Source organism: Odocoileus virginianus, chromosome 12, assembly GCF_023699985.2.
Source record: "Odocoileus virginianus isolate 20LAN1187 ecotype Illinois chromosome 12, Ovbor_1.2, whole genome shotgun sequence".
NCBI classification, from domain to species: Eukaryota; Metazoa; Chordata; class Mammalia; order Artiodactyla; family Cervidae; genus Odocoileus; species Odocoileus virginianus.
The window spans coordinates 61,027,402-61,256,187 of record NC_069685.1 but is presented as its reverse complement, the minus strand read 5'-3'; the positions used below and the strand labels follow the sequence as shown (position 1 = coordinate 61,256,187).

The window sequence follows — 228,786 nt, the reverse complement described above, 5'->3', positions numbered from 1 at the left end:
GCCTTCAGTAGCTCCCCATCGTCCACCAAATCATCTTCAGAGTCCTCCATCGACACTTCCATGCTCTCCTTTCTATTTCTGCCTGATTCGTGCCACATTAGTTCACGCTTTCACTCATTCAACAAATGTTTACTGAGTACCTTCAGTGTGGCAGGCTGAGACACAGAATCACTCCCAGGAGGTTTCTAGATACACTGAAACACTCTTCCAAATAAGTCACTTTGACTATATAAAATAGGAATTATAATAGCTAACAATTATTAAGCACTTATGTGTGCCAATTATCACACTGAACACTTGGTGTAACTATCTCATTCAATCTTCCCCAAATGCTCAAGATGAAGATGGCTGGTCTCCGTCAAGTCACCTGCAAAACAAGTATCGATACAATAACTAAATCAATAGGATCTGAACCCAGGCAGTCCAAGCCCAGAGTTTGGGCCCCCGATTCCTGTCTTCTAAATGTCCTGATACTCTAAGTCATGAGGCTGCTGGGTCAAACAAGATAACATAGCACACGACTTTCCTGGTGGTCCAGTGGTTAAGGATCCGCCAATGCAGGGGACACAAGTTTGATCCCTGGTCCTGGAAGATCCCACATGCTGCGGGGCAACTAAGCCCGTGCATCACAACTACAGAAGCCCGCACCCTACAGCCCGTGCTCTGCAATAAGAGAAGCTAGCGCAGTAAACAGCCCCTGCATCGCAACGAAGAGTGGCCCCTGCTGGCTGCAGCAAGAGAAAGCCGGCCGGCAGCAATGAAGACCCAGCACAGCTACAAAAAAATATTTTTTAAGAAGATAGCATAGCACATGTTCAAGTGTGTAGTAAGCTATAAAAATCCCATTAAAATGCTCTTTCCAAATCACTTCCTGCTATTCACTGAGCCCAGATCACTCTGGCCAAACTAAGTCTAGGTTCAAAGGTTTTTCCTCCTGGTCCCTTTGCCTGGAACACTCACCTTCAAGGTCTTTTCTTGGTCTCCCACCACTCAGTTCTCTGCTCAAATGCCACCCCTGGCATCTCTTTGAGAGAGACTCCACTTAGTCACCTCGGAGCAGTGAGCAAAGCTGTCAGGGAGTCTTTCCTGGGTCTCCTTTAATTTCCCAAGCCCTTTTCTCCTTTCTTCCCCTCTTTTCGCTCTTTCTCTCCCCTTCCTCCCATCTCCTCCTGCCTCTTGAGCCCTTCAGGCACAAATGCCCCCTTTCCATTTCTCCATGTTCTCCTCCCTTATCAAAAGATGCTCTCAGGGAAAGATTTCCTATCAATCATTTACACGCTAGTATGAATTTGTCAGGAAGTCAGCTTTCCCCCAAATGTCTGCATTGCTAAGCCATCTGATTATAAAATAACAGGCTCTGCTCTTCTTAAAAAATTTTTTTCTACCAGGATTATTTTGTGTATGTACATGTGATATATCAAGGGTAGGAGGGTTTTCTACCCCAGGAATCCTTCAGCTGACCTTACTGGACTAGAGTGATTCTAGGGTGGTGGTACAGTTGAGAGGAAAGAGGCTGGATACTGATGGAATTCTCCATGTGACCTCACTTCTAACATTACTTGCATGATCTTAGACTAAGCAACTTCCCCTCTCTGAATCTCCGTCGTCTCTTCTGGAATTGAGGGTAACTAGGTGGCTCAGTGGGTAAAGAATCCGCCTGCAGGAGACTCAGGTCCAGTCCCTGGGTTGGGAAGACCCCCTGGAGGAGGGCATGGCAATCCACTCCAGTATTCTTACCTGGAGAATCCCATGGACAGAGGAGCCTGGCGGGCTACAGTCCTCGGGTAGCAAAGAGTCAGACATGATGGAAGCAACTGAGCATGCAGGCATTGCAAAGCTGACTGTGAGGATTAAACAAGATAAGAAGACACACAGTAAGGACTCCACGGGACGGAATGAGTGACGTCCCCTCCCCTGCAGTCAGGTCTGATGGACCCCGTGCCTAGAGGCGCCAACACCTACGTGCCCTCCCAGGGCCCCCACCATACAACACTGTTTCTGGAAAGAACGGAGCATGGAATTTGGCAGGAGACCACAAAAAGTCCTGGAATCCTGACCACTCTTAGGTCTAGAATACTCTCCTTCAGAGAATCACATTCTCAGGGCCAATTTTAAGCATTTAAGACTTAACTGAGGATTGGAACTACTCCAGCCCCAAAGCCTGTGACTATGACCAGCCAATGTCACCCCCACCAGGCCAGTCATAACCCTCGTTGTCAGCATCACCAAAGCTGAACCCTCTGAGAGCAGACACTAGTCCCCTAGAGCAGCGGTCCCAGACCTTTCTGGCAGCAGGGACTGGTTTGGTGGAGGTCAATTTTTCCACAGATGGGGTGAGGGACCTGGTTTCAGGATGATCCAAGGGCATCACATTTACTGTGCACTTTATTTATGTTATTATTACATCAGCTCCACCTGAGGCCATCAGGCTTTAGATCCCAGAGGCTGGGGACCCCTGCCCTGTAGGAAACCATGATCCAGTCACCATAAACATCAGAGCTAAAGTGGTCATTATCGGAAGATGAGGAAAGCTCTTCTCGTAGTCTCTGGGAAATGAAGTAAAGTCTCAGAATAAAAAAAAAAAAACACATTAAAAACATTACGTTGATCTCCATTCTTCTGTTCATAGATTTCTTTACTCTATCAATCATTTATTTGGGTCACTGGACGATAGTGGAAGCCAGGTAATACTCTCTACCTTCACAGAATAACATTGGCACATGGGGACTCTGTCAGCAGCTCACTGAAATCCTCCTATGTGCCAGAAGGATATAGGTATCTGAGAGTCAGACCTCACAGTCAGGTGTGGATCCAGGGGGCTTCTCTGAGGAGGTGACATTTAAGCTGAGAACCGAAGGATGAGCAGAAAGGGAAAGAGCAATGGCTCCTCCCCAGTGGAGGATGCAGCCTGGGGAAAGACCCCGAGCAGAAGGAACATGGATGGAGAACAAGGGCGGTGAGGTGAGGCCTGAGACAGGGCGGGAGTCAGACCTTCCAGGGCCATGGAGTGCACATTCTGTCCTGACAGTAATGGGGAGTCATGTACAGAGTTAAACAGGGATCTGACATCCTAAAGGAGATCAGTCCTGAATATTCATTGGAAGGACTGAGGCTGAAGCTGAAACTCCAATACTTTGACCACCTGATGCAAAGAACTGACTCATTTGAAAAGACCCTGATGCTGGGAAAGATTGAAGGCAGGAGGAGAAGGGGACAACAGAGAATAAGATGGTTGGATGGCATCACTGACTCAATGGCCATGAGTCTGAGTAAACTTTGGGAGTTGGTGATAGACAGGGAGGCCTGGAATCCTGGAGTCCATGGGGTCGCAAAGAGTCGGATATGACTGACTGACTGAACTGAACTGACAATGATCCCCTGACCATGTGAATGAGAGCTCTGGCAGCTCTGTGGAGAATGACGTTCCCCTTCCTTCAACATGGTCCCCAAAAAAGGCATGTGGGGTGGGGGTGGTGGGAAAGGTGTGGAGGTGAGGGTGAGGGGAGAGACTGGGTTTTTTGGAGGACTTTTCTTATAAACCGCTTTAAACAAGAATGGGAAGGAAGCTTCCTTGGTGGTCCAGTGGTTAAGACTTTTGCCTTCCAATGCAGCAGACTTGGGTTCAATCCCTGGTCAGAGGAGCTGAGATCCCGCATGCCCCTTGGCAAAAAGAACAAAACATAAAACATAAACAATATTATAACAAATTCAATAAAGACTTTTAAAATGGTCCACATAAAAAAAATCTTTTTTTTAAAAAAAAAAGGGGGGGGAGAATGAACAGCAACTCACTCCAGTATTCTTGCCTGGGAAATCCCATGGACAGAGGAGCCTGGTGGGCTGCAGTCCATGGGATCCCAAAGAGTTCGACATGACTGAGTGACTAAACACACAAAATTCAACATTCAGACACAGAGGCTGTTTTGTGGCATTTCCTGTGTTTTGTTTCATCGTTGCAAATCTTACTGATGACTTGGTCAACTAAATGGTTGGGCCGCAAGAATCTGACCACTAAGCCAGTGGGCAACTGGATACACTGCTTCTACTTACATAACTGTCAGCATTTATGTCATAAGACAGCATTGTCAATGCAATTCAATTTATCAACATATTTAACAAGTAAATATCATGAGGTTATTAAGGAAAATGGTCTTATATTGAGTATCTGTGTCACTTCTAAAGTGGTCCTTTTTTTGGATGCATATTCACGCACTTCGTTATTGAATATTTCTTCATTTTCACTATCTGAGACGCTGAAATAAAGATACATTTTATGAAAATGAAAACAGAATGAGAGGGAGCAAACAGATGACAGTTCCATCCATCCAAGCCTTCGTGTTTCTAAACAAATAAGAAAGACGAGCAACATCAGGCCCAAGTGTTTGCATGCTTGAGGACATGAAGAGACGTGTCTGTTTTACCTCCTTCTCCAAAGCGCACCAGTGTGCGCTATGCAATGCCACATGCAAATGGCAACTTGTGTGGCTGAGCAGCCAGGGACCCAGGTTCTGTGGGGTCACTGCTGGATCTGGTGCCAGAGCTCTGACAGCGTCTGACCTCTCCCTTGGGCTGGACCACTGTTGTTGCCCCATCAGTGCAGCTGCCATCTGTGTGGACGCCCAGCCTGTGATCAAGACATTTCTCCAGTGGAGCCCTTGCTCAAGAAGTGTTGCCGCAACTAACAGCCCACTTGGGAGTCTTGACGACTATTCTGATCACAATCAGAGCCCAACAGAGCTGTCAGAGAGAAAGTGATTTCCCAGGACTGTGTGGGGTCACAGTCCAGACATCATGGGATGTTTGACTCCAAAAGCCTTCATCTGCTGGTCATGAGTTGCAGGACTTCAGCGCCCCCACAGGGAGGTTTCTTTCCCCTCTGGGCTGTCTGTTACCAGCACTTAAACTGGAAAAGATCTGTTGGTAGATTAAGTTAGATTTCTGTATCACATTCTGTATCTCCATGCAGACACAAGGCCTTTGGGTCAGTTATTGCTATGCAGCAATAATACACATTTGTTTAGCATCGCAAAGACCCTGCAGGTCAGGACTCTGGTTATGGCTTAACGGGGTCCTCTGATCCTGACCTCACAGGGCTGCTATCGTGTGTCAAGTGTCACCTGGGGCTGTGGACTCATCTGAGGCTCAACCAGGGAAGGCTATGCTCCACATTCACATGGGTGCTGTGAACATTTCCAACAGTTCCTAATGGCCTGCTGGATTTAGGGCCTTGGATTCTTGCAGACTGTTGACCACAGGCCACCCTCGGCTCCCAGAAGCTGCACTCAGACCCATGCTAACAGGCCTCCCCAACACAACCTCATATTTCGTTGTTTCAGAGGTGCATGCAAGTATGTGTGTGTGATGTGTGCATGCTAGGCTGCTAAATAAAACGTACTTCATACTGTGAGCCATGATCACAGCCTTTGAAAAATCCCTGAGCCAGACAGTGTATACACAAGCCCCCCCCGTCACTGCAAAGGTAAGTTAATAAGCTGACCTCACTCGACTTGTAACATTGAGTCTCTGAACCAGGGACCCATCCCTGACACAATTCGTGGTTGCCCCCACCAAGATACAACTGCCCCACATGGGGTTCTGATAATGACCCTCACTCTGCCTACTTTAATGGAGAAATGGAAATCGTAACCACAGTGATCAATGCAAACTGTTTTAGATGAAGACACTCCCAGACCTTCTGGGTGGACAATCAGCATTTCAGAGAACAGGCTTTCAGAGCCTGGCCCTTTGAGAGACGGGTCACTCCTAAGAGGCTCCATTACAGGCCAAAATGAGTGTTATGTGATTTAGAGCAAGGCACTTAACCTCCCTGGGCTTCTGCTTTTTTAATGATGAAACAAGGAGTAAGTGGGGCTGGAAGGGAATAAGGGAGACAGAACTTACTTTTTTTTAATATTAATTATTTCTGTGTTGCTGTATTTCCAACAAGAAGGTGTTACTTTTGTAACTTTAAAATACAATAATTTTTTTTTCATTAAACTTTTAAATTTTGTACTGGGGTGTAGCCGATTAGATGTTGTGATAGTTTCAGGCGGACAGTGAAGGGACTCGGTCATACAAATACATGCATCCACTCTCCCGCAAACTCTTCTCCCATTCAGGCTGCCACATGGCACTGAACGCAGGTCCATGCTCTATACAGGAGGGCCTTGCTGGTTACCCATTTTAGATACAGCAGCGCATACACGTCCATCCCAAACTCCCTAACTGTCCCTTCTCCCCATCCTCCCCCTCTGGCAACCATTTAAATACAAGATTTAAAATTAACACAGAAGGAGAGAGTTGGCCGAGATTGTGATTTCTCAACACTAGAAACTCACATTCCCCTTTAATAAAGTGGAAAGTACATGTGCTCCGGCCAACTCTGCAGACTTTGTTCTTTCCCATGTCAATTTCAGGCCAGACTCAGGTCACCTACAAGGAAGGGCCGGGGGGCGGGGTCGGTGTAGGGAGGAAGGAAAAGGAAAAGAAAGCAAAGTCAGTGGAGTGTGGATTTCACTGAAGACTTGGTGGCGATGCAGACGGAAGAATTTTATCATACATCACACAGCAGAAGTGCCCAGATACCATCTTGGGATGCATCCGCTCTTTGTCTCTGTTCCTTGAGCACAGGGACTGTGTCTCTATTTTCCACCCATCCCACTCCTGTGGACTATTCCATTAGCAGCTTCACTGTGCTGGGAATCGCGATGGCCAGACTGCCTTTCTGTGTGTTCTTCCGGGTTAGAGGTGCTAAAAAGTGACGTTGTGCAAGACCAGGGAGACCCAGGTGACGCGGCAGCCAGTGTGTCCTTCCTCTCTGCTGCCCTCCGTCCCGGCTTTCCCCGACTCCACTGATCAGCAAGGGTGTTCAGCCCGTCTCTGGACACTCAGCTGCAAAGTCACGCAGGCAGCAGCCACAGACCTCTATGGACTTCCGTGGACTTCTACATCAGTCCCTTTCACGGGGTCCCTGTGTCAGCCAGACACACCAAGCTGCTAGAATTCGCTTCCTCCTCAGCTCCCATTTATGAAACTCTTCCTCCCCCAGCTCCTTCCTCATCCCTGTATGTTCTGATTCCTGTAACGCCGACCTTAGTTCACAGCACCACGTTGTCCCGCCTCCTGACTGGCCCCTCAAGACACACCAGGGTCTGGCCTCACAGACAGGAAGCATAAAATGGGGCTGGAGATCTCCATGAAAAGCCAAACCCTGCCGGATCTTAAAATCTGGACAGGGACTTCCATGGTGGTCTAGTGGTTAACACTTCACCTTCCAATGCAGGAGGCATGGGTTTGATCCCTGGCCAGGGAACTAAGAGCCTGCATGACTCGAGGCCAAAAGAATAAAACACAGAACACAAACAATGGTGTAAAAAAATCCAACAAAGACTTTTAAAGTGGTCTGCACCAAAAAAAAAAAAAAACAACTTAAAAAAAATTTTGGATAAGGTGTGTGGACTGAATCCTGAGGGCACCAGGGAGCCATAGAATATGACACACAGGCTGTGGCATGACTATATTTTTGTCTTCAAAACAAAGTGCTATGAAGAGAATAGATTAGTGGGGAGCCAGAGAGACTTTCAGGAGACAGTGAAAGGGCCACCACACATGTCCCCAAATATTTATTTGTCTCGATATAGATGGAGTGGTTGTTCAATGAAAGTTAAACTTTAATCATCGCATGAAAGGTGATAAATCACTTGTCAAGCAAATATTTACTATTCTGGGACTACAGCTCCTCAGTGATAGGTGGATGGTCACCTCTTTTTCCATCCGAGGTCTAGATCGTAAGAACTCTCTGAAATAGCAACAGCATGCATCAGGTCAACAAATGAACCAGAAAAGATGGATGAGTTACACTGAGATGACAGGCGAGAGGGGACAGTTTAAACAATAGCCATGTGGCAGTACCAGGGACCATGTTTGCAGAGGCTGGTTCGTTGGCAACAGTAAGAAAATGCTCCAAAAATGAACACTGGGAGGAGATGAAAGAAAAAGAAAATTCCAATCTCCTTTGCCATCCAACCATTGCCGTTTCAGCTCAGTCCCAACATTCGTATTTCTATTCAGTTCACTGAGAACAGACTGCACATCAATTTTCTGAGCAGTTTTCTGAGGCTACAACTCAATATGGCATTACCTTTCTGAGAATTCAGCCTTAAAACAAGCACCTGCATTTTTCCTCATCCACTAGGAAAAGAGAAAAAAAAAAAGAAATATGAAGAAGAGAAAGGTGGGTTTTGACTGTATATTCAGTTCTCAGTTTTTTAAAAAAGATATAGCTGCCTTGAGTGTCATTCTTTTGAATTCCTGCTTTGAGGTTTACATTCAATAACAACATTTGGTGGAGAAGGGCCCCCCGAAAACCTATAAGGACATGTGAATCTGAGCTGGCAGCAGACAGAGGAGGTGGGGGAAGTTACCCCACAGCCCGGAGAAAAGTCATTTTCATTTCTTCTGAAATTAAGGGAACTATCTTTATTCCCACCTCGTAATAAGGAAGTGGAAAGAAATGATAATGCTGAACTGCAATGGCCCAGGGTGTCCTTTTGTTTCCCCAAGTGGATCCTCTCAGATTGCAGCTTGGAGGAGAGGCTCTTGTGGGTGATAAAGGCTTGAAGAGATCACAGACCCCGAAATATCAGGCAGAAATTAAATGATGGGCTTCCCTGGTTGCTCAGCAGTAAAGAACCTGCCTGCCAATAAGGGAGATGTGGGCTTGATCCCTGGGTCGGGAAGATCCCCTGAAGAAGGAAATGGAAACCCACTCCAGTATTCTTGCCTGGGAAATCCCAAGGACAGAAGAGCCTGGTGGGCTACAGTCCATGGGGTCACAAAAAGTCGGACACGACTTACTGACTAAACAACGACACAAACAATTAAGTGATACACGCTATGATGCTGCTGTCAGTTCTACTATATTCTGGACAAGGATGCTTCTCTTCTCTCTCACACACATACATTCACACTCACACCATTCCTTTTTCTTCATTTTACTTAAAAAAAATTTATTTGGCTGCACTGGGTCTCAGTTGTGGCACCAGGGATCTTCAATCTTGATTGCAGCAGGTGGGATCTTTTAGTTGCGGCATGGGGATCCAGTTTCCTGGCCAGGGATTGAACTCAGGCCCCCTGCATTGGGAGCATGGAGTCTTAGCCCCTGGACCGCCATGGAAGTCCCACATACCATTCCTTTTAGAAATACTCTATGAATAAACTTGAATAACCGTCACCAAGCAGCAGCCCTCCCCCACTCCCTTTCACACTTGCCCTCTCTCCGGAGAAGCCCCAGCCCCCCAGCCATGACAATATCACAGGTCCCTCCCATTCCCTATCCTGCTCCAAAGGACACTGCTGCCTCCACCTGGCTCCGAAGGTTTGGACTCCTTTTTACTCAGTGCCAGTATGGTGCCAGGTGCTGGAGACACTGGGGCACTGGAACAAGCAAGGGAGGATTCTTATTCTATCAGGAGACAGAGACAGCAGGTAGATGGATGAACCAGATCCTGTCAGACTGCAGAAAGTGCTGTGAACAGTGATGTGTAATGAGTGCCATTGTGGGGGGGGGGGGCGGTGGTGGTCTCTGTTTAGCTAGGTGGTCAGGAAAGGTCTTTTTGAAGAGGAACTGAGATCTGCACAGATGCCAAGAAGAGGAGAAGCCAAAAGAGCACTCTCCGCAAAGGAAATAGCAGATGCAAAGGTCCTGGGGCAGGAATGAGCTCTGACAATTTAAAGTTCAGTGAGCCGAGGGGAATGGGAGGGAAGACAGCTGATAAGAGCAGAGAGGTAGGTGCAGGCCAGGTTATACAGAGTTTTACAGAACCTGTTAAATTAGGAGCTTGTGATTAACGTATACACACTTTATTGTTCTTTAGTCACTAAGTTGCGTCCAACTCTTTTACAGCCTCATGGACTGCAGCCCACTAGGCTCATTTATCCATGGGATTCTCCAGGCGAGAATACTAGAGCGGGTAGCCATTTCCTTCTTCAGGGGATCTTCCTGACCCAGCGATCGAACTTGAGTCTTCTGCACTGGCAGACAGATTCTCTACTGCTGAGCCACCAGGGAAGCCTGTAACATATACACACTACTATATATAAAATAGATAAACAAGGACCTACTATATGGCACAGGGAACTATATTCAATATCCTGTAATAACCTATTACTATAGTGGGAAAGAATCTGAAAAAGACTATATGTATATATCCTTGCTATACACTTGAAAGTAGCATAACATTGCAAATTATACTTCAATAAATAAAAAGACATGCTTCTTTTTGTATGTGACTGAGCTGTTGTGCTTGTTTGTCGGGCAGCAATAATCCAATAGGACAGAATTCCTCAAGCTTGCAGAGGACACATTTCCCCAGGTTATGGTATGCTGGAGACAGTGTGAGGTAGGAAGAAGTTCACAGAAAGCTGTGAGCAGGCACAGAGGTGCCAGGCACGTGTTAGGAGAAACACTCCAGACTCTTTTGCTGAAGATAACACATTCTGAGTGATCACACGCGACAGGGGGATGGAATTAACAGAGCCATGGTTAACTTCATTGCTCGTGACCCGAATCCAGAGCCATACATCGGCCAGAAGGGGCTGGCATCGAGACAGAAAGCAGCCTCCCCACAGCCCAGGACATGAAGCCTTTGCATCTAGAAGTCACCGAGCCTCTCTGCTTACAGAGGAACCAAGAAAGGTAGAAATGGAGCTGGAAGAGCTTCAGAAACCAAGGGCTGAGAGGACCTACAGAGGAAAGTCTTCCATTCTGAACAAAAGAATAATGATATTCTTTGAAATATCATTGGAGAAAAGACCTGACTTTTAAGTGAAAGGAGACAGCCACCACCAAAATACCAGAACCAGCATCTACCCTCAGCTCTCTTTTATTAAACCTTTCTTTATTTTTGGCCACACCATGCAGCATGTGAAATTAGTTCCCTGACTAAGGATTGAACCCATGGTCCCTGCACTAGAAACAGAGTCAACCACTAGACCATCCTTTAGCTTTTGATTTCTAATGCCATTCTCAAAAAAAAAGAAAGAAAGAAAGAAAGGAAAGAACCAGGGATCTCTGGAGAAATGGCTTTTCTAGGACTGGCTTAGGAGACACAAGGTGAGTCTGAAAGATCTGACAGTCACAGAAAGTAAGAAAGTGCTTGAGCAAAAAGAACACACACAAGATGATGGGGGCATATCAAAGGAACCGCAAGAACCGACTGAAAGAGCTCCCAGGGGCCATCACTGGGAATGATCTGAGGTACAGAATGAATAAAAGAATATTGGATTATAACCCAGAGTATAAAATAAATATCCATGCATCCATACTAAGTGATTAAATTAATTAAGGAGGGACACAGACAAATCTCCTATACAGAACACCCAAAAATGTAAGTAGCTACCCTACCCTCAAAGAGATGGGTAGGGTAGCTTCTCCCTAAGTGAGGGCTGGGCACAGCACCTTCCCTCCAAGGAGGGGGGGCAAGGTAGGGGAAAGAAAAACTTGGTTGTGGTGAGATCTGACCAACACCACTTCAGCCAGGTGACCAAAGTCAAGGCATGTTTGTATGTATCCTTCCCACTCCAGTATTAATGCCTGAAGAGTCCCATGGACAGAGGAGCCTGGCAGGCTATGGTCCACAGGGCTGCAAAGGGTCAGATATGCATGCACACGTATCCTTGGTATGATGTAACAAGAATGACACTTTATCTCCATGGTCTTTCTCCTAAAAAACCATTACCTAAGCTCATCATGAGAAAGATACCAGACAAATCCCAACTGAGGTGCATTCTATGAAATGCCTGGCCAGGACCCCTCAAACTAAGGTCATCAAAAACAAAGTCTGGAATTTGCCATGTGGCTCAGGAAACCCAAACAGGGGCTCTGTATCAACCTAGAGGGGTGGGACGGGAAGGGAGATGGGAGGGAGGTTAAAGAGAGAGGAGTTATATGTATACCTATGGCTGATTCATGCTGAGGTTTGACAGAAAACAACAAAATTCTGTAAAACAAGTATCCTTCAATAAAAAAATAAATTTAAAAAACAAACAAAAGAACTGTCAATGAAGGACACAGGGGGAAAAAAAGGAAAGAATAAAGTTTTGTATATAAGTTAAAAAAAAAAAAAAAAGAAACAAAAAAGAGAATCTGAAGAGTTGGTATAGCCAAGAAGAATCTGAAGAGATACAAGTAAACAGAACGTAGGATTCATCCTGGATGGGAGCCTGGAACAGAAGAAGGATGTTTGAAAATGATTAAGAGGCTCTGAATAATGTGTGGACTTCAGTTAATAACGTATCAGTATTGGTACATTCCTCAGGGCAAATTTACCATAATAATGGAAGATATGATTAGTGTTAATCATAGGGGAAACTGAGTGGTATATGAGAACTCTCTGTTCTAGCTTCAGAGTTTGTAACTCGAACTCTGTCCTTAAAGTTAAAAAATGCATTTAGATGCAGAAGCAGAGAAGGGGCTTGCGGACACAGCAGGGAAGCAGAGGGTGGGGTGAACTGAGAGAATAGCGTTGACAGCTAGTGGGAAGCTGCCGCACAACACAAGGAGCCCTGCCAGGCAGCCTGCGATGACCCAGAGGCGGATGGGAGGTGGGGGGAGGTTCACGGGAGGGGTCCATACACTTAACCGCGTCTCATTCAAGTGGTTTCACGGCAGACACCAACATAGCATGGTAAAGCGATTATCTTCCAATTTAAGAAAATCCTTTTCAAGGCTGAATAAAACTCCATTGTATGTAAGAAAAAAATAAGTAAAAAATTAAAAGACAACAATAACATTTAAACATTACAAAAAGTGTGTGTAAAAAATAATAAACTATGGGCCTCCCTGGATGATAGAGGAGGAAGTGCAAGCATAGATTTTAGTTTCACTGCCTCACAGTTACTAGCTGGGTGACCCTGGGGAAGTCATTTAACTTCCGAGCATTTCAACTTCCTCATCCAATGTGATCACCATGGTTTCTTCCTCACAGAGGGGGAGAGAAGTAATGATCACATGCTTCAGCTGTGGGGGACGCAGCAAACATTCCATTATGACTATGGTCAGCGTTTATTTCTTTTTCAGTGAGAAAATTAAATCAGGAGAATCCTACTCTCTCTTTTTTAAAATTTGAATTCTATTTTTTTAAAATAAAGTCTTCATTTATTTATTTATTTATCTGGATACATGGCATGTGAAACTTGCCCAACCAGGAATCGAACTCATGCACCCAACACTGGAAGTACAGGGTCTTAACCACTGGACCACCAGGGAAATCCAGGAAAATCATACTTTCTTAATCAATGATAAACAAGGGAATAACTGCCCCCAGGAAGTTATGTATGCTGAATGTACAAGAGTTTTAATGCTTGTTGTGACCAATGTATGGATATGTGAGTTATGGTGGAAAGGCAGATGGTATTATTTATGACTCTTCCATCCCCCCGTCTCTTGTTTCCGTGTAGACCAAGTGAATACCTATCCCACTGACCTGAGGCAGGACCCTGTGATTTGTTTCCTTCAATGGCGACACAAACAGAGGCCTTGTGTATACTTGTGAGTTGTGACTTAGCCTCACTCCAGCTAGCCACTGCTTCCACGGCCTGGTCCCAGCCCGAGAGTCAGATGGAGCTGCGGTGAATCCAAGTGAACACTGGCTGATACCCAGACTCATGGAACAGAAAGAAATAAATTTTGTTTGCTATAAACCACGGAGGTTTGGGGTTGCTATGCAGCATTATCACAGACATAGTTGACAACGAGTGCATTATGACAGAAATATTTGGGCAGTGTCCATTATGTCTGCTTTTAGGTTTTATGTTGACTCTGTAGAGATGAAATTATCTTTCTAGGAAAAGTAGGCAATGCCCCTCAAAGCACAGCTCACCAAAGAGGAGGAAGAGTTGCTCTTACACAAAAACCTCAGGCTGCTCAAAAATTTGTCAGTCTTTTCCTTGAATCCTGCTGTTTCTCATCTATTTCACTTATTTTTTTATACTTATTAATCATCTAAACTGGAGTCATGTATAGAGTAGCTATTAAATGTTAAAGCAGATACTTCATGGAACACCTAGACCGTGCAATACTCCTGTAAAATTAGTTTTGAGCTGTGTGATCAGTCACTCAGCCGTGTTTGACTCTTTGCGACCTCACAGACTGTAGCTTGCCAGATTGCTTTGTCCATGGAATTTTTCAGGCACTCTCCCCAACTTACAGAGGAGGAAAAGAAGGCCCAAAGAACTTGAGTCACACAGTTTGTAAGGAGCAGCCCTCAGATTCAAGTATATGTCATGGGTTTCCACTGTCTTTGCTGGAAGGAGAGGGGAGTATTATAACTCTCTTTCTTTTAATGGATATGCCTTTTAAAAGTGGACATGTGGAATTAAGGGCTGAAGTCAGACATAAATCGCTAATTTAGAGACATCAGCAGCTTGGTGAGGGGGATACTCGCAGAGAAGAAGACTTCTCAGAGGTCAAGTCGCCACCTAACTGATCAATGACTGCTACACACCTGTTACAGGTGTGTTGTGTGCTGAAGACGCAAGGAGTTTGAGTTTTATTCTAAAGTAACGGAGATCCAGAGACAAGTTTTAAGCTACGACGGACCAGGAGGAAGACTATTGCAAGAAACCGAGAAAAATATGATGATGACCTTTTAGGTAAAGCTTAATTTCAGAGGCATGTTGGAGGTGAAATTAACATGGTTGGGTTATGGGGGGTGGATAACAAAAAGGAAATGATGACTCTTAGATTTCTGATTTGGACAGCTGTATGACCAGTGGTGACATTTCCTTACACAGACAGGAACTGATCTCTGTTTATTTGAAAGGGAGGGGATGAATTCAGTTTTAGGTAGGTTAGTTATAGGCAGATGCCTGTAGACAGAAACTTAAGATGGGATATCTAAAGGCAATTGGACATATGTGTCTAAAGTGCAAGTCATTATCTACTCCGTTCAAATAAGATCATCCCATTCCAATTAGGTAAGGGTCCAAGTCTAAATTTCTTAGGGGAAGTTCCCCACAGATGAGTTTGAAATAGCCATGAAGCTCTGGTGTCTGAAGTATAAAAAAGAATTCTGAGACACCTGTCCTAGGATACATCACTAAATGTAAATGTGGCTTTTTCTTCTTTTCTAAATGTTCTATTATGGAAAATTTCAACTATATGCAAAAGCAGAGATTCAAAAACTGTCATTCATGGTCATTCTTGTTTCATCTATCACTACCCACTTCTTTCCCCCAGAGTAGATTATTTAAAGCAAATTCCAGACATTACATTATTTCATCCAGGTACATTTTAGAAGACACCTCTAAAAGACAGGGATTTGTTCTCTCTCTTAAAAATATCATCACAATATTGTTAATAGCCCTAAAAACTTAACAATTCATTAATTCAATCAGAAGATCAAATTTTCCTTCTTTCTCTCCATTTTTTTCCACCTGATTTGACTGAGTGAGGATTGCATCTGGCTGATACGCCACTTTATTTTCCTTTATCTATAGCTTCTTTTTTATTTCCCTTGCAAACTGTTACGGAAAACCGGGATCGTTTGCTCTGTGGAGTTTGTCACAGCCTGGATTTTGCTGACTTGCATCTACGTGGTGTCTTTGAATATGTCCCTCTACACTTCGTGTTTCCTGTACAAAGGCTTAGAGCTTTGCACTTCAGAGCTATAGGGCTCCACTTTGTACTATAGAGCTTCCTATAGGCTTAGAGCTTTGACTGAATCAGGTTTGAGTGTGGTGAAGGGGAGGAGCGTGAAAAAGCTGACTTAAAACTTAACATTCAAAAAACAAAGGTCATGGCATCCAGTCCCATCACTCCATGGAAAACAGATGGGGAAACAATGGAAACGGGGACAGACTTTATTTTCTTGGGCTCCAAAATCACTGCAGATGGTGACTGCAGCCACAAAATTAAAAGATGCTTGCTGCTTGGAAGGAAAGCTATGACAAACCTAGACAGCATATTAAAAAGCAGAGACATCACTTTGCTGACAAAGGTCCATATAATCAAAACTACGGTTTTTCCAGTACTCATGTACGGATGTGAGAGTTGGACCATAAAGAAGCCTGAATGCCAAAGAACTGATGCTTCCAAACTGTGGTGCTAGAGAAGACTCTTGACAGTCCCTTGGACAGCAAGGAGATCAAACCAGTCAATCCTAAAGTCAATTCAGGTCAACCCTGAATATTCATTGGAAGGACTGATGCTCAGGTTAAAGCTCCAATACTTTGGCCACCTGATGCGAACAGCAGAGTTAGTGGAAAAGATGCTGGGAAAGAATTCCCTGATGTTGGGAAAGATTGAAGGCAGGAGAAGGGGATGACAGAGAATGACATGGTTGGATGGCATCACCAACTCAATGGACATGAGTTTGAGCAAACTCTGTGAGACAGCTAAGGACAGGGAAGCCTGGCATGCTGCAGTCCACGGGGTCACAAAGAGGTGGACACAACAGTGACCGAATATCATGGGGCAAGAATATTCTAGAGGTAGTTGAATTACTCCATCAGAAGATACATTAATCTCTGGCAATCCATTTGGGGGGATGTTAGCAACCAATGATGACCACTACCTAGATCCATTATTTCCTTGGACATGGCAAAATGTGGCTATTTTAATTCCACAGAGAAAGTTTTTCTTCATCAACTGTTTGAACACAAAAATAGATTCCACAGGAAAGGTAAGATAAATGTTTAATTTTTTTTATTTACCAATTTCAAGGATAAAGATTTGGTTCTTTAACATCTTCTGAAAATGTCCAATGAGTTTTGGGGGTTTTGTTGGTTTGTTTGTTTTGTATTGCTTTTGGTATCATCACAAACTCACTTACTATATTTGATGTATTTCAGCACACTGCAGTATTATTCTTTCAGATGCTCAAGGAGTCTCTTTTGCCAGAAGAGCCAGTGGGTTTGATTCCTGGGTCCATTTGATTTCCACAAATACAACCACAAAGAAAAAGACAACCACAGTCACCTTTGATGTCTTCCTTGTTTTCTGACTTAATACAATGTCCCACCGTCATCTTGTACATTTCCTGCACCAGTTCTAGAATTAGCCATTTCTCTAAGGAGCTCCAGTTCCTTTTATGGTCCTGAGAATTTGCTCTTAGAGACCACAATCTGGGTCATCACCTCTGAGTTGGTCATTGACTCCAGGTATTAACAGTGACCAAAAACTGGGAAGTACAAAAATGTTTGGACAGAAAATGTATCATGAGTTTATACTATTTCCAGTTCAAGTTTAGGATTACAAAACTGTATTCATCTGGTTGACTTCAGGTTTATACCTTTTCTGTTAAGCCGAAAATCTTGGTTCCTAACAACATTAATATAAGAATGTATTTACTTTATACATCAACATAGGAATGTATTCATATAACAGTGTACCTAAAATAGCTTTGAAATAACAAGGTATTACTAATAGTATGATTAATGAGAACGGTTTAAGTTTTTTGGTTGTTTTTAGGTATTTTTTTTCCTTTGGGGTATTTCCCTCTAAACTGCTGAGTTCTAAAGTTGCTTATGTACAGTTAAGTCACTAAACCAACACTCAGTTAGGTTTCTTTGTTTCACTAGGTTCTTGATTTTAAAATTTTACTCTTCATTTCTACTTCAACTTTTTAAAATTATAAAAGAAATTTACATGGCTCCCAAGTCAAATCTACAAAACAAGGTATTTTCAGATGTAACTATTTTTTAAATGTGTCAGCAACTCTTCTCTGATGCCTTCTATTTTCTGGAAAATCTTACATTATATCTACTAAAAGAAAGAAATAATGCTAACTGTCATTCAGACTGTTGGAAATGATGGGGTATAATTTTTTTCCTATGAAAAGAAAAGCATTCAACCCCGCAACTTGGAAGCATTTTTGTTTCCCCTAACGAGGGACTGTCTGTCATTTTCCCACAGTTTTAAAGCCCCATTGCACAGCCTGAATGAAAACACAATGTCATCACGATTACTGAAATCAATTAAATGTCAAGGTTTTTCCATTTGCATGCAGTTTCCTTTAGACAAGAATGCTTTTCAGAAAATCTCTATTCCCTTTGGAATTTTTTTCCCCTTAAAGCTTTTATAACTAATGTGACAACACAAACCCAGCCGTGGCTATAACTTCCTTTCACAGACACACAAACAGAATGTACCAAGCATCCAAGAGTGATGCAGGTTGTCCTGTAGGAGCGGTACAACTCAGCTAGGAGACTTGCCTGCATCATCCCTCACTATTCCCTCATCACTAGTCTCCTGTCTGCTCACTGGTTCTACAGTTCAGGGTCTCAGGGATCTAGCCTCCCTCTCCTTCCTCCCTATCCAAGGAAGGGAACTGGAGCTTGGCAAGGTTCAGGTTTTACTTAAGGAGGTAATAATCTGTCCTCTTTCTTGTCAGGAAGGCTATAAAGATGAGAGGGCAGCCGAAGAGCATTTCTCGGGTGTTTCTAAAACACAGTGGGTAACAAAACAGAGGACGTCCACTTTTCTCAACAGCTGAATTACCCTCCGGGAAGTCTTGGTTTTGTCAGTCAGATACTTCAATGAGTTCCTTGGGCTAGGGCTGGGAGCAGGTTGGAGGGGAAGAAGATGGCTGTTCTTTTATTACTGCTATTTGTTTTGTATAGAGTGCAGAACATCAATGTGGGATGAGAGTGGAATTACTAAAGAGGTGGGAGGAGCTAAAGGGAGAGGGGGCAGAGGAAAGACGAGACAAGTATCTTTGGCACAGAGGTCCTATGGGGATGAATGACGAAGAATCCTAAGGTTTCGCGTTTTCACATGCCACATAAATTCCTTCCCCAGCGTTCTACTAACAACTAAAGTAAAATATTCATTGCTCATTAACATAGTCTGCAGGTAGACCTTGCTTGGTTGTTTTTTTAAGACTGAACCTAAGTGGTGAGTTGGCTTAAAGATGGGCTCACCATGAAAGCAGGGCTCCCCATCAGGACCTGCTCATATTTAAACTGCAGGCGTGATGCTTGATGTAACAGCTAGATTGCTTTTAGTTGTAGAAACAAAACCTCAGCTTAAAATGACATGGCAAACAAAAGAAACGTGTTGATTCATATAAATGAAAATGGTCAATTGGTTGTAGGAACAGCTCGATCAGGGTGCTGACTTCACTTCTCTGCAACTGTCTTGATTCTGCCTTCTCTCACATGATGGCTTAGTTTTCAGTCTCATTTTCATTACAATGACAAAAATGAGAAAGTTCCACACATCACGTCTTCCTGAAGAAGAGAGGGTTTCTATTTCACAACCACCAAATAAAATTCTGGGATTGACTCTAACTGAACCCACTTGGGTTGCATGCCCACCTCTGAACCCATCACAAGGCCAATGGAAATATAATACCATGTTCTCAGTGCTTAGACTGGGGTTGTGTGACCATCTCTGAAACAAGCATGTGCAAGAGTAGAATTTCTTTTTAAAAATTTAAAATTTTCCCCCATGTTTATGGAGATACAAATGATGTGTAATATTATGTATATTTAAGGTGTACAATGAGATGATCTGAAACACATAGATCCTGTGAAATATTTACCACGATAAGGTTAGTTAACGCACCTTTCACCTCATATAATTACCATTTTGTTTTTGTCATGGTGAGAACATTAAACCTGGACTCTCAGGCATCTTTCAAGTATAAGGGGAAGTACTGTTAGTTACAGTCACCATGCCGGACTGTAGATCCCTGAAACTCGTTCACCTTATACCTGAGTGTCTGTATCCTAGGACCAACATCTTCCCATTTTCCCCACCCCTAGCCCCCTGCAACCACCATTCTAGACAGTGGGATTATCTGATTGCATTAGGCCAGTTCAGGAGGGGTGGGGGGCTTACCTCTGGAACTGGGAATGGAGTCACTAAATCCTAAATGACATGACTACCATGCATACCTTGCTGACAAAGGTCTGTCTAGTCAAAGTTATGGTTTTTCCAGTAGTCATGCATGGATGTGAGAGTTGGACCATAAATAAGGCTGAGCACCAAAGAACTGATGCTTTCAAACTGTGGTGCTGGAGAAGACTCTTGAGAGTCCCTTGGACAGCAAGGAGATCAAACCAGTCCATCCTAAAGGAAATCAACCCTGAATATTCACTGGAAGCTCTGATGATGAAGCTGAAGCTCTAAAACATGGGCCATCTGATATGAACAGCCGACTCATCAGAAAAGATCCTCATGCTGGGAAAGACTGAAGGCAGGAAGAGAAGGGGACAACAGAGGATGAGATAGTTGGATGCCATCACAGACTCAATGAACATGAGTTTGAGCAAACTCTGGGAGATGGTGAAGGACAAGGAAGTCTGGCATGCTGCAGTATGCAGTGTCACAAAGAGTCAGTCATGACTGAGCAAGTGAATGAACGTACCTTGAAATTACATCGCCCTATGCCTTCAGGAAGCAGATACACAGATGATGCTAAGAGACATCTCCCTGAGCAGAGATTTCCCACTGGCTTTTATAATATTTTTTTGAAGATTTTTTGAAGTGGATCATTTTTAAAGTCTTAATTGAATTTGTTACAATACTGCTTCTGTTTTACCTTTGGTTTCTTGGCTGCAAGGCATGTGGAAATCTTAGCTCCCCAACCAGGGATTGAGCCCACACCCCCTGCATTGGAAGGTGAAGTCCTAACCACTGGACCACCGGGGAAGTCTTTTCGGGTTTTAAAAAGTGCCTTTCTAGGTGGCATCGGGGCTGCTCCTGGCAGCGCTCAGGTCCCACCATGCACCTCTGCAGTAATAAAAATGTGAAAAATAAAAAGTGACTTACTTTGGCCTTTCATTCTCCCATGCAATAGTAAACTGCTCTGCTACATCTCCAGTGAGCACGGGTGTGCTCACAACCTTTCTTTGACCAATATTTTTTATCAAGGACTCCAAACACTGTCAAAAAGCTATTTGGGGATTTGGATGCTATTTAAAAACAGCTTTGGTGTCGGGCACACACTTAACAATATATTAATATATCTAGCCACCTTGTACCTTCCGCTTCTTCTTTCAGACAGGATGCCCAGCGGTTAGGGGTTGGGGCTCTGGAGGTGGACTGCCTGATTCTGTACTTTGGCTCTGACACACACCAGCAGTGGAGCTTGCGTAGCTGACTTGACTTTCCTGAGCCTCCATTCTCCTATCTGTAAGATGGGGGTAATATGATCATACATGCCATGGAGTGGCTGTGATGACCACATGCTATGCTGGAGGACTAAGCTGGGCTCAGTGCCTGGCACAGATGCTCCGCAAAGGCAACAGTGATGATGATGATGGGAAGTAACTGGCCTTGACTCCTGCTCTGTCCTTCTCAGGTCTATGGAGCCCCGATACCACAAAATGTGCCATTTTCCATAGTTCACCTAAGAAAATCTAATGGTCACATGTCCTACACATCAGCTCTTTGGCAAGAATGTATAGAACCACAGACGTTTAAGTCCAAGGGACACTCAGATCTGAAGCTGGCATTTGCCTAGCACTGCTATAAAAATAAATGTTCAAAAGGGAGACTGGAGAGAGCTGAACAAGTGATTGTGGCTGTTGAAGTATTAAACTATTCATATCAAATTATTAATAACAATAATGAATGATGTTGGTATTAAACTATTCAGCAGCTCCTCCCACAAGGGTTAGGTCAACCCTACATGACAAACGGGCAGCGGCCGCTTCGACAAGAAGGGACAGACAGCAGCTGCCAGACAGGAACACGCTGGAAGTCATGTATTTTATTTAAAATAGACTCAAGTTTTCAGTGGAGCATGTCTCTCTCTCCCCTTTTCACACAGAAATCCAGCGTTTAAAGCATGTACTTGTGTCTGGCTGTGCTGGGTCTTCATTGGTGTACTTGGGCTTTCTCTAGGTTCAGGAGTGGGGGGTACTCTTGCTCGTGGCTCGTGGGCTTCTCACTAGTGAGAGCTTCTCTTGCTGTGGTGCACGGGCTCAGCTGCCCTGTGGCGTGTGGGATAGCCCCAGATCAGGGATCGAACCCACGTCTCCTGCAGGTGGATTCTTACCCACTGCACCACAGGGAAGTTCAAGAAATTCAATTAAAAAAAAAAATCCTGGTTCACCTGGATTATCTTCCCCGTTTCTTGCTTTTCCTCCACTAACTGAAATGGAAGCTCATCAAATCTGTGCTCCAACTACCACTGCGGTCAGAAGGCACATCTGAGAAACAGAATCTTGAAGAGTTATCTGTTCTTTCATGATCGTTGTGGCATTATCCACAATAACCAAGCTACGGAACCAACCTAAGTGTGCATCAATGGATAAACGGATAAAGAAATGTGATCCACAGTGGAACAGATACACAATGGAATATTGTCCAGCCATGAGAAATAAGGAAATCCTGCCATTTGTGACAACGTGGATGGAACTTGAGGGCATTATACTAAGTGAAATAAGTCAAAGAGAGAAAGGCAAACACTGCATGGTATCACTTATCTTTAAAAAAGTTGTCAGATCCATAGAAACAAAGAGTAGAAAAGTGGTTGTCAGGACCTGGGCTGCAGGGGCACAGGAAGAGCTTGGTAAAAGAATACAAATTGTCAGCTGTAACATGACTAGAGTCTGAATAGCCAACGTAATACATGATGACTACAGTTGGTAACACTATACTGTATAGTGTTGAAATTTGCTAAGAGAGTACAACTTAAACATTCCCACTAAAATTAAATAAAGGATGGAAGGTGATGGGAGTGTTAATTAACCAGATGGCAGGAGTCTTTCACAATGTACATACACGTCTACCAAACAGTCATGACGTACAGTCCAAGGGGTCGCAGAGAGTCGGACACAGCTGAGCGACTAAGCACAGCACAGCACACTGTAAATATCTTACAGTTTTATTTGTACACTGTACCTCACACACAGCTAAAAAGAGAGAACGAAAGCACATCTCACAGCGTGCTCAGCTTTTATCCTATCACATAGCTTGAGTTTTTATGATCAGTACCTAAACATCAGCTTTAACGAGACAAATCAAGTTCCAAAAATCTCCAGAGGATGCAGAAGCTTACAGCAGTGATTCTTGAGATTGAAAAGCTACTAGAATCTTCCAGGCAGATGTGTGGAGGAGGGAAGAACTGGTTAAAATGCATATTCCTAGGCCCATTGCCAGAGACCCTCCCCCCCAACCCTAGGTTGTGGCCTGAGAGTCTGCATGTTGCACTGCCTTCTTGAACATTTCCTTCTTGAAGCAGGGATGGCTTGGATCATTTAAGGGCCTGGTCTGGATGCTCAGAGGACTGGACCCCTTGCACCTGAAAACGTACACAACAGACACCTAGTATTATTTATTTTGTGGGCATACACTACAGAGTGTGTGTTATGGACTGGAAGTTTGTTATCATCTCAAAATTCATTTGTTGAAACCCCAACCCCCAATGTGATGGCCTCTGGAGCTGCTAATTATTGGATTTAAGTGAGGTCATGAGGGTGGGACCCCTGTGATGGGATTAGTGGCCTTAACGGAGGGGAGGAGAGACCAGAGCACTCTCTGTCTCCACCATGTGAGGACACAGAGACGGTGGTCACCTGCCAGCCCAGAAGAGAGCCCTTCTCAGGGAACTGACTTGGCCAGCACCTTGGTCTTGGACTCCCCAACCCCAGTGCTGTGAGAAATAAATCCCTCTTGCTTAAGCTCAGCCTATGGTATTTTTTTATGGCCGTCTGGACAGGCTGAGCCAGTGTGTGAGTGTGTGGTCCGAGAAGAACCAAAGCCACACAAAACCTGCCACAGACTCGGTTCATCCACCCCGCAAAGACCAAGGTTGAAGACACCTGATTCTAGCAAAGATCATCATTTGCTGATGTTAAGTAAAATATGTTCTCCTCTCTAACACGTACAGTTTCTAACATGTACAAATTTCAAAACTTATGAATAGGTTACAGTGCTGGAATTGCTAACATACTTTGCATTTTATAGAGGAAAGCTTCCTTTGTTCAATATATTCAGGCTCTGATGCTGATAATAAAGGTCTTAACTTTTCATATGAAAATCCTTCTAGGTAGAAAAAGCAACAGAAGTCTGTCTGTCTGAAAGATGTTGGAGACATCTGTTTTCTTTTCTTTTTTTTTTCCTTTTTTGGCTGTACCCTGTGTCTTGTAGGATCTGAGTTTTCGAACCAGGGCCTGAACCCAGAACCTCAGCAGTGAAAAGGCAGAGCTCCCTGATATTTAATTATTAAACTTAGTTGCAGATCTAGGTACCTGCATTCCATAATGTGTACCTGACACTTCTTGGCACCACCACAGATCTCCGGCCTCTGCCATCCTGGGGACCCTTGATTGTGGGTTCCATTCCAGCCCCCATGACAGGGGAGACAGGTTCTGCCCACCTGCACACAGTGATAGCCCTATATCCCTGACTCAACTCCTTGCTGGACCCAAGTCCTGAGAGCCATAGACTCACCCAACAGCCATTTATGAGCAATTCGGATGTTTAATTATTTCCCTTTGCAGGGAATCTTTGACCACTCTGGGTGGGGAGTGGATGTACACATTTCTCCCCCATTTCTCCGTTCAGCTGGATGATTCTAAATCCACCAAGATGGCCCCATGTGATGGAACAGCCACAGAGCTTCATACACAGAGGTGCCCACTTAAGTATCCACCCTGTACTGCCTCTCCTGTCCTCCTTTGTTCTCTGGGATTGCACCCACTTATTAAGTAGTAGCATATACACTTTCCCATCTATTTAATAGGAGCATTTAACACAAATGAGCTCCTCACTGTGAATCTAGGATCCCATTTAAGAGTCTGGAGGGGGAAAGAGGGATGGTAGAGAAGAAAGCAGGCAGTGATGTGGAGTGGGCTTGCACCAATTTATATGCACCGTTTGTGCTCACCTCCTCCTCATCCATATTGATATGACAACATATCAACAGCCCGGAATGGGCCACGATGGGCGTATTTACACCCTGGAAATTGGCAAGTGCTAAATCAGAACTTTTTTTTTGCTAAACATTTACCAGCCCACCACTGGAAGGGGGCCAACATTAATTGAGCACCTTGTGTATGCCAGGCACTTTGTGAAGACTATCTGCCTATCTTACCTAGTCCTCAGGACCACATGACTAACTCTTTGAGGCTCAAAGAGAGTCAGCAACTTGTTCAATGTCATCCTGCAGTTAGGAGAAGAAGTTGATTTTCCAACTCAAGACCGACTCAATCCAAACTCCTATCACCACACTTGCCTCTCTGAGTTTGGAAAAGTCAAACCTGATAATAAGCCATAAATATAGCTGGCCACATCTCTGAAAGGTACTTTGGGGGTAGAGGAATGTTGGCTAGTAGAAATGCTAGCTCTTTCTAGGCCCAACAAAAATCTTGTAATATTCACAATTCCCCGTAAGATTTTTCAGCTTATATCATCAATACAGAATTGACCTGTATTGAACCCCTCTTTTTCCATTCCTCTCTCCTGGTGGCTTTGCATTACATGAACTGAGAGCCAAATTATTTGGAACCTTTGCCAAATGTCAATTTAAGGGCCTTGCTTTGGGTGTGGCAGGTCAATAATATCATAAATTCATCACTCTGCTAAGCTGTTGGATAGATATATCATGAGCCAACTGGAGTACACTTCCATGCTGCTTGACCAAAGGTAACCCTGTCTTTCCATCATGGACATTACTATTGATGGAAGGTTCTACATATGCTAATCCAGTGGGCATATAAGCAATTTCCTATAAGCACACACCTCCTCTGTTCATTATCAGTTTATCTCTCCAAAGGCTTTCCTTCTTTCTCCCTTTTAAGATTTGTTTAGATTCTGTTGATCAGTTTCAAAGCCTTTATTGAGTTTGTTACAATATTGCTTCTGTTTTATGTCTTGGTTTTTTGGCTGCGAGGCATACGGAATCTCCTCTCCCCAACCAGGGAGTGACCCCACACCTCCTGCACTGGAAGGTGAAGTCTTAACCACTGGGCTGCTCGGGATGTCCCCTTTCTCCTGCTTCAAGAGGGAATAGCTCTCAACTGGGTCTGTGACAGCAACCCAGCAGAAAACAGATCACGAGGTCCATTATCCAAGATGCTTCAAGTAAAAGCAACATCTCCTGATGGAGATAAACTGAGTGCCCAGGACAGTCCTTTTAAATAAATGGTTCCTGTAATGTTAAGATAACTCATGCCTCTGCCATTTACTCAAGATTAAATTAAGCCGACCTTATTGGTTTTCCTGTGACCACAAGGATGCCCTTCTCACTCCACATATGACTGACTTTTTCATCTACGACCAATATTCAGTGACTTTCAGGTGGTAAGAGTTCAGGAATAAGTCAGGCTCTGTCTAGAAGGGTCTCTCTAAACCTTTAGCCAGATTCCCTGCCCTTTAAATTATATGCTGTTAGGCCCAGTGAGCCCCAATTAAGTACCTGTGGGAAGAAGTCCACACCATCTAGATTCTCTCCCAGCTAATGTGGTTGGAAGCCTCACTGGAAGCTTTCAGCCTTTGGGTCAGAGCATCTTAGGGAGAAGTAGAATCCAGCTCCTTGTAACCAGCATGGAAATATTCAAAGAGGAAGATTTCAGCTTGAAGGGTGTGTGGCTGGCAATTTGGAAGAGCTGTGTGCAGCCTACAGTGAGAGATTAAACACCAGGGGTCTACATGATTTTTGTCTTGGATTTGCTGTGGCGATGTAACCAAATCACTTCTATCCTGACCTGGATCTCAGATTTTCTACCCATGAAATATGGGAGACTGGTATAAATAGGGGCAGAAAAATCTAGTGATTCCAGAGGCAAGACAGGTAAAAGTGAGTGAGTTCAGAGAGCTGAACTAAGAAAATAAGACCTCAGAGAAACCAGAAAGTGTATGCTCCACCTAAAAGAAGACTGGAAACAACATCATCAATAATGCAAATAGTAATAATTATTATTATCACGATTGAATACTTATTCCAGGCACTATCCTAAACACTTTATGTGTATTAACTCATGCATTTCTCATCACACTCCTGTAAGTTCCCATTTTACAAATGAGGAAACTGAGACACAGAGATGTCCAGTAACTTGCCCAGAGTCGCACAGATAACAAGTGAAAGAAAATCCTCATGGTCAGTTTTCAACCTCTGGACTAGGTGATCTCTACCATTCTTCTAGTCCTAACCATCGATGTCTCTATGGAAAGCAGGGTCTGCATACAGTAGCTGCCCAGTAAAGACTGGATAGATCAGGGAATTTCCTGGAGGTCCTGTGGTTAGGACTCTGAGTTGTCATGGCCTAGGGCCTCAGTTAGATCCCTAGTTGGAGACCTGAGATCCCAAAAGCTGCATAGCACAGCCAAAAAAAGAAAAAAGATGGTCAGTTCAATATCTCGGAGTGAAACTCTGGGTAACAAGCAGCATTTATTGAGTTATTTGCCAGACTCCATGTTAAACACCTTGGCAAGCTATGGCCCCCACCTCCTGTTTCTATGGGAACAGAGCCCTGGGCATCGTTTATGTTTATGACTGTTTTCCTGCCATAGGAGTAGAACTGAGTAGTTAAGAGATCCATGGCCTGCAAGGCTTGAACGATTTACTATCTGGCTCTTCATGGAAAAGGTTTGCTCCCCTCAGGACAGGAAATACAAAGGGACAGGGAAGCAGGAAGAGCCAGTGAAAAGTAATGGACACAACGGGGCACGTGCAGGCTTGAGCGGGGTTGAAGGGCAGCAGTAGTTGGCAAGTGGCATTTTTGTGTTTTTCTGTTTTGTTTGCTTTTGTTGCACTGCATGTGGGATCTTAGTTCTCCAACCAGGGATCAATCCTACACCTCCTGCAGTGGAAGCTGGGAGTCCTAACCACTGGACGACCAGGGAAGTCAAGTGGCATTTTTGCTAAGTGGGTAGGTAAAAGGAAAAGGGGCTCAAAAATGTGAGCAAAAACTCAGCTCAGGGAGGAAAACTTCAGCTGTGGAGGAAAAGCAAGCTGGGGAACAGTTATTCTGGGCACTAGATGGCATTTCTAAAAGGCGAGAGATTGGATCAGATCCTGGGCCGATTTTGAAGGGGTGCTGTTGCTGTTTACTCAGCTAATCAATGCTTCATTCACTTGGAGAAGTTGCCCAGCAGTGGAACAGACTGCCTTTCAAGGGAGGGAAACCGGATTTCAGATGCGGGAATGCTTTTCTTTCATTCACCCTCCCCTTCCCTCAGACGTTTATCAAACACGCACTGTGGATCTGGCATCAGACAGATCACTGATGGGGGAAAGAGTCGGGGCAGAGAATGTTAAGGACAACAGGGCACACAAGAGGGAGAAGAGGAAATGAGAAGGAGAGAGAAATACAAACAGAGGCAGAGGGGAAACGAGTAGCGAGGGAGACATTCAGACTTCTAGAAAGAAGAGATCAAGCCAGAAAATGAAAAGGATGCACCAAGAGGTTTGAGCTGTGAGCTTCGGGGTAAATAATGACCTTTTACTGTTCCTCTTTGCCCTGTTGGCCAGCCACTGTTCACAGATCTTAAGCCACTCTAAATCCTTAAGCATTCAGACGCTATGGTCTACTTGGTTCTAAATGGAGGATGGGGAGGAATGCATCTCTGACTTGCCACTGGGAGTCCACAACACCTTGCCTGATGGGATGGGTAAAATTAAACCTGGAAAAATAACTGGCCCAGAAGCAAAATGTGTCCCGCTGCGGGCATTTGGGAAAAGAATTAAAGGAGCTTAGTAGTCAGAGGAGATGATTCACAGCCAGAGAACAGTGTAAAGTGGTGTCAAATCACAGACTGTTAGAGCTGGGAGAAACCAGATGATGATGGGGATGATGGTGATGATGGCAGCAAACTAACATTTCTTGGTTTAATATGTCTCAAGCCCTGTTCTGGTTCTATCACCAGCCTCGTCTGTGAATCCTCCCAACAATCTTATGAGAGACTGTCTCCATTTCTCAGAAGAGAAAATGGGAGACTCCAAAAGCAAAGCCACTTGTCCAAGTTCAAAGCTAGGATGGAGCTGGGACTGGCACCCACCTCTCTGAGCCCTGAGCCCACTAAGCCCATGATTCTCTAGGTATGGACCCTTGACCATCAGCATCACCACAGGAGGGACTATTTAAAATGCAGATTCCTGGGCCCCACCCAGATTCACTGGATCCAAATCTCTAGGGCAGGATAGCCTCAGATCTGCATTTTGAACCACGTCGTTTCTACATTTGCTGCAGCTTGTGAATCACCATACGAGACTCAGGTTCCAATCCAGTTCTTAAACTGTGCTCCATGGGCAGCTCTCCAAGGGTCTATGACCTGCTGGTAATAAACGGAAGTATTGTCAATATGTGTTCACCCCTTTTCCTCTTCCCTTTTGGGTAGTGTAGAGTTTTCCATCTGTCTATGAGACTGTTTGATTTTGGCCAATGGAATGGGAGCAGACGGGGTGATAAAACCATGAAGCATGTTTGCGTAGTGTGGCTTGTCTCTTGAGCTCCTGCCATCACCACGAAAAGAACGCACTTCACAGGCACAGAGAACAGCCTTGTGGTTGCCAAGGGGAGGGTGAGGGAGGAAAGGATTGGGAGTTTGGGATTAGTAAAACTACTATTATGTAGAGGATGGATAAACAAGGTCCTACTGCATAGCACAGGGAACTGCATTCATTATTCTATAGTAAACCATAATGGAAAAGAATATGAAAAACTATACCTATACACTTACATGAATCACTCTGCTATACACCTGAAACTCACAAAACACTGTAAATCAACTTCAATTTAAAAAAAAAAGTGTTTCCCATGGAATATTACTCAGCCGTTAAAAAGAATTCATTTGAATCAGTTCTAATGAGATGGATGAAACTGGAGCCCATTATACAGAGTGAAGTAAGCCAGAAAGATAAAGAACATTACAGCATACTAACACATATATATGGAATTTAGAAAAATGGTAATGATAACCCTATATGCAAGACAGAAAAAGAGACACAGATGTACAGAACAGACTTTTGGACTCTGTGGAAGAAGGCGAGGGTGGGATGTTTCGAGAGAACAGCATGTATATTATCTATAGTGAAACAGATCACCAGCCCAGGTGGGATGCATGAGACAAGTGCTCAGGCCTGGTGCACTGGGAAGACCCAGAGGAATCAGGTGGAAAGGGAGGTGGGAGGGGGGATCGGGATGGGGAATACATGTAACTCCATGGCTGATTCATGTCAATGTATAACAAAACCCACTGCAATGTTATGAAGTAATTAGCCTCCAACTAATAAAAATAAATGAAAAAAAAAAAAGTGTTTCCCAAAGCAGTTGCCCCAGAGCTCCAGAATCAGACACATGGTGCACAGATGAACTATTCCAAAGCCTAGAGTCAAACACAGCCAAACCATACTCTGAAACTAAAACACTCAAGCCAGTCTGTATACATGCCAACCACACGAGTGAGAAAAATAAGTCCTTGTTGTCAGTCACTGAGTGCGGGAATGATTTGTTACACAGCATCAGCTGACTAAGACACCTAAAATTAAGTACCCTAAATTGTATGCTCATCTTTATTATATGTCCCCTTTTGTGGGGAGATTTTTGTGGATTTCATGGTGGCTCAGACGGTAAAGAATCTGCCTGCAACACAGGAGACGTGGGTTTGACCCCTGGGTCAGGTATATCCTCTGGAGAAGGGAATGGCTATGCACTCCAGTATTCTTGCCTGGAGAACTCCATGGACAGAGGAGTCTGGCAGGCTATAGTGTGTGGGGTCACAAAGAGTTGGATACAACTAGGTAACTAACACTTTCACTTTGTGGAGAGAGGGTACATATCAGTTCAGTTCAGTTCAGTCGCTCAGTCGTGTCTGACTCTTTGTGACCCCATGAATCGCAGCACACTAGGCCTCCCTGTCCATCACCAACTCCCAGAGCTTACTCAAACTCATGCCCATTGAGTCGGTCATACCATCCAGCCATCTCATCCTTTGTCGTCCCCTTCCCCTCCTGCCCCCAATCCCTCCCAGCATCAGGGTCTTGTGCAATGAGTCAACTCTTTGCATGAGGTGGCCAAAGTATTGGAGTTTCAGCTACAGCATCAGTCCTTTCAATGAACACCCAGGACTGATCTCCTTTAGGATGGACTGGTTGGATCTCCTTGCAGTCCAAGGGACTCTCAAGAGTCTTCTCCAACACCACAGTTCAAAAGCATCAATTCAGCACTCAGCTTTCTTCACAGTCCAACTCTCACATCCACACATGACCACTGGAAAAACCATAGCCTTGACTAGACGGACCTTTGTTGGCAAAGTAATGTCTCTGCTTTTTAATATGCTGTCTAGGTTGATCATAACTTTCCTTCCAAGGAGTAAGCGTCTTTTAATTGCAGTAAGCTGCAATCACCACCTTTTGGCAAATTATCAAAGAGACCACAGGGACCCCGAAAATACTGAGCCTCAGATGTACTTGAAAATTCTCTGCATTCTCAATAGAACCTGAGGCTCTGGGACTGCAGCTGAATGAATCTCCCCTGTCCCTCCCTGCCTCTTAGAATGCAAATGTTTATTTAAGGCTTAAACTTTAAGGGGTCCAGATTGAATATGCTATGGGAGTTCCAAGAAGAGGGCCTGGGTGATGGTCTTAAGACTCATTTTCAAATCCTGGAACTCTTAAGTATCACAAGATATGAAATAAATAAGCAGAAGAAGAAAAGAAGTGGGAGAAAAGGACATGGAGTCATTTTATAAGGTTTTCCTCCTCTTGTACCTTACAACTTACCCATTTATCACCCCAGTGGAAAGAAATTTCTCTCCAACGCCATGAAATAAATAAACATAAACAATGCAATGTTTGGCCAGATGTGAAAAATGAAAAACAGCAGGCCTCAGGCTGTGTTGCTTCTACATAAATAAATATACAGAATCTATATTCAACACCTCCATCAGGAAAATGACGCTCGCATGTCACAGGACATTAATTTTTTAAAAAACCATTAGGCAATATTTTTAGGAATTTGTGAAGACACAATTGACGTTGCTTTTGGCCCACGGGTTGTGAAGTAACAGCTCCAAGGACCCTTGGTAGGAAGCAGCAAGGCCCCCTAGGAGGATGTGAAATGAGCCAGCTAAGATTTCGTTTGTTTGACGTCACTGCTCATATATTATCCTGAGTTGGAGGCCAAACAAGCCAGTCTGGGAACCATCCATCTTCCCCGTGTTGGCCGCGTCCCGTTGGCTGTTATCGGCTGAGTATTTCCACACGGATGGTTGGGATCTGCCCGGTTGGGCAGACGCAACTGGACTTGAATGGGGTCCAGCTGGCAGGATTTCTGACTGCTCGATGCTTTCAAGGAGAGCAGAATTCAAATGGTGACTCCTGAAGTGGTAGGAGGGGAGGGGGAAAGGGCAGATGCGTTTGCATCTGTAACCCAGGGCTACACCGGGACTGGAGGAGGGCCTGCGGTGGGCAGTGCCGAAGGAATTAAAGGGCTCCTCTTCCTGCTCAGCCCCCCAGGAATGGCTGTACTCTCTGTCCTTTTGGGTTTTGGTGCAATTTTTTTTGGAGTTATTATTATCAAATAGCCTGGGTTTGGAGCCCAGATACACCACTTCTTTGCTGTGCACCATACAGGGCGTTACTCGACCGCTCTGCGCTTCTGGGACTCTGTTGCAGACTGAGGACAATATGCCTTGACAATTAAGTGAGCTGGGGAGGTGCGCAGGGCGGTGGTTAACGTGGGGTCTGGAGCTTCTGGTTGGGTCTGAATCCCAGCTCTACCACTCACTTACTGTGCAGCCGAGGGCAAGTTATGTAGCTTCTCTGTGCTTCGGTTTCCTCTTATGTGGTAACAGTTCTTCCCTTGGAGGCTTGTAAGGTGAGGCTCGGAGGCTAGCCCCGCATGCTCCACTCGTCCTTAGACGGCTGGCTCCCGTTACACTCTCCTCCGTCGGCCAGACTCACGTGATGCACAAAGGACAGGTCTGTTCACCCCCCTGCAGGCTCGCCTTCAGCATGCCAGTGAGACTTTCTTCAGGTGGGTTTCCCTCAACAGACTGAAGCTGGGCATCTCTAGAGGATAAGGCCTGGAGGTATGCAGAGAGGATGGGTAAGATAGTCCATTTACTGAGTGAAGTAAAGAGCTGTCTGGAAGGAAGACAGTGAGGAGACCAGCTTTTCTAGCTTGGAGGAGAGCACTGCAAGATACTATTTTCTTATTCTGGCTTAAGATATAGCATACAGTAAGCATTCAATAAGTGCAGGATGATGGAAGGGGTGGATGAATGGATAGATGGATGGATGGATGAATGAATGGATGCATGGATGAGACAAATGGATGGATGGATGCATGGCTGGCTGGCTGAATGAATGATATATACTGTATTAATAGTATCCATAGTTAGTGCAGACTCCACAGGCTAAAGCTACGCCCCAACAATACTATCCTAACTTCAGATGCCAGCTGCAAAGTTAGGGATCCCCAGGCCATTTCATTTCTACGTGCTAAGTCACTTCAGTTGTGTCTGACTCTTTGCAACCCCATGGACTGCAGCCTGCCAGGCTTCTCTGTCCCTGGGATTCTCCAGGCAAGAATACTGGAGTGACTTGCCATGCCCTCCTCCAGGGGATCTTCCCAACCCAGGGATTGAACCCGCGTCTCCTGTGGCTCTTGCATTGCTGGCAGATTCTTGACCACTGAGCCACCAGGGAAGCCAGGGGACCCCACTACCTCCCTCAAATATGGTAATTCACTGGAACTCAGGAAAGTGCTGTGCTTGCAACTACAGTTTCATCATTAAGGGTACAAATTTGGGCCAGTCAAATGAAGACACACATATGATGTGATGGACTGAACTGTGTACCCCTTGAATTCCTACACTGAAGCTCTAATCCCCCAGAACCTCAGAGCGGGACCATGTTTGGAGACAGGACCTTAGAAAAGGTGGTTAAGGGAAAATGAGGCCTGAGGGCACGTTGATGTGCTTGCCAACCAGGAAGCTCACCCCAGCCTCCAAGCCCAGCTTTCACCAGGGCTCTGTTATGTAGGCATGGTTGGCTAAATCAGGCTGATCTCACCTAGCTCAGAGCCTCAATGCTCTAACCCCATGGTCAGCCTTTCCAGCCTGGCCAGAACCACCCCTTGCTGAAACTATCTAGGGGCCCATCCTGAACCACCTCATTAGCAATGAGCACTCAGGCTGCTCCTGTGGGCCTTACTAGGGTTAACAAAGAGTCTCATCACTTGGGACATTCCAAGAGTTTAGAGGCTCTACCTCAGGAACCAGGGATGAGAAATAGCCACATTCTTTATTTTACAACATAGAAATATATGTGCATGATATATATGTTATATACATGTGTGTTCTATTTAATACATTTAATTGTTCTAATTATATAGTGTGTGTATATATATATATATGAAATATATATTCTTTTTTGTAGACATATACACACTACTATATATAAAATACATAACTAATAAGGACATACTGTATAGCTCAGGTAACTCTATACAATACTCTGTGACAGAAAGAATCTAAAAAAGAGTAGACACATGTGTATGTCTAACTGATTCACTTTGTTGTATACCTGAAACTAACACAATGCTGTAAATCAACTGTACTTCAATTCAGAAAGACAAAACAGTGTTCAGCAAGATTACATCCTATGAAGTGCCCAGCATGATCCCTGGTACAGGCAGGCACACAATAGGTGTTATGGATGTGGTTGTGTCCAGACCTTGAACACATGAGAGGTCGACAAACTTTAATTCTCACCACATCTACTCTTCTGGCTACAAGACAGGGAAAGACCTAAGCAGGAAAAGATGCAATTTTTCTTTTCAAAAAGCTCACGGCCTTGACCGTGAGCAAAGAAAGACCCTGGGAACAAAAAGCAATCAAAAGAAATCGTCTATAATTGCATGAGTCAGGGTGCGCCCCATGGAGAAAGGCATACCAACTAAATCAGCTTTTTAAAATGCATTCCTTCACTATGGAGAACAGAATGGAGGTTCCTTTAAAAACTAAAAATAGAGCCACCTAATGACCCTGCAATCCCACTCCTGGGTATATATGCAGGAAAAACATGATCCAAAAGGATATATGCACCCCAATGTTCACTGCAGAACCATTTACAACAGCCAAGACATGGATGCAACCTAAATGCCCATTGACAGAGGAATGGATAAGGAGGATGTGATACATACAATGAAATATTACTCAACCATTAAAAGAGATAAAATAATGCCATTTGCAGCAGACATCCCTTATATGTGGAATCCAGAAAGAAATGATACAAATGAACTTACAAAACAGAAAAAGACTCACAGACTTAGAAAAGGAACTTACAGTTGTTGTGGGGAAGACTGGGGGAAGGGGATGGTTAGGGAGTTTGGGATGGACATGTATACTCTGCTATACTCAAAATGGATAACCAACAAGAACCTACTGTATAGCACATGGAACTCTGCTCAATGTTATGTGGCAGCCGGGAAGGGAGAGGAGTTTAGGGGAAAATGGGTACATGTATATGTATGTCTGAGTACCTTTGGTGTTCACTTGAAACTATCATAACATTGTTAATCAGCTATAGTCTGATATAAAATAAAATGTTTTTTTTAAATGCATACCTTGGTCCATAAAATGCAAGAGTCCATTTTTATTTTAAACTGTCAGTGTAGTCGTTAAGAGTGTGAGATAGAACATCTTCAGGTCTGGTTTGATCAGGGGTTATCAACCCTATTAAGCCAGCATATTTTGATAACAAATGATCTGTCATATTTGTTGCCTTTACAATTCTGACATAAAATTCACAGATAACATAATCCACCTACCACACAGTTTAATAGAAAATCAATATTGTGTCATTTTACTGTGTTTCAGTTACATTTTGGGAAACTGGTTGGGGATTTGGGGTTGACGCGTAATGCATTCCCTGGTAGCTCAAATGGTTAAGAATCATTCTGCAATGCAGGAGACCCAAGTTCGATCCCTGGTATGGACGATCCCTTGGAGAAGGCAACGGCTACCCTCCCCTGTATTCTTGCCTGAAGGATTCCATGGACAGAGGAGCCTGATGGGCTAAAGTCAGGGGTCACAAAGAGTTGGACGTGACTGAACGACTAACATTTTCACTTTTTTCTTTTGCAATGGACTATAATTTTCCTATTTTAAAATAACAGAAACAGGAAGCAACCTGGATGCCCATCAGCAGACGAATGGATAAGAAAGCTGTGGTACATATACACGATGGAATATTACTCATATACACATGGAATATTACTCATACATTAAAAAGAATACATTTGAATCAGTTCTAATAAGATGGATAAAACTGGAGCCCATTATACAGAGTGAAGTAAGCCAGAAAGATAAACACCAATACAGTATACTAATGCATATATATGGAATTTAGAAAGATGGTAACGATAACCCTATATGCAAGACAGAAAAAGAGACACAGATTATAGAACAGACTATTGGACTCTATGGGAGAAGGCGAGGGTGGGATGTTTCAAGAGAACAGCATTGAAACATGTATATTATCAAGTGTGCAAGTCCAGGTTGGATGCATGAGACAAGTGCTCGGGGCTGGTGCACTGGGATGACCCAGAGGGATGGGATGGGGAGGGAGGCAGGAGGGGGGTTCAGGATGGGGAACACATGTAAATCCATGGCTGATTCATGTCAATGTATGGCAAAAACCACTACAATATTGTAAAGTAATTAGCCTCCAACTAATAAAAACAAATGGAAAAAAATAAAAAATAAATAAGTAACAGAAACTAAGACTTCCACTTTTGGGAAGATGAAAGAGATGTACTTTTTCCCATACCTTCCACCAAGTACACCCAGAAGCCCTGGATGTTGCCTGTGAAACCAACGGAAGACTTTGAAAGGTGAAGAGAAGGAGGAAGAGCGGCCAGGGCCCTCAGCGCTCAGGGAGGACATTAGGGCGTGGCCTTGACGTAGCTGAGACCTGGGGCCCGTTACTGCGGTGCCTGCTCCTGGACAAAGTTCTCCTTGAGCAACGGAATACAAAGAAACTCCAAAGGACTGAAAATAACTGCACCCATTCCCAGTAGGTGCAACCAGGAACAAGATACAAAAAAGGCCGCAAACCAAATGCCATTTCTGAGGTGCCAGAGCAAAAATCAGGTACTGCCCATGATCCCTGCCCCCTGCATGCGGCACCACTGAGGGGGTGGGAAGACCACCTAAGCCACCCCTGCTGCTTGACCCACCCAACCACCCCCACCCTCACCGCGTTTAAGGAACCAGCCTGCCCTCCTCAGGGAGCAGCCAGGGGCACCTATTTCTTGTTCTCGGCTCCCTCCTGCTGCAGCAGGAGCCGAAATAAAGCTTTGCTTGAATGTCTCATCTGGCTTCTCATCAAGCTCTATTGATTAAAGAGTCCAAGAACCTGGTGTGCTAACAGCCTGAGATTTCTCTCGGCCTCATATACCCCAGAGTTAGAGCTGAGGAATCTGGCAACCCCAAAATACCAAGGGTAGACAGAAAGGAAAAAAAAAAATACTAAACTAAAAAATCCTGCTCTTTGTAGACAAAGGGTCAGAAAAGAGACAGCCTAGGACAGAAGACTTTTAGGTAATAATCACTCTAATGTATCCAAACACAGGAACATCTGTAGCCCCAACATGCTAGCAAAGACCAAGAGGGCAGGGAGCATTAGACTTCCACTTCCTGAAGCTTCCTGAGGGGCCCCAACACTCCCACTGGGATGGGATCAGAGGGCCCAAGAAGCCAGGACTTTCATCCCACCACCACCAATCAGCCCCTCCCTGGATATCCACTTCCCTGGATATCCACAGGAACCATAACTCCCCTCCTAGGAGCTATGAGCACCCTCCTCTCTTCAGGGTCAACGGTAGGAGACCTGGACTTCTCCCTCCTTTGGCAGAACAAACCAACTCAGGGGTTTCCCTGGACGCCCAGTGGTTAGGACTCTGCGCTCCCAATGCAGGGGGGTACAGGTTCCATCTCTGGTCAAGAAACTAAGATCCCCTATGCCACACAACGTGGCTGGGGGGGGGGGGGAGGGGAGGGGTAAGCCAACTAAAACTAAAAGTTTAAATAAGATTCTGTCTCATAAAACAAAAATGTCCATGTTTTCCAGTCAAAAATCATTGTCACTGCCAGAGCCAGGAAGATCTCAAACTGAATGAAAAAATAAGTAAAATAAAAACAATCCATAGCTGTCAACATCAAGATGAGAGAGAACGTTAGAATTATCTCACAAAGATTTTAAAGAAACCATGATGAAAAGGCTTCAATGAGCAATTAGGAACACGCTTGGAACAAGTGAAAAAATAGAACCTCCTCGCCAAAGAAATGGGACATCTCAGCAAAGAAACAGGACATACTAACAGAAAACAGATGGACATTTTAGAACTTAAAAGTAGAATAACTGATATGAAAACCTCAGTGGATTGGTTAACAGCTGAATGGAGGGACAGAGGGGACAAAAATCAGTGAACTGAAATATAGCGTGATAGAAGTGATCTGAACAACAAAGACACAACAGACTGGAAAAAAACGGATTCCTGACCTATGGAGCTATAATAAGATATCCAATATCTGTGTCATCAGAGTCCAGGAGGAGGGGAGAGGCAGAGGGCGGGTCTGAAAACATACTCAGAAATAACAACTGAAACTTCCCATACTTGTCAAAATACATACACATCCAGATTCAAGAAGCTGAGTGAACCAAAGACACATCATACTTGAATTTCTCAAAACTAAAAACAAAATAAGAAATTTGAGAGCAGCCAGAGAAAACGTCTGTGAGACTCATGCATGTGGCATGTGAAGCAGTTGTTTTACTCATCCTTGTTTGTATAGTATTCTGTTGCATGAAAACACAATTTTATGACCTATTCTACTATTGAGAATAAAGCTGCTGCAAACATCCTTAAACAGATCTTTGGTGAACATATGTGGGCATTTCTGTCAGGTATATACATTCAAATATAATTGCTAGATCATAGGGTAGGTGTAGGTGTTCACCCTTAATAAAAGTGCCAGGTTGTTTTCCAAAGAGTTCCAGTTGGTCCAGATCTTTACAACAAGTAACGACATTGGACAACTTTCTAGACTCCTCTTGGCAGATGGGGTGGGGGGATCATACTGCCTGCACTGAGCATTCTCTGGTCAAAGGGTGTCACGAGGTCCTGGCTCCCTCCCTATTTTCCTCTCTCTCCCAAGCTCCCTCTGTGTTGGCTTCACCTTCAGATAGGTCCCCTATGTAGTAGTCAGATAGCTGGCAGCAGCTGGCAGCAAATGAGGCATTTGCCTCCCCTTCCCCCGTCCCTCCATACTGAATTGAGGAATTAGTTCCTGTTGCTGTTCCTCACAGTATCCATCCATTAACCCATCAGTGATGGGGAGAGGTACCATACTCTGATTGGCCAGACCTTAGTCACATGCCCATCCTGGGATGGCAGCAGGGATCAGCTCCACCTGAAGCTCTTGTAGGAGGCATGAGGAAGGCAATTTCCAAGAGGAAAAACATGGTTCTGGTATGAGAAGACTTACTGGGTAGCAAGAATATCACATGCCCACTACAAAGGTTATATACTAAACTGTGGGATGTAGGCAGAGTTCTCTAAGAGACTGAAAATATGAAAGATTTCAGAATCAGGATCCAAACAGAAGTTAGGAAGCAAATCTTAGAAGATGACATTTATAAGGGATAAATATAAAGCTTTATTCTTAGGTCCTAAAAATTGCACAAGTACAAGATAGATTTTGCAAGAGCTCCAGTGACTTAAATAAATGGGGGTTTGTTCAGACCAAACTCAATGCAAGTCAAGAGTGCACCATCACGGTTATAAAAGCTAAAGCTTTTCAAGGCCACATTAACAGAAGCATAAGGTCTAAATGAGGGAGGTGATAAAAGCATAATGAATTTTGTCCTGGTTCTCCTTAAAAACTGTGACAGACAGTAAAAGAGAGTACGCAGGTAGATGAAGGGAACTTGAAACCATTCTTGTGAGATGTGGTTGAAGAAAGTGCACACTTTTGCTGGAAGGACAGAAACTGGGACCTGGAGGGCAGGGAGACATGATCACCATCTTTAGAGCTGACACTTGTGAGAAAAGATCAGATATGCTCTGAAGGGCCAAAGGACATAAGCTTAGGGAATCTAGTCATTCCTGAGGATGAAGGTACTACCAGCTGTCTAACTAGATACTTCCTAGCTCTAGGTCAAAACTGACTGATCACATTTCAAGAACACCATAGCTTGGTCCTTCACACCAGAGGAGTGCTTGTACCAGTTCAGCTTTCCCAAAACGTATCCTGTAGAACTCTAGTGGAGAAGAAGGCAAATCTGCCCAGAATACACTGGGTACTCAAGCCCTCCTCGCCCTTACAACATACAGTGAGATTACTAAAGATAGCAACAGGGCATTCAGTCAAGGAGCCCCGAGCCAGGTAGCTTTCATTAAGCCAGTGTTTTCCAAGTGTATTTGAACAAAAACCTTTCTTTTCCTCTTAGCAACATCTGCTATCATCCCTTACGATGAATGCCCTGTGAAACTCAGTTTGAGAAATGCTGGACAACTTGGGGTTTAGAGCTCTAGCTAACCCAGGGCCCCACGGCTTGGTGAGATGGACAAGGGGAGTCAGGGCTGTGCACTCCGTTTCTCCCTCGGCCTCTCTCCCGGCCCCTACCCCCTCTCTCTGTCTGTCTGTCTGTCTCTTTCTCCCGCCAGCAACAAAATTAAGAGCCCTACATCACTGCCACATTCTAGAAACTTCTCAAACAAGGTTCACAGTTTACTAATAAGTAACAACATAATGTGTCTCTGTTAGTTAGTGATTACTGTGTAACAAACCTTCCCCCCAACCAAATCAATGCCTCAGAACAAGTGTAGCTGATCGCTAGATTGGCTGGCATGAACTGGCCTCCATTGGGATGTTCTATCTCTGCTCCACTATCCTCCAGCAAGCTAGCTTGGGCTTATCCACATGGCAGCCAGGCAAGGTTCCAGAAGCATGGGAGGAAGCCTGCAGGGTGTCTTGAGGCCTGGGGTCAGAATGTGTGCACCATCACTTCTGCCACATTCTGCTGGTCTAAGCAAGCCACAGAGGCAGCCCAGACTCAACGGGGATGGGAAAACAGACCCCACCTCCTGTTGGGGAGGAGAGGTTTCTAAGTCTGATGGCAAAGGACGTGGGTACAGGGAGGTCATAATCGGGACATTAATGCAATTGTTCCACAGCCAGCACTCAAGGAGAAATTCCATTAGGTCCTTTCTTTGACTGCCATCCAATTCCTGGCCCCACAGTTAAAACCTTACCTACTCTTTCATCTTTCTACTGTGCAAATATTTATTATGCAGGACCCACAAGTGGGGAGAAGCCTAAGGGTACCTCCCAGGCACCAGGTGTTATATTATTGTCAGAGATAAGGAAATAATAAGCAGGAATCGTGCCCCGGAATCTAGCAAGAGAGTCATAAACACCACAAATAAATGTGATAAACATTACAGATGAGCAGTGCTCAAAATGGAGTGGCAGTGCAAAGGAGAATGTGATCAAGTCTGTTCGGGTCAAACAGAAGAAGAGATGTATGAGCTGGGATGAATGAAGATTTATCTAATACCTGGGCAGGCCTGGCAAGGAAAGGCATTCTGGAGAGAGGGAACAGCACTGACAAAGGCACGGAGGCATGAAATAGGATGCCTAGTGCAGAGGAAAGGCGGGAGATGAATCCAGAGACTAGCGATTGCAGAGGGACTTGGGGGCCCTACAGAGAAGGTCAACTTTATCCTCGGGGCCCTGGGAAGAGGCTGGGAGAGGGTCTGAAGCAGGAGAGTGACCTGGGGAGACTGGAGCTCCAGGAGGAGGACTTGGGAAGCTGGGTGGAGGAGAGAGCGGAGTAGGAGCTGGGTGAGGGAGAGGATGAATTCTGTTTGGGACCTCTTGAGTTTAAGAAGCTGACAGGGCAGCGGGTGGGGGTGGATCACTTCTCAGATCCAAATGCAGAAGAGACTCGGAGTGCTGAAGCCAGAAGGGGGCCCATGGAAAAAGCACCCCATCCTCTCCAGGATTTTCTCACTTTTCCCAATCTCCCCATTTGCATTTCTCTCTTCCCACACAGACGCCCTGGCAACCAAAGCCCCAGTCTTTCCCTGCACTGGGAGGGGAGTCAGTTAAAAAACATTCCATGGTGGCGGGGAGGGGGAGGGTGGGGTGGGGTGGTGAGTATCTGCTTTCTGACAGTCTCTAAAACAGTGGCAGAGCCTCAGACCCCAGCCATGTATCCTTTTCTTTCCCTGGTGTATGTGTGCCCGTGCGCGCACACACACACACACACAAGTGCACACATCATCTCCCACGGTTCGGGGCCAACGTTTCGACATCTCTGCACTGATCCGTGTTTTGCTCTCAGGGCCATCTGTCGCTGACTCTGCTATAAATCTTGTTGTGTTCCTTGCCATATGGTGTAATTAATTACTTCAAGGCAAGACCCCCCCCTGCTCCTCGGGCGGGGGGCCAGCTGGCTCAGCGAGGAGCAATTTGCAGTGATGGGGCAGGGTCTGGCTACTGTACCCTGTCGCCCAGCTCCCATGGCAGGACTCGAGTTGGCTGGAACCCCGCTCCCTATGGCAGCATCTGACAGCAGCTTGGCGGTGGCAGGGCTATAGCTGTGACACAGTGGCATTTACAGAGAATAAGGCCACACGCTATCTACCGTCATAGATGGCCGTGCATGCCTATTAACTCAACCGGGACCCTCAACATCATTTATCTCTGTCATTTAAGGGCTAGGTAGAGAACAGTCTGTCTGTTCCACATGGCTGGGTGTTTTTTGGGACTTCCAAATCTTTGCAAGATAGCTGTTGTTGGGGGGGGGGTGGATATTAAACACAGCCTTGGGAAGCTAGGACACTGAGTGAGTCCCTCCCCAGCATTTAGCCTCCATATCTGTAAACGAGGAGGACTGGAAGAGCACTCTGCTCCCTTGCAGCTCTAGCACGCTGAGTCCTTTGATCAGCCAATTAATATTCAGTCAACAACCAGCCCTGTGTGCGTGCTGGGGACACAGCTCTAATGAGGCAGACATGGCCCCATTCTCACGGAGCTTGCTCCTAGAGTGGGAGAAGCACACACATGAAACATACATGTAAACAGACCACATGATCTCAGGGGGCAGCCAATGAGGTGAGGGACTGAATCAAGGGGCAGAGGCATCAGGGGCATCATCTTCAGAGTGAGGAATCATGGAGGACTTCTTTGAGGAGGTGATTTTTTTGCTGTTGTTCTGTATTGAGATATAATTCACATACCACAACTTTTACTCTTGCAAAGTGTACAATTCAAGGGTTTTTTAAAAATGTACTTGCAAGTGAAAATGGCAGGGGCATAGAAAGGGAAGCGCCCCCCATGTGCCTGTGCCCAGCCAGGGCTGAGGAGTAGTCAGCCTGCCACTGTCGTGGCCGCCATGAAGTGGAGTTGGTTGTTGGCTTCGTGAACAGAGCTTGGGGGAAGATGATGGGGTCTCCCAACAGTGGAAAGACAGGGGCTTTGACTTTTCAGGTTTCCTGGACACTGTGCTGAGGCAAGGGCTAGGCCTGGAGTGGGCAGTAGCCCTCTATTCAAAGAGGCTGCCTGGGAGGGGAGCGGCCAAGATGGTGCCTGTTGGCCAACCAAGATGGCAGATGGTGGTCAGGCTTGGGAAGAGTGGCCGGGACTTGTGAGGGGAGCTGAGCCCTAGTATGGCTAGATACCTTTTCTTACACTCCAGTTTCTTTTCCTTTCTTTCATTTTTCAAATTAGAGGCAGCAAAAGGACTCCTTTCCATAGACCAAGGGAGAAAGCTGTGGGGTCGGCTACAGCCTTCAGCTTTGAAACCCACACCCTCCGGGGAAGCCTGTTTTCTTGGGAGGGGAGGATGGGAGCTGTGGGCTGGGGTAGCCTCTGTCTTTGGAGCTGAAGGCCCAAGGAGTGGCCTGAAATGGAGATAGAAGCCTGTGGCCTGGCCTGTGGCTTCCGTGGGCAGCCTGGAGGTGAGGGGGCTTGTGGCTCTTGGTTCTCCATCGGGCAGGCTGTGAGAGTGGGACATGTTGGGAGTCAGAGCAGAGTTCTGGGCACACATGTGTGTAAATGCACATGTGAGTGTGAACGTGTGCTGTGTCAACACTGGTGTGCATGGGAGTACACACGTGCAGAGCCCAAATTCGAGCAAAAGGACTGACTTGTTCAGTATTTCAAGACCTCAGTATATTCTTACTGTGGGCCACATGCAGAACTGAACAGGTGGGGGCAGCAGGCCTCGAATGCCCCTTGACGTTGTTAAAACCGCTCTGGGGATGGGGAGGGCTTCCCCTGTGGCCCAGACAGCAAACAGTGTGCCTGTAGCACGGGAGACCCAGGTTCGATCCCTGGGTTGGGAAGATCCCTGGAGGAGGAAATGGCAACCTACTCCAGTATTCTTGCCTGGAGAATCCCACAGACAGAGAAGTCTGGCAGGCTACAGTCCATGGGGTGGCAAAGAGTCGGACATGACTTAACTACTAACACTGGGGAGGGGGCAGAGGGTGTCTGCCCCACCCGGCAGAGGCCCAGTGGTCCATGCAGCCAGCCCCAAGGGCTTGACCTGCCCAGCAGACTCCTCAGAGGCAACCAGCCTTGAAGACAGCCTGTACTGAGATATAATTCACATACCACGACTTTTACTCTTGTAAAGTGTACAATTCAAGGGTTTTTTAAAAAATATATGTACTTGCAAGGTTGTGCAATCATCAGCACCATTGAATTTTGGAACATTTCTCTACTCCCAAAAGAAATCTTATACTTAGCATTCACTTCCCTTTCTCCCCATCCCCCTACCCATCAGCAACCACTAAGCCACTTTCTGTCTCTATGGATTTGCTTAGACATTTACTTTGAGTGGAACTGTGCCATATATGGTCTTCTGTGAATGATTTCTTTCACTAAGCAGTGTTTTCAAGTTTTATCCACACTGTAGCATGTATCAGCATGCCACTCCTTTTTCTTGCCAAATAATATTCCATTGTACTGGTACAACATGTTTCGCTTATCCCTTCATCAGCCGATGCATAGTTGGGTTGTTTCCACTTTTTAGCCACTGTGAATAATGCTGCTGAGAACATTCCTTTATAAGTTTTTGTGTGGGCATGTTTTTATTTGTTAAAGAGGTGATGCTGAAACCTGAGATAAGAATGGGGAAGAAAGAGCCAGCCATGCCCAAAGCTAAGAGAAGACTGTTCTTGGTTGAAGGGACAGCACAGGCAAAGGTCCAGAAACGGACGGGCTCCTGGATCCTTTGTGTGTGTCCCGGGCTTTGGAGGAGTTCACAAAGCATCTTACATGAACTACACAAATCTCACTTTCTGCATACCTGTGTCTGACCCCTTTGTGAGTTGTGTAAACTGCGGTTACTCAGTCTGAGGGTCTTGGTTGGCTCAGGGGAGATTTCCTCAGACGGGGTAAACTGGGCTGATTCCCAAGGCTCCACAATTTGGGGGGAGTGCAGGGATTGTGGGTGGAGGCAGTTGCCTGGGTCAACTGAGAGTGATGGCACACGGCGGAGCCCAAGGGACTGGAGTGACAGACCCTGGGCACTGTCACGCCTGCACACAACTACCCCCCACTCCCACACAACCCAGCCTGCTGCCTGGCAGCAGATCTCTCAGCTCCTGAATCTCCCTGGCCACCACCGAGATCTTTTCACCTAATGGGTCGTTGCATTGGTTTTCCCCTCCGCAGTGTTACTGAGCTATGACTGACATGTGATGTCGTATAACCTCAAGATGCACGACATATTGATTTGACACATTTATATATCGCAAAATGATGACAGCCATTGTGTTAGCGAACACCTCCACTAGGTCACGTAATTGCCATTTCTTTTTTTGTGGTGAGAACATTCAAGATCTACTCTCTTAGCAACTTTCAAGTATATAACAGTCCTATTGACTAAAATCACCATGCCTTTGTTTTCAATCTGGCTTCACCTCGATCAACCCAGCACTAGTTGCAAGGGGCTCAGCTCATGTGGGCTTAGGTGTCCCATGAGAGGGTCCAGGGAGGGCAGTACGGGCGGGTGGGGGGGTGGTCTTACAGGAGGTGCCAAGACAGCTGCCCATGTGTGCCAAGTCATTCAGTCGTGTCCGATTCTTTGTGGACCCCATGGACTATAGCCCACCAGGCTCCTCTGTCCAGGGGATTTCCCAGGCAAGAACACTGGAGTGGGTCACCAGTATTGCCCCCACTCTAGGGGATCTTCCTGACACTGGGACTGAACCCATGTCTCTTATGTCTCCTGCATTGGCAGGCACATTATTTACCACAGGAGGATAAATCTGCCCACTTGGCAGTGAAAGAAGATAGGGTATGTAGAAAGATTCATGCAGTTCACATAAGATGCTTTTTGAATTCCTCCAAAGCCTAACATATACACAAAGGGTCCTGGTCTCATTCACATCTCTGCATTTGGGTGGGGTGTTAAGCCAGGCGGTAGGGTTCAAGATGGCCCCACTCAATGTCTGGCAGTTGATGCTGTCTCATGGGTCACCTCTGATTTCCTCCATTGACACCTCATCCACTGGTAGGCGAGTCTGCACAGCCTAGTGGTCCCAGCGACCCCAGAGGGCAAGAGGAAGACCTAACCTCAGGGCACACAGCATCACTGGTGCCACATCCTGGTGGTCAAAGCAAGTCACAGATTCAAGAGGGTGCAGAAAAATAAGACGCCACGTCCTGAGAACAACAGCAGCACACTGCACAGGAGTGTGGACCCGGGGAGATGGGCCCCTTTGTGGGACATAATTATTTTTATTTTTTAATAATATTTATAAAATATTTATTTGGCTGCACACGGGATCTTCCATCTTCATTACGGCATGCGATCTTAGTTGCAGCATGTGGGATCTAGTTCCCTGACTAGGGATCGAACCCAGATCCCCCCATACTGGGACACGGAGTCGTAGCCCCTGGACCATCAGGGCAATCCCTGGGGGTTATTATTATACTGGTCTACCCCCAAGGAGTGAACATAAGGTGAGGTGGAGGGCTAGGATGTGGTCCCTCCCCACCCCAGTGCTCCTCCCGGCTGCGTGGAACTCTCATTTCTGCCAAGCTCTCAGATGCACTCCTGGTGGCATCAGGGCAGCCAGTGGGAACCGAATCTCAGCAGGATGTAGCTGCGCTGACAGAGCTCATGAGTGAAGGAAACTGCCCTCCCGGGCTTGGCTCCGGGCCCAGGGCTCAGACGAAAGGTCACCCACTCCCGCTGGCAGGAGGGCTGAGTCAAATAGCTGTTAAACCAAACAAACTAATACCCACCTCTACCGCCGCCTACGCAGGTGTGACCGATTCTTTCCTTGAGAGAGAAAAGCCTTCTCTTTGTTAGTTGAGACTCTGACCTCCATGGCATGGAAACTAAAAATAACACCCACAAGAAGAGTCTTGTAAGCTTATTATTCTATTGTTCTTTACTCTCCCGGCAACGCGTGCCATGAACACAAGGATGAGGTGTGGAGGAGAACTGGGGACATGAGCAGGTGAGTCACAGGTCTTCAGAAACTTACAAAGCTTACTTATATTTGTTCCAGAAATCCATCCGTTGATACCATTCCATCCACCCACCCACCCATTCATCCTTCCACCCATCCATTTACCCATGCATCCATCTATCCACTTATTCATTCAACCATCCACACACCTACCCATCCAACCACTTACCTATCCATCCTTTCATCTACCCACCCACCAATCCATCCATCCATTCACCCACCACCTATCCACACATCCATCTACCCATCCATCTACCCATTCATTCATTCATCTATCCACTTATGTAACCATTCATCTATCTACTTGGGTATCCATTCATTTATCCACCCACTTACCTATCCACCCATCCATCTATCTTCCCACCCTTCCATCCATCCACACATTTACTCACCTACCCCATCCATCCATCCATTCAATACTTATTGAATGCCTTCTATGGGCCCAGGAACATGCCAGGAATTCACCTGTGAACTCACAGAGCTCAGAGTCCAGAGTGGGATTTAGACAGTAACAATGTAAACAAAGCAATACATAACAGATTTGCTCTTTAGGTAGGTACATTATGCCACTGCCCAGTTCAGTTCGGTTCAGTCACTCAGTTGTGTCCGATTCTTTGCGACCCCATGAACTGCAGCATGCCAGGCCTCCCTGTTCATCACCAACTCCCGGAGTTCACCACTCATGTCCACTGAGTCAGTGATGTCATCCAACCATCTCATCCTCTGCCGTCCCCTTCTTCTCCTGCCCTCAGTCTTTCCCAGCATCGAGGGGATGCAATTTGAACACTTCTATTGGGTCAGGCACTGCTATAAGCACAGGATGACTACTTTCTAATTTAATTCTCATTATTGCTTTATGAGGTTGTTACTCTTAACATTCCTGTTTCACAGAATGGCAAACAGAGATGCAGAGAGTAAGGTGACTTGCCCAAGGTCACACAGCTGGCAACTGGTAGAACTGGGACTGAAACCCAAGTGTTTCCCCTGGTCACAGCAGAGCATCAGGACGGGAGATCTCTGCACCCAGGACTTTCTGCCCCCACTTGTCCTGGGCCTTGTAGCCACAACAAGGCCAAAGCGCACAGGGTCTTCTTGCACAGTCCCCCAGTGTACCTGCTCTTGGTCTGATGACCTACGACACTGGGACTGGAGTAAATGCTAACCCAGCTTGTCTCCACCAGGCTCCAGCCCAGCCATGCCCCTGGCTGGGTTGCTATCCCCGTCACCCAGGGAGTCACAGCGATCAGCTTGGGCCCTCCATGGCCATCAGCACATGGTCAGCAGCCACAGTCTCAGAAAAGATTTTGGGGAAATAAACAGAGCTGGAATTTCCAACAAAGAAGGGGTGGCCATTACTGGGGCTCCTCAGAGAATCTGACTGCCATCCTGCATTGGTGTCCACATGCCACAGGCTGGCTGTGGGATCCTGAGCAAGTCCGGCCTCTCCCTGGACCTCTGCTCCCCGCTGCCGAGGGGCTCAGCGCCTGTGGACTCATCCATCCAGATGTTCTTGAAAACCAACCATATGCCAGGTCTCATGTCCCTGGGGAGTAACTGAGCTTGGAGGTACAGTTACAAGAGAAAAAGTCCAAGGTGCCCTTGGAATGCAAAAGGGGCCAGCCTGACCTAGATTAAAGGCCAAGGAGGACTCCCTGGGGAAGTGACATTTCAGCTGAGGCTTCAAGGATGAAAAGAAGAAAACTTGGTAAAGAAAGAGAAAAGGTTGTGGACCTGGGAAGCCAGCAGAAGGGCTGGATCTCAGAGTGAGGGGAGTACAGGGCAGGTGAAACACAGGGAGGTCGGGAGGTCTCCGAGACGACACTGGGACTGGTGTCTTTGAGGGGAGATGTGGAGCCATTAAGTTCTGCGGGGGGTGGGGCACATATTCATCAACAGGCTCTGTAGACCCACAGAGGGAGGTCAGGTGGGACACTGGGGATTCAGAATTAATCTTGACCTATTTCGCAATATTGCTGAGAGTCTATTATGTAAGAGAGTATGGGTTAGAGACTAGGAAGACGGGCGCTAATAGCTTTAACTGGAGCCTGGAAATTCTCACAATGGGAGGGCAGGGCTCAGAACTTCATATGAGCAACTGCAATGCCTTTCTCATTGGTTTGAGCATCCTGCAGACCCTAGGACTCAACCTGCAGTTAGAGCTCTGTCAACCGCAGGTAGTAGAAAACTGGGACCTGAGAAAAGGGCATTTATTAGTTTCTGTGTTTGAACAGCCCAGAGGAAGACCTTCAGGTATGGCTTGGTCTAAAAGCTCAAGTAATGTCACCAGGATCCAGTTTCTCTCCTTCCACTTAGCTTTGCTTCCTTGTGGAAGCACCTTCCTTGTGGCTCCACATGTAGCTCCTTCATCAAAAATGATGTTAGTTCTGCATTCCATTCTTCATCCCCTCCAACAGCATCAGGAAAGATGCTCCAGGCTCTTCTCATAGACCTCAAGTCAAGTAACAAACTCCAATTGGGCACAGACCTAGACCAATCAGCCGCTGGGGAGACAGGATGTGCTAATCGACTGAGCTTAGGTCATCTGCTCCACTGCGGCATCCACGGGATGGAGTCGTTCAAAGTCCAGAGAATGAGTGTGGATAAGGGATGGGGCCCCTGGGGCACATAAAATGGGGAGGTAATAAAGAGGGATGAGAAAAACCACCATGTACATCACATGACGGGGCCCTCCATTCTCTCAAGGTGAGAATCTTCTGGACCTTCCTGGGCAGTGGAAAAGAACTATTTCAAATTTTTTGAGACAAGTGTGATTTCACTGCCAAAGGTCCAGGCTAGGAGTCCATCAGGAAGACAAGGTAAAGAGTCAGGGAGAGGTACAGTCACCAGAAATCAGAGAGCTGGGGGAAAGCAGGGAGTTCCCTGCAAGCCCCGAGCTCTGAGTGCACAGACATGCAGAGGACCCCATGGGTCACAGAGGGAGTGTTGACACTGGCCCAGATTGCAGGGAGGGGGCACGCGTGCTCCATCCACCTTCCCCCCTCCACTTATCTGAGTGGGGAGTTTCTCCCCATCGCCTGCCAGTGTAGAGGGGTCTCCTATGGATCTGAACTATCTGAAGGTCTGGGTCTCCCTCTGGGGGTGCTGTGGGCTGATGGAGCAAAGATCCACGGGTGCAAACACCATCCATCACCTACAGGGCAGCTGCTACAACATGGTCCCTGGGGACCCAAGGGCTCCCTTCCTCACCATCCAGCCCTGGACTCATGAACCTGGCACTTTCTGAGCAGCAGCTACACCCCCAGACCGCCTTCCTTTCTGGGCACCTGCCATGTTTTCAGTCCCCTCCTTCCCAAACCTCTGTGCTCTCAGGGCGACCAGATGTCCTGGCTGGCTTGCAGCCTTGGTTTACGTCTGCATCCCTGTGTAAATACCATGGTGCCCCTTTCATTCTCTGAGTGTCCTGGTTTGGATGATAAATTACAGTCACTCCGTACTTCACTCCAAAATCCCTGTGCACGTCCTCTCTCACAACAACCCTGCTGATCCTGAGAGCTGTCCAAACCTGAATCCCAATTGTCAGCAGCCAAAAAAATCCATTCCCTCCCCATGAGTGCAAAGGAGTCTCAGCGCTGTACAACTGCAGACAGCAGCCTCTCCAGGTCTGTCTACATCCAGGCTTGGGAAGGGGACCCTCCTGTCAGGACAGGTAGCCTGATGACTTTTAAAGGTGCAAAGAAAAGAGATTCCACATCGAAACAGTCTCAATCCCAAGGGGTTTCCTGCCTCCACCCCCTCCATGCTCCTGTCCCCGTTTGTCCCCACAATAAACCCCCTGTTTTAAGGTAACTCGCGTGGGTCTCTTTTTTTCCTGCAACAAAAAAGAGGTGTGCTGAAAATAGGCCAGGGCCTGGGCCTGTGGCCAAATTTGGATGAGAAACTGGGTCAGGCAGGGGAGGGAGCAGCAGGCTGGGATCCTGGAGGGTGGGGGGGGAGGCGGCTCCTGAGGATGGGGTACGTCTCTGTGACAGCCCCCCAGGCACACAAGCGACAGGCCTGGTCTTATTTAATTTAAGCCTCTTACTGTCCAAGGAGGCAGGTACTGTTACCTACAGTTTATAGGGGAAGAAACCGAGGTTCAGAGAGTCTGGATCTGGGGCTCTCATCTCAGTCTTGTGACTCTAACGTCTGCACTCGGGGCACACGGCTGATTTCCAAACTACGAGAGGGTGGCTGGAGCCTCAGCCATCTGGCGTTTACAAGTTCGATCTCGCCTGGCCCAAGCTTGGGATCTTTGGCACAAGCCATGTCTGCAGTTTCCTCTGCCACTTTCTTTTTTTAAGTGAATTTAAGCAGGGAGAAATAGATCATTATTTCAACTGAAATAGGTTTAGGGGAAAGGGGAGATTTTTATCTTGCTTCAGGCATGGCTAGATCCAGGGGCTCCCGTGATCTCCTCCCATGGGTCTGGCAGGCAATTCTCTCTCTTCTCCCCCCGGTGTGTTGACCTCTCTTCAAGCCCAAGCCTCATCCCTATGGCTTGCAGTCCAAAAGGGAAAAGAACTCTCTTGTGGACTCTCTCCTCCCTGCTACCTGGCCCCTCTCTGTTTCTATCTCTGCCTGTCTCTCATCACGGATACAGGAACCCAAAGAAGGATTTGGATTGGCTCTGCTTGAATCACATGTCCACCTCGGGACCAATCACAGGGTCCAAGAGGATGTGGCCATGGTGTTAGGACAGGCTCAGCCCCCTGATAGGCTCTCCCGGGTGGTGAGGAAGGTGGAGGACTGTGATTAATAGCCTCCAGGTACCACAAGAAGTGGGGGAGGCATGGGTCGGTCAAGGAAAGGATGCTGGTGGTCAAAACCAATATATCTACCATTCTGAGAAGAATATGTTACAGGGATAACTAGCTTAAAATTTTTAATGTACTTTTCAATTTTGTTTCCCTGAGTACAGCTTTGGATCTGTACAGCCCTAGGCATCCATTAGTCTGGGGGAGATTAGAATTTATTTCAGAAAATGAAAAGAGAAAAACAAAACAGAGGTAATATTCAGCTTTTGACATTCAACATGATGTGATTCTCCAGACCATAGCCCCGAGGAAGGGTTTTCTCAGGTTCCTCATCTTTTGTTATTTGCTGTTGTTTAGTTGCTCAGTTGTGTCCAACTCTTTTGCAACCTCATGGACTGTAGCCTGCCAGGCTCCTCTCTCTATGGGATTTTCCAGGCAAGAATACAGGTTGCCATTTCCTTCTGCAGATCTTCCTGACCCAGGGATCAAACCTGTGTCTCCAGCACTGCAGGTGGATTGTTTGCCACTGAGCCACCAGGGAATCTCTCATCTTTTAGCTTATCAGTGATTGTGCTAGGCGATTGAGACCACGGAGTCTTCCCGGGGGGTACAGCGTTTGCTCCCCCTACTCAGAACCAGTGACCAACTCCAAAGAGAGGACGTGGAGAAGAGAAAGTAGGAGCACTGCCGGCCCGTTTTCTGGCCTCAGGATTGCGGGAGGACGTACGGGCAAAGCAGGAAGTCCTGCTCCCTTGAAGCTGCTCTGCAGCAGGCGTCAATGATTGTCATTTTTGAGGACTTTGTCTCCCAAGCACTCTGCAAGAGCCCCTCCATTTTGTAAATATCCCTATGAAAAAAGTATTTCTATCGATCAGGATTCTTGATTACAAGCAAGGCCTGTCAACTCCTATGGGTTTAAAACAGGTGAAGGCGTTCAGTGACAACTTGGACATCATGATGGTTCACTTTATGTGCCAACTGGCTAGACTGGGTCATAGGTGCCCAGCTACTTGGTCAAACATTCTTCTGTGTCTGTGAGAGTGAACTTTAGATGAGATTAACACATATCTCAGTAGACTGGGTAATGCAGATTGCCCTCCCTGACGTGAGTGGCTCTTATCCAATCACCTGAAGGTCCAGAACAATATGGCTTACCCTCCCATAAGTAAGAGGTGACCTGATTGCCTTGAACTGAGACACTGGTCTTCTGTCTTTGGGCTCAAACTAAAGCAGCAGCTCTTCTTATGTCTTGTGTCTACTGGCTTTTTGGACTAGGACTTACACCATCATGTCTTCTAGTCTCCAGTTTGCTGACTACAGATCTTGAGACTGCTCAGCCTCCATAATCATTATGTGCTAATTTCTTATATTAAATTTCTCTATAGATCTATAGATAGATATATTATAAACAATAGGATGTGTATGTGTGTATATGTGTTTCTATTGGTTCTGTTTCTCTAGAGAACTTTGATTAATGTAGACATCTAGGGTAAATTCTGTGTAGGCTTCAGGTAGGGCTGGATCCAGGAGCTTAACCAACATCAGGAGGCTCTTTCGTCTCTTCCCAGGCATTAGACAAGATCTCTTCACACAGTACGTGTGATGATTGACACTGGCAACCCAGGCTCATGTCCTTCTAAACCTACCACTTTAAGAAAGAAAGAAAATCTCTCTACAGCCATCTGATTGACCTCACTTGGGTCTTATGTCTACTCCTGAATGGTGGCCAAGGGGATGTGCTACAGTGGCAGGGCACCAGGATGAACAGAACACAGGGAGCAGGAGAGGAGTCCTACAAAGCAAAGCTGGGCAAACCATGACTACTGGCCAAATAGGCACAGTTATGTCCATTTTACCGATGAGGGAGCTGTTTAAGTGACTGGCCTCTTGTAAGACTCAGGGCCAGGAACGTCATTGCTAGGATTCAAAAACAGGTCTGTCCATGGACTCTCAACCACTGGACCATATTGCCTCTCACCCATCAGTCCGTATCATGCAGCCAAAGTCTTCCAACACCCCAACCCTTGTTCAGTGCCCACCTTGTACCTGGCACACAGTAGGATGTGGTGTGAGTATCTTCCTTGCAGCTGGATGGACCCTTCAGCGCTTTGCTTCAGTGGTCCCACCAGACCTTTGTTTGAATTGTTCTCCCTGTTCAGCTCCAAGGAGGGACTGAGTGACAAGCTGAGTGTGCCAGAGGGTTGGCATCAGTTCCCCACAGCTGTCTCCATCCTCTGATACATTTTCATTCCCTTTGAGAGCAGCCCAATTTGGGCATCTCAAGAACAGATGTTTCTTAACAACCACAGTTTACCACGAGTATTTTTGGTCCCTTAATCTTGGTAAATTGTTGGGATTTTGCTGGTTCTCTGGGGAGCAGACAAAACAGCTTCCATCTCCGCCTTGTTTGAAATGATAGCAAGAGGCTGGCATCATGATTAGGCAACTGCATTCATTTTCTGTTGCAGCATATTGAATTGCTCCAGAACTTGGAGGCCTCAAATGATAAAAACATGTATGGTCTTGTAGTTTCTGTGGATCAGGGATTCAGGAGTGCCTTAGCTGGGTGGTTCTGACACAGGGTCTCTCTCGTGAACTTGCCATGGGGATGTCAGCAGGCTGTAGTCATCGGAAGGCTGAACTGGGGCTGGAGGCTCTGCTCCCAGGAAGACCCACTCCCACAGCTGCTGGCTGGAGTCCCGAGGGCCTCACCACCTGTCTCTCCACAAGGCTGCTTGAGTGTTCTCACATCATGGTGGCTGGATTCCCCAGAGTGATGATCCTCAAATGGGCGAGGAGGGAGGGCTCGCATCCTGGCCTTGGAAGTGACACCTGTCACTTTTGTCTTGTTCCGTTTGTTAGAAGCAAGTTAGGAGGTCCAGCCCACACACAAGAGCTCCCCTTTAAAATACATTGATTTGAGGCTGGGTCTTGGTTGTTACACTCGGGCTTTTCTCTAGTTGCAGAGAGCTAGGACATGTGGGCTCAGCAGTTTGGTGCATGGGGCTCAGCTGCCCCGCAGCATGTGGGAATCTTCCCATGCCAGGGCTCAAACTCGGGTCCCCTGCATTGGCAGGTGGATTCTAACCACTAGACCGCCAGGGAAGTCCAAGGGCTCTACCTTTTGAAAAGAGTATCAAAGAGTGGATGCATTTTTCACCAGCACAGGCACTGCCCTAGGGCACAACACTGGCCGCAGTTCTTTCCCTCCACCTGTGTCCCTGCTCTTCCCTGGGGACCGTGCAGATCTTTGGACTCGGTCTTGTGATTTTCTCGAATGAACAGAATGAAGCAGGAGAACTGTGTGCTGGTTCTGAGCCTGGACTCCAGGAGACTTCTCGGGTTCCGCTTCCCTTCTTGTGCTCTTGCCGTGGCCAGGAGATGGGTGTCCAAGCCAGCCCACTGATGTCAGGAGAGAATGAGACCATCATGGGTGGAGCAGAACAGACCCCCAGCGGAGCCTAGCCAGGCTCAACCAACCCACATTAGACACCTGCGCTAAATAAACACTGCTCCATGGTACTGAGATCTTGTGGCCGTTTGTTACATAGCATTTCAGTGGCTGTCTGTGCTTAACTGATGTAAGTATATGGGCTTGGGAATCAGCCAGTCTTGGATTCATATGTCAGGGTCACTACTCACCAGGTGTGTGGCCTTGGCCAAATTACTTCACTCTTTGGAGACTCAGTGACCTCATCTAGAAAATGGGACAATAATGCCACCTCCCAAATGGGGAGTTTTTGTGATGATTTAAATCATGCCTATAAAGTGTTTTCAAACTGTGCTGCTGGAGAAGACTCTTGAGAGTCCCTTGGACAGCAAGGAGCTCAAACCAGTCAATCCTAAAGGAAATCAGCCTTGAATATTCATTGGTAGGACCGATGCTGAAGCTGTAGCTCCAATCCTTTGGCCACCTGATGCAAAGAGCCGACTCACTGGGAAAGACCCTGACGCTGGGAAAGATTGAGGGCAGGAGAAGAGAATGAAAGACAATGAGATGGATGGATGGCATCACCAACTTAATGGACCTGAGTTTGAGCAAACTCCAGGAGATAGTGAAGGACAAGGAAGCCTGGTGTGCTGAAGTTCATGGGGTCTCCAAGAGTCGGGCATGACTTAGTGAATGAACAACAATAAAGTGCTTAGAGCAGTGGCTAGCACAGCTGTGACTATTGTTGGCAAAATACTCTGGGCCTATTGTCCCAACACTCAAGCGAAGCCAAGGGTATGATCTGACTCTCTAGCTCGGGCATCCGCTGTAGCTCCCTAGTTCCACGTTCCCAAGTGTAATCTCAAGACTTCCTTCCTCCTTCTTCCATTCTCACCAGCCACTCACCATCACTCTCTTACCTAATGGCCAGGACTAATGCCTGCACCTCCAACCCTGCACCTCCAACGAGCTCCCCTCAACACCAGGCCACCTCTTTGTCCTCGCTCACCTCCAGTGAGCCTGCCAGCCAGTCCTGAAGCTCCTGGGCCATACAGGAGGTAATGGCACAGGCTCTGGAATCAACCATATTGGGCTCTGAGTTCCAGAGTGAACTCTGGGTGACTTAGAGAAGTGACCACACCTCTCTCTGCTTTATTTCATCTGCAAAGTGGGGATTACCAGGACACTAACCTTATGAGGTAGCTGTGGGGGTTAGATCCTATCAGATATGCAGAATCATGTCCCTACAAATGGCATGTTTCATGTGTAAATACTAGTAGTTAACTTTTCAAATTATGATTTTCTCTGGATATATGCCCTGAAGTGGACTGCAGGATCATATGGTAGGTCTAATTTTTGTTTTTTAAGGAACCTTCTTACTGTTCTCCATAGTGGCTGCACCAATTTACATTCCCACCAACAGTGTAGGAGAGGTCCCTTTTCTCTACACTCTGTCTAGCATTTATCATGCATAGACTTTTTGTTGATGGCCATTCTGACTGGTGTGATGTGAAGGATACATGCAGCCCAATGTTCACAACAGCACGATTCACAATGGCCAAGATGTGAAGGCAACCTAAATGTCTATCAACAGAGGAATGGATAAAGAAGATGTGATACAGATATGCAATGGAATATTATTCAGCCATAAGAAGGATGAAATAATGCCATTTGCAGCAAATATGGATGGACCTAGAGATTATCATACTAAGTGAACTCAGAGAAAGACAAATAATGTGTGATATCACTTATATGTCGAATCTTAAAAAAAAAAAAAACCCAACACAAATGAACTTATATACAAATCAGAAACAACCACAGACATGAAAAAAAAAAAAAACTTAAAGTAACCAAAGGGAAAGAGTAAGGGAGGACAAATTAAGGGTTTGGGGTTAACATATACATACTACTATATATGAAATAGATAACCAACAAGGAAGGACCCACTGTATAGCAGAGAACTATATTCAATATTTTGTAATAACCCACAACAGAAAAATATTCAAAAAAGAACACATGAATTTATATATATTTATATACACACACACATACACACACACATATATATGAAAGACTGAATCACTTTGTGTATACTTGAAACGAACAAAACATCATGAACCAACCATACTTCAGTTTAAAAAATAAGTTAATAATTACTGTCCGTAACAGTGGTTTCTCCATCTGTAAATGAAGGGGCTAGATTTATCCTGTGTGCACTTAGGACACTGACATCGGAAGCAGAAGCTAAAGGGCTCGGGAGCAGGGGGTAGGGGAGCCCCCAAGACAGAAGTCCAGGCCCCCCTTCCACTCTTATCCAACAAGCTCTTATCTGTGTTGCATATTGAGATGGCTTATGCTAGATTATCCAGAAAAGAATTTCATTTCTTTTAAAAAAAAAGGAAAGCATTGGATCAGATGGTTTTCCAGGACCATCCCAGCTTCACATTTTGGGACTTGGGGTGAAATTCCAAGAGGAGCCAACTAAGGACACGAGGGGTCCGCAGTGACTTCAGGACCAAGACGAAGCTAGGGAGGGCCCAGCGTGGCACAGCGCCCACTCTGCTCTGCCGCCCCCAGGGCACCCACTCTCTGATGGCTCTTCTCCTCTGTGCTCCGCTTCCTTTTGTATATTTTAAACCCCACTTCTTGGCTCCCAGCCCCAGGCCGCTAGAGGGAAACAATTTGAGAGGGAAATTCCTTTAACCGTGAAGACACAACGCTAACCAGGTCAACTCTGCAAGATGAAAGACCAGCGGTGGGAATCAACAGAGGGGCGCCCTTCTCGGGGAGCAGGGGGTTGGGGGGAGAGGCTTTTGACCTCCCCTTCCTTTATGATCTTTTCTGAAGAGCTTGTTTTGATTCTGTGGTTGCCACGATACAGGAGTGTCAGATGGCGTTTCTGACAGGCCACGTGGAGGACTCTTTGTGTCAGTTCCACTGTGTGGCAAGAACACAGAGGTTGGCCAAGCTTCAGGTCTAGGCTGGGGGTGAGCGAAGGAAGGGGGAAAGGGGCAGCCAGGGGTCTGAGGAGGAGGCAGGAGGGCCTGGAGATCTACAGTAACAGCCACAGGGACCCAACGCAGGGGCACTGCCTGAAGAACGTCCATTCATTCTGACATGCTGTGTGATCTACAGAAAGATTCTCTACCTCTCTGAGCCTCAGTCTCCTTGTCTCTCCAAGAGGAAAATAACACTTGCCTGAACAACCTCAAGAGGGTGAGGAAACGTAAGTGATAAAAACAAAAGTGGATCTTTGCTGAGTTGTCTATTATCCAGCATGCATCATTTCATGTAATCTTTGTGACACCTCATTTTATGGATGACAAAGGAGAGATCCAGAGAAGTTAGTCACTTGTCTGAAGTCACAAAGTCTGAAGGAGGAAGCTGTTACATAACTCCTTTCACACTCTGTCCTAAGCTCAGTTTACAACAGCATGAAATTTCAAACACTTACATGACACCACTGTGCTCCAAGAGCTTCGCCAGCATTACTTATTATATCAATCCTCACAACAGTAAGGTAGGTACTGCTATTATGCCTAGTTTTATGAGTAAGGAAACAAGGGTTATTTAGGCTCAGCTGCAGTGTTCTTATTCTCAGCACAAAGAGCCACAGGGCCACAAGAGAGGTTCACGCGGCTTAGTTTATAGTCACACCAGATCAGAAGGAACATCCATCGATACCCATCTACATTGGATGGGATGAGTGACTTGCAGTGTGTCTGTACCACGAAACATTCCCTATCTGTTAAGAAGCATGGTCTAAATCTACATGTTAATATCACGAATAAGTCTCAGAAGCATGATACCGAGAGGAGAATTTAAGTTATGAAAGCATACACTGAATATAATGTTTATGTCAAGTCTGGAAACAAGACTAAGCATAGTTTATGGATAGTCACGTAGGGAGTAAAAGTTAAAAATTAAGACACAAGCGGTCACCTTAAGGCAGAAGCGGGAAAGGGGGCGGGTGCAGGAGGACACTGCTGTACCGCGTTGTGTGTGCGTGCTGAGTCCCTCAGCCGCGCCCGACTCGCTGCCGTCCCACGGACTGTAGCCCACCAGGCTCCTCTGTCCATGGGGTGTTCCAGACAAGAATACTGGAGTGGGTTGACATTTCCTTCTCCAGGGGATCTTCCCCGCCCAGGGATTGAACCATGTCGCCTGCCTTGTAGGCGGACTCTTTTTCGACTGAGCCACCAGGAAAGCACACTGTACCATATTAATAACATTTCTTATTTTAAAATGTCAGAAGAAACAAACAAATGTGCTTTGAAAAGTTTAACAGTCCTGGACCACATGGAACACTGCAAGTAGATGGCAGGACGCCTAAGTGCCCCATCACAAGGAGTGGGTGCACCGATGTTTCACTCCATCCTTCACCCCCACCCCAACAAGGCAGGCAGCAGCCCTCTCTTGTCAGTCCAGTGTCTCCCTGTTTTCCCCAACTTCCTCCCAGCCAGAGAAGTGATCTCTACTGCCAGTCAAGGACCAAGTCACTCCCTTGCTCAGAGCCCCTCAGAGCCCTCCAAGGGCCATCTACGGAAAGTTTGAAGGGCTACCTCCAAAAGGTTGGAAGACGGTCCGCCACCCCCCCTCTCATCACAGCTGTGTGTCTACTCACGACTCACTTGTAAAATCGAAGGTAAACTTCAGCCGTTTTCATTCAAAACCAGATCACAGTCACCTTTTGTTTGCATAAAACAAAAGGACGCAATGGCCCTGTCCTCTCATTTAGCCCTCAGATTTCCCTCTGTTTCATCTGCACCTCTTGCCCTCCCTGCTCTCCTCCCCTCAAGGCTTCAAGACCAAAAGACCGCAGGCAGCAAACACACCCCAATTCCTTCCACTGCCTCTTCCCAGAATCACCAGAAAGACACAAGAAGGTTGAGCTGCGTGTGTGCGTGTGCATGCGGGCACAGGTGCCCACACACGGCACACATTAAAAAGTAAAATTCTAAAATTCTTTTCCTGTTTATGACTCCATATCTGTTTTTAACAGATTTGCTATGTACAATATACGTCAAATATATACCTAACATATATGTACATATTAAATGCAAAGACATTTTGAGTATTTTAGACACCCAAGGCTATCTGCTTGCCAGTAACAAAGTCCCTGCCTCCAGACCTCAGTTTTCCCATCTGTAGGTGGCAGACTTGCCCCCTCACTTGCAGCTCTGACAGTTTATCTGACTCTATCTCATACAAGGCAATGAGAAAACACCTACTCTGCAGTTTGTCCTAAATGTGGCCCTCCCTGTCCGCACCCTGGCCTAAAATCCCATCCTCTATGACCCCACTCACTATCCTCTTTAAAAATATACTTACCCATCCCCCAGGGTAAGTATCCCTAATTCTAGGATCTCCAGTTCTCAGCGTGGGGTGTCTGCACCCCCAGGAGCTATTTGGCTGTTTGGAGTTACAACTCGAGGCTACTACTGACATCTACTGGACAGAGGCAAGCAACGCCGCTAAACAACTGTAATGCATAGGACTGTCTCATGCTCAGTCGCTCAGTCTTGTCCAACTCCTTGTGGGCCCCCAACGCGCTTGTGTAGCCCAACGCGCTCCTCTGCCAATGGAATTTTCCAGGCAAGAATACCAGAATGAAGTACCATTTCCTACTCCAGGAGATCTTCCCGACCCAGGGATCAAACCTGCATCTCCTGCATTCACAGTTGGATTCTTTACCACGGAGCCACCTGGGAAGCCCCCAGTCAGTCCCAGGACCCACATCAGGAGAGCAAGGTTCAGAGGCCTGCCCTAGGCTGAATGCAATTGTCGAATATTTTTTTTATACTCTCTAGACTAGGGGGTCCCCAACCTCCAGGGTTTAGTCCCTGATGATCTGAGGTGGAACTGATGTAACCATAATACAAATAAAGCACAATAAATGCAATGCACTTGAATCATCCTGAAACCATTCCCCCATTCCCGTAGTCAATGGAAAAATTGTATTCCATGAAACCAGTCCCTGGTTCCAGAAAGGTTAGGGACTGTTGCTCTAGATCGAGATGGCTGGGAAGACATCAGAGGAGGAGGAAGAACTGAAAGTTTAAAAGAGACAAATACCTTCGTTCCTGAGCAGCTCGGCACTGGGCTCTGGGCTCTTCACTTCCAAGGACCTGTCAGGCACTGGGCTTTGGACTCTTCGCTTTGGAGGACCTGTCACCGAACAAGGCACAAACACTGTTTTCAGATAAGAACATTAAGGCACAATCAGTTGAGGCCACACAGCTGTGAAGAGGCAGGGCTCACATCTCACCCTCTGATGGGTTCCGGAGTCTGTGCTCTGCAAGGACTCATGGGGGGTGGTCACCACTTCACGGAGGAGGGGGAGGAGGGGGAGGAGGGGGAGGAGGGGGAGGAGGGATCCTCACCAGCTCGGGGAGCAAGACAAGCTTTGCGCCCTGCTGCCTGGTCTTCCTTAGACTGAGACAAGATCAGTTTTAAGGAGGTTGTCCTCTTGGCCACCCCTGATCTCTGGGCTGGACTACCCATTCATTCCTTCCCTCTTTCCTTCATGCATTCAGTATCTATTAAGCCTCAACTATGCGCAGGCTCTTGAACACACAGAATGCACATCAGACCTCTTCTCTGCTGTTAGGGGAGACTTCAGTCTAGGATGGAATGGAAATGAAGTAAGGAATCAAAGAAATGTAAAACCACACTGTGCTTAGGCCTTCGGAAAACAGATGAGGGACTTCCCCAGCGGCACAGTGAATAAGAATCTGCCTGCCAAAGCAGGGGACATGGGTTCGATCCCTGGTCTGGAAGATCCCACATGCCATGAAGCAACTAAGCGTGTGAGCCACAGCTACTGAAGCCCACGCTCTAGAGCCTGGGCTCCTCAACAAGAGAAGCCACCGGAGTAAAAAGCCCGCACACTATAACAAACAGTAATCCCCACTCACCACAAGGAGAGAGAGCCCACGCACAGCAACAAAGACCCAGTGCAGCCAAAAATAAAAGTAAATAATTAAGAAAAAAAAAAAAGACTAGCTCTCAAAGGTTTTGTGAGTCATGATTAGGGTCTTTATCTGGAGGGCAACAGGGAGCCATAGCGGGTTTAAGCAGGAGAGTGTCACGATTGGGTCTGCATTTTTGAGTGGATTCCGTCTGACTGCTGTGTGGAGATGGGACTGACAGAGCAGAAGGAACGCAGAGGGACCTATGAGGAGGCTGCTGGGATTGTATGCTTGGATTGGGGAATTAGTGAGTAGTGGGTGCATTTAACAGAAATTCAAGAGGTCAAAGGGTGATGGAAATTCAGGAGACCAACCCTGGGACATCACATACCTGTTTTGTTTCCAGCATCTCCTCAGGGCAGCTCTGCCAAAGCTTCCTGATGTCCAAGTCCGAAGCCCATCAACTCCCCCCTTTCCGACGGGACCAAACGTTTGCTTTTAGGAGGATGTCACTGCAGGTTCTGAGGTGGGCCTGCCCTCCAGCCCAGGTTCCCGGCACGGCCTGTCCAGAGGAGGTGCATGAAACTGCAGCCCCGCCCCATCAGCCGGCATCAAAGGCCCCAGCGAGGATGAGGCGCGGGAAGGGCTATTTTAGGTTCCTTATTTTTAAAGCCGGGGTCAGGGCGCCCCGCCACTTAGCATCTCCAGGACTGGAAGCTTCCATGGGCACCCCCTGACCTCCCACCGGCCCAACACCAGAGAGAGACAGGAATGGCTTCAGAGCTGCACAGTAACCGTGGGCAGCCAGAAAAGGGTCCCTCAGAATGGCTGGTGAGGGATTCGGAGCATGGAGGCTCAAAGGCAGCCCGAGTCCTGGGTTTCGACACCAGTTTTTTCACTTTCTCTCAGAGTGGCCTTGGGCAAGTCATTCCCTCCTCAGTGACTGTTCAGCTGCTCCTCTGTAAAATAGGAACCACCCGCGGGTGGCTATAGGTCAGAGTTAGTCACCTGTCCTATAACAACCTGTAGCTGCCCTGCACGCTGTGACTGACAGGACTTGTTTCCAATCAGAGCTGTGGGGAAGGGGGCTCTGAGGACGATGCTCTGCTGACACCTGGTGGCTGAAAGCGGAAGTGGCTCCTGGAGGGCGGAAAGGAGAAGCCACGCGCTGTGTGGAGACCAGAGGATAAAGGGAGCGGTCCACGCGGAGGGAGGGGTAAAGTGGGGGACAGAGCACAGCCCCCCTGTGACAGACGGACGAAGAAGGGGAGGAGGATGAAGGGGGAAGATAGGGATCGAATGGGGAGATAGAAAAAAACAGGCGGAGAGACGGAAGAGTTAAAGACACAAAGATGGAGAAAGAGGCAGAGGTACCAGCAGAAATAAATGCAGGTCCCAAGAGAGACAGAAGAGGGGTAGATAGGGACTTCCCTGGTGGCCCAGTGGCTAAGACCCTATTTCCAAATAAAGTCGCGTTCTGAGGTATTGGGAGTTAGGGCTTCAACATAATGAACTTTGAGGGGGAAAACAATTCAACTCGTTATCACCACCATGGTTCTACTCCAAGCTACTGCCATCCCCCCCCCACCCCCCCAGAGGAAGCTTCCTGGGGGCAGGGGCTGTGTCTGCCTTCCTTTGTAGCCCCTACTCTGCCCATTCCAGGAACAAAACAGGTGCTCGGTGACTGCTGGCTGAAGAATGGATGAACAAATCGAAGTTGGCAACATTTATTAGTTCCCACCTTCATGGTAATTAGCCTCTTTAGCTCATTCAATAGGGTTTCCCATTTTTCTAGATTTGAGGAAATTATTTTATATGGAGATATAAAGGGGCAAGCTTGTCTAAAATGTCCTTGAAGAAGAAGAATGATTTAAGGCAAAGGGTAGGACAGGACTGAGCATGCACGCATACATATGCACATGCACACTGCATGATTTATTACATAGCAATGGTTATTAACCTAATACGGTAAGAATACAGAGATACACAAATAGAATAAAGGAACAGGAAAAAACGAGCCCATAAATAGACCCTCCGTATATGTGACAATTTACTATGGGACAAAGAGCCAACTTTGTACCACAGTGGGGGGAAAATGGACTCTCAATAAATTACTCCAGGACAACAGTGATCCAAAGTGGGGAAAAAAGAAATAAAAAATGAAAAATTAGGTACCTGCCACATACTATACACAAAAATAAACTCCAGGACAACTGAGAGCTTAAATGGGAAAACTTTAAAACCTGTAGGGAAAAAGTTTAGAGAATATACTCATGACAAATGGGGTAAGAATTTCTTAACGAAAACACAGCAGACATGGCAGATACAAACCATAAAGGCGCAGACTGATGTTAAATCACATCAAAATTTAAAACTACTACATCAAAAGATAACAAAGACAAAGTAAAAAGAAGCTGCTCTCTGGGAGCAGGTATTCATGCTACAGAAGACCAACCAGTGTTTAACATTTATATAGAGAACACCTGGATTATCTCGTCATTCTTGCTATAACCCTGTTAAGGGAGACACTATTTTTTCCCCTATTTTTCCAAGTAGGAAGGCTCTGAGGTCCCATGACTGGGCAGGGCTCCAGAACAGCCAATTGAACCCAGCCCTCAGTTTCTACACTAAGTGACCACCCCAACCAAGGCGTGAACAAAGGGACCACAGAACGCAGACAGACAGGTCTTTGTGACCTCTCTCTGGGATGCGGGTGGGCATTACAGGGTTTGGGACTCCTCTGGGCAGATTTAAATAAACTCCCAGGTTCAAGGTGATAAGGCAATTCTGTGGGAACGGCAGGCAGTGGGTACATTTTTAGGGTCTGGAGCAACCATCACATGCCTCTGAATGGCTGCGTTTGGCAGCCACACAAGGATGACTCAGAGGTCAGCCAAGCCAGTCAAAGTGGGCTGTAAGTCAGGTGAAGAAGCAGAGGCTCAGAGGCTGGACAATGTGCCGCAGGTCACAGAGCCAAGCAGCTGCAGAGCTGAGACGTCTCAGTGAGGTGGTCCCACCCCTCACCCAGTCACTTTCGGGTTCTCTCGTCATTCTGTGTCTGCCTTACACACACACACATGCAAGCACGCAGCACCCTGGCTTCCACAGGCGATAAAAAGACGCTGCCTCGGATAAGTTGCAAGTCACACTTTATTCACTCTCCAGGATGTCTGGTGGGATGCTGGGCAGAGGCCAGGCCCCTGGCAAGGAGGCGAGGGAGGGGCACTAGCTGGAGGGGTGGAAGGCGCCCCGCTGGTGCCACTGCATGTCCCGAATGCGGCGCACGGACTGCACCTGGGGCTGGGGGGCCCCGAAGTCACCGCTGTCCTTGTAATCGCCCTTCTCCAGCAGGTACTGCAGCCCACGGTAGCCGGGGTACTGGTAGCCGACCCACCTGCAGGGCCGAGGTTGGGGGAGGACACGGGGGGAGTCAGGAGACGCAGATGGAGAGAGACACGAGGGGGTGGCTCAGCCACCTGGAAGGGTGGGCCTCCCACTCATCCCTCACTACCTGGATGTTGAGCAGAGCTCCACCACCCTTCCCAGGTCCAGCCTCTGCTTTCTTCCTCCCCTGGATGCAGAGCTCGCTACCTCCAGGAGCAACTATTTTTTAAGATTTTTTTTTTAAATGGACCATTTTGAAGTCTTTATTCAATTTGTTATAATACTGCTTCTGTTTTATGTTTCTGTTTTTTGGCCCTGAGGCCTATGGTATCTTAGCTCCCTGGTCAGAGGTCAAACCCACACCCCCCAGCATTGGAAGATTAAGTCTCAAGTACTGAGCCACCAGGGAAATTCCCAGATGCAACTTTTAACTGCAGGCCTGACACCGGGATCAGAGGAAGCGGTGATCTCAAGCTCACTCAAGCTTCAAGTAAGACAGGCCTCTTGCTCAATCCCCATCAAGGCCAAAGAGCAGTAGCAGAGGTCCCAGGAGCCCTCCGTGATCCCTCCACCATTTGAAGCCATCACCATTTAGGGGATCTCTCACTGGGCACCTGACGACTGTTACAGTCTTCTCCCCAGGAGGCATCACACAGGCCTGGCCCCCACGAACCTGCCCGGCCAGTCCGGGTGAACACCTCCAGCTCTGCCTCTCACACTCATTCCAGCCACTGTATCTCTGCAGCCCGGCCACTCACTCTGTCCCTTGCAGAGCCCAAGGGACTCACCAGGCTCCTCCCACCACAGGACGTTTGCTCATGCTATTCTGTCTGGAGCATCCTTCCTTCTCTTTACCTCTACAATTCCTACTTTCTCGAGATCTCAGTTCAAGAGCCCCTTCTTCAAGGAAGAAGCCTAGATTTGCATGGATTCCTAATTATGAACAGTTGCCTCCAAGCAGACCTTTAGCTACACAAGACTGAGGCCAGGTCTCTTTAACCTACCTGGAATTACTGATCACCTGTCATGGTGCCTGGCATATGACATCACTTGACAAACTGAACCAATGAATGAGTAAGTGACAGGGCACAGAAATGCAGAACTGTGCACACTCTAAGAGTCTGACAAGCCCCAGAAAGCCAGTATGTATTGGTAAACTAGTGATGTTGTGTGTGTGTGTTGGGGGGGGGGGTCTTGTTTGTAACACTTTCCAATCTCTGTGGTGTAAATATGTCTGCGATGGCTTATTTCAAGCTACCAATGATTAAACAACCTACTCACATTAAATTCTGAAAAGTTAAGTCAGCTTTTGCAAGCTGGTACAAGATGGTATGCTCTAGCATACCACTGCCCAAAGTCCATCTTCAGATTCCCCATAGAATCCACATTTTTCACAATGAGAAATTCCCCAATGCTGGTGACCAAGGTTTATGTACTGAAGAAATTTAATTTGGTGGAGAATGACCCCTCCTAGTTCCAACCTCAGGAATGCATGCAGAAAAAGGCCAGCATGGGCTGTACTTCCCGTCTCTCTCAGCTCTGTAAAGACCACTCAACTCATTCCAAGCCTTCTGATCTCCCCCCACCCCTCACCTCTGCCTTACCCTGCCCCCACCCAACATTTACTATCCTGCTCTTTGGAGCTGAGGTTAATGCCACGATTTCTCTCTTTCAAAGGCAAGGTGTTGCCCAAAAGGCAGGTCAGGATGGAACTTCAGGGACTGAAAGCCACGTGCCTGCATCTAATGATTTCAACGCCCATTTTCCAGTGGGAAGGCTGAGGTTGGGAATGTATAAGACAACCCCCAGAGCTTGGGGCAGAGCAGGGCTCAGCAGTCCAGGCTCCCGGGGCAGGGCGAGCCAGGGCTGGGTGTGTACTCACGTGCCACTCTGCACCCGCACGGAAGACACCTTCTCCTGGTAGCCATGGGCGTGGAAGCTGGGCACGTCATCGTCTATCACCTCCATCTTCTTCCCCGTGAAGTTAGGGTTCTCATACAGGGTGATCTTGTGCTCCTGGCTGTCCTGTGGATGGGGAGTGGGAGTGTGGGTGAGGGCACCTGGGGTGCCCTGGAGTTGGGACCAGCACGCTCTGCCTGCAGCCATCTGCCCAAGACCCCTACTGCTTGAGTGTTGATGGCACTGGCCAGCGACAGTGGTCATCATACTGGGCTACCTTCACAAAACAGTCACTCCAGCTTCTACACTTTGGGGCGTACTTGACTCTGAAATGGCATTTTTCCCTCCCACAGCCTCAACTCCCCTTTTTAAAAATAAATGGTAGCCATGATACATACATACACATAGGCTTATCATGCCTCTAGAAGATACAATATTTTGGCTTTCCTTCATCTCCACTTATCTTCCCATCCTCCTGTTCCTCTGACATTCTTCTTCTCCGTCTAGCGTTCATTCTTTAAGCTACTCTTGGCTCGGACAGTAAAGAATCTGCCTGCAATGCAGGAGACCCAGGGTCGATCCCTGGGTCAGGTTGATCCCCTAGAGAAGGGAATGGCTACCCACTCCAGTATGCTTGCCTGGAGAATTCCATGGACAGAGGAGCCTGGTGGGCTACAGTCCATGGGGGTCCCAAAGAGTCAGACATGAATGAGCGACTAACACTTTCACGCTACTTGGCAGATGAGAAAACTGAGACTCAGAGAAAGTGACTTGGCCAAGGTCACACACACAGCCAAGAGGACTAGAGTCAACAAAGGAACTCAGGCCTATAGAATGCTAAATCCAATGTTGTTTAATTTTGCATCAAGCTCCGGGGGGAAGCAGGCTGGGCTGGGGAGGTTTGGGAGCTTAACTGAGCATTAGTGGTCGCTTTGCCCTTGCAGACCACACACCAGTAAGAATCAGGATCTGAGAAGCTCTGAAAGGTCACAGGGGCATGAGCTATGAACAAGAATAAGCTGCCTTCTCCTCCACCCCAAAACCCACAATTTCTCTGAGTATTTATAGCAGCAATCGTTAGGGAGCAATTGCTCTGTGACAGGAGTTGCATAGACCTGAATAGCACCATCCACATAGACTAGAACGTGAACGGTGCCCCTGGAGCATTCTGAATGAAACCTGAAGTCCCTGAAGTTGTGCACTGCGGCCACGCTCAGGCTACGCCATAGATACTAATATCCCCATTTTGCAGATGCGGAAACTGAGGCTTAGGGAGGTGAAGTAACTTACGCAAGGTCACACGGCCGGGGGCATGATGCCAGAAGGGAAGGCTCCTTCCTAGTCCCTAGACCTCTGGCTCTAAGCGGGACAAAGAGAGGAAGATGACGAGGGACAGGGGGCTCACCACTTTGATGGGCCTCAGGGAGCTGAGCGAGTCCGTCCTCCGACTGCTGGTCCACGAGTCCCAGCGGGGGTACTCACCCTTCTCAAACACAAACTGCTCCCCTTTGCAGTTGGCCTGCTCGTAGCCCACCCAGCTGCAGTGGAGACACAGAGAGACAGCAGGTCAGGCTCCCTCCGGGCTTCCTCTGGTGGGACCCTGGCTCCTCCCTCAGGCCCCAGAGTTCACAGTGGCCCAGCTCATCACAATGAGTAGCAGCCTCATCTAAACCGAAGCACAGCGAATCCAAGGGCAGTGTCAGCTCAGTTATCCAAAACCCAGCACCATGCTGGCTTCAATCATCTGGAACACAATCAAGAAATATAAAGGAAGCCTAAAAGACGACCTAGCAACAAGCACAGATGTACAGAACCCATGTCCTGGGGCCAGTGGTATACTGGTGAATTAGCAAGGAGCTCTCAAAAAGAAAACAAATCCAGCTTGCCAGTTTCCATGGTGTAAATACTCCCACCATACATGGCTGATTTCATGCCCTCCACGTGACGTCAGTGCACATGGAGCTGGGAAGAAATGTGCCCAGTTGGCTTTCACCACCGAGGACCGACTCCAGAACATCACTGCTTCTAAAGCTCACACACCTTGTTCATACCAATCCATTCTCTCTGGGTCTGTTTCCTCTTTTGTTCCTGATGGTGGTCTCTGGACTCATTTTGTACAGACAGAACACCAACAGTCTTAGATCCACAGTAGGAGAGAAACAGTACCTTAAAGGGAGGGATTGCCTGCCAACGGGGCATGGCTAATAGAGGAAAGGGGACAGTCAGAAAAAGGCGGCACGATTTCATGATGCCTGGTGTTCTGGGGCGCTTCATCACAAAGGCTAACAACCCAGCCTGGCACAGTAACAGCCATTCAGAACAATGATCTAAGTCCTTAAGGGAAGGGAGACAGTGTTTCTTGCTGCTTTTAGAAGAAGAGAATGCCTGCCCTCTTGATCTGGCAATACTGCTTTAGGTCACGTGTCCTTAGAAAACGCCTGTTGAGAGCTTGCAGACATAAGGGTAAGGCTGTTCATCATGGCGTTGTTTATAGTATTAAATAATAGAAACAACTTACACAGCCAATAGGCAGGACCTGGTTGAGGAAACTGGGTAATATTCTGTGATGTAATGTTAAAAAGGCATGAAAAATCATGAGCTAGGACTCAGGGTCTCAAACCTAACTGGGCAGAAACATCAGCAGGCGGGTTTGTGAAATGTAGATTCCTGGGCTCCAGACCCCAAGAGTCTGATTCAATGGGGCAGCGAGGGGGCCCAAGAACATGTACTTCAAAGCCTCCCCCTTCTGAGACTCTGATGCAGATTTACCTCCAAACAGCTCTTTCAAAAACATCGACATAAAATTCTCCTTAATGGCACAGAGAGAATTTGAGATATCTTGCAAAGCCTTCAAAATGAGTGACAAAAGAGTTTGTAAAGCATGATCTGACTTCTGATTAAATCTATCTCTAATATATATTTGGTGAAATACATACAGAGAAAAATCTAAGTATATACAGACAAAAATCAAAATCTTCATGGCTACTTCTGAGTAGTAAGATTAGAGTCATGCGGGTTTTTGGGGTTTTTTGCACTAAACCATTTCTCCTTAATGTTAAACAATGAACAATATAAACATCAGATAATTTTAAAAAAAGAAAGCAGAGAAGTGTAAAGTCTATTTGAGAAATTCTCCCATCCAAATACTAAAAAAAGAAAATCAGATGTGGTTCTTCAATGGTCAAAACCTTAGCTGTCCAGGAAGACATGGTCCTGAGCACACTGGTGTCCCGAGTGCGTCAGGGTAGCGGGGCTGGGCGGGGCCATTCCTTCGGCTGTGTTGTCCATCAGCAGACTCTGACTCAAGTAGGGTCATCACTCCCTGCACAATGCCCTGTGAACCTTGAGGTATGGGGCAGGTCACCCAGGACCCACACCAGACTCACTGACCCGCTGGTTGGGTGTCACTGGTGGCCACCTCTGATTCCAGAGGCTCTTGCAAAGGAGGAACGACTGGGGAACCACAAAGACAGGACCCTGAAGGTTGTGCTCAACTATGTGACCTGAGCATGGCTCAGTCCGACCAGACCAGTCACCTCCCCTTCTTTCTTGGGTCTGGCCCCAAGCCTGCTGGCCCCCAAATGTGTCAGCGAGTCTACAGAGACCAAATCATCATCAGGAACAGGGAAGGGAAGGGTGGATGCAGAGCTGGGACATCCAGCTTCAGACCTCCCAGCAGAGTGAGGACACTCCCAGAGTCAGAGACTGGCAGCTCTGCCAAAGTCCATGGGAGTCATCGTGGCCATCTCCCTGCCTCAAGGAAGTGGCTGACCCAGATGTCAGGCTTTTCACATGGGCTCCATCCCATCATCCCCAGAAGGACACAGTTAGCCTCATCCTACAGAGGAGGAATCTCAGGCCCAGAGAGGGAAGCTCTGGTCCAACAGAACAGAAGTGGTGAAACCAGGATTTGAAACCTAGCTCTATCTGACTTTAAAACACAAGCTCTCTCCGAAGGCTGCCAAGACCCCAAATTCCGGTTCCCCGATCGCACAGTCTAGAAGCTCAGGACAGATCCCTCCAGCTCCACAGTGCAGCCGCCTCACCTGTCAGCCCATGACCAAGTGAGGCCCTCCCCCGCCCAGGTACATACGGTCCAGCCTGCACCAGGACAGAGGCCGCCTTCTCCACGCCAGTCTCCTTCAGGTTGGGGCAGGGCCCGTTGAGCTCATGTGAGTGGCCCTGGAAGTTCTCCTGCTCAAAGATGATGATCTGCAACAGGAGGAGAGAGTCAGACCCTCATCATGACTGGGAAGAGGAGAAGAGGGCAGCGGGGTGGGGAGAGGACTCAGAGAGCCTCGAAGGATGCTGAAGGGTTCCATGCTTGGAAATCACCAATCAAACATAAAGTCTGATAGTCCCAGCTCCAGTGACCAACTGTGAGACCCTGAGGCAGCATTTCACCTCTCTGAGCCTCAATTTCCCCAGCTGTAAAATGGGAAATAAAGACAGAACCTACCTCATGGGGTTGTTGGAAGGATTCAGAGGAGCATAGTGGTGAGTATACCATATTTGCTCTGTGTGTGGGAGGCACAGTCATATTAATTAAGGGACATGGGTGAGTGGCAGAGCTGAACTTGCAGCCCAGGCCTGTCTGATGCTGTCTCCGTTAGAGCACTGTTCTGGTACCACTGGTCTGTGGACCAGAGTAGGAATAGCACAATGCTAGGTAAGCCATGCTGCTCAAGCTTCTCCAGCCCTTGTCAATACAAGCCTGCACCCACACTCCACCCATAAAACCACACACACCTGTGCTCTTCTCTTAAGCCCCCATTGGTTCCGCAGGCTCCCTTCCCTCCCTCTCGGGATACCTCTTAAGAAGACTTCACCCCGCTTGCCTCATCTGGTCCTCATCAGCCCAGGGACGGGCTGGCAGAATCCCCACCAGGAAAAATGAAGCTCAGCAAAATGAAAGGACTGCCTGCAGCTTCATAGCCAGTGCTAACTGGGAAGCAGGTGGGGATAGGGGGCAGCTGTCACCTTTTATGATTGCAAAGAGAACTCAGGGTCAGATGTACTTCCCCTGGGAGCTGGGCTCAGGGTAGCTGGCTCCCAGGAAGGGCAGCTGGAGAATCTACATGCTCAGCACTTGCTGGGTCAACATGCCCCTCTCTCCCAGGCCAGGGATTAGCCACACAAAGCAGATAAAGCCAGGGGAGGGAGGCCCAGTAGGGCTCAGATTCCATGGGCTCAATTCAGGCTTGATGCTCACTGACTCGACCACGGATGGGTCAGGAGATCTGAGCTCCAGTATCTCCTCTTCTGCATCCAGCTGGGCAACCCGAGAAAGCCACACGATCGCTCTGAGCCTCAGCTGCCCTGACTGTGAAATGGGGAATCATGCCAACTTTGCAGGGTTACTGAGAAGAATCCAGAACATGAGAGTCGAGGACTAGTGTGTTATGACCACCCTGGCCTGGGAGACAAGGGTTGCAGGCTAAGGAAGGTGAAGAAGGACAGCCTCCCCATGGATCTGGAAGGCCTCAGACAGCCCAGGAGCTCAGTATTATTATTATTGTTGCTATTTATCCACAGATGGATGCTAAAATTTTATGTATTACCTAATCCTTTCAACTTGCACTGTCCAATTCAGCAACCACTAGATGTATATTGAACATATGCAACTAATCTGAATTAAAATGTGCTGTAAGTTTCAAATACACATCAAATGTTGAAGATTTTGTATGAAAAAAAAGAACGTAAAATAGTCCTCTAACAATTTTCCTACTGACTATACATTAGGATATATTGGGTTTAATAAAATATACGAAAGTTAATTTCCCTTGTTTCTTCTCCCTTTGTTAACATGGCTACTTGTTGTTTAGTCACTAAGTTGTGTCTGACTCTTGCGACCCCATGGACTGTAGCCTGCCAGGCTCCTCTGTCCATGGGATTCTCTAGGCAAGAATATTGGAGAGGGTTGCCATGCCCTTCTCCAGGGGATCTTCCCAACCCAGGGATCGAACTTGAGTCTCCATCATTGGCTGGCAGATTCTTTACCACTGAGCCACCTGGGAAGTCCAACATGGCTACCAGGAAGCATTAAACGCCGTCAGCGGCTCCCATTTGAAATCGACTGGATGGCTGCTCCAAGCCACGTTCCACTGGCCTTCCTGCTGCTCAAGCTCATCCAGCTCACTCTGACTCCTGGCCCTCTGCATTCACCATGCTCTCCGCCTGAACACTCCCCACCCCACGCCCCGATTTTCAGTGCTCCCCGCCCTGGCCTGGGCTTCTGCTCCATGTCACCTCCTCTGAGGAGTCCTCCCTGACCTTAGCTAATATGTTCCCTGTTCACCCCGACTCTGAAGGACCCTACTCTTTTTGTTTCTTCCTAACACTTCTCATTCCTTGAAGTTATGTACTTGTTAGTTTATTTATGTGTCTGTCTTCCAGAAAGTAAGCCCCTTTGGGGGCAGAATGGAGCAAGCTGGGTCCCAAGTCAGACAAAAAAGCAATTCTAGGATGGAGTCCAAGCCTGGAGCCCCTGAAGCAGAGGGGGCTGAGCCTGTTTCTTTGCCTTTTCACAGATATCTTAGGCACTGAGTCCAACTCTCCCCATTTTTAGGAGGAACCTGAGGCTAAGTGAGATGAAGTGACTGGTTCAGGTCACACAGCAGGTGTGAAGCCCACCCCACCACCCATTCACAAACCGCCTCTTAGACTAGGCTGAGGGTTCACCCCAGCTTTGGGGACCCCTCTTGGGCAATGGGGTTCAGGGTAAGGCAGAGAAAATTGAGTCTCCAGAGTCAAAAATATGCTAGCTGTGGGCTGGGAAGGGGCCTTCTGAATCAGCACCCTCCTCCACTGTGCAAGTTGGGGAGACTATGACCCAGAGAGAGGGACCCCAGAAAAGAAGTCACAAATCCCAATTTATAGAAGGAAAACCGAGTCTTAGAGAGACTCTGCGCTTGCCACCCCATCCCCTGACGTGGTACCCACCTTGGGGTTGAGGGGCTGAGGCTTGCCCGCTTGGGTCTGGTGGTCTGAGGCCATGGTGGGCTGTCCCGTGCAGGAGTGATCTGGAAGGCATGGGGGAAGCAGCAGTGAGGACCCCTCCAGGCCCTCGGCTCCCTCACTGGGGGGCCTGAGCCACATCATTCCAGCCCCACCTCCTATTCTGTGTCTCCCTGCCTGGTTTCAGGTTCTCCTAGGGCAGTGGGGACGGCCAGCATCTGCCTGAAAGTTCGTCACTAGCTTTGCTTCTTTGCATCCAGGCCGGCTCCAAGGGGGGACAAAGAAATGAGGTGTACTAAAAAATAAAGCGAGAAACTAGAACATCACTGGGGGCCCACGTGGCCCCAGACAATTGATGCTACTACACCTCAATTTCTTATACATCAATCAATATTATGCAGAAATTTCTTGATTAAAAAAAACAGCATAAGCAGAGGAAACTCACACCCCGGGCATACTTGGCCAGGGTGTAGTTCCCAATCTGCAGTCTCACAAAGTTCCCCGGCTCCCCTGCCCCCGCCCCAACATCCTCCTTGACTGCCTCCCCACCACCCGGACCCCAGAATGCTCCTCTCCACTACTGGTCTTATCCGCCCCCCACGATTAGTACATACGTCTATTATGGAGCTCAGGCTACAAGAAAGCAAAGACATGAGTATAACACAACTTCAGACACTGATCAGCAGCAGGACAGTTTCTTAATGACCGAGAATGTCAGAAAAGTATGGACAATGGTCAAGTGTCTCCTCCCTTCCCGCAGGAGGGGCAGAGAACCCAGCCTGCGTCTTCCCAGTGTGGAGGGGAACCTGTCTCCTTCTCCAGAGGTAACATCTAGCTTCCAGAAGCTCCTTCCACACCACAGGCCAGGCCAGGATGTTCCCCCAAAAGAGGACATTCAATTAAACAGCTTGGAGCCAGACCTGCCCTTCTCCCCTAGGAAAGCAGCCCTCTGGGTCTGTTCCTGTGCCCAAGGCCCCACATTACTGCCCTCCACCATTGGCATCCTCAGATTGAAGGCTAAGCTCAGTTGGATCAGCTCAGGCACTGCCTCTGCCGCTTACCAGCATCAACCCCTGAGAAGGGTGTCCCCTCTGTGCCTCAGTTTCCTGCTCTGTAAAGTGGGGACAGGATGGCACCTGGTCACGTCTACAGACAGGTTGTGACGATCCAAGTATAGAACACAGAAAACCATAAGCACTTGAGAGCTCCTGGAACCCGCTCAGCGCTCAGCACACAGCAGTGATTACGGCTTCACTAGGGTCCTTTCCACCCAGCTTTAGTCACCTGTGGCTGGGAGCTTCCCTGAGAAGGGAGGCCACTTCCTATCTGTCCCAAGGCAGGACACAGAGCAGGTGTCCCGCGCAGGTTTGTGTGTGTGGAGAGAACTGACTCACCGCCCTAGAAGTGAAGCTGAACCTTCCATGGGTTTATTCCTTCCACTCACAAACCCTCAGTCATATTCTTCTCCGCTGGCAAAACGAAGATGCTGACGGACTGTTTAGTATCAGTAAAGAGCATCGTCAAAGTACACGTTCCATGCCAGGCATCACGCTGGACCACTCACCTACATTGTCTCTGAGCCCCACGGCAAAGGAAGTTTTAGGACCCCGGCCCCTCTCCCCATTTCACAGAAAAGAAAACTGAGGCTCAGTGCCTTGAGGTCTTGGCCCCAAAGTCACCTGGTCAGAAAGCAGAAGCCTCTGGATTCAAACCCAGGTCTCCCACCCTTTCCATCAGGGAGCAGGATGAGAGCAAAAGGCAAGACAAGCAAGACAGCCATTCTTACCAGTGACACCAGTCCCTGAGAGTGCCCGTGGAGCCTTCCAGCGGGAGGTGACATTTATACCTTCCCCAAAAGTGCCCGTGCCAAGATGGGTGACCGCTGCGTCCCCGTGGACAGTGCGGGGAGAATGCAGGATTAAGCCCACACCAAAGGCCGGGTCAGCAAATGCCCACAGACATTGTGTCTCTGCACAATAATGTCATTAGCTTTCAGATTCGGCCGCGCCAGGGTGGTCAGGCGGTCGAGCAAGAAGATGCCTGCTTTGCAAGCATCAGCCATCCAGCTGCCAGGCCCAGGGGCATGCTGGGTTCACTGGTGTGGTCTGTTGAGCCCTGGGGGGAGGCAGACAGATGCAAATCTCAGTGACCCTGGTAGAAAAAAAAACAAAACAAAAAACCAAGGACAGGAAGGTGGTTTGGCAGGGTCCAGCACCCAGCCATCCATCCATTCAACAAATATTTATTAGGCATGGATTTGGTGCCAAGCTCTGTCTGAGGGAGCAGTGTCAGGGAGGGGACCTATCCAGGCCTAGACCATCCAGAAAGGCTCCAGGGAAGAGTCAGAGTCCTCAGAGATGGGGAGAAATGAGCCTGGGAAGCCGAGTTAGGAGGACAGTTCTAAGCAGAAGGGGACCAGGCACAACGCACTGTCGTGGTATTTCAAGAAGACCTGCAAACAGGTTAATGCATCTCCAGGGTGGCCTGCGATGGGGAGGGCCTGGGCTGGGCAGCTGGGATGAGCAGAGGGCTGGCCAAGCCAGACCGAGAAGAGGGAATGTCACCCTGAGGCCCGTGACTCTCCCAGCACCTGCTGTTCCTCAGTGGGGTGCCCTCAGGATCCTCACCTCCCCCGGGGTTTAAAGAAGGCTCTCGATCCCCCCTGCCAGCCCCATCACTGCCCCGTGGGCACCTGGCCTTAACTGGCATGCACACCCTCTTTGTAGACTGTCTGTGTCCTGACCGAATCCAAGGTCAGGCAGGAGAGAGGGGACCCCAGTGGGGCTTGGAGACTGGGTTGGAGTGAGGGGACTTCCTCTCCCCAACTTCCATGCCCCCAGCTGTGCTGTCTCTCTCTCTAGCACTCCTCACCACCTGACGTTATGTTGCTCATTTATCTGCTGTCTTTACAATCAGCAGATAAACGTCATGAGGGCAAGGCCGTGGTCTGCCAGGTTTACCACCTATTGGACTGCACCCCAAAGTCTGTGAGCCTTGTCATCACTCGATCTTAAGGCCAAAAAAGGAGTCAGAGACAGTGGCAGAGATGTCAGAGATTCACTGGACAGGTGATCTTACACAACCCATCCTGGGGCCACATGTGTCCAACAGGGAGCAGGACACAGCAGGAATCTCCAGCTACTCAGAGAAGGAGGAGGCTGGCCTCTGTAGAGGGAAGTGACGTAGGTGGGCTCACCAGTTACTAGGGACCAGTAAAGCCCTGTAATTGAAGAGGATTGGGTGGTCACATGAGTAAAGCAGGGGCTGGCCAAGCAGGAGATGGACAGGAAGCAAGAGAACAGCCATCTTGAGTGGCCTCACCATATAAGTCTCCCCTATATCCTCCGTTACGACCCTTACAATGCTGATCTGCCCCTCTTCCCTGATATCCCTGGGGTCAGGTGAAAGGCACCGCAATCAAACAGCACAAATGCAATCCAGACATCAGCAGCTGGGAAGCATCACCAGTAATCCAGGTGCTCACTGGGTCAATTTTTCTTTGAAGTCCAGCAGACAACCACAACAGCATCTCGCTATGGACCCAGCAATGAGGCCAGCATTGTCGCCCAGTCTGTGAACAGATTCCCTCCACTCAGACCAAGGAAGAAATGTAAGATGTTCAACAGGCACAACACAGGGAAGATCAGGGCCATGAAGCGACATACAGCGACAAGCAGCTGCAGCGCTGAGACCACCTCACCCGCCTGTGTGTCCGTCCTGCCTGCAGGAGCGCACCGCCTGTGCACCCCTGGTCCCCACAGCCAGCGCTGAATACTGGTTTAACAACGGACCACAGTAGTTGTTGTTTAGTCACTTAGTCGTGTCCAACTCTTTTGCAGCCCCATGGACTGGAGCCCGCCAGGCTCCTCTGTCCATGGGAATTCCCAGGCAGGAATACCGGCCTGGGTTGCCATTTCCTTTTCCAGGGGATCTTCCCAACCCAGGGATCGAACTTGCAACTCTGGCATTGGTAGGTGGGTTCTTTACCACTGAGACACCAGGGAAGCCGGTTTTCTCCAGTAGGCGCCCAGGTTAATTACTGTCACAGCCTTAGGTGGGGCCAGGGAGAGGAAAAGTGAAATCTGCAAACCCCTTTCTAATCCTATTCCTCAGGAGGCAACAAAGACAAACCAGAGGGACTTACCTGCCAGTCTCAGGCTCAACAGGGGGCAGGTCCCATGTCAAGGGCAAAAGGGCGTTCTTGGTTGGCAACGATCCTTTGGTGTTGACAGTTGAGCTCAGACGATGTTGACTATAGTTCTGGGTTAACACCGCGTGGGTGCTGGGACGATGATCCTGGGATGCTCAGTGATAGTTCACAGGGCTCAAGTCAGCCTCCTGGTCCACGTGCTGAGAGCAAATTCCCCTCTCAATGTTAAAGTGCTCTTTTAAACAGCCTGGCAGTGATAGAGTTTGTAAAGCAGGTGGGAAAGCCAGTGTTCGGCATTTTTAATGGCCCACTCCTGGACTTCATGGGCTTTAGTAGCAATTCATGTCCAAGGGGGTCCCTTGGTCACACACGGCTGTTCTAGACCCCGAACAGTGGTTGTGGTGCTCGAAGACTCTGGTTACATCTTGTAATGTCTCCCACCTGTTGTAACGCGTTGTAGCCGGCATGTAGCCGTGGTCCCGGCCCCATCCATTGCTGCTCTGCCCCCTCCTGTGGTCCGACTGAAGGGGGTGTTTGGGGAGTGGGGTTGTCTTACCCGACCAGGTAACCCCCAAGTATGTGACATAGTTGGTCCTGGCCTTTCGTCTGTATTCAGCCAACCCTGGGCAGTCAGAGGAACCCCGAGCGCGGAGCTGCCACCTTTAAACTGGAATGAGACTGAGTTGAACAGGACACTCAATCTCATGGAAGGGAAAGATGCCTCCCGTGGTAGCCAGCTCCCCAGGGCCCCTCGTGCTAGTGGACGCCACCTCAGGTCACCCCCACAACTCTCCGCCCCCGTCCTCACTTCCCCATGCCCACGCACTCACGAGCTTCCTCAGCCTCTTACGGCCAACTGTGAGTGAGCCTTGAAGTTGCCCAGCCTTAAACCTGGAGACAGAGAGACGTCAATGGTTATGGGACAGGGGACCTCACACGTCAAAAGGAAAGGGTCCTGAGGCAACAACCCCACTTCATGCGGCAAGGGGCCAGTGCAACATGGCGGCGCTCTTCACCACAGGGGTTGGGGGGGCGAAAAGGAGAGAAGCTGCCCTTGATTGGAGGAACCAGTGTCACCTGAGTTCATTGGTTACCAGGGAAACCAGCCTCTTGGGCACGCCCCTCACGACCCGTCAGGTTAATCACCATCCAGGTGTTTCCCTTTAATAAACTAGCCCCTGGAGCCCTTCTGCCCTCAGGATTAGAACCATCCCTGACTGGGGCAGAGGGCAGGCATGGGCATGGTCTCGTGTATAGGTGCCGCTGAAGCGGGGGCTGGTGGAGCAAGGGAGGCGGCGTACAGAGGACAAGAGAACAGCCATCTTGCCTTGATTTTGTAAGACTCTTGATGTGGGCCACTTTTAAAGTCTTTATTGAATTTGTTGCACTATTGCTTCTGTTTTGTTTTGGTTTTTTGGTGGTGAGGCCTGTAGGATCTTAGCTCCCCAACCAGGGATTGAACTCCCCCCCCCCCCCCCCGCACCCCCCACATTGGAAGGCAAAGCCCTAAGCACTGGACTGCCAGAGAAGTCCCAAGAGAACCGCCACCTTGAATGGCCTGACCATACACCGTCATATTCCCAAAGCCCAGTGCCTGACACATAGCAGAGACTTGTTTTGGCTTCCTGGACTACCAAAACCAAGGGCCTGAAACTAGCGGTTTGAAACAACAGAATTTGGGGATGTAAAATGGTGCGGCCTCTGTGAAAACAGTACAGCAGTTCCTGAAAAAATTAAGCATAGGGTTCCATGCGTGTGTGCATGCTAAGTTGTTTCAGTCATGTCCAACTCTTTGCGATCCTATGTGCTTAGCCCACCAGGCTCCTCTGTACATGGGGTTCTCCAGGCAAGAATACTGGAGTGGATTGCCATGCCTTCCTCATAGGATTCCTATGTGATCCAGCAGTTCTACTTCTGGGAATACACCCATGAGAAGTAAAGCAGGGATGCCAGCTGGTATTAGTATAATGCACCCATGTTCATGCAGCATCACTCACAAAGGCGAAAAGGTGGAAACAGCCCAAATGCTCACTGGCAGTTGAATGGATCAACAAAATGAATTCTAGCCTTACAATAGAATGTCATTCAGCCTTGAAAAGGAATGAGATTCTGACACAGCCTACAACCTAGATGAAACTTGAAGACATTATGCTAACTGACAGAAGTCAGGTACAAATACAGTATGGTTCCACTCAGATGAGATTATTAGTGCAGTTAAATTTAAAGACTGAAAGTAGGATCGTGGTTGCCAGGGTCTGGAGGGAGGGGGGACTGGGGAATTATGGTTTTGTAAGTGCAGAGTTTCAGTTCTGCCAGATGAAAAACACTTCTGGAGATGGATGGTAATGATGATCGCAAGAGAGTGTGAATGTGTTTAATGCCACTAAACCAAATACTTAAAAGTGGCTAAAATGGTAAATTTCATGTTATGAATATTTTATCACAATAAAAATAATGTTACATAGAGACTTCCAGAAATGTATTGCCTCATAGTTCTGGAAGCTGAAAGTCTGAAATCACCTTCTTTTTCTTTTAAGCTTTTTTAAATTGAAGTATGGTTGATTTACAAGGCTGTGTTATACATGTTATATATTTTCTTTTTTAAAATATTCTTTTCCATTATGGTTAACACAGGACATGGATTACAGTTCTGTGTGCTAACAGCAGGACCTTGTTGTGTATCCATTCTACACATAAAAGCATACATCTGCTAACGCCAACCTCCTACTCCAGCCCTCCCTCAACCCCCGCCCCCTCAGCTACTACAAGTCTGTTTTCTATGTCCATGAGTCTGTTTTGTAGACAGATTCATTTGTGTCATATCTTAGAGTCCACATGTATGTGATAGCATATATTATTTGTCTTTCTTCTTTCTGAAGAACTCCAGTTAGTTCTAGTTGCACTTGTGTTGCTGCAAATAGCATCATTGCATCCTTTTTTATGGCTAAGTAGCATTCCATTGCATGTATGTACCTCATCTTCTTTATCCATTCATCTGTCGATGGACATTTAGGTTGGTTCCATGCCTTGACTAATCATAATGCTGCTGCGAACACTGCAGTATCTTTTTGAATTACAGTATCTTTTTGTCTGGATATATGCCCAGGAGTGGGATTGCTGGATCATATGACTACTCTATTTTTAGTTAAAATCACCTTTTCGTTGCTACAAAGAGGAGAAGACCTGGTATCCCCAAACGCAGTTTGATCCTTAGACATAAAAGGAACCAAAGCCAGAAGGAGCCTCAGAGGCCACCTACATCAAGAGAACTCGTCCCCTCTTTCAGCACCAACACTCCCTTCTCATGACAATTATTTTGTGACAGTCCATTCATCTCTCTAAGTAAAATTGAAACTATAATTCAAGTATGGGCATAATGTTCAGAATGAATTAATAATAAGATGTCCTAACTATAAAGGAATAAATAAAAGGAAACATAATAATATGTATTTCAATAGAAATAGATTTGGACAGTTATACAAGAATGATATAAACAAAGAGTTAGGTATTTGTGCTGCTTACAATGGACAAGTTTGGATTGGAAGGTAATAGTAAACTGAATGTGTGTTTGACAATTTCATATGCCCAGGAAGAATCTTTTTGAACATAATACAGCCAGACATGCGAATTGACCCAGTAGTGATTTATTGGTGATGCAAACACTGCAGGCAACATGGCCGCGGGGCGCCATGATTTTTCCAAAATGGGGAGGAATGCTTGGTCAAGTTCCCACTGGGGTATTTACCCAGCAGTTCCTGTTAGCTGTTGGATGGGGGCTGCTTCTAGTAGGTGTTAATTCCCCAGAATTCCAGCTGCCCCTGGGCACACAGGCATGCAGGGGCTGGCAGCTGGAAGTAGCCCTCACACACCACCACTGCAAGTTCTAAGGGGTATGGAGAGTCACATACCATCCAGGGGGAGATAAATGACATCCAGGGTAAAAACTGGGGGGCAGGGGGCAGCTGGCAGCAGGAAGTGGCAGGAGGACCCCAGAGAACCTGGCATGGGGAGTGCATTCGTCGAGGCTTGCTCCTGGTGGGCCTGTGGAGGAAGGATGCCCACAAAGTCTGCTGCCCAGCACTCAGGAATCCTTGGGCTTCAGCCCAGTCCTGTCTCCTGAGTCCTGCTCCTCCCCAGGTCCCGTTCTCCCCATGAAGTCTTGCCACTATTTGGATTCCACGTGCTTGGCCACGGAGCCTAGTTCCCTCATTCTCTCGCTTGCACTGGCATCCTTAGGATGAACCTCCATCACTGCATCACTGAGACATCTCTCCGGATCATACAACCACAGAGCCCATCTCTAGGCTCATCATTTTTAAAGATACGAAGGAGGAGGGTGAATACTTTTGGAGCCCACACTTTATCTACTGTTCTCATCCCTCTCTGCAAATTAAACTTATGCACGTACTCAAAGCAACCTAGATAAATAGTGTTATTAACTGCACATTACAGAGAGGTGACGGCAGCACAGAGAGGTTAAGTGACTTGCCCACAGGCACACAGTAGATGATGGAGCCTCAGAAGGAACTAAGTGATGTGGATCAAAGGCCCACCTGGGTCACCGCGCCTCCAACCAGTAGTCTACAAGGCCTCTCAATTAAGCAAAATGGTTTCCTGGTTCCGAACCTTGACCTTTAGTCACTGAGGGATGCTCTTGTTATGCTGTCCTGTTCATGCCCTGCCCGTGCGTGCACCGTGGAATTTGAGTCTTGGTTGGAATGAAGAGCAGCCTTTAAGGAGGATGCAGCGTGGGGTCAAATCCCAGCCCTGCAGCTCGCGGGGCTGTGTGACCTCGGCCCTTGGCTGTCCCTGCCTGTGCTTCCCGGGCCTCTCAGAGGACTGAACCAAAGTAAAAAGCCCATTTGAGGGGGCTTCCCTGGTGGCTCGGTGGTGAAGAATCAGCCCGCCAATGCAGAAGACCTGGGTTCAATCCCTGGTTCGGAAAGATTCCCCCATGCCGTGGAACAGCTAAGCCGGTGCACCACAACGCCTGGGCCCACACGCCACTGCCGCTGACGCCCGAGCGCCCTGGAGCCTGTGCTCCGCAACAGGAGGGGCCAGCACAACGAGAAGCCACGCGCTGCAGCCCGAGAGCAGCCCACCCTCGACAACCAGCGAAGAGGCCACGCAGCAGCGAGGACCCAGCACAGCCACAAATAAAGAGCAATGTATTTTATTTATATCTTTTGAAAAAAATAATTTGAGGTGACTTCTCTGCTGTGTGTATTTTTTTCAACAGGCAGGCTGAAGGAACTGAAAAACCACCCCATTTTTCATGTCTTCCTGGGGTCCCATGGGCCTCCCCCACATCAGCTGTCTCGGCCATGGGGAGGCTGAAGGTGGCTGGGAGGGGCCCTGGGTGTCACAGGGGAGCAAAGTCGGGGTGACTTCTGGAGGTGGGAGGGGTGGGGACTGGTCCCCGGGAAGCCAGCTGACACCTGTCCAACCAGACAGTCCCTCCTCTTCCCACGGGGGGAGGGAAGTCAGAGGAGACCCATGTGTTTACCGGGCGCTGCCTGGCAACCCCCTTGGGCCGGATGAAGACACTGAGGCTCAGAGCAGTGATGGTCAGGAGTCGGGGGTGGGGTGGGGGCTCCGCCATCGAACCGAGGCTGCAGAAGGGCAGGGGGCGGCCACTGAGCATGGAAGAGAGACGGTCGGGGCACCATGTCATCTCAGCTCACCCCAATCTCTGCAGGAGCCTCCCAACCGGTCCCCCTGCCTCCCCGTCGGCCCCACTGAGTGTGTTCTGGGCCCCAGCTGGAGCGGTCCTGTGAAACCCAAAGGCAGACCATTCAAACTCGCCGCGGCTCCCACCTCCTGGAGAAGAGTCAGAGTTTGCCAGGGTCGGTAGAGCCCTACACGCCGACCTTAACTCCCTCTCTGACCCCTCCCAGTCTCTCAGCTAACACATTCCAGACCCACTGGCCTCCTTGCTGTGTCTCCAACACTCAGCTGCAAAGCCTGTTCTCCTTCCACCTGGAACGTTCCCACAGCTCACTCAGGTCTGCGCTCAAATGTCACCTCAGAGTGGAGTTCTCTGACCACCACCCCATCACCCTGCATCCTTGAATCCCGATTTCTTGTCCTTAACCTTGGCCACCTCCTGACGTTATGGTCAAACTTGTTCATTTATGTTTGGTCTCATAGAAGGTGAGCTCTGGGGAGGGTGGGACTTTCGTTCGGTTCTCTGCTGTGACCTCAGGCTTTGAACAGGGCCTGGCATTTGTTGAATACGTTAATGAAAACAGAGATGGGCAGAGAGATGGAGGGGGGATGACAGACAGATGGATGGGCCAGAAGAAGGATGGATGGATTAATGGGTGAAAGGGTGACCGCAAGGGTGGATGCATGGATAGATGGATGGAGGGAGGAGGTGGATGAATAGCAGATGGAAGGATGGATGGAAGGAAGAAGAACTGCAGGAACAGAAAGAAAGATGAATGGGTGGAAGGAAGGATGGATAAACCAATGGACAAAAGGAAACACAGAAATCCGGAAGGAAGACTAGAAGGATGGATGGACGGACAGACTGCCAGATGGAGACGCAGGCGGACAGACACAAGACCAGGGTTCACCCGATGAGAACCGGGGGCTTGGAGACGGAGCACAGCTCACTGCCGTCCCCTGGGGCCCTCAGAACCTTCCAGCCGCAGTCTCCCTCACCTGCCCCACCCCCACCCCGGGCCCCACGCCGGGCCCGCCCCCTCATGCAGTGACGCGGAGGAGCATGGCAGGTGGGGGACCGGCCCCAGGCTTTATTGAGCAGATTCGGGGGAAGGGTGGCCCGGCAGGCCCTCACCCCGGCCCTGGAGCCGCCTCTTCTTGCCTTTGCTGCCCCCCGGGGCGGGCCTGGGCCCCTGGGGCCTGGGCGCCCTTCAGCTGCTGAGGAACACGCCTCTCTTGTGCCACTTCTGGTCGCGGATGCGGCGCACGGACTGCAGTTGCGGCTGGTTGGCGTCCCACTCGTTCCAGTGGCGGTACTCGCCCCGTTCGAACACGTACTGGCGCCCGCGGTAGCCCGGGAACTCGTAGCCAACCCACCTGCAGGGAGGCGAGGTCAGCGTGAGAAGCCTCCGGGCTCTCGCCTCCCAGCCAGACCCAGTCTTTCAAAACCAGCCTCTGAGCCTGCTCTCCACCTGCCCGAATCCTTCCTTGGCTTCCCGAGGCCCTGGGGATGAATTCAAACTCCTCGCCCTGCTCACAAATGAGACTCTAGCCTTACCTCTCATTCCTCCTTCATACCCCACACTCCAGCCTGGCTTAGTGTACTTTCTCTGAACCTGAATGTCTCTGAATCTTTACACATGCTGTTCCTTCTGCCTGGAATGCTGTTCCTTACCTCATCCTCATTTCATCCTCTCTTCCATAGCAACCTTTGCATATCAAGTTGGACATCTCCTCCTCCAGAAAGCCCTTCCTGATTGCCTCAGGCTAAATCAAGTGCCTCATCAGGACCCCCAGAGCCCTTGTATGTCCACAGTTCTGATCACTACGAATTGTGAATAACTGTTTCCTTGTCTGTTTCCCTATTACACTGTGACATTCACAAGGGACGAATGATGGGACTTGTGCAGTTCTTATCGACCCCATACCCTACACACACAGATCCTCAGTGAAAAGCTGTTGAATATGGTATTATCTGGTAGAGGCGGCACCTCTCAAGGCCCAACCCCATGTCACAAGCCCACAAGTGAGATGTAGTTGCCTAGACAAAGGGAGAGTGACCCTAAGATTGCATTAACAGAGATATCAAGCCTAGAAGGAGGGAGGAGAAGAGCCTGTTCTCCTATGTACCACTCGGGCCACCCCTACATACATGCTGGGTCTCCTGGTGAGAAGGACAAAAACTGTGAAAAGGGGGAAAACAAATCTGAACTCCAAGGCCTAGGGGAGTTCAGAAAAGGAGTGAAGACTTTGATGCAGACAAGTAAAGGGGTACAGATTTCACTTGGTTAAAAAAAAAAAAGCAACTGTCTCTAAGTCAAGGCTTCCTGGAAATCCAGTGGTACAGGAATGCAAGCAGGTGGTCATTCAAATCACGGGGGCTTTGAGCAAGGCTGGTGTAGGGGCCCTGACTCGGATGAGGGGCATCCAGACCCGGGGGAGCCGGAAATGTCAGCTATGTAGGAAACCGTGATCAGAGATTCCGTTTGGAACCCGAGGCATGTGAATTGGAGGACAGGGCAGGGACAGGAGAGGGGTCGGGTCCCTTACGTCCCGTTGATGGCCCGGACGCTCGCCACGCGGTCCTGGAAGCCGTGAGCCCAGAGGCTGGGCACGTCATCGTCCACTATCTCCATCTTGCGGCCGCCAAAAGCCGGGTTCTCAAAGAGATGCAGTTTGTGATCCGGGCCATCCTGGGGGCAAGACCACGGAGGGCAAGACCATGGGATGAGCCGGTTGCCCCCACGCCCAGGAGGCTCCAGCAAAGGCTCAAGGCACCGCAGAGTAATGCCCACCCCCAGAGCCGGTCTCCTTAGGACTTCCAGAGCCGGTCTCCTTAGGACTTCCAGAGCCGGTCTCCTTAGGACTTCCAGAGCTGGTCTCCTTAGGACTTCCAGAGCCACAGAGCCGTGAGGCTGAGAGGAGGGGCTTTCAGGTCTGGTTAAACCTCGTCATTTAGCAGATAGGGAAACCGAGGCACAGAGAAGGTGGTAGGAGACCAGAATCACTCATGTAGAAACATTCCCGCTTTATGAAAGCAGATTCTGAGTCGGTCTACCTGGCCTTCCTCCTCCCAATCCCCACCTCCAAGGAGCATCAGTCATTGTGAGCAGGAGGAAGGGCGGGGCTAGCCCTGAGCCTGAGTCAGCAGGTGGGAGGGAAGAGCAAAGTTTTACTGAGCCACCAGGCACCGGGCCTCTTTCAGGTGTTGGAGAAACACAGGGGAAAGACTTGAGCTGATTTGCAGTTACTTTCTGGAGCTGTTTACCAGGCTGTATGGGTTCAACTGGACCACATGGCTCTTGATTTTAATAAGGCTACAGAGGGACATGCCAGTGACCTGCTGGCTAATGCAAGATATGAATCCTGGCCTCCCGACCCGCAGCCCAGCACCCATTCTGTAGCCAGCCTCTTGTCCCCCCAAAACCACTCAGATCAGAAATAACGAGGGCTCCCCCCGGGCCAGGTCCATGCCAGCTGAGCCCTTGCTGAGCTCGTGAAAGGAGCCTGCCTCCGGAGCCCCCGGCGTGTCCCGCTTCCAGGGGCTGTACTCACAATGTGCAGGGGGCGGACGGACAGGAGGCTGTCGCTGTGGTGACTGTTGGACCAGGCGTCCCAGCGAGGGTAGTCCCCCTTCTCCAGGACGTACTGCTCCCCGCGGAAGGCCCTGCGCTCAAACGCCAGCCACCTGCAGGAGGAAGGAGGGCTGGGTCACTCATCTCTGCTGCCCTGGGGTGGGGAGGACCCATGTCTAGGGAGGGGGTGGTGCCCAAGCGCTGCTGACCTTTGACCCTGCCCCTTTCCTCCAGCCCTAGTCCTGGTATTGAGGGAGTTACTAGAACTTACTAGGAGCTGAGACTCTGAGCCAGAAAACCAGCCTGGGAAAGAACAAGGCCTGGCACACAGCAAGGATTCCATCGACAACTCCTCCTCTTTCTCCTTCACTTATTCCTCCCCCTCCTCTTCCTCTAATTCCTCTATTAGATTGTTTTTCTTATTATTACAATTATACTGTCATTTAGTACATCCCTCTGTCCATTTTCACAAAAACTCTGAAGTGCATACACTTATTATCCCCATTTGACAGATGAGAAAACAGAGGCCCAGAGGGTGAAGCACCTCACCCAAGTGGTTAGCACCAGAGCTTGGATTTTCCATCTGAAGAAGTTAGGGTCCAGCAGATGGTTGGATGGCATCACCGACTCAATGACATGGCTTGGGTAAACTCCAGCAGTTGGTGATGGATAAGGGAGGCCTGGCGTTCATGGGGTCGCAAAGAGTCGGATACGACTGAGTGACTGAAGTGACTGAACTGAACTGACTGGGACTCCGGCTTGCTGGGTGGACGTGGACAGGACAGTTAGCCACTTTGGCCTCAGTTTCCTCATCTGTCAAGTGGGCAGTCGTGAGGATTTAGGGGTATTGTTGCTGCTGTTTAGTCACTAAGTTGTGCCTGACTCTGCGACCCTATAGACGAGCCTGCCAGGCTCCTCTGTCCATGGGATTTCCCAGGAAGAATACTAGTTGCCGTTACCTTCTCCAGGGGGTCTTCCCAACCCAGGGATCGAACCTGAGTCTCCTGCATTGGCAGGCAGAGTCTTTACCCCTGAGCCACCAGGAAAGCCATTCCAGGATATCAAGCGCATTAGAATTTGGATGCTATCATCATTATTAAAAAGTATTAGACCCCACTGGCTGGGCAGCGAGCCGGGTGCCAGAGTCCTCCTCTGTCCTCTCTGCACAGTGCTCTGTCACTGACCCCAGAGATGGAGGGCTGGAGGCAGTCCAAGAGAATCACTGTTCAATGCTCCCATTTACAGGTGGGGAGACTGAGGCCAGATGTGGGGAGGGCGTTGCCTAAGGCCCCACAGCAGACTGAGAGCTTGCTCCTGGCCCTCCCGACTCCCAGGGGCCTCAGGGCGAGGAGGAGGGCGGGGGGTCCGGGTACTCACGGGCCCGACTCCACCTGGATGGAGCCCACCTTCTCCAGCAGGCTCTCCGTCAGGTTGGGGCACTCGGCTGTGAGCTCGCACCGCTTTCCCTGGAAATTCTCCATCTCGTACACGATCACCTAGAAGGGCAGCCTCCTCAGCATCCCATCGGGCCGGGCTCCCAACCCCAGCCCGGGTCCCGCCCAGGAGGGCCTTGGAGGCAGGTACCACCCCCTGCTCCATCAGCTCTGCCTGGAACCGGCCTGAAGCCAGCGCCGGCGCGGGCTTGCCCTGCCCCCTGGTGGCCACGGAGGGCAACGCCTCCAGGAATCCCCATTAAACCAGGGGCCCGCAAGCTGGGTGTCTGGCCGGAACCAGGGCAGAACTGAGTAAAGCGAAAGGTCCAAAATGACTGGAGGGAGGACTGTGGCGAAACGAAGCTGCTGTGGTCAGGAGGGGCTGTGGGACCCCTTCTATGCTTTTCGCGAGAAGCCACAATCTGTCATTTCCTTAATGTGAGATGTCTCCGTTTTGAAAGTCCTGGGCAGAGCAAATAAAACTCCAGTTTGCACTAGCTGAACTTCACCTGCCCCTGTGCCCCCGAGGAAGGGGCTGCTAAGGCAGAAGGGGGTTTTGCCTCTTTCACCCGCTTAGAAGCACTAACTGTCTCTGCAGCGGGTCCCTGGGGAACATCAGCTCCTGTCATTTTACACAGGGTCAAGGGAGGCCCAGAAAGGGTCCCGGACTGCACAGCAGGTCAAGTGGAGGTCCTGGATCAGAATGTCCGCTGGCTCTTCATAAGCACTGCTGCGGCCAGGGGAAAGCCCACAGATGCCGAAAGGAGCCAGGAAGGGCTGGCAGTGATGCCCCCTTCTCTGGTGGGGGGATAGCTGGGGGTCCACAGGGCAAGGCTGATTCACCCATGAATCAGGCGCAGAGCCAGGCAAGCCTCCTTGCTGCTCTTCCCTTCCTGGTGTTGCCCCGTCTGGTCAAAGACCCCACTTACTTCCTTAGTCAATCCATCCTGGGACCCCACCTTATTAAAGCCCCCGGCATAGCTTAGAAAGGGCGGAGAGAGCCCACAAACACCAGCTCTCGGGTTTCTCCGTTTGCTGGCCATGGCGATGGCACCGGCGTTTGACCCTCCCTGAGAAGCGTGGGTGCTGTCCCCAGGTTAAAGGTGGGGCTGCTGAGGTCCAGAGAGGCCCAGGGACTGGGCCGAGCTCAGGCAGGAGGGTCAGCGCTGTGTCTCCTGAAAGCCCCGTCGACACCGGCAGCGTGGGTGTGACCAGGTCCCCCGTGCAGATGAGGACACAGAAGAGGCAGGAGCGGACAGAGAGGGGAGATGCCCTCCTGCTCCCAGCTGGCTGGCTGGAAGGGCTGCTGCTGCTTTCTGGAGGGAGGCTGCCTGGCCGGGAGCGGGCCCCTCCGCTGACCCCGTACCTTGTAGCCGCCCCCGAGGCCGCCGTGGCTCCTGCCGGCCGCAGCCTGCTCCGGTGCACTGTGCTGCTCTGCCATCTCCGCGGGAACCCCTGTGGCGTCGGTCAAAGCGAATGGTCACCAGGTGCGCCCGGAGGGGAAACCCAGGTGCCTGGAGTCGAGGACAAGCTCCAGAATCTGGCTGCCTCTGAGATGTGGTCGGTGCTCACAACCAACACTCAGTCATTCAGCAAACATCCACCGAGCATCTACTGTGGCCCACAGGGCCTGGGACAGTCAGGGGAGGCGGATACCCACTTTACAAGCGGAAATCCCTAGGCCCAGGGAGGCAAGGCTGGGATGGGGCTCCAAAGCCCGTGCCCTTCCCCTCCCCGGAGCTTTGGGGTGACACGACACCTGCAGACTCTCCTCAGAGGGTGGGCCTCAGGGAGCCTCCTCTCCTAGGATCACTCCCACCTCCGCCCCCCCAGGCAGTAGGCTTCCGTTCAATTCCTTCATTTGCCAAAGGTTCCAAGAGAACCGAGTTGGTCCCTTGCCCTGGGCTGGTGACTGAGAGGAACAGAAGACCATGGACTAGTGGGAAATAGGCGGATGGACGTCTAGAAAAAGCAAGATGCTGGGGAGCAGGCCCTGGGACACCCGCTCAGCTGGTTCTCATTCCGCATGCGTTTACAGAGCACTCACCGTATAGCAGCCACTTAAAAAAGAGACACGGGTGCAAACAGACAGACAGACGGCAGCCCCGCATCCCTAGGGACGGGGCCACACCCCGCCGGGCCTGAATTCTCACGTGGAAGGGCCTGCCTGGCGCCAAACACCCGGACACACAGGCCTGTTCTGTTTATAAACACACCCATGAGCGCGCACACACACAGGCTCCCATGGTTACTGTACATGGCCACTTTCCACCTGCTGCACAAAAACAGCCCCCCGCTTCTCTCTCGGGGACACACACATGCCCATTTCAGATGCCCCCCGCCAAGGTCCGGAAGGCACCACAGCCACACCCCACATTGCTGGGAGCAGATGGGCTGCGTGGCCCTCATACTCAGGACACAGGCCCAGAGATGCTGTCTGCCTGCCGGTGTCCAGCCTCGTCAAAAAGTGGGGCCTGGAAATGGGGCCAGGTCAGGGGAGACTCTCAGCAGAGGCGCCGGCCCCCGCTTTGCCCACTCCCCTTCCTCAGCGGTGCTCAGTCTCTGCAGGCCCCCTGTCCTAAGCTCACACCCCAGGGCTTGACCCTGCGCACCCCGTCAGACACCGGCTGGCTCGGGGGCTCCGGCCCTCGCGTGGATCCCCGGCTGCTGCGGGGGGCCAGCTGTGCACGCCCCCTCCCCCGGAGACCACCCAGGTCTGGGGCGGCCTCCCCGTCCCCGCGCCCCTGGAGTGCACCTGTTGCAGTCGCCGTGAGGAGAGAGGGGGCCGGCGCCGTCTGCAGACTCAGTCCGCTGCTGCTGGGACTGCCCTATTTATGGGCGCTTTCTGACAGCCCAGCACAACCCGGCTTGCTGAGGCAGCGCCCTGTCCACCCAATTCCGTGCGCGCCACTTCACCTCAATAGCAGGCCCGGGGAGGCCCCCGCGCCTCTGTCCTCAGCCGTGGTCTCTGATGACTTCCTGGGGGCAGGTGGGCCGTGTCAGCTTCCCGGGGAGCCCCACAGCACCAAGCTCTCACTGCCCCCAACTTTCCTGCTCTGGCTTCTTAGCGCCAGCATCTTCTTTTTGGGATGCGCGACACCCTCGGAATGGCTCCAGTTCTTAAAAGCGCCAGGCCCTAGAATTCCTCAATTTTCCCATGTGCCACGGGGCCTAAAATTTAAGTCAGATCACCCTGAACATCCCTTCCAAGGTGGATGTAAATCCGTCCACACATTTCCACGAGACACAGTAACAGACCCAGCAAAGATTCCTTTTCTTCATACTGAAGGCATCTACGGACGACAGTAACCATTTATGGGAGAATTACTACGTGCGTGGTGCTGGGCCAGCTTCATGAGCAGTGTGTTCAGTCCTCATGCAGCTCCCTTGAGGGGAGAAATTGTGATCGCCACTTTTTAAAGGGGGAGACAGTTCAGAGAGGTGAAGTCACTTACCCAGGGTCACACAGCAGACAGGAGGTGGAGGGGCTGGCCTACTCCAGGGCCCAGCTCTCAGCCTCAGCAGAGATAAAGATGATCACGACAGTCACTTCATTTATAACCAAAAAATTAGATCTGTGCATTTTGTGTGCGTGTCTAATAAAGTATAATTTCACCTGTGACAGCTACAGAATTTCCTGTTTTCAAAAGTTCGCCTCAAGCCACTTTGCTTTTATGAAAGATCTACATTAGTACCTGTTTTCTCTAACAGAAAAAAATCTAGAGGACTTTTGCTTTTATGAAAAAGGGCGAAAAACAACAGTTGCATTCAGCCTTTATTTTATCACCAGCCATTATAGAAGCAGTGAGCCCCAAGCAGCGACTGGCGCCACCAAGTGTCTCCCATGGGAATTACACTCAGCATCACAGCGTCAGGCGCCACCGCTTTGAACGGCGTGAGTGTCTGCTCACCTGTGAGTGTTTTGTGCATCTGTGAGCAAGCTGTGTCCACAGGTCACCGCTTCTTCAATACACGCCCCTGCAGCTTAACAAAGATTTCAGAGGCGCGCTGTCCTCTCAGAAGAGAGGAACTTGTATTCAGAGGTTCCTGAAGCAATAAAATAAATGACGGGGCGAAGGAGTGAATTGTTAAGCGGAGGGTTTTCTCTAGCTGTTGCTCGTTTTTGGCTAAAACCCTCAAGTCAGCGCAAACCCCAGCATCCCCGGAGAGGTGGGTGACAGCGGGGCTCTGGAACCCGGGGGAGTGAATTCACTCCCTTGGGGGAGTGAATGAAGGTCACAGCCACAGTCTCCTCATCTGCCAGGGGAGAAGCTTCTGTCTCCTCAAGCCACGGGAGAGATCACAGGAGCAAAGCAGGGCGGCCTTTCTTAATCACTGAGGACCCTGCCCACTGCTGACAGCTCAGACCGAGGGACTGCTTCCTTCCGGGGCTCGTGGAGAGCAGAGTTGATCTCAGCCCCTTAACCTGAGATGCAGCCGGCACCCGCCGGGGACATCAGGGGGTGACAGAGGTGGAGATGGCCCAGCAGGCCTGGTTCCCCCCTGACCACCCGCCCCCCCAATCAGCTCCTTTAGGGTCCTGAAGACCCATGTGCCCAGATCTCGCCTGCCACCCGTCTTTAACCTAGAGTTCCCGGTCTTGGTGCTGTTGTCAGGCGGGGCTGGGATTATTCCTTGTGACGGGGAGGAGGGCTGTCGTGGGCAGTGGGGGGTGTTGCTCAGCATCCCTGGCCTCCACTCGCTACATGCCAGGAGCACGCCCCTTCCCTCCTTGAGATAATTTAAAAGACACCGCCTGTCATTTTGCCAGATGTCGTGCAGACGGGCAGAGTCCACCCGGGGCCACTGCCTTTAACTTCTGCTGGCTCACGTAACTCGCATGGCCTCTATTCTGGAGGAGCGTGGGGGTCCAGAGATACCCCACAGCCAGGAGGAAGCGGAGTTGGGGACTCAAGCCCACGCTGAGTGGAGATCCGGCTCTGCCTCCGTCGGGGCCCCTTTCCCAGGACCCCTGCTGCGCCCTCCCACAGGCGGGCCCCCCAGACTGGCCCCCCTCAGCGCAGTGGAGGGACTGACTCAGCGGGAGACAGGCATGCATGCGTGGGGGAGTCCATTCATTCACACACCGACACGCTGAGGTCTCCAGGGCAGCTCGCGTCAAAGCTTTATTTGCTGTTTCCAGAGTCTGAATGTGACATCTTTGTACATGCAAAAGGTCATTGTGTTTTAGGGCAGTCGACCAGACTCCCAACTGCTCTGCTGTGCGTATGAAATCTCTTTACAGTTACAAAATAGAAAAGCACTTGTAGACATCCGATACTCTGAGAGGTCCGGGAAGCCCCGTTGGTTTTGACGTTAAAAATATAGTTTTTTGTTTTTTTTTTTCTGGATGAATTCTCAGTCACATGATTAGAGGTCCTTTCTGGGGTTGAATAAAGTGCCGGTCGACCGCCTTCCATTCAAAGCCCCTGGAGTCCGTGAATTCGTAAGGCAACTGCGAGGACATCAGTTGGCAGGACGCTTCAACTCTCCTGCACACAGGACTCGAGTTCCTCTTCGATCGTGACTCAAATATTGGAGGAAGGGACCCAGGAGGAAGGTCAGGAAAATACAATGGTGTAGGTATATATATATACATCTCCACTGCCCCCCATCTTACAGAGCATTCTAAGGATCGAAGTCATCGGGGAAGTCTAGGACTTGGAGGATACTGACATGACTTAAGAAACAACGCAGTACAAAATATTTCCCGTAACACAATAGATGACTTTTACAAGCCCCATATTTACAGGATCTATAAGGCTGTGTGGAACGAGATCACTCTTTCACACAACTGGCATTATATATATATTTTTTTCTTAGGCAGGCACGACACCACCAGAGATGATTAAGAAAGTGCCAGGCTGATTCATGAGATGGTGTGGTGCCAGGTGTGAGGGTGACAAATAAGGGGATTTGGGGAGGATGATGGGGAGTGGCTGAGGGGTGACCTTGCCAGAGATCTCAGGCTGACTTTCCAAGAACCTGGCTTTCTTGTCCCCCCCCACCCCCCCACCCCCCCACTGCAAAAGCCAATCCAGACAAAGAAAGAGATCTCTAGAGGGGTGATGGGGGGCAGGGGGCGGAGAGCAAAGGAGACACAGACTGGCCAACACCCAGCACGTTCGTGCCTACCGGCTTTCTACATGGTTCTCCGTTTCCAGACCCTTGCCTTGCCCAGAATCCCAACACGGTGGCACCTGGCAGCTCTCAGCACGGGACTCAGATCCAGCAGTCCCCTAAGGGGGCGGAGCCCGGGATGGACCCCCATCCAGATGCGGGGTGGGTCCCTCCTACCTGATGGAATCAAGACGCCATGGGGCTTTTTTTTTTCCTTTCCCTTTCCTGTTTCAACACAGGTCGAAAGAGGAAAGACACAGTCCAACTAGTAACGCCACGGCTGAAATAGGAGGGAGGGGCAATTCCCAGCAGAAAGAGCCTTCCTCCCCCTTCCCCATGGACTTCACCCTGCAATGCTAGTTCACACAAAGGCCACCGTCGTCCAGCTTCCTGCATTAAGGGGCAGGGCGGTGTGGGAAGGACCACAGGGATGGGGGAGGAGGAGGAGGAAGGCTGCCTGGAGAGCCCTCTCCTTGGGCGGGACGCTGTCTTCCACACAGGACCTGAGTCACCTGGACGCCAGCGTTTCACTTTGGAGAAGATCTGACCACACATCTGTAGGGTGTTAGCACTGCAATCACGCCTGGCTCCTGGGCTGTCTGGGGGCATTGCGAAGCGAGACATAAATGGACAAGGCAGCTAGCAGCACCGGGCGGGAGCAGCTGAGCTCTCCTTTGGGAAACCATGCCTCAGGGTTTTCCAAATCACCTGCACAGCCTCTGAGGCTGAGGGCCTCGGGCCCACATCTATTCCAGTACCCAGAGCTAGCCTCACTTCTTCCCGGGAAGCAGAGAAGAAAGCACTGGAAGCCTGCGGCTTGGCTGGTCCCCTGCAAAACCTCCCCATCCGACTGTCCTCTCCCCGAATCCCAGGCAACTGGAGGTTGTCAGGGCCGCATCACTCAAAGCCCCCGACATCCTAAACACTGGGGGGCGGGGAGGGCGGGTGCATCTCTCCCACCGGAGTTTCTCAGGTGGCGCTGAGAGATTTTCCACAACACTGACTCCCGAGGCCTCGCCGTGGAATTTTACACGTCAAAGGCATCTGTTACCTTAGCAAGAGACCATGAAGAGGGGGATCGACTGGAGGGGAAAGTGATATGGACTCATCAAAAGAGCAGCTGTCAAAATGCTGATGTGCAAAGCGGGTGGGGAGAGGGAAGAGAGGAGGGCGAGAGGGAGAGAGAGAGAAAGAGAGAGAGAGATTATACTTTAAAAAATCACCTATCTAGCTATCTTATTTTGGATGCATTCTGTATAAAACTGTCATTTAAAGAACACCAAAAGCCCAGGCGAGGAGGGCTGGATGAGGGCGGGTGACTTGACTGCCGACGAATGCTTAAGGCATCATTCAGTCCGTTGAAAAGGAGACAGGTTTCCAAAGGCGGCTCCAGGAGAACTCAAGAAACCAGCGTACATACAATCCCCTGCGTGGACCCCAAGGGCTCACCCCGCTTGGAAGGAGGAGATGTAAAAGAACCCACTGGCCTAGCTGGCTGTCTGCAGAGGCTTCCAGCAGAGCGGCGGGTACGGGAGACGGCATTCTACAGACCGCGGCGGGGCCGGAGGTCCCGGGAGCCTGCGTTGAGCTGTGGCTCCGGACCCACCGAGACTGTTTGCTCTGCGGGGGAGGGATGAGGCTGCTGCGGTCAGTTTCAAGGGGTGGACTTTGCCCATCCTCGTCACCAAGGAATTAAACAGATTTTTATTTTCAGTCCGGGAGTGGGAGGTTAGGGAGACGCTCTGCAGGTTGACCTGGTTTTTGAGGGTTTCTTCCTTTCCTCTAGGGTAAACTGGGGCTGAAACATGACTGACGGAGAACTGAGCCTGGCGGGTCCTGACTGAACACAGCAGGTCACTCGTGCTGCCTGAGACAGAACCAAGGGGCCTCCGCGCCTTGAGAAGGACACGGGAAGACCCCCGCCGGGGAGAGGGGTCAGGGTCAAGGCAGGGACCTGCTGACCTGGAAAGTCACTGCATCACAACGAATAAAAGGTGAACTGCATCTTAAAAAGAAGAAGACGGAAAAATCAACTGACACGGATCCTGAAAGGATTAAATCCCCGAATGGCCGGAGAGAACGGACTGACTGCAAACTCAGGGGATGAAGAGATGGCAAACTGCGGTCAAGCAGGACCAACCCTCCGGACACAGCAGCACATGGCTGCCGGCGACAGGCTCCAACCACGGCCCGTCCAGGGGCCGGAGCGCAACCCACAGGACTTGCGGGGGAGGGCCCCCCACTCCGCCTCAGTCACTGTCCACTGTCTGAGCCACAACCCCTCTCTGGCCCAGGTGTTGGTCTTAACCCAGAGCAACAGGATTGGTCTCCATCCTCCAAGAGAGGGAAGAGGTGGTGAAGGGAGATGAGAGAGGAAGGAGAGACGGGGCGACGACAGAGACTGAAGGAGGGAGCGGGTGGCCAGGGAGAAGGGAGGTGTGATCTGACAACATCTGCGAAGAATGGATTTCTCAAACAGAGACTTAGCAAGCTCAGCCCCCACGCCCCGTAGCAGTCCTGGGCGGCTCTATGACCTGCCCAAGCATCCTTCTCTCCGGTGGGCGGCTCCCAGGCAAGGTTGGCACCAAGTTTATGGCGACTCCAGCCGTGGCGGGTGGGCCGGCCATCTCTGGGATGTATGCTGGAGCCTTGGGCCTAAGAGGTGGAGGAGGCTGGTGTGGAGAAATTTTCAAAAAAAAAAAAAGGACACAGTAGACAGTGACTGGAGATCCCAGAGGTCTTGGAGGTTTCTGGGAATGAGCTTAGAGTTGGCAAGCAAAAAGAGGCCAGCCAAGGCTATACTTGGTTACCTAGCATCCGCCAGGTCTGTCTGGAGTCCCTGGACTGGGGGTTAGGGGGAGTGGAAGGACTCCCCTCCAGAGATGGGCTTTCAGAAAGACTCTCCCCTCCTGCATTTGGACCTAGATAAAGCACCTGGTCAGCTAGAACTGGGGGGCTGGGGTGGAAGGGTGGGTCCAAAGGAGCGGTGAGAACAAAGCAAAAGGACCCCTCATTCACCGTGTGCCCTGAGGCCAATGGGGAACGCGTCTTTCCACGCCAGTGGCGCAGGTCGTGTTCAGAAAAGGACTCTGCAGGAGAAGACTCCAGGGGCGGGTCTGATGTCTGGGAGGGGAAGGCACTGCCGTGTGGGCTGCCGGTTTTGGAAGCCTCGAGAGCGAAGGTCACCCCACAGAAGTTCGGAGCGCTCACGAGAAGGAACCAGGAAAATGCACACGAGGGTGGCGATGGCAGTTTAAAACGCTTGGGGGCGGGGAGAAGATAACCTGAGATGATCGGACACTTCAAGCAGACCACGCGCACGCCTCTCCTCCTGTTCTGTAGTGTGAAAACATACATAGGTACTGAATTTCAGAGAGAGTTGGTGAGATTATTGCTTTATCGCCTTCTGAAGCAAACAGATGTGAGGAACAAGGCAACAGGCCGGCCCTGCACACAGCCCCACTGGGAGGATAAACACACTTGAAGGAACCATGGCGAGGGTGTCTCAAGATCGGAACTGCTGATTTCTTTGAAAGGGAGAAGGAATTCGCCAAAGGAGCAATCGGGACCCGTCCACCCCCCCACTGCCCCCACCCGCAATCCGGTGGTACTGCCTGGACCGCTGGTTACGGCAGGAAACGAATGCGTTCATCTTCCTTGGAAATGTCCTTTTGAAAAAGATCGGCCCTGGGGTGAGGGGCGAAAGAAGCGCTTTCATGATTCAGAACCCAGGGGAGACAGTCCAGCCTTTATATCCATGTTCCTGGAGCTTCACAGGGGTCTAAAAATGCGTAGAAACGCATATTTTTACGTTTAAAAAAAAAAATCCCCAAAAAACAAAACCACCAGCATGGACATTTCTGGACCGCTCGTTCTCTTCCCCAGCCTGAACAGCTGTCTGCGGAGACGGTACACAGGCTTGTAAAGGGTGAGCCTTCCTCCCTGATCCATCGGGGGAGCCTGCGGGGGGCTGACACTGGGACGCCTTCTCCACCTGACCGACAGACCGACCAACCGACCGACCGACAGACCGACCAGAGGGACCCAGGCATGTGCAGGAAGCGACGGCAGCGGCGGGACCTCATCTTCGGGTTCGGACAGTTAAGGCTTGTTCGTTAGACGTGATGGTGTCCCCTGTCTGGAGAGGACAGGTGTCAGCAAGGGGGGCGTGAGACCCCACTTCTCCCCAGCATCAAGCCCACAAAGCTTTCCTGGTGCTCCCCAAGACACCACCCCAACAAGCCACGGGCCAGGAAGGATGTTTTCTTTCTTTTGAGGAGTGGGATGAAGAAGGCGGCGGGCAGCGGATACGATGGAATGAGCCTGCAATTTAGGGTCAGGTCAGGGGGCCGCTTCAGTGCCCTCAAATGGATTGCTGGAGGCCTGACTGAGACATCATGGGTACAGCACTGAACGCTGAACAGACACAGGCTCGGATCCCCTCTCCAAAACCCTAGAGCACAGTTTTATAGGAGAATTCAGAGATACTTTTGGAGTTTATTATATATGTGTGTGTGTGTGTGTGTGTGTGTTCAGTGGCTTCACTCGTGTCTGACTCTCTCGTGACCCCATGGACTGTAGCCCACCAGGCTCCTCTGTCCATGGGATTCTCCAGGCAAGAACACTGGAGTGGGTTGCCGTGCCCTCCTCCAGGGGATCTTCCAGACCCAGGGATCGAATCTGCATCTCCTAAATGCCCTGCATTGGCAGGCAGGTTCTTTACCACTGGCACCGCCTGGGAAGCCTCGTGCAGACTATACAGGAATGTAGAAATTGGGGGCAGTTGTGGGCAAAGATCAAAGCTGATCTTTGATGTCATTTTACAAAGTGGGGCTGAGATTCAGCAAGGAGGCCTGGCCGAGGGCATGAGATCAGAGTCCTGCCCGTCCCTCCCACCCCAGGCTGCCCAGGGGAGTGGTTTTCCCTAAGCGGCAGCAGACCACTGCCCTCATCTTTCCAGGAACCCAGGACACCCGCACCCATGTCTTCCCTTCTCCTTCCAAGGTACAGCACTTCAAGTCTCCGAGCCTTTGCTTCCCGGCCCAAGTCCCCTGCTCCTCGGGTTGCAGGCTCTGCCCGAGTACCCACTCCGGGGCCACCCCCATACCTGCTCAAGCTTGATTCTCATACAGGCTTTGTCTCTTCTTCGATTTCAGCTCCTTCAGCCACTGGGGAGAGGGCTCTTCCGATCTGAAACCACAAATCCAGTGGGAGTCAGGTGCCAGCCTGAGTGAGGGCTGGGCCTGCGGGCAGGGCTGTGTGGGACCCAAGTCTCCCACCGTTGTGCCAGGGTGGGGGGGCTGAGCCACGCTCGCGGGTGGCAAAGACACCCAGGTCTGTGTGATTGCGATACGAACTAACCAAGGCACCCCCAAATTCCCAAATGGGAAACGTTCAATACATCGTGGTATGTTCATTCTATGAAACCATCTGCAGCAGAAACTCATGCTCACATAAAATTATTTCTATCCATCCATCACCCAAACATCCATCCATCTGTCCATCTCTCTACCCATGCAAATGCTGGTGAGGGTTAAAATTCTAGGCTAGGCCACAGCATCCAGCTGCTCGATCAAACATTATACTAGATGTTTCTGTGAAGGTATTTATTTTTTTTAAGATGAGGTTAACACTTAAACCAGTGGTCTCTGAATAAAGCAGATTACTCTCCATAACATGGGTGGACCCCATTCAATCAGCTAAAGGCCTTAATGAAGAAAGACCGACCTCCCCAGAAGAAGGGGGAGTTCAGAAAAGATACTGCCTTTGGGACTTGAGCTGCGACACTGGCTCTTCCCCAGGTCTCCAGCCTGCCTGCCTGGCCTGCAGATTTCACAACTTGTCAGCCTCCATAATCATGAAAGACCATTCCTTAAAATAAATCCTCGTCTCTTTCTTTCTTTTCCAGAGTATACATCTTAATGGGCTATGTTTCTTTGGAGAACCCTGACTAGTACAATGCCTGTAAGATATAGATAGATTAGACAGGCCTTATGTTTACCAAATAATTAACAATAATTGTCTGGGGGAGGTACAATCTGTTTCAGCTTTTTCTAAAATTGAAGACGATACATCCAGAAAGCACTCAGGTCACAAGTTCATTTTCCCCAAGTGAATACACTTGAGTCATCACCATCTGAATGACAACACTTTTGAGTGTTTTATTTTTTACTTTCTTCTTTATGTATCTTTGTTCTCAGAATGGTTTGTCATGAGAACACATCATTTGAACAAAAACGATGAAGTCAAACAGAAACTCTTGAAATGTTTTTAAAGGAAAGACAGATCATACTTATGAAGACTTTGATGGCCACGGGAGAACCATCATATGAAACATGTAACCGGAAAAGAAGCTGTGTGTAGTGTATGCTATAATCTTGACTACATTTAAAAACCACCGAGGAAGAAAAGCCCAGATTTCACCATGGTCGTCTTTGAGTGGGGGGTGGAGGTGGGCAGCAGTGGTGTCAGATCTTGGCTGGTTTTCTTTCCTGCTTTATATTCATTTTATATTTTCTACAGTTCCTACGGTGAGGGTGTATGACTTTTATAATCAAACACATGTTCACACAAGACCTGACCTCTGTTGGTCTCAGAGAAATCTACCGACCCCACGGTCCTGGAGGGCTTGGGGACACTGGTGACTTGGCTGGGGGTGGGGTGGGGGTCTGGGAGGAAGGAGAGGTCCCCTGGGCAGAAAGGGGTTTGAGTACCCCCAAGCAAGCCTCCTGGTGGAGGCCCAGGACCAGGGGGCCCCTAGTCTGGGGGCCCCTCCAGCCCTGGAGAAACACTGGCACCCTTAGCTGACTCCAGGGCAATTCTGGTGTCCCCAGAGCAAGAGAGAGGCACCATCTCGGGACTTCCCTGGTGGTCCAGTGGTTAAGACTCTGCACTCCCAACGCAGGGGGCTGGGGTCTGATCCTTGGTCAGGGAACTAAGATCCCACGTGCTGCAACTTAGAGCTCACAAGCCAGAGATCACACAAGCTCAAAGATCCCGTGTGCCACAGCTAAGACCTGGATAGCCAAGTAAATAGATACTTTTTTAAAAAAGAGAGAGAGCCACCGTCTCTGCCTCTGCCTTTTCTCCCTCTCTCATCCTCTTGACCTCTGCTTCCGACAGCCCACTCTGTGCTCCAGTATCATGCACTGCCCACAGCACCCAGTTCTACCGGGTCTCTGGGCCTTTGCATGTGACTTTGGCTGCCTCTTTTGTCTTTCATGACCCAGCTCAGGCATGCCTTCTCTTGGAAGCCTTTCCCACACCCTTCCTCAAGTCTGGGTTCTGACCCCTTCTTCTGCCTTCCTCTATCACCAAGGGCAGATACAAAGGTAGACAGTAAGTAGCTCTGACTTTGAAGGTTACAGGGTGTCTGTGTCAACACATCAAGCCAGCAGTTGCATCAAGAAGGCAGCCGCGGACAACCCGTCCATGATGGCTGTGTGCCAATAAAACTCTGTTAACAAACACAACCCTTCCATGATGGCTGTGTGCCAATAAAACTTTATTAACAAACACAACCCTTCCATGATGGCTGTGGGCCAATAAAACTTTATTAACAAACACAACCCTTCCATGATGGCTGTGTGCCAATAAAACTTTATTAACAAACACAACCCTTCCATGATGGCTGTGTGCCAATAAAACTTTATTAACAAACACAACCCTTCCATGATGGCTGTGGGCCAATAAAATTTTATTAACAAACACAACCCGTCCATGATGGCTGTGTGCCAATAAAACTCTGTTAACAAACACAACCCTTCCATGATGGCTGTGGGCCAATAAAATTTTATTAACAAACACAACCCTTCCATGATAGCTGTGGGCCAATAAAACTTTATTAACACACACAGACGGTGGGCTGAATTTGACCTGTGGGCTATAGCTGGCCAACCCCTGCCCTATCATGGCTCTTGTATGACGATAACAGTATCAGGAACAAGTCCTAACTTTTATGTGTCAGCCACGCTCTCACCTCTCATCCTTCTCCATGCTGGAGGGCAGCACGCGACTGCCCAGCACCCCAGGCTGGAAGGAAGACTTGGGGTTCTTGGGCTGGGGGGCCCAGCCAGGGGCCTCGCTGGGACTGTCTGCCTCTGGCCTCTTGTGCAGCTGAGCCTGGAGAGAGAAGACAGGGGCGGAGTCTGTAAGTTGCCTTTGGCCTGGGGAAGGGCCCCATCCTGCCTGACCGTGGAGGCCAAGAAAAATCAGAGGCCAGGTTTATAATCCAAGAGGCCACCTGTGACCACTGGGATCAAACAACCATCAGAAATTCACACCATCACATTATCTTTGGCTGAAAGGCCACCATGAGTGGTGTCCTCATCACAGGCCCTTCCGTCTCCTCTAGTTTCCTGAGAACCCCATGATGGACACAAGAGTTCATCTTATGGCCAAGGACCAGCTCTTCTAAGTTCCTTGCTCCGGGTGAATGTGAATCAGTGGGGTTTCTGACTATCAGACTTGCAGGAGAAAAAGGCCATCATTTTTGAAGGACACGGAGGGGATGGGGCGGCTTGGAAGGGCGGGCCAGGGCTGTGATGGCGGCAGATGGCATCTGGCCCCAAGGGTAATGGTGGCACAGCCCCTGCCGCATGGTAGTCACCACCACCGCCCGCCTGGCAGCCTGTGCACTGGACTCCAGACTCTTCTAGGCTTAAGCTCCAGGACACGCGTTTCCGGTGTAGAGGCTGGCTTTCTGTATTTTATAGAGGAGTAGCCTAAAGGTCAAAGGTCAAAGGGTTTGCCCAAAGTCACAGGGTTTTCCAAAGTGGGATCTGCCTGAGGTCTGCCCAATGCCGACCCCGGGACTCATTTAAGAAAAAGCCCGGCAGCCTCCACAGGGCCTCTGCCCCCTCCTGTAAGCAGGGCCTGTCCCTGCCTCCAGCAAGGCCAGGAGGGAGAGAGGAGAGGAGGGGGGCGGCGGGTGAGAAACACGGGCCTGTCCTGCGGCCGCGCGCAGCTCTGGGGGTGAGGTCCCGCACCTTCAGTGCAGCCGGGTCCACGCCGGGAAACACAGGCATCCTCTGAGGTCTGCAGATAGGCGACCTCTCGGCCCTGGGCGTCCTCTCCTCCTCGTCTGACTCTTCCTTCCTCGGGGATTTCTCCTCTGTTGCAAAGGAAGGATACTGAAGTCAATGGCAGCCACCGTTCTGAGATTCTGGCTGTCTGTCTACAGAGCAAGTCCAACCCTTTAGCCAGGAATCACATGGTTCGCCATGAACTGGCCCTGCCTTTCCAGCAAGATTCCTGCTAGGCCCCGCTTGGGCAAGGCTGAACTGCTTAGAGAGACCCTCCTTGAGATTCCCCAGCCCCGCCACACCCACGGAACGTTCTTTCCACATCTCTGACCCTTTGATCCCGTTGCTGTTTTCACCCAGAATACCTTTCCCTGGCTAATTCCTATCTGCTCTTTAAGATCCAGCTTACGTTTTGACAGGGAACACAGACAAGGAAGCCCTCAGAGGAAAACCTATAGCCGTGAATGATGGATCAGAAACCCCAAAAGACTGGTAACAAATGAACTGGTCTTTCAACTCGAGAATCTAGATGAAAAGGCCAACCAAGAAACCGGCAGAGAGGATAAGGGTGACTCGGATAATGATAAAAGCGGAAACAGTGAAAGCCTAAAGTTGTGTCTCAGTCCCTTGCAACCTATGGAGCCCCAATTAATAGAGAATCCGCAAAAAATTTTCCTACTTAGCTTCTAGCAAGCTCGGTGTAATGAGAAATCAGTTTCTGATGTTACTGTGCTCTGATGTCCTGCAGCCTTCAAAGTCAGAAAACTATTCCCAGAGTTTACCCCAACTCATTCCTGCGAGCCAGCGCGCGGCCGCGGAGGAGGAGACGGGGCGGAGGAGGGGACGGGGCGGAGGAGGGGACGGAGGAGGAGACGGGGCGTACCCGTGGAGTCCCGGAACATCCACGCGCTGTCGGGCTCCTCTTCCCAGGCGGACCTGCCGTCAGGCTCACTGGTGCGGCTGCGCCGGAGCGAGCGGGCGGTGGGAGCGCGGCGGCGGCTGCTCTTGCTGAGCTGCACCCGGGTCTTGAGGGCACTTGAGTCGAGCACTGAGGTTTGCTGTCGGAGCGGCGGGGAAGAAGGGGAAAAGATGAAGCTCCGGAGACATAAAGGGAGGGCACCGCCCCGGGAGGGTGCGTGGCTGCGCTGATATGCACAAGATGCCATCTAAGGGGGCACGCGCACCAGCATTTCCGCATTCTCCTAGGAACCTAAGGCCTCGAGCCGACGTTCCCTGTGAAGGATACCACGTAGGCTGATTCTAAGAAACAAATGAACCCGGAGTGCCCCACGCAGTGCCTGGCACATTGTGGGCACATAATGCAAACACCGTCCCCCCTCCTGGTGACACCATCCAAGCAGGTGAGCTGCAGCAGTACATTAACGGGAGCTCAATACACGTTTGTTTGTTTGTTGAATAAACAACTGAACACATCGCCTTAACTAAATCCTTACAGTGATCTTACTCCACACAGGGTCCACGAGCTGAGATTCTCAAGGTGGTCCTTCCTCTACCCACAGTAATTCAGGAGGCAGGGGGGAGCTGGTGGAGAAACCCATTCAGTACCAGGCATTTGTTTTCAAGCAGCACGCTCTGAGCAGAGGTTGGGGGAGGGTCAGTGATGGTTTCCAAGATCACCACCTTTCCTGCTGGAAGGGCCGGGCGGGGGCAGACCCCCAGGCTGAGCCCAGCAAGGAGGAGGTGGGGCAGCTGTGGCTCAGTGATCCCCCAGGAGACCACAGCGAAGAGATGGGAGCTTGGGGATCATATCCCGTTCACTTCAATTCCTAGCTGTGTCACCTCAAGCAGGGGACTTACCCTCTCTGAGCTGAGGTGTCCCTATTTGTAAAAGTGGAATGATACTAGTATCCCCTTCCTAGAGGGGCTGCAAGACTTCAGGAGTCCAGGCGTGGACAGCCCTGGCTCCAGCAGCATCTGAGCCAGGCTCAGGGCCGAGGGCTGCTCCTACCCGAGGCTTCTGTGTGCCCCACCGGCTCGGGTCCTGGTGTGAAATGTCTGATTCTTCCTCTCAGGTCCGCTTTGGAGAAATCCTGTCACCCAGGGCCTTTTAAGTTAGCAATGATGAGCTAATTTCAGTGACTCATTTCCCAGAACTGGTAAATGACAGACACCCCGGTGGGGGCGGCAAGAGGGTGCTGATGTCTGCAGAGCTGTTTCCCAAACCGGCCACGATGGTGTCCGGTGCGGGGCTGGTCGGGGGGTGGCGGTAGCTAGAGAGAGACGCAAGTCATAAAGGATCTGCCCTCCCTAAGAGGAGAGCATGCTGCTCCTGTGGTCACCGAACAGCCAGTTTCTGAGACTCAGAGGAAGTGGGAGGGAGCCACAGCAACGCAGGCGCTGGCTTGAGGGGGACTTGGTTCCATTTCCCTGGGGCCCCCCTTGCAGCCTCAGACTGGTGCAGAACATCCTGAGTTGTAAAAAAAAAAAAAGAGAAGAGACGGGACTGTTTCCAGCACTGCTCCCAACTACCGACTCACATCGATAAAGGAGAAGTCGTCCACCTTCTTTGTGGGGCAGGCGTCCGGCAGGGGCAGCCCCTCCATTCCGTCAGTAGACTCCAGGTCCGTGCTGGATCGGTCCACGCTGGTGCTCCGCTGGTCCCTGGAACAGTCGTGCTGGTCCCCGGCCGAGGTGACCTCCGTTTGGGAGGACAGCGAGGACAGGCGGCTGCTGGGGGGCTGCTTCCAAGCCGAGGTGGCACTGCTGTCGGGGGACGGGGACTCGGGGGCCAAGCTACGAGAATGGGAGGGAGGGCGGGAGGCATGGTCAGGCGAGACCTGGATGCCACAGAAGGCAGGATGAGGGGCATGCTTTGTATGCCAGGAAATAAGAGACAGACATCCCAGTGACAAGAACCGTCCTGGGCCCAGCCAGGTGCTGTCCATGGTGCCTCTAGAACACCTGGACAGGTGCGGAAGGGGAGGAGCCACTCCCCCATGCAAGGCCCTCTAACTCTGTGCTACCCAGTGGGGGAACCGTGGGTCACCTGTGGCCGCTGGGCCCTTGTGATAGGGCGAGTAAGGGCTGAGCTGGGCCAAGAGTACAGAGTACACACCGATTCCTAACACTTGGAGTGAAAAAGAAAGTAAAATGCCACAGTAATAACTTTACAGTGGTTACATGTTACAAGGACCGTATTTATAAAGTCTATTGGGTTCAGTGGGGCTTCCCAGGTGGCGCTAAGCCGCCTGCCAATGCAGGAGACATGAGAGACGTGGGTTTGATCCCTGGGTGGGAAAGATCCCTTGGGGAAGGGCACAGCAACCCACTCCAGTATTCCTGTCCAGAGAATCCCATGGACAGAGGAGCCTGGCGGACTGTGGTCTATAAGGCTGCACAGAATCAGACACGACTGAAGCGATTTAGCACACACACTGGGTATTGGGTTCACTAGAATACACTGTTAAAATTAATTTCGTCAGGATTTTCCCTGGCAGTCCAGTGGTTAAGACTTCCCCTTCCAGTGCAAGGGGTGAGGGTTCGACCCTTGGTCAGGGAGCTAAGATCCTGCATTGCTGCATGGCCAAAAAAACCAACAACAGCAACACAGAAGTGATACTGTGACAAATTCAATCAAGACTTTAAAAAGTGGCCTTTAAAAAAAAGGAAAAAGAAAGACTTTTAAAAAAGGAAAAAAAATCTTAAAAAAATTAATTTTGCCTGTTTTCTTTTTACTGTCTTGATGTGGCTACTAGAACATTGCAGCTGCATGAATGTCTTGGGTGTGCAACTGGTGCTGCGTTTCTGTCGGGCAGGGCTGATGGCGGTCAAACCGTCACTGGCCATCACCCGTGGAGGAGCGGGAGGTGGGGAATATCCTGCATTGCTTCATCCATTCATTCATTCACTCACTCGACAAAGATTTACTGAGCGCCTGCCATGAGCCAGGCCCTGTGCTGAAAAGCTGTATCCTTTCATCCTCCCCACCATCCTACAAGATAGGAGTAACCTCATGAAATTAAATATTAACCTTGTGGAAGATGAGGAAACTGAGGCAGAAAGATGTGAAGAGGCTTGCCCAAAGGGGCAGGTCCAGAATCCAGGTCCACGACCCTCTCTCTCCTCCTGGAATTTCTGCCCATGATAATGTATTCCGAGTATCACTCGGATAATTGGAACCACAAAAGATAGAAGATTTATAAATAAATCAAGACATTACAATTAAATAGGCTCCCTGCTCCTCTCTTAAAAAGACCCCAAAGTCAAGAGCAGAGGAAAGCCTTATCCTAAGGCCGGGGGGACCGGCACGGCAGAGAACACGTCCCTGATCGGAGGGTCTGCCCCAAAAGACCCCCGAACTTCACCCTTGGGCAGAGCTGTCAACCCAGGTGCTCTGGCGCCTCACTCAGGGAGCACAGCCTGCTTTTTGTCAGCTCTGCGAGGATTTTGTTACTTGGAATAAGCAGGACGGTAGGGCGTGGGGTGGGATTGAGGCAGAGCCACCAAAAATGAGGGAAATACCAACGAGGGGCAGCAGGTGGCGCTGCTGCTCAGGCCTGGGAGTAAAGCCGCGCCTGGGCCCTTTCTGGGAGGAGGAGCTGCAGTACCTCCGAGAGACAGGAGGGGGCGGCCGATACCAGGACACGGGGCGGGGACGGGGGCAGGGGGAGATGCCAGTGGCCGGGTTTCCCCCTCTCCCTGTAGAGCTGGGAGGATACAGGCCCGGAGGAGAGGGGCCTCCCAGGGTCAGACCGTGACAGCAAAACCAGGAGCCACCCTCCCAGACTCGCAGTCCCCTGCTCCTGCAGGAACATTCTAGTGAATTTTAAGTAAGCTCATTAACTAACCATATATCACAGCTTAGACAAGAAAACGAAACGCCCTTCATGGGTACTATTAGAAACCTGTGCTTCCCTTTTTCTTTTCCTGTGTGCTTAGTCGCTCAGTCGTGTCTGACTCTCTGCGACCCCATGGACTACAGCCGACCAGGCTCCTCTATCCTTGGGGATTCTCCAGGCAAGAATACTGGAGTGGGTTGCCATGCCCTCCTCCAGGGGATCTTCCCAACTCAGGGGTCGAACCCAGATCTCCTGCACTGCAGGAAGATTCTTTACTCTCTGAGCCACCAGGGAACCCCATGAATACTGGAGTGGGTAGCCTATCTCTTCTCCAGAAGAACTTCCTGATGCAGGAATCCAACCAGGATCTCCTGTGTTGCAGGCAGATTCTTTACCAGCTGAGTTACCAGGGGAGCCCACCCATTTCTAATTTCACTCACCTCCCCCCAACTTGGGTACTGATGACAGCTATGGGATGTAAGTCAGAGGAGGGGTGTGGCCGCTCCTGGCTGGGGTCGGGGGCAGGGGAAGGAGCCGGGAGACCTGGGTCTGACTCCAGCTCAGCCATGGACACGCCATATCCCTGGGCACGACACCCACAGATGAGGAAACCGAGACACAGCGACAGCTGGAAAGCGGCCACACTGGGGCTGACCCAGATCTTCCCGGCTCTAGAACACCATGCGATCCTGCACCCCTCAGGTGGGAAAGGTGAGCCGAGAACATGGCAAGCCCACCCTTGGTGTCCACAAAGCTGCTACTGTGTGTGATCCCACCCAAGGGCAAGAGGAGAAAAACTGCATTTTTAAAACAAAGAAAAGGTACGATGAACAAGTGGAATGTATCAAACTCCTAAGACTAAGTGCCGGGAAAGACGCCAACTGTGAACACAAGTTACCCTCCTGTCCATCCCATGTCTCAGTCTTTGTCTCTGCAAGATGGGACTAGAATTAAATGTTATGCTTCAGAGTTTACAACAGGGCTGGGCCCATCCGCTTAATACATCTCAGCTGTTTTGTGAGCATCATTCCCTTTCTACAGGGCCTTCCCAGGTGGCTCAGTGGGTAAAGAATTCACCTGCAATGCAGGAGATTTAGGTTCGATCCCCAGATAGGGGTAGATCCCCTGGAAGAGGCCAAGGCAACCCACTCCAGTCCTAGAGAATCCCATGGACAGAGGAGCCTGGCTGGCTACAGTTTCATGGGGTCACACAGTCGGGACACGACTGAGCGACTAAGCACGCACGCACGCGCCCTTTCTACAGAAGAGGAGTTCGTAAAATCTGGCAAATAAAACTAAATGATCCAGGACCCCACAGCCAGCCAGAATGGAGCTGGAATTAAGGCCTGCCTGCCTCCTGAATCCAGGTGATGTGTGGTAACCTTCAGGCTTCTGCACAGTCGTAACAACATTCCCTCCCAGCCAGGCTGACACCTGAGGGGCCCTCCACGGCACTAATAGTGATGATCCCAAATGCTGACATAGCTTATGAAGCAGTGTGTATAATATGCTTCTCTGTTTATAATCACACTATATATCTACATAGAAAAAGCCTAGAAAGACAACCAAAAACACTAATGACAGTGATACCTGTGTCCTGACATCAAAGTTGGTTTTCATTTTCTTTGCAATTTTTTTTGTATTGTGGTGAAACATGTAATGTGACATTTGCCAGTAGGGGCATTTAATGCATTCATAATGCTGTGGGCTTCCCTTGCAGCTCAGCTGGTAAAGAATCTGCCTGCAGTGCGGGAGACCTGGGTTCGATCCCTGGGTTGGGAAGATCCCCTAGAGAAAGGAAAGGCTACCCACCCCACTATTCTGGCCTGGAGAATTCCACGGACTGTATAGTCCATGGGGTTGCAAAGAGTTGGACACGACTGAGCAACTTTCACTTTCCTTCTTAATGCTGTGTGACCATCACCACTCTGGTTTAAGAACATCTTCATCCGCCCAGGAGGAAATCTGGTCCCCATCTGGCAGCCGCTCCCTGCCCCACCACCCCAACCCTGGCAACCAAAGTCTCCTCTGTCTCTATGGATTTGCCTATTCTGGATATTTCATATATCATTTTAAAGTCTTTTTTTTTGTACTTTCTAAACTTCTGTTTTATAAAAAGAATGGGTTGCTCTTATTACACAACAACCTGTTACAGACAAAACAGGTTCTACTTAGTAACGGAGAAATCAGGAGGCATATGGGGGCCCTGACTCCCCCCAGAGGTCCTGCCCCACACCGCTTACCTCTCCCCGCTCTGGCGCTGGTCTGGCCACGTCCCATACTGACTGTCGGCTTCCTGCACGAGGGTGTCAGTGTCCTTGGCCTCGGGGGTCCGTCTGGAGAAACACTGCTTCAGCTGATCCTGCAAGGACAAGCCAGAGGGTTCTATCAGGGGCAAATGCTCAGAATCTGGTCTGGTTCATAAACCTGTTTATCAGCCCATCCAGCTGATAAATCATGCTGCATCGCCCTCTGCTCAAACCCACCTGGCTCCCTACTCTGCTCTCTGAGACGGGTCCAAATGTCTGCACTGAGAATAGAGTGACCGATGCCCGGGTCTGCCCAAGGCATCATAGGAGGCGAGACTGCTAGAGCCGAAGCCAGGCAAACTGGGGTGAAGGGGTCACTCTCCCAGGTCCTATGTGGGTACCACCCTGCCCCTGGCCACACTTCTGTCCATCTCCAGTGCTCCCAGGACTTATCAGTCTGGTTAGGGCTAAGATGCCGCGCTCCTGGTGCAGGGGGCCTGGGTTTGATCCTTGGTCAGGGAATTAGATCCTGAATACCACAACCAAGTGTTTGCACGCCACAACTAAAGATCCTGCATGCTGTAACTAAGACCCAGGGCAGCTAAACAAACAAACAAACAAAACCCCAAGAGATGGGGATCTCTGAGTGCTGAGTAAGGGAGGAAGGGCCCCTGGAAATCAGAACGGCAAGACTCCAAGGCTGCTGAGGGTGGAATCAGGGCAGGAGGCAGGGGAACGCTTCCTGACCTCCTTTGGAAGGCTCTGGGTGGCAGGGTGGGGGTGGAGGAGTATATGGTGCTCAGCAAAAAACATATTGGCTTCTGTGTGTCCCCATTTGTGGGCTTTCCTGCAGAGATTTAAGATTCACGCTCAGGGATGTGAAGTCCCTGAAGGCAGGGAGGGAGGTCTGCTCCCCGCACTGCTAAAGCCAGACTGGGGATTCTGGGAGGCAGCATCCCCAACTCCCCCGCCACTCTCACACCCATGTTGGGTCAACCTTCGAGCCCTTCAAAGTCTCCCTCGGGAACATTCCGTCCAACCCTGGCCAGCTCTGGGGCTCCCCTGCCTCCTTCACCTCTGGTCCCCTCCCAGACATTCTTTTCCCATAACAATTTCCAAAGCTGAACTCGAAGCCTGCAGGGTCCTTGCTCAAAACCCTTCAGTAGCTCCCCAGAGTCAAGTCCAAACACTGGAAGGATGGCCTGTGGGACCTTCCCTGGTGGGGCTCTTTCTCCACTGTGCCCTGTCCCTCTCCCACCCCCAGAGCTTCCCGCCCCCTCTTACTGGCTGCTCCAGCCCTCCCTCACCTCGGGACCTGCTGGAGCAGCCATCACCTCTTGGCTCTCATTCAGACTGCAGCTTCAGCTTCGCTGGCTCTTCCTCCAGGAAGTCTTCCCTGAACTCCCCCTCTCCCAAGGCTGGCTCAGGATTCCCCCAGCTCCCATTCCCTAGACTGCAGGTCTCTACACCTATGTTGTCCAACACCATAGCCACACATGGCTATTTACATTAATTAAAATTTGAAAAATACAAAAAATCCAGTTTTTCAGCGGCTCTAACTACATTTCAAGGGCTCCGTGGCCACATGTGGCTACCAGATTGCACAGCAAGGACAGAGTACACGTCCGTCACAGCAGAAAGTTTCCAGTGAAGAGCACTGCTGCAGAACGTCCCACAATACATTCATTGTGATTGACCTGTTTCTTTTCATTCTCCCGTGGACAAGTACTATTTCTGGAGCCAGGATGCCTGGATTTGAAGCCAGGCTCCATGGCATGGTGGCTGTGTGACCTTGGGCAAGGTACTTAACCTCTCTGGGCCTAGTGTCTGGACAAAGCAGATGTTAAGTATTTGGTTGAATGCCATCTCGTTCATGACGTCTTAACACCGAACCCCCAAATCTAGAGTACTCCAGGGGTTAGGATCATCTAAGGGAGTTCATCTTGTCAATGAGACTTAAGCAAGCAGGCTGTTTGTCAGCACTTCCTTCCATTAGCCTGCTGCTTGCCATGTGCACATTATCCATGTCTCATTGTGGCAGCCCCTGGCGGTCCTTCACGGCAGCAAGGCTTGATCTTCACTCTCAGGGCCACGAGGCCTCAACAAGACCACAGAAAGGGTCCAAAACTCTCTAGAACTTGCTGAAAGTCAGGTTTTTAAAATTGGCTTTAAGGCAGTGTTTTTCCAAACCAGCTTTGCCTCACAGGCTGCCATAAAAACCCCCCACTGCCTGCAGGGGAGCACGCATCTACAAGGCAGTCTGAAAACACACGATGGCCAAAAGGAAGAGTTGTCTGAGGAGCACACAGGTCCCAATTAGCACCCCCACATCTGGCGTGTACCCCCCGACGGAGAGCAGACAGCCACAGTCCAAATCTTAGCTGCCATTTGCCACATGAGGTCATCGCATCTTAACATCTCACGTCTCCGAGGACCCCTCTGAGTCCATCTGGTTGGCCTTTTCAGATGACAAACTTTTTCAGATGATAAAGTCAGAGGCACGGACGGGTTGCTCGCAGTGAGTCTGGAACCCAGGTTTGGGCTTCTTCCACACACACCCCACCCCTAACCTTTTCCAGGATACTTCAAGAGGCTCAGGTGAGGAAATGCATGTTAAAATGCTCTTAAGAAGGCGAACTTGGCGAGACTTAAAACGAGAACTTGGTGGATTTAAAAACCCCCCACTTGGGGATTCCCCTGGTGGCCCAGTGGTGAAGATTCCGCACCTTCCACTGCAGGGGGTGCGGGTTTGATCCCTAATCAGGGAACTGAAATCCCACATGTGGTGTGGCACAGCAAAATAATAATAGTAATAATAAATTAATTAATAAAAATCACTTGCTTGGACTAGGTCATCAAGCCCCCAGGCTGGTGGTGGGTGGACATTCTGGGCCCTTATCTTACAGACAAACGCGACTGCCTTAGCCCAGGACAGATGAAGGACAGTTTTCTAACAGACGCCTTTGAGGGCTGTGTTTAAACAAGCGGTAACACATGTCCTGAAATTTAAAACGTGTACACCCTTGACTCAGCCAGTTTAGTTCCAGAAATTTATCTCAAGAGAATCATCAGACACGCTCGCCAAGAGCCGTGAACATGGATGCTTCCCCACGGGAGCACAAAGATTGCAAAATGTTGCAAATACTGAAATCGCCCGAAACACCCAACAAGACAGGGATCAGTGAAGTATCAGCTCAGCTCAGTCGCCCAGTCGTGTCTGACTCTCTGCGACCCCATGGACTGCAGCACGCCAGGCTTCCCTGTCCATCACCAACTCCCAGAGCTTGCTCAGACTCTTGTCCATCGAGCTGGTGATGCCATCCAACCATCTCATCCTCTGTCGTCCCCTTCTCCTCCCGCCTTCAATCTTTCCCAGCATCAGGGTCTTTTCCAGCGATCTCTTCATTCTTTCTGGAGTTATTTGTCCACTCCTCTCCAGTAGCATATTGGGCACCTACCCACCTGAGGAGTTTATCAGTGAAATACACAGAACGAAATAGCCATGTGGCGGAATAAACACAGCCAAGGAAAAGGATGCTCAGAAAGACTATTGACTATCACAGAAAGCTGTCTGTCTTATCCTAGCAAACATTCGTATTTTTTTCCCCAAAGTCAGATCCCTTTATCACATGTAGGTAACAAAACTGCGCATGTGTTGTGATACCAGCTTTGTGAAGACAAATATATAAATCCACGTGAGAATAGGCAAAGGAGATCTCTGGAAGTTTTCAGAGAAAACTGTTACCAGTGACACTGCCTGTAGTGAGGAAATGGGCTTTTTTTTTTTTTTTTTTTTGCCACACCACGGTGCAGCATGTGGGATCTTAGTTCTCCGTTCAGGGATCGAACCCGAGCCCCACCCAGCCACAGTGGAAGCATGGAGTCTTAATCACCAGGGAAGTCCCTGTCTCTCTATTATTGATGATGATTTTATTTAGGAGCCACACTTGTGATTTTGGATCCCAGTATCAGCAGATGATAAAATTAAATAAAATCAATTAAACCATTCCTCCAACTCTATCAGATGGTACACATCCCCAGTTAAGAGCAAATCAGAAGAGGGCTCTTCATTTGTCCATCTCTACCAGAGCCCAGCAAACTCCTCCTATCAAGGGCCAGATAATATTTTGGGCTTTGTGGGCCATGGGGTCCCTGTCTCAGCTTCAGCTTTGCTGTCGTTACCATGTCAGCAGCGCAGATGATGTCTGTGTTCCAGTAAAACTTTATTTACAAAACAGGGGGCTGGGGACTTCTCCGGTGGTCTAGTGGCTAACACTGCAAGCTCCCAACGCAGGGGGCCAGGTTCCCATCTCTGGTCCAGGAACTAGATCCCACACGCCACAACTAAGACCCGGCACAGCCAAATAGATAATATACAGGTGGCTGGCTGCTTGGCCCACGGGTGGCTGGCTCCTCCCTGACGCCCTGTAGACTGTCAGCTGCACGAAAACGGGTTCTCTCTCACCCACTACTGCACCCAGTGCTTAGAACCACACCAGGCCTGGAGTACTTAAATAAATATTTGCTGGAAGAATATGCTTCTGAAAATAACTTTTTTTTTTGCACGGAACAGGTGTGAGCTCCTTAAGTAGAAAAGGCCATGTCGTTAGGGAGGGGGTGACGGTAAGAGAAAACATGACCCCTGCAAGTATTCCGGGGTGTCTGACACATCCGTCTAGGAAAGGAACCTGAGTCAGGGCGGCGCCGGGTGGCCTGAGGCTGACAGGGCAATTCTGAGCAATTCAAGACGCGCCCCCCGCCCCCCTCTGCAACTGGACACCGTCAGCCGTGCAGGGGGCCCCGGGGTCACGGGGCCCAGGCTGTCGAGGGTGACACTGACCATCCCAGTGCCCCCGGGGCCTGGTGGCATCTCCCTGCCTCGTGCCCGGATCAGACTTGCACAACGGCTGAGCGGTAACAGTAACAACATCGAGGGCTGACACCACGGTGAGCACTGCTGAACATCCTGGCCTTTCACTCTGAACAGGAAGCCTGAGGACTCGCGGGCACTGTCATGGGCCCATTTTACAGGGGAGGAGACTGAGGCCCAGAGAGGGGCCCTGACACACCCAAGGTCACACAGAAGGTGGGTGGAGCTGGGATTCGGGTTTGCCTGACACTCAGGCCCTAAAGTGCTCCCCCAAAACTGCTGCATTCTCCCAGCTCTGGCTCAACATGGAGAGCTCCGTAGGGCCTTCAGTGATCATTTCACAGATGGGAAAACTGAGGGCCAGGGAGAGGAAAGGATGCCAGGCCAGGCCTCGAATCCAGGTGTCCTGAGTCCCTGGCCTGTGCCTGGTCACCACAGGGCAGTCCTAGCTGCACCCAGGTGGGGCCTCAGGCCCAGGGGAGAAGGAGGAGGGTGGCAGGCTGAGGTTGGGCCGAGTCCCCCAGGGGGTCTCCCATCTACCTGGAACCCCCACTCCAGGCTCTTCTTTTTTTGTTTGTTTTGTCTCGCCATGAGGCATGTGGGATCTCAGCCCCCTGACCAAGGATCGCACCCGTACCCTCTGCACTGGAAGCACAGAGTCTTAACCACTGGACCAGCAGGGAAGCCGCCCAGACTCTTAAAAGCCCGTCTGCCCCACTGTGGCCTGCGGGGCCCGGGCGTCCACCCCCTCACCCCTCCTTTGTGCTGCCCCCACACTGGGGCACCGTCACAGCCCAGGCCTGTTGCCCAGCTGCTCGCCTGGCCAAGGGCCTCCTTGTTCACAGCGCACAGCGAGTGGCAGCCCCCGGGGGCGGCTTCCCCGGCCCAGTCTAGGTCCTGCCCTGGCCCCGCCGAGCCCTGGCCTTGGCTGGGGGTTCTCAGCGCGTGGACGGGTCCTTGGGTGACTGCTCCTCCCAATACACACGACCTCCAAGAGCAGAGCTGCATCTTGTCACTGGCTTCTCGGTGCTCAGTCACAGGACCTGGCACACAGCACGTGCTCACCGAACGGGAAGGAAGAAGGAGGGGAGGAGGAACGGGGAAAAGGGAGAGAAGGTGAGCCAGGTAAGGCAGTCAGAGCAGAAGGAAATGGGCAGGAACAGGGTAGCACGGAGCCCTCAGAACTCCTGATGCTGGCAGCAAAAACCCGTGTGGCGCCCCCTCCCTGGGGACTTGGGTCCCAGCTAGGAGGCGTCAGCACAACTGATGGCTTCTGGGAGCCCACAGTGTCCCCTTATCCCCCAGCGGCTGGAGGTCGCGCTTCCCCGGGAAGTACCAGTTTCTGACACCTCTCAATGGGCTCTGGGAACAGTTATGCATTCTGGCCAGGTGTGGCTAGGTGTGGCCAGGTGTAGCCAGGTGTAGCCAGGCGTGGTACGCTGTGGTGGCTTGGATGGGGGTTATAGCCAAGACGGAGAGAGAGCAAGTCAGAGACCGAGAGAACACACCCAGGACCAGGAAACACGCGGAGACGGGCAGAGATAGACGGGGAGGCTCCGACGAGTGGGAGGCGGCGAGGGCTCTGAGACTGGCAGGTGGCGGGCAATTCAGCTCTGCCTTTTGTAGCTATGAGCAAATCTCTCAAACCTCGATTTTTCCGTCTGTAAAATGGGGGTGGGGGTTTTTTGGAAAATCTTGTAAAATGTCTGGTGAGAGCTGTACATGCCAGGCATGTGAGGAGGACCAGAGAGATTCCGGTTGAGATGATGGTGATGACAACGTTAAATAATATCCACTGTTTAGTTCCCCAAAGCATCAGTTTAACAGTCTAACAAGGTGCTACGATGCCCTAAGGAGGCCTGACTGCTCCATCATTCAGCTGAGAGCAAAGGGGTTGTCTTTATCAGATCCCTCACTATTTCCCGACCCCAACATGAGTCAGCCGCTCTCCCAAGTCCCGGAGTGAACCAGGCACGGGCTCGTCCAGCACACCCGCCCTCCCCAGGGCAGAGCCGGGCGGGCAGGCTGCAGAACGACCGGTCTGGCAGAGACACGCTGTCTCCACGGGACAAGTATGTCACCTGCAGTGCAGGAACACGCGCTGGCAGCGGGTCCTCAGGAGGCGTGCCTGGTTACTGCACACAGTGCCCTGCAGGCCTCCGGGGAGTGGGGGCGCTTCCTGACTTCCCCCACCGCATCCACCTCCGAGCCTATCAACAGAAAGGACAGCTGAGCTGGGGGGGGGGGGGGCGGGCTCCCGCTGCCCTTCGGGGCGGGGGAGCGTCTCCCAGACTTCGGAAGCCCGATGGGCACCCTGTGCTCTGGGTGTTGGAGGTGAGTAAGGAGACGATGGAAGAAGTAATAACTGGGAACACACGTAAGGAGCACCCACTGCGCACCCAGCACCAAGTCAGATTCCTCATGTGCGCCGTCCAATTAAACCCGAGTCGACGCTTTAACATGCCCATTTCACAGGTGGACAGGGACGACAGGAAAGGATGCTGATACTGCCCTGCTGTGTGCCCAGACTCATCCTCCCAACAACCCTAAGAGGCAGGTGCTGCCAACCAGCCCCACTTTTCAGATGGAAAGACTGAGGCCCAGGGAGGCAAAGCCACTTGCCCAGGGTCTCAGGAGTGGGTGAAGGAGCCCAATTCAAATCCAGGTGGCTCCAAGTCTATGGCCAATGATGCCCACCCCACTAAGTCCCTCTGTCACTGCACTCAGGAACATCCAGCTGGGAGTCCTCCTGGTACAGTCGGTCAGCTGCTGGCCAGGGTCCACCCCAGGCCTGCTCAGAGGGAGGCCCTGAAGCACAGTGCAGGCATCAGCTTCTCCCAGAAGCCTCCATTCGAGCAGGCCTGGGTCTCTCCTGGGACCCCACAGGGCCCCTGTGCTCACTGTCTGACTGTGGGCTCCCTGAGGGCGGCAATGTGGTCTGTTCACCCTCAGACCCTGGCATCAAGGCAAGACACAGCCCCGACAGTGGTCTGTGAATGAATGGTCTAGAATGAATGAATGAATGAGTCAGTGAATGGACAATCCACAGATGATCCCTGGCCCCTTTTCTCATGCTATAAACAATACTGTGATCTATTCAAAACTTCTTGGTACAGCCCAGGACTGTTTTTATATATGCTATTAAATTTTAATTTTTGTTACTTTTTAAAAATAAATCTTTCTTCTAAGTCACCCCGTTCAGTGTGCTGACAAACAGTGAAAGCAGTCTGGTGACGATGATTTTTTTTAAGGTGCAAATGAAAGAGATTGGCCCAGGAATGAAGGACAACCAACCCCCACCCGCCCTAGATAACCAGGAACCTTCCTGCAGGGGGAGAGGAAAGAGCTTAGTACATTCTAGAAGTCCTGAGATACTTTTACACAGACCAATTCAAATTCCTTTTAAGCCTCAAGTTCTATTAATAAAAGGCCTACAGTTCTAAGGTTAAAGAGTAGTCGAGAGAAAAAGAAATGTGTTTTTTTCCAAATGTATCTTTATATTTTAAAATTACAGAATCAACCATAGCGTGGAATACTTTTCAACTGTCGAAAAGAATGAGGAAGATATATGTGTCCTGATATGGAATAACTTCCAAGATACACTGTCAAGCGAATTTAAGGCAAGGCTGGAAACAACAGGTGGAGGGGGGAAGAATATATATGTAAATATTTGAAAATGCACAGAATATGTGAAGAGGACACAGGAAAACTGTCATCACACTTGTCTCTGGGCGGGGAATGGAGTGACAGGGGGTGGGGGAGAGAGGGAGACACAGTTTTAAAATTCCACTTCTTTTTGTATTTTGTAACACTTGCGGTTGGTAGCTTTTAAAAATAAACGTTAAAAATGTACAATCCCATGTGAATATAGAATTCATGTTTCCGAGCATCTCCTCTTCAGGGGATCTATCCCACCCACCCTGACTCGGCTCCTCTTGGAAAGATTCTTAAAACAGTCTCTCAGGCAAATTTGACTCTTTTTTTTTTTTGAAACATCACATGTCAAAATATCTCTCCCATGTTTATTTCAGGCAAGGGCTCAGCTTGTCGGGTGACAGAATTGCAGCCTTGACGTGTCAGTGTGAACCCGGGGAGGAAGCAGGGAGCTGGTGTGTCTCTCTGCGGGCCCGGGACCCCAAATCCTGTGGGATCTCTCCCTGACAGGCCACGGCCACCCCCTCCACCACATCTGAGGCTGTGGGCACACTGCGGGGTCACAACATTGCTCCACCACCCCTGCTTTTGGTGATTCACCTAGTGGGTACACACATGTGCGCACGCACACACATACACACCCAGATGCACACAACACCAATAAATACACATGCAAATACACACACAAACACGTGCTCTGTTGCGCCATCATGTCCGACTCGTCGTACCCATATGGACGGTAGCCCACCAAAGCTCCTCTGTCTGTGGGATTCTCCAGGCAAGAATAGTGGAGTGGGTTACCATTCCATTCTCCAAGGAATCTTCCCAACCCAGGGATCGAACCCGCGTCTCCTGTGGCTCCTGCATTGGCAGGTGGATTCTTTACCACTGTACACAAAAAAATACACAAATACACACACACAAACGCAAACACGCACATATACATGGAAAGCACACACACACAAAATACACAGATAACATAAAACACACTAACACACGCACTCACACAAATACACACATGTATCAACTCACAAACCCCAGGATGCTCATGGCAGCAGCATCAATTTTGGTTAACAGCAAGCACAGCCCAGGTGCTTTTCCGTAAGGGCACCTGTGAACAGGTTTATCCCTGCAAGGGCACCTGTCCTGCCATCAAGAAGAATGAGGCAGAATTCTCAGTGCTGATGGGGAATGATGTCAAAGCTCTCTCTGATAGGAAGGTTTACTAGGAATGAGGGGCAGACAGTCCCGCTTTAGAACATCCCCTTTGTCACCCGTGCGCTGTGCTCAGTCGTGTCTGACTCTGTGCGGCCCCGTGGACTGGCGCCCGCCAGGCCCCTCTGTGCAGGGGACTCTCCAGGCAAGAATGCTGGAGTGGGCTGCCATTTCCTGCTCCAGGGGATCTTCCCGACCCGGGGATCAAATCCGCATCTCCTTCGGCTCCTGCACTGCAGGGGGGTCTTTACTGCGGAGCTATCAGGGAAGTTCCTTGATCATCCTGGGCCCCCTGATTAATAATTTCCAGGGGGAAATCTCTGGTGGCCCAGTGGTTAAGAATCCGCCTGCCAATGCACGGGACATGGGTTGGATCACTGGTCCAGGAAGACCCCACATCCTGTGGGGGAACTGAGCCTGTGTGCCATAACTACTGAAGCCCGCACGCCCCGGAGGCCGTGTGCCCCGGAGCCAGTGTGCCCTAGAGCCCACGCTCCACAACAAGAGAAGCCACGGGAACGAGAAGCCTGCAAGCTGCAACAAAGACCCGGCGCGGCCAAAACCGAGTAAGTAAATAAATGAAATGAAAATGATTTCCTGTCCCAGGTACCCGAAGTAGCGAGGGGCTCCAGACAGAGGGGGAAGAGCGCGGGCACAGGGGGTCGGGAGGGGCGGCCGACAGAGGGCGTGTGACATGGCCCGGGCCTTGAAAAGCGGATCCGACTGAACAGGTGGGAGAAGGGAGAAGACAGTGCAGGCGCCGGGACAGCCTGAGGAAGGGAGCAGCGGAACGCCGCCTTTACGAAGAGCGGGCTACGTGGGGGACTGGACAGCCCCTGTGCCTGCCGTCCACCCTGCAGAGCAGCCCTGCAGGGGAGGCTTGGGACCACCCCCCCTCCCCCCGGAGCGGGGCGAGGCAGGGGCTGAGCTGGGAGCTCTCTGCCATCGCTGGGCCTGGCCTGGCAGCTCCCTTGTTGATGAGCGCCCGCCCTGGTACAGGAGGAAAACCAGTTGGGCTGCCGTTGCATCCCCCAGGACAGAGCCAAGGGCTCCATTTCCTCCTGGTGGCCAGCCCAGTCTGTGGTTTTGTTCAAAGACCCTGACCAGGGTCCAGGGTGCTGCCCGCTGTAAGTCACAGCTCAGCTCCATCCACCCCTGCCTCCTAGTCCAGCCCTCGAGAAGGCAGAGGCCCTGGAAAAGCTTGGTGGATGGTGTCTCTTTCGCCAACTTGTACCGGGGGCACCCAGGTCGGGGCAGAACTGCCTGCCGCAGGGTCCTATCAGCACATCACCTGACTCAGTGGGTTACCAGTGGGTGAGAGAGTTTGGAAGCCTCTGTCCTGAGCTCCAGGACACAGGAGCCGGGCCCATGCACGGCTCCAGGCCAGTTTACCGCTGGCTGCTGGCCGAGCCCGAAGACGTGTTCAGACAGACAGTGCACCTTGGTCAAAGCCTATAAACGAAATAACAGGCCCATCTGGAAGGACCTGGTGCTGATGCAAGCTTTTGGGCATGCTGGATAAAGCCCTGAGCACCCTTGGGACCAGGACCCAGCTAGCAGGACCTGCTCAAGGTGGAGACAGCATCCAGGCATGGGACCCTGAGCACCCGGGCACTTTGGCTCACCCTGGGTGAGCGTGGACCACAGCCAGGTGGCAAGAAACATACTTAACCACATCAGCCCCCAAACGGTCCTCTCACCAATCTGGGAGGTGGGTTTTAGCACCCCAACTCCTAAACCAGGGGCCAGATGCATGCCAAACTCGGGACAACTCAGACATGCTGTATATTGGGAGGAACCCCCAATGGGGTCTAGAGGAGGGTTTCCCAATCTAGCAAGTTTGGCACATTGTGGGGGGAGGGGCTTTCTCTGTGCCTAGAGGAAGCCAGCAGCATTCCTGGTCTGTATCCACTGATGCTAACTGTAACCGTCTCCCCACAGCTGAGACAACCCAAACTGTTTTCAGACATTGCCAAGTGTCCCTGGGGAGCAAAGTCACCCCTGGTTGAGAATTACTGGTATAGGTCCATTCATTCTCTACAGAGAAACTGGTTCTTGGTGGGGACCTTATATTTTGGCATATAAAGCACAGATATGTATATACTACATGTACAGATGGGCTTCCCAGGTGGCTCAGTGGTAAAAAAATCCACTTGCCAATGCAGGAGACATGGGTTCAACACCTGAGTCAGGAAGATCCCCTGGAGAAGAAATGGCAACCCACTCCAGTATTCGTGCCTGGAGAATCCCACGGACAGAGGAGCCTGGTGGGCTACAGTCCATGGGGTCGCAAAGAGTTGGACACAGTTGAGCACGCACTCATGCACACGTACAGATATACAATAGTATCTATGATATTAAAATTTCATGGAAAGGCAAGGAAGAAAAAAATGTTACGAAAGCGTTCTTCAGCGGAATTCCCTGGCAGTCCAGTGGTTAGGACTCCGGGCTTCCACTGTAGGGGGCACAGGTTCGACCCCTGGTTGGGAGGGAGATAAGATTGCACAAGCCGCACAGTGTAGCAAAAAAAAAAACAACAAACACAAAGAGAGCGAGAAAGGCCCTTTGGGGGATGATAACTTTAAAGAAATACTCCCACAACTGGGTAAGTACTGGTGAAAGGCAACCGCAAGCAAACGTATTATATTTCTGCAGCAAAGCGCATGAACAGTCATACCATGCTGTTAATAACCTCCTGTCACCACACTGGGAGAGGGTAGTTTTGCCACGAATGAGGGAGGGCTTTGTGGACTTCAGAACGGTGGGTAAGGGCTGCACACCTTTACCACAGGGGAGAACCGGAGGCTCAGAGAAAATAAGAGACTTGCCCGTGTGGGTGCGTGAGTGCAGGCCAAGGTTCGGCTGACACCAGAGGGATTTAATCAAATCCTGGGCTGCACGAGCTCTTTGCCTGCATCCCTGTCACCCCACTTCAAAAGGTTACTCTGATTATGTAGGTGATGTTCACTGTCTCATTATCTATAAGGCAAAAAGACTGGAAACAACCTGTGTGTCCCAAAATCAATCTGGGGCTGACTAAATAAAGTGGGCATAACCCGAGACATGGACTATATGTAGTCTGCAGGTCCATGTTCATGACATGAGAGGTCAGTCATAGAAGAGAAAAACGCAAGAAAACTAGGTACAAAAGCGTTCTTGCAGTATAATTCCATTTGGTTGATCTCTCTGCAAAACTATGTATATATACTGCATATATAGTTTTGCACGGATATATGGGTATATGTATATAGCATACATATGCAAATATATGCAAAGGAGTTATTTATATACAAGTGCTATGTGCTAAGTTGCTTCAGTCATGTCCGATTCTTGCCATTTCATGGGCTCTAACCTGCTAGGATCCTCTCTGTCCATGGGATTTTCCAGGCAAGAATACTGGAATGTGTTGCCATTTCCTCCTCCAGGGGATCTTCGCGACGCGGGGATTGAACCCCTGTCTCTTAAGTCTCCTACATTGGCAGGTGAGGTTCTTTACCACTGAAGCTACCTGACAAGCTATTTATATGCATATGTGCATGTATTATATATGCACATATATTTTGCACATGTCTATGCATACATTTTGCATATATATTACACATATGCAAAATATGAATGTGTTTATACACGTGTATATATATCATATATTCACATGGATTGTATATATTTTGCATAAAAGTGAGTCGCTCAGTTGTGTCCAACTCTTTGCGAACCCATGGACTATAGTCCATGGAATTCTCTATGCCAGAATACTGGAGTGGGTAGCCTTTCCCTTCTCCCGGGGATCTTCCCAACCCAGGGATCGAACCCAGGTCTCCTGAATGGCAGGTGGATTCTTTACCAGCTGAGCCACAAGGGAAGCCCAAGAATACTGGCGTGGGCAGGCTGTCCCTTCTCCAGGGGATCTTCCCGACCCAGGAATCTAACCAGGGCTCCTGCATTGCAGACAGATCCTTTATCAACTGAACTATGAGGGAAGCCCTCACATATGTGTGTGTGTGTGTATATATACACACACACATACACATATATCTTAAAAGATTTAGGTTTGAAGCATCCCACTCTCCCTCTCCCACCTCCCCAAACTGCATTCTAAGCCTAGCATTCTCTCTGCCTACTCTTAAACACTGAGCTTCCCAAATAAAAACATGAATTAAGCATGCAGAGTGTGAGCCGCTTCCTCCACCCCCATGGGGCAGCAGAGCCAAGATACTCCAGGGCCAGGGCCGGTCTGGACTCCCCAGGTGAGAGGAAGGGGGCGGGCAGCCGGGGCTGAGATGAGGCCCTGCCCATCCGGCTCCTCGGTTTCCCCAGTAGATGCTGCTACACAATGTTCTCTTTTATTCTACTTTTATTTTTTCAAAGATTTTTTTCTTTGCGGACCATTTTTAAAGTCTGTATTGCATTTGTTACAATACTGCTTCTGTTGTTTATATTTTGGTTCTTTGACCTCAAGGCATGTGGGATCGTAACTCCCTAACCAGGGATCGAACCCACGTCCCTTGCACTGGAAGGTGACGTCTTAACCACTGGACTGCCGGGGAAGTCCCTATTTGCTTTTAAACACTGATCGGGTACCGACTGTCAACGTGGAGATCCATGCTGGGGGCATTCCTAAGGGTCATCTCCAGATGTGAAAACCATACGGGGGGCTTCTGGTATTCAGCTCCCACTGGGCAGGGGGAGCGTGTTATCCTTGGTCAGGATCCCATTTTCCAGATGGGGAAACAGGTTCAAAGGGACATGACTTGCCCACAGACGCACTGGAGTAAAATCCTGGCAGCCCGGTGTCAACCCAGCCTCCTAGGTTACCTCCCTCACCTCCACTTTATTTATTTAAAAAATTAAAAAAAAAAAAAAAAGAAAAAAAACCTTTGTTTGGCTTTGCTGTGAAGCATCTGGGGTCTTGGTTCCCTGACCAGGGATCGACCCGTGTCCCCTGCAGTGGGAGCGCAGAGTCTTAACCCGGGGCTGCCAGGGAAGTCCCTTGCCTCCACTTTAATTCTTTAACAGCATTTAAAGAATTAAATGCTGGGAACTGCTATAGTTCCCAAATGTTTTTCATGATAAGTAACATTTCAGGAATCTGTTGCTGAGGCCTGGGGGAAATCTCTGCCCCCTCCCCCCAAAAAAGAAGTGCAGGCAAAGGATTTGTTTGAGCAGCTCATCTTGGAAAGGCCACGTGATGCGGGAGAGTCCAACCGTCATGGGGGGGGAGGGGTCTGAGGTCAGACAGACCTGGGTTCCCGTCCCGGCTGTGCCTCATGCCAGCTGTGTGACCTTGGGCAGCTTGCTCCACCTCCCTGAGCCCACACCTGGCCATGACTGCCAGGTCCTTTATTATCGTCTATACTGTACTCATCTTGAAAAGTGAGAGTGCTAGTTGCTCAATTACATCCGACTCTTTGTGACCCCATGGACTGTAACCCCGCCAGGCTCCCCAGTTCATGGGATTTCCCAGGCAAGAATACTGGAATGGGTTGCCTTTCCCTTATCTGGGGATCTTCCCGACCCAGGGATCGAACCTAAGTCTCATGCATTGCAGGCAGATTCTTTACCGTCTGAGCCACCAGGAAGTACTGGTCTTAGATTCTCCCGAATACCGCCGAGATGCTCCTGCCATCGAAGCACCTCCTGACCAGCGTGAAGTTCACTTTCTGCACAGACAACCTTCCCAGGGTGTCACTGTTTTTTTTTTTTAATATACAGTTTACAAACAGACTTGCATATCGACCTGTGCACACTCATGTATACCACTGGCAGAGTGACCCTGCTCTTTTGCCTGGGTTTTTTCACTCAGTGGACTGGAGCTGGCTGGGACCTCACTTAGGGTGCAGCAATCCAAGACCCCAGGAAGTGGCTGGGCACCACAGGAGGAGGTCAAGCTCAAAAGAGATGCCAGGTGCTGTTTCTGCGCCTCCCTCCTGGAGGAAGCACAGGTCAGGGGGGTCGCCAGGACCCATCCCTCCCCATCCTGCTGGAACATGCCAGCAGGGTCACCCTGTGGCCCCTGGGCAATCACGGTCATTGTCACCGTCCAGGGGAGGTCCCTGGAGGGCTCTCCACCCCAGAATTCAGCTCTGCGCCCTGTGCCGCCAGAGAGAATGAAAACAGGGGGACGCGGCCGAGTCCGCCTGAGTTTCAGCCGCCGCCGTCCACCCCCTCAGGCTTTCCAGTGCTGCGATGCCTGTGGCCTGATGGTTTTTTAACTCAACCCACCCACGCTGGGGAAAAAAAGCCAGTGGCATTTTTTTTCAGATCTTCCCCCAGCTCCCTATTTATAGCATGCTGACAGGCGAGGGATGGCTTCCAGCAATAATTAGGGAACCCACACCGGGGACCCAGGCCTCAGGTGGGCCCCGCGGCTGTCAGGTGGCTCTGGGGACCCACTCACTGTACCCAAAGAGATGGGATTCCCAGGTGCACATGGCCGGGGGGGGCTGAAAGAAGCTTAGGGCTTCCCTGGTGACTCAGTGGTAAAGAATCCACCTGCCAATGCAGGCGACACAGGTTTGATCCCTGGGTCGGGAAGATCCCACATGCCACAGAGCAATTAAGCCCGTGGGCCACATCTATTGAGCCTGAGCTCCAGGGCCCGGGAGCTGCAACTACTGAAGCCCATGCACCCTAGAGCCTGCGCTCTGCAATAAGAGAAGCCTCCACACATCAGAGAGTAGCCCCCGCCCACCACATCTAGAGAAAAGCCTGTGCAGCAATGAAGACCCAGCAAAGTCAAAAATACTTGTTTAAAAAAAGCAGGTTAGTTGAGCACTATGAGAGCAAAAAGGGCCACAGGCCTCCTGTGGGGGACACACCTCCTATTCGTTTTCCTTTCTTGCCCTGAAACATCACCAAGTTCTAACATTAGCCACGCGTGGGCCCTGGCAAAGTATGGGTTAACTAACAGTGATGGGGCTTGTACGGGGCTCCCCAGGGAAAGAAGGAGGTTCTGAGTGGGAATCCCTGGTGCAGACAGGCCTGGGTTCCAAGACCCGCTCTGCCCCTGCCTGGTGGTAGGGCCCGGGGCAGGGGGGTCTCACTGGGCCTCAGTTACCCCATCTGTACAATGGGAACAATCATCATACTTCCTTCAGTTGCTGTTGAAGACCAAATATTTGTTTTAGGTTTGGCGAGCCTGGGTCTCCTTGTACCGGAGGCCACGTGACTCTGAAAACTGCCCTGGCTCAAAGTCTGCACTCTGTTTTGCCAAATCTTAGGACTGCTCTAGGAGTTTGTCCAGTGGCCTGCAGGAGAGGGGAGGTGTCGGGGGAGTGTCATTTGTTGAACTGCGCCAGGTGGAGGGCCAGGGCCAGGTGCTGTTGTAAAGTTAACCAGGGAGGACGTGGCCCCTGCAAAGGAGTGTCCTCAGAGTGCAAGTCCCTGGAATGAAGGTGACCCGCGGTGAGTGGGGCTTGGACTGGCGGGCGGGAGTCAAAGCCCGGAAGGCTCCCTGGAGCTCCCTGGGCTTCACCCGCCTGGTTTAAAGGGAGCCCAGGTGGACTGGGAGAAGGCAATGGCACCCCACTCCAGTACTCCTGCCTGGAAAATCCCATGGACGGAGGAGCCTGGTGGGCTGCAGTCCATGAGGTCGCTAAGAGTCGGACACGACTGAGCGACTTCACTTTCACGCGCTGGAGAAGGCAATGGCAACCCACTCCAGTGTTCTTGCCTGGAGAACCCCAGGGACGGGGGAGCCTGGTGGTGGGCTGCCGTCTATGGGGTCGCACAGAGTCGGACACGACTGAAATGACAGCAGCAGCAGCAGCAGGTGGACTGAGAGCCACAGACAATATCCGCCTGGCCTCAGCCCCCAGAACTATTGGAAAGCCGGACCCGCAGTCCAAGACGGCAGCGGTGCGTGTTCAGGGAGACGCAGCTCTAAACCCACAGGGCTCATGCGTTCCTTGAGGGGAGGGAAAGGACCCGTTTGTGACTCCAAGTCCCGCTTTGGGCTTGAGAAGTCCCGGGGAAGGGGCTGGATTCTACAACTTGTGGACAGGCTTGTGCACACTGCTAATTTTTCTCCTTCTCGCGTAACTAGATATAGGTTCCATTGTAGAGGCAAAGAAAAAAAAAACATTCTGACAAATTAAAATATCGACTGGGATGGGTTTCCCGTTGCTAGGCAACCAGAGGCCGTTGCTACGGTGCACATCCTGTCCCCTGGTCCCCCGCCCCAGGACTTGAGTGTGGAATAACGGGGTACTACAGATGTTAAAGGTTTGGCTGCAGCAATACTTGATTGAGAAATCTGCAGCTCATTAATTCTTAATCTTGAACAAATACCCACCATGTCTGTGGTGTTTCCTGGCTTAGGGGGTGTTACCACGTGACTAACCCCCATTGCATTTTCCCCTCCTTCAGCTCCTAAGAGGCAAGGACTATCCACAGCCCCATTGAAAGCTGGATATGTGTGTGCGTGTGTGGGAGGGTGGGCGAGGCTTGGCGAGAGAGAGGGGCTTCCTCCAGGTCACAGAGCTAGGACACAGTGGAGCCAGGGTTCAAATTTATGTCTACTGACCTCCAGACCTTGGAAGTTGCCAGGCAGATCCATGAACTTGGGGTCTAAATCAGAACCACTGGAACCCAGCTTCGAGAGGCTGGAAAATGGGAATCCATTTCGATGGACTATTTCTTTAAATACAATAATTTTGGGGAGGTGCGCAGCCTGGATCGGCTAACTCTGAGCAGGTTCCTCCTCGCAGGAGCGAGGCTGGTGGCTGCAGCCTGCCCGGTCCCCGTCTCCCCGTGGCCTTCCCAGGTAAGCAGCATTACCTCGGCTCCCCGCTTCTTTCTAGGTAATTGCCTCTCTGAGCACCACAGGCAATGAGTGTTCCTTTTATAAATATCTTCAAAGCAGCATCCCCAGAATTCCCAGCAGACAAGAGATGAACACAGATGCTCAGGGGACCCCTTCAGACTGCCTAGATCCTATATTAATTCTTCCTTCACTGCTGTTCAGTTGGGAGCTTGTTGGGGGCGGCGGGCGGAGGTGTGCAGCTGGCTGGGGCTTCTCTCTGCTTAAGTACTGAAGCTGGCACCCTTTTCTTTCAAAGTGAAGAACAGGTAGGGATTGGGATTCCCAAAGCCCCAAGGACAGGCCACCTCCCTGAGCTCCCTGGAAACCTCCTGAGGCAGCTGGTAACCACAGCCCACTCTGACACAGGCATATAAGATTCTGGCACGTGATAAGTGATGCCCACGTGGGGTAACCCAGGTCTTAAGGTCTGCTTGGCAATACTTCCGCAGGTTGCAGAGACACAGTCTTGTGTTTCTTTAAAGAACTCTGAATTCCCATGAAAGATTAAAGATTATTTAAAGTTTTTTTTTTCTTTCTTTTTTTCATCACTGCAAGTTGGCAGTCCACCTCTAGGATAAACCAACAAATGAAAAAATACATGGAAATGCCAGAATCAGGAATGGTGCTGTACTGGACAATGGGGGTATGTTCAACTTGGGGCTTCTTAATGAATCCAAGAAACCAGGACGGAGTTAATTCAAAAGGGTGGCTCATGCTATAGGGAAGGAAAAAAAGAGCCTGTGCAAACTCATTTCTACAAATGAACCCACAGAGATCGTGCAGAGACTGTGGCAGGCAGACTGTATTATGAGGCATGCCTATTTACTGCTTCTCCCTATAGGAAAATTATACTCCCTTCTAGAGCACAGGTGTGGGCATGTGGTTTAGCCCTAGCCAATGACGTGCGAGCAGAAGTGATGTCATCTATTTCCAGGCAGAACTTTTAAGAGCCAGCGACGGATGCCACATTCTCCTTCCCTCGGCCCTGTGGTTGGTCATGTCCCTAGCAAGCTGCTCCACTAACGGGAGACTCGGAGTGACAAAGACAGGAAACATGAACACAACCAATGTCAGTGGACATGTGGAGCACTCAGGGAAGAAAGCTGTTTTTCTGTTTAAAGCCTCTGAAGTTTGGGGGGCTGTTTGTCACTGCAGCATAACCTAACCCATCCTGACAGATACAGAGGCAATCAATTTTTGAGACAAGGACAAGAAAAATGAACCACTACGTACTAAACAATGACCGCAGGATGGCCGCTCACTTGACATAGTTAAGAGCGGAGCCTTTGAGGCATGCTGGCCTGGCTCTGCTGCTTTCTGCCTGTGTGACCTTAAGCATGAGTGGCTTAGCCTCCCTGGGTCTCTGGCCGCCACCGTAAGTTGTTTACTTGCTGGAAACTTCCCCAAATATACGCGGGTCCTGGCAGGAGGACAAACTCTCTCAGGGAGGGATGAGCAATTTTTGCTTTGAAAGGAAATCACTTGATTAGGACATAATGACTAATAAGAGTAATTGAGCAGAAACAGAAGAAGAGACTTACAGGAAAAGAGGCTATGCCCGTTCTGATCCCCCAGCACAAGTCCAATCCACTGATTACTCAGGAATGAGCTCTGAAAATGAGGCGGGTATACAATGGTGCCCTCCCAAGAAACAGAAGACATTAGTCTCAAGTGTTCTTGTCTGCTATCTTGTTTGTTAACCTCAGTTATTGGCTATTGCCAAGTTCCCCCAGGCTGAAGGAAAACAAGGTAAAGAGTGACCATTCCACGGGTCCATGATGCTTTCCTAAAGCCTCTGACCTTTACAGTCAGACCCCACGGGCCTGGGAACGTAGAACAGACAACTCTGGGTGTGGGAGTGGATGGCTGCTGACAACCCTGTCCTCCTGTGCCCAGATTTTCAAAAATAAAGTAACAATTTTGTGCTGCAAACGGAAAGCATTACCCTTTAAAATAAGAGAAAAATGAGGGCTTCCCTGGTGGCTCAGTGGTAAAGAATCCGCCTGCCAATGCAGGGGACTCGGGTTCCCTCCCTGGGTCGGGAAGATCCCCAAAACCGCGGAGCAACCAAGCCCGCTCACCACAAACGCTGAGCCCACGGGCCACAGCTACTGAGTCTGTGGCCTGGAGTCTGTGTTCCACAGCAAGAGGAGCCACTGCAGGGAGAAGCCTGCGCATCCAGTGATTAACAGAGAGGGGCCCCCGCTGGATGCAGCTAGAGAAAAGCCCTCACAGCAGCAAAGGCCCCGTGCAGCCAGAAACAAATAAATAAATAATCTTTTTTAAAAAAGAGAGAAACAATGAGGAGGTCCAGTGGCTAAAACCCTGCGATCCCAATACACGGGGCCTGGGTTCCATCCCAGGTCTGGGAACCACATCTGCCTGATGCAACTAAGAGTTCATGTGGCGAAACTAGGAGTTCTCACGCCACAGCTAAAGATCCCACATGAAACCACAAAGACCAAAGATCCTATGTGCTGCAACTAAGATCCAACACAGTCAAATAAATATTTTTAAAGGGAAAAAAAAAAGATGAGAAAATCAGTGACACCCTCTTGCTTGCCCATGCCAGACATCAATAATCAATTCCAGAACTGATGACGAGCCCTGAGAATCCCCAACACAGCACCCCAGGCAACCACTGCATCATTCAGAGTTAGTAGGTGGGCAAAGACCTATTTGGTACCCTGCTCTAGGTTATCTTTTATCAGTCATGGGACTACAGAGCTGAAGGGTACTAGGGAGGTTATCCTAGCTTTCAGCCTAGGGGAGGATGTATATATATATATATATATATATATATATATATATATATATATATATATAATGAAATGGGAGATGCATGTACAGGACTCACACCATAAGCACATAAAGTGCAGAGCAGCTGCATAAGGAGTATCAGTCCCCTCCCCTCATCCTCGTCGACACAGGACCAGGACAGTTTCCAACTCAGAGTTCAGGGTGACTGCAGAGTTCACGCTCCGGGGCAGCATCATAGACATGCTCAGGGGCTCGAGTCTAAAGGCCAATGCTCGAGGCCGACCCCGCGTCCCCCCAGCTGTGTGCACCTGAACAGGCCATTTCATCTCCCTGAACCTCAGTTCCCCAAAACGTACGGTGGGACGACACCACCTGCCTCGTGGGAGGTCTGCGAGGAGCAGAAGCATCAAGGCACGTGTAGCCGCTGGGAGGGTGCCCGGCACGGGGCACTCGGGGAATCCACAGGGTTTTCTGTAGCTCTCCCAGGAGCTGGGAGAGGCCAGGCCTAGGGGAGATGGCCCAGAGGAAAATGCTCTCTCCGTCTGTTTCCAGAGCCACCACCCGGGAGGGAGGCAGAAGCAGCACCTTGTCTCATGGCTGCCATTGTCACAGCATCTAAAAGGTCCTATTTCCGCACTAGGAGGTGTTAATTAGTCACACATCTGGCTCTGATGCTCTAGACTTTGAGAGAGGGAAGGGAATCTCCAGGGTGTGAAGGCAGAGGAGAAAGCGGGAGGCTCCTGCTGTGAGAAGCGGCACACGGGGTCCAGGTGACACAGGACCTGTGATGGGGCGGCCAAGTGTCCGGAGGCCCTCAGATCTTTGCGGCGGGGCGGGCGGGGCCTGTCACAGACACACGTCGCATCGAGATGTGAGGCCAGCCCTTTGGCAAGTTGATGGATCTCTCCAGGATGCAGCTGTCACCTCTAAAATGGGATGTATACGATGACGGCTACAATAACTGCTAACATTTGTAGTGTTTGCTAAGAGACACTGTGCTTACGTGCTCTGTCTGCATTAGCTCATTTCATCTTTTTTTTTTTTAATTTTCACTTTATTTTACTTTATTTTTTGGCCTCTCCTCCAAGGCATGTGGGGTCTTAGTTCTTCGACCAGGAATGCCCCCTTGTAAGCAAAGGGCAGAGTCTTAACCACTGGACCACCAGGGAAGTCCTAGATCATGTTACTCTTTTTCTCTTTCATTCTTTTTAAGTCTTTATTGCATTTCTTACAACACTGCTTCTGTTGTTTAAGTTTTTTTTTCTCCTTAGCCAAGAGGCTTGTGGGATGCTAGCTCCTCCACGGGGGACTGAACCCACACCTCCTGCATTGGAAGGTGAAGGTTTAACCACTGGGCCACCAGGGAAGTCCCAGCTCATTCAATCTTTACATTAAATCTGCATATGTGTGTATGCACATATATATATATTTATATACACAAAATAATAATTAACGTGATCCCCATCTTACCTAAGAAGACACTGAGGTTCGGAGGCATTAAGGAGTTGGCCCCAGCCTGCAGCGCTGACAAGCGGCAGACATGGGGTCAGGGCTGTGGGAACCCCCGTCCCGCGAGCATGTGCGCGAGGTCCCCTCTGAGCTCAGGACGCAGAGGTCCCTGCAGGACCCGGGTCAGGTTTAAGGTGCCGGTTGCCAGAACAACCTGTGCTTAGGGCTGCCAGCGTCAGAGACACCTCATTCTATTTCCAGGGTCTCTGAGGGATGATTTTGTTTCTGAAAACCTATCGAGAACGGCTAAAAACAAAATGCCAGAGCTTCTGAAAACAAGACAGAAGAGCCTCTGCAGAGCCAGGGCTGGGAAGGGGGTGGGGGAGTCGGATTTCAGCTTCTCTCCCTCCCTCCCTCCCTCCCTCTCAGGCTCCGGCAGGAGGACAGGGGTGGATGGGGAACTGCGCCCCACCCTCCCCTCGCAGCAGGAACTGCATGCCAGCCAAGCCTGTGGTAAACACAGGAATCCAGCCGCCAAGCCCTCTGGCACATTCATTAATTAAACTCTATAGATTTGCTCTGTTCCCGGAAACCCCCACTACTGTCAGTAATAATTGGAGGCCGACCAGGCTCAGGCTATAAGCACGGCATGCGAGGTACTCAGCCACGACGGCGCACAATAAGAAACTGGGGGGCCTGGGGTGTGGTCCTGGACTAGCCACGTCGTTTCCACCTCCGGGCCTCAGCTCCCCTTTCAGAACAAAGGGCTCTGAGTGGACGGAGCTGCTCTTCTGGCCTCTCAGGGCCGTTCAGGCCTGTCCCATCAACGCCCGGACAGCACTGATGGACACTTCCATGCACGGACCTTCCTCTCTGCCCAATAAAAATAGAGGAGGGAATGAATTCATGTTGACTCTACAAAGGCAGAGTCTTTTAATGGAAGCTAACATATGCAATTCCGGGGGGGCGGGGGGCGGCGGGGGAAGGACTGTGCAGGTTTCCCAAAGTGTGTTATGTAAGATACCAACCCAGCAAAACCCTTTGTGAATTCCATACTCAACACACGCCATCCAATTTAAAGGGATGCCTCTCATTTGAAGGGACATTTCCCCAATTCCAGATTTAGCAAAGTGGACATCTGACCATCGGGGTGTCCATTCCCTGCTGTGATGTTCTCTACCTCGAGTCAAAGAATGAATCTACAGCTCTCCTCTCGACGGAGACAGTTCAGACAGACAGGATGCCAACGACCATCTCTGGAGGTTCCTAATGTATATTTGCATAATTAAAGGCTCTGAAAAGTCCTGCATTAGAAGGATTATTTAACCAAGTGATTCTTAAATGAATTGTCTCTGGTAATTTCTATGTGTGGAACAGGGATCAACAAGTCAAGTGTGGCAAAAAGGAATTCTGGGAAACTCCCAGACTGGAAAAGTGAAGGCCAGAAGCCAGTTATGGGGGTCCCCAGTGTTGGCAAGGTGGGGATGGTCAACTGGACAAGCTAGGATCTAGCATCTAGGATCATCTAGGATCCCTTCCCTGGTCTGATTTTTGTGGAACACATTTATGTAATATCCATCCTTTGATTCATCTGTTTCATAAGAGGTACCATTCACATTCATCTCAAGCCCTCCCAGCAGCCTCTAGAAACATCCTGTTGTTGTTCAGTCACTAAGTCGAGTCTGACTCTTTGTGACCCCACGGACTGCAGCACCCCAGGCTCCTCTGTCCTCCACTATCTCCCGGAGTTTGCTCAAACTCATGTCCATTAAGTTGATGACGCTATCTAACCATCGCACCATCTCATCCTCTGCCGCCCCCTTCTCCTTTTGCCTTCAATCTTTCCCAGCATCAGGGTCTTTTCCAATGATTCGGCTCTTTGCATCAAGTGGCCAGAGTATAATTGGCAACACATTCCAGTATTCTTGCCTGGGAGATCTCATGGACAGAGAAGCTTGGCGGGCTACAGTCCATAGGGTCGCAAAGAGCTGGACGTGACTGAGCATATGCACAGGCAGGTACATCTTACAAATAAGGAAACCAAGGCTCCAGGAGGTGTAGGCAGTTGCCCACAGTTGCCCAGAAGCTAAATGGGTGGTCTCAGCTTTGATCCTCGGTCACTCTTACTCCACAGCCGGCCTTCTTTCTTATGCTCCTGACCTTGTGGTTCCCGGCCCTGGTGGCACCTTGGGATCACCTGGGGAGCTATGAAAGCTCCAGCTTCTGGGACAGCATCCTAGACCGACTGTGTCAGACTATGAGAGGTGATGGGCTGGGGAAGCTGCATTTTCTGAGAACCTCGGTTCTCTAACAATGGTTTGCAAATTGGGAGGCTGAGAGTTTTTTGCCAGGGGAAAGGAAGGTTTTTGGAAACGACCCAAATCCTGCTTGCAGATGATTTGTGTCTTGTTAAGTTGCATTGATTTAGAACAAGTAGGGCTGTCTAAGAGGGAGCAAGTGTGTCCTGTGTTTTGTTTTTTAAACCCTGACTTAAATTGGTTCTGGGAATCATGCAAACAGCGTTCATAACCATGTCCCACATGATAGGAACAGCAGCCCTCAGCAGCCCCGTCATCAGAACAGGGGCTCACAGGCGTTCCTTGATGGCAGGCGCTGTGTGGAGCGGATTCACATGCATCCTCGGGCATCCTCCGATCAACCTGTGAGGTGATGCCCTGTCACCCGCTTTCGGAGAGGAAGACTCGGAGGACCCAAGGCGCAAACAACCTGCCCACCCAGCCTGGAGGTGGCAGAGTTGGGATCTGAACCTGAAACCAGTCTGCCCCACACCTGGGGCACCTCCGAAAGAAAAGGGGTGGCTCCACCCTGGCCTCAGAGGGCAGGGAGGAGAATGTGTCTCCTTGAACCCCGGGACCTCCCAGAGCCTACACCACGGAACGGACAAAACAGGACACAGGGTACACTGGGCAGGCAGCCGGGGCTGGAGGCGGCCCTCGGCGCGGATGGCTTGCCAGGGTGACATCAGCCTCAGCAGATGCGAACGGCTCCTTCACCTGACCTGCCACGCAACACAGGGGCCTGGAGGTGGCTTCCCCCACCCCCCCAACCCCCCACCCCAGAGCAGACCCGAGTTGCCGGCCAGGCCCTGGAGGGAGAAAAGCTGAACCAAAGACCCAGACGACAGCTGCTCTCCTTAGAAGCAGGCCTGGGGACCAGGCACCTGCTGCATGCGGGCTGACAAGGTCCCAGGTCCCCTCACATGCTGAGCACCTGTGGACCTAAGACCCCTATAAGGGCATCACGTGGGCTGCAGGCAGGCCCCTTGGACTTAGCTTTCTCGGGCTGGATGACATCCGGCTGGGACCAGGAAGCCAGACCCAGGACAGCCCCCGCCACCAGGCTGCTGCGTGTTACCAGCAAAGCACTAGGCCTCTTTGAATGTCCCCTCGCCTCTGATCGAGGGCAGCGGCTGGCACCACAGCGCCCGTTTTCCACTTTCCTTTATTAGCTTTAGAGAAACCTCTCTAAGCAAAATCACAGACGCCCGATACATTACAAAGATCGAGGAGCAACCAGGGCCGGGATGCGGTGGCTAAGGTGTAGGGAGGGGGCTGGAGCCCAGGAAGACATCTCTCTCCTGCTGGTTCCTCCACTCCCATGAAGATCTCTAGCAGAATAGAGTCTGGAAGCTCCTCTGCCTCCCATATTCGCAGATCTCGGTTTCCCCAGGAGGGACGGGTGTGGGGGGCCTCGGGGAGAGGGGTTTTCAGCCCAGGGGGTGGGTCTCTGGCGCCACAGGGCCAGGGAGGTGCCTGGGCTCTGAGTGCAGGCTCAGGCGCTGGGGCGTTCTGTGACCTCACCTGGACGCTTGGATCTTTCACCCCAACCTTTCAGAGTCTCCTCCACCCCCAAGGGACAGTCATTCCGCCTTTATGGACTCTTCAAAGTGTTTAAGTTTTCACAGTATGAGGACAACTCTCTTTTGCACTTCTTTTTCTACATCTACCCAAGAGCTAAACAGGTTATGCAGCTGTGGTTACAAGTGAAACTGGCACAAGAGGTGTGGGACCAAACCCAATAGATCTCTACTCATTCATTCATTCAAGAAGCATTATTGAAGTGCCAGGTAGGGAGGACCTATTGGAAGGGGCATGAAGGAATTTTTGAGGGGGAGTGAGAATGTTCTAGAACTTGACAGAGTTGTGGGTTACATGTGTGCATTTGTCAAAACTCATCAAGAGGTACGCTTAAGATATGTGCATTCTGCTGTATGGAAATCATCCCTCAAAATATTTATGATATTATATACATCTTTTACAATACGTTGGTGTTCGGTTTCTAAGTTGTGTCCCTGTGGATGCTCCCCTGTCCTGCACTGTCTCCCGGGGTTTGCTCAGAGTTGGTGATGCACTTTAACCATTTCACCCTCTGCAATTTATAATACAGCAATGAATATAATAATGTTAATATCTGTAATAAGAACTTTTTAGAGCCAACTACATACCAGGTAGTGTCTGAGGTGCTTTACATGTGTCAGCGGCTGGATTCTTCACAACAACCCTAGGAAGTGCTATTATTATCCCCATTTTAGAGACAAGGAAACCGAGGCACAGAGTAACTTGCCTGCACACCACTAGTGGATTCCCAAACTGGGGTTCCAACAGACATGTCTGGCTCCAGAGTCTGCCTTTTGTCACTAACTAGCTCTTCCTGACTCTCAGCAAAATTGAGCAAGGCCCCTGTCCCCATGGCACTTCAGTTCTTGGGGGAGAGACTTAACATAACACCTCGGTGGCTCAGCTCAAGGGACGAAAAGTGCACGGAAGTATCAGGGAGAAGCCCCTGCCTCGGCGTGCAAGGGCCTGGGCCTCCAAGTGAGTGCCTCCCTTCTGACTTAGACCTTTGAGCGATCCTGAGGGTGCAGTCAAGTCAGGTCTGTGAACGCACCCGGCACTGTGCCCGACAAACAGCTGGTCCTTAATACAGGTTGGCTGAGGCAGTGAGCGGATGATGGTAGTCCCAGCTAGCTGCTGAGGAGGCTTCAGGAGCCTGCCTCTGGCAACACATCTTGTTGGTTCACAAAGGGCTCGGGATTCACTCTCCGGAAGGCTGCCTGACCCCAGCCCCACTCCGTCGCATAAACAAAGATCTGTGAGTGCAGCGTGGCGCTGAGAACCTTGGGGTCCAGGGAGACGTCTGATGGGGGTGGGCATAGTGACGCAGGCTACCAATTGATGGAGTGAGACCAGAGCTGGACTTCTCCTCAGCTGGCCAAGACAAGGGCTGACCTCAAGCTCTTACAGACATCACTGCAACAGGCCCCGGGACTTCTGTGGTCCCCGGAGAGAACGGCCCTGACCCAGAGCAAACGCCTTGAATGTGGAACTCCCATTTACAACCTGGAGCCTCTCCAGACCACTTTCCTAGCAAGCAAGCACAGCTCCTCTGGGCCCGAGTCATCCACCCCGACTAACCAGCTGGTGGGCACCAAGGAGCTTAGAGTCTATTTGTGCATGTATCCATTCATTCATATCATTCATTCATCCCTCCATCAGACATTTACTGAGCGCCACAGATGTGCCAGGTGTTCTGCTGGACTCCGAGCAAGTGAAAGGGTAAGCACACTCCAGTATGGCTTTGCCAACAAAGGTCCGTCTAGTCAAAGCCATGGTTTTCCCAGTAGTCATGTGTGGATGTGAGAGCTGGACCATAAAGAAAGCTGAGCGCTGAAGAACTGACGCTTTTGAACTGTGGTGTTGGAGAAGACTCTTGAGAGTCCCCTGGACTGCAAGGAGATCCAACCAGTCCATCCTAAAGGAAATCAGTCCTGAATATTCACTGGAAGGACTGATGCTGAAGCTGAAACTCCAATACTTTGGCCACCTGATGCAAAGAACTGACTCACTGGAAAAGACCCTGATGCTGGGAAAGACTGAAGCTGGGAGGAGAAGGGGATGACAGAGGGTGAGATGGTTGGATGGTATCACTGACTCAATGGACATGAGTTAAGTAGGCTCCAGGAGTTGGTGATGGACAGGGAAGCCTGGCATGCTACAGTTCACGGGGTCGCAGAGAGTCGGACACGACTGAGCGACTGAATTGAACTGAACTGATGGCTTTGTGGTCTAGCAAGGCAGCTATAAAGAATGTGGAAGAAGCCGCAAAGGCACATCTATGATCAGAGCTATATTAACAATTCAAGCAGCCACTCATTCGTTCCTCCAACCACAAGATGTTCGCTGGAGCAAATACACAGCACATGTTCAGTGTATGACATACTTCTGTGCACTTCTCGTCCTGTGAGCGGAGCTGCCAAGATGCTTTGTTAAGTCTCTCCCCTCAGAACAGAAGTGCCATGCAGACAGGGTTCTCTTTGAGGACTAGGACCACCTCTGACTTGTTCTCTGATGAATCTCTAGGGCCTCTGACTGTGCTTGGCACACAGTAGGTGCTCAATACACATCTGCAGACCGAGCAAATCGCTTTGAGAAACCGTTTCTCCAAGGATGGTACTTATGTGACCGTTCCCACCCAGGGCTCTTGAAACACAGGCAGATTCTGGGGCTCACCTGAGACCCAGAAGACCTCCTCCTGGGACTCTGCTTACTAAACCAGTATCCAAGGGGCCCCCCAAAGTTTGAGTTCTGTCCTCACACATTAGCCCCCTTTGCACTCAAGGACTGTGTGTGTGCTCAGTCGCTCAGTTGTGTCTGACTCTTTGTGACCCCACGGACTGTAGCCCGCCAGGCTTCTCTGTCCTTGGGGATTCTTGAGGCAAGAACACTGGAGTGGTTGCCATGCCCTCCTCCAGGGGATCTTCCCAACCCAGGGATCAAACCCAGGTCTCCCGCATTGCAGGTGGATTCTTCACCACCTGAGTCACCCCTGCTCTAAGAGGTCAAGGCCCTTGGCCAAGGTCCCACCTAGAGGAAGTGGCAGCACTAGGACTGGAACCCAGACCTGCCTGACGTTGCCACCTCGTGTGGCTTTCGCCACTCTCCTGCTTCGGGAGGCCAGACGTCACTGAAGCTCCCAGTTCAGCTCAGAAACCTGCAAGCACTATGCTTCCACTGGCTGCACCAAGCTGGTGAAAATCCACGGGGCTCCACATTATATGAAAAGATTAGGAAACTCATTAAGCAGAGCTCTGACAGCCTCTGGGTTTTTTGTTTGTTTTTTTGTTTTTCCTAGTCCCTCCCCAAAAAGGGCTTGTATTTATGCATGAGAAAAAGAAAAATGTGCCCAACATGGGATATGAAGAATCTCTGACTGTTCTGCCCCCAGCCACGTTTCAGAATGCCCCTTCCCTACCTCGGAGCTGTCTCTTCCTTCCTAATAAGCTGTGATTGTGAGTGACCCCAGTATGCTTTCATCACCAGGAAGCAACTCGGCCGTGGAGGCAGGGAGGGCTTGGGGTGGGGGGGTGTCCCTCGAGGAGGGTGAGCAGGCCAAGTGGACACGAAGGAGCCTGGGAGCCGCCAGGCCCACCTGCTGGGCTCCATCCTCCTCCTGACCCCCAGAGCACCTGCAGGGGGAGGGCCTTCCTGAAAACAGGCCTAACCTTTTCAAACCCCCGACGGGAGAGGGGAGCCAGAGCCCCTGCTCCATCCGTGCAGGAAGAGGGAACAGCTGGTGCACAGATGGGGAGGAGGGGAGGTGCTCGAAGAGCCCGGAGCAGGCCCTCGTGGTTGGAGAGGGAGGCCAGGGAGGGTGAAGCCACTGCAATTACTGACCACAGGCGGCCAAGGGGTCACTGTGGGCCGGGCTGCCTGCTGAGCAGTTTATGCTAGTCACTGTAAGGAACTCCCACCTGGAAGGTAGGGGCTGTGAACTCCCTTCTAGCAGATGAGGAAACCGATGCTTTCTCAAAGTCTGGCTGGAAGTCTCACACCAGCAGACGGAGGAGACGGGATTTGAATCCAGGCAGACTCCACGGGCGAGGCCCAAGAAGGTCACACCGGAGCCTCCATGGACAGAGAGGGGAACTGAGGCCCACCGTCAGGCTGCAGAGAGACGGCTGGTTCGAGGCTGTATGTAGCTGGGATCTATGTACTTTGGTCACTTTTCCAAAAACGTCCCCGAGGTGTGAACGGCATCTTGTTGCCTTTGGAGCCTCACAGCTAACTGCGGAGTTTTGCAAAGAACAGGAGCTCAATAAATGTCTGCTGCTCCACTCTGAAGGATACCAGGGATTTTTGAGGACTGTATCATATCCTTAACCGCCCCAACTCTGGATTTAGAAATCCCAAGCTCCTGGGTCTGTCACTGGCCTGCTGTGACTTTGCGTAGCTTTCTTTCCCTCTCTGGGCCTTGGCTTCCCCAGCTGTAACATGAAAGGAGGGCACTGGAACAACCTAGACGTTCTGGCAATCGAGGCTCAGAAGCTCCTCCAGGAAGAGAAACCCCACATCAGTGACCCTGACCCTTTTGCTCCCAAAGCGCACGTAATTTGTTTTACAGATAACAAAACTCGGTTTTCCATCATCCAGCAGGGTGGCTACCTTGGTGCAATCTTCAAACCCAGAACCATGGGTTCCAGAACCTTCCAGGCACTTCCTGCCAAGATGTCTGTAGGCGAAGGGGTGGGGGAGAGGAGGTGGCAGCCGCCTCTGCATGGCCCCCGCATCCCCCCTTCACCCTCCCAGAGCAGAGGGCAATTACCAAGAAGAACAGAATGGACTGCTAACTACTAATTGAGGAATTACAGATGTTAAATTATAGCTGTGCCCGGGGAAGGGCCGTTTCTAGAAATCAGGCTGGTGAGTGACGGGAGCGTGGGCTGCTGGATAATTCCTGGCTTTGGCAGGAAGCAAATATTTGGATGGAGAGCCTGAAGACACAGGATTGGAAATTCAACAGGCCGTGAAAGGTCTCTTCGATTGCTAGGAAATGTGCACCCCCCGCCCCCACACACGTACCAAGTGACAGGTGGTAACTGGAAGGTCAATAAAGCGCTGACTGTCTGCTGAGCCAGGGCACATGACAAGCACCTCGTGTCGCCCTAACAACTCCAGCAGCAGACGTCGACCGCTCCATTTTGTAGCTGAAGGAAAATGCTTTATCAGTGTGGAAAGACTTGCCCAAAACGACACCAGGCATCAAAGATTATTTTACCTAAAAGTCAGTAAATTCCTAAGTCCTGCTACTGAGGTCCTGGCTTCACTCGGAGTGTGCTGGTTAAGGCCGTGTGGTTACCCAGGGCCTGGCAGGGACCCCAGCTCACAGCTCGTGATGCTCACCATCCGCATCAGTGGTTCTCAACCACGGGCGACTCTGCCTTCAAGGGACACTTGGCAAAGTCTGGAAGGACTAGTTCAAGACCACAGATGCTGCTCAACATCCCAGAAAGTACAGGACAGCTCCCCCCACCCACCAAAGGAGGATCCAGCCCTGAGCGTCAGCGTCGCTGTGGTGGGACGCCCGGGTCAGCACCACGGTGTCTCCTAACAGAGGCACTCAGGTCCCGCCGTCCACTGAGGGATGAGAAAAGAGGCTTTGGCCGCCCAGGCTGTGAGTGAGGTCAGGTCCTCCCCCTGGGTCTCGGTTTTATACTTTGTGAATCGGGGGTATCAAAAATCACACGATTCTGCCGGGCCGTGATAAGGCATTTGCTTTGCTCAGTGGCTGGCACAGGCTAGGTGCCCAAGAGGTGTCCCTCCTGTGCCTTCATAGCCTCACCTGGGAAACGGAAGGGTACAGCCCCTGCCTGGCTGTGACCCTAAAGCTTCTTCCCTCTGACGCCGCTACACAGAAGTCCCGTTTTCCGAGATGGACTTGATACAAGATTCACACACAGCCAGGAGAGACAGCGGCTGCAGACGGAGCCAGGAGTGGACTTTGTGTGAGCAAGAAATAAACACTTCAGGGGGGTGGAAGTTGGGGGGGTGGATAAACGGGGTGAAAAGGTACAACCTTCCAGTTATGAGATGAATAAACCCTGGGGAATAACGTACAGCATGGTGATGATATGAAACGATCCTGGGCCATGTGTGTGAAAGTCGCTGAGACAGCAGATCTTAGAAGTCCTCGTCACAAGGGAAAAACTGTGTTAACTCTGTGAGGCTTGCTGTTCAGTCACTAGGTCGTATCCGACTCTTTTGAGACCCCATGGGCTGTAGCCCGCCAGGCTCCTCTGTCCAGGGGATTTCCCAGGCAAGAATAAGGGGATCTCGACTTGGGGATCGAACCTGCGTCTCCTGAACTGGGAGGCGGATTCTTTACCAGGCGGATTTTTTACCAGGCGGATTCTTTACCAGGAGCCACCAGGGAAGGGGGTTAACTAAACTCATCGTGGTGATCAGTTCACAGTTTATACACATGCAAATCATCATGTTAAACCAATACAGAGATGTATTATATGTCAATTACATCTCGGTAAAACTGGAGGAAAAAACAATACTTGAAAAAAAAGAAAAGAAAAATTTTGTGTTGAGAGTTGAGGGACCTCCCTGGTGGTATAGCGGTTAAGGTGCCACACTTCTAATGCAGGGGGAGCGGGTTCAAACCCTGGTCGGATAACTAAGATCCCACATGCTCCATGGCCAAAAAAAAAAAGAAAAAAAAAAAAAGAGTTGGGAACTACTGTATAGCACGGGGAACTATATTCAACATCTTGCAATCACCTATATGGAAAAGAATCTTAAAAAGAATATACATACATATATATATACATATAAAACTGAGTCACTTTGTTGTACACCAGAAACTAACACAACATTGTAAATCAACTATACTTCAATAAAAATTAATTTTTAAAAAGAATTGAGAGTTGTCAGTCTGTTAGTGCAATATAGCATACCCTAATCTGACTATCATATCAAGGTTATAAGGGGAATAATAGCAGCTAAGATTTATTATGCACTTTTAGGTTCCAGGCACTATGCTAAGAACTTCACAGGGAAACCGAATTATCATAAAAGGAAAGTCTACTGTCCAAGGCCCCATGGCTAATTAACGACGAGGCTGGGATTCAAACTGGGATTTGTCCAAAGGAGCCAAGCTTTTTTTTTTTTTGATGTGGATCATTTCTAAAGTCTTTATTGAATTGGCTACCATATTGCTTCTGCTTTGCGTCTTGGTTTTTTGGCCCCAAAGATGTGGGATCTTAGCCTCTCAACCAGGAATCAAACCCTCACCTCCTGTGTCGTAAAGCTTTAACCACCGGACCGCAGGGAAAGTCTTAGAAGCCAAGTTTTTAACTGGACTGACCTAATTCTACCTGCATCTCTAGACTTTTTTGTCCCTCAATCAAGAAAGGACAGACAAGGATGCCAGATCTATGTTTAAAAAAGCAAAAGTAAAAACCCACACACTTTGCAGTTTTTTGGACTCTTGGTGATGATTTATGTTTCGGGAGCTGCCTTTCAAGGGAGCAGGACAGTTGGTGGGGGCGCGCTCCTCTGGCCTAGAAATCAATGTAGGAGGGAAAAACTGCTCTTGTACACCTTGCTCTCAAATCCATGCGGAGGGTTCGCTGCTGTTTATGGCCCAGCCTTTATGATGAAAGTTTGATGAGTTAAACGGAGTGATGAGCACTCAGCATCCAAGAAATGGACTCCCTTCCATGCCAGGGGAATCATGCCAACTCCTCCAAGGATGTGTTGCTTAGAAGCCCCTGGGACCCTGAGCCCAGACTGGCCGAGCAGCCTCCCTTACGTGCAAGAACCCCCGAGACGAGAAAAGTATCTGTTGGGAACTCCAAGGGCTACTGAGTCATAGATCTCGGATGGGTCCCTTGAGTTCTTCCCACCTCAACAAACTCACTCATCTGCAAGATGAGGACTAAATAATACTCCCTGGCCACCCCTGGACTGTCTGTCATGGTAGGTATGAATGAGAAGGAACGTGTACTGGTTATCTATTGCTGCATGACAAATAGCCCCAAAACTTAGTGGCTGAAACAACTAACATTGCCTCTCCCAGTTTCTGGGAGCCAGGGGTCCAAAGGCACTTGGCCCAGTGGCTCTGGCTCAACTTGCCTCAGGAGGGTGGAGTCAAGCTCCTGGCCAAGGATGTAGTCTCCTCTGCAGGTTGGAGAACACAGAAATACATGCTGTGAATACAGAAAAGCAATAGGGACTTCTTAAGCTGGTCCGGTGGTTAACAATCCACCTTCCAATGCAGGGAACAAGGGTTCGATACCTGGACAGGAAACTAAGATAACACACAACAACAAGCAACTGAGCCCACACGTCACAGTGAAGCCCAAGCGCAGGCAAAAAAAAAAAAAAAAAATAGCATCACCTAAAAAAAAAAAAAAAAAATATATATATATATATATACACCCCATGGACTGCAGCACACCAGGCTCCACTGACCTCCACTATTTCCCAGAGTTTGTTCAAATTCATGTCCACTAAGTCGGTCATGCTATCTTAACCCTCTCATCCTCTGTCACCCCCTTCTCCTTTTGCCTTCATCTTTCCCAGCGTCAGGGTCTTTAACAATGAGTCGCATCAGGTAGCCAAAGTATTGGAGTTTCAGCTTCAGCATCAGTCCTTTCAGTGAATATTCAGGGTTAATTTCCTTTAGGATTGACTGGTTTGATCTCCTTGCAGTCCAAAGGACTCCCAAGAGTCTTCTCTAGCACCACAATATGAAATCATCAATTCTCTGGTGCTCAGCCATCTTGACGGTCCAACTCTCACATCTGTACATGACTGCTGGAGAAAACACAGCTTTGACTAGACAGACCTTAGTCGACAAACTGATGTCTCTGCTTTTTAATACGCTGTCTAGGTTTGTCATAGCTTTCCTTCCAAGGAGCAAGCGTCTTTTAATTTCATGGCTGCAGTCAACTGAACGTGCTTTGCCAACTATTAAACACTAAATAAACGATGATGATGCCAGGAAACGTTGACTGAGACCCTGCTACTCGCCTCGAACGGCGCCAAGTATTGCGTGCGCCTTATGTCAGTATACTCTCCAGCCTATCTGTGGAGTCAGATGACATCACAGGCCCCGTTCTACGGAAGAGAAAACAGAGGCGGGAAAAGACTAAGTCACCTCCCCAAAGTCCCACAGCAAAGCAAGAGGCAGAATCAGGATTCAAACCCGCAGCTCCGGGAACCCGCAGCTCACTATCTTCACCCACAGTGGTGCAGACACAACAGTGAACATCTCAGGAGTCAGTTCTGAGTCAGCTGCCAAACACAGCCATTACTAGGCATTAATGATATAAACTTATAATTAAACAAACCCTAGTAAAAGCAAAGGTTAGGAGTAGTCAAACCTCAACACTTCCTAATCACTACATTTTACTACCATCTGTGGTCTTGAGATCATGTCTATCCATTGAAATCTGTTCAGTGAACATACTATACCCTTGGCACCCCTCCATTCTCTGCACTTTCACTTTCCATGGTTTCAGTTACCCACGGTCCACCTGGGCCCAAAAATATTAAATGGAAAGTTACAGAAATAAGCAATTCACAAGTTTTAAATTGTGCACCTTCCTGAGTAGTGTGATGAAATCTCACACCGTCCCTCGTTTGCGCCTGACACCCATCCACCACCATCGACATGGCTCCATGATCCGGGATCACCCAAAGTGCACGACCCTCCTCCTGACGTATGGTCAGGTCAACAGAAGCCCCACGGTCTGAGGCACTGCCTCCGTCATCCTGCATATTGCATCTTATCATGGAGGCATCTGATCATCCCACATCGTTACCAGAAGAGGAGAGATGACTACAGTACAGTGAGATGTTTTGAGAGACAGAGACCACATTCACACAACTGTTATCACACACTGTTGTTGTCACTATGTTCTATTTTGTTGTTAGCTATTATAACTCTCTTACAATGCTTAATTTACAAATTAAAATTTATCATAGGTACACATATGCATAGGAAAAGCAAAGTAAATATTGACTGGATATATTCATTGAATATATTGGATATATTCTTTGAGTATATCCTGGATATTCATTGGAAGGACTGATGCTGAAGCTGAAGCTCCAAGACTCTGGAGTGTGATGTGAAGAGCTGACTCTTTGGAAAAGACCCTGATGCTGGGAAAGACTGAGGGCAGGAGGAGAAGGGGGCGACAGGGGATAGGATGGTTGGATAGCATCAATGACTCAATGGGCATGAATTTGAAAAAACTCTGGGAGACAGTGAAGGACAGGGAAGCCTGGTGTGCTGCAGTCCATGGCGTCGCAAAGAGTCAGACACGACTTAGCGATTGAACAACTATCCATGGTTTTAGGCATCTACTGGGGGTTTGGAACGCAGCCCCATGGACAAACAGAAGACTGCTGTGTATAATGATGATGTACTGCACATCTTTTCCCAGCTCCGTGTACAAGGACGGCTATTTGGTACCTGCAGTGGGCCCTGGTGGGAGTATTTACACCATGGGAATAGGCAAACGCTGCATACAAATCGGGGCTTTTCCCCCAAAGATTTGGCTAACTTTAAATGTTCACCAGTGGCTCACTGTAACTGACCCAATACGTCCTTCCTGTTCTCAAGGCGTGATCTCAGTGACTCCTTGCCAGAGACCCCATTCTTTCTGAAATCCAAAAATACACCATTCCCTGTGATATGCAGTGATCCAGATTTCCTTCCTGAAATTTCCAACTTCCTGATGAGGCGAGCCAGAGGCACTTGGTCTGAACAAAACATCTGAGAATTGAAAACGCTGAAAGAGGGAAAGTGAGAGTAACAGAGGGGCCCTGAGGTTGCAGAGACCCAAAAGGGGCTTTTTTAACCTTACCCACCCCTCAGAAATCTGGACAAAGACGTGCCCACCCAGGGCCGCCCTCACAGTACCCTTCCAGGTTGCCCCAGATGGGGAGCGACCCGAGGGCGCAGACAGAGGGGTGGACACATACAAGAGCCTGTGCGCGGCCGAGTGTGACCCGGGCGTTAACAAGGTCTCTACCAGAGACGAACAAAACCAGCGCATTTTCTTTAAGGACAGAAAGAGACAGGAGGTGGGAGACGTTGCTTGAGAACGGGAGGAGAAGAGACAGAAAGGAAAGGCATTCAAACGCCAAGAGTGGTTTCCATGGACGTTAAAAATCACAAGTGGATTTTGTTTTTATTCAGGCTTTCTGTACTCTCCACGGATTGTGAGCGCATCTGCTTTTTTTAGGGGAGGGAGGGGGCGAAGGACTCAACCTAATTTCACACAAGCAGAGCCCCGTGGGGGCGGCCACACCTCGGTCCTGCCCTGCTCTCCAGGTCTCGCCCAGAGGCACCGACTCTGGGCCCAGCCTTTGCCCACCACCCCCCGCCTCGACTGGACCGTGAAGAGACCATTGTTCTCCAGGGTGACATCATTCTGCTGCCAGCAGGGTGAAGAGCGACCTGGAATTGGGTGCGGCCAGCCCGGGAGCAGGTGGCCCATCCTGCCTAACCATCCACAGCGGAGCTGAGGTGCGGTCACTGCGAGCTGGGCTCAGGGTTGCAGGGTGGGGGTGGGGGGGAGTCACTGAAGTCCAGCACCCCAGCTCCGCGCCCCAAGGGGTGGCCCGAGACCAGGGCACCTGCCAGGGCTCTGGACCAGTAGTGGCAGGCAGCATCGGCGCAGGGGGGTTTGTGACAGCGGGACCCTACTCCCCTGAAGCCCAGGTCTCTGGAAGAAACGTGACAACCTGTGCCCACCACACAGTAGGCGCGCGGTAATCGGCGACCACGACTGTTACTCTGCTCTCCTCACTGCTCGTACTCCGCACCCTGCGTCCAGAAAGTTTACACTGTCCTCACCGCGGCCCCCAGGCCCTGCATGCCATGGCCCCCCACCCCCCCATCTTCTACCTTCACCACACTGACCTCCCTGCTGGTCCTCAAACATGCTGAGCACAGACCTGCCTCAGGGCCTTTGCACTTGCTTTTCCTGCCGCTGGGATGTTCTTCCTCCAAACCCTCTGAAGACTCATTCCCTTCGCCTCTCCATGCCTCCAATCTCTCATCCGTGGAATATGGGGCTACCCCACGTGTCCTTCAAGGGGGGAGCTGTGCAGATTCGATGAGACCAACTCCACGCCAGAAAGAGGGGCCTGCCCTTCTTCCCCTGCTCGGGGCACTGCAAGGATACCCCAGATACACAGTCCCCCAAACCAGGTTACATCCAGCAGTGGTTCTCAGCTGGGGGAGGGCGGCGGTTTTGCCCCCAGAGACACTTGGCAATGTCTGGGGACAGTTCTGGTTGTCATGCTTGGGAGTGCTGTGGCATGTAGTGGGCAGAGGCCAGGGATGATCTTTCACACAAACACAGGACAGCCTCTCTGCACCCCAAAGAGTGATCAGGCTCAACGTACCAACGGTGCTGAGACTGGGAAGCTGACACATGGCAAGAGTTCAGGGTTGGAGGCAAGCCCTTCATCTTTGAAGACAGTTCCTAAATTTTCAAACGTACACAGCGTATCAGAAAGCGGAGACACCACTTTGCCGACAAACGTCCATATAGTCAAAGCTATGGTGTTGCCAGCGGTCATGTACAGATGTGAGAGTTGGACCACAAAGAAGGCTGAGCGATGAAGAACTGATGCTTTCAAACTGTGGTGCTGGAGAAGACTCTTGAGAGTCTACTGGACAGCCAAGGAGATCAAACCAGTCAATCCTAAAGGAAACCAAGCCTGAATATTCTTCGGAAGGACTGATGCTGAAGCTGAAGCTCCAAGACTTTGGCCACCTGATGCAAAGAACCAACTCACTGGAAAAGACCCTGATGTTGGGAAAGACTGAGGGCAGGAGGAGAAGGGGGTGGCAGAGGACGAGATGATTAGATAGCATTAATATCACCGACTCAATGGACATAAGTTTGAGCAAACTCTGGGAGATAGTGGAGGACAGGAAAGCCTGGTGTGCTGCAGTCCATGGGGTCGCAGAGAGCTGGACATGACTTAATTTACACTCACGTGTTTTATGCTCTATCCCCTTGAAGGCGACTCTGTAAAGGCCAGGGCTCTGTCTTGTTTTATTCACAGCTGTTTCCCCAGTGTCAGAACCCTAGTAGGTGCTCGATAAATACTGGTGGGATGAAAACGTAAGTGAGCGAATGACAGGGTACAAATACACACCTCACACTTGCGAGGGTCTGGCACAGGGGACATGCCCAAGAAAGGTCAGCCAGCTTCTTATTCTCCTTTGCGAGGGGCGCCAGTCTGGTCATCTGGGCAGGAGGGACTCACATCACGGCTCCGGCAATGCATCTCCCCGTGAAAGCAATGATGTGAGGCGTACACTCATTAAGCCCCTCCTGTATGCCAGGCGATTAACAGGTACCAGTCCCACTGAACCGCCCGCCAGACAAGTCCCAGGTGAACCCCCGCTTTACGGATGATGATGCTGAGACTGCAAGAGGTGGCTTAACTTGCCCAAGATCACTCGGGCAGCAGGTGGAGAAGCTGAGCCTCGATCCCAATTCTGTCCCGTTCCTAAGCCCTCTCTGCCGAACGCCCCTCGCCCTGGAGAATCCACCCCACCTCCCGGCTTCCCACTCTGACTCCGGCTGTAGGCCTCAGGGGCGCTGCCGCTGAGCCTGGGTTCTGGAACCTTCTGCCTGGACTCCGATTGTCGTCCACCTCTCTGGCAGGGCTTGTTCTCAGGCTCGCCCTGGGCTGCGGCACAGACGAGCCTCTTCCTGCCTTTGTCACTCGGAGACAATGTGATTATTTCCCCTCTTCCCCCCTTTTATTCGGCAGACGCCCAGGCAGGCCATTAGCAGATTATTTCAAGGCTGCCTTTGGAAAAGCGTTTCGGGGCACGCCTTTCAGGGTTGCTTTCTGCCTGCCAGAGATTCTTCTACTGGGCTCTGAGTAAATAGAAGCCTGAGGCAGGACTTGGGAACAGAAGGGATTATTTAGATAAATCACGTACCAGTTTGAGTCCAAAGACTGAAATCCCGCCCCCTTCCCAGCCCCAGCTCAGGCTCCTGCAGGTGTCTCCTAACTCTTAATTGTCTGTGGCTTTGAAAAGTTTCCTCCCGTAAAACAAACACGCGAAGTCCCCAGGGGAGAGGGGCACGTGTGGATCTCCCAGCTCACTGGGAATCTTTGGAGGAATGGTTTGAGAGGAAAGGTTTCGGCGGTCACGTACTGGGTGACAGGGCCACGTGCTGAGTGCTACGCAGGGCTACCACGGGCATCCTGTGTCTCCTGGCAGCAGGTCACTGCCTTTAAGTGGCTGCAATGGGAAATGTAAAGGATGAGGACATCCCCATTTCACAGATGAGGAAACTGAGGCACGGAGAAGGGAACAGTGTACCCAAGGCTGCACAGCTGGGAAGGAGCAGAGCCAGCAGTCAAAGACAGCAGTCTCTTCTGCAAAAGAGCCTGTGTTTCCACCCCAACTCTGCCCTCATCCCCGGGACACAGGACACCAGGGCACCTGAGAGAAAGCGTCTCCCGGTGCTCACCCACTATGTGCCCAGGCCTGCAGTGGGTACCCGGGTCAACCTGATGACCCCCAGTTCTCCCCACCTGACAGAGGAGGAAACCGGGGCTTGAGAACGAGTCAGGGCCTCTTTGCCAGGATGTGGTTGGGTTTGATTCAAGCTCTCAACCCCAGCGCCAGCTGGTAGATGCTGAACGTTAAATGGGAAGGAACCAGGTTAATTCAGCCCAGATTTACCGAGCGTGCATCAGCGCTGATGGAAGCAACAGTGAACAGAGGAGGCAAAGGCCCTGCCAGACCCCTCTTCGTTCACTCATTCATTCATTCACCAAGCTAGGGAGCAGGGCGATGAGGCCTGGGGGACTCCAGCCAATGCCCAGGGCCAAACAGCGGGGAACTGAATGTTACCAAAGCCCCAGGCCCGTAACTGAATTGCCAGAGAGGGAACAAGAGTGACAGAGAAGAGGGACACAGAGACAGACACTCACGCAGAGACAGAGGGGCAGAAAGAATGACCGAGAGGCCGTCACCCGTCCCAGAGCTTGGGTTGGTGGAATCTGTCTTCTAAGTTCAGGCCCCACTGATTCATCTTGAGCCACAAAGCAGCACAGACCCAGGAGGGAAGATGTCATCTTCACGAGGCATATGTTAGCACCTGACTGCTCTGGTTGCTGTGTGACCCCGGGAGAATCACCACACCTCTCTGGGCCGGCTGAGGGGACGTCTGCAACCTTGAACATGCAGAGGGCTGGCTCAGAGCCTGGGGCACCCCACGGCTCCATCAACCCTGGGTCTGAAATGACAACCGGGACTTATCACAAGGCTGAACCAGGGGAGGAGGCGGCTCAGCACTTCATCCATCTGTGGTCTCCTGTGAACTGGGTCACACAGTCAGGAGACCCTCTCTCTTTGAGGGCCTATGATAAGGGCTTCCCTGAAGCCATCGGGAAGGTCTGGAGAAATCTTTTTTATAGAAGCTTGGTTGGAAAGAGCCCTGAATGGGGTTCCAAGCTGGGGCGTCTGGCACTTGCTCTTCTACTCACTCCCTGTGCTACCCCAGGCAGCTGTCTTTCCCTCTCTGGGCTCAGCCCCACCTCTTCAATCATTAGCAAGGTCCTTGAGGAAAAAAAAAACCAAACAAACCTGGGTGCAGGTTGAGTCACAATCATTAGATGTCATTCCACCCTGATCCCCAAGCCCCATCAAGCTTGCCAGAGTGGGAGCTGCTGGAATCTCAGGACCCAGATGACCCTCCTCCGGCCCGTCCTGGCCCATTCACTGCCAGCGGCACTGGCCAGTGGGCAGTCCTGCCTGCCACCTCGGGTAATCAGATGAGACCTCGCGGTCTTGCTCGGCTCGAAGACCACAAAAGCCACAACTCCACACGCACATGATGTGGACGCTCGGCCACCCATGGAGGGTGTTTGAGGAGACAGAGCAGGTGCCAACTAAGCCTCCCTAAAAATAGGAAGCATTTGTATCGGGTTGGAGTGTCAAACACTTACGGATAAATCAACCAGCAAAGCCAGCCCCGTACACAGAGACGCTGAACCTGGTATAAATGCACGCGCGTCTACCATCAAGGGGAATCACAACCACACGCCTCTCTCCCAGGCACGGGAGCAGGAAACGGTCTGGCTGGATGGACAACTGTCCGGGAAAAGGCAACTTCCCTGGCTGGATTGATGGGACGCCCCCCCCCCACCCCGCCCCCAGCCAACTTCCCCGGGGTGGGGGAGGGGGAGCACTGACAGGGAGGAGTTCTCACTGTTGTTTTAATACTTAAACAAACAAACAAACAAAAATAATAACAAGCTTACTAGGTCTGGGGGCTCCGAATCCGGCTGCCTTTTCCTCAGGGAAGAAAATCTCTGTTGGCTTCGAGCCGAGAAGCGGCGGAAAGACTCTCGGCTCCGGGAAGCCAGGTGTCGGAAGGACGAGGTGCGCTTGAAGGGGGTCCGTCCGGAGGGCTCCCCGCCCGCCCGCTCAGGGCCCACCGTGCTGCTCACCAGGTTGAGGGCCTCCTGGAAGGAGCGCCGGACGGTCCCCATCCACTGGGTCACGTGGCTCTGGGCCACCGTGAGTTTGTCACCCAGGTAATCCATGGGGCTGGTGGGGCGAGGCGGGGAGGGGGGCAGGGAGGTGCCAGGGTCGGTCCTCTGGGGTCCCCCTGCTGCACGCTCGCTCGGGCAAGTTCTGGGCTCTCGCTGGAGAGGAAAGGTAGCCGCCTCTTCAGTAGCTGGACTGGGAGCAGGTCAACACCCGCCAAGCCGGTGGCCAGGGGCATCCACGGGGCTCGCGAGGATCAGGCTGAGAGTCCAACCCCCTGGGGCTGTGAGTAAACACGCTCGCGGCTCCAAGATCCAGTTCCCAGTGCTCACCGGCCGGGCCGGGCCGGCTGGCTGGCTGGCTGGCTCGGGTGACGACAAGCTTTGCTGCGCTGGCTGGCTTCGGGGTGTGACAGTCCCCCCACGAGGTGGGGGAGGAAGAGGCAGTGGCCCCCGGGGAACCCTCGGCGCGGTCCTCGCTCGCCCCCAGGGGCGCCCCCGCTCACCTGGCCCATGCAGGTTTACCCGTCCTCCGGCCAGGGGGAGGGGGAGGAGGTTTCCGAACCTGTGGGCCGGCGGGCAGCTAGCTCATTTCCGGAGGCAGCCACACCGGGGCCCCGGGGCCCCCCTGGCTCCCCCGGCTCCCCTGGCTCGGCAGCCCGGGATGACATCAGCCCCCATTCTCAGCGAGGGGCTTCGCCGCCCGGGAATGCAGGAGGGGCCTCGGGGAGGCGGCCGCCCAGGGAGCTGACGTCCGCCCCCATTTGTTCTTCCCCACCCCACCCCACCCCCAAGTCCCAGCTCGCTGGCTCACCGTCCCGCGGGGCTGTCAGGGCCTGCACGTGCTCGGCAGGCAGCCCACCCGCCCTGCAGCCCTGACCGCCGGCTCAGCGGGGGAGACGGGGATGCACGTGCGTGCATGCGGGCGCGTGGGCGTGTGTGTAGGAAGACCCGGCGGCCCCGGGAAGGCTGAACAGTTGGGAAACTGCCTCCAGGGTGACGGGACCTGTGGCCGGCGGTCAGCCTGTCTCCCTCTGGCGGTCAGGTGCCCAGCCTCTCCTTCCTCCCCCGCCCTGTCTCAGTTTCCACTTGTTCCTCCCTAAGCTCCCTCCCTCTCTCTCCAGCCTTCCCCCCCTCCTCCCTAAAAGGCGACACCCAACCAGGTGAAACAGCCCCCGAAGCCCCCCAAGGAAGGAACTGGGCCGGGCTGTGTTTTAGTACTGGCGGAGTTGCCATGGCAACCCAGGGCATAGCACCTGCCCCATCCTGGGCAGGCAGGCTCCACACGGGAGCAACAGGAATGATTCATGGTTTATACTGGGTCACATGAGCTCCTGGGCTTTAACCCTTGTGGAGCTGAAGTGGTTGGGACTGGGGGTGGGGGAACAAGGGCTGGGGATGGGAGGCAGAAGCATCTGAGACCGGAGGGGGTGCTTGTCGGCAAGGGGGAGCAGCAGCTGGATCCTAAGGGGAGGCACGCGTGTTGGAGAAGCTTTCTTCCTTCCAGCAGGGATGGACCCTCTGCAGTACAGATGAGGAGGCTCAGGCTCAGAGACGTAGATTCACTGGCCCAAGGTCACACAGCAAGGCTCTACCACCAGGCCGTGGCCCAGGCTGTTTCCTCCCCGCTCTCTGCCCCTTTTCAGGGTCTGACGTGGCGCATGGTCCAGAGTTGGAGCTCAGTAAATATTTATTGTTCAAACGCCAACTCCAAGAGTGAAACTTTGATCAGTTTGACTGCATCCCAAGAGCTTTTCCCCACCCACGTCACCTTCAGTTCTGAATAAATATTTGCTCCCTAGACACTGATCAAAGGGCCTCACTTGAGAAAGTTTTTCACGGAGGCGTCTCTGACAATGCAGCTGACGCAGCTCTGCTTCTCTGGATCCCCAGTCTTTATGGATGTTCGTTTGCTCACTCATTCTTTCACTCATTCATGTGAACATCTGGAGACTGCCCTCTCTGGGCCGGGCGCTGAACACGGACCCTCAGGACAGCCCCTGCCCTCGAGGGCTCACAGACCAGCAGGGCCCCGTGATGGTGCTGATATTACTGAAGAGCGTGACTCAGTCTCCAGTGCTCTTCTAAGTGCTCGCAAGAACTAACTCGGGAATCCTCACACGAACCCATTTGACAGAGGGGAAGACTGAGGCCCAGAGAGGTGACAGTCACCTCCCAAGGTTTTCCAGGATGCTAGGCAGCCCTCAAGACGGCCTCCAGAGATCCCTGCCCTCTGTGAGTCATACCCTGGTGTGGTCCCCTCTCAAGATGAGTGAGAATTGGTCTGTGTGCCCAAGAGGTGAGGCAGAAGTGACAGCAAGTGACTTTCAAAGCCAAGGCCTGCCGGCCACCATGCTGTGAGGCACTCGAGCAGCCCCGTGGAGAGACCCATGTGCAGACAGGCCAGCCACCCCAGGCCAACCGCCGGCACCAACTTCCAGCCACGTGAGTGAGCTGCTTTGGAAGCAGGTCCCAGATCGCCAGGCAGACTCTTGGATGACCCAGGCCTTGACCACAACTTCATGGGAGACCCTGAGCCAGAGCTACCCAGCCAAGCTGCACCCCCAATTCCTGACCCACAGAAACCACAGGAGGGTCAGATGCCCAGAGGCAAGGTAGCACCTGGGCCATCTGGAAACAGGCTGGAGCAGGAGAGAGAGGGGAGGGGACAAGGGGCTCTTACAGTGGCCTGCACCCTCACTACGCAGACGAGAAAAGGTGCACAGGGCCCCAGGTTCTCCCTCCAGGCATGTGTCTGCCCCACCCACCACCCCATACAGCCTCCAGGGTTTCCCTGCTTTCCTCATACACAGTGTCCGCAGCCAGCCTCCTGCAGCAGGTGGTCCCCAGCAGACCGGGGACTCCCAGGATGGGAGCAGTCCTCCCCACCTAACCCCAAAAAGCTGCACCAGAAATACCTGAAGAGCTGGAAAGGGATGCAACTTTTTAAGGTGGGGGGGATTTACTGAGCACCTCCGGGAGGAAAAGAGTTACATCAAAGCAGCACCTTTAAACCTGTAATATCCGGGGACTTCCCTGGCAGTCCAGTGATTGAGAATCGCCTTGCGATGTGGGGGATGTGGGTTCGATCCCTGGTGGGGGACCTAAGATCCCACACGCCGTGGAATGACCAAGCCTGAGCTGCATCACCGAGTCTGAGAGCCACAACTGAGGAATCCATACGCTGCAATGAAAGATCCTGCATGATGCAACGAAGCTCCAACACAGCCAAATAAATAAACTAACTTAAAGTTAAAATTATAATATCCAGTGTTGGCCAGGCTATGGTAAAAGTCATATTTACTCACAGACAGAGATGGAGATGGTTATGCATTTTCTGAAGGGACTTTAACATTCAAAATCAAAATTCTTAAAAACAATGCCCTGCCAGTTAGCAACACGCATGCTAAAGTGTACTGACATCTGTAGCTCACTTTGAAATGCAAGGGGAAAAAAAAAAAACCTGTACACTAAGGAAGAGATGCGAGGCTAGATTTTTCTTAGGCAAATGTAGCAAAATGTGACCAATTACAGAATATTCCTGGTGGGTATGTATAATTTTTCCATATGTTTGAAATTTTCCATAATAAAAGGCTGGGGTGGAAGGATGAGCCTGCCTTTTGACCCCGAGTTCCTTGATCCACGCCCAGCACTTTGTCCGGAAAATGAGCATGATCTATACAAAACATTTTTGCCACAGGGGTGTTTATCACAGTCATATGTGATAGTTATATTTGTGAAAAAGTCGTAAAAACCTTATCATTCAACAAAAAAGAGACTTGTTCAGTGCTGTGCTGACCCATACCCAAGTCAGAGGCAAAACGAAGTCAGTGATATTGATCCCACCTTTATGTGTTATGTCAGTGGTCGGTTTTGTGAATTAATTTTGATTTTTAAAGAATGCTGTATAAAGAATTATTTATCTTGACAACCTATTTTTTTGGGGTGCTCTCTTAAGTTGTAGACCTTACGTGTGTGCCTTAGTCACCTCACCCTCGACACAGCCCTGGATTTGCTAAATCAATACAGCATCATGGTTAAAGGTTTGTAGACCTGTCACTGACTCATTGGAAAAGACCCTGACGCCTGGAAAGATTGAATCAGGCAAACGGAGAAGGGGGCGGCAGAGGATGAAGTGGTTAGATAGCATCACTGACTCAAAGGGTATGAATTTGAGCAAACTCTGGGAGATAGTGGACAGAGGAGCCTGGTGCGCTACAGTCCATGAGGTTGCAAAGAGTTGGACAGGACTGAGGGACTGAACAACTCTTCTCTAGCTCTTATTATACTATGTGGCCCTAAGAAAGTTACTGAGCCTCCCTGATTTTCAGACAGGAACTCATCAAAGGCTGTCATTGTCACTGATGCTATTGGTACCAGGGGCTGTAAGTGCCAGGCATCGTGTTAGCAACACACTGTCTGCCCCTCCCAACATGAAATGAGGTCTGTGCTAGGGTTACCACCCCCATTTTACAGATAGAAAAAACTGAGGCAGAGGGATTCCGTAGCTGGTCTCACAGCTATGAAGTGGTGCAGTGTGCAATCCCCAGCCTTGTACCTTAAGCAAGGACAGGAAGACCAGCCTTTGCCAAACCAGTCTAGGAGGAAGACAGGGTTGGGAAGAGCAGAGGGAACTAGGTGGTGGGCAGGATCACACAGTCCGCCTCCTTCCACACCAGGGCAGAGGGGTGCAGAAGGGAGCTAGAAAGCCAGATTGCCTGCCTGCTCCCAGCTCCCGGCTCCCTTTAGGTACAATGTGGTCTAAAAGTCTGACTATAAAAAGCGCCACTTTCTGAAAACTGGGGCACAGCCTGAACGCTTTCCCCGCCAGAGGACTTTTTCTGCAAACTCTTCTGTTCTCTCCAGGAAACTCTTGGGAGGTTGCTGGGCATCAAAAAGGAAAGAAAGTCATCTCCCTACATAATTAATCCAAAGGACTCTGGAGAAACCACTGCGATCCAGGAAACAGAGGAGAATTTTACCAACACAGTAGGAGGTAGAGACCAGAGGTCACCATTTCCAGACGTGAGTTTGCCGTTACAGAAATCAGCATGCCACTCATTCATTCATTTGACAAATTTACCTGTGCAGTTACTTTGTGTCAGCTCCGTACTAATCCCGAAGGGACTATAGTGCCTGAAGAGCTTGGGGTAGTTCTCTAACTCTCAGCCATTAAGAGGAGAGGGTATCCCAGTGGACCATATCAAACCTGAGACTATAATTTTCTCCCCCATATCTAATACAAACGTGAACACTCTATAGAGAATCCCTCAGTGGAAGAAAAAGCAGAGAAAAAAAAAAAATGAACATTTGCAATACAAATACCAAGAGCTAAGAAAGACTAGTGAATAACACACTATGATGGGAATGTTAAGAAATGGAGGGGAAACCCAGCTAAGAAAGTAGGAAGTTGAGGAAAGGCAAACAAACAGAAGATGACCATTTATTGAGGATCATTTATTGTAACTGGAAAAAGGAAATCTAGGTAGGGTTTTGAAGGATGAATAGGAGTGCTCCAAGAAAGCTGACCGGCATCTGCAAGGGCCACTGGGCATGGTCATATTCCACCCTCCCCCGGGCTTCTGCTCGTGCTATATCCCCTGCACCTCTGCCGAGAGCTGCTCTCCCCTGTTCTCCATCTCTAGCAGATGCCCCCCCCACCTCGAGACCACCTTCAGCAACCCCAGTCTTTTCCAAATCTCCCACAGGAGGTCTCAATTACATGATCCTGCTTCCCAGAAAACTGGACATTCCAGGAGTAGGCACGCAATGTCTCAAAATACATTAAAATAATATTATATATACATAATTGTATTATTATAGTATTAATCAATATTATGTTGATAAGGATGATGTAGTGGAAATAATAGTGACGATGAATTGAGGATCTGCTCTATGCTGGAAACTGGTTACCCAGGCACCTCACCTCACATACTCCTGGTAACAACCCTATAGGGTGAGCCCTATTATTAATTATCCCCAGTTCGCAGAGAAGGGCAGAGAGGTTTTCAAGAGCTGAAGGTATTTGTTCAAGGTCACTGAGCTGGCAAGTGGGGCTCTGGGACTTGAACCCAGACTTGTACAATTGCAAAGCCCTCCTCCTTCCAGGGCAGAAGCCAGACTCTCTCCACACTTCTAAAACTCCTTAGAACAGCCAGTTCTGCCCCCAACCGCCATGCATGAGGGCGGTGACTATTCTACACCCTTCTTGGGGTGTCCTCAAATCTCCTCTGGTCAGGAAATTTCTGCAGAAAGACTTGTCTGGGTACAAATCAAAGTTTCCTTTCTTGACAACTGGCCTAGAGACTCATTCTGGGGACCATGTGTGGCTGAAGGGCTGATTTGTGGACCCAGCTTAAATCTGTTTTCTCAGGGACTTTCCTGGCAGTCCAGTGATGAAGACTCTGCCTTGCAATCCAGGGAACATGGGTTTCATCTTTGGTCAGAGGACTAAGATCCCACACGCATTGGAGCAACTAAGCTCGCACGCGGCAACTAGAGACTGTGCATCGCAACGAAAGATCCTGTGATGCAACGAAAACTCGAGGTGGCCAAATAAATAAATATTTAAAAAAAAAACAACCTGTTTTCTCTCCCTGTGGGATGGAGCAAAGCTTTCAAAGAGCCGATCGGTGGCCAAACTTCTCCTTTCATTGAAGAACCAGGCCCAGGTAGACGGCTGTCCCAGACCTCAGAGTACACCTGTGACAGGGGCCCTGATTTTCCACAGGGGTCGCTCACAATCTGCATTTGACAGGGTCTCTGGCCTCAGGTCTGACCTCCATCCCCAGGGTCTCTCCACCCCAGCCCGACTGGACCAGCTGCCATCCTGGGATGTGCTAGGCTGTCTCTTGTTCAGCACTTTGCACATGCTGTTCCCTCAGGCTAGGAAACTGTCCCACCTGTTCCTCACCTGGTCAGCATCTACTGTCCTTCACAGCTCAGCTTAGGTACTCCCTCCTCCAAGAAGCCTCCCCGATACATGCCCCCCAGGGGGCCACCTCTGGGCTCCCACTTTGCCAAACGACCCTCTCCCGCGTCATAACAATCTGAGCTGTAGCTCAACTGACCAGTCAGTCTCCCCACTGGACCCTGAGACCAGGGGCAGCAGGTATGTGTCCTGTTCAACCTTGATTCTCAGCATCCAGCACTTGATGTGCCTCCCGTGTGAAATGAGGGAATCGCTGAGGCTTGAACCCGAGTCACACAACTCCCAGCATCCCTCTGCCTAGGCTTGTTTCCAAGGCAACAGGGAAAAGAATTCTGATATGGGAGAAAAAAGAAAACAGAAATGACTTGACCTGACAAGTCAATCCCAGATTATTTATAAACCAAGCCCACGACTATTTCCTTGTGTTCATTTATCACATTCTTATTCAAGTAGTCATTTTAATGACCTAAGATGCCCCTAATTAACCTTGGAAGGGGAGTGGTGTCGAGGGGAGAAAAAAACAATTTGAAAAGGAAATCTTTGTAGAAACAGCCAGGAACTCGTCTCGCTGCTTTATCACGCCCCACCCCAAATGCAAGCGGAAAAAGGAGCATTTTCCATGCTGGGGAGAGCCTGCCGTGTGGCCCCGCCCCATGTGGCAAGGTCGGTCTGTAATTACAGTCCCCCTTTGAAGAGCTGGGCGTCTAATAAAGCTGCGGGGTCTGCCTTCTCTGAAATGGAAACGGGGTGGGCCGAGGGCCCCACCCAGTTCACACAGCCACAGCGCTGCCCTGGGGCTCTGGGACAGTGTTTCTGGAGCGCTGCCATCCCTCCTTGGGCTTCCTAGTAAGGAGATGGGCCCCACTGAGGTCTGATCCCCTTGCCTGGGGTTGGTCAACACGCCCCTTTCCACAGTTCAGTTCAGTTCAGTTCAGTCCCTCAGTCGTGTCCAACTCTGCAACCCCATGGACCGCAGCACGCCAGGCCCCCCTGTCCATAACCAACTACCGGAGTTTACTCAAACCCACGTCCATTGAGTCGGTGATGCCATCCAACCATCTCATCCTCTGTCATCCCCTTCTCCTCCTGCCCTCAATCTATCCCAGCATCAGGGTCTTTTCCAATGAGTCAGCTCTTCGCATCAGGTGGCCAAAGTGTTGGAGTTTCAGCTTCAACTTCAGTCCTTCCAGTGAACACTCAGGACTGATCTCCTTTAGAAGATCCTTTAGGCTTCCCTTTCCACAGGAGCCACTGAAATCCCACATGTTTGGATCGGTTAGTGAACGAGAGCAAGATGTTCTTGGGGAACAAGAAATTACGACTGGGATGAAGGAGTCACGTGTCCCCCAGAAGACTTATCCTGAGTACCGAGCCTGCTATCCTGGGCTAAGTGCCCCTAAGTTGCACCCCAAAACCTGAAGACTCTCCCTACGATAACAAAAGGCTGGAAGAAGGGGAAGAAAAGGCCTTCCTGTCCCTGCTCCTACGCTCCCTCCCCCACACCTTCTGACTTCAACAAGCGTTTGAATGGGGACCTACTCGGTGCCGGGCGCTGTGTCGGGTGAGGGAGGCCCCAGCCCCGGCCCCTGGATGATAAGCAACCCCAGCGGAGCTCAGTCGCTGAGGGCCTGCTGTCACCCCCTGACTTGAGGAAGCCAGGAGGGCTGTAACCCGCGCGGTGCGGATGAGGAAAGCGAAATGCCGAATGAGGGGGACCGGAGCCTGAGCCACAGGGGAGCCACGTGCAGAGCAAGGCTCGAGCCCGGGGCTGGGGCACAAAGCCGGGGCTCCTGACCACCAGGCTACGCTGCCCCTGGGAGCGCCCCGCTTCATGGTAGAATGGGGTTGGCTTCTGGGGTGCAGAAGAGGTGGTCTCAGGAGCAGGGTCCAGACCTCTGTTCTTTCCTCCTCTCTGCTTTACTTCCTCAGACTCAGGCGGCCGCAAGTGAACCCCAAGTGAAGCCTGACCGTGACGGCACAGGTTTCCCGAGACGGCCTCGGAGACCCCCTCTCGGCCTCAGCCGGCCCAGGCGACCTTGCAGGGGGCTCTGAGCCTCTGCCCCGGCTGAAGGGAGGCGAGAAGGTGGGTCCTGGGCCCACTGACCCGGGCTTGAGGCCCACCAGGCTCTGCCCCCAACCACTGAGGGTGCCCGAGCGGCGCTCCCCCGTCTCTGGGATGTGGGGGAGCCCAACTCAAACCCCAACTGCCTCGTGTCTAAGGCCCCCCGTCCCTGCCGTGCCCAGACACCGTGCGGCCGTGGGCCCTCACGTGGCCTCCTCTTGCCCGAGGTGCCTCATCTCACAAAAGGAAATCAAGACACCTGGCCCCTGGGTCAAGGTGCCCAAAGCAGGCCTCGGCAAAGGTAGGCGGCAGGGCCTTGGGCTCCAACGGGGATGTCCAAGGCTGGAGCATTCACTTTTCTGAGAACAAACTTGTGAAGGGAAATGGCCTCCCAAATGCCAAGTCCACGTCTATTCAAACGCTGCTAGGACATGGTGGACGCTTTCTCAGCACCAACGACGCGCCAGGCGCTAAGCCATCTCTTGTCATTCCCCGCACACACAGTTAAAGCCAGGCCTCCCAGGACTGATTGTGTGCTGTGTGACCCAGGGCAAGTGACTCACCCTCTCTGAGCCCCTCCTTCCTTTTCTTTAAAATGGGATAAACATGGTCCTCCCCTTCCCAAGTGCTGCGGAAGGCTACATGGTGTGTGTTCTATCCTGTGGGAGCAGAACCACCGCCCCCATTACACAGATGAGGACACTGAGACAGCGAGAGCAGAGGCTGAGGCCGCACGGTCAGTCACTCGGGGGTGAAGGCTGGCCGGGAGGCCTGCGCTCTCGCGGCAGCTGCGGCTCGGTGAGCACAAGGGTGCCGGGGAGCCCCCAGGCCCAGCCCCACTGTTCCCATCACCCAGCTCGCCCTCCGCTCATCTCCGAGCTGCGGTAACGGTCCCCACTTGGTCCCGCTCGCTGCACACTTTCTCCTGGCCCGGCTGGAGCTCTCATCTGGCGCCTTGTTCCTCGATCGTGGGTGGGGGCCCTCCTCTGCGCCTCCCACGCTGTTCCAGGAGCCAGGCTGTGCCGGGCAGCGGGGAGGGAGCGACGGCAGGAAGGGGGCGGCCAGGCGGCCTTGGCATCTTGACAAAAGTGTGTCTCCCCACAGGCCCCCACCACCACCCACCCGGAAGGCACGAGGCTGTATCCTGGCAGCCTCGGAGCCCAGGACCTTGAGCCAGCCTGGGCTCAAAGCCCTCCAGAGCCTCCCAGCTCGCTGGGGCAATGAAGGTGAGATTGCCCCCACCCCCAGCTCCCTCCACCTGGCTGCTTCCTGCCAGGGAAAGGCTGCGGTCCCCAGTCCCTGCCCTGATCACCCAACACAAAGGAGCTGCCAGACCTTCTCAGTCTTAGCGCTCTTTCAGTTTAGTCGCTTAGTCGTGTCCGACTCTTTGCGACCCCATGGACTGCAGCACGCCAGGCTTCCCTGTCCATCACCAACTCCCGGAGCATGCTCAAACTCACGTCCATCGAGTCGGTGATGCCATCCAGCCGTCTCATACTCTGTCGTCCCCTTCTCCTCCTGCCCTCAATCTTTCTTTTACATGTTCCTTTTCACTACCTGGTATTGATTTAGTGTGATCTCTCCAAGCAAGTCTTGTGAGAGCATAAACCTGGAGTGTCTTACTCTCTGCTGTTGCCCCCTTGCCTGGCACACCGCCTGCTCTCAGTAAGTGTTCGCTGAATGAATCGGTAAATGAACTAGCGAAGCAAAGGAAGGGAAGAAGGGGTGAGGCAGGAAGGAGAAATAGGGTAGGCAAGAGAGGGAGGGGAGGAAAGGGGAGGTGCACAATAACTTTTAAAAAATTACTTATTTATTTTTTAGCCATGTGGCATGCGGGATCTTAGTTCCCCAACCAGGGGTCAAACCTGCGCCCCCTAAACTGGAAGCACAGAGTCTTAACCACTAGACCACTAGGGAAGTCCGAGCATGATAACATTGGCCCTGCAGTCTCATCCTCTCCTCTTTCCCTGGCCGATTCCTACTCACCCTTAAAGACTTCACAATGATGCCCTCCCCTCCAGGAAGCCTTCCCTGCTTCCCTCACCCACTCAGTTCAGTGCCTCCTCTGGGCTCCCCAACCCCTGGGTTTTCCCATCACATCATAAATATGAGGGCGATGGGACTTCTCCGGTGGTGCAGTGGATGAGAGCCCACCTGCCAATGCAGGAGATGCGGGTTCGATCCCTGGTCAGGGAACCAAGATCCCACATGCCGTGGGGCAACTAGGCCTGCGTGCCCCTGCACTAAGCCCAAGCTCGAAGCCTCTCGAGCCACAACTACTAAAGCCCTCACACCTGGAGCCTGCGCCCTGCAACAAGAGAAGACACCACAACGAGAAGCCCGCACACCTCAACAGGAGAGTGGCCCCACGTGCCTCAACTAGAGAAAGCCTGAACAGCACCAGAGACAGCACAGTCAAAAGTAAAGAACAGATGAAAAATGTCAGGGCCAATATCCACACCCCTCTGCCCACCGGCTGCAGGCACTGGAAGGTCAGGGCTGTTTTCAATTCCCTTGTGCATCTCCAGGGCCCATCCTGAGGCCTAGCACTCAGCTAACGCGTCTCAAGGTCTAACCAGACACCAGGCCCAGGCTGATGCTCTGAATCAGAGAATTCACAGACTCTTCAGCATCACCTTGTAAGTAGGGAGACCATCTTATACCCATTTTACAGACAAGAGAAGTAAGGCTGACGAAAGTCAAGCTCCTCGGCCAAGGTCCCACAGCAAGGACCCTGGGAGACAATCACACTACGCTGGCCTCCAGCACTATGTGCAATGCACTGGGCACTTTATATAAACCTCTTCGGTTCTCATCGGCCCTTAAAGGAGACATCACTCTCCCAAACCTCAGATGAAGGAACCAAGGCCAGGGACACACAGGGTTCTCATACTCAGCTCAAACTCATTCAAGACAATCAGGCACTGGGAAACTAACCAAAGAACCTGCACAGAAAAATACAGCTGTGAGCAATGTGAGCAATGTTCTTCCTTCCTGGCTAAGACTTGAAAACGCTGACTACTCACTTCCCACCCTCTCTTGCAGCGAAAGCATGTGGATGGGACCAAAATCCTGGCCAATGGGATCCGGGGTTGGGGGGGAGTCTGCTGGCTGGCCTCAGGGAGAAGTCTTCCTCCTAATGCACCCCCTCTCCCTTAGCTGGATGTTGTTAAGTCTCTCAGAAATGGCTGGAACTGTGGCAGCCACTTTGGGACCGTGAAAGGACAAGACACTGAAGGGATAGTAGGAAGATGGAAAGAACTGGGGTTAGTCCACTAATTCAGGATGCGATAAACTTTTAAAATTATTTAATTATTGGTTGTGCCACACAGCATGCAGAACTTCCCTGACCAGGGATCAAACCTGTGCCCCCAGCTTTGGGAGTGGGGCTCTTAACCACTGAGCCACCAGGTTAGTCCTGTGACAAACTTCTGAAAAGGGCCAGATAGTAAATACTTTAGGTCTTGCTAGCCACATCTGGTTTCTGTGACATACCTTTTGTTTGGTGGGGTTTTTTTTTTAATCTTTTAAACGTAAAACCCATCCTTAGCTCACAGGCCATAGTTTAATGAACACTGCACTACATCCCCGGCACCACCAGGTAAATCATGTGAAGTTACGCACATCCTTTCGGTTTGGCCCATCTTTATGAGGGGTCTTTTGCTACTTTCAGCATCTTCAAAACCATCTTTCCCAACAAAATGGCAGTGTTGGACCAAGTAGTGACGGTGAGGATGTGGGCAAGTGAAACTCTCAGGGGATGAGACGCAAAACGGGACCAAATGGTACTGGAAGACACTATGGCAGCTTCTAAAAAAGTTTAACATACGGCTAACATATGATCCAGCCGCTCCACTTCTAGGTGTTTACCCAAGAGGAACGAAATCACGTGTCCATACAGAAAACTTGAACAAGAACGCTCACAGCGGCTGCATTCATACAAGCCAGAAGGCGGAATCATCCCAAATGTCTGTCAACAGATGAAGGGGTACACACACTGGTACCTCCACGCAGCAGAACGGCCCTGAGCGATAAAAAGGAATGGGCCGCTGATACCTACTAGGCCATGGATGACCCTCACATGTGACTGGAAGAAACCAGATGCAGGAGAGTACGTGGTGTCCCACTCCACTCATAGAAAAGCCTAGAAAACACAGGCTAATCTACAGTGACAGAGAGCAGAGCAGCGGCTGCGTGAGGGCAGGGAGGGGGGGATGGACTGCAGAGGGACAGGAGGAAACTGATTGAGGGACATGTTCGGTATTTTCATCGCAGCGGCGGGTCCTCGGGAACGTGTGAAAACTCATCAAACTGCGTATGTGGTGTGTCAGTTATATCCCCACAAAGCTGCCACACACAGAACAACAGGGACGGCTCTCACAGTGAGCAGAGGCCTGAGGGTACTGAGGGACAGGGCGTGGGTGAGTCTTGGCTGAATGTCCGCTCAGTCGCTTCAGTCGTGCCCGACTCTTTGAGACCCTACCGACTGCAGCCCGCCAGGATCTGCTGTCCATGGGATTCTCCAGGCAAGAAGTGGGTTGCCATGCCCTCCTCCAGGGCATCTTTCCAACCCAGGGAACAAACTCACGTCTCCTTCATCTCCTGCATTGGCAGGCGGGTTCTTCACCACCAGAACCAGCTGGGAAGCCCAAATGGGGCCAGCAGAAATGGCCAGAGGCCCCCACCAGACCTCGCGTGCCGTGGGTGAAGGCTGACGTTCAGCTATGCCCGCTCCATAATGCAGCTGAAGTGCATTATGGAGCACTGTCCATAATGCAGACAAGTGAAACCTGAGATGTTTCTGATTTGGCAAACGCGGCGCCCCAGTGGCAGCCCTTGGGGATAGCTCGTGGACCCTGTGGGCCATGCTGAGTGCCCTCAGGTCTTTTCGGAATTCCTGGGTGCCAGGGCTGGTGTATGGGCGCCGGGTCTCTTCCCGTCTGATGAGACCCAGGGCACAGAGCAGGCGGAATTCCCTGAAAGCCCCAGACTTTGTTTTTTCACTCAGCCCGGAAAGAACAGGAAGAACTCCCAGCTCAGCCCTCCAACCGCCATCTGCGGCAGACCGGGAACAAGTCTGGCTTGGCAGCTTCAGAGCCTCCGCCCGCACCTGATCAGATCCCAGGGACAGGCTGGCAGGCAGTAGGCCGGGCAGAAACCTTGCCTCCCTCCCTCAGGCCCAGAGTCCTCCAGAGAGCTCGGGGCTCTGCACAAAATAGTCTGCCCCTGGGTCTCAGCAATAGGCACTTCTGCTCCTGTTTAACCTTTCTTAGCCCCACGAGACAGCATATTAAAAAGCAGAGGCATCACTTTGACAAAAAAAGTCCATATATATATGTCAAAGCTCTGGCTTTTCCAGTAGTCACGTATGGATGTGAGAGTTAGACTATAAAGAAGGCTGAGCGAATTGATGCTTTAGAACTGTGGTGTTGGAGAAGACTCTTGCGAGTCCCTTAGACAGCAAGGAGATCAAACCAGTCCATCCTAAAGGAAATCAGTCCTGAATATTCACTTGAAGGACTGATGCTGAAGCTTCAATACTCTGGCCACCTGATGTGAAGAGCTGACTCATTGAAAAAGACTCTGATGCTGGGAAAGATTGAAGGCAGGAGGAGAAGGGGACGACAGAGGATGAGATGGCTGGATGGCATCACTGACTTGATGGACATGAGCCTGAGCACGCTCCGGGAGTTGGTGATGGACAGGGAGGCCTGGCGTGTTGCAGTCCATGGGGTCGCAAAGAGCCGGACATGACTGAGCAGCTGAATAGCAAAAGCGACAAGAGCCCTGGAGCAGCAGAACCCACCTCGCCGTGAGAGCACAGACCCTGCGCAAGGAGGTCTGAGTTGACAGTCTGCTTTCCTCGAGAACAGGACCGAGGTTATAGCAACCTGTTTGGATCCCCCAAGGGGGTCCTCAAGTGGGTTCCATGTGAGAACTTCTGGGGGTGGGGTAGGGGGGCAGAGGGGTGCCTGTCAGCACGCGTCTCTGTCCAAAGTGGAAAGATGTGGGGACAGTGAGAGTGTGTGTTGGGGGCGGGGGGAGGCGGCGTGGAGGGCGGGCAGGCAGGGTGGAGGGCTGGGTGTCAGGCCAGATCCCGGTGCCTCTCCATTCTCACCAGACAAGTTATTTCAGATTTGAATAACAACTATGAGAACTACCTTCCCATCCTCCTGCCAAATGTTCTCATTTCAAAATGGACTTAATGAGATCCGTTGGCAGAAGGACTTCTGGAAGCAATGAAAGCACTGTGCAGCCTTAAGATGCCAGTAGCAAGTGGCACTTACTGGGGACCCCAGGCAGCAGAAGTGGGGCAGGGCCGGGCGGCCATCTCTCATGCGCCTGCGGGGGCTGAGCAAGGCGCTCGGAACACGGCAGGTGCCACCGCGCCTCTTATGTCTGCGACGCTCTGCCAACAGGCCTGGGTGGTCTCAGCTCCTCTCGAAAGATGAGAAGTCTGGGCCTCAGGCTTGGTTCCCGGGCTGCCCAGCATCAAAACCTCACCATACCAATGAGCTGTGTGACTTTGGGCAAGGCTGCTGCACCTCTCTGAGCCTCTGTCACCCTATCCATCTGTAAACGGGGATATTAATTGTGACCTCTCTGGAGGAAGCGCTCGGTGGATGTCCGAGCTGAGCAGCTTGCTGGGGGTTGAATGGCTGGATGCGAACCCGGGAACTTGCCTGCCTTCAGAGCATCATCAATTCTCTCTTTCCACTAGTTGCCAAGTCCCTCTCACTTTGCTAAAAGAAACCGAGAGAATCAGAGGAGAGTGAGCCCACCCGCTCCTGGCCCTGGTATCCAGGAGCCTGCCCTGCCTCCCTCTGGCTGCTGCGGAAGAAAGGGCCTCACTTGCAGCCCAGGCCACCCCCGCCTCTCATCCCCTCTCACCCACTCCAGGGCGTCACCCTGCAGCTGCCTGTCCCCCTGTTCCCTGCAGCACCAGCGTGCCTCCCCCGACGGGCCAGCCCCACCGGGAAAGCTTCAACACCCCTCATCTTTAAAAGCCAAATGGCAGACTTCCCTTGTGGTCCAGGGGTTAAGACTGCTTGCTTCCAGTATAAGGGAATGGAAATATAACCCACATAGGTTCCAACCCCCTCAGGGGAACAAAGATCCCACATGCCCCTCAAAAACAATTTTTTTTAAAGCAAAGCCAAAGGGAAGCCTCCTTCAATTCCATCTCCGCCTCTGCTTAGAAATCTGATGGCGCCTCAAACGAAACATCCCAGGACAGAACTCTTGGTCCCTGGTCTCAAATCTGCTTGCTCCACACAAGGCCCCCTGCCCACTCCACTGGCCTGTAACCTGGAAACCCTCCTCAGTTCCTCTTCCCTCTCCCCCACTCCCCAAAATATAACCCAAACCAGATCACGTCTCCCCCCACCCACCCCCGACATCCCTCCTCCAGCAGCAGGTTCCAGCCCCCATTTCCATCCTATCACGCCAGCCTCCACAGAAAGTGCACCCTCAACTCTCTGCCACGGCCAGAGTGAACTGCAAATGCCGAACACCCTGTCCTCAGGTTCTCTGTGCCCAGAATCTCCCGGTGGGCCACTGGGAGGACCTTGCCATCCAACGCACGGGTGCGGGTTCAATCCCCACTCAGGGAGCTGGGATCCCACATGCCTCAGGGCCAAAATACCAAAACATAAAAACAGAAGCAATATTGTAACAAATTCAATAAAGACTTTAAATACGGTCCACATTAAAAAAAAAAAACCTTTAAAAATAAATAAATCAATAAATTGGATTGCTCTTCCCCGGCCCTCAAGGCCCCATCTACCTCTCCCCACCCCCTGCTCGATACCAGGCGGGACGATGTTGACCCGACTATCGGCCTCAACCTCTCCAAGCTGCTTCTGGCCTCAGGGCCTGTGTGTGTGCTGCTCCCACCGCCTGAAGCCCCCCTTCCCCGGACACCCGGGGGGTGGGCTCCTTCGTCTTGGATCTCTGCTCCAAAGCCACGTGACCATAAGGACCTTCCCGCCGCACCGTCTCCCAGCCCCTCTCTCCCACGTCATCCAGTCTTACGGCCTTCGTACACTTGTCGGGCTTACTGTTCACACGTATTGTCCGTCTCTCCCGCTGGAACACGCCCTCTGCTGGGGTGAAGACTGTGCGTTTCCTATCCCGCCCGGATGCTCGGTGCCTAGAGCAGTGTCTGAGGCAGCGAAGGGGCTCGGTAAATGGTTAGTGAATAAACAAGTGAATAAAGGAGCCAACAAATGAAAGAGTGAATGGACACGCGCACACACCAGACAACTCTCTGGGGCTCATTGTGCTAGACTCTGAAGAGGAGGTGGCAGGCCCTGCACCCACGGGATGGTGGTGACGGTGAGCCCTGATGGACAGGGGCCCGGGAGAGGCTCAAAAAGTACCTGCTGGTTCAAGCGCTTCAGCCAGCAGAGACCCCGGCGGCAGGAGTCTCCTCTCAAAGCCTCGTATTAAACTCGCTTTAAAGCCAAAATTCTGTAACTGAGACATGGTAGTTGAAGGTCTAGTGGAGACCATGTGTAAGGGCGTGATTCGCTGGATTACCCGGTAGCCATGGCAACTGAAATCTTCAAGTATGGTTCCCTCTTGCTTTAACTTTTTACGCAGAAATTTCTAAAAGGAAATGTTCAGATTCCTTCCTCTGGTGACATTCTACAGAATAGACATTCTCATTTCACTCCCAGAGGGGGCAAAAAAAAAAGCAAAATGTCAGATTCCTAGGAGATAAACTGGTTTTCAAAGAAAGATGCTTCATTTAAAAAAAATATATGTGTGAGTCTATTTCTGAGAGGAGAAACCAGATCATCATCAAAATAAATACTATTATAAGCAAATAAAAGTTCTGCTGTAATGGAATGGACCAGTACTTTAACCTTCACTTGGTCATTCAACAAATGCCCACTCCCACTGTATGCCAGGCTCTGAGCTGGACTCTGGGGAGACAGCAGGGGATGAGAGAGATGATGATTCCTGCCCCCATAGGGCATGTGGTCCAAAAGGACAGACAGCCAATGAAAGATCATTCCCAGCAAGGAATTTCCAGCAAAGAGCAGAGAGCTATATGGTAGAGATGGAAGGACTGACCGGTGGGATGGTGTAGGCTCCATCATTCACTGGTGGTGTGACCTGGGCAAGTCACTGGATCTCTGTGAGCCAGCGATAAAATGGTGCTAACAACACGGCCTGATGACAAGTGCCATGAGAACCCAAGGAGAAGACAGAAAAAGTGCCCTGCACGGTGACAGACCCCTCGTAAGGAGCCGCCTGACCCCTCAGACTCTCAGAGTCAGAGTGACACCCTGGCAGATGATGCGGCCTTTGAACATCAGGCAGGACCCCAGACCTCGTCTGTGTCGGAGGCAGGTCACCCGCCCTCGGCTGCCAGCTCCTGTATGTCCTGATACTGTTCTCCGTACACAAAACGCCTCCCCTTCCCCCACGCTCCCACCCCTGCCAGCCCCAGCCCTGCTGGAAAACCCTATTCAACCTTCACACGACCTGGAAAGTCCGAGGCCAGGCGTTTCCCCTGCAGACGCAACACACAAGGGCACCGAGACCTTTGCACAAGATGTTCCCTGCGGCATTGTTTATGGCGCACAAAACTGGTTCAACAAATACAGTGGGGGGTGGGGTGCTGGAATATAAAGCCATCAAAAAGAATGAGATATACCTACAGTGCTGATAGAGAAAGGTCTCAGCACTATGAGAAAAAGAAAAATCACGACACAGAACACGACGAACAGCAAGGTCAGACTGGTGTTAAAAAAATATGTGTACATATACAGGAAATACAGATACAAGCACAGACAGTCTTCTGTACGCTGAGAATATTTCTCAAAGGAGATGTGTGAAACTTGTCACCGATTTCTGGGCAGGCGACTACGGACTGGAGGTGGCAGGGAGACGCATTTTTCTTTAGAACGCTATTTTGCACTGCCAGAAATGTTTACTGTGACTGTACTACTTTTTCAAAGCTAAGAAAAATAAACTATGTTTAATGCTTGGACATCACCTGTGTTAAATTTCCTCCCCTAGAGACGGACCTCCAGTGTGTGGAGACAGCCCAGGTTCCGCTCCGTTTACATGGGTGTCACCCCTCGCGTGGGGGCTCAGCAGTAAAGGCTCTGCCTGCAATGCGGGAGACACCAGTTTGGTCTCCGGGTCGGGAAGACTTCCTGGAGGAGGAAACGGCAACCCACTCCAGTATTCTTGCCTGGGAAGTCCAGTGGACAGAGGAGCCCGGCGGGCTACAGTCCATGGGGTTGCAAAGGAGTCGGACATGACTTAGTGACGACACAACCTACACACCCCATCCCCCTCAGAGGCGCTGAGGGTGGGGTCTACACCCGTGCACCCACTGAGAGCCTGGCCCCTCGTGCTCACTCAGGACGCCTTAGAGGAACAAACAACGTCATGACATCCACGTACCCACTTCCATCTTCTTCACAGCTTCTTATTTTTACCAAGTTATTATCTATCGAGCATCGACTCCTCCATGGCAGCCGACCCACAGCAGCATCTCACTGCTCTGGGCCCAGGACTCCCCAGGGTGCCTGACAGTACCTGCTGTTGGAACCCTGCCCAGACCCCTGCACTGGCGGGAGCCCCGTCCTCCAGGTTCCAGGGTGCTGGCTGCCACTGCTCACGGCCCCGTCCTCTCCAACAGTGGACCCCAGCCGGTGGAGGAAGGGCCGCCTTGCTTCTCCACGGTGACTGATTTTGTGGTGCTGAGGATTCTCTAGAACTCCCCCAGAGATATGGCTGACTAGAGTTCTCCATCACTAAACTGTGGACATGTGGATCCCCACGCAAGCTCTGTTTCTGGGAGACCCAGCCTGAGACAGTGCCTCTCAGAATCAACTGGAGCAGACAGTTCTTTAAACACAGTTGCTATGTATGGATGTGAGAGTTGGAGAATTGATGCTTTCGAACTGTGGTGCTAGAGAAGACTCTTGAGAGTCCCTTGGACTGCAAGGAGATCAAACCTGTCAATCTGAAAGGAAATCAACCCTAAATGTTCATTGGAAGGACTGATGTTGAACCTGAAGCTTCAATACTTTGGCTACCTGATGCAAAGAGCCTACTCACTGGAAAAGACCTTGATACTGGAAAAGACCCTGATGCTGGGAAAGATTGAGGGCAGGAGGAGAAGGGGGCAAGAGAGGATGAGATGGTTGGATGACATCGCTGACTCAATGGACATGAGGATGAGCAGACTCCAGCAGACAGTGAAGGACAGGGAAGCCTGGCGTGCTGCAGTTCATGGGGTCACGAAGAGTCGGGACAGGACTGAGCGACTGAACAACAGAAGTAATCTACTGAAAGCATAACTTTGGAAGCGGGCAGCCTCAGCACAGGGAGTTTAAAAGAGCAACAGACATGTGGTCAAGATTGGAAAACAGGAAAGGAGGTGAGGGGTATTTATAATGCCTGTTTCACAGATATGAAAACTGAGGCTCAAATGAAATCCAGAGGGAGATCTGAACCCTGCTGTCTCAGACCCCAAAGCCCTGACTCTCTGCTCTGTTCCCACTGCTCAGCTATGATGGGGTTAACAGGTCTGGCCTACAAGAGGACAAGGTGATTTTAGGGGCTGGCTCTGAGTGGAACATATCTCCCAGGCATCACTTGCTTTGTGCAAAAAACTGCTCAGCAGGCTCTAAAATAGAACAGCTAACATGGTCAGGAAGTGGGGTCCCTGGAGGGTACTGTTCCTCGGCCAGCCGGCGCTGGGGCCCGGTGTGGCGTCTGGGTCTCACCGAGGGCAGCCGGCATGAAGAAAATATGGGAAGCAGGTCTCAGGCAGGCCTCTGGGGACTTCCTGTCCACCTGTGTGGACGGGAACAACAGGAAGTCTCGGAGGGCCCCCTGGGTTGGCCTTCCCCTCTCAGTCCATTCTCAGGGATGGATGGACACGCCCCACAAAGGTCAGGGCAGCAATGAAGCATTTGCTAAGCACCTGCTGTATGCCTGGCCCTATGTTAGAACCTGAAGAAAGAAATTAACAAGGTACAGTCCTGAGCCTCCAAAAGTCTGACATGTGTACTCACTCCTTCATTCCTCCATGTGTTCAGTTCAACAGACATTTGTTGGGTACCTACTGTGGCCGAGCGCTATTCTAGCACCTGGGGAAACAAATAAGACATGTCCGTATCCTCAAGTAGTTTCACTTTTCATTCACTCATTCATTCATTTCTCATTGAATGAGCACCTACTGTAACCCCTCCCCTCCTGGAGGAGGGTTCTCTGGAGTTGCTCTTTAATTCATTAGCATCAAGCACCGTGTCTCGTGACGAGGACACAGCCTAGGGCCCAGTCGCTGCCTGCGGTCTCACCCACGCCTTTCTGCCTCCGTTCATCTGGTACCACCAACATTTACTGAGGGGCTACTGGGTGCCAGGGACCAGGGGTGCACAGGAGAGAGCCTCCTTGCCTGAAGAGTCAGCCACCCCTTCCTCCTTCCGTCATCATTCACGGGTTCAGTCCACCAAACATGCCTCGGGCGTCCGTCGTGTGTCAGACCCTCGGGAGGCAGGGGAATGAGCCCCAGCTGTGGCCCCCGAGGAACGGCAACGGTGGCGCACACACAGGGCCGGGTGGTGATGGCTCATTTCCTCTGTCAGGGCCCCGAGGCCCCACCCGCGGGTTCCTCAAAAGCCTGGGGAGAGGCAGGCAGTGGGGAAGTTTGCAGCCAGCCCTTCCCACGAGCAGCAGAGGGGTGATGGCAGGGGCAGGGCGGGAGCAGGGCTCTGGGCACACAGGCAGAGGGAAACTGCTCAAAATAAACACCAAAGGGAAGAACCGGTGAGTGAGGAGGAGATGAATCAGACAGCTAAGTGAGAATTTTCAAGAACTCAAGGAATATTCTAAGTTTAGAGGAGGAAGGGGGAAAAAAAACTGGCCCACGACTTCCCACTGTGACACGCTCAATGCCAAACTCAGGGCAGCCCTGCTGATCTCCCTGGGTTCCTCCACCGTCTCTGATGGGAAAACATCAGGCTCCAAATTCCCCACCCCCTGGGGCTACGGGGAGGCTTATGCAGGTTCATCCATGGGAAGCCCTCGGCACAGTGCCTGGCACAAAGTTAGTGCTTGATAAACGGCACTCAGTAATTTCACTGTTACTTCCTGCTGTGGCAGCTTTGAAATACGGCTGCACGCTCTTTGACGCTCCTTCCATTGAGAGGTGGGGGGTCTGTGTCCCCTCCCCCTGAATCCTGGGGGGCTTGTGACCACTTTGATCAACAAAGAACAGACAAAGGAACGCTAAGTGACTTCTGAGGCTGCATCCGTCATAAAGGACGAGGCGGCAGCGTCTGCCCTCTTGGATGCACGTGCTCTGGGAGCCCCGAGCCGGAGCCCAAGCTACAGCAGGTGCCTGGACAACAGTCCCGGGAAGCCCAGCCTCCAGGTTACTGCCGGCACAAGACGGGTGGGTGAAGACGCTGGGCGATTCCAGCCCCCAGCCGCTAGGGGCTCTCAACGGACACCCCAAGTATCACGGAGCTGCCGTCCCCGCCGCTGAGCCTTGCCTGATTTCCCGACCCACCGAGTGAGTGTGCTCATAGAGCACAATCATCAGTGGCTGGGGGACTTCTCTGGTGGCCCGGTGGTTAGGAACCCGCCTGCCAGGGCAGGAGACACAGGTTCAATCCCTAGTCTGGGAAGATTCCACGTGCCGCAGAGCAACTAAGCCCACGTGTCACAGCTCCCGGAGTCGTGCTCCACCACGAGGCGCCACCGCAGTGAGAAGCCTGCACACGGCGACCAGAGAGCAGCTCCTGCCCGCCGCAACCAGAGGAAGCCCGAGGAAAGCAGCAGGGCGCCAGAGCACCCGAAGTAAATAAATAAAACTAACTTAGTAAAACAATAAACCAGCTTGCACCCCGATGTTCTGCGAGCTTGTTTGGAGGGTCCAGCAGGGGAGCACAGCTACTAGTACATCCTTGACCAAAAACCTGTTCTCCTCTGTCGGGGATGCTCGTCCTCTTCAACAGAGGGGCCGATTTTGGGAGGGACACACAGGAAGCAGGAAGGAAGGAAGGGGACACCCGCCTGGCCAGCCAGGTCAGCCGAATCAACCCAGGGGGTCGGCGGGGTGACAGCTGTCACAACCAGACTGCCCTCACACCCCACACCCTGACGTTTGGAAGTGACTCCTTGGGACAACTACTACCTACCTGCCTCTCCGAGTCCCTGCCCTGTATGATGTGTTGGGAGAGGCTGGGAGGCTCCACCAACCTGTAAAAGCATGGAGCAATTCTATAAACTAAAGTCCCGTGCACTCTGGAGCCCCTGGCATCGCCGCTCAGGACTGGGGAGGGCTCGGCCGCCTTCTGGATCCCACCGAACTCTGCAACCCCGTAGCCAGGCTACCGCGTCCCCTGCCCCCCACCGGGCTGAGCCTGGAGACTCTGCGGGTCAGTGGGGCTGACCTGAACTCACGTGGCAGGTCGCTGCTTTGTCCCCGGGCTGGGACTTAGGTCATCCCTCTGGGAGGGACAGACCGGAGGACAAAGGCTGCTTTCACTGGACTCAGCCTGCTCTAGGCAAACACGGGCGGCGGGGGGCCGAGAAGGGGACAGGCGGCCCCAGGCACACCCCTCCTGGGAAGGTGGCCAGCAATCCGGTGAGGGCCCGGGCAAGCTAGGGCAGCACTGGGGTCTGGCAAGGGCCTTCCCTCTCCCTCTGGGCCTTTTCCAATCACACCTAAAACGAGGACAGGGCAGGGTACAGAGAGGCAAGGAGGAATGTTGGGTACGTTTAATAGAATGAGACAGGTTTAAAAACAAAACACAAAGGCCTTCCTAAGATTCAAGTCAAATCATAAACAAAGACCAAAGAAGTGTGGGCTCCAAGGCAAGACATGATGGGATCAAATCCCAGTTTCACTGCCGACCAGCTGTGTGATTTTCTGTAAGTGACACAACCTCTCTGAGCCTCAGTTTCATCATCTGTAAAATGCGGATGATGATACTATCTCCCTCCCAGGACTGCTGTGATGGATAAAATGAAGTAACATAAAGTGCCTTGCTGAGAGCCTGGCTGCTATGGGCTGAACTGTGCTTCCCCCAAATTTGTATGTTGAAACCCAGGACCTCATCCCAGGACCTCAGAATGAGACTGTATATGGGAGATGGGGCCTTAAGGAGATAATTAAGCAAAAATGAGACTGCTGGCCTTATAGGGAGGAAATGAGGACATACAGACTCCACGGTGCACACGGAGGCAAGTCCACGTGAAAACAAGCCAGGAGGCAACCCTCTGCAGCCGAGAGAGTGGCCTCATGAGAAACCAAACCCGCTGACCCCCTTGGACGTCCAGCCTGCAAACGGACATAGATTTCTGCTGTTTAAGCCACCTAGTCAGTGGTATTCTGATAGGCTATCCCTAGCAAATACATACACTGACGCACAGAAGACTTACATGAAGATCTATTACTAGATTATCACATTTATATTGTGGCTCAGTGGTAAAGAATCTGCCTGCCAACTCAGGAGATGCAGGTTCCATCCCTGGGTCAGAAAGATCCCCTGGAGAGGGGAATGGCAGCCCATTCCAGTGTTCTTGCCTGGAGGATCCCATGGACAGAGGAGCCTGGCAGGCTACGGTCCCTGCGGTTGCAAAAGAATCGGACACAATTGAGTGACTAATTCCATTCCACGTACTATAACTATGAAATAATGTGATGTTAACATGAATGAGCTTATATTTTAATACAAGTAGGTTTACCACAAAGTATTAATATGATAACAAACAGGATACATCTGCAAACAGTTGTCCCTTCCTACTTCAGAATTTCTACACCAAACATCAAGTTTTCTTACAAAGAAAGCAAAGAGTTTTCTTAATTTGGACCAAATTCCTTGACAATCTTCTTGTCCATGCCCTACCTCACCCTTGAGGAGATATTTACATTGTGTTCTAGCTTTAATCAAAGACACCTCAAACCTTTTACTTTTTTTTTTAAAGGTTTTTTTTTTTTTTTTGATGTGGATCACTCTTAAAGGCTTTAGTGAATTTGTTACAATATTGCTTCTGTTTTGTATTTTGGTTTTTCTCCCAGAGGCACGTGGGATCTTAGTTCCCTGACCAGGGATTGAACCCACATCCCCTGCATTGGAAGCTGGAAGTCTTAACCACTGGACCATGAGGCAAGTTCCCTCCCACCTCTTCCAGAAATTCCAGGCCTCCACATATGCTGGTCCCACTACCTGAATCTCCTTCCCTTCTTCTCCTACTCAGGCTTTAAGACCCAGCTCAGAGCCCAGCCCAGAGAAGGCACCCAAAATCTGTGCCCGGCACAGCAAGGCAGCTCTGAGGTCAGCCGATGACTGCATCTCACAGATGAAGATGCCAGACCCAGAGAAGGGCGGGGACCAGCGAAGGGTCTCACAGCCGGGACCAGACTTGGCGTCCCGGCTCCGACTCAGTGATGTTCCTCTGCTAGGTCAGGCTGCCTCCCCACTCACCGGTCCCGCCCCAAACGTGGAAACCACGTGCTCATTCAGTTTGCAACTCCCAAATCCAAGTGCCTTTTCAGCTCTGGAAAATCCCGTTGCCCACCAGAGACAAAAGTGGGTGGCAGAACGGCTGCTGGCCTGCTTCAAGCTTTTCATCCCACCATTGCTGATGGACTGAAACCAGACTTGCAACCAAAAAAAAAAAGGAGGTGCAGTTCCTAAGGACCAATACCCTAGGATTTAGCAAAGCTTAGCGTAACCTGCTCCACGGCTGACACGCCACGCTATGACCCCGACTCTCGATACTGGATTTCCCAGCTGAAACAACTGGAGGTCTGGGGCTGGCCTGGCTGATCCCACCGAAACTAACCTTGGTGGCAACACTGTTTTCATGCTTCTTAGCCTCCACTGGCCTTAGAACTGGGGTAGCAGACCTTAGGGGCAGAGAGAGAACGTGGGCTCCAGTGTGGAAAAACCTGGCCCCAGAAACCCAGTTCTGAGGCCTCCTTTCTGTGTGACTTTGGACAAGTCAGGTTTCCTTGGTGTCCCCATCTGTAAAATGGGGATAACCAGGGCGCCTGCCTCTCTGGACAAGGTCACACGTGCTCAGGTGTGGAAAGCGGGTAGCCCTGCATTGGCTTTCAAAAGGCAGGTGCGTGGGATTAGCAGACGTAAACTACTATCTATGGGATGGATTAACAACAAGGCCCTACTGTGTGGCACAGGAACTGTGTTCAACATCCTGTAATAAACCACAACGGAAAAGGGAAAAAAAAAGAGCTGATCAAAGTGATTTGTTAGGACAGGCGCGCCCTCTAGTGTCTTAATCTGGAAATCATTCAGCTGGTGAGGCCCCCCAGCCCACATCTTGGACCAAGTCAGTTTGGATAATACTGTTGAGAAGGAATGTAAGAAGATACGGCCCTCTTTATTTAGTGCGTATCATGTGCCAGGTGCCCTCTCTACTGATTTCCAAATGAGACGCTGACATAATCCCCATTTGAGAAAGGGAGATTACTCATCCCCAGACGAGAAAACAGGCTCAGAGACAGGAAGACATCTTCTGAGGGTCACACGGTGGGGAAGGCTGGATTCCCACCCAGGTCTGTCTGTCTGACTCCAAAGTCCTACTCTTTACGGGGTTCCTAGAACTGGGAACTGTGCACAGCCAAAACCCTTAAGGAGAACCTGGCCCAGCACTCCAGTTTGGTGCTTTATTCGCTAAGTGGTGTCTGACTCTTTGTGACCCGATGGACTAGAGCCCACCAGGCCCCTCTGTCCATGGGATTCTCCACACTGGGGAATACAGTGGGGGCCATGCCTTCCTCCAGGCGATTTTCCCAACACAGGGGTGCCACTCGCGTCTCCTTCGCTGCCTGCATTGCAGGCGGATTCTTTACCAACTGAGCCAGAGTGTTGTTGGTATACCAACAGAGAAACTGAGGCCCAAAGACGGCAGGCAACTGCCCCAGGGTCACACAGAAGCCACGTCCCAGCTCCTGGCTCCCGGAAGGGTTTTGCCCACATGCCCACCCCTCCGGACTTCCACCCGGCATTCACCATTCCTTCCGGCGGTCACAGGATTGCCACGCCCCTTCTGATGGCTCTAATCCCTGGGGTGTCTGAGACCCGGCGACGGCTTCTTTGGGACAGTGAGGACTGCCAGCCCGAGACCAGCCTTCTGAGAGCAGGGAACCCAGTTCACTTCAGCCTTTCAGCGTGACGTTCTCAGTGGCCTGGGTCGGTGGCTGGGGCCCGTGAGGACCAGGTAATGGCCTTCCAAGCCTGGGCACCCACCAGCATCTGAGAGCAGGGTTCTCTTTTCATTTCATGTCAAGGATTCTGCAGACGAGAGGGAGGAGGGGGGCTGAGGGGATGAGGGGTCCTGCCCCGGAGGGGCTGTTAACAGGTAGAAAAGTGCTGGAAGTTTTCATAGTGAGAGAGGTGCCAAGGGGAGCTGGCTGTGGTCCAGCTGAATTCTCATAAATCCTACTATGGAAGTTATTAGCAGGGCTTCCTGATGTTTAAAAGCTCTGAGTACCTCTCCCTGGGGACTCAGAAATGCTGGGAAATACCCAAGGGGCTAAAGAATTTCCCGACGTGGGCTTGGACTGATCACCCTCCCCAGAGGTCTTTTCAAATTCCCTTCAAAGCATCTCAACAACCTTCAGACACAGGCAGGGCAGGAATTACCTTCCATTGTACAGACGGGCAAAGAGAGGTTGGGGAAAGAACAGGGAATGTCTAACAGACGTTTCAAACTCAGCAAGTCCAAAGCCGAATCCTGATCTGCCCCCAAGACCCTCTCCCCCCGCGGTTTTCCACCCCCTCCCAACTGCCAGGCCCCCCATCTTCAGGGTCTGTGTGACTCTCTCTCTCTCTCTCCTCCACACACGCCCAATCCACCAGCAAATCTCGCGGTGCGACTTTCAGAGCAGATCCAGACTCTGTCCGCTTCTCACCACCTCCTCGCCGCCCTGGGCTGAGGCAGTCAGCTCCCACCTGGACAGCTAGAGGCTCCTCGCTGGTCTCCCCGAGTCCGCCTTTGTGTGTTCAGAGCCCACGCCGGCCTGTGCCGCTCCCCGCCACGTGACTCCCTCCCCCAGCTGCAGAGCACCAGGCGAAGACCCCCGAGTGGCTGCCAGGCCCTGCGTGGCCCTGACAACTCCTCTCGCCTCGCTCCCTCTCTGCCGCCGCCTCCTTCCAGCCCCACAGAACGGCCTGTGCACACACAGACCTCAGGGCCTTTGCGCTGGCTGCTCTCTCCTCTCAATCCCCCCGGGCCTACTCCCTCCCCTCTTCCAACGTCCCAGTTCAAGAGTCACCTTCTCAGGGTGCGCCCACCCATCCAAGCCTCTGAGTGTCCCATGCAAGCCCCCCGAGTGCTTCCTTCCTGCTTCCCAGCCGCACCACCTCCTGACTCACAATACAGGGTTCCTATATCCCACGTTCCACTAGAACGTTAGTCCTCGAGGCAGGGATCGTCCTGGTTCACTGACTCTCCCAAACACTGAGAACATGCCTAGCATGGCTATTTAACTGAACTGAATTGAGGACTCATTAGCTGTCCACACCGGCATCAGCTGCTAACATTTCAAGACTAACCATACTGCAGGCTTGCTGGCACTGCCTCAAGCAATGCCTCAACTGCTTGAGTCTGCAAGGGAGATGTCATGTTCATTCCCACTCTACAGATGGCAAAACTGACTTTCTGAGAGGTCAGGAGACTTGCTCGAAGCCCCCCCACACCCTATTAGCAAGCAGCTCGATGGGGATCGGAAGCCAGGAGGGCCTGACCCCAGTTCTCCGCCCAGCCACTGGGTTTACAGGGCACCCTCGGCTGAAGTCTCGTGACGCTGGGTCCAAGCCTCTGACTCCAGATGCACAAAAATAGCTGGTTCTCCCATTTCAGCCACAGACGCTGCAGAGCCAGGCCAGGCCCTGGGCACAGAGTGAGGCCGCCAAGATGAGATGCAGGAGCTGGTAGTGAAAATAACAGCGGGAACGATGGTAACAGAAGACAGGCGTGTGCGGAGTCCAGGCGCCCCGATGACCCCCCACAGCCATCCAGCCCTCAGCACAGCTTCCACACGTGCTGTCCACTGAGCAACAACTCTGAGCCGGGCACCGTGCCGGGGGGCAGGGTGAAGATGGGCATCCTTCATGCCTGAGGGCAGACGTGAGCCATAACCAAGCACGTCAGCTTTGATGCCAGACTTCCCAAATTCAAAGCTCGGCTCCACCCATTGCCGGCTGGTCCGTATCAGGTGGGCATTCAACCATGCCCCAGACCTCCAGGCTTCTCATCTGAAAAACAGTAACACCCGCCTCTCGAGGCTGCTGCAAGGATTAACCGTGAGGCCCCACGGATGAGTGTTCGGAGGCGAGAGGGGAACGCAGGTCACTGTCTCATGACTGGTATTATTATTCCTGGAGGTGACGACAGGCTGAGGGACACGGCTGAGTAATCAGGCAGCGAGAAGGCCCCAGGGGGAGAACGGCCAGGCTAACCACATTTAGACATTCGGACATTTTTCCCATTAAAAAAAAAAAAAATCTGGCTGAACGTGGGGAGATGAAGCTCAGCAAGCACCATGGAACACAAAGCGGTTCCCCATCCCCGCACACAGATGGAGCCACCGGACTAAGACCCTGCAAGGAGGCATCTGAAGGGGGCAGGAGAGGGGCCCACCACCAACAGCACGGGGCACGCCTGGGGCTCACACGGCACCTTCCTGAAGAAGCTGTCGGGAGTGACACCCGGCAACCGCCTTGGCTGTAGCTGACAGGAGGGTGGCCGGCCAGGAGTCAGCCCCCAGGCTCTGCAGTCTGGTGGGACAGGCAGCCTCTGGGGAGCCTGGGAAGGTCTGGTTGAGGGTGGGGGGCTGTCTGCCATTCTATCAGAGCCCCCGCCTCCCAAACAAGGACATCTAGACAGTGAGGGTCTCCTCGGAGGCCAGTCCTGTGCCAAGCATACTCATGTCCCTTGTCTTGGCTGATCCTCGGCACAGTCCACGTGCGGATGGGGAAACTGAGGCTCAGAGAGGAGATGTTGACAGAGCTCAGATTTTAAGCCAGCCTGACCCAGGGTGACATCCTTCTACAATCCTCCACCTGGCAAAAGCTGATCCGGATAAAGTGCTTTCCTGTAGACTGGCAAGTCACCTCAACCTGTGGGCCTCAGTTTTCCCATCTGAGAAATGGGAAGATCAGATTCAACAGAGCAGTCGCGGGAGAACCGCAGTCGGTTACAGGCTCTGACCCCTCCTCGTTGCAGGCAGGGGTGGCCTTCAGGAAGCCGCTTAACCTCTCTCAGCCTCGAGTTCCCTAACTGCAAAATGGGGATAATGAGACCTACAGCTGGGCTTCTTGGTTCTCATGAGATGCCCATGAAAGACACTTTACAAGTGCTCAGTAGGAATGGTGGTGGTGAAGGTGGCCACTGTTGTTGTTATTACTGTTGGTGCAATAGCCAACCACAAACAACCAGCTTGGTGCCAAGGGCCCAACAAGGCCACCAGCCTTGGGACCATCTGGCTGGGTTATCTCATCAACAAAGGCGATTAAGTAACTCAAAACAGCCGTGGCAGGGGGAGCCACCAGCTACAGTTACTAATAATGATTTGAAGCAGAAACCCAATCTCCCTCCCCCACTTCCCAGCTGATGCTGGGCAGTGACTGGGCTTGACGGCAGTGGGGTGGGGAGGAGACAGCCTCCTCCCCCCAGCCCCAGAACAGAACTGTAGCCCCGTGGGGGGACTCGGGCCGCCAACAGGAAACCACCGACATCCCACTGACAAAGGACAGTCTCTGCAGAAACCTGCTGCAGCCCACGCTTGGCCCCAATTCTAAGAAGCTGACTTAGAAAACAACCTGAAAAGTGAGTAAAGGTTTAAGGCTGAGAACAATGATCACTAAGCTCTGCGTGCAGTGAATGCCTGAGAGCAACCCAAGCGTCCGGCCCAGGGCGAACGCCTGAACAGTCAAGGCTGGTGACAAGTGCCGGGCATTAACCCAGCACCAGACATCACGTTTGCAGAGGGTGTCTCAAAGTGGGCAGACGTTCCCATTATCAGTGGCAACGTAAACTGAGATGAGCATGGTCTACACTCACTCGTTCACCACGATGGATGAAATTTAGAGGCAAATTACAATGTGGGACCTCATATCGGATCATGGGACAGAGAAAGGACAACAGTGGACGATCTGGAGAAATCAGCGGGGCTTCTCAACCTTGGTGTGATTGATGTAGGGGCCGGGTCATCCTTGGCAGTGGTGTTTGGGGCGAGGGGTGGGTTGTTGGGACTATCCTGCTCACTGTAGGATCTTTATAAGGAGCCCTGACCTCCATCCCCAAGATGCCAGCAGCCCCTCACCCCCACCCCAGCTGTGACGATCAAAGAATGTCACCAGACATTGCCAAGTGTGCCCTGGAGGTCACCCCTGGATGAGAACCACTGGAGTGAAGTCCAGAGTTTAGTTAATACCAATAGCACTGTGAAGTCGGGTCCGACTCTTTGCGACCCCATGGACCATACAATCCATGGAATTCTCCAGACCAGAATACTGGAGTGGGTAGCCTTTCCCTTTTCCAGGAGATCTTCCCAACCCAGGGATCGAACCCAGGTCCCCCACATTGCAGGCGGATTCTTAACCAGCTGGGCCACCAGGGAAGCCAATAGCAGTGAACCTATGTTAATTTCTCCGCTGGACAAACGTTCTGCGGCTGTTACAGTAGGATGCTAACATGAGGGGAAGCTGGGTGAAGGCTACACAGGGGCTCCCCCGACCATCTTTGCAACTTTTCTATAAATCTAAAAGTATTTTTTAAAAAAATTATGAAGAGGTGAATTGGAGCAGAAAGCTGAGAGCAGTTAGGGGCCCAGGCTGATGGAGCGAGTGTATATTCTGTACCATGTGAGTCTATGGCGGGGAGGGGGAAGGCCATCCCTCCCCCACATCAAGACCCTTACAATAATTGGTGCTTAACTGATCCCATGCCCTCTGAAGTGGCTTCCTGGGAAAGAGGAAGGACTCAGGCGGTTGGTTTCCCTGGCAACCAGCCCCCATCCATAGGTGCTGGCCAAAAGTCATCTCATTAACAGAAGGTCATGTGTGAATATCTAGACGCTTTTATCACTTTTATCAGTCTGGAAATTCCAAGGGTTTTAGGAGCTCTGTGGCAGAAACAGGAACAAAGGCCAAATGTGTACTTCTTACTATAAATCAGTGTATCACGGCCTCCCTGACGCTGGAGCCCAGGGCATCAAAGACGTGCGGTCCTGGCGGGGGGCAGGTTCCCCAAACACAAATGATTGTGGGCTGCTTCTTTGCTTTCTCGCGCATTTCAAAACTTTCCAAGTTTTCTACCATGTCCATCCATTATTTTTGTAACTAAAAAAAAAAAAAATCAACGAATGTCCTTTTACACTTACAATACGACAATGCGCAAAAGCCAGTGATCAAAAGCGAAGGCCTGGAGGGTCTCCTGTTTCTCCACTGCGGCAGGGAACTAGGGCCGGGGGAGGTGGGGCGGCTAAAGAACAATGTGTCCTAAAGTTGTATTTTTAGGAGCTCCGGAAAATTCCCTGGGTGAGAAGGCATTTGAAGTATTTGCAAACATTCAAGGGGGAAGAATAATATTTCCCAAGTCCTTCTTTCTTGGGCATTCTCAATTGGGTTGGTGAATGTTCCAAAAGACCCCGAGACCACCTGTGACAGTTCTCTGCCAAGCCCCTCTGTTCACGGAGCCCTGATGAATGTCACACGACCCACCATAACCCACGGCCCGCCCCCTTAGGGCAGTGAGGGATGAGGAAACAGAAGCTCAGAGAGGGGAAGCAGCTGGCCAGCAGACACACAGCATGTCAGTCTCAGAGTCAAAGCAAGATCTTAGAAGCACTTTATACCCTACAAAGCACTTCCCCGCAGGTTCGCTGTTTTTGGCATTCTGCCACAGAAAGTTTTGAGGTTTTTGGTTTTGGTTTTCTTTTCTTCTTCTCTGTTACATTTTGATAGAAAAGAGGCTGCGATGTGAAGGTTCCAATATTTTCCTTTTGCTTAGTAAGATCACCGAAGGAGAAACAAACTCTATTCTTTTCACCTCATAAAAGACGAGACAATTTTACATGCACACAACAAAGGCAAGAAGGATGTAATTTCAGAATAAAGAACCATCTCGTAAATCAAAGAAATGTTGCTTTCTGGAAAGGTCGCTTGTTTTTCCTGTTTTTTTCCCGCGGACTGGAGGGGCGGCCGCTGTGCCCACTGATCACAGCGGGCAGGACCCTTTCCGCTTCGATGAGCCCCTCTGCCTCCCAAACCGAACCCCCATCCCCTCCCTCCTTGAAACAACCACCATTTCTAAAGAACACAGAGGCGCTGCCGGCCAGGCAGAGGCAGGAAGCAAAGCTGGCAGGAGAAGAAGACTGGAGTCGGGACGGCCAGACTCACCCAGAGGTGCCGCAGGAGCTTCAGCAAGCCGGGGCAGTAGTAATACTCCATCTCCGGCGCCCGGGGCTATGCCGCCTGCCTCGCGCACGCTTCCAGGCTCCCTCTGGAGGGGGCGGCTCTTCCCGCTCCGCGTGTCACGCAGGAGTCAAGTTCAAGGCGGCACGAATCATTCAAGGGCCGGCGCGCGGCCAGGGGGCTGGCAGAATGGCCCTGTCCCGGGCGCCGGGGGCTGCCGCTCAGCTCTGGACTCGGGGCCCTCCTGGGGGTGCTCTGGACCTGGGGGTTCTTCCACTGAGGGGAGGCGCGAGGATGGAGCCCCAGACCTGAGTGTGTGCCTGAGTGAGTCATGTGAATGCAAGTTCCTCCCCAAAACCACACACCGAGGGGGAGCCCCCGGCCTCCCCATCCCGACTCCTTCCACATTAGGGACATAAATCAACCCAGCCTCGCGCAGCCCTTCCCAGCTTCTGAGCAGCCCTGGAAGTCCTCCTTTGCCAGGGGGGGAAGAAGGGGGCCCAGAGAGGGAAGAGGACTTGGTCGAGGTCACACAGTGAGGTGGAAACCCCAGCCAGTCCTGGGTTCTGTCTGCTCCTACGGGTGGGCAGCCCAGCAAGGGTGGGGGGGTCGCCAGCCACCCCCTGCTGGCTGGGGAGTGGGGGTCGGGGGGCTCCCCAGCCACCCTCTGCCGGCTGGGGAGTGGGGGTCAGGGGAAGCATCCCTTTTCAGAAGCTTTATGCCAACTACAGCAGACCTTCAGGCCTACCCAAGGCGACCTCTCTTGGACGTTTCCTTCCAAAGAGTGTGATCATGCCATCACCCCGCCTCCCCGAGCCTCGGTTACCCCTTCTGTAAAGTGGGATGGAGCTTCCCTGCGTTTCAGGGTTTCCTGCACAGGACCGGGTAGAATAACGCTAACACCAAAGCGTCTCCTTTCCTCCCGCGGTGCTTCCCCGGGGTGAGCCTCATCACCCCCACCCGCCGCGAGCTGGCAAAGGGCACGGCTCGGGTTAACCGGGCTTGGGCGGGGGCGGAGCCCCCCACTCAGCACCACCTCCATCAGGCCAGCCCCGTCACAGCCGGAACTGGATCGGCTCGCGGCGAGCACCCCACAGCAGAGCCCAGGCAGGGAGGGGCGACAGGCCCTCTGCTGAGGCACCCCCCTGCCAGGTCCCGGGGGGGCCACCTGTACTACACACAGCCCCACAGCCTGACCCGGGGAGAGCGGCTGACAGGAGACCCACGAGGACCCCGGGGGGAGCTGAGCTCAACAGCGGAGGCCGCTGCCCGCACGCGCACCTCAGAGACCTGGAGAAGCAGGCCCGTGGCTCCTCTGACCCGACCAGGTGCCCGGCATCCAGCCGGCGGGGGCAGGTCCCAGACGATGGCGCAGCCGGAAAACCACCGGCCCCGGCTCGCTGGCTGATGGACAGTACAGCTGGAAAGCGGGGCCCTGATCTCTGAGGGACTAACAGAACAGGTGTGTGGGGGTGGACGCTGCTGACTCTGACTGACCTGGGGAGAACAGTCCGCCACCCCCGGGGGAGCCTGGAGGCTGCTGTGTGCCAGGCCCCCCATATGCAGCCTCCAGCCCAGGCTCAGGGCGGCCCCCAGACACAGGGCCCCACGGCACCCCTTCTGGAAGAGCATTCTGCATCTCCGTGACTCCTTCTTCAATCCCTCCTCAAAGGTCAGGTCCCCAAGGGGCACCACCCTGGTCGACCTGGTTCCCCTCGCCCCAACCCCACACCCGGTCACAGCAGGTCCTCGGCAATCCCCTTTTTGGTTTGGTTTTGTTTTTGGTTGAGACGTGGCTTGTGGGATCTTAGTTCCCCTACAAGGGATTGAACCCAGGCCCTCGGAGGTGAAAGCATCCAGTCCTAACCACTGGACCCTCAGGAAATATCCAGCTATCCTTATTAATGTCATTCATTTTCCAAAAAAGACTGAATGTGCAAACAACCCTGTGAACCTACTCAAGAGGGCTTAGCTATAAGCAGAAACGTCTAATGAAAAGATAAGGAGGCTGTTAAGATCAACAAGAATCACAGAGGAAAACAGGGATGTAAAACTGGTAGTCCCTGGGTGTGACTCTGAGAGTCGGGGTTTTTTTTGGGGGGGGGGCAAGAAGGCAGGTCCACTATTTATTTTATTTGAATGAATAGAGTGCACACGAGAAGGTGCAACCCAGGAGGGCTTCTGAGAGGAGGCTGCCTGGAGCCGAGACTTGAAATATGACCAGATGCTCCTATTCTCAAGGGACCCTGTGTTCAAGTAGAAGACTGACATCTCTGGAAATACATCTACTTAAGTCAGAAATACCATTTCTATATTCACAGGGCTGTCATTGTGGGCTGCCCATTTGCTAGACACATGTATTCACCCCCCTCCACACACACACACACACACACACACACACCTCTTTTAGAAATAAAATAAAAACTTTTTTCCAAAAATAATAATAATAGTTTCTGCAGAAGAGAAACAGCATCAGCAAAAATCAGCGCTGTGAGGGCTGCAGACCAATGTTCCAACTTGAGCCCAGCAACTCTGACAGGCCGGCAAAATCGGAACGTACCAGACACCTGGTGGGGAGCCAAGCCGAGTGACATGCACTCCAAAACCAGCGGCAGGCGTTAAAGTAAAAATCTAAATGGCCGCGGTGAATTTGATTCCGGGGGATACAGAATGAAGACTCTGGCATTAAAAACTAGTAAAGAAAAATGCTGCAAGTAGATCGCCCCCACCCTGCCCTCTGGTGGTCACTCGTAAGCACTACACCAGGAAGCTCGTGTCCAGTCTGGAAGGATTGGGGGGACGGGGGAAGGGAAGGGAAATTGCAGCAAGAACTCCCCCTGGTGGACACTCTGTGCATTTCTGATGCCCTGTGAAGGTGGAGCTTTCCCAAAAGTCCAACATCCCTGGACAGAGCTTGCAGGTGGCACCTGCCCACTGGGTGAGCCGAGGCCAAGTCACTCACTTTCCCAAGGACTCAGCAAGATAACACGTGAGTCAAGACTGCCAATACCCTGTGTGTTAGCTGAAGGCGGCTGGGTGTGGTTAAGTTAAAAACATTTTTTCCCCCTGTACTGTATAAAATGGGACTTTCCTGGTGATTCAAATGGTAAAGAATCTGCCTGCAATGTGGGAAACCTGGGTTCGATCCCTGGGTTGGGCAGATCCCCTGGTGGAGGGCATGGCGACCCACTCCAGTACTCTTGCCCGGAGAATCCCATGGACAGCGGAGCCTGGCAGGCTACAGTCCGTGAGATCGCAAAGAGTCAGACATGGCTAAGCACAGCACAGTGTATAAAAATGGCGAGATTTCACAGTAAGACCAAATCCCCATCATCACTTTTGCTCTCAACACTGGATCATCCAGCCACTCTAGGCAGGACCACTCCAGGAGGCGCCCCCCCACACCCTGCCATCCTCTCTTGGATTGTCATTAAATTCTCATCCCTTCCTGACCTGACTCCCGGGGGGACAGCCCCTGACACAGCATCTCAAGGGACACCACCCGCGAATCTGGATTCAGACGCCCCGAATGCATCTGTCAGAGGCTGATAGTTGGGAGTCACCAGGTCAGGAGGCTTCTGAGGCGGAAGGAATGGGGTCCTCAGGGTGCTGCCCGCCCCCCTGACGAAACTCTGCCCTTTCTTACACGCCTTCTGCTCCGCTCAGTGACAAGGCCACCCTGTGGGCACAGGGGTCCCCTCCGAGGAGGGCACTGGGGGCCACAAACTTCTTCTGCGGCACAGTCGAGCCCGCCGCTGCTCAGGCTGGGCCCTCTCTGCCCGGGCGGCCCTCCCCACCTCCCTCCACCTCCCGACTTCTACGCACCTATCAAGACCCAGCTTCACCTGGGACCCCAAACCCTCTGCCTCCCCCACAACCAACTCGAGGGAGACTGAACCTTCTGCCTCATCAGCTCAGTTGGCTGTCCCCCCTGCTGGCTGCTGACTCACCCACTTGCTGAATCCCTCAACTCACTCACTCACTCAGTCATTCAACAAACATTGGCAGAGGGCCAACTCCGTCCTGACAACACGGCATCGAACAAAGGAGTCATGAGCCCAGTAATGTGGCAATTCCTGTTTGCGCCAGGGAGACGGGGGATCAGAAAACAAATAGACAGAGGTTAGAATAGGGAAGGAATGAACCCGGTACCAGGGGACTGGGAAAATGAGAGGCGTGCCAAAGAGTGGAAACGCACCAGATGTCCCATCAATAGATGCTCAAATAGCCCAAGTGTATGTAGTGTGCTGATGTGAGAGCGCACTACCCAGCCATAAAAGGGAACGCAGTACTGACCCACGTGACGGCCTGGATGGACTTGGAAACACTACGCTGAGTGAGATAAGGCTGAGCCCCAAGGACAGACGGTGTGTGACTACATTTATCTGAGATACCTGGAATAGGCGATCCTTTTTTTCCCCTCTTTTACATATAGTTGGGTCTTGCTTTTTAAAAACCCACTCTGACAAACTCTGCTTTTTAGTTTGAAGGTTTTTTACTTTCACTTTTTTGGCCACGTTATGTGGATGCAGGATCCTAGCTACCCAACCCAGGACTGAACCCACGGCCCCTGCACTGGGAGCTCGGAGCCTCAACCACTGGACCACCGGGGAAGTCCCCAGGCGATTCTTAGAGACGGAAACCAGAAAAGTGTTTGCCCAGGGCTGGGGGGTGGGCGGCGGCGACTGGGGTGGCAAGTAATAGGTACTGCTTTCTTTTGGGGTGAGGAACGCAGTCTAGAGGTGACTGTGGTGATGGCTGCATGTACTAAAACCCACCGAACTGTACCTTCAAAGGACTGAATTGTATGTCATGAATTACACCTCAGTAAAGCTGTTATTTTAAAGTGAGCCGAGTTCAAGAAAAACATTAACTACGTATTAGCTCAAGTAGTTAACGAATATGAGAAATTTCCAGGTTCTGTGAGAATGACTAGTGTTTCAGAAACATCAAATTCATCCCTGAGATCCTCCCAGCTGTTCCCCATTCTGGGTGCGTGATGCGGGCAAGTGGCTTCCCCTCTCTCCATCTCTCTCTCTGTGGGCCTCAGCTTTGCCATCTGAAAAATGGGAACGAAAATAGTTCCTCCAAGGGTCCCCATGAGGATAAACTGAGCACGATGCCTGGCACATCCTATGAGGTCCGATAAATGGTGTCAAAGAGGAGCCGGGGGACTGATTGAATGAAAATCTTCTAAAACCGACTGCCTGATGGACGCACACGTTTGTGAGTATACCTGGAGCGTACGCAAACCCACACGCTGAGGGCCTGATACACGCCGAGCACAGTATTGGGTGTTGGCCGCCTCTCAGAGCCTCCTCTCTGCTGGAGAGGCCCCGCTGAGGGGTGACGCAGAGCTGACAGCGGCCCTGAGGGGAGGGAAGCAAAGGGCGACTCTGGAGAACAAACAGCCCGAGCCAAGGCCCCGGGGTAGGAAGACGACGTGTGTCGGGAACATTCCGGAGGCTGGCGTGGCTCGCGGGGGTGAGCGGAGGTCACAGCACACTCGGGGCTCGAGGCCCTCTGTGCCCCTGGCCTGGAGCCTGAGCGCGAGGGGGCTTCATGCTCAGGAAGGGAGGTGAACCTGGCTTCTCCCCAGCACGCGGGAGGTGTTCGGCAGACGCTTCTAGAATGAACCCCGAAGTCTGCCTGGGGCCTGGACCACTGACTCCGACTCTGCAGTCCACCGCCTTCAACACTCACGACCGCCTGTGGCGGGCATGGCGTGGACCTCGCCCCATTTTGCAGATGGGGGAAGCAAAGCTCAGTGAGCCGACCACAGCCGGGGGCGGCAGCTGAACGAGGTGAGGCTCGAGTCCAGGCCGAGCGGGGCCCGTCCCGGGTTCCCGAGGGTGCACGCGTGTGTGTATACGTGTGTACACACACACACAAATGCCCTGCTGGGCACCCTGGGACTGGAATCCGTGTGGACCCAGCAGCCCTGCCCAGGTGTGCGGGCCGCTGGTGCGTCTCCGTCGGCCACATGGGTGAAGCGAGGAACTGTGACTCTTGGCAGTGGAAAGTGCATGTTCGTTAATCATTTATGGTCTCACCAAAAATAAATGAGTCAAGATGATTCCAGCATGAGCATCATTCTCACGCAAGGACATGTCAACAACATACTTTCTCGAGGAGGTGAAGCAAAGAGATCGGATCCCCCGCAGCCCTCCGGGCCCTCTATTTTCTGACCCTGGGTGAGGTGGAATGGGTCCGCGTGGAAAAGCCTCAGCCGTAACAAAAGGGTGACGTCCTGACACGTGCTACACCACTGACAAAGCCGGGAAGACAGTATGTTAAATAGAATGAGCCAGACACAGAGGACACGTGTTAATACTAAACGGTTCCATTCATAAGAAGGACTCAGAATGGGCAAATTCACAGAGACAGACAGTATTACAGAACAGAGGCTGCCAGGGGCTGGGGGCTAGGGGCAAAGGGAGTCAGTGTTTAGCGGCTCACAGTTTCTGTCTGGGATAATGAGGAACTCTCTAGAGGAGGATGGTGGTGACAGTTACACACTGTGGATGTATTTAGTGACACCGTACAGCATGCTGAGAAAACGGCAAACTTTCTGTTAAATATATTTAACATGTGTGTGTGTGTGTGTGTGTGTGTGTGTGTGTGTGTGTGTATTTTTTAACGGTCTTACCCAAATGATTCAAACACCTCCTAACTGGCCTCCCAGCTCCCAGCTTCCCCTCTCCAACCGCCCCCCGCAATGGCCACTAGAGGGCGCCCCAAGCTGCATCTCTGACCTAGAGCCCGCGTCTCACCTTTCCTCGGCTCCTCCAAGGTGAAAACACAGGCGCCCCTTATTTTAACCCTGAGGCTGCTTCTCAGCGGGGTCTTGACGGTGTGCTCATGCCTGAAGGCTCCTGGAAAAGCCCACGTTCTCCCCACACCAGAGGATCAGCTTCGGGCGGGCAGGAACCACATCAGGGTTCACCGCTGCACCGCAAGGACCAAAGAGCCCGTGGCACGCAGCAGGTACTCAACCCGTTTCTGCGGCTCAAGACGTTGAGGGGGTGACGAACTCAACAGACGGCAGTCAGTGTCATCTGGGTTTACAGTCTAAGAGCGGAGCGATCTGAGGACAAGTTAACTGGTCCGTCTTTGTACCTGTAGAGCTTTGCACGTGTTAAAACCTGGGTGGAGGATGGCTGGGTGGGAGGGTGGGGAGATGATGGGTGGGTGGGTGGGTGGGAGGGTGGAGAGATAGCTGGGTAATTGGATAAACACAAAATCTCCCCAATACAAAAATCTCAGGCACAACTGATCATTTGCATGTTAAGACCTAGGAAACAAAAGCTTTCTGGTCTGGCTGGTTTTAATCCCGAAAAGAAACTTTAATCGGCTGAGATATAAATTACTCAGTTCTTCTCCGGTCCTGTTGGGCTCAGCAGTGAAAGACAAGAAGCAATTAACAAATGAAACTAGCCACCTGCCAAGAGGACTCCTGGGCTGCCTGGGAGTCCCGCTTGCTGGCCGGTTCCTCAGCACTCGGCTCCACATCATGCCCCGAGGGCGAGTCCATCGTCCAGACTCACCCAGGCGGAGGGGCCCCTCTGTCCGCTGGGCCAGCGCCCACCAGACCAGCCCCTGCACCTCCGCCTCCCTTCCCTTCCCTGGCACACGCAGGCCCACGACGGGGTGAACTCATCACCAGATGAGCCGGCAAATGCAGACGGACGGGTTTGGGGATTGGAGAGAACATTCCTGAGGTTCCCAGGGGCCCGCCTGCCTGCCCCATCACAGGGAACCCCCAGAGCGGGTGAATCTGTGCCCTCACGGCCACAGGAGGGGCCTCCGGGGTGAAACGAGCCTCAAGGTCACGGTCCGAGACTGAGTCACAGTGTTTTATGATCCGCAAGCGCGGATCACATGATCCCCAAGCGCGGGCCAAAGGCTCACCTCACGAGGAAAAGTGGACGCGCCCACCCACCACCACCCCCGGAGGGGGGAAGGAGGAGACTGGGCACGGGACTCAGACCTGCCACCTAGACCCGAGGTCCTAAGGGTGCCCCTGAAAGCAGCAGGGGACCAGGGAGAACAGAACCGTGGCCACAGAGTCAGAACTCCAGTCCCAGCCCAGCCAGGCCGCTCTGGGACCCTGGGTCGAACACCGTCCCCTCCCCTGCCGCGTTTCCTCAACAGCCAACAACTCCTAAGATTAGAGACAACTTCCTGTTCTATCAGTAGATATTCAGGAGAATGTAGGGGAATAAAAGCAACTGGCAGCAAAATCATAATTAACAACACATAATTAACAGCAGGTACATCTATCAGGCAGTTCCTTCTCCACCAGGTGCTGTGCTGAGCACTTTATAAGCACCATCTTGTTTCAGCCCCGTCCTCCCACCACACAATGTCAGAGTAGTGGAAGGGTGGGCAGGTGATTAAGAGCCTGGACTCCAGACTCAGACCTTGGCAAAGGTACTTAACTGGTGCTGAGCCTCAGTTTTCCCACCTGCAAAATGGGAATAAACTAGTGTCTATGCCCCACAGTAAGCACCATGGTGGGTATTCTCATTTCTGTGATTCACCACTTTACAGAGGCGGAAAAGAGAGGCTTGGAACGGTGAATTCTCTGAAGCAGCTGGCTGGGACCAGTCTGACTTCATGCTCAGGATCTGACCAGTCGGGGGTGGGTGGGGCTCTAGAGATCAGCAGGGCATCAGCTCTGGTGTGTCCCAGGCACCCTTTGGACTGTGGCCAACCCTGTGCAGGGCAAATGTCACATTCTCAGCCCAGGGGCTTGGTCGGGTGTCATGTTTCCTTGTGAGCGAATGTCCCGAGCACTGCAGGCTCAAGAGGTGAGAGGCTGGCAGGCTGGCCCAAGCCACAAGCACAGTGCGGAAGCAGAAAGGGTCCGGGACCAAGGCTGGAGGCGTAATAGGCCCAGTGTCCATTCCAGCTTCCCCCACTTTCAGACTGTGTGGCCTGAGGCAAGCGGCTTAACCTCTCTGAGCCTCAGTTTCCTCCTCTGCAAAATGGGATTCATATTTCCTGAGAAGAGACGGGGACTGGGGATTGACAAGGCCTGGGGCACAGGCTCAAAAAAGGGAGATGCACCTGAATCTCAATTGGAAACCAACAGAACAAAGTCATCGATCAAAAGAGTGATGGAAGTAACAGCAGACGGCGTTTATCCACTAGTGAGAGGCTCTCCAAATACCCCACAGGGTGCAAAGCACAGCTCTGACCATCTCTGACCTCCAGAGCGGCCGGGCGGCCATCCGGGCCAAGGCGGGCTCAGGGACCCCAGGCGTCACCTGCAGGGCTGCCCTGGCTGCCCCTCTGGGGGCCTCAACTTCCCTGTTCATGATAAGAGAGTTGGCCCAGGTGAGGAAGAGGGAGAGGAGGGGAGGAGGGGGAGTGAGGAGGAGGGGGAGTGAGGAGGAGGGGGAAGAAGGGCAAGGGAAGTGGAGGAGAAGAAGGAACAGCCATCCCTGCCGCCAAGGCGTGAAGTGGGAGTTTACTCTTCTGAGCGTGGAGCGACTTCACTTCCCACCCACAAAACTACTCTTGAGGCCACTTAGGACCATCCTCATTTTACAGAAGCAAAAACAGGCTCATCGGGGCCCATCAAGTCACCTGCCCAAGGTCACGGAGTGCCAAAGCCAGAACTTGAACCCACTTCTTCCAGCCTCCAGAGCCCCAGAGCCCCAGTGCTGAAGTCCCCCTAGTCAGGACTGTGGAGGCATCAGAAAGCAAGTGCACCACCACCGCCTCCTGGTGGTCACGCCCCAGAATTGTAGGCCTCAGTCCCAGAAGCCGGGAACCCAGGTCTGAGGCCTCAGCTCTATCTGGTTCAGGCTCAGTACCCAGACCTGGACGCCTCCAGGGGAGAGGTGATCAAACAGACCACAGTGGGGCAGAAGCCTCTGGGGCCAGAGGGAAGGAGCCAAGGAAAGCCATCCAAGGACTCCACGGAGAAAGAAGAAGGGCCAGCAAGCAGAGACTTGGACCGGGATGCTGTTCCCTCCATAACCTTTGCCTTCTCTCTCTCTCTCACACACACACACAAACACAATCAGATAAGTTGAGTCAGTGCCTGAGAGGGAATGGAGACAAAGGTGAAAAAGAAATCAGCAGCAGAGATTTGGACACTTGTGAATTTTCTGGGGCTTCTCAGCCAAGGTCTGAGTCCCTTCACAGGCGAGGTCACCCCCAGCCTCATGTCAAGTCTTGGCAAGAACTCTGCCAGGGGCAGCATCTTCACCCCCTTTTACAGAGGAGGAGACAGAGGTTCAGAGAAGTGAAGTTTCTTGCCGGTGGTCACCAAGCTAGAAGGAATGGACCTCGGATGTCAATACTGCTGGATCCCACGTCTCTGAGACATGGACCAGGCACAGATGACCACTAAAATGCACAGAGTCCTGCAACTCAGAATGACCTTGGGTGTGGAACTGGTGTTGCTCATTTAAAAAGACTTATCTCAGATGTCCCCAGGCAGGGCCCAGGGCCTGGGAAGGACTTTAGGAGGAAGTGCAGAGCTCAGCACATCTCCAAGGATCATAGAACAAAAGTGAAAAAAAAAGAAAAAAGCAAATCCCGGAAAATCAGAGGTGGTGAAGCCCTGGAACGCAGCTGGGGACACTGAGGCTTGGGCAGAAGGGGGCTTCCCCGGGGTCCTGCTGCCTCATTTACCCACCTCCTTTCACAAGTGAGGAATCAGGCAGAGAGGGAAGAAGTGCTGGCTACGGAGGGAGCTCAGTGACAGCTAAAAGGATACATGAAAGCAACAACAACAATAATAATAATGGTAACATAACACTTATTAAAGTGTTTACTGTGTACCGAGGACCAAGTGAAACACTTCTCGAGTTATCTGAGTCCCACATCAGCCCCGTGAAGTAGATGCTGTTATTATACCCATTTTATAGATGAGGAAACCGAGGTCAGACACCCAGCTCCATGCAGAGCCAGGATGTGAATGAATCCAGGCAATCCAGCTGCAGAACCAGCCCAATGCTGCCGTCCTCCCATCATCACCACACCATTGGTTACTGTCTGAATTACGACGCGCTGGGCTCCACACAATCTCATACCATCCTCCCAACAGCGCAAGAGAGACAGGAATCACAGTCCCGTTTTCCCGGTGATCAAACTGAGGTGCAGCGGAATTAATCGAGTTGTTCAAAGCAGCAGAGGTGGTGCCGGGATGCGAACCCAGGGCTCTCAAGACTCCAGGGCCTGTTCTAACCTCACGGTGCCAGATACCAGGGGCTGCCCCTCCACAGGGGGCCAGAAACCCACCAGAGAGGAGGCTTCCCCGGGAGAGCCGCCAAACCCCGTCTCCTGTCACGACACGAGCCAGGGCCCAGCCAGGCCTCAGCAGGCTCCCGGACGGTCACCGGCCCACCCTCGCCCCCCTCACGCCCTGGGACCAGCCTGGGACGTCCCCAGCAGCGTCCGCTCCGGCCACGCCGGCATCACTCACCACGAAGGGCCCGCTCCTCCTGTCCTTGCAGAAGCTGTGACTCCTCCGCGGGCCCGCGGCTGCGGGGCTCACCTGCCGGCGTGGAGGCTCATTGTCCGGGAGGGCACGCTCCCTCCCCAGGTCCCTCGGTGACATCTGAGATGCAGGAGACACAAGAAGAAGAAACTTGACTGGGGCTTCCCCTTTGGCAGGAAGAATATGTCACACTGAGAGGGGCCATGCTGCACCTCAAAGGGCAAAGGAGAAAATTACAGTGCCCGATGCCCACCTCTGCTCACCCCTGCCCCACATCCTTGGTGGATGGTCCACCTCAAATGATGGGGGTGGGGGCGTCACATATGGGATCAGCAGGTCTGGGTTCAGCCCAGCCTCAGCCACTTCATAACTGTGTCACCTCGGGTGAGTGCCTTAACCTCTCTGATCCATGACCATGTGGGGAAAGATCCATAACAACAGTCCTCACCTTCTACGTTCAGGGCTGAACCAAAAGAGGACCAGCGACTGGAAAGGGTGTGAACTCGGAGCTGCCACCAGGGGGCGGACATGCGTGAGACCCGGGAGCCTCCCCGTCCCTGCCATCCCCCGCCCCGCGCGAGGGGCCCACCGTGAACGCCAGCCACTGGTAACTTCTGGCGGCCCCGTGATAGACATCTTTCCATGTACCCGAACGCACGTGCACATGTGCGCAGATACAGCGAGAACCGATACACGAATACGATGGAGTAGGTGCGCTGGTGTGAATCTTGTTATTTTTATATACACCCCTGTATATATCCTGTATGTATCCCCCTATACCGCCACAAGCCAGAAACATGGGACTCTGGAGGGTGCATTTTACGGCCCTCACACTGTCCCTGCACCGACAAGAAAAGAAAGGCCCAGAGAGGGGAAAGTGAAACGAAAATGAAGTCGCTCAGTAGTGTCCAACTCTTTGCAACCCCATGGACTGTAGCCTACCAGGCTCCTCCGTCCATGAGATTTTCCAGGCAAGGGTACCGAGTGGGTTGCCATTTCCTTTTCCAGGGGATCTTCCCGACCCAGGGGAGGCATCTGCTTAAGAACACCCAGCATGATCAAAGGGCAAGGCTGACTCTTTGCCTCACAGCCTCTTCTGTGACGTCTTATGAGACCCTCTGGTTCTCCTCCGACCTCAAGGGCTGTTTCTTCCCCACCCCCGTGCATCTCATCTCAGAGGAACATGTCAAGACGTGACCCAGGCCAGCCTCACGGCCCACTCTCCTGCTCCATCAATGCCTGCTGGACTTCTCATCATGCCCCATGGCTTCAATAAATCCCATCTGGACTCTGTCTCTCCATGCTGGGACTCTGGACTTGCAGATCCCACTGCCCGCTGACCATCTCTGCTCACTGCCCACGCTGGTCTGAGACTTCATGTGCCCAAAACAGGCCCTCAGATTCCCCCCCCCTCCAATCACCAGTCACCAGCTGGGCAGGCCAAGACCCTCGGGTCGTCCTCTATCTCCCCTCTCTCTCCATCCGGTCGACTCTGCCTTCAAAACATGCTGCCAACCCCACATCACAGACCGTCGAAGTCGACTCAAAATAGATCAAAGACCTAAATGTCAGAGCCAAAAGGAGAAAACTCTTAGAAGAAAATACACGCTTGTATCTTCTTGACCTTCGTGGATTAAGCGAGGGTTTCTTAGAACACCAGAAGCTCGAACACCAAAAGCAAAGTAAATTGGACTACATCAAAACGAAAAGCCTTTGGTGCTTCAAAGGGCACTGTTAAGAAAGTGAAAAAAATGAAATAAAGTGAAAAGACAACCCACAGAATGGGAGAACATTCCTGCCAACCATTATGTCTGATAAGGCACCTGTATCCAGAAAGTACAAAGAATAATTACAACTCAATAATAAAATGACAAATGGTCTTAAAAATAGACAAAGGGTGTGAATGGACATTATTCCGAAAAGGTACACAAATGGCCAATACGCACATTACAGGATGCTCCAACAGGAAATGCAAATCAAAACCGCAATGATGATTATGCAATATACACAAATACTGAATCACTACACCGTACATCTGAAACTACTCTAACATTACATGTCAATTATACCTCAATTAAAAAAAAAACCACCCTGAGATACCACTTCATACCCACTAAGATGGCTAGAATCAAAAAGATGGATGATAACAAATGTCAGTTGGGATGCAGAAAAATTAGAACCGTCACACATTGCTGGTGTGAATGTAAAACGGCGCGGCTGCTTTGGAAAACAGTCTGGCAGCCCCTCAAAGGAAAAAACTGGAGGTATTACCATGTGACCCAGCAATGCCTCTCCCAGGGAGACAGCCAAGGATATGAAAGCACATGTCCACACAAAAACTCGTACATAAACGTTCATAGCAGCCTTCTCCATGATAGTCAAAGAGTTGGAAACAACCCAGATATGCCTAATGTTGATGAATGGATAGATAAAACGGGATGGATCGATCCTGCAGAATATCATTCAGCCATGAAAAGGAAGTACCGATATACACTACAAAATGGATGGCTCTTGAAAACTCTATGCCAAGTGAAAGAGGTGAGTAATCTATAGACAAGTGAAAGAGGTGAGCAAATCTATAGACAGAAGGTAGGTGAATGGCTAATCGGGACTAGAAGGTATTAGGGGAGCAGGCAGTGACTGGTCAGTGGGTACAGGGCTTTCTAAGGGGTAATGAAGATATTTAAAACTGAATGTGATGATGGTTGCAGAGCTCTGTGACTAGACTAAAAGCCATTAAATTAACTGTATGCTTCAAATGGGTGAACAGGGACTTCCCTGGTGGTCCACTGGCTAAGACTCCGAGCTCCTAAAGCAGGGCTATAGGTTCGATCCCTGGTCAGGGAACTAGATCCCACATGCCAAAACTAAGATCCAGCACAGTCAAATAAGCAAATAATAAATGTCAAACAAATAAATGAGTTCTTGCATGGGCCATGAAAATTCTATCTCAGTAAAGCAGCTACCTTGGAGAAGGAAATGGCAACCCACTCTTGCCTGGAAAATCCCAAGGACAGAGGAGCCTGGTAGGCTACAGTCCATGGGGTCACAAAGAGTCGGGCACGACTAAGCGACTAAATTTTCACTTTCAAAGCTGCTACCCAGCTTCCTTGGTGGCTCAGTGATTTAAAAAAAAAAAAAAAAAATCCGCCTGCCAGTGCAGGAGACCTGGGTTCAATCCCTGGAATGGGAAGATCCCCAGGAGAAGGAAATGGCAACCCACTCCAGTATTCCTGCCTGGGAAATCCCATGGACAGAGGAGCCTGGCGGGGCTACAGTCTGTGGGGTTACAAAGAGTCAGACAGGACTTAGCCAGTAGACAGCAACAACAAAGTTGCTACCATCCCCTCAAAAGGAAGCGGCTAACCCCTCCACGACCACCACCCGGTACAAGCCTTGTCTCCTGTCTGAGGACCGTGGCAGCCTCCTCACGGGCCTCCCTGCCTCCACCCTCACCCAGAGAGCAGTCGGGGGGTCTCTCTGAGACACAGACGGTGGAAGCAGCGCTCAGAACCCTTCGGAGGCTCCCCTAAGCTCTGGCCCATCCTCACCTCTCCAGCTCAGGTCTGGCCATCACCCCCGGGGCCCACTGGCGTGCCCCCAGCATCCACAGGACCACTCATCCCCATGCTGGGGTGTCTCCACTTGCTGCTTCCATGTCCTCTGTGTAGATCCTGGCCTGCCTGGGGTCCCGCCATCACTCCCATGGCTTCTGTCGGGTCACCCCCTTAGAAAAAGGGGGCGCCAGGGAGGTTACTCTGTCTCCCCAGGACTTACCACTCTCTGAACAATCCCGCCCCCTCGCTCGGCTCACTCGTCTGGAGCGGCGCTGTCTGCTAGAACGTCCTGTGACCAAGATGACGTTCTCCATCTGGGCTGCCCGGGCAGCGGCCATAGGCCACTTGTGGCTTTGGAGCACTTGCTTGCATCCAGTGTGACTGAGAAACTGCATCTGGGGTCTTACTTAGTTTTAACTGACTTACATTGAGAGAACCATGCGTGGCTAGTGGCTGCTGACGGACGGAACCGACTGAATTGGTGGACTGGGCCCTCCCAGCGTCCCTGGTGCCCAGAAGAGCCAGATACGACTGAGGCGACTCAGCACGCACGTACCTGAAACTATTCTTTCTTGAAACGAAAATAAACCATTTGATGAAAGGAAACACTATAACTGTGCCTGGGACAAAGTTTTGATAAATGTTAAGTGAAGAAAAGAAAGAAAGAGGGAGTGAGGGTAAGAGAGGAGGAATCACCTTAATCGCAATCACACCCCATGGGGGGCGTCCGTGAACAGAACTTGCTGTCAATCAAGAAATCTTCACCCCAGGAAGAAGACATGTACCTCTAGACACTCAGTGGGGTCTTAGAACTCAAATCAACCCAAATGTACATCTGCGAGAGCCTTGATAAAAAAAGCTTGGGCTCAGTCACATAACAAACAGCTTTGCAGCCATTAAAAATAATAAGGTGATGATGGACGCACTGTTTCTTACTGCTGAATTTTTGAAAGCACACTATCTTTGGTATATATGAAAAAACACTAACTCGAAAAGATACCTGCACCCCAGTATTTCTAGCAGCACCATTTATAACTGCCACGCTATGGAAGCAACAACCTAAGTGCCCATCAACAGAATGAATAAAGAAGATGTGCTACATATGTGTGTATACACACACAGACACACACAGGGACTATTGCTCAGTCGTTAAAAAGAACGAAATTTTGCCATTTATAGCAGCAAGGATGGACCTGAAGGGTATCAGGCTTAATGAAGTAAGTCTGACAGAGAAAGACACATAACCTATGATATCACTTATATGTGGAATCTGAGAAATTCAACAAACCAGTGAATATAGCCAAAAAGAAGGAGACTCACAGATATAGAGAAAACTAGTGATTACCAGTGGATGGCAGGAGGGAGCAGGCACCATAAGGGCAGGGGAAGGGGAGGCACAAACTATTGGGTGTAGGACAGACTCAAGGACATAATGGACAACATGGGGAATGTAGCCAATATTTTGTTATAACTGCAAGCCAACAGTAATCTTTAAAAAAATTGTACAAAGCATTTTCTTTTAAAAGTTTAAATGTATGGGGAAAGAAGAAAGCAAGTTGTGAGATTTTCTGTAGAATGCTGCCTTGCTTCCATAGGACAGGGTGCACTGACCGATCTGTGCTTGGACCAGGGTCCCTCAGCCTGGAAACTACGTCGTACACTCGGGGCTGCAGGAGTCTCTGAGCTGGAAGCTGTCCTGTGCATTGTAGGGGGTGGTGGAGCTTCCCTGGTCTCTACCCACCGAGATGCCAGCGGCAAACTCTCCTCTGGTTGTGACAACAAAAAATGCCTGAAACGTCGCCAAACATGCCCTAGGAGCCCAGCTGTCCAAATGGCCGAGAACCACCAACAGGGTTGGAGGGGTGGGTCCCAGCATACCAGACTCCGCATTTGGGGGCGCTTTCCATCCCAAACCTGATGTTTCCATGACGTTTAAAATCTTGCCCAAGCATTCACTATCCTTGCAAGAAGAAAAACACAATTATAAAATCAATACATGTATTGATTTATAAGCCACTCTGGAGCATCCGAAAGTCTCCACGGAGATCAAGAACCCTAACCGTGTCTGCATCCGGGGAAACGGGAAAGGGAAGGGAGGACACGCTTTTACACACATTATACGCGGGTGTGCTTGTATGTGCTCAGTCGTGTCTGACTGCGACCCCATGGGCTGTAGTCCGCCAGGCTCCCATCTATGGAATTTCCAGGCAAGAACACCGGAGTGGGTTGCCATTTCCTCCTCCAAGGGATCTTCCTGACCCAGGGGTCAAACCCGGGCCCCCTGCATTGTAGGTGGATTCTCTACCACTGAGCCACCTGGGTTTGAATCTTCAACAGCCAACATTTTGTCCTTCGGTATTGCCCTTATTTATTTTTTAAATGTCAAGAACCCAAGATCCTCGGGCAGGAGAGAAGAGGAACGGGGAGCCGGTCCAAGGCTTCCCAGTCCCCTTGGTGAGAAAACGGATCCCCTGACAACAAGCGCTCCTGGGGCCCCGGCACCCTGGGCGGGCATCCAAGGCTGGGCCGGGGGCCCCTCCACCAGGCCCCTGAGCCAGGCGCTGGCTCACGGATGAAGTGTCACGTTTCCACGGCCTCTTCCCTCTTGCAGGCTCCCACAGCAGCCTGGAGGGGGCGGGGGAGGTGAGACCCTCAGCGCGTCTGCAGAGCCCAGGGCCTGTGGAGCCCACTGCCCACCCGCCCATGCTGGGTGCTTTATCTCCTCCCCGCCGAGCTGCGGGGCCTCACTGACTCCTAACTCCGGAGGGGGCGAAACGGAGGCCGGGGGAAGCCGATGCCTGCTCTGCATACAGCGGAGCCTGTTGAGTGGCAGAGCAGAGATTCCAACGCAAGCCCGAATGTGGTCCCTGGAAGAGACGTGGGTTCAAAGCCACTCTGAACCTCAGGTGACTTCTCCTATCACTCAATTCCCACAACCTCCCTTTTCTAGGTTGGAAGGGGGGTTGACCTGAAGGGGCCCTAAGTCAGTTTCCACACTGGCCACAGAGCAGACTGGTTTTTTCCCTCACCTCTGGACCTTTGCCCACACTGTGCTCCTACCAAGGATGCGCTCACCTCCCATTTCTCTCCGACCTCGGCACAGAGATCAAAGCTTCCCAGCAGCCGACTCCATGCCTCAGATTTCTTCCCCACCTTCGTGATCCCAAGGGCTCAGGTATGAGGCCAGACCTGCGAGCAAACACTGGCTGTGCCGCTCTGGTGCTGTGTGACGCGGGATAAGTTACTGAACCTCTCTGAGCCTTGTTTTTCTTTTCCCCTTCTGAACAAGACGATCGCACCTGCAGCAGACGCTATGGGCGCCCTGCCCAACACTCTGCCAGACACTCAAATATGCGCCAGTGTTGCGAGAGGATTTTCCTCTCCGCCACTGAGCATGGCACCAGGAATCTGAATGTTAACAGCCCCAGACACAGCCTCAGGCGAGGACAGAGGGAAACGAAGAAACAAATGCTCCCGGTCCCCTGACCCCTGGACAGGATTGCTCAGAGGTGACCTGTGCGGGGGTCTCCAGTAAGAACGAGCCTCAGGTGCCCACACCTTTATCACCTGCCTTCCCTTCCCTGCCTCACTTCTCCCCCCGCCCAGTTCCTCTGGGATCACCTCCTAAAACAACCCGCAGGCGGCTGCTTCTGGAGAAACCCAAACCACAACAATCCCTCTTTCGTGGATTGTCCTGAGGCTCATGTAAGATCATTCACTCAGCAACTACTCTCTGAATGATCACAAAACGTCAGGCATGGTACTGGAGTCTGGGGATACAATGATGGACCTGGTGCAGTATACTGGAAAACAGCAGGCGCTCAATAAAGGATACCTAGATCATCATTCTAGGCCAGGGGTTTCAAACTGATAACCCACAGGCTGTATACAGAGCCGGCAGACAAGTTTTGTTTGAACTAAAAAGCAAATTTTTTTTTAATATGTTGGCCCATTTCATGATCGGGGAGGGGACTACTGGCCAAAATGTGGATCTTTCAAATTTTCTCGATAAATCAGATCTGCCGTCTCAGGACCCCTTTCCCCGCTTGTTGAGAACCAGCTGGGACTGTGCAAAGGTTGCCCCCTTCAGAGACGGCTTGAGCGCCCCATTTGCCACAAGCCCTACCACTCCCTAGCGCCTCACACCCTGCCTGACTCCACTCATCCCCAGGGCCACCAGGCCCGCCCTTGGTCCTGAGTTTGAGGCCTCTGGCCTGCATGTTTAACCGGCGTACTCACCTTTTGACTGTCTCGATTCCCCGACTCCTGCCGACAGAGCCCCATCTTGGTGTCTCTGGCCTCCGCACTCTCCCTGGGGAGGCTGGGCCTCCCTTTTGGCTGCTCCTGCCTCCTCTCTCTGGCTTCCTGCATGACGGACAGGCCCTCTCGGATTTTGAGAGGGGGGCCTTTCTCCGAACAGGCCCTCTTGACATCCAGCGGCGACCTTCCGAAGTCCCGCGGGTGGTCAGCCCACGGGGCCACCCCGCTCTCCTCGCCCCTGCCCGGGGGTTTCCTCGGGGTCCCTTTCCTCTGGTCAGCGGGGGACGCCCTGGGCTGCACCCTGGCCCCGCCGCTTGGGTCCTCCCAGGCAGGGGTGGGCTTTGACTCGGCCGGGGGATGCTGGCACTTCGCGCTGTGATGTTTACTAACAAATGTCTTTTTCTCATCCTCAGGGATCCCCAGGCCTTTTTTCCTGGGGTCGGTGGCGGGGCCGGAAGAGGCCCCTGGATACTTTTCAGGAGGAGCTGAGTGGGGCGGGCCCCAGAGGGGAGAGCTGACCTTGTGCGTGGCTGCCCCCGGCGTCTCTGCCAGGCACTTGCCTGAGCCGGGAGTGGAACCGGGGTTGGTTTCAGCAAAACCAGCCTGTCTCTGGGGAGCCTCAGCTTCAGGGCGCTCCTTTAAGCTCCTCCGTCTCTGATCCGCCTCGCCCTGTGGGCCAGGCCTCTCGGGGTCCGAGCTCCAGAGCTCTGTGGGCGGACCCGCCATCCAGTCCTGAGCCTCCCGTGGGCTTCCGGCCGGCGGCCTCTGATACTCGGCCATCAGCGCATCGATATCGAGGACGCTGGACCTGTAGCCAGCCTTAGCTTTACCTGGGAACGTCTCACTGATGGCTTCCGTCTTCCTTCGGACCAGGAGCTCGCTGGCTTTCAGGGGACTTCTGAAAGCCGGTGGTGTTTGGGGAGAGCCGCCAGGGGACCTCTTGCTCCCGCTATCCTTCCAGCCATTCTGAAAACCGCCGCTGCCTTCCGGGACCCGACGAACCCACACAGCATCGGCATCGGAGATCCTCTCACCAGGGGGACCCAGAATCCTGTCCCCGAGAGACATCGGATGCTCTGTCGGCCTCGGAGGCTTTGGAAAGCTTGCATGCTCATGTTCTCTGCCCGGGGCTCGGTTTATACCGCCCATGGTCTCCAGCGGCTCTTCACGGTTCAGAGAAACCAAGGTAGGGGTGAAAGAGAGAGGGGATGGGGGTGGGGCTGCTTTTCTAGAAGGTTCTGTCCAGTTTTCAGTCCCGGGCCTAGCCACGCTCTTGGCTTTCTGAGTGTCAGGGATCTGATAGGTCACGGCAAAAAAGGTCGCCTTGGGTTCCACAGGCGACCCCTGCTTTGCTGCAGGAAGAACCTGGTCCAGTGACGCACCTGGGCTCCCCTGCCGGGTCCCCTCCTGACCCGGGAGTAGCTGGGGCCTTCCTGAGGCACCCGCGGCCATGGGGCTCAGGTGGTCCCCCCCTCTCAGCTCCGCCCTGGACGCGTGCTCTGGGGGCAGGAGGCTGAACTCGTCGAACTTCACGTCATGGGGAAGGGTCCGCCGCCTCCATCTGTCTGGCCTCTGGTCGCTGGGGCTCGTCCTCCGCCTCCTGGCTTCGGGCTCGTGGCTGCCAGTCCCGGCCAACGGCCCCGTCTCCCCCGGCACGTCTGCCTGAGGCCGCACTCGGGAGTCATCAGCTTCATCCTTGGCCCTGGGAAGAGGCTCCGGAGGCGCCCCCCGGGACGAAGCCCTCTCTCCCGTCTGGATTCTGGCCCCTTCGGTCCCCGGGTGCTGGGCGTCCAGGATGGTCCTTGCAGAGGCGGCCTCGGGGCTCGGCTCGGCGCCTCTCCCTTCGCTGAGCCCCACGGTGGCTTTATGCCAGCTCACGGCCGCCCCGCCCGTCCATCTAGCTGATGGGCAGCTGCCTCCATGTGTGTCCTTAGGCTCTCGGTGGAACTCGGGCTTCGGCCCACTGATCTCACGAGTCCCCCGGGCTTCCCAGATCAAACTGGCCCTTTGGACGGACCCCACCTGGCCCTCCGGCCTACACCTGGGGTCGGCGGGAGTCACGGCATGGGTGACCTCCTCGGACAGCAGGGGCCGAGACCGGCCGCTGCGGAGCGTCAGGGCCTTCTCCTCGGGTGCCGTGGGGACGGCCTCACTGTGCGCGCGCTCCCCGACGGCATGCACGACGTCGTACCTGGGCTCAACCCTCTCGGGCGCGGGGGCGCTCTCCGGGAGCTTGAGGAAGGGGTGATGGCTGCCCTTTTCGCCCCCAGGATGCCTCCCCAGCAGGGAGGACGTGCAATGCTGTCTGGGCTCGCCGCTGGAGAAGGCGGTCCCTCCGCCTCGCCCCAGGTCAGGATCTTCCAGCCACTCCCGCTTCAGGGCTGTGCTTTGCGGGAAAGAGCTTCTGGGTCCAAGGAGCCCGGATCTGGGCTCGGAGACGTCGGCCAGGTCCCTGGGCGTCGTGGCCCAGGGACTGCGTCCCGAGGGGGCAGCCACGGTGTGCTTCTCCACGTGATTCTCGAACACCGTGGCCCATACGGTCTGGAAGCTTCCGTCATCATCCGGGGTGCCCTCGGAAAGGCTCCGGGCCCCCACCGCGCTGTGACCCCGAGCGCCGTCGGGGACGCGGTCAGAACTGCCTTTCCGCTCTGTCAGCCTGGGTTTCTCCGGGGGTGGACCAGGCTTCCAGGGGCTTCTTGTGACGGATGTTCCCTCCACGCCATGCCTGTCCTTTGGCTGGGAAAACAACAAAAAAAAGAAACAATCCAATTTATTTATTTAATGTTAAAGACTGAAGAAACTTTTTTTGATATTTATTTGTAAAGGTTTGCCACAACATTATAACAAATTCAATAAAGTTTTTTTTTGATGTGGACCATTTTTTAAGTCTTTACTGAATCTGTTACTATGCTGCTTCTGTCTTATACTTCAGGTTATTTGGAGTATGGGATCTTAGCCCCCCCGAACCCCAGCCAGGGATCAAACCGGCATCCCCTACACTGGAAGGTGAAGTCTTGCCCATTGGACTGCCAGGGAAGTACCAAAACAATCCAATCTAAGTCAAAGGATTTGAAGTGGGAAGGAAGAGGTGAGGGGACTGAAAAGGCTGCTTTTAAAATCACAGCAGTGAGAAACCATCCAGTCTCACAGACTGAACACAGCCGGGGAGGGAACACAGGCACTCCCGGCCCCCGTTGGCGAGAAGACAAGTGGGCGTGGCTCCTGAGCAGTTCAGCGCTTCTGCCGGGATGTTAAGACACTCATCTCCTTTCACCTGGCCAGTGTCCTCCCAGAACCCCTGCCTGGCCCACGTGCACAAGTCTACGTGAACAAGAAAGGTCGTACAGAACTGCCAGGGAAACAAAAGAGCCTAGATGCCCATCTGAAGGGCTAAATACATTTTGATACATGCAAACAGCTGACTGCCACACAGGCACTTGGACCCACAGAGAGGGGGTGGCTCCCAATGTCCTAAGATCTAAGGACACTTAAAACGCTGTTGTGTTGATGGAAGAAAAGCAGATGGAGGAACCACGTATTTATAATAAAATACCATTTTAAAGCACTGTAGGTGTGTGTGCATGTATATGCATACATGCATGTAGATATGATATCGATCAATCTGACCCCCTCAAAAAAGAGCATTGGTTCCATTTATATAAAAATCTAGAAAATGCAAATGAATCTATAGTGACTGAAAGCAGATTGGTAGTTGCTTTGGAGGAGGAGGGGGCAAGTGGGGGGGAATTACAAAGAAGAAACTTGCAGGTGCCAGAAATGTCCACTGTGTTTATGGTAATGATGGTTCAACAGATGTACACAGAAGTCAGAGTTCACCTGCTTTTACACTTTAAACACGTCCAGTTCACTCTATGTCTGTTATACCTCAATAAAGCTGTTCAAGAAAAAACTGAGCTCACACCAGTGCTCTGTGACAATATAGAAGGGTAGGATCGGTTGGGGGGGAGGTGGGAGGGAGCTTTAAGAGGGAGGGGATGGGCAGCACAGTGATGCTCTGGCTACTGACTTCCGTGTGAATGATAAATCATGTGTTTCAGTGTGAAAAAAAAAGAGGGAGGGGACATGTGGATGTACTTAAGGCTAATTCAGACTGACATGTGGCAGAAACCAACACAACACTGTAAAGCAATTGTCCTCCAATTAAAAATAAGTAAATAAAAAAAATAAATAAATAAAATAAAAATAAGTAAATAAATAAAAGAAAAACTTGAAATTTCAGAAAGCATCAATCACAAACCCATGATACCCAGCAGTTATTTTATGAGCTTTTTTTAAAAAAATTAAACAGACTAACTGAAAATACTTTCTAAGCAATTTAATTGCTGGTGATTTTTTCTCCTTCTTCTCCCAGCTGACAAATGAGGGGGTGGGGAAAGGAGCTGGGGCCATAATGGGGGGAAGTTGAGGGGGTTTCTATTAACATTTTTCCATTTTTATTTATTTATTTTTGGCTGTGCTGGGTCTTCATGGCTATGTGGGTTCTTCTCTAGTTTTGGCGCCCGGGGGCTGCTCTCTAGCTGCGGCGCACAGGCTTCTCCCTGGGGCAGCGTCTCGTCTCCAAGGATGGGCTTTAGGGCACAGACTCAATACTCATGGTGCATGGTCTCAGTTGCTCCAAGGTATGTGGGATTTTCCCGGATTACAGATCGAATCTGTGTCTCCTGCATTGGCAGGCGGATTCTTTACCACTGAACCACCAGTGAAACCCTCTATTTGCATTTAAAAAAAAATTTTTTTTTTAATTTGGCTGTGCCAGGTCTTAGTTGTGACCCACGGGATCTTTAGCTGCAGCATGTGGGATCTAATTCCCTGACCAGGGATCAAACTCGGGCCCCCTGCATTGGGAGCTGGGAGTCTTAGCCGTTGGACCACCAGGGACGTCCCAACATTTTAAAATCTTCATTAATTTCTCAAAAAAAGCAGACATTCTTACACAGGAAAGCCATGTCCTCCTCCTGTTTGCACAGACAAAAATTCACGCCTGATGGTTATACTTGCAAACAGTATTCAACACCAAGGAAACACAGTGAATCATGGGGCATCACTCATGGCTCAGATGGTAAAGAATTCGCCTTCAATGCAGCAGACTCAAGTTCGATCCCGGGTCAAGAAGATCCCCTGGAGAAGGAAATGGCAACCCACTCCAGTACTCTTGCCTGGAGATCCCATGGACAGAGGAGCCTGGTGAGGCTACAGTCTACGGGGTCACGAAGAGTTGGACACGACTGAGCAACTAACACACACACACACACACACACACACACACACACACACATGACAGAGTATCACAGTCTATTACACTGGAAGGGACTATGAAAGTCCCAACATGAAAGGAAAAAAAAATGTCTTATAGTCCACGAGAGGTCTCTGAGTCTTTCCTGGATCTTCAAGATTGTAAAAGCCCTTTTTCCAATAAGTATAACTACCCCCAAAAAAGGACAGTGCCAAGCGGCTTCTTACCTTTTCTCTTGGTTCTCTGGGAAGCTCACCGCTCAGCTCCAAACACTTCTCATATCTGACTTCGTTGCTTGAAGCTGCACTTGAAAACCTGGCACAAGAGACCCGAGTTACTTGTGTGCAGCCAGAAGCTGGGACTCCCTCCAGCCCACACCCCATAACTAGTTCAGGAACCCAGGGGTGAACGCAGCACTGAGATCATCAGAGCAACCCTGCCCCATTTCCTCCAAGATAGGACGTGTCCTTTCCAGTAGCCAAACCTCTCGGGCCGGGAGGGAGAGAGCCTACCTTAAGCACAGCATCGCTGCGGGAGGCGGCGGCCCTGGCTCGGGGAAGGGGCCTGGGTGTTCGTGCCAGTTCTCCTTCCTGCCTCCCCACTGAGGGAGCTGGGCTCAGGCTCGTGACCTCACCTGAGCCTCTGTCTCTTCATCTATAAAACGGGGATAATTAACGCCTCCCTATCGTCTTTGTAGGTCAGATAAGAGGCTACCCAAGGCCTTAATAGCTACATGAGGGTGCTGAGAGAGGAGCAAAGATGCCCCAGGAGCGATAATTAATGGCTGCAACCCCACAACAGCCAGCAGCCCCACCGCAGACCGACCGCGGGACTCCGGGGCAATGCGTCGGGAACAGGCTTGCCTCTGCCTCTGCCTCTCTGGGTGACCTTGGCCCAGTCTTGATCACTCTCTGGGCCTGTCTGCCAGCTGTGAAGGCGAAGCGAGAGAAAGGGGAGTTGGAGCTGGAATTTTCCCCATCTCTGCAGAGTTCTCTGGAGCAGAGGCTGAAAGATTAGTTCAGGGTCAGGGGCCTGCAGCGAAGAGGGAGGTGAGACAAACCAAACGTCTTGAACTTGACCCACGGGCAGCAGTCCAAGGGTTGGCTCTGGGGACATGTGAGGCTGTGCAGGAGTTGTCTCTAAACCCAGAGCCTCAGTTTCCCTACCTGTCAGATGGGGATAACCTGAGGAACTGGGGGGGCGGGGGACTCAGGGAGGGGAGGTGTATGAGGCCCTGACGAGGGTGCCCCTTCCTCTGTTTTCTGACTTTGTTATTCTGCCCCGCCATGTAGCTTGCAAGATTTTAGCTCCCTGCCTAGGGATTGAACCTGGCAAAAGTGCTGAGTCCTAAATGCTGAATGGCCAGGGAGCATCCCTCTTTCTCTGTTTCCTGAATTCAGGGGTTCTCAAGCCTGGCTGCACATGAAAATTACTTTGGAGACTTTGAAAAACCAAGATGAGAAGCCCTCCCCAGATCAGCTGAATCAGAGTCTCTGGGGTGGGGGCCAGGCATCGATAATCTTTTTTCCAGGTCATTCTAAGTGCTGACAGCCAGTGGTGTCAGCTCTGGCCGAGCTAGTCGCCCTGGTTCCCAGGGCCAGGAGGGCACTCTGCCCAAAGCTCCCGCCCCCTGGAAGCTCAATCGCTGACAAACTATGTCGGTGGCATGCGTGCCATTAATGAGCTGGCGGACACACCCCGGTGGCGTCTCCCTGTCTTAGCTGAGAAGCCACTTGGGGAAAAACAAAGGAGGAAGAGATGTCAGGGGCCAGGCCTTGCTTAGAAAATAATCATTAACCAACAGGGATCCATCAAATCATTTGGGACTATTAATAATCACAACGTGTCCAGGGCTCCCTTGGGCTGAGTGATCTCCAGAGCTGAGTCCTGGCCTTAATCCTTTAATGCAGGTCTTAACATGATTTCCCTTTACAAGATGAAGAAACTGAGGCTCAAGGCGGGGAAAGTGACCCGCTCAAGTTATTGTGACCCATCTGATTTTGTTTGGGTTGGGGGCGCGGGGGGGCATTCACGGAGGTTTAGGCCATAAATGAAGTATCCTCGGACTTTACGAAAGGAAAGCTTAGTTATGGAGACAGGCTGAGCTGGAATTGCACGGGGCTCCTGACTTCCTCATGGTCCTCAACTTTCCTGTCTGCATCTGTGAAATGGGCTTGATATGACCTCCGAAAAGTGCAAAGAGGGGGAAGGGAGGAAGAAATGGGGCCCCTGGCCCTGCCGCTGGCACACACAGTGAAGCGGTGCTATCCTCCACACGTCAGCCTCCTGATCTGAGAAGTGGGAGCTAATGCCACTTCCTCTCAGGGCTGCAGGTACCAAGAGTGCCCAGTACAGAGCCTGGGGCCCTGCGGTATCCTTCTACTCATGAGGAGGTCTCTGGTGAGGGGCGGGGGCTCTCGGAGGCTGGGGGAAACCCGTGGGGTGTTCCCACTTACAGTTTGGTCAAGTCCGCTGACAGTGGCCGTGTCTGGACCGCCCTCCTCCTGAGCTCCGGCTTTGCTTCCGAGCTCTCGGTGGCCCAGCCTTTGATCCGCTCCTGGACGCTCACGCCCGCTTTCTCTGGCTCCGGCGGGATGGCTGGGGACTCGGGGGTGGCTGGTGGGGACTCAGACCCCGCTGCCAAGGCCGAGGCGCCCTCCTCCCCAAACAGGCCAATGCGATTCTTCACGCCGCCCCTGGGGGTCTGCTCTCCCCCGACCTGGGTCTCTCCATCAGCCTCTCTGCTCTTGACCTCAGCCATGTCTTGGCCTTTTCCAGGCCTGGGCAGAAGGGACTGGGGGTCCTTGGCTGCCTTCTCTGGCTCCCCATCCAGCTTGGCTTTCTCCTTGCTGAGACCCTGGGCACCGGTGGGGGTGACCCTGGCCGGGCCCTCCGCGGTTCTGAGGCTGCCCATCTCCCCTGGCTTGGACAGCAGCCTCTCCTTCCGTTCCTGGATCTTCTGGGTCACCTGCAGGAAATCGGAATCCGGGTCGTGTGGAGGTGCCTCTGCTTTGACCAGACATTCCCTGTCCACCCTGGGGTCTGGGTCCAGCCTCTCGGGTCCCCGCCGCTGGAAGGCGGGCCCTGACGTGGCCTCGTCGGTCACCTTCCTCGCCAAGGCCTCTCTGCTCTCGAACCGGGCCGTGAGGTCCACGGACAGAGGCCTGGGCCTCCTCACCCACGTCTTCTCGGGAGGAGTGGGGGGCAGCTTCCCTGCCACGGCCGCCCCGCCGGAGCCTGGCTTCGGAGTCTGAATGGACTCGGCGAAGATAGCCGATACGGGCCTTCTCTTCGGGCGAGGCCTGGGCGGCTCCGGGGCGGCGTCTCCCGTGTCCTCCACGCTGCTGGCCTTTGACAGAGGCTCCTTCGGGCCAGTCTCCTCTGGGGTGGCCACCGGCCTGGAATCCTGAGGCAGGGAGGCTGGCCGGGGGAGGCTCCCCACGGGCTTCCGGGCTGGCAGGGCAGGCTTGGCGGCCACCTCAGGCCGGGGGGCGGAAGCGGGTCCCTGGGACACACCTGTGCCAGCCTCGCGAGCCCCCGGGCCGGCCCCCTGCCCCAGAGCGGGGCCGGCTTTGGTGCTTTCGAAGAAGACCGTGGGGTTTGATGTGGGCCGCGGGATGGCGGCCCTGGGGAACAGAGACATGCTCCTCGGGCGGTCGCCGCTCCCCACCGCCTGCCCTGCCAGGCCCGGCATCTTCTCGTCCAGATGCCCTGAGGCCACGTCCTGGGAGAGCCCCTCGGCAGGAGACGGCCTGGCTGGGCTGGGCCACAAGGGTGTCACGTCCGCGGCCTTCTCCTTGGAGAAGGGTTTGGGGGCGAGTCTTGGCAGAGGAAGCAGGCGGACCGGGCTCCTGAGGGGGCTTTTTCCTTCCAAGAGCAGCGCCGAGGGGGGCCCGGGGGCATCTCCAGCCTGGCGGAAGTAGGTCCGCGTCAGGGCCTCCTCCTTGGAGAGCTCGCCCAGGCCCGGCACCCCCGTCAGGGAACTTATGGAGCCGACCTCCACCCGCGTCGCCATGGTTACGGTTGTGGATCCATGGGGAAGAAGCGCGTCAGAAATGGAGAGGCAACCACTAAAAAAAAAAAATTTTTTTAAGTAAATTTAAGATTCAGTCAGTGTCTGGGTTGAAGCAGAGAGATTTGGGCGGGTGGGGGGGAGATGAAGATGGATGAGGATCAAGAGACCGGAGCCCCAGGTCTGGACTACAGCTCTCCACTGACCACCGGGCAAGCCTGGGCCAGTGGCCTCCACTCTCAGCTCTGGGCAAGGGCAGCAGACTAAAAGGCCTGACTCTGAAGCTCGTTCCAGCTCAAAGGGTGCCCAAACGGTGCCAACGTTCACTTGGACTTTCTCAACTCGTTTAATCTCAAGGCCAGCTTTCAGGGTAACGAACGATGCTCTCGGCTGTACAGACATGGAAACCATCGGAGAGAGGCCGAGTAACTGACCTGAAATCACTCAGAGGACAAAAGAGGCAAAGTTGGGATTCGAACCCGGGTCGGGCTCCAGACGCACACCGCAGGCTCCCAGTGTGAGATTCCTGTCCCCGCCCCCCGCAGTATTTTCCCATTTCAGAGCCTGCCCAGGTCGGGCTGATCCTCACCCTCTTCAGGACCAAGCAGAGAGGGCCAGTGACCAGCGCCAGCTCACACAGACACCCAAAGCCGGTGTTCCCAAGGTCAGAGAGTTGGCAAGCGGCCACGGAACTCCAGCTCCCCAGACCATCCCATCTCTCTCCCTTTCCCAGTCTTTCCAGAAGCCTTAAAAAAAAAAAAGAAAAAAGCCATCCTCATTTTCCACTCCACCTGCTGTCATTATTTATTTATTTTTTGCCTTTGGGCTCTTTTCAGCTGAACACCTATTTTAAGCTGACTGCCTTCAGAGTCTCAGGAAGAAGAGCATCATCAGCTAAGGATGAGAGTTACCACGAGCCAGGCCTCAGGGAAGCCAAGGGCTCCCTCTGTCTCACGAATCACACCCTCCTCCCTACGACGCTGCCAGACGGGCGTGTGATCATCGGTCCCTGTTCCGCAACAGCTCAGGCACGAGCCCCTTGCTCCTCCAACCGTGAGCTCTGCTCTCTCAGGACAGGAGACCTCTCTCGTCCATCCTCCAATGACCCTGAGAGGCAGGGCTTGTCCTTATCTCCCTTTGTAAGGATGGGGCCCAGAGAGGTTGCCCAACTTGCCAACATCACACAGCTGAAACCGATCTCAAGTCCTGGATCCATTCAACTCTCCCCTTTGAACAGTAACGTCCTGCTCCTTCCCGGTTTTAAAAACTGCCAGACGATTTGCTGTTCTCGATGCGTCCCCTACCCTAAAAACCCCACCTTCACGCCAGTGCTCTGTTTCCCTACAAAACTGCCCCCAGCCTGCCCCCTCGTCTAGATGGGCTAAAAGTAGAAGGTGTTTTACTTCAACGCAAGCCTCCCGCTTCCCTTCCGGGGGCCCCACACTGCTGCCCCCGGCTCTGACTCACACTGCAGCCTGCAGGAAAGAAAGGCGGACAGATTTTGATCTCTTCTCTTCCCTACACGCTCGATGGTGCTAAACTGATTCCTTCTTCCCAATGCAGAGAACACCGTCTAGTCGGGGTCAGAGGCAGAAGAGAAGAACAGAAGCAGAGAGCCAGAAAATCGAGACTTGGGAGGAATCTGTCAGCAGTGACCCAGGGCGGAGTGCGTAGGCATGCAAAGTCCTGCCCCAAACCGGGACTGCTCATCGTTACAGCCAGCTCCCGTGACCTCCGGGATACGGGTGTGAGACATGGGGCAAGGACAGGATATTCAGGGAACAGAGAGAAAATCCCTTGGCAGAACCCACAGCAGCCCCACTTACCCGAGCTGGCAGGTCCTGGCTGCGGACGTGTGACTGCCCGAGAAAGCAAGCAGAATCGCGTCTCATCGCGGACGAACGGGGCTGTCTGCACACTCCCCTGGCAGAAGCCGGCAAGGGGTGGGGTGGGGGTTGGGCAACAGGGGTAGGCTGGTCCCCGCAGGCTGAGTTTCGGCAGTTCTGGGGAGACACAGAGCGGCAGGCTCGGTTCTGGGGTTCTGGCAAAGATATGGGCACAGACAGTACGAAAGCTTTCGAGCTCCAACCGCATCCCACTGGCATCTCTGCCAGCTTGTAAAACTCAACGCTCCTGTCAGCTTTTCAGTATTGTCGCCTTGTGGCTACACGTGGGCATCAAGGGTGCGGAGTCCGCAGTCGGCGCTCAATAAAAACCGCCCCTGTTCCTCTGAAATGTGTTTTATTGAGCACCTACTGTGTGCAGAAGGATGAATAAGAAATATCTCCTTTGTTCAGGGAATTAAGAGTCTTGTGTGAGAAACACACACAAGCAACTATGCTGGGCAATAAACATGGCTTATAAAGAGGGACTTGGGGGGGGTGCTTCCCTGGCGGTCCAGCGGTCAAGATCCCAGGCTCCCAAAGAAGGGAACACAGGTTTGATCCCTGGACAGGGAACTAAGATCCCGCGTGCTGCAAAGTGTGGCCAAAAATAAATAAATAAACCCAAAAGTTAAATAAATAAAGGGGGCTTCCCAGGAGGCTCAATGGTAAAGAATCCACCAGCCAATGCAGGAGGTGCAAGATACATGGGAGCAATACTCGGATGGGGAAGCTCCCCTGGAGGAGGAAGTGGCAACCCACTCCAGTATTCATGCCGGGAGAATCCCAAGAACAGTGGAGCCTGGCGGGCTGTGGTCCATGGGGTCACAAAGAGTCAGACACGCCTGAGAGACTGAGCGACTAAGCACGCATGCAAATCAAGGGGGGCATGGGAGCACAGAAAAAGGAAGGTTAACTGCCTAGAGCTGGGAGTGCTGGTCCCAGGAGACTCCCCTGGCCTAGAGGAGGTAACTCACGAACACCAGGGAGCCGGCGAACTTGGGAGCAGGTGCCCCCGGTTGTCCGGCTCGGCAGCACTTGGGAGGTCCTCACGCGCCTCCTCGGGGCCTTTGCACATGCTATGTCTGCTCTCTGAGATGCTTCTGTCGCTACACATAGGCACTGGCCCAGCCCTGAGGTCACAGTTTAGACACCGCTGCCCGCCTCCAATCCAGTACTCTTACATGCCCAGAGACGCACACACACACAGCAGGACTCATCTAAATACATAGTTGTATTTCGTAGTGCAGGATCCCTCGCTTCATATCAACGGAGGTCCCCAGAGGGCACCCCAGCAGCTAGCACAGTGGCCTGGCAGATAAGAGCACTGAACGCATCATTATTGAGTGAATAAATAAATGAAGAACTATCTTCCTGGCCCTGCTGTCCGGGTGCTGCTAAGATTCTGAGTAAGGGCAGGAGTCCTGAGTTTCATGACACTGAGCAGTCTAGGATACAAGGTGAGCAAGTTCCTCTGGCAAGCTCTGGCGTGGCCATGGGTCAAGCGCTACTGAGTGACAGAACCAAAGAGCTGTGAAGAGCTCCGCTGGGCAGCCGGGCCCGCCGCCCCCAACAACAGGTCCCACTGCCGGGGACAGGCCACCGTCAGACACCTGCTGTGATGGCATCAACCCCACCCTGTCACACGGGCTCATCTGCCCAAAGGTAGAACGGACGGATGCTTCTCTGTACGGCTTTTCCTGGGAAGGACCACCAAAAGCATCGTTGCTGAAGCAGGGTCCATGGCTTACAAATGTCGCCTGCAACTTTGGGATCCCTGAACGCATTTCAGGGGCCAGATTGCAGCAAGGGAAACCGGGGAAAACAAGATAAAAGATTCTTGGTCCACTTCCTCCTTGACCAGAAGGGTGTCTCTGTTATCCGTAATTTCCTTTCTATCTTGGGCTCCCTCTCAAGTTTCCATTTAAAATGCCAGGCAGATGCCTGATCTATAAATATGGTTGCGGGAACGCATCAATGAATGAATCAATCAGTGAACACAGTGGGGGTGGGGTGGGGAAAGAGCTTTTAAACCACCGTAGTGGATGGCTAAATAATATTTTGAAGTCTTTCCCAAACCTAGAAACCCATGAATCTCAGGTTTTCCTTTAACCTGTTGTAAAATACAAGGAAACCAACTGAAATGTATGCTTTAAAATCTTACTTTAAATGCATCACATATGTTATGCTTAATTTAAGAGATGTTAGTCTCTTCCAAAACATTTCAGAAGCCCACTCACACAGAAGACAGATGCTGGTGTTTTTTTTTTTTTTTCTTTCCTGGGGTGGCCTGGCTCGCTCTTTTTAAATATATTCGCACGGTGGCCAGAGTAAGGGAAACATGAGCTCGCTGGAGAAAGCAGCAATGCCAGGTATGAGCTGTGTCTGGTTTTATCTACGAATCAACATGGAGGTCGGCTCGGAGGGTGACAGACGGGCAGCTCTGGGAGGTCAGGAGGCCAGAGTGGATCAGGACACGGAGGATTTGTGGGCAGCAGCAGCGGGGGTAGCGGCGGGTGGACCTCTGTTGTCCCTGAACCTGGCAAGTCCACAGGCTCGAGCTCCCTGAATTGACCTGCAAGGTTTGAGATTCCCATTTCCTGCAGTTTTACGCAGGGAAAAACCATGTTCCTGGGAGTTGAGTCACCAACACCAATAGTGGCTGAAATTAGACAGGCGCCCGATCAAGAGCATTCATCCCTCCATCCTTCTGACCTTCCTTCTAGAAGTCGGGCTCTGCGCCGGATGCCGGGGGCACGGCCGTGGAGTGCACAGGCTCCAGGGGATCCGAGAGAAGCTTGAAGGGACGGAGCAGGAAGAGCCCTTCCATTCAGAACCTGACTGTTTGGCAGCTTCTCTCTCAGATTTGGAGGCGTTGATTCATTCTAACAGCTGTTGTCGATCTCTCATAATTACACCCCTAAATCTGATCCGAGAGCTCACAGTCATTCACTCAGCCGGCTCTGGGTGCAGTTTTCCTGGGAATGCCACCATCTGCTGAGGGCTGGGAGCCAGTCCTGACATCTCCCAGCATCTTCCGGAATGTAACCTGGCCTCCCAAATCTGCAAATCCATCCCGCGTGGCACCCCGTGCAAGGTGCCAAGTACACGTCCAGTTGCCCCCAGGAGAGCAGGACTATGATAAACGCACATACTTGGCCCACCCACAGACCCCAGCAGGAGAGCGACCAACATCTAATGTCAGTGGCGTGTGTGCATACCCTCCTTTCCCTCGCCATGGCTGTGGCCCTAGTTCATTCATTCATTCATTCCAACACACAATTACTGAGCACCTACTCAACTGGCGCTAGTGGTATAAAGAACTCGCCTGCCAACACAGGAGATGTAAAAGACATGAGTTTAACCCCTGGGTTGGGAAAGAACCCTGGAGAAGGAAATGGCAATCCACTCCATTATTCTTGCCTAGAGAATCCCATGGACAGAAGAGCCTGGCAGTTTACAGTCCACAGGGTCACAAAGAGTCAAAAACGGCTGAAGCGACTTAGCATGCACACACACCATGAGTCAGGCTCTGTGGATACAACAGTGAACAAAACATATAGAAAGCCCTGTTCCCATGGAGCTGACAGTGATAAAGGTGGGGACAGACCATAAATGACAAACAAGCAAGACACATAGACAATCAGATAAGTGACTTTTCTCTGCTGGTGCCTCCTCCAATCTGTTCTGGCAGCAGCCAGAGGGATTCTCCAGTACACAGGGGTCATCATGCCACTCCCCTGCTCAAAGCCCACCTGGGTGGGTCTCCCCACTGCCCTCTGAAGGAAGATCAAACTCCCCTGGGGCCCACGGCAGGGTCTGGATCCTCTCCAGCTTCAGTCTCATGACGGACGGCTCCTCCTCTCTCTGTCTGTCCCTCACACTCACTCATATACTTCAGGACATGAACCCCGGGAGGGTCACGAGACACGCTATGCTTTTCCTCGCCTTCACGCCTTCACTGCCATTTCCTGCATGGCTAACTTCAGCACCAGCCACCTCCTCCGGGAAGCCTTCCCTGATGCCCCAGGGCAGGTCCAGGTACCGCCTCCCGGCTCTGCTATTCAACTCTCCTAGCTCCTCCCTAGCCCAGCGCTGATCCAGCATGTGGTAACTGCCTCCAGATTGGGAGCTCCTGGCCAGGAGGGTCCTGAGTCCAGTTCACAGCTGTTTTCCCCAGAGTCTGGCACCGTACCAGACATGAGGTCAGGGTGCAAAAAATCCCTTCAGGGAGAGCATGCCTGAGAGAAGAAAATAATAGCATCCAGGGCAGGTGTGGGTGTGGGAAGCTGACACGCTCACCTGCTCCTGGGGACAATGCAAGTGACAGAAGCAGTGTGGCAATATTCACTTCCCGCTATTATTTTTGGAGATCCCATCAAGAGTCAAGGACTAAGTGACTCTGCACCTCCTGCCTTCTCCCGTGTATTACCACCATTCCACAGATGCGGAAAATGAGTCAGATCTCAAGCTAGTGAGGGGGAATGTTACGGCTGAAATCTTCTGACTATGAATCAAGTGTTTCCTCCACATGTACCTCACCCCCCAAACATTCATTTATTTTTAACTTGCTAGTCCCGAGTCTAAAAGTGTGCTGTGGAATGGCTCTCTCGCTCGCGCTTAGCTGCTCAGTCGTGTCCAACTCTCTGAGACCCCCTGAACTGTAGCCCACCAGGCTTCTGGGTCCAGGGGATTTCCCAGGCAAGAATACTGGAGTGATTTGCCATTTCCTCCCCCAGGGGATCTTTCCAATCCAGAGATCGAACCTGCATCTTCTGTGGCTCCTGCACTGTGGGCGGATTCTTTACCACTGAGCCACAGAGGAAGCACTCTCCGGAAGGAATCTAAAGAAAGACAAAACCACATACACAGAGATGCCCTCTGCGGTGTTATCCATCCCACTGCAATATGCAATAATGACACATCCCAGATTTACGCTGATAGACCTTATTTGAAAACACTCAGGACTCAAAGCCATTTGAAATTTCAGAGTTGCAAAGTCAGCAGGTAGACCAGCTCACCGGTTTCCAGCCTGCCCACAAGTGGCATAAAAGTCCCTTCACACTACATGGCCTGAGTTTGTGATCAGAAAAGATGGTTGCCATGGCAGTCATGGCAAAAACTCAAAAATAATCCACATTCTCCCCAAAAGGTGAATGCCTCTCAGCCACATGTAAGGGGCTATTCTGCATCTCTTGAAAGTGAGAGCTGGAGGGGCGGGGTGGTGGAGTCTGCATAGGAAAGTGGGAAGAGCTTATGAGAAAGACATTGAAGAGAGGGTGACAGATGGAATATTTTTAAAATATTTATTTTGGCCATGCCAGGTCTTGGGTGCAGTATGTGAACTCTTAGCTGCAGCATGTGGGATCTAGTTTCCTGACCAGGGATCGAATCCGGGCCCCTGCAATGGGAACATGGAGTCTGAGCCACTGGACCGCCAGGAAGTCCTTGGATGGATATTTTTTTGTACTCAAGGCTGTGACAATGGCAAAGATTGTTTGAACAAATGGTCAAGGTCTGGCAGAGAAAAGGGACAGATGAAAAATAAAAATGTGTCAGGGACCTGGAGAGGAATTGCTATATTTATAAACTGCCTTTCACTTGAGACTCCTTATTTCCATTCATGTTGTTTGTGCAAACATTTCTTTTCAGGCTTCAATACCGGAAGTTCCCCTCAGAGCTGTGTTCTCCCTATTGATTCAAGATGGAGAGGCACCAAGGCTCCCTTCCTGCCCACTTTCAGAGCTTCCAAAAGCCAAGGATAAAGATAAATATTATTTATTAAGCACCATATCATGTGCCAGGAACTGTGCTAAGTGCTTTAGGAAGATGACCTCATGCATCTCCTTAACAACACAAAGAAGCAGGTCCTGGGACTTCCCTGGTGGTCCAGCAGTTAAGGCGCTTCGCTTTTACCGCAAGGGGTGCAGGTTCCATCCCAGTGAGGGATGGAACTAAGATCCCACCTGCAGAGCAGCAAAAAAAAGGCCCCAACAGAAGCCCATGTTACTGGTGAGGAAACTGAAGCTGGAGCAGCAAACGATCTGCTGTGGGAGGTGTGAGTTACCCTGATCCACGCTCCCTGCCTGCAGGATTTCTTCCAAAATCCACATAGGCTTAACCAGAACCTGTGCTTTTATGGTGTTACAATGTAAAGGACACTTAACACCCATAAGGGCAGCTATTATCATTCTCAAAAGTGCCTATGTTGGGACAGTGAATTATTCTGTCATCCTACTTTTTAAAGAATACTGTGGTAGAAACCACATAATAATATAAAATTCATCATTTCAAAGTGTGCAAGCAGTGACATTTAGTAAATTCATGGCATTGTGCAACCAGTGCCACTGTCTAGCTCCAAAACGCTTTCAGCACTGCAAAGGAAACCCCACACCCAACAAGCTAAGCATCACTCCCTCTTCCTCGTCGCCCCCACCCCCCACCCCCGCCCCCATCCTCTGGCAAGCGCTACTCTGCTCTCCGTCTCCACAGAGTTGCCATTTCTGGATATTTCAAAGAAATGGAATCATCCAACATGTCTCTCACCCTCGTTTTGGCCTCAGTTCCTCCACCAACTCGCAATGAGGGCTTGGACAAGTCCCGGCCAGATTCTGCGATTCTCATTTGGCTCAATACCAGGACTTATCAGGTCTGCATTATGCAACTTTTCTCTGTCCATGGTTCATCACCCCAGCCCCATCCCCCCACCCTCCACCGTGGAGCCCAGTTCTCTGGATTCTGAGCTGCCTGTTCCACGTCCCCTGGTCCCCCACGATTCTTTCTGAACTGGTGCTGAATAACGACTGTTGGGGGATTCAATAAAATTCTTATTCCGTGTTGACAGAAGTAGAGAGCTGAGTGTCTTACTGGAATGTGTGTGATTTTTGTTAAGAACTGCCTTCATCAGTAAGGCCTTGACTTCTGTGTCAATTTCAAGTTGTACTGAATTAAGAGCTGGGGCATCTGACCCTTCAGACTCCAATCCACAGGAAGAGGTTGAGGGGGTTATCCCCCAACTGGTCCCAGACCACTCGATGTGGGTGGCACGCATTCACACCCACACAGAGGATCCTGTGGTTTATAGAAAGTGCTTGGGAAATGCTGATATGTGTAAATTCATGTCTTTCCAGCAAGACTTTTTGGAGCCTTTGGTGTGAGCTAATTGTCGTCTTATACACTCCACGGCATAATCTAAACTGCTTCACCCTAGCACCCCTCCTCCAGGTGCAACTGCTGATTTGGAGAAAGAATGTTACGAGTGACCTTTATGCCCCTATGTAAACATCCGTCTTTTCAACTTTCATTGGCCTGTTCCTTCCTACTATTTGTGCTATTTCAGGACTGGCTACAGTACTCACCCCTAAACCATTAATCAGGCAGCTTTTTTTGCTTTTGTTTGTTTTTCTCTGGATCCAGGATGGGCAAACTACAGTCTGCAGGCCACATCCGGCCCACTGCTTGTTCTTGTAAATAAAGTTTTATTAGAATACAGACAAAGCCACTCATTTACATGTAATCGATGGCCTCTTCCAAGGTATTAGGAGACCTGAGTGGTTGCCACAGAGGCCATATGGCCCACAAAGCCTTAAATATTTACTCTCTGGCCCTTTACAGAGTTTGTGACCCGCTGCTCTAGACTGTGGAGAACTCAGTCCCCTGAGACACCGATTGCACTCCCCCAGGATATGACATCCCCCTCTTTAAATTACCTAAAGCTCTCACATTTCTGGCAGACACTCATGCCTTCATTAAATCTTTTCAGGCTCTCTACATGACAATTACAGAAAAACTCAAAAATATGGATAAGCAAAATATTTTTAATAATCCTAAATCCCACCACCCAGAGCCAACAGCCATTATTAGCAATCTGATGTCCATCAATCTGGCCATTTCCAATAAAAGTGGGGACTTAACTCTCAAAATTAAAATGGAATCAGGGCACGCCATGCTATTTGTTTAGGAACTTACCTTGTTTCATTTAATTTCAAAATTATGTCATAAACATCTTTCACATCAAATAACTGTGTAACATGTACAGCTGTTTTTCATGCTTTGTAGTATTCCATTACATGGCTATCTCATCATTATACTAAAACCACCTCCCACTATTGTATCCCTAGGCTGTTTCCAATCGCTGACTGTTAAAACCAACACTGCAATGAACACCCACATGCAATGACTTTCCCAAGATAAATGTTGCCTAGAAGTGGATTGGCTGGTTCCAAGGATGGACACCATTTTTTTTTTCTCCTTGAGCTTTGGCTATATGCAGAATGGACCTTTACACCAAAGGAAAAAACATTCCATGATGACTCACTTCAAAGCTTAGGAGGCCAGGGTTCTTAACCTCTGCCCTGGGGCAGACCCAATAAAGATGTCTAATGAGCAATAAACCAGGGCCCTGGGGGCGCTGGCTGTGCCATCACTGGGATCTTTACTGGTTCTCATTTACGGCCGGACCATCACACACTTGGCTGTAAAATTTGCAAGCGCAATTAAAACCAGTTGGTCACAGGGAGAGAAGAGCCTAGGCCTGGCCAGAAAGCTATGTGAGGCCTGAAAGCACGTAGGAGAGGGGGCGGGGAGGAAGCCCCATCCCGGGAATGACGTTCAGGGAGGAGGCACTTGAACCTAGGAGCTCAACTCTACACAAGCACAGCGCACTCTCTTTAGGGGGCCTAAGAGGTGCATATCGCCCTTCAGAAAAATAAATAATTCCCTCCGAGCACGGACAGATTCCTGGAGGAATTAGCCTATTTTGGCCCAAGAGCTGCCTTAAGTTCAGGTTCAAACCCTGGGAAGGTCTGATCATCTTGCACACCAGCCCCCACCGCCCCCCACCCCCCAGCCCCAAAATAAATGGCTCCCATTGCCCATTGCCTTGGGGAAGGTATTCTAGACCATCTGCACCCACCCACCCACACATCGGCCAAAACTAACCAACTTGATCTCTATTACAGGCCCTGCCTACACTTCCAGATTCCCAAAGAGGTCCCATGACCTGAGTATCTTTTTCACTTATTTCTTCTCCATGGAGAACCCTTTCAGTTCAATTCAGTTCAGTCGCTCAGTCGTGTCCAACTCTGCGACCCCATGCATTGCAGCACACCAGGCCTCCCTGTCCATCACCAATTCCCGGACTTTACTCAAACTCATGTCCATTGAGTCGGTGATGCCATCCAGCCATCTCATCCTCTGTCATCCCCTTCTCCTCCTGCCCCCAATCCCTCCCAGCATCAGGATCTTTTCCAATGCGTCAACTCTTTGCATGAGGTGGCCAAAAGACTGGCATTTCAGCTTCAACATCAGTCCTTCCAATAAACACCCAGGACTGATCACCTTTAGGATGGACTGGTTGGATCTCCTTGCAGTCCATGGGACTCTCTCAAGAGTCTTCTCCAACAACACAGTTTAAAAGCATCAATTCTTTGGCGCTCAGCTTTCTTCACAGTCCAACTCCTTTACCCCACAGCAAAATTTCCATTTGCCCAAATCCCACCAGTGATTTCAGGGCAGATGGAGGGACACCTCTTCCAGGAAGCCTATGCAGAATTTCCTAAGCCAAAGTGTCTTCCAACCTTCTTTGGCAATCTGCCTGATCATCAAGCCTTGCATCAGAGACAAAGCGTGAGGGTCTCCCCTGGCAAAATTTACGGATCCCTCCACAGCTGGCACAGGACATAGACCCCTCTGGCTCTGGGTTCCTCTTCCCAGAACCTACATGATGCCTGGCAGAGGCAAGGCAGAATAGGAGAGCATGGGGCTCCGCAGAGGTGGAAGACAGTCCATGAGGGACACACGTGGTCTTTGGTAACACTTAGGGTGCTCTGAAGGGCTCTTTGGGTGACTCAGTGGTAAAGAATCTGCCTGCCAATGCACAGAAGCCTCGCGGGCTATAGTCCATGGGGTGGCAAAGAGTTGGTCATGACTGAGCGTGTGCACTCTTAGACACACACACACACACACACCCCACACCCGATGCTTTGACATGCAGGTACAGCACGAAGCTTTTGTGAATGACATCC

At 51.3% G+C, this 228,786-nt stretch overlaps 3 protein-coding genes and 3 long non-coding RNA genes across 16 annotated transcripts; 3 read left to right on the top strand and 3 right to left on the bottom strand.

Annotated features, from left to right (window-relative positions):
- Positions 1–58,548: 58,548 nt before the first annotated feature.
- Positions 58,549–64,043, top strand: LOC139037815 (uncharacterized). The gene is made up of 2 exons (XR_011490731.1): positions 58,549–59,167; positions 62,965–64,043. It is a non-coding gene; the product is annotated as an uncharacterized lncRNA (long non-coding RNA).
- Positions 64,044–65,694: 1,651 nt separating this feature from the next.
- Positions 65,695–79,990, bottom strand: CRYBB2 (crystallin beta B2). 6 transcript variants are annotated; one of them, XM_020894224.2, is made up of 7 exons: positions 78,943–79,990; positions 76,585–76,913; positions 74,784–74,863; positions 71,935–72,053; positions 69,247–69,379; positions 67,825–67,967; positions 65,695–65,952 (listed from the first exon to the last, which is right to left on the bottom strand). In XM_020894224.2, exons 3-7 carry the CDS (start codon positions 74,835–74,837, stop codon positions 65,784–65,786), a joined length of 618 nt encoding a protein of 205 aa, XP_020749883.1. In that variant the 5' UTR covers positions 74,838–74,863; positions 76,585–76,913; positions 78,943–79,990; the 3' UTR covers positions 65,695–65,783. The 6 variants fall into 6 exon arrangements, with proteins under 6 accessions (XP_020749883.1, XP_070331575.1, XP_070331576.1 ...); XM_070475474.1 differs by lacking the exon at positions 76,585–76,913 and having other exon boundaries at positions 78,943–79,389; positions 79,505–79,990; XM_070475475.1 differs by lacking the exon at positions 76,585–76,913 and having other exon boundaries at positions 78,943–79,148; positions 79,505–79,990.
- A 5,696-nt stretch (positions 79,991–85,686) lies between these two features.
- Positions 85,687–92,221, bottom strand: CRYBB3 (crystallin beta B3). Its single transcript, XM_020894372.2, has 5 exons — positions 90,990–92,221; positions 89,568–89,686; positions 88,171–88,303; positions 87,166–87,308; positions 85,687–85,992 (listed from the first exon to the last, which is right to left on the bottom strand). Exons 1-5 carry the CDS (start codon positions 91,062–91,064, stop codon positions 85,827–85,829), a joined length of 636 nt encoding a protein of 211 aa, XP_020750031.1. The 5' UTR covers positions 91,065–92,221; the 3' UTR covers positions 85,687–85,826.
- A 2,504-nt stretch (positions 92,222–94,725) lies between these two features.
- On the bottom strand, positions 94,726–219,032 carry KIAA1671 (KIAA1671 ortholog). Of its 4 annotated transcripts, XM_020894276.2 has the most exons (12): positions 218,705–219,032; positions 215,323–216,936; positions 213,094–213,181; positions 207,592–210,348; positions 199,781–199,915; positions 111,809–111,927; positions 107,265–107,520; positions 105,650–105,824; positions 104,731–104,855; positions 103,722–103,864; positions 100,851–100,933; positions 94,726–99,881 (listed from the first exon to the last, which is right to left on the bottom strand). In XM_020894276.2, the coding sequence occupies exons 2-11, from the start codon at positions 216,879–216,881 to the stop codon at positions 100,855–100,857; spliced, it is 5,436 nt and encodes a 1,811-aa protein (XP_020749935.2). In that variant the 5' UTR covers positions 216,882–216,936; positions 218,705–219,032; the 3' UTR covers positions 94,726–99,881; positions 100,851–100,854. The 4 variants fall into 4 exon arrangements, with proteins under 4 accessions (XP_020749935.2, XP_070331570.1, XP_070331568.1 ...); XM_070475469.1 differs by lacking the exons at positions 199,781–199,915; positions 207,592–210,348; positions 213,094–213,181; positions 215,323–216,936; positions 218,705–219,032 and adding an exon at positions 188,323–188,651; XM_070475467.1 differs by lacking the exons at positions 199,781–199,915; positions 207,592–210,348; positions 213,094–213,181; positions 215,323–216,936; positions 218,705–219,032 and adding an exon at positions 154,689–155,965.
- On the top strand, positions 128,794–132,291 carry LOC110137720 (uncharacterized). 3 transcript variants are annotated; one of them, XR_002314000.2, is made up of 3 exons: positions 128,794–128,954; positions 130,259–130,314; positions 130,909–132,291. It is a non-coding gene; the product is annotated as an uncharacterized lncRNA (long non-coding RNA). The 3 variants fall into 3 exon arrangements; XR_011490729.1 differs by having other exon boundaries at positions 128,794–129,407; XR_011490728.1 differs by having other exon boundaries at positions 128,794–130,314.
- On the top strand, positions 154,884–161,479 carry LOC139037814 (uncharacterized). The gene is made up of 3 exons (XR_011490730.1): positions 154,884–154,964; positions 159,783–159,941; positions 161,290–161,479. It is a non-coding gene; the product is annotated as an uncharacterized lncRNA (long non-coding RNA).
- Positions 219,033–228,786: the final 9,754 nt, after the last annotated feature.

What these genes read in the sequence shown, in the direction of transcription:
- CRYBB2 (XM_020894224.2), bottom strand. Translation starts at nt 74,837, where the DNA reads ATGGCCTCAGACCACCAGACCCAAGCGGGCAAGCCTCAGCCCCTCAAC. An exon ending in CCCTGAGGCCCATCAAAGTG is followed by an intron (nt 67,968 to 69,246) that starts GTGAGCCCCCTG and finishes CCCCATCCACAG; the next exon opens with GACAGCCAGGAGCACAAGAT. An exon ending in GTGCGGGTGCAGAGTGGCAC is followed by an intron (nt 65,953 to 67,824) that starts GTGAGTACACAC and finishes TCGGCCCTGCAG; the next exon opens with GTGGGTCGGCTACCAGTACC.
- CRYBB3 (XM_020894372.2), bottom strand. Translation starts at nt 91,064, where the DNA reads ATGGCAGAGCAGCACAGTGCACCGGAGCAGGCTGCGGCCGGCAGGAGC. An exon ending in GCCTCGGGGGCGGCTACAAG is followed by an intron (nt 89,687 to 90,989) that starts GTACGGGGTCAG and finishes CTGCCCTTCTAG; the next exon opens with GTGATCGTGTACGAGATGGA. An exon ending in CCGTCCGCCCCCTGCACATT is followed by an intron (nt 87,309 to 88,170) that starts GTGAGTACAGCC and finishes TCTTGCCCCCAG; the next exon opens with GATGGCCCGGATCACAAACT.
- KIAA1671 (XM_020894276.2), bottom strand. Translation starts at nt 216,881, where the DNA reads ATGGCGACGCGGGTGGAGGTCGGCTCCATAAGTTCCCTGACGGGGGTG. An exon ending in TCAGCGGACTTGACCAAACT is followed by an intron (nt 213,182 to 215,322) that starts GTAAGTGGGAAC and finishes CTCTTGTGCCAG; the next exon opens with GTTTTCAAGTGCAGCTTCAA. An exon ending in GATGTTCCGGGACTCCACGG is followed by an intron (nt 104,856 to 105,649) that starts GTACGCCCCGTC and finishes CCTTTGCAACAG; the next exon opens with AGGAGAAATCCCCGAGGAAG.